Source organism: Carassius auratus, unplaced genomic scaffold (assembly GCF_003368295.1).
Source record: "Carassius auratus strain Wakin unplaced genomic scaffold, ASM336829v1 scaf_tig00033419, whole genome shotgun sequence".
In the NCBI taxonomy this organism is placed as follows: Eukaryota; Metazoa; Chordata; class Actinopteri; order Cypriniformes; family Cyprinidae; genus Carassius; species Carassius auratus.
In genome coordinates, this window is record NW_020526077.1 from 1 (window position 1) to 286,372 (window position 286,372).

The 286,372-nt window shown below is 37.4% G+C and overlaps 10 protein-coding genes and 1 pseudogene across 12 annotated transcripts; 7 read left to right on the forward strand and 4 right to left on the reverse strand.

The window, feature by feature from the left end:
* Positions 1–4,305: 4,305 nt before the first annotated feature.
* On the reverse strand, positions 4,306–127,042 carry LOC113081215 (protein diaphanous homolog 2-like). Its single transcript, XM_026253296.1, has 12 exons — positions 126,707–127,042; positions 107,383–107,415; positions 105,747–105,923; positions 99,569–99,673; positions 94,041–94,061; positions 27,848–27,987; positions 14,017–14,091; positions 13,826–13,895; positions 13,041–13,177; positions 9,833–9,941; positions 6,815–6,925; positions 4,306–4,482 (listed from the first exon to the last, which is right to left on the reverse strand). The coding sequence occupies exons 1-12, from the start codon at positions 126,791–126,793 to the stop codon at positions 4,306–4,308; spliced, it is 1,242 nt and encodes a 413-aa protein (XP_026109081.1). The 5' UTR covers positions 126,794–127,042.
* Positions 127,043–186,048: 59,006 nt separating this feature from the next.
* On the forward strand, positions 186,049–220,349 carry LOC113081214 (glycine receptor subunit alpha-4-like). Its single transcript, XM_026253295.1, has 9 exons — positions 186,049–186,440; positions 203,482–203,615; positions 205,857–205,924; positions 206,594–206,817; positions 209,761–209,843; positions 214,305–214,442; positions 214,631–214,845; positions 216,116–216,265; positions 219,932–220,349. Exons 1-9 carry the CDS (start codon positions 186,373–186,375, stop codon positions 220,223–220,225), a joined length of 1,374 nt encoding a protein of 457 aa, XP_026109080.1. The 5' UTR covers positions 186,049–186,372; the 3' UTR covers positions 220,226–220,349.
* Positions 220,350–234,849: 14,500 nt separating this feature from the next.
* LOC113081207 (alpha-galactosidase A-like) lies at positions 234,850–238,251 on the forward strand. The gene is made up of 7 exons (XM_026253286.1): positions 234,850–235,076; positions 235,582–235,756; positions 236,544–236,721; positions 236,816–236,907; positions 237,378–237,539; positions 237,661–237,858; positions 237,964–238,251. The coding sequence occupies exons 1-7, from the start codon at positions 234,916–234,918 to the stop codon at positions 238,249–238,251; spliced, it is 1,254 nt and encodes a 417-aa protein (XP_026109071.1). The 5' UTR covers positions 234,850–234,915.
* Positions 238,252–241,282: 3,031 nt separating this feature from the next.
* Positions 241,283–252,547, forward strand: LOC113081212 (tyrosine-protein kinase BTK-like). Its single transcript, XM_026253292.1, has 18 exons — positions 241,283–241,340; positions 244,613–244,775; positions 246,835–246,939; positions 247,794–247,875; positions 248,062–248,190; positions 248,889–248,953; positions 249,049–249,239; positions 249,492–249,554; positions 249,671–249,725; positions 250,004–250,086; positions 250,336–250,463; positions 250,551–250,625; positions 250,871–251,042; positions 251,489–251,705; positions 251,798–251,862; positions 251,954–252,072; positions 252,157–252,314; positions 252,427–252,547. Exons 2-18 carry the CDS (start codon positions 244,635–244,637, stop codon positions 252,493–252,495), a joined length of 1,917 nt encoding a protein of 638 aa, XP_026109077.1. The 5' UTR covers positions 241,283–241,340; positions 244,613–244,634; the 3' UTR covers positions 252,496–252,547.
* Positions 252,548–253,612: 1,065 nt separating this feature from the next.
* LOC113081209 (magnesium transporter NIPA2-like) lies at positions 253,613–256,622 on the forward strand. Its single transcript, XM_026253287.1, has 6 exons — positions 253,613–253,690; positions 254,224–254,359; positions 254,553–254,609; positions 254,800–254,890; positions 255,292–255,452; positions 255,544–256,622. Exons 2-6 carry the CDS (start codon positions 254,224–254,226, stop codon positions 256,194–256,196), a joined length of 1,098 nt encoding a protein of 365 aa, XP_026109072.1. The 5' UTR covers positions 253,613–253,690; the 3' UTR covers positions 256,197–256,622.
* A 234-nt stretch (positions 256,623–256,856) lies between these two features.
* LOC113081210 (mitochondrial import inner membrane translocase subunit Tim8 A-like) lies at positions 256,857–259,273 on the reverse strand. The gene is made up of 2 exons (XM_026253288.1): positions 259,040–259,273; positions 256,857–257,473 (listed from the first exon to the last, which is right to left on the reverse strand). Exons 1-2 carry the CDS (start codon positions 259,148–259,150, stop codon positions 257,312–257,314), a joined length of 273 nt encoding a protein of 90 aa, XP_026109073.1. The 5' UTR covers positions 259,151–259,273; the 3' UTR covers positions 256,857–257,311.
* LOC113081211 (cytochrome b-c1 complex subunit 8-like) lies at positions 259,239–260,728 on the forward strand. Of its 2 annotated transcripts, none has more exons than XM_026253290.1 (3): positions 259,239–259,360; positions 260,209–260,380; positions 260,507–260,728. In XM_026253290.1, the coding sequence occupies exons 2-3, from the start codon at positions 260,227–260,229 to the stop codon at positions 260,599–260,601; spliced, it is 249 nt and encodes an 82-aa protein (XP_026109075.1). In that variant the 5' UTR covers positions 259,239–259,360; positions 260,209–260,226; the 3' UTR covers positions 260,602–260,728. The 2 variants fall into 2 exon arrangements, with proteins under 2 accessions (XP_026109075.1, XP_026109076.1); XM_026253291.1 differs by having other exon boundaries at positions 259,342–259,364.
* Positions 260,729–261,588: 860 nt separating this feature from the next.
* LOC113081213 (glutathione reductase-like) lies at positions 261,589–269,782 on the forward strand. Of its 2 annotated transcripts, XM_026253294.1 has the most exons (14): positions 261,589–261,736; positions 262,131–262,284; positions 262,505–262,531; positions 262,645–262,733; positions 264,277–264,346; positions 264,706–264,853; positions 265,014–265,068; positions 265,153–265,252; positions 265,340–265,426; positions 265,512–265,679; positions 267,294–267,405; positions 267,904–268,035; positions 269,121–269,254; positions 269,388–269,782. In XM_026253294.1, exons 1-14 carry the CDS (start codon positions 261,684–261,686, stop codon positions 269,535–269,537), a joined length of 1,479 nt encoding a protein of 492 aa, XP_026109079.1. In that variant the 5' UTR covers positions 261,589–261,683; the 3' UTR covers positions 269,538–269,782. The 2 variants fall into 2 exon arrangements, with proteins under 2 accessions (XP_026109079.1, XP_026109078.1); XM_026253293.1 differs by lacking the exon at positions 261,589–261,736 and having other exon boundaries at positions 261,968–262,284.
* A 1,300-nt stretch (positions 269,783–271,082) lies between these two features.
* LOC113081206 (heterogeneous nuclear ribonucleoprotein A0-like) lies at positions 271,083–272,493 on the reverse strand. The gene has a single exon (XM_026253285.1). It carries the CDS (start codon positions 272,433–272,435, stop codon positions 271,542–271,544), a length of 894 nt encoding a protein of 297 aa, XP_026109070.1. The 5' UTR covers positions 272,436–272,493; the 3' UTR covers positions 271,083–271,541.
* Positions 272,494–275,174: 2,681 nt separating this feature from the next.
* On the reverse strand, positions 275,175–276,846 carry LOC113081205 (heterogeneous nuclear ribonucleoprotein A0-like). The gene has a single exon (XM_026253284.1). The coding sequence runs from the start codon at positions 276,808–276,810 to the stop codon at positions 275,893–275,895; it is 918 nt and encodes a 305-aa protein (XP_026109069.1). The 5' UTR covers positions 276,811–276,846; the 3' UTR covers positions 275,175–275,892.
* A 1,619-nt stretch (positions 276,847–278,465) lies between these two features.
* LOC113081208 (protein Spindly-like) lies at positions 278,466–286,197 on the forward strand (annotated as a pseudogene).
* The last annotated feature ends 175 nt before the right edge of the window (positions 286,198–286,372 follow it).

The window sequence follows — 286,372 nt, forward strand, 5'->3', positions numbered from 1 at the left end:
ATATGTCTCCCCCGAATTATCACCCCATCCCTTAATCACCGCCCTTCACCAGGCTCCTGACAGGAGTGTGTGCATGTGAAAGAGGAGGGGTGCAGAATCATCCAGGTCTGGTGGCATGTGATGAGGCACACCTGAGGGGAATGGAGCCATCACCACCACAGTTAAAATGCCGAGTGGTCTCTTCCCCTGTGCATGCACGCTGGTGCCTCGTGGGTCCAGGAAGGGTAGTTGGAGGGATCTCCATGCTGCCAAAGTCACGAGCTGCCGGACCCATGGTCCGGACAAGAACCACACCGTGGGCCAAGGAGGACGAAGTCGCTCAGAAGAAGCCACCGCCCTCGCGCCCTTGACCAGACCAGAGAGAGGAGCACATGCGGCCGCTGGACCCTTCCTTCTCGAACACTGCCCCAACTTCAACATTTCCCCGCAGCACGAAAATTCACAATTATATTTCCCTTTTGAGCTAATTTGCTACAGTTCATATGCACTAGAGTGATTGCAATATGAAGTGCAGCAGTACAATTCTAAGATGAGAATGAACAATAAAATGCAGGAAATACAACTAAAGGTGAATGGCCATCATTCACTGGAATTTGCTTGCTTCTCTTAATTCAGATGGAGGGCTAAGTCAAAGTTTGAGTCTAACCAGAACTGATGCCATCTTACTACATTGTAAAATATCTTTATGGATCTAATTTACTAACACACGCAAACACAAGGTATTGAAGAAAAGTGGCTCTTCTCCTACCCTGCTCTGGACATGAATCAAATGACAATAGTTTGTTTGATTATTTAAAGCAATAAAATATGGATAAGTCCCTTCCTTTTTATATTGATTTATTTTCTGACTTAAATCTCATCTTCAGTTGTCTTGGTTGTCTCCAAAACAGAAGAATGTGCTCTTAAACTTGCTGATATTGATAAATGTCAAACATCTCCCTCTCTGAGGAGAAAGGGCAGTGGCTCACCATAACTTAAAACAGATGTAAGATCAGATGGTCATCATAAGTCTTCTTTTATTATTATTATTATTATTATTATTATTATTATTATTATTATATCAATAATAATGTCCCAACCCTCTCTGCTGTCCACTAAAATTAATAAATGACCGGCAATCTATTTTCAATAGTGGCAAGCTATGATGATTAACAGTAGCAGCTTATTATTTGTCTCTACTAACAGTCCACAATGGAATTAATATAACAATGCTCACTTTTTATTATATATATATATATATATATATATATATATTATATATATTATGCTCACTTTTATAATTATATATATATATATATATATATATATATATATATATATATATATATATATTATATATAGTTAAAAAATGTCAAAAGAAATGTCTAATAAAAGAAAATAACAATCTTTGAAAATATTGGCTAAAATAGTTTAAGGAACTGTGTGTATATTTGTCTTACATGTACTCTAGGTTTTGACAATGTCTGTTGAAATATTTAAACACTAACCACAGGTGATGCACTTAGTTGGAACTGCGAGCCACACTTTCTTGAGCCCTCCACAATCCACTCCTTCCCCATTTCTGGGATAGATTAGCGAAAAGATGTGAGCCTCAGAGTATGTAGATATTTTTTTTTTTTTTAAACGTACAGGCAAGTCTGTTCGATTTAAATAAAATCTGTCTGCGGTTAGAGGAATTATATATTCCTTTAAAATAGTATTACTATAATCATATCAATCTTTATGTACAATGTATATGTAACACTATATATTTATGGAGAAATAATAAAACAAAAATTAAGCCTTCCAGCCACTGCACTGCACTTTAAAATCTGTCCTTGCAGCAAACCAGCACTGCAATGTACATTTTATAATTAACTCATATAATTTCAGTTATTCATACGGTTGTTGAGTGCACCCCATGTTCAGCCAACTCAGTGTGAAGAATACAAGCATCTTCAGAGCAATATTGCTGAACCCAGGTGATCTGCTTAAGTGAATTATTTTCTCCACACTTCAAAACAGCAAAATGCACCAGAAAGCAATTCTCTCTATTAAGCAGGAACAGAGTGTGCACACAGACACACCACTGTCTGTGCATATTTGTATTTCGCACATGTTTGCAGTAATGTACCGGTGGGGTAGGTGATGCATAAACATGAGCTGTACTGTATGAACTGAGCAATACAAAAGACAGAGAGGGAGGGTCAATCAATCACACTGCCCAATTTCCAATTCATATTCAAACAGCTTCCTGAAGTCACTATAGTGGCCAGAATAAACCAGAAGTGCTATATTTATACTACTACTACTACCACTAACTAAAATAATTATAATATGTTACACTTTATTTATTTTTTTTTGCTCTTGATGAGCGTTCACGGTGTGTGGGAGGTGTGTGTGGGTGGGTGTGTGTGCACTTGGATGGGATAATAGGCAGAGCACAAATTCTGAATATGGGACAGTATACTTGGCCACACGTCACGTCGCTTTAATTTCTAACAGTATAAGTTTTATAGTGGAGAAAATAACTTTGCAACTACATCTCAACTAACTCTCATATACCATTATTAGGATTAGTAGAATAAATTTACATGTGCATGCAAAGTTATAGTCTGTTTGTTAGGGGGCCATCAAAATAAAGTGTTAGCAGATGTTAAGCAGACACTCAAGTAAAAATACTCTAATGGCTGGTAGCTATTATAAAATAAATAAATAAATAAATAATAATAATAATAATAAAAACAAAATTGTATAGGTAATACAGGTAAACATGCATAAAATATGAATTTGTTATAATAATAATAATAATAATAATAATAATTACGTAAAGCAGCCTGAGAGAAAACTTGAAAAGGTAGTGAAATTGGAAATAATAATAATAATAATATAATAATAATAATAATACTTTTTTGAAAGCTTAAATGTATTTAATATGTGACCCTGGAACACAAAACCAGCCTCAAGTTGCTTGAAAATATTTTTAGCAATAGTCTAAGACCCCTTCCACAAAGAGACACGATTAGCTGTATAAGCATAAATTTTGTATCGTATAGGTGTTCCTGTGGCTCAGTAGGACAGCAGTGTGTTAGCAGCGGTTGTGGGTTCAATTCCCAAGGAACACACAAAAAAAAAGTATAGCCTGAATGCACTGTTAGTTGCTTTGGATAAAAGTATCTGCTAACTGCATAAATGTAAATAGGCATTTCGTCCACATAGATCTTTTTAATAATTAACATTAACACGGATTATTAACACGGATAAATAAATGTATAGTTCCATGTTCGTTTGTATACCACGCACAAGGTTTATGCACACAGTCCACGTCGTCTTCTCCATTTTTAGTGTATTTCTGTGGCAGAATTAGATTTTTTTTTTTGCACCCTCAGATTCCAGATATTTAAATTAGTTATATCTCGGTCAAATATTTCCTATCCTAACAGACCATACATCAATGCAAAGCTTTTTTATCAGCTTTCAGAGCTTTCCCTTATGACTGGTTTTGTGGTCAAGGGTCACATATATATGTACAATTTCTACAGGTAAATATTCATAAAGCAGCCTGACAGAAAACGAGCAGAGTGGGACTGGAAAACGTTTGATGTTTCGAAAGAATAGAGGGAGGAAAGAACTGAGAAAGACAGAGACCGTTGCTTAGACACGCATATTACACAAGGCACTTACAGATCAATGCCAAATTGTCCTTAGAGACAAATGTTGTGTCTCTTACACAGTTGGCTGCTCACGAAAATCATTAGTCCAGACAGCCTGAACTAAAACGCTGGCTTGTACATCATTTCAGTAAAGCTTTCCCTCTGAGAGCTTATGGAAAGAGACCGAAACTATAAAAACCATCAAAAAATCATCACTAAAAAAATATGCTTTGCCATTTTTCAAATTCAGCAAATGGCTTCAAGTTACTTTATAACGGGACCGTGAGGTTACACACAAATCCAGAAGCTACTGCATATGGCTGCCACGTACGCAGCTGTGGCCTGAAGGGTCAGATGCAGATGTATAAACAGGGAGAAAAATAAGTGTGTATGGATTTCCATAGCCGTGTGGCATAATCTATCCGCAGATTTGAGGGGAAATGAAACAGAGGAGAGGTGAGCGTAGAAGTTGCTCTCTGTGTCTCTGGAATGTCAGTATAATGAGCTCTGCGCCAGAGAAGGATGCTGGGATATGTGTGTGGTGTTGATGTGAAGAGGTTTGTTTACCACCAGAGTTGCCAGAGGCTGGACTGGAATTGAAAAAATAAATAAATAAAATAAAAACCTGATTCTCAAATCCCTTCCGAATGAACTGGAGGTCTTGGCTTTAGACCTATGAGCCACACCGGGCGCCCTTGCGGCTGCACGCACACACGAGGCAGTGGTAAAAAGGATATTCCATTTCTGCGCGGATGTCATCCAGTCGGTGAGACAGTTCGATGGAATCCTCCTCCTTATTTTCATTAAACACCTTCAGTTGAATGTCGAGCTCCTCTGTCTCCTTCAGCTCCTGTGATTACAGAGGTTGACATGAGAGGAATGAGTGACTGATGATGGGTCGTCATATGACATTGGTAATACAACAGGATGAAAAAGTCTGTTTTTGGACATTTAAACTATTTTTATAAGGCCTTGGATTGACGCGATTTGAGTTTTGTGGCTTTTATATGCTCTTTGCTAGTTTAGGCCATGCTAGTGTACTTCTAAAGCCCCTTTCACACTGCACGTCGGACTCGGCAAATTGCCGGGTCGCCTTCTGTGTGAAAGCATACACGTCCTAGGATTGATTCCGGCATTGAACCCGGGTCGGGGACCTAGTAACATTGCCGGGTTCAATCCAGGATGAGTGCTGTGTGAACAAAAGCCAGATCCAATGCCGTGTCGAAGTGATGACGCGCGTTATTGCGCAAATCTTTTACCGGCTGTTTTGAAGGAAGATCAACATTTGCGATGAAAAAATATGTGACAACTGTAATGAAGCAGAGGTCCGTTAGTTCCTCACTTTCCGCGCTGACGCAGAGATCGTTTGCTTGCTTCAGTGAAAGTATAACGTGCCTAACGTTTTCGACTCGTACATTACACGTCACGCCCTGATGTCATGTGTCGTTACGGGACCTTTACTGGTTGTGTGTGAAAGCACGCACATATCCCGGGTAATCGATGGCAGTGTGAAAGTGCAAAATCTAGCGACCCGGGAACAATTGCCGGAACACTTTACCCATGTATTTGCCGGAATGGCAGTGTGAATGGGGCTTAAATGTTGACCAGTTCAAAACTGCATTCAAAATTTACAGTTTACAGACATTAATATATTTAAAACAAGAAGTGCAAATGGAAACATAACTAAATGCATGTCTTGCCCAAACTTCCTGTTTAAGAAGGAAATACAAAAACAAAACAAAAAAAAAAAACAGTGATGAATGGATGCCAATTGAGGAGAGGCTACAGTATGCTAATAATGAATCAACAGCCTATTCGCTAATTTTAAATAAGTTTGCCACTGGTCAAAAACAGCGTAACATCTCATTCATTTATATAGCGTCTGTCATACAACTCTGGCAGCAATTTAATGACATCAAGGATATAATGTGATTGGTTATCAAGGTACGCAGAAGTTGGTATCTCTCCATAATAATAGGGACATCTTTGAGAAAGCTGTGTTTGTCAAGTTATTCAAAACTCAGGTGCCAATTAAAACAATAAGTCTGATCATTGTTGTATATCGCTGAGACTCAATCTGTTTTTCTATGTTACACAGATTGTCTTGCTATGTACGAGTAACATATGCGATAGATCTAAAGGGTTTAGAGAGAGGGAGAGATAAAGAAAGAGAGGATAAAATAGGTGTGCTTTACAACTCCACTATGAATCACTGCTGGTGTAGTTTATGGATGGTGAAAAGCCAAATGTAACCCAATTTCTGTAGTTATCAATCAGTGGACTATACTTCAGGCATGCCATCTGTCTTAAATGAACAGCCAATCAGAGAAAGAGAGCTTGCTATGCCGCAGTAGGAGGCAGGACTAAGTCTTGCACACACACACACACACAATCCATCTCCTGAAATGTGTATTTTCATTTCATCAGACACCATTTTCTATCTCTCCTTGAGGATTTAGTGCATCTCATTTGTCATTTCACTTTGTTTCTTTCCCTTTGCATTTGCCATTTTGAGGATACTAAAACCTGGAACCTCATTATTCACAATTAGAGAACAATGTCATATTTAATTGTCCTATTAAACTTTCAAATACATTATTCATAAATTACGATAAGCTCATCATATGCAGGGGTAGATTGAGATAATTATAATAATTGCAGTAATAATATGGGGAGCAGTCAAAATGACTTATTAAGAGTGACGAAATGTCCACATAAATGAGATGGTGAGTGATGTGCTGGCCTGGTTGTGGGCTTTGTGATTGATAATGATGTGTGAGGGGGTGAGCTGTACCATTACGGGAGAAGGACACCAAACCAGGGCACATTTTAGCTGTTAGTTTTGTTCATTTGTTCAAAAGTTTTTATTTGTTCCATAAAGCGATTTTTCAAACTACATATTTTTTTAGCTTTCACTGATGTCATTTTAATCCCAACATCTGTCATTTGATTACAAAAATGCTATTGTACATCTGTAGTTTAAGCATCTTTCCATTTATCTACTAACTTACCTTTACCACAAAAGAAAACCTAATGAGCATATATTATATTAATTATATTATTTAAAAAAAATCAAGTGTCAAAATTATAAACAGCACAAAAATCGAATAAATAATGATTGTAACGAAGTACAAAAAAAGTATAAATGGTGAATGAAATGATAAAGCAAAAGTTCTACTCACTGGTAGGATCTTCTTGAGGCCGCAGCGCAGAAACTCATTTCGTAAGTGTATCCTGAAGTCTAAATCATCTGGCGATGTAACGAGGGCATTGATCAGCTGCATGCAGGCCTCCTGTATTCACACACACACACACACACCACCAACATTTAATGCAAGCAAATTCTTAGAATCATCCCTTCAGTGATAAATGATTAAAATGTAGTACTCTGCATCACCCTCTTATTACTACTGCCACCTTAAAGAAAAAAAATCTATATCACATTACATAAAATGAATTCATAAGGATGGAATGAGGCAGTTGCTGCTGTGAAGGACTGGGAGAGAAAAAATGGTAAAAATGAAGGGAAAAGAAGCAAGTGGATTATTAAAGCTGTCCAGAGGAAGGAGGGAGCAGGCCAGGCTGAACAGATGTGTATTTTTAATTGATTTATCAGATCAGGGCAGTGGGCAGGGAGGAGTGCTGATGGTTCTTAACAGGCTATAAGGTGGCTCCAGGGAGCCGGCCAGGATGAGAAGGAATGCTCTTCGCTTGGTTGATCAATGCAGAGTAGAAAGATCATTCTTGACGGACATGTGAACAGTCTTCTTATACGTTCACCAGCCTTGGCCTGGGCTTTTGGAGTTGCTGTTGGCCTACATGTTTTATTCTCCTGCATGATTTTATCTGTCAGGAGCAGCTCCATCATTCGGACTCTTGCTTGTTCTGCCTTTGTTTTGGCCACAAAAACAGAAACCTTACTTGAGTCAAGGAAAAGACACTGCTTAATACAACATTAATGACGTGACAGCCATTTGGAGGAGATGCATAAGTTTGATTTACTTTTACTTTACTATTTACTTTTTTTTTTCAGGGGATGTTAGGAAGAAAGCTTGAATTAATTCAGTGGAGAAAAAATAAAAATAATAATACAATTTGCTGATTTTATTTTATTTTTTATTTATATATATTTTATTCCATTGCATTAAATGGGCAGGCCTAAAATGTAAAAATACAAATGAAAAAAAAAAAGAAAACTGTAAAACAGGGCTGGGTGACAGTAAAATTAAACAAAAAATGAATTGAAAATTCTGCTTTTCACAGCAGTTTTCTTGGGTTCAGGAGCAGCCTGAACCAAAGCATTATTCTTGATTCCTTCTCTCAAAGTCCCAGCTACCCAGAGGCTGCAGCAGGCAAACGCAATGAGGCCCACTTTGCTCCCATCGTGCAACATTATGCCCCAAAATCCCCAAAATTCTTAAACCTTCTTGTATTCCCACTTGAGCAATTATTTCAATTTGAATCATTGAAGAGGCCCACTGAGTGAATCTAGATCGTTCATCGAGTTCTCCCGAGGGCAAATGCATTTCATCATCAACACATTTGGAACGATGCTGCAGAAAGGGTGCTGGTGCAGGTTGCGATACTTATTTTCATTTATGGATTGCATTTGCAATGATGCGCTTCTGCAGCACAGTGCCTGAGGTGAATTCCAGCAGTGTAATTAAAAAACAGTACTGCTGGGACGGTTTTAAGTTTGCTTGCTTGCGTCACTGAGATGGCGTAACGGCAAAACACATTTTAATAAATTAAGTCAGGCTCTGCAGCCCATCGCAGGCTTTAAAAGTGTTCTTTTAACCGCCAGCATTGGTGAGGTGTTTTAATTTACTTCACAATTAGCGGCGGTTCTTTTCATTAAAATCCTTTTTTTAAGGAGGAAAACAAGGCACCAAATCAAAGGGATTCATTCCCCCCTTCTCCTCTTGCTAGCCCGGTGTCATATCACCTTCTTCACTGCTCTCTCAACAGCTACACAAAGATTAGGGATTTGGTTAATGAATGTGTGAGAGTGGCTTGTTGTGCTTGGTCACAGATCACTGCAGGCTGTGGAGAAGCAGAGAATGATAAATACAGGTGTGGTGCTGCATCCTTGCCCTTTTGATTCGGTTCCTCTGAGACCAGCCTGGAGAATGCAGAGGAAAAAGTAAGAAGGGAAGATGATAAATTAACCATCTCTCAAGAAGAGGTTGTTTTATTTATTTATTTATTTATTTTTTGCTTGTTGTTGTCGCTAGTTTCCGGAGCTCCAAGTTCTTTGCGTGACCTGGATGGGGCTTATTAGGGTTTAGAATGCACCTCCCGTTCCATTAGAATAGCCAGCAGCTAGCTTCAATCTTGTGGTGGAGGTGGCAGGGTTGACAGACGACCACAGAACACAGTGAGAAAAGGGATACGGGGACTTGTTTACATGTCAAACTGAGCCGGGTTGCAGAAGAGCTTTGAGTGACAGATGTGCCAATTTCTACCTGGCTCCAGCATCAAAAAGAGCATTGGGAGTGAAGAGGCCTCACACACTGACTGACACTGAACAGAGCAGATCTATATCTGCTGCCCTGGGCAAGCAGAATTCTACTAATTATTTGAAATAAGTGAAATAAAACATGAGGACATACACCGTTTTAAAAAATTAAAACAAAAAATATGATGTTGATGTGTGTTGTACTTGAATATTCCTTGCTCGTTCAAGAGAATAACAGAAACATCATAAATAGATTCAGACTCAGTCTAAAGAACATGCCCAAAGATATAAACACACCTCAAATAAAATTAAATTAAATTAATAAAACAGCAATATAAAATAACAAAATAGTTAAATTAAAAATAATACAAAGACAATTTAATACAAAAACAATGTAATACAATGACAATGTAATACAATGAAAATTAAATTAACAATTGTTTTGACAAAATTCTTGCTATTAACTATAGCTATTAACTTTGCAGCTACAAAATCTGTGTTGCATGAGCAACTATGTACTGTATTTTTCGGACTATAAGTCGCACCTAACTATAAGTCGCATCAGTCCAAAAATACGTCATGACGAGGAAAAAAACATATATAAGTCGCGACTTATAGTCCGGAAAATACGGTATATGAATGTGTCTATAAAGAGTGTGATGAATTATAACATGAAGGTAATAAGTTGGGTAATAAGGGCAGCATTCTGTCTCTGTTCCTGGGAAAGGACACCAACACTGACCTGTAGCTGCTGGGCTTCGTGGTTCTCCAGCCCCTCCACTATCGGAGCAAACCTCTCCTTATTATTCCTCTCCGCAGCAATGGTCATGGCTGCCAGGATCTTATCCAGACTAAAGGAAAACAAGACGACAAAAAAAATCTGTGTGTTTATGTAAACAAGCTTTTTATCAAGACACGATCGTGACATTGGTTTAGAATGTTCACCCGAGTTGGTCTAAGATCGTAATCTCAGTCTCAGACGTTTACGCACTGGAACTGGAACAAAGCCACAGACTTTTATGGAGATTTAGAACTCACTAGGAATATGAAACACCAAAGGAAGCCTAATGTTCTCAATATTAATAAGAGAATCCATCTAGTCTACACTATGTGACGCTGTGTCCGAAGCAGCAACATAAGAGAACCAAAGAGATGCGTTTGGATAGAAGTACAAGGAGTGTTGGTGAGTAAGCAAATTAAGGACTTTACAAGGTCCCATGTCTGTTTTGCTGACTTAAGCACTGGTGGATTGCAGTCCAAGGTAAAAGAATAACAGAACGTATCATAGACAAAATAAAAACTGCAGAACGAATCACTGCCTGTGTAAAAACAGCCCATTCAAAAAAAAAAAAAAAAAAAAAACACATTAACAGTGTATATATCTAGTCTTTCTCTTATGAGGTTAGGAAAAGGAAATCCCTCATTTTGGATTTCATGCGATTTATTCCTTTAATAGCCAAGCAGAATTTTCAACACCCATTACTCTACTCAATGTCATGATTCTTCAGAATTCATGGTGCAACACAAATGCCTTTACTGTCACTTTTGATCAATTTAATTTGAAAAATCCTACGACATACTAGGGATCTACACCAGATGTTAAGTTTACTCTCACATGTCTCATTAACCCAAAATCGGTTTGCTTTGCTTCCTTTGTTGAAGAAACAGCGGAGATGAGTTTTGTCAAGCTAGGTGTAAGATCCGTGTTTTGTGATCCGGATGATTAAGTTGTAGTCGTGAGAGGGCTGTACAGAGTCTTTCATGCTGGTTCAAACATGGCTTCAGAATAAGCTACACCTGCTCAACTCCTAAAGAGGGCTTTGATGTGACAGCACTAAACATAAGTCAGTGTCACCGCACAGCGTTTTAGGCGGAAGGAGCTAGTTTCAGCGCTAAGTGAGGTATCAGCATTTTTACAGCTGTCACACAGATCTCTGATCACCTACATTCCTGTAAAAAACACTAATCTACTCATCTAACACACACCGATTCACTTAGCATGTGTGCATGAGTCTGTCTGCGTGTGTTTACTGAAACAGATCCCAGCGCTGAAGGTACTGATCGCCAGATAAAAATGATCAGTTTAATTATTCAACTACAAAACTAACACAGCATGCATACACTTAGCCGGGGGGCTTTCTAGCAGGCTAATTTGAGACCAGCATAGTAACATGTAACCTTATTGCACTGTAATGGGCGCCTGCTAAGAAATATCAGTTTCTGGTCAGGATATATATAAATATATATACAGTCTTGTTCAAAATAATAGCAGTACAATGTGACTAACCAGAATAATCAAGGTTTTTAGTATATTTTTTATTGCTACGTGGCAAACAAGTTACCAGTAGGTTCAGTAGATTGTCAGAAAACAAATGAGACCCAGCATTCATGATATGCACGCTCTTAAGGCTGTGCAATTGGGCAATTAGTTGAAAGGGGTGTGTTCAAAAAAATAGCAGTGTCTACCTTTGACTGTACAAACTCAAAACTATTTTGTACAAACATTTTTTTTTTCTGGGATTTAGCAATCCTGTGAATCACTAAACTAATATTTAGTTGTATGACCACAGTTTTTTAAAACTGCTTGACATCTGTGTGGCATGGAGTCAACCAACTTGTGGCACCTCTCAGCTGTTATTCCACTCCATGATTCTTTAACAACATTCCACAATTCATTCACATTTCTTGGTTTTGCTTCAGAAACAGCATTTTTGATATCACCCCACAAGTTCTCAATTGGATTAAGGTCTGGAGATTGGGCTGGCCACTCCATAACATTAATTTTGTTGGTTTGGAACCAAGACTTTGCCCGTTTACTAGTGTGTTTTGGGTCATTGTCTTGTTGAAACAACCATTTCAAGGGCATGTCCTCTTCAGCATAGGGCAACATGACCTCTTCAAGTATTTTAACATATGCAAACTGATCCATGATCCCTGGTATGCGATAAATAGGCCCAACACCATAGTAGGAGAAACATGCCCATATCATGATGCTTGCACCTCCATGCTTCACTGTCTTCACTGTGTACTGTGGCTTGAATTCAGAGTTTGGGGGTCGTCTCACAAACTGCCTATGGCCCTTGGACCCAAAAAGAACAATTTTACTCTCATCAGTCCACAAAATTTTCCTCCATTTCTCTTTAGGCCAGTTGATGTGTTCTTTGGCAAATTGTAACCTCTTCTGCACATGCCTTTTTTTTAACAGAGGGACTTTGCGGGGGATTCTTGAAAATAGATTAGCTTCACACAGACGTCTTCTAACTGTCACAGTACTTACAGGTAACTCCAGACTGTCTTTGATCATCCTGGAGGTGATCATTGGCTGAGCCTTTGCCATTCTGGTTATTCTTCTATCCATTTTGATGGTTGTCTTCCGTTTTCTTCCACGTCTCTCTGGTTTTGCTCTCCATTTTAAGGCATTGGAGATCATTTTAGCTGAACAGCCTATCATTTTTTGCACCTCTTTATAGGTTTTCCCCTCTCTAATCAACTTTTTAATCAAAGTACGCTGTTCTTCTGAACAATGTCTTGAACGACCCATTTTCCTCAGCTTTCAAATGCATGTTCAACAAGTGTTGGCTTCATCCTTAAATAGGGGCCACCTGATTCACACCTGTTTCTTCACAAAATTGATGACCTCAGTGATTGAATGCCACACTGCTATTTTTTTGAACACACCCCTTTCAACTAATTCAACTAATTGCCCAATTGCACAGCCTTAAGAGCGTGCATATCATGAATGCTGGGTCTCATTTGTTTTCTGAGAATCTACTGAACCTACTGGTAACTTGTTTGCCACGTAGCAATAAAAAAATATACGAAAAACCTTGATTATTCTGGTTAGTCACATTGTACTGCTATTATTTTGAACAAGACTGTATAATTTGTATTAGTATTTCATATAGCGTATTTAAAAGTAGATTCTCAAGCCACTGTGCTAATGATCTTACATGTTCTCCTCTCCGATGATACAAACAGCTGACAGGATCTTGACAATCTCAGTCATCATATTAGTCTGCTTAGGATCGATCGCCCTTGCGAGGAGGAGGAGGCTTCGTTCGTCCCCCAAGATCCGTTGGAGGCCAAACTGGAAACAGAGACATCTCATTTTACTACAGCTTGTAAAAATGTAAAGATTTTGCAATGGTTAATCCCTTTAAACTTCAAGCAAACACTATGAACCCCTTGTGTATGGACAAATTTAGGCTTTCTTCTCCTGAAAGAGCCAATTAGGCAGGTGTAGATATATGTTTTAGGATAAAATAATTTAAATGGGACAAATAATCATATTCCTGCATCTTTGTCTTCCTCGCAGAGCGTAATGCACTGCACTTGACCACACTTTGTGCAAAATGCAGAATGCATTCACTTGGGGGAGAATAAAATAAATAAATAAAACATTTACAGTAAAGTGTTTGGAATAAAATAGCATTCATATTTAACACGGCTGAGGTATAAACTGAACAATGTCATTACCATTTAAGCATGAAAGCAGCTTTAGAAATTATTAAATCTGATGATTATCTAAAGTTGAACAAGCTTCATTTGTGTTTAATAAAGCAGCAGGATTTCAATAAGAAATGTATTCATTCTCAAGGACAAATTGAGCTGGCATGATTTTATTTTCTTTGATATGTTGCTTTGCAGATTTTTTATATATTTTTTTCTCTCGGCACGTGTGGGACGCAAAATGATATAAACTACTCATGTTGGGGCTTTTAAATTCTAAACACACCTTATTGTTCATGAAGGCCTTGAGGCACTGAATGAGTTTATGCTGGTTCTTCTTGTCAATGTTCTCTTGCCTGAGGGAAAGAAAATCAGTGAGTAAAGAGAAAGATAAGAGTTTGTGAATGAGCAATCCAAAAGCACTGAAGAAAGGGAATTTCTTAAGATGACGACGTCAGAAAGTCCGGCGTAACTTACTGTTTCTTGTCAAGAAGCCTCTCCAGCACATCCAAAAGCAGCCCGAGACCTTCATAGCCAAAGTTATTCACCCAGCTAAAAATAAGAAGAGACAGGCAAAGAACTGCATTAGAATACATAAACCCACCGACAAGTCCACTACGAACAAGTTCATTACAGGTTCGAAAAGTTTGGTTTTGAAGATGAGCTGAGTCCCACCACTCCATTGTTTCTCAACTCTGGAAACAGTGAGATTTCTTCAGGTTTTTCCCCCCACATCAATATTACTGACAAACTGAACAGGTCATTGTGGCACCTGCAGCATCATATACAAAATGAGTCATTCTCGATCTCTCATAAAATGCCACATGTGACAAGAACATGAAAAAGTTGCATTGTTCCGTTCCTCACATTTCTGCTGGTGGCTTAATGCGAAGGATTTTCCACATATGTATGAGCAGATGGAAATCTGGAGGAAAGAATAAAATATTTATGCATCCTAGATTGCCAATTATTTCACTGAATTAAAAGTAACTAAAACAGTTTTCTTTGGAAGACAATTTATATATCTTTGTACAAAAACACTCAGTTAAAAGTCAACACTTACATTTGCCACTTTTTAAAGATTCTGAGCCCTGTAATTCATGTGATTAACACACCTCTGCAAACAGATTCACCTAAGAATGCCACTGAAATGAAGTGAAGGCAAATGCTAACGAAAAAACTCTTTGTGTGTGCTGCCTTAAGGCAACTTGTGCAGGCCATGCACTCCAACAGGAAGATAAAGCATTGCATGGGAGATAACAGTAAAACTGATAATGGATTTTGTTAGATAATTGTCTATAAAACACAATGTATCTGGAGACATTACATGATCTGGGGGTGGAGGGGGGGGGGTAAGAATAGGGAGAGAGAAAGAAAGAATGAGAGAGCTAAGCAGCATGTGATCGCATTTAAAGTACGCCATTAACATCACTTGTTCTTAGCTCCAGATTGTCAATAAACCCAAATACATGGGGCAATAAAGGACCATACGTCAATGAGTTATTCCTTTCTTTTTGATAATCATAGTGCACAATGCAACATGCATATTAAAGTCATTTGTATAAACCCATATGGTCACACAAGACCCTCAATTAGGGGTGATGCCTGCAGCCTAGGGCAGTTTAAGGCGGCTAAAATGCACTTTTTTACAGATCTGCAATTAAATTAGTCTAAAATTACAAAGACTGAGGCTCACCATGCCATTACTCAAAATTCATTAGCGACCCACCAAACTCAATTTGAAACTTATTACCATTTGCTGTCCAGTGCATTATAATGGCCTGATTTGTTAATAAAACATAACAGTATAATGTGCAAAATTTGTACCCATCTGTTTACAGGGGGCTTGTCGTTTATTGTTTCCAATTTTGTCTCATCGCTTTTCAACTGTCTCTTATAAGAAAAAGCACAGTTTGAGGTCTTTGATGAAAAATGAGAACTTCGTGAGCAACCTTACCTAGCCTTGCAATATAAAAGCAGTGCTGCCGCTGTGGAGGAGGCCAGTAGAAATGAGGGACTTAACAAAAACATGGCTGAGTGTATCTAATTCACTTATAACAACAGTGTGGGTTATGGTTTCAGTCTGCAGCAGATGAGTGTTGTTGAGGTAGTGTGGTAAGACCCAGTGAAATCTTAGCCAGCACTGACGCTGTACTGCTGCGGTCACGTCACTTAACAAGAGCAACAAAACTCTAACTACACTCAACCTAAATTACCGAGCAAACAAGATTTTATAGGGAGATGAGCCACCAGCTCACAGTGCTATTCAGGCAATTTAACACAAATATGATGCACAAATAATAAAATTATTGGCAATAATAATTTTTATATTATGGTCGATATTATGGTACTATAAACTACTTTTAAAATTAATTAATTAATACAATCAAAACATTATAATGTGCAGTATACACTATATATATATATATATATATATATATATATATATATATATATATACATACATATATACACGCACACACACACGCACACACACACACACACACACACACACACACACACACACACACATACATACATACATATATATATATATATATAAAGGGTGGGTGATATGCCAGTAGACACAATTAACCGGTAGAAATGTGTCAACCGGTAGAGATTTTGGACTACTGTCTCTACCAATGGTTACATGCTCACAAAGTATGTTTCAAAATTAATGTTTGATTCATGATTTTGTGTAATTTCTATTGCGGAAATGATCATGAAAGTCTCTTCAAGAATTGTTAACCAAATTGAATTAATAAATCAAAAATTGTTATTCTGAAAACTCTTTAAAAATTCCTGATGGAACTTATGGCTCGAAACACTCATTCTCCTCCAGGTTTTAGCACTACAAATTGAACAGCTCTATAAACTTGTAGTGCAGATAATTCAAATTCAAATTAAGAAAATCACATAAAGCTATGCTCATACTGTACCACTAACAAGGATGAAAATGAAAGGAAATCGCTCTTTCAAAAGATAACCATGCCAGTAAAAGATGATTGAATTAAAGACACCAGCATGGAGTGCTATCAGATGTTTTCTCTCAGCAGTTAGAGGCATCATGCATCACTTTAACACGTTCGAGATTCATTAAGCATCTTCACTTGTCCGCCTGTCTGTCTGCAAGTCAATCTTAGATCACCTGTCAGCTTTTCCTGTAAACCCCTGAGTAAACAATGCATCATTTCCTGTCAAATCAGCTCATCAGTGATCTACTCACACTCTGTGGCGTGCATCCAACAATTTGATGTAGACTTATTCATGAAATATTGATTGGTATAATCCTGGAGTTAAGCGGCAACAAAGCCAGCAGAGTTACCTGACATGAGCAAATACATTTTCTGGGTTAAATGAAACATGCATGGCTGTTAAAGTATACATATTTAACAGCTTTTCCATACACATACTGCTAAACAATCAATAAACTGACAACGCTTAACCATTCAGAGCATAACACCTGTCTCTTTGATGGTGAAATATTGTGTTTACTTTAGCAATGACAAAATATTATTGCCAATTAAATTAAATGGAAAAAAAGGCAACAGTTATGACAATACAAGTCGTAGTGCAATTGTAATTAGGTTTGACATTCAATTTGCAATCACAGAGACATTATACTGCTATCTTGAACACCACATAATAAATTGCAAATGCATGTGAAAAATCATTAACGATCATCAGCAGGAGTGTATTGTATAACACCTCTTGATGCTCTAAAAGTCAGTTAACTGCCTTACGATTACCACAGGTTATTCCTCTGACCCCGTGCCTTTATTTTCAGAACCCTCTAATGTCAACCAAAAGCCTGGCTGACATTGTTATTGCACTTGAAGAAGCTTTAGAGTGGCGTGTCAGTGAGAACACTCTATGAGAGCAATGCCTTTCAAATTGTATTAGAGCTAAGCCATGGACCCTCTGATTGGGCTGCTCGTGGCCTATTCAGCACTGCTCTATTCCACTTGAGGCCCTCTGCTCCTAGCAACAAATTGCTCTCAACATTTCAACCCACCACCGAGCACCAGAACAGTTAGGCACTGACTAAATATTGCAACTGATGCCTTTATGCTGTTCATGACAATGTCCATGACTCTGAGTGATGCTGAAATCACAGGGAGGCTCAAGGCAAGGCTGAGAAGAGATTGACTTCCACGGTTAGAGTGAGTGAGTAAAACATAAAACAGACGGCGGGTAATTCATTATATAGTGTCTTCTGTTAACTGTGAGATCTATCATGGATATGGCACATTCATGCTTAAAGGTCATGACCTACTCTAAGAACCAGATGAAAGGTCAACATAAGCATGCAACAAAGATTAGACTGAAAAAAGAGCAACACATTTTAATCAAAAGCGTAATAAAAAAAAAAAACAATAAATAGAACAAAAGATCCCAAGTTTGAGCTACCTACTTAGTAACCACAAGATTTCAAATTAATACAATTTTTGGAATGTTTCCAGACAGTCCTGCATTCTCCTCTAATGAAGACATTATTTTCTGCTCGGCTGTTTATCCCATGACTGTTATTAGGATGACAAGTCAAAAGTGTGCTTATCACTCCCCTCCCTCCGTCGTGATCTGTCTCTTCAAATGAATATGCCAGAGAAAAGTCGTAATTACCTGCGCTGGGTAGTGAGTGATAGAGAGGTAAAAAGGGAATGAAAAAAGATGCTTGGCTGATTTCATCACAATTGTGATGTGGACAGACACGGGCGGCCTGTGTTCTCACAGAGGTTTTTGCAGACGCATGACAGATACTGGGTTTTGGAGCGTTAAACGGGGACTGAACCCAGTGGCACGCTCGAAGAACAATATCCCTGGTGTCAGCGTTCTGTGATGTGCCTGCCAGACACTTTAGAAGGAAGGCACCGGGGCAAGAACCTGCTCCATTTAAAAGAGCCGCTGTTCCCTCTAATGGCATTTGGATCCCAGCAGGAGTCTCAATACAGCCACAATGACTGCACATCAAACCACATCAATGCCAGCTCCACTTCTCTCTGGAAGTGTAGGCTGTGAATATAGGGTCATGATAACAAAGAAAAAGCGCAAGGTAGCAATGTGGGTACAGGAGAAAGGAGGGAGCTGTAGCAGGATTAAACGCATTTAAAGTCGTTGGGAATCTGCTTAAGTGATAAATGATCAACTGCATTAACTAAATACAATGTTTAGGAAGGCTTCATTGATAGCAGATTACCAGAAAGCAGTATGTGCAAAAAAAAATCTTAAAAGGGTGACATAGAAAAAGTAAATACAAACATATTTAAAAATTGTAAAAGAAAAAAAAAAAAATACATACATTTTATTTTGTTGTTGTAAATTGACTTTTTCTTGTCTGCTGCCTTTAATGTCACAGCTCAGGATTGTCGCTAATGCAAACGGATAGCTTTCTCCAGATATTAAAAACCTCCTTGTCCATGTCTCCCGGTCTTCCTTCAACACTTTCTCACGTTAATGTGCAATCATTTTAATGACCATTTTAATCATTTTAGTGTTAGTGCGAATCAAATCAGAGCTTCATTTCCTGTGTGCTAAAACGTCCGCTTAAGCTATAGTGTAGCTGACCTGATCTGAGCCACGCGGGACAGTTTAACTTAATTCACCAGAGGCCATAAATATTTTAGACTTCAGTTCAAACATCTGGAATTATTGATCTGGTGGTGAAGTATGTCAGAGAGCGGGCGGACAGGGACAAGGCAATCAGTCATGACAGTCACCTCGCATGCTAATGGATTAGCGATTCCCTCGTTCAGAAGTCAATGGCGGCGTGTTTGTGTGTGTGCTCACAGCAAAGGACTGATGTGGGCTGTCACTCAGAAACAAGTAGGTCACCTGCTCCTCAATCTCCTGACCCAAATAACTCAAAACATCAGATACACAGAGTGCTAGAGGAGTAATATGGAGCACTAACTTATATAATCTATCCATCTATATCACACTGTCATGGAATTACAGAATTGCACTGAAAATAAAAATAAAAAAAAGACAAAAGAAAGTCAGATTACTCTATCGTAGTATGTAATTCCAGTGTAAGACAAGCCCCTAAAAAAAGAGAAGGCTTGACAAAACAATTAAGGATGCGGTGAAAATCACAGACAGCCCAATGATATTGAATTTAGCATGGCAGAATACTAATTTTCCCCCATGTACCTGTGCAATACCATTTCTCACTTAAATCAATATGGAATTCAAATCAGATATCTGAATTATGTATGGCTTGCTGCAGGGCTCCGCAGATACAGCTAGCTGTGAGGTTAACAGATGGTGGCATAAAATGAAATGGGCATCCCGCTTAAAATATACCCAGTCACCAAGGACATCAGGATTGGTGGGTTCCTTTACTGCTTTGGAAAAAGCTCTTCTGTAGTGGCAGATGTGACCACTGCTTCTATTAGACCCTCTATAACACAGTCTCAGGTACACTGGCTCGCACAAACACAAAAACATTGATAGGGCGTGCAGGGCTATGACGGCTAAATGCATGATCAACAATCTTCACAAAAAATACAGCATCTATTTTTACAAACAGCTTAGCCACAGTGGGAGAAGAAGACTGAATAAGAACAAGTCCGCAAAATCAAACTCTGGGTCTTACATAGTGCTAATCAACATAATTAGTAAGTAGCGTATATTTGCACAAATGACAGCCAGAAATAACTTCACTTATGAACATATTAAAATAAAAACAGAAGAAAACAGTCGTTAAAAAGTGTTACTTTCTTCACTAGGCCACAATAAATGAGTTGAACAGATCAAATCTCACACTGTAGCCGTGCAAGTATGAATTGATCATTTGTCCGACTTCAGTCCTTTATTTCTCCTTGACGCGGGCTGGATCAGGGGAGCTGATCCAGAGCCTCAGGGCCAGAACTAGGTTTCTAATAACATTTGCAGTCGAGAGAGGGAGAGGAAAGAGCAGAAACTAGTCGCACAGCACAGGATAAATGTAAAACCTTAGCAGAGCGCTGCAAACTCAGCCTCACTCTGGTGCCAAGACGGTGTAGACAATTTATTTCACGGAACAACAGATGAAGTTTTGATAACTTTCTTGGGTTAACTCAACATACAGCAGCTCTAAAGATATTCAATGTTTTACCTCAAAATACTGCAGCCTGTCTGCTTCAACTCCTCTGACCTTGACGGTGAGGAAAGTACATCTCAGGCCCACAAAGTAAAATATGATCAACAGACATCATCCAGACAGTTATTTCCCAATACTTATACACTATTAATCAAAGTTGTCTTCTGATGCCCCTGCTCTAAACAGTCTCAGCCAAACATACGCCAACAAGCACTTACACACACAAACCATTCCTTGTTTAAACGTTCCTATATAAAAAAAGAAAAAAAATTACACTGTATATAATTGATTATAGTGCCCTCCAAAGGTTCTAAATGCCCAAATCAAAAAATGCAAACAAACATCATAATATCAATATTAAACCATTTGCAACTGTGATGCCTGATTATTAGAGAATAGGTTTCTTTGTTTATTAGAATTTTTTTTCCAGAATTTAGATGATTGGGTTAGCATGTCTTTATAGATTAACTGATAAACAGTAGTTCTGTTATTGTTAAATAATTACTATAGGACTATTATATAATTATAATTACTATACAATTATACAAATATGGTTTCATTACTTCATTAAAGTTGAAATAAAATACAAATATTTTTTTTACATAAGTTAAAATAAAATACATTCTAAAATTACTAGAACTGAAATAAGTATAAATCAAAGCTAAATAGAAATATGAGGGGAAAAAATGACAAACACAAACAGCAAAAGGATAAAATCAAAAGCTAATTCAAAAGTACTGTATATTAATAGTACTAAAATACCACTGATTGATAGCTAATTAAGGTTAGCACACAACAGATGAATTAGAACAAAGTTTAGAGATGGCTTCGATGCATACTTTGTTTTTATTATTTATATATAAAAAAAGAAAAATTCATAGTTTGTGTTGTCCCTTATGCAATCCATAAAATTATAAAGATTTATGCTGACATTGTGAAAAACCCAACATTGCCTAGGGCATTTCCAAACTTTTGGCAGGCACTGGATCATAGCTATTTCTCTCTCCTCATCCACCATCTTTTATACACACTCACACACACACACACGCAGTGCATTATGGGACTGCCTAATAAGGATGCATTTTGCCTAATTTATTATGTTGCCTCCTCGCCTCTATGGAAGCAGCATAATTAAGATGCTTACCTTTTGGAATGGACAGAAGCCCTGATGCCTTAAATGCTGCATCCTTATGCTGTGTTCACACCAAACGCGAATAGAGCGTCAAATTCGCGTCTACCGCGTCTAGTTTGCCGCTTGACCATTTTGAGATCATTCGCTTCATTCGCGCGAGTAATTCGCTTCATTCGCGCGTGGAATTAACTTCACAACAGACGCGAATTCGCGTCATGGGGGGGCTTCTGCCAGCTGAGTTCACGCAGCATTTTCAACCGCCATTTTTATTCGGATAATTTTCAAAATATTACTGTTACTGTGTCATGAAATGTAGTTTTAAAAGTATTTCAGGCGAGAATGTAGTTGTTTTAAACTCAGATATGTGGTTTATTTATAATGACAGCGTCTATTTAAAAAAATGTGTTTCGCCGATCTCGGAGATGAGCTCCATGCGACCAGCGGGAGCTCCGTCATCATGTATCCGCCGAGAGCAGCCTCGGCTCGGCTAGACCTTCTGACATTTGCCGCTGGCTCTGATGTCTCTTTAGTGGTTCAAGATAAAATATAATTCGTTTGGGGTAAAATGAAACGTTTCTTATCAATTGGCCTTTATTCAATTTATTTATTAATATGTTTTTTATATACATATATGTCCTTTTTATTCCTGTCTCTATAGAAATATGTACTTTTGTCATATAGCTCCGGTTGACTGCTCACTGACAACATCTGTCGTTCCTCCTTGTTGAATGAGTGGAGAAGGGTATTCCTGCACAACCGGAGGCTGCAGGAACATACTGTTGAATGAGTGACTCCTAGCAGGCTCCTGATTGGTTAACGCGGCGCGAATTGACGCCAAAGTTGAAATTTTTCAACTCGGGCGGCAGACGCGAATTCGCGTCAAACGCTAAATGCACAAAAAGCACCTTCGCGCTTAACGCGCGTTTCGCGCGAAACGCCCTATTCGCGCGTCAATTCGCGTCATTCGCGCGAACTAGACGCGCGAATGAGGCGAATTCGCGTCTTCCGCGCCGCGCTTAACGCCCCATTCGCGCCGCGAGACCTCCAGACGCGCGTAAACGCGCCTTTGCATTGACTTAACATTGAAATCATTCGCGCCAGACGCTCTATTCGCGTTTGGTGTGAACACAGCATTACACATTCACTAGATTTTGGAACAGAGCAATTGATTCATATCATACAAAGTAGCAATACATGTGGATGTGCACTTCTAAGCAGTCTGGTGCTTAAAAAAAAAACAAATCGTGACACCTGGAGCGTAATTCTACCATTCGGTGCTCTTTCAAAAACTTGAGTAGGGCTCATAGACTGTAAAAAAATATGGACGTAGTGTCCGTGATGTCACCCATAGACTACTCAGTAGCGGTTTTGAAGCCTAAAGTGTGCAGAGCGGGCCATCGCCATCTTGGAAGCGCGTCACCGCGCGACTCTCCCGGATAATCGAAAATGGGCAAAAAGGCGGGAGCTGATTGCTGAAGCCACACCCACCTAGCGCGACTGCATTGTCAGCAGCGCCAATCCACCTGTCACTCAAGTGGTCACGCCCTTAATTATGCAGAACTTTAAGGCTTAATATAATTTTAACGGATGAGTTATAAAAAAATTCACCCCCCTCACAGTTGTCATGAAGGGCAAAATTAGCAATATAGACCAAAATCATTTTTTGAACCAGGCTGTAAACATGTTTTTTTCTGCTGTAAAGTTGGGCATTTTAACATGGGGAGTCTATGGGACTGACTCTCTTCTGCAGCCAGCCTCAAGCGGCCAGTCGATGAATTGCAGTTTTAGTCACTTCCTTATTGTCTTCACGAGAGAGAGCGGGAGGTTGCCGCTCGGTAGGGCTATAGCCTTCAGGATTTGAGGCTGAGCGGATTCCTGTTAAGGAGCATCAAATCTTCAAAGGCACTAATAAGCCCATTACCTCCTGCACATGTGTCCACGGGCACTCAGCGAAGGACGGCCGCATAGGCAGAATGATGGATTCACAGGCTCTGTAGGGCGGCTGCTGGTGTCAGCACATCTTCACACCAATCCACATCTCTGCTTCCTCAGGCTCATGTCCTACACTGCTAACTACAACAGAAGGCTAGCTTACATTCAAACCCTACACTGCAAAATAAATAAATAAGCACTACTACTACTAAAAAAAAAAAAAAAAAAACCTCTAGGGAAAAATACAGCAGCTCCACCATAAAGATTTGGACATAATGAAAAGTTGGAGCCAAGTTCAGGTTTGTCTGATTTGATCCGCTGCATATCTTTGAGCCTGCAAATTCAACACGGAAGTCACAGCTGGGATTTAAGGTGGAGTGTAAAAGCGAAGAGTGTAATACTGAGGGTTTAGCACACGAAAGTGAATAGTCAAGGCCTTAAGATGTTCAGGAGAGTGCAATGGGGCCATGTCGCTGAAAAACACAAATTCCTATCGGCGGTGCATTGATGAAGAATCAGCGTAGTCTGTGTGCCACTGGAGATCTCTCATTGCTTGAGCCATCAGAGCTGTTGGAATGGATGACAAAGCTGGAGGGGTTTATGCACGAGTGGGTGTTAAGAAAGTTCTGCATTACTTCTTGCATTGTAATATTGTTTCTGCACTACATTGCACGCCTGTGGCATTGTTTGTACAGCTGTATCAGAAAGAAATAAAAACAGAGAGAACGAAAGCATGAGAGAGAAAACGGCTGCCATTAGTTACAGTGCATATTAACTCTCCATAAATGAGGAAATAAGACCCAATGATTATCTGTTAGTCTGCATCTTGGCGAAGTCTAAGAATTCAGAGCTAATGAAACAAGACTAGCAGTGTGAGAGAATGATGGATATATACTGAGGAAAAAGCCAGAAGATGAAGTGATTTTAGTCTACCAAAATAAGCTGTGGAGGAAAGGGGGAATATATATATATATATATATATATATATATATATATATATATATATATATATATATATATATATATATATATAAATGAGGTGAAGTGGGGTGGGGAAGAAAAATGAATTGTTGGAAGACGCTGTATCCGCCCCAAGCGCAGCCATCTGTGTAGAGATGTGTGAGGCTGTGAGCACCACACCTGTGAGGGACTACTGGGAGATGAGAGTCTTCTCCAGCCCAACAGCCACCTGGACAGCCAAACAGGTGCTCAGCCCAGACAATTACACAATTACAGAAACACAGGCCAACCGATGAAAGGAGATAAGCAGACAGTGACAGGAGCTCAGTTCTTCTTACTCACACCTATAATCTGTTTGATCAATCTACAAAACATCTTTGATTACTAAATTGTCTAAAATTAAGGATTATTTTAAAAGGATATTTTGTACAAGTTGGGGTAAGCTGACAGCATATCTGTTATAATTTTGATTACACAATAATAATCATCATCATCATCATTTTGGGAAGTTAAAATCAGAAATGTGAAACTTAGAATTTTATAAAAGCACTTCCTGTACATTAATTCAGTTATATATTGTGTATGAATAAAGCTGTAATTATTTTACAGTCATTTTAGAGTGCTAGGGTTTATGCCATTGCATTGTCATAGTTACAAGTATACTTTATTCATTTGTATGTCGCCTTCACTTGAACTGATCACAGGATATTCTTTTCTAATATTCAAGGACACAAATCTGAGAGATAATAGCAGCCTGTGCCACATGACTTTCTTTTTGCACATTCATATCGTATGTGTTTTTACCAATCTGATTTTTTAAATATATATACTACTTCAGTATATCCCAAATTTCACAAAAAGATGGGAATGGAAATTTGAAATATGAACAGAGGGTGATCCAAACAGAACAACAATTTATTTAACCTAACTTTCTCTCTTCTGTGTGGGATGGAAAAAGTCTAGCTATTCTTTGATTCTTGATCTAAAGAAACCACTTTTACAGTATGCAATACCCCATCTCTTACAAATCTAATAAAGCTGAAACTGCACATGAAACTGTCCACTTATACAGCAGTGCATTAAGTTCTTGTGAATGCCTCAACTACATAAACTCAGAACACTGTAAAGGTTACATTAACATACAGTATTCGGCACACGGGCAGATATTGTGTTTTGTGATCAAGCTCCACTCATATTAACTGTAACGTAAGCACGCATGTGAGAAGCTTGACTATTCCCTCAGTGTGGTTAAAAGACAAAAAAAAGGATACACTGGGGTAAAAGGTGAATGATACCAGCACGCTGAACATCTCCATGCATTCCATCACCCCAGGGTGCTTCTGTCTGAGCAAGACATGACCTTCAGTGGGTGAGTGAGACACCACTAGGCACCTCTTCTCTGACTGCGTACTCTCAAGTTCAGCCACTCGCAAAAGCCTGGAGGGTGGTCCTGGCCTCGCTGGCCCCTCAGCACAAACTGCCCTTTTACTGAGAGGAAGTGCTGACGCCACTCGTCTTCAGCCAGCAAGTCTGATCTTTACAAACAGCCTGTTCTCATGGGGGTACGAGGTGTGGGCTTCTCAAAGAACAATGCACGGTATCCTTGTCCTATGATTAATGGCTAACCATGGAGTAAATAATTGGATGCACGGGGCCCTGACGCCACACTGTTATGATCTGATAAAGACAACGGAACCAGAAGCCATCCCTTCATTTAATTAGGGCAATAACAAGAGATTACCTTGAGGCGCAATGTTCTACAACTCACATTCTAGATGATATGTTCCGTGACAGGAAAACAATAGCAAAGTCATTCTGGTGTTGGTTTTCCTTTGACTCACTGCACTGTACCTCCATCTAGGGAGAAGGGCAGGGGCGTCTATCAATTGCTTTCCAGTGCAAAACACATCTGTTGAGGGCACAAACGCGTAATGCCAGTGGATCAAATGGCGGTTCTGCTCAGGTCCTTTCTCCCACTGCGCAACGGTGGACCTAAAGAGATCGTCTGCCTGCCAATTGTGTGATGACCACTTTATATGCTGCACTCATTGATTCACATTAAGAGCCATCTCTCAGACACTGCTCTTGTAAATAATTGAGAGAGTCTGCTGTCATATAGTGTTCCTCTGCGCTACTGGGACCGAATTTAATTTGAAAATCCTGTCCATGAGAGGGGAGGTGATAAGACTTTCTGGGAGAGCAGGCTGGCCCTTTTTATGAATGAATGAATGTATAACGCCTGGATAAAACAGACACACAATTATTTGTTATATTTAACAAATAATCCAACAGACCCCTCACCCAACAACCAGTCTGTGAATGACACCCGGACTCTATCGGGATGCACATTGTATTGTGACTTTGTTGACAACACACAGCCCTACTGTAGACACCGTTGTAAAATGGCAGTAATGGTTTCTACTCAAGAGGTTTACTGACTCATTTTCCATAGCTACATTCTCTTGTTTCACTCCCCTTTGCATGTATGTATAAGTGTGCGTGCATGTTTGTAATACTAGTTTTATGTTAGTGTTTAGTTAATAAATCCAATTTGTTAAATATTAATTCTGCTACAGTTACTACTGGCAGCTGATATAAGTAATTGCAATTAATTCTAATTATTTATATACACTTCCCTTACATTAAATTTTAAGTATTACATTAGGCATGATTAAAAAAATGTAAAAAAGCAAGCAGGAAACGATAGGATACAGACTTTAGTGGAACGACTTGAAAGTGAAGGCGTCTGGTCTTGTAGTGGTGGTTGGTGTGCTTATTAACATTTCCGAGAATGGCTGGCTGTCTGAAGTGTAAAAAAAAAAGGATTTCCTATCTATTAGAGCTTAATAGATAGAGAAGAGGAGATGACAGGGCCGGGTTTAAAGTGGCTGGTGGATACACTCATTTAGCCATCCCATACTATGGGCTATGCTCATTTAACCAGAACTGGGATCCATACAGACTGAAGGTTAAAAGACTCATTGACAGATTTCCAATTAGTATCCTAAAAGAAATCCACCAAGATTGCCATGTGCAGACAGAAAAATGAGTTTTAACTTTTCGTTTCACAGCGAGGATGTGGTTGGAGGTGGCTGGAATAAGTGTTGATGTGTCAAGTTTCTCATCAAAACCTGGTTGCAGAAGGAGAGACTGGAATGGTTAGTGCTGTGGACAGAGTCTGTGAGAAATGGCTGACTGACCTGACGGGGTTGCTGGTCAAGGACACGCGCAGGGACTCCAGGCAGATGAGCAGTTTGTCTTCGGAGATGCCTGAGCGCAGCTCGTGCACGTACTCCTGTGACGAGAGAGTACACTCGTGCTTGCTGTTCCTCAGTCCACCCTGCGGGAACAAGACACATTAAGGGATCAGCCACTGCACCGCTGCGCTTTACACCCTGTTAAGCCTGTCACACATTAATTACAACATCTGTATTAGACTTGATCATCGCTGGAGCTCTTTCTGCTGATACTTGATATCAATGACTTCAAACGGCTTCATCCTTATGTTGACAATAAATGAGCAAAAGCATTGGAATCCTCATTATTTGTAAAGAGGCAGAAAACAGTAAAAGGAGGAAGTAGTTACCAACACCCGATTTGCGGATGTTGCAGCGCCCCTATGCTCCCAGCTGTATCCCAGTCTCCAGCAGGTGAGAATGATTACTAACACTCCATAACTGCAGACACACTTCCTCCCTAAATCAGCAGACTGCCCAACCCACAGCAGCGACTGACACAGTGCTACCAGCTAGACTAGTCAGCAGGAGCTGCCTCATGCTAATTCTACACACAGTAATGGGAAATGCTCCCACACACAATATAAAAACAGCAGCATAAGAGTGCTTATTAAAACACTTTATTTTTGTGCTGATATGGTATTGTTGAGCTTTAGGAGTTGGGCACTCAATGGCTATTTTCGCAAAACTGCAGCAGAATACAGCTTTCGGGCATTTTGGGGAGCTAAATATATTTAATGTGTGTTCATACACTGTTTCTTTTATGAAGAGAGACAACCGCGTTAGATCAAGTTAATTCGTTACTGCTGTTAAATCAGTAAAGCTGTAAAGAACAACCCATATGAATTAACTGCATGCTTTTGAGAAATATGCTCATAACATGGTAAAAATTGACCGACGGCAATAATTTGCACATAAGTTCAAATGAAATGTGACCCTTTTTTGATTAAAAAGTTATTAAAAACTGATTAATTGATTTAAAACCACAGAGACTGTGAATCAGAATCCAATCAAATGTTTCACACAGTAAACTGAAAAAAGAAAAGTCTCATTTGAAAGCAGTTACAAACATCATCAATGTAAGTAAACACTGTAAAATGGTTCCTAACATTTCTCCGAAGCATTCCCTATTACTGTAACATCTTCAGTTACTATTCATTTTAGAACGACCAGAATTAATATGTAAATGAAATAACTTTGATTTGATAACATTATGTACCAAATCAAAGGAAAACTAAATAAGTAAATATTAAATTAAATATTTCAAAATTAATTAAAAATGTAGATATATTTAGCATATAGTAGGCATTTCTCAAAACTACTATGAGAAGGGAATGACTTACTCTCCATAAATGTGTTTGATCCACTCATGTACTGTATGCACAGGACACAGGCTATTCACCGAGTGTGTGCACATCTCATACCCCACCGTAATACTGCTCTACCCACAATCCCTCACTTATGAGTAAACCTTTGCACATACATATGCTACATTTCTATTGCCTTATTACTACTTTACTTTGTGATTCAACTGTTTGTACAGATGAGAGGCTTTAAACAAGCACAGGCGTATAAAATAAAACATAATTTTAAACAGGAAACAGATCAAATACTAAGAACAAATCAATTTAGTGACAGGTGTGATGTCTTACCATCCACTTCCACCTGTTCAACTAGGCCTAGGTGGATTTATTCACGACGCTCGTGCATACCTAAATCAATTTCTGAGCAAGCCGCCAAGCTCTTGGGGTTTTTATGACTACTTTCTTTACTCTCATGCGTTAGCCAGACAGACAGAGTGAAGATTTTCAATCTGTTACCTCTGCTGCACCCCTTTGGCAAAAGAATCGAAAGTGTGCCATTTTTTATATACCACATTACTATTATTCTTGTCGTTTTACTTGGGTTTATTTTATTTTTATAGATTTTTTTGATTTTTCACAGTTGTGTTTTCTCTTATCCAAGTCATCCATGTATTTCTCTTTCTTTTGAAGCTGTTTTCCATCTGTATGTTCTGCAAACAACAACCTGCCAAACAAGGTAGAGGAAAAAGCAGAGGGCGGCGGAGCGCAGGGTGGGCTGTCAAAGTCACCCGTGTAGATGCAGGGATGAATTAGTGTAGACGGAGAAGTATGTAGGGTAGTACGGAGGGAGTATTAGCAGTTTCTTCCCATGTACAAATGTGCTTTAATGTCATCGTCCCAGGATGTGGCTTCCCCAGCAGGCAAGCTGCACTAATAGGCAGTCTTGGAGGAATAAACAGGGCATCTTTGTGACGGAGTCCTATTTCTGCTCTGTCGTGGCGTAGTGAAGAAACTCCGACACGGGCAGCAGCGCTGGTTGATATAGCAACAGAAAAATAAATGAGCCATTACTATAGGCAAGCAGGGGTTGCAATGGGCAGACACTGTACGTGTTGAGTCTGCAGAACGTGTAAACATAGCAGACAGCGCAGTGATTTACTCTGGTGCGATCAGCAGGTGTTAGTATCAGGTTTTAAGCAGTTTGTAATACGTAGGCGGTGGTTTAGAACGACATGACAGGTTGTTGTTGCAATAAAAGCAGCCTTGATGTTGACGGGCAGCTGTGAATCTGCACTGACCTTGTGTATCATGGTACCATCATTTGTGTGAATATGATGTTCAAAAAGAAGCTATGCTCTGCAGATTTCTTGCATGTTCTTAAAAAAAAGTGAGATCTAACTACTCTTTGAATTGATGCGAACTCACTTAGTCCATTTTCACTCACTCACACTCTCTCTCTCTCTCTCTCTCAATCTATCTATCTAAGGGAGGATAAGACTGACTCTTTTTCCCCAAACACATCTGAGGCGTTTAGGTTGAAGCGATTCGGCTCTTTCTTCTCAGGCGGGTCCTCGTACTTGAATTTGTCTTGATCTGAATCCAACGTAAGATCACTCAGTTCATCTACCTCTACAGTTCAGATGAGGGAATCCAAGAGACCAGATATGACTGGTGTGCTTATACCTGCCTGATAGAAGTAATGCTTTGTGTGCGCGAGAGAGGTTATTACTTCTCTCATTACTGTCTGTAGTAACTCTAGTTGCCCCTGGCTCTTTCCAGACCCGCTGCAGACAGCTATCGCAGATCCACTGAACCACAGGCAGAGCTGCTCTCAGTCTCAATATGAGAGGAACCACATGATGGCTGTGCAACTATGACTATCTTTATATTATTCAGAATATCCTTGGGTTGGAAAAGCAAAAGGCACCTGTAACTTTTGCTGTTCTCTATAACATGTTCTTCTCATTCTTATTGTTAAGGGTTATGCAAATCCATCATATATAAAATATAATACTTTGGCTAATACTCATCCCTGATGCACCAATATTCCTTTTCTTTTCTTTATAATTTATTTTTCCATTTTATGGCTGATCACACACAATTAAAAACCAGCACAGATATTTATTTATTTTTTGAGATAGCAATGGCCTAGAAATTTCCCAGAACAACTTAGCAACCACATAGCAAAGGTCCTGCCTGAGCACAGCACCCTATTGCATCAAAAACACCACTCTAAAATGTTGTGTCAATCCTTGGGATTTTGAGTATTACAAGCAGATTAAGTTTGCTATAAAAATTAAATGATGAAAAACAGAGGCAAAAGTGTTCTCTGCATGTCTTTCCTTGAAAAAAAAAACAAGCAGAACACTCAATCTAACCCACTCTAGAAAGGAAGACTCTGGTTTCACTATCCATTGACCTTTACCACTGGAAACCAAAGACAGGCCATAATATGCTGCTTAATGACCCTGGCCAGCTCAATCCGTTGGGATGATATCAACATTACACCAGACCGCACTAATCATGCAGACAGCCACATCCACTGGTTCACTGTAATTGGGTTTCTGCTGTTGGCTGAAGAGAACGTGGGAGAATGGTGTGTGTGTGGGCACTCAGCACATAGGAAGAGAGAAAGAGAGAGAGAGAGAGAGATAAGGAGGAGAGACTGACCAGCAGATGGGTTGAGTGCTGGAGAGATAAAGAGAAGAAAAACACATAGACTTGAGACAGGAGAGAGAATCAGAGCTCAGTGAAAAGACCAATACAGTCCTCTGACCAAGCCCAAAGTGTTCATCTCCGAGTCTTATTGAATCCTTATTTGTCAATAACAGCATTTCCTGACAGAAACTATAGTGCAGGGAACAATTACTCCAGTGGCCCTGTCAATTGTACTGTGGTACAGGGACACAGGCTGGCTAGGAGTGTGCATGTGTGTGTTTGTGTGCTTCTTCCTGACTGTGATATGGCCTTGGCACGATCTAATGTGAGAGAGTGCAACTATCGCAAAAGGAGAGGACAGGCCCACTGCGTTTCCCTGCACCTATGCATCCTACACCCATTGATAATGAGACAGCAGCAAACTGACAGGCTGCATGGGGACCAGCCACTGGGCACCACATGCTGGCACAAACATCGGTTTATTATAAGGGGGACATTGACACTTTTTTCAGGATTATCTGATTTTTTTAAAGTAGAATATTTTTGCAACACTGCTAATCCACTGTTCTTTACTATTTCTATTTCTAAATTATGTCATTATCTCGCTCTGTGTGCACAGGATGCTCCAGAGTAATCTGGGTCCAGATCTGGATCTAGATCAGCAGATGCACATCTGTTTGCAGTCAGATATCCACGGAGAGAGCATGATTACGAGCTGATGGAGAAGTGCGATAGCGGTGCGTCACACATTGTGGATGTAATTTATCTCTGTGTTAGGTCACCGCAGCGGAATAATTCTATTAAATTATGGTTCTTAAGAGAGTGTCATTTTAATAGGGAGTAAACAGATAACCTGCTGCCGATACCCCCATGACTTTATCTCTTTCCACACTTTGCATGACCTTGTCGGATATCTCAGTGACAGCAGTAAGGGACCATCAGAGTAAGAGAAGCGGTTATCATCAGCATGCAACCATGAGCATGACCGTCAGGTGTACACAGAATAACAGGATGTGACTTAACCTCTCAAACAGCAAAAAACGACTACACCAAAACTCCATGGAGAGAGCCGCTATGCACACTATGAAACAGCGGGGCCTTGAAATAATCCTTTGTGCATTCAATGTCTTGTGTGAATTAAATTATATTAATATTCGGATCCCTCCATAAACACCCAAAATGATTGGTGATAATGGGGTTTTTAATTACCTCTTCTTTGTACATGATTAATGAAAATTATTGAAGTGCCCCACTGATCTTTTTGAAAAATAATACAGATATAATGGTTGCAATTAGTACACATGAAGCCGTGTCAAACCAAGTGGTTGCAAATGTTTTATTCCATAATTTACTGTTCATAATTGCATGACTGACAGCTTTACAGAGGGGGAGCCAGCACATTCTCTATAGTAAAACAACCAAACCTACAAAACAGGAGCTCACAAGGAAAACACACACACACCTAAACAAAAAAAGCATCCCACTCTCTGAAGTTTCCATAGTCTCTCTGGTGTGAAAGGTCAGCTGAATGCTGCATCAGTTGAGATGCATGGACAATAGCACCCATAGACCCTAAGGACATCCCCTGCTACTCAGTGATAAGTCTTTTGATGTGTCCAGGGAGCTGCACTCACTGGGATATTTCCCATCAAGACATGCAGCGCTGCACTTTTCCTCTTCTTAAAGAACACAAAGGAGTGGCATCCCACAGGGATCGTGGTCTACGTTGTCGTAAAGGAGAAGAGCCACCCTGCTTACAGAATAGCTAACTACTCATTTATCACCTCAGGAAATATGGGCAGATGTTGAGGTATTTAAGGGAACTTTCTGTGTTCAAAACAAATTAAGCAAATTACCGCAGCATCTGCAACATGCTTTGTTTGAGCAGCTCATGCTTTTGAATCCGCTCTAAGACAAATACCTTAAAAAAAAGGATGTGATACAAATGTGTAATTTTAACTATGGGTTGCATGAACAACCAACCACTCAGTACGTACTTGCATCATTTCAGGACAGGTATCACAAAATCTTTTAGTTTTAACTATGCATAAAAATAATTCGTTCATAAGAGTTGATTCACTAAAAAAAGTGAGTTCATAAGAGTCATTTAATCAAGAATCGAACTACGGTAGACACACTGTATATTTATAATTCACTAAAAAGAACCAGTTAATAATAGGCATTTGTTCATGAATCATAATACACTGATCAGGCGGGGTTTTATTTTATTTTATTTTTCACTAAAATGAAAAGGTTCATAAGAGTAATTTGATCATTAAATTGTACTATGATATACTCACTATATAACTTCTGATTTACTAAAACGAACTGGTTCATAAGAGTCATTTGTTCATGAATCTCACTATGCCAGTTGCTCTTCATATTTATGATTTACAAAAATAACCAGTTTGTAAAAGATCATGAAACAGACTACACTGGTTATGCTGTAAGATTTTGATTAACCTTCTTGTAATGCGCTTTATATTGAATGCCTATGGGACAAGATATTGCACTGAATAAAGGTTGTTTTTTTACTCGTTTAAATTACAGAACAAGATAACATGTCAAAGATACTGCAAATTTCCGTTGAACCTGGGATACTGGGATGCATCTGCTTTGAGCTCCAGTCATGCAGCATTTCACCCGGTCTTAACCACTTAGCTGACTCAACACTACCAGTGTGTTGTGTCACTTTAAAATGGAAACCACCCGACAGCAAATCACTTTGCATCCTCCGCCTGCACATTAGAGCACTGATGCTCACTAAGTTGAAAGCACATAGTAAAGCACAGGCAGGTGAGTAAGACCTAGATAAAAACAATGCAAAAGCACAGCACTTACAAAACTGAATCACAATTCTCTGTTGAAGGGGAAACACGGGTCTCAGGCATGAAGTTAAGTTATTTGAGGATGGCAAACAAAGTAACGGCTACGTGTTGATAAAAGAAGGATCCCTGAAAGGCTTCATGCAACAGCAGGTGGCACAGAGTGATGAGATTACAGTATTAGAAAGCCTTTCTCCCATCATTCCAATGCAAACACAGATTCTAATACCCTGTATATTCAGTTTAATAGGCCCTTATTTACCAAGGCTTCAGGGACCAAGACAGGCAGAATGCAAAAGAATGGTAGGTCAAAGAAGGACAGCTGACCCAAGACTACCCAAGGGTCAGCAAAGGTCTGGCCAGAAAAAAAATCAAAAAGTTATTATTGACTGGAACGTCATGAACTTAGCAATTTAGTCAAATTGTACACTATAAGATTCTATAGAACGACCTTGTGCTATCTCAAATAACAGGAAGCAAATTATGCTGGAAAATAATTGACAAAAGATTAGAATGTTTCAGAGATCAGAGTATGCATTAACCTCTGTACTGCAGTCCTCAATAAACCGGTTTTGATTTATCATTCTCACGACTTAGTGATGTACGGGCTTTTTTTTATTTCTCTTGGCCTACCGGTCAATAAAAGCTTTTCAAAGCAACAGAACAGAGGCCAAAAGGACATGTTCAGCCTGGTGGCGGTTTTTTAACCCTAAGGTTGTGTCCGGGTCATTTTGATCCGGAGAGAATATTCTTTCTCCAGAAAATGTTACTTGATGTCATCGCATTGGACTAAGATTTACTGACTTTGTTTACACAGGGTATAATAACTTCCACCTGAAAAATTGTAAATTTTCGTTAAACATTTTATTCAACCTTGTTACACTTGTGGTGTTCTCCAGCAAAAATGACCAGTCTACAAAAAATAGGCTATTAATCTCTTATTATGCAATATTATCACCCAATACTGGTATCAATCTTTTTGGAAAATAACTTGAAAGCGCGTGGTTGCTCACTTTAGCAGGACTTTATAAACACATAACTGTCTTGTCCGTCGTTTGATCCTGACAAAGACACACACAAGCACACACACACCACAACCAGGGCTTGAAAATGAAAAAAAAAAATTAAATCCGTTCACTTAGAGCAGAATCGATATTTTAACGTTTCTGTTCCTGCGTTCCTCTGATATTATTACCATTCCGAAACCGGTTCGGGTGGAAGAAATACCGGTTAATAACGTTATTTTTTAAAAACAATATTCTTTGCCTATAATTTGCATAATAATAATAATAATAATAATAATAATAATAATACAGCATTTTTTTTACTCAAAAAGAAAAGGAAACAATATTGATCTAACGTTAGCCAATAACCCGCTGCGCTTAGTCACAGCCAATACACCATCATCTTTTCTAGATTTTGGCCAAATGTAAAAAAAAAAAAAATACATCAAAGTATTTTTAAGATATTTAAAAATGTTTGCTGCATTGTAAAAAAAAAAATTATAATAAAAAATAAATAAAATTGTGTTTTGAGAGTGGGGAAAAATGAAAAAGTCGCGGCTCACGTTGCATTTTATTAACCCTGTTACTTTCCAAAATAATGAAGGTCAAAATGCCTGTAGTCTAAAGCAAAATGTTTATAAACATAAAAACAGTTATTAAATTCTCTCCAAAACAAATCCTCTAAAGTTTAGGCTATAAAAACAAATACATTTAAGGTGAAGCTCATGCCTATCTCTCTCATTCGGCATGAATCCGAATGTTTCCATGTTCCCGATGTATCTGGATGCTAAAATATTATTTATTATATAGTGTTTGTACTTTCATCGACATTAAACATGATCCTTCACATTGGCTATATCAGCACAGTGAGGCGTAGTCACACTGAACACAACATGTTGTACAATGGAGCAGTGTAACTTTTTGTTTGTTTCTTTAACTATATTTTATTTTGATAATGAACAGGCTTCAATATAGCAAAATTATGTTGTATGTGCACATAAGGCGTCGGCGCGATGGTCATACCAATGCTGGTTATACAGAAGCAAGACATTATTCAAAGCTGTCAAGCTTTTGCTAAATAATGAAAACTGTAAAGCTTTTGCAAAATAAAGAAAACTACTCTCTGCGGTTTCGTTTTCCTTTCCGAAAACTTTGGAACGTGTCACAATGAACCATAATTTAGCACATTTTTCTTCTGTTCCCGTTAATCTGTCAGTATGATTTAAGTGAAATATATTTAGTATATGTGCCTATATTCCTTTTTATGTAAGTCTATAGTTTTTCAGTTTTTCTCCTTTCACAGAAGCGCTGCAGGTGCATGTGATCGGTTGAATTCATCTCACACTATCCTCAGATAAACTCTTAAGGGCGGTGCTTTGCCATTGTGACTTACCTATCACAAGTTCACAGCTGAGCAGACATTTCACTCGTTGGCTTCAGCGTCACATTTGCATAGGCCGTACTACTGGAATTCTTGATTGGTTGACAGCAAATTTCAAATATTAAATGGAACGATTAAATAAAGTTATTAACCGGTTAATGGACATTTCAAATTTTCAATTCTGTTGAAACAATAAAAATCAATTTATTTTCTGTTTCTGGTTCTGTTCCTGTCAAAATTTTGTTTGTTTGTTCCTTGAACCGGTCCAGAGCCCTGACCACAATAAATATCCCTGCCATACAGCTGCACTCGTTCAGTTTTTTTCATGGAGTAGAATAAAATAATCTATAATTCCCAGGGTTTTAAACTGAATTTAAATACACAATAACCAGATTGCTTTCTACTGAAACAAAACAATTAGTCCACAAATTATTTTCAACACCCAAAATCTAGGGAAGTACAAAATAAATATCTGTAGACATTTAGCAAGTTTTGGAAGTCACATATGGACAATATACATTATAAATTCAAAAGCATTTATCAGTAGATACCAAAACATGAAAAATGTATTAACATTTCAATTTGAGCAAATTTAAAAATAAATATATTCCATACTGCACATTATATTTTGATGTCAGTTTTCACTAGCATTCAAAATGCCTAATTTAATAGTTTTTATTGATTTATTTGTAATATTTATACAAAATAGTGTAGAACTTTATTGCTTTACTGAATATTGTTCAATTTATTGATTAATATCATGAATCTTTACCAAAATACACAGGCTATGCTGAAGGCTGGGAAAAAAGCAAAGTTAAAAATAAGCATGTCTTAGTAAATAAATAAATAATTATTATTATTCTAACCAAATTGCAATGATCTAAATTCTAATTTCTTACCTGTTGGCAAAATAATTACATTAGTTACCTCAACTGAGTATCAAGAGCAATTCGTTTCTTACATTTGTATTTGGAGGTGGTAACCAGTTATTGTGCAAACACATTCTCTTAAAGATCTGATTGTATGAGACATCTGCGGTGCAGAAAGTGCAATGCTTTATTTTCAGTTTAGGCGGCAGATTACTGAAGGAGATGCCCTTCACTGAAGATGTTTTAGAAGTCAAGTCAAGTGTGGCCAAAGTCAGCCTGGAGTTTGTAGATGAAATTAGGCCATTTTTTTACCTCCTCTTAAGATAAGGCAGGGGATGAGGAGGAGGAAAGCAAGTTAAAAACATTTCATCCCATGCTAAATGGATTTTGAGGAAAAACACAGCTTTTATTTATTTTTTTAATCCAAAAATATGAAGCTATCAATAAAACATTACTGAAGCCAGAGATATATCTAAACACCTCTCTGTGCAACTCTGAAATTCATGGAAAGATGAGAGGACAAAACCAACCTGTTCCAAACAACTCGAGGCTGTTTACTGATAAATAAAATAAAATTCCGGAGATGAGGGCTGCCTCAATAAGCATGGCAAATGAATACATTAATAAAATATTTGGACATCAAAGACAGCGCTCCAGAAAATAAATAAATAAATACAATTACTTGCTTTAAACACATTATGCTAAAATGAAAATAAAATATTGTCGCACTGTTAAGGGTTTTAAGACAATAGCTTAAAAATAAAATATTGCTTTAACTTATGCAAAGAACTGACATTGTTTTCCCTTCTCTGTATTACATTTTTAAAATGTTCTAATTTTACAGTGAAAAACAAGATCCCATAAAGCAGTTAGTTGTGGTTGAGCAACTCTGAGGCAGGGAGTAATTTTTTTTTTCCCTTCTATCCCATTTTCTCTAATCATGTCCAGCTCTCATTGGCTCAGTGGTTCTGGAATGTTTAAAGCTCATAAACAGGCTTTAATGCATTTTAATCAACCTTGTCAATTAGGAACTAATTAATACCAAATAGGAGGGATGACTGTCACTTTGAGGATCAGGTAGACTCTATGAGTCACTGTCTAACTATTACCTCACTGAGACAAAGGAAGAGCAGGAAACTGAGTCAACTCAGCCAAAAAGACCATATAACAATATTTGTAAATGTCTGTTATTGCCTATCCTGCATCTTAATGCAAGAAAACAGCATTAAGATAATGTTAGAAGCTCTGCCACCCATCATAAAGCTTAGAAAAAAAGCAAAGCAAATACTAAAGACGGTCTGTCTGTCTGCTGAGAAAAATCACTGCGGTTCTACTCGGCTACGCATTACACATCAAAGAGTACTAGCATTCAGGGGATGCTTGTGAGATGAAGATGTGCTGTAAATTACAGACTCGATCAGCTGATTTCAAATATAAGCAAACTTGTGAATGCAGTTTTAGATGTTTACAAAAGCAATTCACTGATGTCGAAGAACAGAGACAGTCCAGGATTTCTGAAGTTGTTTTAAACATTTAACCATATGCCTCTTCGGGAGCCAACATTTCCTTAAAAGAAAAATCTAAGTACAGTTCCACAGTACACTTCACAGACTTGCATTTCATGGACCAAAAAAGAAAAGTAAATTACCTTATTTAGTCAGTTTTTTTCAGATCAAAAATATTTTTTGGGAAGGAGACCAGCTGAGATACTAAGACACCTGACAAAACACCCAAACTGAGCTAAAATTCTGCATTAGAGCACAAAAGGGCTGACATGAATTTCTATTACTGCTAAATTTATCATCCAATGTGGCTTCCTTCGTGCATAGGTAGGGAAGAACAGGCTTTCAAGGTGATCTGCTGCACGGTGTAGCGAAGTGTTTATTCCATCCTTTGGTCAATCAATTGAAAGGGCAGTCAATCGAGCTCATAGTCTTAAAAGGTCTGTGTGGACTTCCCAATTCAATAAGCATAAAGGAGAATATAGGCAGGTTGACTGGTAACTTTGGTAGCACCCTGAAGGACACCAGAGCCCAATCAAGGCAAGCTGCTCTTTTTAGTACATTCACACGGTGTCACAGACTGGTAAACAAGAGGCCCATTTAAAAGGCAAATCACAGCGGATCTCATTTGGGCTCAGCCGGAGTCTCTGCTGAATTGATTGTAGCATATGGGTCTAATGAACTGGCTCCTTTGCAGACAGTAGAGGGGTAGCTGCACCCAAACACCCTTACTGGGTAGAAAGACAAGAGTGAAGAAATAAATGAGTACTGGTGTCTGATGTTGTGTTCTCCATCCCTCCCCCTTATGTTTTATTATTTTCTCCTCCTGTGGATTGTCAAAATGAAGTGTAATCTACACTTAACAAACAGACTGGCCCATTCAAGTCCTCATGTTTTGTTTACCGCAAATAAGTGGAAGCTGCAGATTTCAGATTCAATGGGAAGTCTGATAGACAAAGCTGAAGTAGGACTTTAACTAAGTTTAGAGTCCATCTCTAAAAAATTGACAGCACAGCGGCCAAGGTGCCCAAGAGAATTGGTGCAGAGATGGAGGAAAGACAGAAAGAGACAAAAAGTAACAGAAAAGGCAGTAGTTGTAGTGAACTTGGGGAACTTTTAGTGAGGGCTAAACAGGGCCCCTTGAGTTAGCTGCTAACAGCCGAGGTGGTATTCCTGCTGGGATGAAATGTGTCCGTCATGCAGACCCAGACACTGACCTGACTTTTGACTGCTGTAGTGCTCAGGGAAGAGAAAAGCAGTGCTTAATGACACCACCGCTGAGCAGGTGATGCTTCAACCAGCAGTGGCGTACTATGATCTGATATGATATGATATCTGATATGATATCTGACATGACATGACATGACAATACCATACGATACGATATATGAGATATGATATTGTATTATATTATATAATATTATATTATATTATATTATATTGTATCACATTACATTATATTATATTATAGAGAGAGAATTGTAAAGCTGTAGCTTTCTTTTATAAATCTGATAAAACTTTTTTTAAGAATAAAAACATGTAAAAAATATATACTATGTATTTTTTCATTTATTTGTAACTATTTTTATTCATTTTGTAATAAATTCAAATTTGTTTATACGTATGTAAATGTTTATGTATACTTAAAGCTGCGGTAGGGAACTTTTGACGCTCTAGCGGTTAATAAACAGAACTGCTTGCGTCTTGCGGAAGAACATCGTAGCCGGAACTACTTCTCTCTGTTTATGTCTATGAAGAATCACAAAGGTACTGGGTTACTCCGCCGCGGTACCCCTGAAGCAGTCTAAAATAGTCAGAATATAAACACTTATTATAGGTGCACACTAGTGATTCAGGACAAGCTAAAAACACGGTTTGGAAAATGGATTCATGGTGTACTCGCTTATTATATACATTTTTCTACATTTTGAACACAAACAAAGTTACGAACCGCAGCTCTGATTGGTTATTTTTTACCGGGAGCGATGGAGTTTCTGCAAATGGCAATAGGACAACTGGGAGGAGCCAGAGGAGCTTGATTTTTTTCACAGATTATCTGTCTCATATTCTACTGTCAGGACATAATGACAGGTTTAATAAATATGTAAAAAATATATATTTACAAAAGTTACCTACTGCAGCTTTAATGTTTGGCAATATAAAAGGCATGCCAGTAAAGCTACTAGAATCTGGATGCTTAGCTTTTTGTCTCACACACAGAAATCGAAGCTATGTTTGCAGTCGTGTGTACAAACAACTTATATTACCATATACACAAACTAGTGGCACACAAAATCTTTAAAGCCTACCTTAATTACGCTGGGGTAGACGGCACTATTTATCTCGCATACCCAAAGAGGGTCATGTTTGTTTGGTCTCACTACTGTGTTCCACAGAGACAAATCAATTTAAAATGTTAAAGAGGTGTCAAGTTAGAAAAAAAAACGCAACAGCTATTAAAGACCAGATATTCATCATCACCTCCGAGGCTCCTCAGAGAACAATTTTGACAGTATGAACCACACAGGCTGCAAGCAACAGCAAGCGATGGGGTGGCTTTCTGCGTCTCTCTAAAGGCCCAGTGTCCTAATCAGTGTTTTTGGCTTCATTCAGCCTAAGATCTAGGCAAACACAAGCTGTTTCTCCTCAACATCCGCACCATTAAATCGCTTCTACCTTACTTCTTTGTGCATTCAATAGCAGTAGAAATACCTATTAATCATAGCCACTCTTCCCGCTCAAACCTAATAACAGATGCAAAGATCTTTAACTGCCCATAAACGAAGCCTCCAAACTTCAGAAGGCCTGCATCAGCAGCCTGGCCCGGGGAGGCTCTGGCATGACTACTCTTACAAAGCAAGATTAATTAGCCTGTTGAATGGAGACTTGTCTCAGCTGTGGCAATTTGCCTGTACTACAGCCGGTGCCGGGTGGCTTTGGGACCTCCTGTGGATTTGCGGCGAGGTTGGGGAGCTCCAGCGTGTCGCTCTCGGCTTAGCTCGGTTCCTCAAGTAGGACACGCCGAAATAAGATGGAGGTGCTTGTTTGGAGAGGCTGAGCTGCCTGGCTAAGTGGAAACAGGCAATAACTCTTTGTTAAGGTGCTGGGCGATTTGTTAACAAATGAGAAGAAGGATACGAACGAGGCACCCACCACATCAAATCTGCAAACTGCTGTTAATTTACTAGTGCTTTAAATAGAACGTCCATTTGAGTTGGCTAAGTAAAAGTATGTCAGGGCTAGATGGAAAATTATGTTACATACACATTGCACACATTTATCTACTACAAGATTACAAGATAGCAAAGAAAGGCTTGTTGCTGAGTAGGAGGGCAAATATCACCGTCTTTCCTACAGCTCTGTAGGGAGTGAATTTGCGCATTTATGTATGAGTGTGGGCTCTTTTTTACATTGGTGAGACAAGAGTGTTATAGTCTTTCATGCAGAGGCCTGCAGGTGATCTTCCACTCAGCTTCTAAGAAATGACAGGTGTGACCTTTCAACAACCAGTGCTTCTTTCTTCACTCTAAGACCATCTTCCTTTACACCCCTCTCCTCTCCATGCAGACTTCAGATGCAGGGATATGCACTTGCACACAGGACCCCATGCCACCTCGAGCTACACGGTGCGACTACAGGACTCGCATGAAAAATAGATCACCTAATGCCTTCAGATAGAATCATTCATCAAGGATAGAGTGAAAGATCATTGCCAGCGACCAGACTGCTGTGCTTTGTATCATGCAAAATATTCTATACACACAAAAACCACGCCAAATCTAAGGACCACAAACCCTGTCCCACTGGTGCTGTGTTTACTGGCTTTTTGTTTTCAGCTCCATTCCGAGTTGGGCAGTATCAAAAGTGGGGTTGTCTTTTAACACAAAGCAACTGAGGCTCATGGGGACCAAGAGCAGGAGGAAGGCTGCTACCCCTGGAGACGGTAGCCATGCCAACTGGAGTTGAGCAACCAAAACCAGTTAACCTCAGTGACGGCAGTCCAGGCCCACAGGTACACTAGGCAATGGTGTGTCCCCATTTACCCCACCCTCTGTTGATTCTGAATCGCCACAGAGGAATTAGTTTGAGCGAGAGGGCAAAAGTTAACTGCACTGGGGCACTATTTGTAAGATGACTTTCTAAGCATTGGTTTCTCTACACAACAACAGTGCCTGAAATCCACAAAGCTGCACATCACTTCATTCATTACAATGATGCATCTTTTTTCTTGATGGAGATTTTTCTCTTTGGCCTGTATTAGAATTCTATATTATTTTCTTAAAACAAATAAAAAAGAGCTTGTGTGAAATTAAGCATCACAACATTAGAACGTACAGTAAGAATGAATTATCCATACTCAGTTTACTTAAGGATTGAAATTATACATACACACACTAACAATATAGACTAGGCAGATCAATAATGTACTGCGAGATCAATACAATTCATCTGCTTTCCTGTTAGTCTATCATGTATCGGTAATCAAAGACTCGAAGAGAACTTTAGGAGAAATTTCAAAGCCTGAAGGTTCACTATAGCTGATTTTGTTTGGCGCCTGAAAACATGCTAATGAGGGATGTCCAGGAACACGCAAAGTCTGCCAGCAGAGACATAGTGGGTGGAAAACACAACACTTCAGAGGCTCCAATACAAACAAAACCGAGACAACTTCAGTTTTTGCTAGACGGCGCTAATTGCCCCCCTACACAAACTATCTCAAGCTGTATGTTACCAGAGATTCATAAACCTTTGACAACACTATTGACAATAGGGATGCACTGATCCCACTGGGCTTTGTTTTCTCTTCTTTGAGATTCTGTGTGGAATATCAATTGTGTTTGTGCTATGACTACATAAAAATACCAACAAGAGAAAACAACAAATAGAAACAATAGACCGAGTGCCAAGGGGAGGGGGAAGTATCTGAAATATACACTACATACTCTTCTCTATCGTAAGTTGAACTGAAGGTACCCTGAGGGCCTTCTCTTCACATTTACTTCATCAAACCCTAAATACTTACAGTCTTTTGCTAGTCACATGCCATAAATGATTAGGCCACATTTGCACTAAAATACAGCCATAATATCCTACGCCACCTTCAAATGAGTCACACAATCCACGGAGGTAACAACAAGCGAACTGTTGACGAAGCAAACCTCAATGCTTGGTTAACTGTGATTTTCTGAGGCCCTGCACACCATCAATCTGTCTGTTTCATCTCCTCCTGTTGGCGTGTTTGCACTGGTTAAGCTGAGGCTGGGGGCCTAGGAGTTGCAGGGGGTAAAGTGCTTTGAGAGAATTGTGATTTTGTTTCAAATAGACGGCCCTGGGAACAGAAGCTTCAAAGTGGAGTCTGACTTGACTTCTCCACTTGTGTCCTGGCATTTTTTGTGTAGTGGAATGGAAGATGTTGTGTTTGAAGGATGCTCATTTAGAGCACGTTCTCCTGGGGCGGCAAGGCCTGCCGGGGTTTTCTGAGCATCTTGAGATCCAGCACAGCTTGATTCAGATCTGGAGACAATGGAGAGACACAGAAACGGCACAGGACAAGAGGGAATACACAAGCGTGTTCCTTTGTGCAAGCAAATGAGGGCTGGCATTTCACACTATTGTTGCTGATCTGTTTATCATTCGGTTTTCATTTCCCCCCCCTCAACCTCGCTACCCAAAGCACAACTAGAGAGTGAAAGAGAGGAGGACAGCAAGTAGGATGCTCAAAATGTATGACAGGAAGTTGGCTGTAATGAAGCGGGAGCAGATGTTTCAGGGTTCCAGCAGCAGGTGAGTTCCTTTATGGCAGCGTGAGATACAGATGCACTTACTACCATGCAAATCAACACAGGCTCACAAAAACTCACAGAACATGTTCGGTGTAATGGCTATAAATAATTCAACTTTTACAGGTCTGTACATGGAAATGATCTTGAGGAGAAGATTACAGGTGTTTCGTGCCATTACATTTGTAAACAAAACATGCTGAAGCTAAAATGATTGGATCACATGACTGAAGACTGAAGTAATGACTGGAATAATGGTAATCACAGGAATTAATTAAGTATTAAAATATATTAAAACTGAATACAGCTATTTTATTTATTTATTTTTTCAATTTTTTTTCAATTTTCTTTCAATTTTTAGACATACACACTTCTATTCAAAAGTATTAACTTGAAATCTAACGAGAAACCTTTAATTGGCTTATTTAGCATCCATAATGTGATGCAATCCTTAACTTTTTTTTTTTTTTTTGCTTCTTCAAGCGCCCCCCCCCCCCCCCCCACACAAAAAAGGCAAACCAAGTTATTATATGTTGATGAAAGAGTATATTCCACCCTAGTAATGTCATGTTGACTTTAAGTTTTCATATGAGAATTAAGTTTCTAAATTTGCGTCCTGCCAGGGCTGGGTGTTTAATGGCTTTTCTGCACAGGCTGTGCTCATGTACACAAAAGACTGACAAGGGTAAAGTGAAACGCAGAAGCTACCCAATGCCAACCATAAAGCCCTCTGAGATAGAGAGCTTTACAGCTCTGGGCCGACACCCAAGTCAAATTATGATTGCGGGAAAAAAAGGATTTATATTGGTCACTGCTTGCCTGTTACCTCTAATATTTGCAAAGAGGAGAACGAATGAGGAATTATATTAAGGAAACCATCGATCAATTGCCACAAATACTAATACAAGTTTTTCCCTGTCCCAATATCTCATCAGCTCTGTGCTACTGTCTGGAAAAATGCCACCCCCTCTTGTTTGTTGTACTCACCAACCCCGTTCCCAACTCACTAATAACCACAAACACATCCACACACACACACATACCACCCCCAGCCGAGAGCGGGGAGCAGTGTTTACAGGCGACGCGTCACTAGTGAACGGCAGGGATGATCGCGGTAACCTCTGCTGTGACAGGCTGCGCGGGAGGCAGCGTTTACTAAAGACATTGACGAGGACTCGTCTGCCACCGCAGCTGCTAAAACCTTTTTCAGAAAGAGTGTGGAGGCGGAGGAAGTATCAGAGGTGGCATGACACGCTTTCATGTCTCACTATACTTATTAACATCACCTGGATTATTTAATCTGTATTGACACTGACATATTTGAAGAAAAGCCTGTTGCTTGTCGTTTTCTTCATACTCCATCGAAACCAGAACAAAAACACCACTTGTTTAGAAAGATTTCAGTTATATTTGGATGTTTTTTTTTTTACCCCATTTTCTCCTTTAGTCACAAGGTTCATAGTTAATGTATTATTGTATGTTTATATATCATCAGCAAATTAAGATATTTTTTAGACAAAATATCATTATACAAAAAAAACTACTGCTGTGGATCTTATCTAGGCTCAAAAACTGAAAGCCACTCTGGTCTGTAATGAAGTCATCCTCACATCTTTATCCAAACATGCAAGCAATCTTGAATATGAAATCTGATAACTCTTACAGCAAATTACCAGGCTTTGTGTAAATTCAGTTACGCCGTTCATACTTCTCCCTTAAGTGCTGGTAAAATGATCTCCGTGTCTCTTTGTATTTGGGCCAATTCAGATTGTGCCTTTGTACACTAAAGCAGAGCTCTGAGATTAACATGCAAAAAGGTTTGTCTGCTGCTTGCTATGCACCATTGACGACAATGATGTCCCCCCTCCATGGACACAAATTCCCTGGAATTTAATCACCTGAACACAAAGAGCATTCAGCCCATTCAGAGGAGGACTAACATTATCTCATTCAGGGTAAGACAAGCATCACACTCTCATTCAACAATGGGCCAAGCAGCACATTAAATTGGCCTGTATAAAGTCCATACAATGTTTTGGAGAAGCAAAGCTGGTTAGTGTCCAGGCAAAAAGAGTTTATCGAATTGCAAATGCAGCCAGTTGTGTATTCGGTGAATGAAAGTTAAAGACACGGATGCACAAAAGTGTAAATATATCCTTTGTGCAAATAAAGGAGCTCAATTAATGAAGTAAAACTAAATATTACAAATAAAGAAGTGGAAAGAGATAAATGAGAAAAATACAATGCGAGAAAAAGAAATTAGATAATTAAAGTGTCAAGAATTAAGAAAACCGAGTGAAAGACTTTTAAAATGTGCAATCTCAAATGTCTCTCACCGAAGCCATTAATATGATATATTCTATCGATTTCCCCTCATCTAGGTGAGTATCGCTGTAGATTTCCCCCGATGGCCACACATTTGAGTGCCATTGCAGTCTGTCCAGCAGACGCACCCTAGTACCCTAATGAAGACTAATTAACAACAGCCACATGGAGCCTTCCAGAAAGACACCCAGTTGAATAATCAATGCGAGCATTTTGTCAAAAACATGAAGGGGGAGTAGCAATAGAAATAACCACTAATACAGTAAAAAAATAAACAGACTCTTTGAATGTTAAACGCTGGCTTATCTGTATCCCTGGCTTGAGAATATTACCAAAAAGCAATTAATTAGAGGCAGGGACTTGACCTTCAATGTGCACAACAACACACCCCTATGCTGATAGAGACTGCAACACATTAGCTGATGTGAGATTAGAAGGGAAAGAATTAATTAATCAGATCTCTGTGTGGGATGAGAGGAAGGGTGGAGGATTAGGACAAGCAACTAGACCAAGGAAGACTCTGTCAGCTCCACGTTCGAACCCTTAAACTGAATTTTCTGCCGTTATTACTCCAGTTTTCAGCGTCACATAATCCTTCATGAATCATTATAATATGCTGATTTGTTGCTAAAGGATAATTTCTTAAATTGCCAATGCTGAAAACAGTGCTTAATGTTTTTTTTAGGGTTCTTTGATGAATGTATGTATATTTATTATTATTTTTTATTCTTACTTATCTCAAACGTCTGAATGGAAGTCTCTATACAACTTAATACCAGCAAAATAAAAAGCACACATTTCAAACAAAGTGCCAGCTGGGGAACACTTTTTAAACACTCATTCAAAATCTGTCATGCTTCTAAGTTTTACGAGTGACTGACACCCGCCCACCCACATCCAAGTTTATTACAGTTCATCACCTTGCCACCAGCAGAGTAATGACATTTAGCCAATCCTATAAAACCCTGGAAAACCTGCTGGTATAAATCAATGCTCTTCCACCTGCACTTCACATCCGTAGCTCAGGCCCCATTCCAGATCATGTTAGATACCTGGCTTTCAGAGCGCAGGCATGTGTTTTTTTGAGCAAAAACACCCAAATATCCCCGCCCGCAGCTGCAGCCGTGAAAACAGGATCAATGTGCATCTGTGCTGACAAGCAGTTAATAATAAATCCCATTAGTACAAGCCAGAAATCATGTATTGTGCTTTTTCAATTCCTGATCCGTCAGCTCCCTTATCCTGTACTCCTGCGATAGACACGCAGACTTCAACGGCCACAAAGTCTCAGGGCAAGGACGCAGGGCCGCTAGCTGCCACAGCTTGTTATTTCCTCATCAGATATATCATAGTTTATACAACAATCCAAAACACATAGCTCTCCGATACAGATCAGCAACTGGCGTGAAGAGCTCACGGTCAAGCGCAGTCACGGATTGCCCTCTGCAGGACACTGGCATGAACTGCAGGTGGAGAAGGTGAGAGAGAGAGGGAGAGAAATCAAGATAAAGAACAGAACCAAAAATGAAAGTGAGAAAACTAGCAAAAGGACAGTTCAGGGTGACCGTTTATATCAAAACATCTCAAATGCAAGACGGCGGTGCTCCTCATCCTGTTATGGGCTCTGCGCCGAAACTCACATCCATCCACTCGATCAACGGTGTAGGCGGACTGGATTAATTTTGGCAGTACAGAAAGGTCAGAGAAAAAGTCTGCAAATGTCAGGGCAGTTGCAAGGACAACCTCTCCAGTGACTCTCCAGTTGCGTCAGTCACCATCAAACCAGATGAAAAAAAAAGCCTTTGTCTGTGTCTTGTTTGGCAACAAAATCATCAAGATTGAAGAGCAGTCAATAAGCATCAGAGCCGAGAACCGCTCCCTTGCAGTCCAGACCAAACACAAGCAGAAAGAACGGTTCCACAGCTTCGTGTTTAATAAAGAACTTTTATTGATTGCATTCATTTTCTGACGGCCAACCTAACTGAAATTCATCAAGACGAACACGTCTGCAGAATGAAATGTTTATTTCATTTATTTTTAAATGCTGTGACTTGTACTAACTCAAATAAACAGAGAGATGGATGAAAAATGTTTTCCTTGCCTGCAGGTGTTTGTGACAGGAACCTCATAACCAAACATGATGAGCGCTAAGCATTGACAGAAAAATTTAGTTTGTCCATCAATACAAAAGGAAAAAAATTGAAATGCTGCAATAACGCCAATGATGTTTATATCATTTTGGAAAACCATATCCATGTCATAAGCTTAAATGACAGCCAATTTAGACATTTTCGATGCTGTCAGTTAATATGCAAACATAATCAGAGCCATTTCCCTGGCCCCTCACACTGGGATAACTCTCATCATGTTGCGTTTCCCTAAACTATCAGCATTATTTACTGTTCCCGACAGGTTGGAGCGAGGGGAAAGGCGAGGAACATCAACACCCTCTCGATTGCATTTCAAATGTGATTGGCAGGGTTATATTGGCTGGAAAAGCTTGCCACTGCATCCTAATTTGCAAAGTCAGTACAAACTCAGATAACATCATCTGCTGAGGAGAACAGGATGAGAAAAACAAACTAATGAAGGAGTCTTTTTCCACATGATTTTCCTTCAAATTTCACCCACTTTGCGCTAGTTCGCTCGGTTTATCTATTACAGTTAGCTGCCACCCCCATAACACCAGCTTCCCGGTTCTCCATTAATATGGAAGTGAAGCATCTGTTATGGTCTCACTCAACAATTAAAAAGCACACTCTCCTTATTAAAACTGAGCTCTAGAGGAGCACCAGGAAGAGACTGCCTCCTGCTATCAAACCGGCGTGTTTTCACACTTAATAAACTACTGTGCTGATACCAATTTAACCCACTACTCTGCATTTGAGGCCATGAATGGAAAACAGCACAATTCAGCAATGCTGACCCTAGAGCTTCAGGCTGTAGCTGGGATTTAAGACGGCCTGACCAAAATGCTATATGTTTCCTTCCTTTGAATGAGGATCAATAAAGTGAAAAGTGAAGTAATATAAAAACGCATGTACACGTTCTTTCTTTAATGATTATTCCTTGGGCAACTGTTTGCTAAAGCAGTGATAGCCAAGATCAACTAAATCTTTATGTGGATGAACTCTTGAGGGATGCAAGCAAACTAATCCTGCATGTAAACAACAATTAGGAAATCAATCAAAAGGAAGGGGGCGATGACGGGATTTTTCAATAATGCAATAGTGTTTCAGAGACAACAGACTAAAGGAAGCTTCTGAGTACTGCTGTTAACAGACTGATTGTGCCGCTAAGAAACGACTACTGGCATAGCCTGCGGTGTTTGATTAGAAACAACTTCCTTGTCGTCACAAGTGTATGATTATAGCATTAGGCCAGATTCTTTGACATCAGGATTTGCAATCAAGAAATTGGCAAAGCGGATCGATGGCGACACCTCGTCTAGAAGGAGCCTGAGAATCAATTAAGCAGAGGCACACACGTTCAGACATTTCTTTTAATCTTCTAATGCACCGTCATAATGTTGGATTGAAATATCTGGTCCCTTAAGAGAAAGCATCGATCCTGCACACTTCTAATGCTCGCTCACTTGAAATATTTCAGAAGCCTTCAAATGTGACGGGAGACAAAAAAGCCATTCGGCTTAATATACATATATATATATATTTTTAGACAATTATTCAAAATGGTTAAATAAATCAAATCTATGCTTAACTATTGCAACAGAACAGAGAAACCAGGCGTGACAAATGGGCCTCATGTTTCAGTGCTCCTCCTTTTAAGCGTGTTGAGAAAACTGAAGCTGTAATTGTCCAGGGAGTAGACGAATCAATGAGCAAGACATATCAATAAACATCAGAGCAGTTGCTCAAGCATACAACAGTGCCTTAGAAAAAAAATGCCGCTGGGACTACAGACTTTCACAAGGATCCTATTAAGTCTCCATGGGCGTTGATAGTGATTCGCAAGCTATAACTATAGGTCCGACCAGTTTTTTCTGCTTTCTGTCATTGAATCAGAGTACGTGCATACACTAAAATTCAAAACTTTGTGGTTAGTAGATGTTTTTTGTTACAACAGATTTCTAATTTGTGAAGGATCATGTAAAACCCAAGACTAGAATTCAGCTTTGCATTCAAGTGAAAAAAAAAATGTTTTAAAATATAAATAAAAAATAAAATATTTTAATATTACTATTATTACTTTAATATTATCAATACAATAGATTTATGAACACACACATATTTCTACATATGCTACATCTATATGTTTTATCCCGTAAGATCATTAAAAACACGTAATTTGTTTAGTTCGAATTAACTTGCTCTATATAAGATGTGCATGCATTATGTGAAAAATAAAAAGTCTGTGGAATGTTCCCACTCAAGCATCATGTCAAAAGACACTTGTATACATTTTGACAACAAAGTACAGTGCAAAGTCAACCATTGTGACTCGGGTAAAGAAATTACAGCTCAATCCGCTGCTAAAGAAATCTCTTACGGACAGGATGTTGCGGCACTAGAAGTGGGGAATTGAGTTGAGACTGTCGCGTGTTGCGCATCAGGGCTGTGTGTGTGGTTCATTCAAGCAGGAGCCCATCTTTTCTTAATCAGCTCTGCAGTGACAGGAAGGAGCGAGTGGAGGAAACCCATTCTGACATTCCTGTTTCAAATAGGCTGTGGCATCCATCTAACCAAGCAATTCCAAAAAGCGTCCCTGATCCGATCAGAGTCTTACTTCCTTTATACACTCCACAGTACATTTTTGTGTGGTTAGGTACATCCCTGCATCAGAACCAAAGAAAATGAAGTAAAGGCGGCAGAACCAAGGTGCAAAATTGAGAGTAAAAATTGGTTTTAGTTTGTTATACGTAAGGATAAAAAATATGCATATTTAATAAATAAAATAAATAAATGATTATAATAAGGTAATTGCTCTCTTATTAGGCTCTTTGTTTGTTATAAAGGGAAGATTACAAAATATATCATTTTAAAGGTCCCCTTCTTCGTGATCCCATGTTTTAAACTTTAGTTAGTGTGTAATGTTGTTGTTAGAGTATAAATAATATCTGTAAAATTCTAAAGCTCAAAGTTCAATGCCAAGCGAGATATTTGATTTAACAGAATTCGCCTACAAAAAAGACCCGTTTGGACTACAGCCCTCTAGTTCCTGTAGTAATGACATCACTAAAACAGTTTTTTTGATTAACCACCGCCCACATGAATTCACAAACAGGGGGCGTGGCCTTGTTGGGCTCCGACGGAGAAGGAAGAGCTGTTTGTTTTTGTCGCCATGTCCAAGTCCAATCATCTTTGTTTGGGCTTCCCAGGAACGCTGTACTTTGAGACTAATGGTTACAATTTATGTTTAACTCGGTTCCCGAAAATTATAATCCACATGTAAGACTATGTGCAGCTCATTTAGCTGAGGACAGCTTGCTGAGGATGACTTTCTCAATCTCAGTCAGTTTAATTCCGGATTCGCACAAAGATTATTCTTGAAAGATGGAGCAGTTCCCTCTTTGTCTGGAAAAGGCGTTGTTTATGGACCACAACTGGTAAGTGTATTTTATTATCTAAGTTTGTGCGTTTAACAGTTTCTGTAACTTATTACACAAAGGGCAACGCCGTTTAGCTTTGTTAACTAGATGTTAGGGCTGTGCAAAAAAAACGAATGCGATTTTCATGCGCATCTCGTCAGTAAAAACGCTCCTGTGACTATAAATACATCTCCAGCACGTGCGTTCTAGTCCAATCACGTTACCAGGAGGGCAGCGTGCGCTCAGCTGGTGTCGAATCACAACACAGGAACCACTGGCACAATCAAGAACCCGTTACGTACATAGAACAAGGAAGTCATCAGCCCGTTTTTGTGACAGTGAAAACAGCGGTATACAGATATACAGTGTGAAAAATACTGTGTTTTTTTACACGCGAAACATGAACACATGTTATATTGCACATTGTAAACACAATCAAAGCTTCAAAAAAAGCGCGTAAAACGGGACCTTTAATACATAATATTTAAAACGTAGACTGAACCCATGCATGAGCCAAAAACAAGCCACTGGCCTTAGGGAAGGAAAAGATCGCTTTCTCTATTAAAAAAGAAGAAAAAATAAATAAATCTCTCCACACAGGAAGGGAATAAATAAAGCAATAACTGTGTTATGTTTTAAGATTAAAGGCAAGGGGGTGGATCAAGAGCAAAAAGATTGAGAGAAGTTGAAGCGAAATCCATCCTCAAACAAAAAGAGCATATCTCTTCATCTCTAGAGCAGTTAACACTTATGTCTGGGTTGCAGATATCTCAAGCCATCCTACTTTGTAACAACAATACAGCTTTGCATGTCAGTCATACACTCATTGCAGAAAGACAAAGAAAAGGAAGATGACTTTTCTGCAAGACACTGACAAAAGCGGAATAATCTCCACCCAAGGCATGGCTCTGCCCCCTTGTTCTGTTTTATTTCAGATCCTCCAAAGAGATTCTGAAGGACTATTGTGCAAAGTCTGGCCCAGTTAGGCTCAAGATGGCGCAGCTCTTGAGAGTGTGAGGAAAGATTACACTGAGGCTCAGAGAGCAACCCAATTACAAGTGACAGTTCTCTTAATTTCACCACAGAGAGAGTGTGGTGGAACCTAGGAACCACAGTCGAACTCCATTACCAACCGGCCTAGCCCCATTTCCATTAATAAGTTGCTTGAGAGAGTTGCACGGGTTATTTTAAGGGAGGAAGGCGTTGAGGGAGAGCATGCTGCTGTTTGGAGCGTGCTGAGACTAAAGATATGGGTCTGGCACTGTGCTGCACTCACATCTGGGAGAAACATTCAAACAGGCTGGAAACAGGAGCCCCTGTGGTCCCACGCCTTCTAATCTCAGATGGGTTGTCCTAATTAAAACCGGACTGAAGCTGGACAGAGCTGTCTGTCACGCTGGGGGGAAAAAGTCACAAGCCTTTGGCCATCTAGTCGACAAGCGCAAGCACCGGTGCTCAAACACCATGCAAAGTCAGGCTTTATATCACCCGAGCCTGAAAAACAGGACATAATTCAAATTGGTGGTTTCAAATTCAAACTTCAATGATGACTACCGCATCACAACAGTCACTAAAAACAAAAATAAATGAATAAAATAGAAGAATATTAATATATTTTGATTACTTCAAAGAGTACATTGATTGTTACAGAAAACTGCTGAGAAAGATTATAAATTATACATTTAATTACACATACAGTACAGTACAAGATGCTCCTCTGTCGGTCACGGATTATGGAAAGTGAAACGTAAATCTATAGGGGTGGTTGGATTTATTCACAGACTTTAAAATATTAATTTGAAGCTTCTTTCTTTTCAGATTCTTACAGCTCTAGCATAATAGGCTGTATATTAACTTATTGGGATAAAACCGGTAGTTCTATATGAAATCAGACATTTGAATTCCCCCATATAGTCAAAATGGCATAATCAATAACACTCCATGAATATTTGACTGTTAGATTGGTAGTCGAATCAGACTCCTCGAATCAAAGCATCGATTCGTCGACTATTTGGGGTCACCCCTACAGTCATTCATTGTTATCCTGTTAATTCACAGCTCATTAACTAAATGTTAAAAAGCACAAATTTTGATTTTAATAATGCATTATAAAATGTTGAAATTAGCATTAACTAAGATTAATAGATGCTGTAGAAGTATTGTTCACAACATACACATTTTATATCCAGCTTCCACTCCTAGAATAGTCTCAAATAATTCCACGAGAGGGTCAGATGAAACACCACAAGCTCATTTGAGACCGTTTTGAGCACCTACATAATAAAAGCAGCTGACTGTGACCTGGAATGTGTTAATGGAGATACTTTTGCAAATTCTCCTATTTGTATTTCTAGGTTACAGCCTCACAAAATGTTTTGCCTGAGCGTGTGCGTTATAAAGAGAATGTGCAGTGGAAATATGGCAGTGAAAATCCTTCATTGAGTACCAAACATCTCTTTAGTTTTGCATGAGATGTTCTCATTAGCTCGTTTAAACCTGTGTGGCAGATTATTCTCTTCTTTCCGAGCAATAACATCTTTCTTCCTCCTCCCCACCCCCCCTCCTCCCAATCTCTCTTTTTTCTCCTTATTTTTGGGCTTTCTTATTATCATCTGTGAAGCATAGCCTCATTATTTTGTTTTTTAAAGTTAGTGAAACAGACAAGACACAAATAAGCTCCATAGGCATGTCTTTGTGGGTTACAGCTTTGTTATGCCCGCTCTCTTTAGAGTTCCAATCGTGATAAACACGCTAAAGATGTGCTCATGAATAGGACGTTAGCCTGACTTACAATGTTTACAAGGATTTGTAAAGGAAAAAGCTTTGCAATACAGTCTTATCTAATAACTTGGCGGCAACATAATCAATAGTGAACATGATTATGGAATCATGTGGTTCTATGGAACAGATTCAGATTTCATTTGCACCTAAGCAGTCGCTGTTCATGTACAAGAACGGGGCAATCAATGGAGGCGTACAGCAAAGATAGAAAGATCATTTCAATGAATAACATTAGTCTTTTCGATTTCCTAGAAAAAATAAATCAATTGTCATCCTGCCCTATAATGAAAGAAATCACCTTCGCATTACTACCCAGTCCTTAGCCGTGCAGCAGAATCTTCCTCTATGAGTCCAAGCTGGCTGTGGAAGTAATGGGCACTCATCTAAAAACTGTCTTTGGTCTCACTTTCTAAGGCCAAAAACTCGAGCCGAGCCGGCTCTCTCGCTGTTATCCAGCTCTCTGTCATTTCATGCTTAATTCTCTTACTATTGAACTGGATAAAAAGTTCCTCTCACCTCCCTGCCTCTGCTTCTTAGCTCGGCGATGGAGAGGCATGTGTTCAGAGGACATGATAGAGAGAAAAACACACCTTTCAAATGGACGATTGCACGCCCAACTTAACTGCGTGCCATTCTGTATTAGGGTCTGGTGGAGAAGCAATCTGTCTATGACATGTAGAAACACACACACGTATGACAGGCTAGCCTCTGAGACATACACACACACACACGGCCCACTTCTTGTGAGTTACTGGGAGAAGGAGGGAGGGTTTGGTATAATAAGCTTGTTCCATCACGACTCCGTGCCAGAGTCTCTCAGTAGCGCTGTCTGAGGGAAAGCAATGTGTGCCACGCTAACAGATGTGGACTCTCAGCACGCACAATCACACACTCCAGCATGCTTTCCCATGCATGAAGAGCGGCCCCTGGGACCTGACTGGACAGCACACATACACTATTCCGTCCACCCATGTCCATTCCACTCACATTCAAGTGCGCCAAGACACACACACAAACTCCCATGCACAAATGCACACACACATACAGTGCAGTAATGAATGTGGAACCTAGCTGGCATGTTTGTGCGCACTGAGAAAAGCCAAAGTGATGTGTGTGCTTATGTACTCATAGTAGAGGAGGCTGCAGATTTATCGGCTAAAGCATCAGCCCCCAACGAGCGCTAAATATCTAAATGAGGTAGGGGTGAATGGAGCCATTTTGGTTTGGGGAGTCCATGTGCTGTTGCCATGGGGACGCGGAGTGTCACTCAGCATTCAGTCCTCAAATTCTTTGAGCTAATTCTACAAAATCCATGCACCACTAATTACTTTTCTGACAGACTGCAGAGGCTTAAAGGAATAGGAAACACAAAAAGTAAAAATCTGTCATCATTTACTCACCCTCACTAATATGACTTTCTATTAGGGCTGCGCAATTAATTGCACGCGATTGTCATGCATGTCTCATCAGTAAAGCTGGTTCTGTGATTAGTACTAAATATCCATCACCTGCTTTCAGATGGAGCGGCACTTACTGCACAGAGCTGTAGTTCGCTGACGAGTTACGCAATACCACGTCATAATCGCAGATGAATCGCATGCGATTAACTGTGCAGCCCTACTTTCTATGTTCTGTATAACACAAAAAGAGAAACTGGACAGAATATTCACACAGTTTGAAAGGTTTTTGAACTGCAATACACTAATAGAAAAAAAAAAATCAATGGGGCGTGGAAATAATAAGGTACTGGTTTTCTTTAACCCTAAAACACAACACAGTGCAACGCATAATTCTAAATATTGGTAAAACAACTGTGAAAATCAGTACAGAATATTCCTTAATATTAGAATTTTTTTTTTTTTTTTTTCGGAAAAAACACCGAAAAAAGTATGAGAGAGAGAAAGAAGGAAAGAGAGAGAGAGAGAGAGAGAGAGAGAGAGAGAGAGAGTGAGAGAAAGAGAGAGTCCATTACCCCAAATAACAGGTGTGACAGTCAACAATGGTTTGGAGTACAAAAATAATTCTAACATTAGAAAATTGACATTCATTTTTTTATTTTTTCATTATGCTTAATGCTTTTTCTAGGTCAAATGTATTCAAAATGATGTAGCTGGTCACAAATGACAGTTTTCATTTTGGGGTAAACTATTCCTTTATGACCTGCAGCACTTAAAAAATGAATTTAAACTTTGTAATTTGCAACTTGCCTTTTTTTCCCTCTCACAGTATGCCATGGAGTCTCATTCGAGACATTATACCCTCCGGTGGCACTCTGTTTACCTTCCTTGCAACCAATAAACAAATGTTATCCTGCCCACACAATCATCTCCCCAGTAATGCAACCCCTAAATTATTAAGTCTGAGTTCTAGTGGCCTCACCTTATCCTATCACATGAATGCAATATATAATTCAGCACGAACTCTTGCAGTTCTCTCATTATGACTTGCAGTATGATTTCATGCCATTTTCTGTTGTTTTCCATGAGACATCTGGGTATATTAATGCAATTTCTTTGACAGTGAGATGTATTCATTACCAGTGGACATGACAACAGGAGGATGCTGGTTGTAGCTGGTTAATAGAGAGGTAAAGTCAGTCGCTCTCCAAACGCTGGCCCTCATTAAGCTCTGAGAGAGAGACACACGCTGATGCAAAGCAGGGCTCTTCACAGAAATCTGGTTGAGCCAGACTATTATTGTGCTCATAATTAGTCACACAAAAAGCAAACAACAGTTCATCAGAAAGCTGCAGTGTGAAAAGACAATGTGGTTGAGCTTATTTTAAATTTCAAAAGGACTGACATGTTCTAAAGATTCTCTTTATAACGATAAGCATTCATTCTGCATACTGCAAACATCTGGAGAAAAGGACTTCAATGAGACTATTTGATCAAAAAAGGCCTCCTCAACTAAGTTAGTATCAAAATCTGCATGACTGCAACCACAGTGAATCACATTCAGATTACAGACACAGCTGGTCAGGTAAAAATCCTTGACTTGACACGTTGCAGATCAACTTGAAAGTATTTACACAAGATCCATCCACATAGAAATCATCAAGTGTTTTCAAAAGGTAATAGGACAAATAGAATGTATTTAGTTATTTGATTTTTTTACCATTTTAAAGTTGGATGAAGTAAAAGAGTTTTAAAATCGTAAATCATAATTATAATACTTTTATTCAGCAAGGACACATTGATCAAAAAAGTGACAGTAAACACATTTATAATACAAGGATTTCCATTTAAAATAAATGATTCTCCTTTGAACTTTGTTCATCAAGAAATCCTGAAAAAAGCAGTTTCCAGAAAAATATTAAACAGCAAAAACTGAATTCAACAATAATCTGGAAAAAAAAAAAAATAGTAAAAAAATAATAATAATAAATCTAGAGCTATTTTACATTTAATTTTTCACAATATTACTACTTTTACTGTATATTTGACCAAATAAATCCAGCCACGGTGAGCATTAGACTTTTTTTCAAATTATTAGAAGATCTGCATTATATATGCAGATTTACATATAGTCAGTCTATGTAAATATGTAAATAGACATTTATGTTTTCTTTTAATTTGGTGCATTTGAAAATTTATTTTTCTGTCTATCATTCTTTTATTTTATTTTTTTTTTTTTACAATATTTTTATTTGCCAGACACACACGGGCAGTGTGTGCGTACACAGACACAAACTGACACACACTTAACAAGCTGCATGCCTCTCTAGATGTCTTAAGCACTGAGTCAACAATGCTTTGCACTTAAGAGTTCACATAGTTCAGGAAGCCCATTACCAAGCACTGTACTTATTTTCATGCCTTCTATAACACGGTTCACTGCATCTCCTGTGCTTGATTTACTGTACTTCATCTTTGACGGCAGTAGCCAAGGCGGCAGAGGAGTGAGAACTACCAAGAAGGTCACTAGTTCAGTCCCCTGAGCTGGCAGTGCGCAAGTCAGCTGACCTGCTCAGGAATCATTCCGTCATTGTTCCACAGTACTAGTGGCCTCATGTTGACCCCTCTCTCTTTGAGCAGGCATGAATTTGTACTGAGCTTAGATTATGTGCAGCTTAAAAGCTTGTGAATTAGGTGTTTTGTTCATCAATGCAGCTACTGTACTTGCGTGAAACATGATGGTTTTTCCATGATGCTGCAGTTATACAAGCATCTCAAATGCAAGCGCTGCTGCCTAAATCTATTCTAGTGTGTGAGCAGTTTGCTTGAAAACACAGGGTTCAGCCTGCCCTCTGTCTGAATGTCCTTTGTTTAATAATTTAAGAGAGAAATGGATGGAGGGATGGATGGAAAGAGTGGAGCAAGTGGCCAGCACTGATTCTGGTGTGTCCTTAGGGAAAACAGTACATTAGGAAAGCTTTTCTGGAGACAGCCGGCAGGTCTCAGTCATAGACATCGCAGAAAGGGTAAAAGCAGCTAGCCTTAAACCCTTCCTGACTCCCTCCTGCCTGCTCACGCTGCGCAACCACCAGCTTGAAGGTGAAAAAAGCTTCTGCTCAATCTCTGTCTCTTTGCATCACATTGTCTCCAGGAACCATTGCACTTTCTCTTTCACATCCCCCCACATCTCTTCTCTCTTCTAGGGAGCCAACAGTATGCAAGCAGGCTCTGGTCCTTGCTGATGGAGCGATGGTGTAACATAGGCTGGGCATGTGGGACGTTAGCCTCTAAGCAGCACTTGTCTAGTGTATAAAGTTCATCTAGCTCCATCCCATCTCTCCTTTCCGCATGGACACTGGGAGGAGTGCCGCCACATCACCTTACAGTGCTTTTCATCACTCGGTGACAGCGTGTCAACTCTGCTCCCCGTCACCAGCACACCACACACACTGATGTTCGGCGTCCTCGGCTGGGCTGTGCTGCGCTTCAAAACCCCACAATGTGACATCTGGATAACTTCACCTTGTGCATTCTGTGCTGGTTTCCTAGCACACACACATATTCTTATGCCAAACCCCTGTCCTCAAGACTGGTCACAGCGCCAAGGTGCGATAATGAATGGGTTACAGTAGGTTGGGTGATGGGCTGAAGCTTAGAGGAAGGTTTGTGTTTGTGTGTGTGTGTGTGTGTGTGTGTGTGTGAGATCCCCCATCCTCCACAGACCACCTGTCAACAGCAGCCATATACAACAGTATATTGGATATATCCGGGCAGCACTTAAAGTCACAGCAGTCTAATATTTCTGCTGTCTGTACATTCATGTTCATCAATCATCAAACAAGAGAAAATCTCTCACTGCTCTACTAAATCACGTTTGTAAAATTCATAAGAAGAAATAAATATTTGTTTTACACCGTTAAGAATATGTAGTGTTTTTATACTTTTAATTTCTATATACAATGTATGTATCATTTCTTATGTATTTGTTCTACTGCAGTTTTTTTTCTGTCCTTTTGCTTGTAATTAGTTTCTTATTCTTGTTTAATCAATCCCTGCTTACTTGTCTTGAGTGAGATTGATTTTTATTTTACGCTAGTATTCGTTTTTTGTGATATGGATGTGACAGTACTAAACATAAGTGATATCAAACATTTTGACATGATAAATACCTTACTTGAAGTAAAAATAACTATATCGTGACATTCATTGTTACTGTTAAATAAAATTAAAAAAATATGATTTTGGTCATATCGCCCACCCCTATATATACAGTATATATATTCAGTGTTTCCCACAGGATTTTGTGAGACTTGTGGTTGCAGGTGACATCACATATTAATTAGCATATTATGACATCATGCATCGGGTTTGCATTCAGACACGTTTTGGCCCTTCAGATCTGTTTTACTCTCTGAACTGTCACATACTGTAATACAACTCATTAATACTACGTTAACCAGGAGTCACTCTTACTCAATCCTGATTTATAATCGTGACATATAGTCTGATTAAATCAACATACAACTACACTAAAGAACAACTTATGCAGTGGTTTCGTCTATATTCCTTTTTAAGTCTCATGCAGCGCACTGCCTGCATCTAACTATGTGCATAATAACAGACTTAATATTTCATAGCCCAAACAGGTGCTTGAAATGCTGTTTTATACCCATTATTGCCGAGTCGGCTTCGTATGGCCAAATTAATGCGCTGTTTCTTTGCTACAGCTCACAGTGTAGAATAAACGCAGAGAGAGGTGATACTGCAACGAGAAAGTCAGTCTTTACACTCGCAGGCCAGGACTGATGAAATCTTCCAACTGAACGATAGCTAAGGTTTATCAAAAACATCACTAGGTTTGTCAGAGTGTACCTTTTATGGAAAAAGAGTTGCTAAAAGGGTCTAAAAGTAAACTTGTAGTGCATATAGTTCAAATTCAAATTAAGAAATCACATAAAGCTTTGCTCATACTACTAACAAGGATGAAAATGAAAGGAAATTGCTCTTTCAAAAGATAACCATGCCAGTAAAAGATGATTTAATTAAATAAACTGGCATGGAGTGCTATCAGATGTTTTCTCTCAGCAGTTAGAGGCATCATGCATCACTTTAACACGTTCGAGATTCATTAAGCATCTTCACTTGTCTTTTTGTCTGTCTGTCTCCAAGTCAATCTTAGATCACCTGTCAGATACTTTTTTTCTTTGTATGAGTGACTGGCTGTCAGAATAAGGCCGGTAAACTTGCAACCAAAAAAAAAAAACCTCACTATCTCCCAAAATTACGGTTTCACTTTATTCAGCTGCTAAAATCACTGACGTGCACACGGAAAGAAAAATACTCTCTCTTTTTGCTCTCTATATCCCTGCATCTTGCTTTCTTTTTTTCTCAACAAGAGTATCAAAAATCTCACAGTGCAATTTGACAGTAATTCATAATGTATCATATATCATGTAAATGAGCTTCATATTGAGCTAAATAAAACATTACTAAAAAAAAAAGAACATGAATAAATAAATGTGTAATACAACAACTTGTACAAACTCATCTGTAAATGGCAATATGCATTCAATTCATTGCTGTTCTCAAGGCAAGACTAAAGATTTTACCTTTACTAGATTTTGTGGAGAAGGGGAAAAAATGAAGGGTCTGTGTTTAAAACCATCACCTATACTATCTCTTCCTTCAGACATCACCCAGCTTTCTAAACGCACAAAAAAAACAATAACAATAAAAATACAAATGAAAAGTGTGATTAAGTGTGTTTGTGTGTGTGTGTGTGTGTGTGTGTGTGTGTGTGCCTGGTTTACAAAATAGAAACAGAAATAAATATCATTTTCAAATATATTAAAATAGAAATCAGCTACTTAAAACCGTAAATATATTTAACAATAATCATTTTAACTAAATATTTAATTTAATTTAAAATAACTGGTGAGGAGCAAAAAAACAATAGAATAAAATACATATTTTATTGTATCATTTTTTTTCTGCTCACCAATAAAAACATCTTACCCCTAACAACGTATAAACTGTAAATATAGTTGTATAAAATGATGTATAAAAATAAAATAATTGTCCTTAGCTTTACTTACAATTCATAGTGATATTATCAATATTTGTGTATGTACTAATTAGCTTTATATAATAGGAATAGATGTCTATGGAATACTGTCATTAGGTTTCTCAGTAAACGTATGTGTATAGCTAAAGGAACAGTGATGAGATGCTTTCTGCAGAGCAATTAAATAGTGCTGCTGTCTCATGGAATGCAATCAGGAAACTGAATCTACAGGTATCCTCAGTGGAAAGAATGGAATTAATGCACAGGGTCAGTTCTGCATTGCATGGCTGCTCTGCCAGCCGGGAGTGAGCTTGTTAAAGTTGATTTATTAGGTCTTGGTTTACACAAGCTTTCCCTGGCAATGCAAGGTCAACTGTAATGGCCCTCTGAATGTGAATAAATCTACAGCTAAGTTAAACCTCCGTCCTCTCTCTTTGTTTGCCTCTCTCGGGTACATATGCCTGCTAGGACGTAACTTCAAACTGATCGATCTCTCAGTATGCAAGCTTTTTATTTACATTATCATTCTACATTATGATGCATCCGAGTAAGCACATGCGAGAGAGAGAGAGAGAGAGAGAGAGAGAGAGGGAGAGAGAGGAGTAAGCAAAGGCTTCTTGTGTTGAACAATTGTCGATTTGAGGAAGCCACATTAACACTTTAGCAGATCACTTTACCGTGACGAAAAGGAGGAATCTTTCCAAAGACAAAAGTCTCTCAACTTCACATGCCACAGATTGACAGTTCATTCTCACATTTCAAAGGAGAAAATATCCATAAACAACAAGAGAAAACATCCCCCAAATTAGTGTGTTTTTTTATCCTTTTCCTCTGTCACTTGTTCTATTACATATTGTGCATATCAAACATTCCCTATGAGGCACAAGGGAGCAAATTTATTTGTTTTCAGATGTGAGGCATGTAGAGGGGGAAATCATTTCTTTCTTGTCGGCAGAAGTTGTTGATTCTGTTTTGACGCTGCTCCATCACACCCTCCTGACATCGATGCACACAAAAGGCAGGATCATACGGAAGAGGATGTCAGGAGACAAGCATGATAACGGATGCCACACTCCCACTATCACACTTTCCCACAGCAAAGATGACTACTGTGGATGAGCATAGCGCAGTCACAGCTTTTTAGCAACAGCTCTTTCTACGAAAGATTCCAGTTCGCTGTCTGCTTTTGCTGCTGCTTCTAACAAATGTCCTGTTTGCTTTGCAGCTTTTGTCTTCTCTCTCTACTCCACTGGCTGTTTTTTTATTAAAGGAGTATGTCCGCTGGGGACCGTGCTATTTCAAGGCCTTTTAACATTCCCAAAGCATGATATTTGTGCAAAAGTATTATAAATCTTTCAAGGCCCTGCAGGTCCGTGCAAACACAACTGTCAATAAGACAGAAAAGTTGTTGAGGCTGTTAACAACCATGAGAGCCTAGAGTTGAGGCGGGCCGTCAGACTGAGGTGGATGGGTGATGACTGCGGTCCACCCCGCTGTGTAGGGTGACCAGCGGAGGGGCCAGTGCCGGGCCGAGCCCCAAGATTTCAGCTCCACTGCTTTCAGCTAGTTAATGCTGCCTGGAGTCTCAGCTGACTGCAACCGCTCCAACCCCATCCACTCTCACCAAACCTCAGTGCTCCGCCTTTGGCATCTCAACCTATACTAGAGCTGGGTAAAAAAAAAAAATTCTCAATTTTAATCGATTCTCATTTTTATGAAATGATATAGATTGATAACTTCCAAGAATAGATTAGTCCAGCCTTTCAGATAATGAAAGGAACATTTTAGCGCGCTTCCTATCCAGTAACATGCAATTAGCTTTATGATTTGTTACTTTTGATATGAAACAAAGTCTCACATTTCAAATTCTGTCCATTTTAGTTTTTTTTACAATATTAAAATATTAATTGTCATTTAGCACAGTTTACTGTGGAGTGACAGACTGCTGTTCTGCCCCAGTTCAAGAGAAGAGGCAGTGCAAACTGATCATCTCTGCTTTAATAGCAGTTACAGCATGAAATAAAAATGAATGTACATCTGAAGGTATGTTCAAACAAAGAATACAACTACCTGAAATCTGTATCCTGTCTCATGTAATCACTTGATTAGTGTTTCAACCATGGAAAGACAACAATAGTTTGTAAACAATGTCACATAACATCACATTTACCACAGAAGAACATGTTCAGTGACCATGAGCTCATTATTTAGCTAGAAAAATTTACTCTAGAGGAGCATTTTGCCAAATATGCACCATTATCCTATAATATATATATATATATATATATATATAAACACTTTTTTTTATTGTTCTTCAATATTAAATATATGTTTGAATAAATCCGTACATTTATTTGTGAGAAACACCATTTACATTTTCATATTTCAAAAAACAAATAGAAGTAGAAATATTATTACATAGTTTAAAGTTAAAGTCAGTATTATAACTAATATTACAAAAAACGTTTGAGTATAGGTGTTTGTATATTATAATATTATTGACTCATTTATATTTTATCTTGCCGCATTAGTTGTCTTTCTAAATTAACTTAATAAAAAAAAACATGAAATTAAATATAATCACTTTGCTATTACATACAAAACTGAACTTATTTTAATAGCTGAAACAGTAGTATAAGAGCCCTGATATGGACACATACACTTGGAACAACAGGCAGTCAGTACTATCTAAAAACACCAAAAACTATACCATTCCAGCTTCAGGTATTGAGTAAAAGTCTCCTTACACTCCTAACAAATTCAAAAAGCCATGAAAGGTCAAATTCCTCCACAGAACGATGGGCAACCTGCCAGATAAACCCACTAGAGTCAAATATTTTTTTATTTTTATTTTTTAGCTGTTAATAATAGGCAGGCCAAACCTGACATACCCCCAGTCTCTTAGCATTCACTCTTCACCCATGAGCATTGTAGCAATGTGACGCTGCCGAGACCTACCGTTCAGATTACCATTAATCTTTTCAGCTAATATGGTAAGTTTAATTTTAGGAAATTAACTTTTGCCTACAGGACTCCTCAGAGCCCAAATGAATTACATGTCAAGCTGTAGCCGCTGGTTGTACCTAACTCTGTGGCAAAGCTATCCAAAAGCTCATTGTGTATGTAAATGCCTTTAATTGGAGTTGGCAAGCAAATGTAATGATGCAATTTTTGTAATTATTTCAGTTTCTCTTGTGGAACATTTAACATAAAAAAAACACAATTGCGTAAAGCCACATGTTTAATTCAAAAGGATTGGCTAAACCCGGACATAAATTGCTACTTCTAAAATTACAATTGATTAAGTACCTGAAGTTATTAATTTGAAATAAAAATAAATAATAAAAATCAATGTACGGGACTGTGTAATTTAGTCGAAAGGAAAACGGCGGTCGAAACAGATGCTTTTGTCAGACAAGCGATCTATGATGAAACCCAATGCCTTCCCTTTACAGTAAGTGGCTATACGAAATCGTATCCCAAGAGGTGGATGAAGCAGACTGGAGATGGGGGATATTTCCGACCTAATGCAATTAATAAATAACACTTTCAGCAAAGAGGTCATTAACACAAGTTACCGGACTGTTTCCTGCTCTTGTCAGAAGATCAGGAGAGTACACACTGTTTCACTGAACACTTAATTATCAGGATTGGGACGCTTCCTTGCAACTCAGTGGCAACTTCTCCAACAGTTTTCCTCAGTGGATTACCCAGTCTCCCATTCTCATTCAACCCCAGACATTTTTAACATGAACACAGCCAATTTCATTCTTACTTCTGCAATTAAATGGGAAGTATTATACTGATGAGCCAATGTGGGATTCAGCAAGCATCGCAAAGGCCGATTAGTATGTGAGCCTCGGGGGTTTAATTCTGAAGACAAATGGTTTAAAGCACCATAAGCCTAAAACAGTCTACTGCTGTGATTAGGTACCACTTTGTCGGAGCGATCAAAACGAATCCATTGTGGACAAATGTTAAAACTGTGATTTATTTTGTAATGCTGAAATGTCCAAGAAACTATCCAATGACATTTCCTAAAAAATACAAATGCTAAGCATTTAATATGAAATCAGCAGAAAGAGACGCTTGCTGCATCTGTTATTTTTTTCAAGATAGCCAGCCAAAACTATATACAAACTACAGTTGCTAGCTTACCATTGTTCAGAGGTTAAGGGCTGGTGAGTGGAAGCTCAAAGTTCCACCCGGATCAATGAACAAGTGGCAGCATTTAATGAGAACACACCTCAGGGAAGCTGGCCAGTCAAAGTGAGGGGCAATGTAACGTGATTTAAAAATTGTCTGCTGCCACTAGGTCCCCATCGTTTCCCATTTGCACTGCACATCCATAAGGTCTCATTCAGTAACACAACAGAAAATAAACATAGATTCAACAGGCCTCGATACCAAAGTAGCACGAAATCAGAACGTGTGAGGGAGAGAACAGAAGAACACAGAGAAACAGAAATAAGGAATACAGAAATAAGTATCAACGTGGAGGCAAAATTAAGTACCATTTCAGTGAAGGTACAGCTAAATAAAGGAACAACTAACTTGGCTCATTTACTGAAGCAGGCGTGCCAGTATTAAAATCTCACTTAATCGTCTTTCAGGAACGGGGTGTTGGGAATCTGTGAACAATGTGTCGAACAGCTTTGCACCAATGGGAGCAGCTGTAATTTTCTGCAGCCCTTTGCTAACTTACTAGTAATGGGTTTATCTTTGCAGACTGCCCGTGATTGATACAAGCTTCCCAAATCTCCTTAGTTCCCTCTGACGGAGTCTAATAAATACCGGTCAGACATTCTTCATATTCTTTTTTCCTGTTAATTCTCTGTCACTCATCTAATAGGATTTATGTGCTGCTCATCTGAATTGTATTGGTGCATACAGCCAGTCTTTAAACTCTCCTGTTTATCCCAGACACAGTTCTAACATTCAAACCCTATCCACACCAGCTCCACCTGAAAGAACAGGTGCCAGTACACTGCCGTGGGCTGCAGAGAGGCGGAAGAAGAACAGACAGTATACTTCAAAAGAAGTCAACAGAAAAAAGGCCATAGAAACACATCCAAGGCAGTGCTTTGTGGATGGCCTTCAACAGGATTGCTGTAAATAGTCGAACATGAAGACATAATTTCACATTGTTACAACTGTAGGTTTCATTTATGTTTGTGCATGTCGTGTGAAGTCTCTACATATCTAAAAAATAAAATACATTTGAGGCTAAAGTAGAAATAAAAGTAGAAATATAAATTAAATAAGAAAAATAACAACAAAACATAGGATACTTCTAGCTGAGTGTCTAAATTAACTATATAATGATTAATATGTATGCACATGTATTCACATGTATTATATGTAAATAAAGATACATTACAGTGTTGGTTGGGTGTCCAGCTCCTAATGTAATTTCTACTGCTCATTCTATTTCAGTGAAAGCTTTATATCTCACTGTTTTAGTTCTTTTTACATTACGTCTGGATCCAGACCCAGTCAAAACAGTGTGCCTTTGTTCTATATTGACCTACAGTAAATAAACAAGCACTGCTTGAAGTGACGGATGAGGCCCGATCGCCTCTTCGACTTTTCAGTAAAACTGCAACCCTTTTCAAGTATCAAGTTAATTGGTGTCAGTAGCCTGAAAAAGGGCTCTGTCAATCCAGAAATAACCAAGAGGGAGTCTTCTCTTCCTGTTCTTTAGTTACTACAGAAAAACTTTTACATGAAAATTCCCATATGTAACGGAAGGCTCACACAATTTTCGATTTTAGCGCTGCTCTTCCTGACTTTAATTTGGGGTGCAAGCGTCAAACTTTACTGCTCTGGGGAACGCAGTGAAACATGGCTGGAGATACATTCTCATCATCACGAACCATTGGCAAATGCCTCCTTAAATAAAAGGTGCAATAAATCAGTTTCAGTCTCGGACAAGACGGATGTGATGTGAGTGTGATGAAGGAACAGACCACTCTTTAACTAACCCCTAGCCATTTCCTTTTTTGAAAGCTGCGAACGAGTTTAGTTTCTGAGACTGAGAGTAGCTGGTTTTAGGATCTGCCCTTAAAATGAAAACCAATTTAGATCTTAGTATCATCAAGACATAATGCATTTAGTGGAGGGGGGAAAAAGATAAAAAGAGATGTGATTCTTATTATCTAATTAATCCTAGCATGGCCCAAGGTTATTTAATTTGTTGAAAGATCATTAACAAGTCCTCATCCGGCAAATAAAATAATCAGGGTCTTAATTTGATCAAATTCTGGAAAGGATTCCAATAAACAACAGGGGATGATATTGAAGGCTGGAGACGGCCGTGGAGCTGACAGAATTAGGAGAGCACTAATAACAGAGAATCGTGGGCAACTTAATAGCTCTGACAACAGTGACAATCATTTACACATTGTGCCCACATGATGCTCCATAAACAGGGAAACAAACATTAAGTTGTCTGGCTGAAATGATGGGTATTTAAGTGACTGAAACATGGTGTGAGGAAATTGTTTTTTGCCTGGGCACTTTATGTTTGTCTATCACCGCAAACAAACACCCCAAAATAGACAACTCTAATTCATCAAACTAAAATTAAAAACAGAAAGAAAGTTAAAGTGAGGAAAATTGCTTAACAATTGTCAGCTGTAAGACAGAGTGGTGATCTGGGAAGCGCAAGAGGAAATTAACGAAAAAAAAAAGGCAGTTTTAGAAAACATATTCAAGGACAAAGTACAAATTTGTTTTATGTAACACAATTGGTGCAGTTCAGAAAGCAAACATCCACCCACTGTCAGTTCATGCTGAAATGCAGAAGTAAATGAAGCTTTCATTTGCACCATTTCTTACTATCCATAATGCTGTGATCACAGGGAGGAATGCATAAATCATTCCGGCAGATCCTGTCTAAGCTGCCGTGGACGTCTCCGGCACTCTGACCACTATATTCCTTAACATCCATCAAAGGCAACCATTAAAAACCAGCACATACAAAATCTGCTACTTAAAAAAAATCTATCTGTCCCAACGATCGATTTCTTATGTTCCCGAAACCAGCACAGAATCGATAGGTTGGTGGGGCCGCTTGAAGGATGTTACAGCTATCGCTATGGTAATTCGGAATACTAAAGTGTACTTTATCTACAGAACCTACGAGATCTGTAGCACCTGTCATCTGTATTCTGCAAACCTTGAGACAAGATTCATGCCTTCTCATAAAGTCCTGCATCTCCCACCCTTAGTTCCTTCTGTATAATGATACAACACAGAGATCACTTTATCAAGGGATAAGGTTAAGAAAAAATAGGTACCATAATACTGCACACAAAGTGAAATGAAAGGAATCGGTTTAGGCGCAAAATGAAAGTTGAAGAAAAGGACCAGAAAAGGGAAAAAAAACTGGTCTCAAAGGATGTAGGTTGTTTACCATGAAGATAAATGTTCCCAACTGTTTTTTTGTTTTTTTTCATCTAATTTAAACGGTCAGCGGATCCAATTTAAATAGTGACCAGCATAAAAATACCAAAAGAAAATCTCATTTAATGTCAGCATAACCCCAGGGAATATTAAATTCACTTTCTGATAATAAAGTTTCTTTTAGCAGAAGTTTCTGAACACCACTTCAGAATCCTGCACTGTCGCACATACAGATTTCAATATAGCATGCTCTGCATACAGATAATACCAATAAATCAAAGAGACTTGATCTTTCTCTAAGATTAAATCCCAAAAAAGTAAAAAATTAAATAAAATAAATAAATAAGTGTACACAAAACCCCCAATTATTTGACAGGCACAATTCATTAGTTCAATCAAAAGGTAATTTCCACCATGCAAAAATAAAATTAATATAAAATAAGATAACAGTTAAAAGACATTAAGATTACATTTAAGGATAATCTCATTACTGAGAAACACATTGTCATATGCTTGTTATGCATGTTATTAATGCTCTAAAACTCAGATCAAATTTATGAGATCACAATTTCTATATAACTTTTCAATGCAATGAACTGACAATGGAATTTCAGACCAAAAATTAAAGCAAAAACCAAATTAATTATTTTACATCTAAAATGTAAATATTTATATTAATGTTATTATATTTGTTTGATTATACAAGCAATTACACTAACTTCTTCATTCAATTTAAATATAGCTCATGCACACACACATACACACACAAAGAGTGTACTTATGCATGTGCCAGTGTTGATCAATGTCATAACGACTTCAAACTAACTAATTAAGGCAAATATCTTACTTCAGACGCACTCTTTATGCAGAGTATCAAAAGCAAAGACCTCATAATAATAATTTGTAATGCAGAGGGCAGAAATATGCATTTATGAAATCTGTTTGAGAATGTGAAGCACTCTTTATTACTAAGGATATATTCAAGAGGCCTATAGATTACACAAAAACATGTAAACATAAATATGCATTATATTTTTGTTAAATATTTTAGTCATGGCACAAAACTGTGCATGCATAACTAGGAAACACACATGTAAACTGAAGAATATGGCAGGTTACTGTGAACATGATGAAAAATGAAAACTAGCGTGCTCCAAACTCTTCACACATTAGATTAAGCAGATTTATCATTTAATGTGACAAACTAAAAGTTACCATCATCAGCCAGCATTTACTTAAAGAAAACAATTATTGCTTAATCAATACACATGCAGTTTCTTTGTGTTTCCGTTTTAGGACTCTTAAAGTAGAGGTTTCTGTTCAAACACCTGGAAAACCAAGAAATGTCACTTGATTACTTTTTCAACCTTAAATTAAATTCTGTTGAGACCTGACAGTGTAATCAGAATATAAAAAGACAGTAAGTCCCAGTGTGATCTTCACAGAAGGGCAAGTGCTGGCACAATCATCCACCATAGCCCACCCTGGCTGGAGCATTCAGATTCCAGGTGTTGGTGTGCGTGTGTGTGTGTTTTACTCCAGTGCTGGAGGAATCCCATGCCATAGCCAGCCCCTCTCCTCCTCCTCTCTCAAGTTGCCAGAGTAAACAAGCGAGGCCGCGTAAATACCACATTGCCTTATGATAGCTCAGACATGGGAGACAGAGGATCCCTCCGCTGAGGCAGCCAAGCTGACAGTCAGCCAGCTGTGGAGGTGCTGCCCAGATAATACAGCACCACACACAGGACGCTTTCACTGAATCCCTTGCCAATTCACACGTCGCTCAAACACACACATACATGTGCATGCAGATGAGCATCTGAACCAAGAGCATGGGTTCACTAACTCACTCACTCACAGAACCATCACAAATCCACAAACACCCAAGAACAAACATGGAAGAAACTTGTTCCTTGTTCCTATACTGTGTATGATTTCCCTTTGAGCAGGTTCCAAGCATCCCACACTGTGTTTGTCTGTGAGTGTGGGTGTACGCACACTCACGAAAGCACATGGAGGCCCCAGGCACGCAGGCCCACATACACAGCTACACAGCTCAGCAATCACAGCACAGCTCCTTACATGATGCAATTAAAGTAGAGCCCTTGCAGGACTGAGTATGTTTACTCAGTGCTTCTCCTCTTTGCTGTTGTAAACAATTGCACAATTATTATTTATTTTTTACATTGTTTTTCAGAGCCTAAAGCAGTAAATGTGAAAAATATGCTGTTTTTATGACATTTACATTTCTTATTTCTGTTGTTGTATATACAATGGGGTTCAAAAATCTAAATAATATCTAAGAACCCGTCCTCACGGAGACGCATTTAGCTGTATATGTAAACATTTTGTATCATATTGCCGTTTCATCCAGACAGATCTGGCATTTTGGGAGCCTGAAATTAATATTTTTTTAAACTGGGTCCCAGAGTGGATATTTCTAAAAACGACACCCTTGGGTTTTCATGTATACAGCCAATCTGTATATTTTGTGTAGCGGTGCACTGATATATATCGGCCGATGATTTATGCCATCAGGTGTTTACCGCAAATCAATGGTGATAATGAACGTGGATTTGTGCAGCTTGTCAGTTAACAATGGCTCTGTGTAGTAACAGCTGCTGTATGTGAAATCACGCACCTGATGGTATTTACTGCTGATTAGATAACCGGCTTTACTGATGAGATGCGTATTAATCATCGTTCGATAAATATTGTGCACCCCTAATTTTGTGAAACGATGATGTCATCACTCATCTTGACCCTATTCAGACACCGCTACGCCATGTAACAGCAACAACGGCGGACTACATGATTGTGTTCGTGCTGCAAAAGCTACTGAGCCTATTAACTTTACTAAACAAAATCTAAAGCAAAATACTAAAGCAAAAATATTTGTATACAGTGCGCAAGGTTTATGCGCATGCTCCAAGTATTCTTTTCCGTTGTAGTGTATATCTGTGGCAGAATTACACCGCCACATACTGGCCTGGCATGTATACTACATCGTTTTGCGTTAGTTTCAGTGGTTTTGCGTGTACGCAAATATCTTTTGAGACGACGCCATGTTTTTAGAACGAAGAAAAACAAAAGATTGGATAGGGAAAGCTCTGGCTTCTTGTGGATGTGGCCTAAATTAAACCTGGAAATGACAGAAAAATCTGAACAAGAAATAGAAATAACAGTCCACACTACAAAAGTGTCAATTTGTGATCCTTAGCGTGTGGAAAAACGTCCTTGTTCAATAGATTTCCGAGCACAAGATTCTAAAAAATCCCACAACTCATGTAAATTTTCCAATCTGACTCAAAACTAAAATCGTATTAATTTGAATATATAATTTATAATACATATCTAATATTATAAATTATATTATAAACTACACATTTAATATTAATAATTCTAACATTATGAACATGTATTATTCTTAGTAGAATATTATTATTATTATTATTATTATTATTATTATTAACACAGACAACATTGCAGGAGAACACTCATCCGGGATTCTGCTCATCTGTGTCTTTGGAGAATTTAGAACAAAGACGCTGACAAGCATTTGTAGGCGAAACAGTCCTTTATTTCAAACTCTGCCCTCCAATGCCTCAACAGCAAGAGTTTCACTACTCATCTTTAAACTGTGCATTGAGAAGTCTTTTCACTCAATACCACTTACTGAATTAAATGTGGTGGAAGAGAGAAACATTCCATCTCCAACGAGCATAAGTCTGTGACGGAGCTCTGGCGGGCACGAGGAAGCGAGCATTAAGAGATGACAGGTATGTAAAGTGAACCTCTGAAGTGTCAGAAGATCAAAGCGCTGATGAGAAGACCAGTCACTCTGACAGCACATCTGAGACTTTAAAATCGGAACATCACACAACCGCTGTAACCGAGTTTAACGTACACTTGCGCTGCTGCTAACACGTGTACAGCTTGTATACATCTATGCATTTATATGACTGCAACATGAAGATGTGGCGTGAATGAATGTGTATTCAGGGACAATAAAGGTAGAAAGTAAATTAACAGGTGTAGTGCCGAAGAAAAGGTAAAAGAAAGGCGGCCAAAATTATAACCTATCTGCCAGTGCAAATTAATTATGTACTGGCATCTTAATCACCTATTGCTCTTATCAAAGTGCCAAGGGAATAATGATTACTGTAGCAGTAATATAAATGTAAGACTTCAACTGAAATCAATGGGAGGCACAGAAACTGCTGCAAAGCAATCAATCACCTTAACTTTTCTGAATCCACTTGCAACCATTCCTCGCCTAGCGCAGCCTAGAGGGACTTATGGGAAGAGGAGACAAAGGCTTGTCAATAGGGCTCGGTTTTCCATCAAACGTAGTCCTTAATCACGCACCTTTTAATGCTGTACGGTCTCTGACTCTCCTCTCCAAACCAATAGCTAGTTAGCTTGAGAGAGCACACATCTAACTACTTGCTGCTCTGAATGAACCCTCATATATCTCCGCCAAAAGCTGGGAACTCCATTAAAGACTGTGTGGAGAGGTGGAGGAATGTTTACTCTTTATTGATGCTGTTGTCTCCATTGTCTTGGCTAGGTTTGAAAAAGCTTCTGTCATTACTTTCTCTTCGCCCTCCTTCTCACTCCAGTCACTGCTCATCGCAAGTCATTGTTCAAACAATTAGCTCGATAAGACAAAGTGAGGGTGCAAAAGGATGTTACGGAGAAATTGAGAGCAACTACCTTCAGCTGCTCATCTCATTCTATAAAGTTTTACATCGAATTAATCTGAGAAAACAAAGGAGTCCGCAACTTCAGGGACTCTTTTCAAAGTGTTTCACAAAGAAATAACAATAAAGCCTTTCTACAGCACAATAAAAACTATTGAAATAACTAACTTGAGGTGCGAGGACACTGCACTTTTGAAATGTCTCACTTTATCAGCTTTGGAGCACACCTGCATTTCCTTCAAAGAAGTAGCATATACATTTCTTGGGCAATTAAACATGTTGTGGGGGACAATAAAGCTGCGAAACTTGCAAAAGGAAGACTATGAATAAAAAAAAAGCCAAAATTGTCATGACAATTATGAATCAGTGCCTACATCCCGATTAAGAAGACATGAGGGATATCCATCTTAATTGTTGTAATTACTGGACCCCTAGAAGTGAAGGTCTCCGAGTGTGGCAAAAACACCCACGGGAGAACATCTTGTCTTCTGTCACTTCTGCTAAATGGCTCTTCTCTCTGACGAGCTCATCTTGTCGCCTCTCCCACTCTCACATCCAGCTTGATTATTTTTGAGGCCATCCCTGGCAATTCACATTATTTAGATTTTCACATACAATCGAGTTAACTCGCAACTCTCCACCCCTCAGTGAGAAAACGAATCGCTTCATAAGGAGGGAAACGAATGATGTTTTCAGAGGTATTTGCCCAGATTTTTGCCATTTGTATTCTAAGTGCTTGTTTATGGGAACAGCGAACCGGGGCATATCCTTGGGAAAATGAGGTACTTTATACCATTTAAATATATTACAGCCAGAGGCTCTACACATTCGAGGAAACATCTATGCAGACAGCAGTTAAAAGATACAGGGTGAGATGAATACCCAATGAGTGTGAGGGAACAATGCAATTTCAAAAGAAAGGTCAACAAAGGGTCACTACGTCAAGCAGACTGTGCCCGTTTCTCTCCAGTTCCATTTCTATTCTTTGAAAAACCGTGACATCCTCTGATACTCCATGGAAATAATGTACAAGTTCTATTTTAAACTCCCCAGAAGCAGCATGTTTGCATCAAATCCTAAAGCTCGCTCCAGAAACGTCTATGAATGCTGCAGTGGCATTTTCCGTCTTTTGAGGTGAGGGATGCTGATCAGATCTTCGGGCTGTCGAGACTCAATGTTCCTCGCATCTCATTCGCTTTCTTTTTGGGAGCGGATTCGATGGAAGCTCCAAAGAGCCATCATTTAGCCTTGCACCTGTCACTCAGTGGGTGAATGCTGGTTTAAAGTCTCACTGGTTGATGCTCTCTGACTCTGGATGACAGCTGCAAGGCGAATATTGAAGTTTCTCTGTTGGTCTTTGATGGAGTCTGTGTGAGTAAGCATCTGATTTCCCCCCGCCCCTCAAGCCAAATTCAAATTGCATCTGACACACTCCAGCACACACCTCCCAAACACGCTAAATCATACTATAAATGTGCATTATACACTACAAATGCATGAGAGCTTGACTGATATCGGTGTTTGACTTAAAAGAAGACTTAATTCTCGCAGATTAGGCCAGCACTGAATATAAAACCAAATGACAGGGAGGACATCTCAGACATTATGCATCTTTTTGAAGAGAGTTTAGAATTAAAACTCTGCACTCAGAAATATATCTCTAAATGCTTTTATAACTGAATACAGTATGGGAAGCTGAGAGTTACTGGTATGTACATATCACAAGTACACAAAGGTGTGTGTGTATGTGTACTGCATAGGAAGGTGTGGCTGGGGGTAATGCATGTCAAGACACATTAGACTATAGCGCTAATGTTTCAAATGGATGGAAGGATGAATAGAACAATTGATAGGCAAGCTGACAGTAGAGTGACACTAGCAAAAAGAGGATGATGTTGTGAGGAAAATTCCCCCAGGAATTGCAGCATGGTGTGACGAGACAGCTGCCTCCTCCCTGGTTATCATCGGCACCCCGTCCTAAATCGCCGCCCTTCACCAGGCTCCTGACAGGAGTGGGTGTGAGAGAGGAGGGGGACTAGATGAGCCAGGGCTAGCGGCGTGTAATGGGGCACACCTGTTGGAAATGGAGCCTCATCACTGTCGAGGAGAGCCCAACGCGCCTCTCCTTGAGAGACTGGTCTCTTCCCCGTGCACACTGGTGTCATCGTGGGTCCAGGAAAGGTGCGTTGAGGGACTCCCGTGCCACCAGAGACGTGAGCGGGCCGTCCATCCCCTGCCAGCATCGCGGCCAACAAGAGTGTTGCGGCCGTTAGAGGAAGCTTCCGCCCCTTACCTGGACCCTTCCTCCATGAACACTGCCCGACCCACACGAACCCAGCAGCACGACAAGAACACCAGATCTCCTGTTTATTTTGGACACTCTCCCCCTTTGGCCACTTTTATTCCGTCCTTTTGTTTTATTTTCTGTTAACAAAAGCCACTGTGTCTGTCGTTGGCTCCTTCCGTTACAGTGGAAACAAGAGTGTTCTTTATTTATAGAGGAGGGACTGAAGAGATGCTTGTGACAGCAATCCACTACCAAACCCACAACCTAACTAAACACCACAGATCCCAGGAACAGCAAACCAGAGCTGCTCACTGCAGGTCAGTTAGAGATGATCACAACTTTAATAAATGATAATCACCATCACGCCAGGTTGCACTTATAAGGCCCTCTGGGCAAACTCCTTTAGGGTCCTCCTGTTTACAGGAAAGTCATAATTATTTTAGAGCCATGCAGCTGGATAGCCGAAAAGGTGAATTGTCTGACCTAAAACAAATAGACATGCCCTGTGCTCAAGGAGCCAAATATACAGCCATTAAGCAGGCATATGAGGAAGCAAAGTCCCTGGGATTGTAAATTCATGCATCTATATTTACAAACTCATTTGTGTTTGTAAAAAAATGTTTAATTTCCAAACTGCTTCAAAAATAGTAATGTCCAATAATCTATAACAACATTGATATTATTTTCATTTGCCAACATAATAAGGAAAATGTCCCTTATACAACATGGGCTGACAGCAAACATTCATGAAGAAATAATTAAATAACTGATTATTCTTGCCTCATGTTTTGAATTTTTGTTTTGTTTTTCTCATGCAGTCAATCAGATACAGCAATGCAATACATAAATGCAAGAAGCCAATAAACAGAGTATGTATGATAAAGCTGTATTTTAAAAGCATCTATATCTGTTGTATTTATATTATCCCACACAGTTTATGTTCAATCACAATGTCTGGTGGTTGCAAATAAAAAATAAAAACCAAGCGAGAGAGAAAAACAACAAATATGGCAAATGTAACATGCTGCTACATTTAGAGCTGTAAATATCTCATAATGGTTGGATATATAGCACGCTTGTCATTTACGCTGCAAATGCATTAATAAAGAAGTCATCTTGCCTAATTTAACTTTAGTCAACTTGTGGCCGAAAGCCAAATGTGAACAGTGCCAGAGCCGACAGTAGCCCAGGGTCCTAATTATGAAAAGTAAAAGAATGATTAAGTTGAGTGCTGTTTAATGACTTTTAACACATTCATTTTGAAGACGCTGTGGGCGTACACTGGCTGACTGGAGATTTGAGTTTTAATTCACTCCCACATTTGCAGACCTGTAATCCATGTGCAGGTACGATTATCACTTGAAACAAACACAAACATGCAAAAATATTCAGAATTATTCATATACAGCACAAGAACCCAACAAACATACAGTATCAACCTCCACGTTATATATTCACAATGGATGTCATGCCTGCATATGCACATTTCCTGGGCTGTTTGCAAAACGGTATTAATTTGTTATTTTCTATTTGGTTGAATTATGAGGTGCCCATTCAATTTTTAGAACTCTACAGTCCAAGGCTATTTCTTTAATATTGCTGGATGGTTCAATGCCAATGCCACTGGCCCCAAGAGTGAAATCAGGGCCGTTTCATATTCAGTTCACACCAATGGAAAAATAATCATTACTGCTCCAGTCAATAATGAGACAAGGACATGGCAGACAGAACGGGGACAAAAGGAGAAGGTTGTCTGTATTAAAAGACGTGCAAACAGTAATGGCAGTGTTAATCTAGAGCTAAACGGTGAAAGACGAGAGAGAGCAAGATATTTTAAAGATTGACAGTTAAAAGAGAGTGTGTAGTATTTTGTATCAATACACCAGAGTGCTACTTCAAACCTTCAGCACAGACAGAGCTCATACAGGAAGTGGTCCACTGGCATTGGAGCAGAATGTGCACTTTTCTCAATAGATGTACAAATATTTCTTTAAGAACAATAAAATGATCTTCTGGTGAATCTTCATTACCCCCTTTTAAAAAAAGGCATATGGAACATTTTTAGGAGAGTTTATAGCTTTGTAAAAATTCCTAACAGCAAATGGCGTCAGAGTAGAGTGTTGCGAGCTCCCTTTTGCCAGCTCAGAAATCACAGACACAGCAGCGCAGCTCATAACACACCTGGATTTACAGGTGTCTGACTGTCACTGATGTCAGTTTACAAGCATACAAGCACTGGGGACACAAGACCGTCGAAAAGCAGCCTGTGACTAGTGGAGTGATGTGAGGAGATTAGAAACGGTGAGAACCACCTGCAAACTCCCATCTCTCTCTTTACATTCTCCGCCCACTCTACATTTTTTTCTTCTACAGCTGTAAAAACTTTCCATCTTAACTGATTATGGATGTCTTGGGTCTGCTATGTTGGGTTCAATCCCCATACAGATGCTGGAGGGAGCCTAGACAGTGCGAATTGGGCAATGCTCTACACAAGAGAGACATTGAAGGACTATGAGAGACACACACTTCCCACGACAAACACAGAATTAATCAACTGAGTAGTGCAGACTTAACGCTAAGCCTGCCTATGATTAAATATGAATGTTTAAGGCACTCTGCTGTGCTGAGGGAACAAACAAACAGCACATTTGTATTAAGATCCCCATCTCTGGTCTTCAACACGTTATTCAGAAGTGATAACTATCGAGCATCCTTTCATGGATGAGAATTTGATGGCACTGACTGATAAAAGTGTACTTCGAACATCAAAAAAAACGGAATGTTCACCGATCTGTTAAGCGTTAAAGATCCTCCACACTCCTGTGCCCTCCAAACACATTTAATAAATAACTGCCCTTATAATTCATTTACTGTCGCTGCAAAAAGAGATTTTCATTAATGAAATGCAGAGAAGTGGGAAGAGAATGAAAAAAAGAAGCAAACAAACACATGATTATCTTTTTCCAAGCCGAGCTTTTTCCTGTCTGTAATGGCTCAATGTGTCTCTCGTGTTGGAGAAAATTGTGCAAGCTTTCGAATGAAAATTAAGCTGGATATTCCACAGTGTATCAGTCAGTGTGGCAAAGTTTTGAAGATGCATAAAACAACCTGAGGACATCAGCAGTTTTCAAACTATGAGGGTCAGCAAAAAAAATCTCCCAGATTCTCTTGCCTCTCCCCTCCGCAAAAGCCCAAATCTTTAGACAGACCAATAGCATCTGTTTGTTATTAAGAGCACTCCATCCTATTCAAACATACCTATTCAGAGAAGAAAAAAGAAAAACAGAGCTTCTGAGGCCTTGAATGCATGAATAAGATGAAGCTCCTACTACAAATCCTTTTCACATAATTACACTTGAGGAAAACATGCGAGCTCTAGTTTTCTTTTTTCCTAGAACTTTGTTAATGCAAATGTACATTTCAGCACAGGAGGATACAAACAATGTGCTAAATTTACTTTGTGATGACATTAACATGAGAAATGGCAGGGATTAAAATGTCATCATTGACTACACAGAAAGTAAACTGCATACATTGTTTATGGTAGCATGGGTTATTCAGTAGATAAGCTACTCATAATATTCTTGTGACTTATGTGTCCTTAGCTACACCAGAAAAAGGATATTTCTGCCATATATCAAGACTGCACTAATGATCAATGCCACACGTACAAGAACCTTCACACGCCAATTTGTCTAGCATAAACATCCACAAGAAAAATAAGCGCTATAGCTATTCAATTCATCCCTCTTGTGTGTAGCCCCTAACACCACATGCCGCAGTTTGAGAATTGAATTTTGACTCTGGTAAAAATATTTCATTTAAGTCAGAGGATGGGGTGTCTTTGAGAGAGAACATGACAGCATTTTCGTGTTTTGGGGAACGACAGATTCCAGCTCCAGAAGAAGTCCTTGAAACACGAACAGCAACAATGCATGATAATGGGCTTATCTAAATTCAGAGACCCATTCGTCTGGCTAATTATTATTTCATTGACGAAGCAAGACAACACCTTGCTTGTCCTCTTTCATCCTTAGTGATGTGCTAAAATGTTTGGGCAAATGTTTGGGCAGTGTTATTATAACTGTAGTAAAAAAGACCGAATACTTGCCACAAAAGGCAAAAATAATTGTCTTAACCGCACCTTCACGATCCGATTCATTTACTGACTTGCATTTAAAATGAGCGATCAGCTCCTCCATCCATAAAATGCAATAAACCCACACCACTGTTCTGTGGATAAAAGCCAATGGCGGTATCCACATCATTATGTTCCTTTGATATCCTGTTTTCATTGTTTCGAAGAGAAGAGGCTCACAGCTGCCAAATGCAGCGGGTTCAAGCTGTGGGCAAGCATAACAAGGACCCAAAGAGACTAACACTCAGAGCGCTAAAGCTCTCGATGTAATCAAGAGATTTAGCCACTCCCTGAACTCCTACAATCAAACAGACACATGCTGCAGACTTCAAGATGTCTACAGAGCATCCATTTGACATCAGCTGATCAAAACCATGGCGTAATACTTCCCGAACACAAGGTAAATTCATCATCTTAGGCGAAGCTAAGCGGTTTTAAACAAGGATCACAAAGAAAGGTCCACCTAAAAACAATTACATCATCCACTTCACATCTGAGCCCACAAATCCCATTGTTTTCCCTCTCTCATGCAGAAAATTATTTGTGGGTTGGAGGAGTTGGACTGAATGAGCAGCAGGTTTAATTCACTGCCTTTCATTTCAAGAAGATTTTCCTCTCCCCGCTGGGAAACAAACAACTGCTATCCATCAAGGAGAATACAACTTTTTAAACATTTCTTCCTAAACAGTGGGCTTAAGACAGCAAAATGTTAATAACCAGCTGATGAAAAATTAATCAGCCCAGAATAACACAATTCCCAAATACCAGCCAAGTACACTATAATTAAAGTGATGCCACACATGAAAGACATTTTTTTGGAGAACCAAATCAAATTAAGATGGTTGGAGAGTCCTAATAAATTAATAAGTCCATGCTTTTCTGCTGATAAATAAAAAACCTTGTTAAAAGCAGAAATGGGTTATGATTATCAACAATTGGTCAGTCAGGTTGATGAATACATTCAAATACAAAAACATATATAAAAGAGACATTACTATTTTTCAGATCTTAATTATTAAGATATATTACATATTCATATAGCATAATAAACAAATACATTCAATAATAATAAAAAAAATCTCACAAAATCTATGCAACTACATAAAACTACACCTTGTTGACCATCATGACCCATTTATGGATGCTTATATAGAAACCTATACAAAAGATTAGTCCATTTAGAAAAGAAGCATCCTAACACATGTGCATTAAGTGCTGAGTAACAGGAAGTGCAAGCTATAAGAACAGAACATACACGCTTGGCCAATGCAGCAAATTACTATGCAGCAAGTCGCGCCGTACAGTAGTGGCCGGGAATCACCCCTGCGAGGATAAATTCAGTGAGCTGAGAGAAAGGGGAAGGTGCTGGTTGTGAAATAAGAGAGTCGAGTGCTTTCGCTGTCCTGTTCTCTGCCTCTCTCTCTCTTTTCCATCTTAAGAGTGAATAGGCAGAGGATGCCTTGTTGATTTTACTTCACGCCATCAGAAGCTCCACAAAATCTTTCAGAGGTCTGGAGGCCAGGCAGAAAAATAAAGTGAGTGATGAAAAACTCAAGAGTGGTCGAGTTCACAAGTAGGGGAGGGAGTGGAAGGGCGAGGCAGACAGACAGGAGTGCAGGGCATTCCTCTTCCCATCTGTAGGCCTGAAGGCAGGAAGCAGGGGCATGGGATATGGCTCATTACACCCAGCCTTCTCTTATCACTGCCACTCTCCATGGAGTCATACCCAAACGCAGCTAGTAGGGCACTTCAATTCCCTCTCCACCTCACATGCACACACACACACACACACACACACACACACACACACACAAACACACACATACATTCCCTTTTTGCTGCCACAGATGCTGGGTCTCAGAACACCGCACATCATTATGCCATAATACAATTTGAGCAATCCATGCCTAAAGGACGTTTCCTCTCGAACACATAGCAAATAACCAAGCCATTTCTTTATGTTCTTAAGAGACAGCAACAATTTTCAGATTCTATATCACAGAGATCCACTGACATAAAGATTGCCCATTGTGACACATGCATTCACTTCCATTTGTGCTTTGAAGCACGAACATTACATAGGAAATTGCTCTGAGTCTCATAACCTTTGTCATTTCAATAGCATATATTTTATTTTTTGCCTCACATTCACCCATTCACACACACATTCACACACCGACGGCGGCACCGACATAATTCATATAATACATGATATATATTACGCTTTAAAGATGGGGTCCATTAAGTACAACAACAGCTGACTGAGGCCTTAATAAACGCAGCAACAAGGTACAAATGAGCTCGGACAGGACAGTCGGAAAAGCATCTGTGTGATCAGACTGGCCAAAGTTAGAAATAAGACGGCGGAAATTGGGCATCACCAGCTCGTATTGATTTGTAGAAGGCTGGAAGAGACGCTAGTGACTAGGTCTACTAAAAAGCCTGAGGCAGACTTTGAAACTATCAGTGAACTGTGTAAGTGGCCTGTTGAGGACGAGACTTTACAGGTATATCGAATATTACATGAAGAGAATCTTCTAACAACAAGCCCAACTGTAATAATAAAAGAGTGTAATTTATTCCTGTAATGTCAATGTAAAATTTTAGCAGCCATTCTTGAGCGTCATATGATCCTTCAGAAATCATTCTAACATGCTAATTTGCTGCTCAAGAAACATTTCCAATTATTATTATCAATGTTGAAAATAGTTGTACTGCTTAATATTTTTGTGGGAACAATTTGGTCCTTTTTTTAATCACGATTCTTTGATGAATAGTAAGTTAATATTATATGTTAATTAATCGCAATAGTAAAAATATTAAGTTACAAAATATTAGATCAATTGATATTCAAACGTTTCTTGAGCACCAAATAAACATTAACATAATTTTTGAAGGTTTGTGTGACACGAAGAGGATGAAGACTGAAGCCATGGCTGCTAAAAATTTGACAATACAGAAATAAATTGCATTTTAAAATATATTAACAGTTTCAACTGAATCACTGAATGTGGGTTTCTGTGCACTATATTAATCATAACTCTAATTAAGAAACTACATAAATGCATATTAAAGAAAAGATTTCAGGAACTACTTTTTGTAATAATGATCTCCTGAAGACTCCCTACAAAACATCTAGGAAAAATAAACATGAACAAAAAAAAAAAAAAATGGAGACAGAAAAACATGGTCATTAGATATCTCTGTAGGTCTTTGGTGATCATTAATAAATATAATAACACCAAACAATGAAACTCAATGGTGTAATGTCAGCCGAACAGACAAAGATCCAATTTTATTATCACAAACCATTTATTACATCTAATAAAAGAAGATATAAGGACAGGGAAAACTAAACCCTTAATCCTGGTTTTCTTCTTCTTCTTCTCTTCCAAGCAAGTCCTTTTATCAGCACAACAGGGGCATTTATTTTCTCACTCACACATTCAATCACAGATTTGACATTCTGCTCACTTTACTTTTGTTTGACATCATTGGAAGTGTTTAGTTGTTTAAAAATATATATTATTAGTTTTAAAGATTCTTCATATTTTTACATAAGCAATCTGTAGAAATGCCAAACTGAAAAACTAAAACACAAAAATTCCAGGTAAAAAAAATAAAAGTAAAAATTATGGTAATGCTAAAAAAGAATGGCATTAGCATGCTGAATTTTGGGAATAGCTAAAAAAAGAATCCAGATCATCTGTAGTCGACACTCCAACAACCCTTTTCCACAGAGACCGTGACAAAGAGTGTAAAAAAAGCCCAACTACTGTAATTGGTTTTAAAATGGTGGAATTCATTACCGTTGTGCTGCATGTTCAGAAATGCAAACAGGAAAGAAAAAAACAGTCACTGGAGGCTTGAACTGATCTGCTTAAATAAAAGCCATAGGGAGATGAAAGGCATAATTCAAATGACAATTTTAGCAGCCTTAGCTCATTTATAACAGCAAGTTGAATATGGTTTGAGTGTAATTGCTTTCTCTTTTGTTCTACTGGTAGAATATAGACTATGAGAATGGCCAACAACCAAAAACAGATGAAGAAAAGTACACCTGAAATCTTTCCAGAGTAAAACAGGCACCAGGTAAATCACATAGAGACATTTTTGCATAAAGTTCAAAACAATAACGGGAGTAAAATGACAAATGTTAAACTGAAACGACCTCAGGTTAATTTACAGCAACATCCAAGTAACTAAAGTCCTCGGTTCGTCTTAAAACACAGCATAGTAACAGCTCATCAGACGGTCGATCTTATAGCAACCATCAGTTATATCCACACAATCAGTGTGCACGAACCATGTTTTCATTGAAATTCTGTCTCATCTCACAAGTTGTCCATCTACAGATCTGTGTGAGGGAAACTCTGTATTCATATTTAGAATTGATATGTGTCCTTATTTGTTTCAGTAACATTTGGCAAAGCCACCCAAAGAAAGAAGTCATAGTATATGGCTAGGTTTAAAAATGGATGTGCACAGAGAGCACCTGAACTACGGAAAGGTGGACGGGGACTGTACAGTATGTAGACGAGAGAGAAAAAGTATGAAACACCTTTAACAATCTGACATTGACTGACGGGGGGGGGTCACAAAATACAAGGTAAGAGACAAGATGAGAAGAGAAGAGACTTGCCAACATTAGAGTTAGACTTTGCATGAACACATGTTACTCAAGAAGAACTAGTTGAATGGAATTAGCTTGACAGTGTGTTGTCAGCAGCATGTTTTATGATTCAGTATAAATTATTCAGATGTGATTGCATAAGCAGACTGTCGATGTGGAGCGAGGCAGCTTGAGCCACCAAGCGTCCATCACCGATACCAGGAGCTTGAAGGGGAAAAAACGGAATGTAGATTGGAGACAAAAAAAAATTAATCGATCTAGGCAAAGTCCGTATGAATACTGTTGGTAGGTTTCAGTTACTTCCCCTATTTAAAGATCAAACCTCTAACAAATGGCATTGTAGCCAGAAACTGTGCTGTGCAGGTCTGAGAGAAACCCATTAGGTCAATTCCATGGCAACAACGTGTCTTCTTTCTCCATCTCACACACACACACACACACAAACTGCTGTGGAACTTAGTTGTAAAGATACTGACTGCCATCTAGTGGACATTGGGATTTTCTCAAGGCACCATCTTGGTCTCCTCCAACTTTTAGTCTCTCTGCCAATGGATAGTAAATCATATGGATTCATACAGAGCATGACTAGACGTATCTGAAAATATGCAAACACAGGGTCCGCTATAAATACACTGAACAAAGCAAGAAGAAAAGCAACCAGGAAAAGCTGACATTCAGGGAACACAATCAAGAACAAATAAAACTGAAATCAGCCATTTTGAAGGGTTTATTTCTCCAGAGCCCCCTTGAGAAACACAGCAAGGCAGTTTAAACGGTTTGTGACCCATCCTTGATCAAACCACAAATCGTTAGCTTTGGCCATTTGGGGAAGTGCTTAAAGTGTGTTTGATGAGCAGATAATGGCGGCTTACTGATGAGCGTCCAAGAATGACGACCATAAAATGTACAGCCACAAGACAACCGCCACACCTTATTAGTGCTGTGATTTGCCGACGGGGCCGCATGGAGTTTCGGAAGGAGACAGCAGGGTTTTAAGCAAGGGGAAACTGTACTGATAGAATCAACCAGGTAAAATGATCTCTTTGGCTCCTACTCAATAAGCTTATGAGAAAGTTGTGAGCAGTCAAAACACATTGTTCTCCAAGTGCACGCAGTTCTCTGCGTTTACTGTTAAATGTGTCCATACTGTGTTCATGGCTTTATGGTTCAAAAGAAATGATCTAGCTGAACACCCTAATTTGTAAGAAAAGAGCTGTCCAGAAACCATGGAGCATGTACCTAAATGCCCAAAGTTAACGAGGTAACTTTGAGAAAGAAAACACACCACAAAACTCCTAACTTTCATTAAATCTAAAAAAGAAAAGCAGGGCTCGTACAGCTAAAGTGATGACACTGATGTCTTCGCTAAGGCTGTGGTAAAAATATGCTATGTGCTATAAATACATCACATCTAAGGCTTGAAAAGGGCAAAAACGTGAGGAAAACGGTGTTGAAAGGTGGTCAAGGAGAGTGACGGGACAAACCATTACCAGATCTTCTGACCTCAAAACGACGTGGGAACATACAGTCCCATCTCGCGCTCAGAGCTGAGAGCAGGACGAAGGAAACTAATTACATCTAGGTGAATGGAGGGTGATCTGATTGACCGCTGGTATGAAAAAAGAGAGACAATCGAGGCAGGACAAGGGAATATATTGTACTAGAGTCGCAAAGACGAACACCAAATGGGCTCCTCTCATTCAGAAGAGGCATACAATCAAGCGCACACGCACCTACACACAAACGGGGGCCCATCTCTTTTTCCTTTAATATAAGAACACCATGTCCACTCTTGGCTCCCTTTCATCTTCTCTACATCATAATGAGATCCCGCTCCCCTCTTTTGAAGGCTGGAGCACTGACTGTTTGTTTCCCATTGAAAGGAAGGCCACGTGGCATTATGCAGCAGTCAGTCAGCAGGCAATGAGACCTTTTCTGTCACTGTTGGGAGCTGGTATTGACATACGCCGCCAGTCTATCAAGTCGCAATTCTTTACACACTTTCTAGACTGCGTGTCCTATATGATAAGACATTTGTCCTTCTGGTGCGTATGCAATCCCTGCCATGACTTACAAAAGACTTCTGAGAGCTTGTGTGCGATATAACGTTGTACGGAGAGAGGGAGCATATCAAACTGTCTGACTGATGTTGGAGGCGCATATATTAGTGTCTGCTATCATGAAGAGTAGCTTTATAAAAATAAAAAATGTAGGCCTACTTTACATTACGTTTTGATAAAATAAACGCAACCTTTAAATCCTGCGTTTCCCATATGAAATCAACAAACCTAGACAGGGTCGGTGAAATACAAACAATTCCCAGAAAGGACTGGACGTAGTATTAAAGGTAAATCAATCGTTTAGTATTTGACATTTGTATATTAGCACTTGACCGAATGGCATTAAAATTGTATGCGAGGTTGTGGTTGCACAAAGCAAGCAACTGAAGCATCAGTCGAGACCCCACAGGAGATGAGGTTAGGTGTTGCGATGAATATTGTGCTAGAAACTTCAATATGCCCGAGCTGGGAGACGCAAACAAAACAGAATTTCATTGGTCTCGGAGTTGATCCCTGCGATACAGCCACAGGACCAACTCAGTCTCTTAGATGCAGAGTCTGAGCGGCTTCTGTGATGAAACTGAGCCAGAAGAGGCAGAAATAAAATACCTTTATGTAGCATGAGAAGGTATTATAACATGGCTCAACCTTATTGAGCCTTGTCAATTACTAACATCTCTGCTTCTATTCCATTAAATTGTCTTCAAGGAATTTTAATGTTAAGGTCTTTTGACAGCATCTGTCTCAATTATTGCAGAAAACTATTTTGACGTCTACCTCCGTTTTCACTGCAAATTTGTTTCTACCAGCACATTATTACTGGTGTTTGGTAAAGTAAACTATTATAAAGTAAACTACTACAAAGAAAAATGATTATACTGCTAAGAATTAAACTTCATAACTCATCCCCCCAGTGTTTGTGCTGCAGCCATGAATGATACCTAGCCTGTTGGGGAGAGGTGTGCAATTACTTTTCTAAGAAATCAGACTTACAAACTTCACCTAGAGGATTATAAAACTGTTGGGGAAAAAACTCACAGACTTACACAAAAAGGAGAGACAAGCTATATCTACAAAGCAGAAAATCACTGAGTCTTGGACTCTTATACGGCTTGGGCTTTGTTGTGCAATCACCTAACCACCCAGAACACCCTAGAAACCATTTAACAATACATTAACAACCACTCATAATGCCTTAGCAACCATAAATACATAACCAATACATAAATTAAACAGCCAGCATTGTGTATTCAAACAGTTATCAAGACTGCAATAGCAGATAATAGGGTAAATAAAAACACACAGATTCAATGTTGCTATATGAAAAAAATGTTTTGATAAATGAAATAAATGAAATAAATGAAATATATAAAATATATAAATAAAAGTTATAAAATAAAAATTTTAATTGAAGAAATATATAAATGACAAAAGCACAAAATTTGTCGAACTGAAATTAAAATGAACTGAAAATATAATAAAGGTTTCTATAGTTATATAGCACATTAAATTAATAGTAAAACAACACTTCACAGAACAGTAATTTTAAAACTTATTAGTAAAACCTGCTGTTAAATCACACGCATCATCAGTACCCTTGCACTAATGAATATTTACTGACACGTTCTTTAAACAAAAAAACCCAAATAAAAATCAACTAAGACAAAACAATCACATAGAACATTTATTCTTTCAATACAGTTCCTTCATCCTAATTAACATCTATCTATAAAGATGACACACAGGAACAAAGGTTTTTTTTCGATTATTTTTTTTCCATAGGGCACACACCCTTGCTGCTTTAAAAGACTTCCTATCAAATCAGTTCAGCCTCCAGTACACAATCGCCATTAATGGCAAACTGAAACAAAGAGACCCTTTCAGACTCGGGCGTAGTAGGTGGTAGGATGGGCTGTCCTTGATTTTATTCAAACTTAGCATAGTTAAAAGGGGCACTCTCCAGAGCGAGTAAAAAAAGACATGGTGCACCCTGACTGCAGAAAATGATGCTTATAATGAGCCTGTATGGCCATGGTAGAGATGAGCTTTGGAACAGGAATATTCTGGATATGAAGTCTACTGATGAAACAAGTGGAGCCCACACACAAATGCCAAGGATATTCATTTGCCTGGGAATACAAATTCTGTGGACTATACAGAAGCGAAGAGATGAAAAAAAAAGCAAGAGGAAAGAGTGGCGATGGGAGAGAGAGAGAGAGAGAGAGAAGTCAGTCTAAACGAGAACTGTACTGCCTCCAACAAAAGCCTTGGAGAGCCTGTATAGGATATTCAACGTTACCCATAATGCTGCACTCAGCAAAGATAATAGACACAAACACAAATTAAGAAATAATTTGAAGGAAAGTTGTATTCTCACAAAAACAAGCTTTCTTTGGCCATTTTAATACCAAGAAGGTAAATCATTACATTCAGTACAATGGAAAACCTTCATAATATAGCTCAATCACTTTGGTCAGTGCAAGGTGTACCTTTTCTACAAAAAAATATGACGTCATTTCAAACATAATCTGTTTGTATTGAGTTCATTTTGGCAGTTCAAACCAGCTGACCAAAACAAACTTCTGGGGCAGTTCGTTTTGCCTCCTAAACACGTTTGAATTTCCATTGGGGTCCATGGCAGTCAGTCAGTCGGTGGGTGTGTTCTGAAACTCCACCTTCTTTGACACACAATTTTTTTTTACCTGCTTCGTATCTCAAAATGACTCCAATATTTTTTTTCCACATTATGCTACAGTTTTCATATATGCACAAAACTATTGTATTATTATGTAAATCTGAAGTTTTATTGGTTGCATTTCAATTAATTTAAACCAACACAGATGCTGCATCTATTGTGTATTTCCAATTGTAATGAAACAGCTTTGTGGTGACATTCATGGTGCCTTAAACTCATAAATATGACCCCTCCGACAAGACTTGAACACACTGCAATTTAAATACACATCATATAATACTCTTCAATAATCCTGGACACTAATGACTAAAACTGTTTTGTGCAAAATAAAAACACTTGTGATGGAAACCAATATCTGAAAGACATCTTTCTTCGCCAGGGTTTTGCTCTTTTTCACATATGCTTTTCAAGACCCTTTGGTTCCAAAGAAAGTATTTAAGAACAACACACTTTAACATGACTGTAAGATCCATGCCATTTCACCCGAGAAATGGCCAAGTCTTTGTCCCATGTGAAAAGAAGCTGAATCATTTCTAAAATACAAGCTTTGTCCATTATTCTTTCGCTGACAATACCAGGGATTCTCTGAGAGTGGCTGAACTCTAACAGCCCTAGCGGACTCCAGTCCCTGAGGTCTCAGCGAATACTCTCTCTCTCTCTCTCTCTCTCTCTCTCTCTGCCCATAACTTTGAACGTGTAGCCAAGTTTCCGTGGAAACAGGCAGTTTTTCTTAACTGCTGGGCTGGCTGTGTGATTATTGATCTCCTCCTGAGGTCTAGAGAGGCTTTGCAGGTCAAGACATGTGACCTTAACAGGTAACGGTGCAACAGTCTTCAGGGCCAAACCCAGACTGGGTTATCTTTGTGTTGGTTGTGTTTTATTTAAGCAAAGGGAGCCGCAGTCTTCCATTTACTCACAGAGGAGCTCATCAATTTCATGCCGGTAAACCATGGGCATTTTGTCTCCCAATCTATTATCCCTAGCCTAACAATCAAAGCACCAACATCTCCGATCAATCGGACACCGCAGAGGGGCAGTAGGTATGCCTATGCCCCCTGGGGTCACCATCATCACCACCAACAATCTGCACTGATACAAAACTGCTGAAGCGCATGTGCCTCAGCAGCATGCGGACACACTGACCAGCGAATTTGAGCCCTGTGAGAGCGTGCTGGAGAGATTTCATCCCTGAGGGAGATGTGGCTCAGGCAGGTCGGTCTGCCTCCAAACTGCACTGACAGCGTGGAAATGGCAATCTGCCCAGTGAGAGGCCATCATCTTGTCCCCCACTCAACGTAGTTTCCACAATAAAACCCAATAAAGGTGGGATATTGGGAAAGAGAGAAACAGAAACAAGGAGAAGGAAAGCGCTGACAGCTTCCCTGCAAGCCCTCACACTCTCCCATCTGTAGGAAGTGCATGCAAAAGTCAGAACAAATGGCAGGAAGTGCGGGAACCTCTGAACTGTGAGAGACTTCTAAATAAGAGGACTTGTTTGTGGTGCACACTGTCAGACAGTTCTTCGATAGAAACAATCCCAGAGTAAGCTTCCTGCTCGATCCTAAAAAGTGATGCAACATTAGAAACATACTTCCATGCTCATCAGCATCAAGCATGTTTTGCTGCTGACAGCTTATAGAAAAATCACTCGACACGCAATTCTATGCCAAGCGGCATGACAGCATTGATTGAACGGGCCATTTCGCTACAAATAAATGAGTCTGTTGCGGCAGCTTATTGCTGTATTGTAAATAACAACATTTACCTGCGCTACCTTATCCTGAAGCTTCCTCATGTACATCTACGGGCCTTTCTCATAGCACAATAAAACGGCATTTTAAATGACAAGTGACACTTGCAGAGGCAATAACGGAGCCCCTCTAAATAAATAAAATAAAACAAATAACAAGCAGCCTCATATGGGCTATGGGACTGCACTACATGAGAAATAGTAGAAGCCAGTCTGCAATTACAGCATCACGGAGCTGTGAAATGAGGAAACATTGCCATAGCCCAGACAGTATACATTTATAAAGATTATTACCGTCATTTTGGAGAAAGTGGGGGACAAGGGGCAAAAGTAAGTGACAATAACAACATGAGCAGCTATGAACATTTCAGAAACAATAGTGACACGCTGTAATGTGACTGGGACAAAGACATGGTTTTGCAAATGGGTTGTGCCGAACGTCCAACTGCACTGCAAAATGGAACATATTTAAAGGATGGGGGGGTGAGGGTGCACTCAATATCTTTTCTGCCACTCAATCAACATGATACGTGTGTGTGTGGGAAAATCTAATTAAGTAATACATTCTCAGAATGCTGTCTGGGGGGGAAGAATGAACACAATGAACCCATTTAGATACAGAACATTAGAATAAACAGATTAGATCACAGATTATGATTATTTGCCTAAAAACTATTGCTCATCCCTGGTGTTACAATATTTAAATGCTAATATCTGTTAGGCAGTGATCCATTTCAAAGAAAAACTGCTTAAACTAACAAAAAGGGTCCTGGTTTCTCAGAGAGCGCAACTGAGAAATCACTCATTTCTAAATGTGCAATTTACATGCAGAGATTGGGAGAAAAAAAAGGAACTTTTTCAAATGATAGCCTATAAACTAAACTAATGCTGACAATAAAATAGAAATCAATGGCCATAGAGATTATTTTTCTAGATAAAAAAAAAAGAAAAGTAAAAAAGGAAGAAGATGATAGAGATAGATACAGCTAAAACAGAGAGAATGCACAACAATAAATCAAAAGCGAATAAATAATTTTGCTACTTACCGCAACTTTGCTCCCAGTTATCTGCATGCAGTGGTCAGCGGAGGGTAGTTAATGGACAAAAAGACACAAACAGCACAATCATTAGTAGGGCCACAACCTTATACTTAAATAGCTGGCACACTGGCCCTCTCTGCTACGCTGCCTACTCATCTGAGAATTACACAACTTAACAGGGTGGAGAGAGAGGGTTTAGATGAACACTAAAGACAATGTCTGCCATTCTGATCATTGCTTGGAACATAAGGATCATGATAAATTTATCTCCAATTGAGTTTTTAAAAGTGGCTCTCTGGTCTCTTACTGGTTTTTTTAATAATGACTGCAGAAAAAAAACATTTGATGAAATGACAGAAGCAAACATTTCATGTTTTAAAGGATATAACATAATTAGGGTTGGGCGATACATCTAACGATATGATCATGCGCATCTAGTCAGTAAATCCAGTTCCGTGATTACCGATAAATCGACAGACAGAGCCGCAGATCACTGTCAAACTACGCAAACATCGTGTTCATATTGCGTATTCATCAAAGGTGATAATGAATGCGATATTGCATAGCTTGTCAGTACTAGACAAGATGCGCATGATCATATCGTTAGATATATCGCCCGGCCCTAAACATAATGCCCCATCTCAACATGTTTCTATGTTCTCAACATGTTTCTTAACATTGTTTCTAAACAGCAACTTTGTCTACTTCATTTAGTCTACTTTCTATATTAAGGGAATTTTTTACAAGCAATACAAATGTCTTCAAATAATCATCAATCAAATTTTGTAAGAATTTAATAAATTTTTTGTACAAAATGAACCCAAACGTGGTATTTTATTCATGAGCAGATGGTCTCCTAAAATGCCTCCATAGCCCAAAAATCAGTCAAATGTCACTGGTAGTTTCTATCAAGTGTCAAATTATACATCACAGCTCAGAGATTAATGAAGTCAGCATGGGTTTTTGTTATTCTTGACCATGCCATAATGATAATTACTAGGATGAATATTTAGTTTTTTTGTTTGTTTGTTTGTTTTATCACTCTCTTTCTCTCTCTTTCTCTTTGAGAGAAGAATAGTGTTTTCAACGGAAATTGATGTAAGAGCAAATTTACCTCAAACAATTCTCAAGTCATTAATAACACATAACCGAATGCATTTCTAAATTCAGTTTCTAAATCTGATCTGCTCTTTTTGTTTTAACTTAGCTGGCCTTTGTTTTAACAAACTCACAGAATTACATTTTTAAAATCAAGGTTTATGACTATAATAAAGTCAGTGTAACCTCTTGATCAATAGAGTGCTACTTTCGAGTCCAGTTTTACACATCCCAAGCAAATATGCTCAAATTAATCGTTAAGGGTTTGGGTTTTGACTCAAAGCAAAGAAAAAAGTCACCTGCTTTTGCTATCACCAGACGTGCTGGACAGCTGCCAAATATTGTTAGCACTGTGCCCTGTTTGGCTGGGCTTGATGAATGTTGTTTTTTTTACTGCAGCTTGATCAAAAGAACAGACATTATCTTGAAACCACATGAAGAACTGTCAGGGAGGAGCCTGAGGGGAAAAGCTGCTGCTAACATCAATTTACACAAACTTCCCAAAACAACACCTCATTGTCACTTTACTGTGGTATTAATGCTTGAGAGTGATAAAAAAAAAAAACTTAAACCAGATGATGGAAATTGTTGTAATGCAGAATTAGGCAGTCATGTATTATGCTAATTATGAAGAAGCTCCTGTAAACAAACTTCAGAAGAAATGTCATCATATCAAGAGACAGGTATTTATATCCTCGCTCCAGCTCTTCTCATGACCATCAAATACTCCAGGATACAAATCTATTCATTTAGTTATTTATTTATTAGCTCCTGTATCATAGACAGGATCAGATCATCGCTCAGAAACGATTACTAGAACTTGTGCTGTAATTAAGTTTCCTTTCCATTTCAAAATCTCTGTTATACCACAGTATTGACAATGCTCAGGTGACTATCCTGGGTAAGACTTCTTTTCCTTCCCCCTCAAAGACCCTGGCAAGATACATTCTGTTCCTCACATTAATCATTTCATTTAAGTTAAAACATTGGTTTTTACAGTTAAGCAAAGTCAAAGCTTTTCATAACACTGACAGAGCAAGAGGGAAATGACTGTGTTAGTTGCAGGCATGCTCTGGCACTCATGAGGACAACGACACACCTATCAGAGACTGAAAAAGAGAGAAAGCATTTCATGAAAAGCTAACGGTCAAGGACGTCCGCAGAGGATCAAGGCAACATTGGTTTTCACTGCATGTGGCTTACAGTTATGCTCAGGTTACATGCTCCCTGCAAAATCATTTAGCAAATGGCATTTGGCATTTTTAAAATGACATGAAAATGAAACTTACAAAAAAGATAAACATTCAAATAATAATAATAAATAACATTTAATAACAAAATTACATAAATTATTATGTTAAAGCAAGACACCCTGGATTCTTAATATTGTATGCCACCTCCACAAGCAAAGGCTGATTACACAGGATCAAACAAAAAAATGCATTTATTTTTTTTGTGGAATTATGTAAATATGTGTTGTGTCAAACAGCTTCATGCGTGATGTTCTAATTAAAAAATTTATGCATTTTTTACTTATCTTTTAAACAATAACAAGTTTTTGAGAGGACTATTCATTAAAATATTATTTCATATATATTTGAGTAATTAAATGCAAAGGCATCTTCCCTTAAAGATACATTATTGTTTGTGGAGGCAGTCATTTAAAAGTATCCTACTGATACCCCCTGTAAAGTGTGATGAGGGCTCGTAGTGTTGCATGCTGAAGGACTCAAATGGATGCCTCCAAGAAAAAGATTTTCTCAAAAAAAAAAACAAAAGCCATGAAAGGACTTAATGACTGATAAATATGCATTTTATATATTATTTTTCTTTGGCAAATAGCTATTCAAAAAATGTTCAGTGTGAACAAACAAAAAAAGGTGTGATCACATAATATGATGAAAGCATGCACAAATGTGTTGCAAGGAAAGAGGTGTTGGCTGTAAATAATAAAAGGAGCTGTGAACCATGGGAGCTGCAAGTTTCTGTCAAGCAAGCAATAATATCTGAGCTATCAAAGAGGACTGGTGTGAAACTTCTCTATTCTTCTGTCCTTCTTTTATTTCATCACTCTGCCCTCCTGCCAGGAAGGAGCTGTGGGAGTCTGCCACACACAGACAGGCAGGAAGGCAGGCTGCAACAGGAGTGGATCGGATGGGTTTGTTTTCCCACTAATATTTGCTCTGTAAAGCTGTGTGCTGAAACACAATCTACTGTAGGCAGATCGGCACACTCGGAGAGATAGCAGCAGATTAAGTGGGATGGATGGACTCTGCTCTCCCTTCTTTTATTTTGACGGGTTTTGGTTATTAATGCGTAGGTGTGCAGAGGACGTCTCTGTGCTGTCTGCTCTTGCCCCCTTTCACCCCAGCTAAATTACACCTGCAGTGGCTCAAGTGCAGACCATGGGCCTCCTCTAACGCCAGACCACCACTTAATTACTCCCACTCGCCAACCAAAGAGAGGACACCGAGACGGACAGCACAGGAGGGACTTCCTCTGGACGTGTGTCAGTGTGTGTGCAAGCATTAGTCTGTGCAAGTCGCAACTCAAAAACACCCTTGGTAGCTACTCGACATACAAAGAAAGTGCATTTGCACAATGATTCCGAGAGTGATCTCTGGGAGGTAAACAGAATATGACATGTTTTTTTTTTTTTTTTTTACTGTGGCCAAGTGAAAAAAACATTTGTTTGCAAAAAAAGACCCTGTCATCTCATTCTTCTGACAGCTATGATATTTTTAAACATTACATAAGTCAATATGGAATCAAAATCCATTTGTTTCCTCACTAAATATTAATAAACTAAAATAAACAACAATGTTGTTTGTGATCTTTAAGTAAAATAACCAGGGTTTCCACTCTTTTTAAATCTAATGTCCATTTTAAACTAATGTCCAACGTCAAATTTAAACTAATGTCCAATATTTTTCTGTGCTTTCTGAGTAATGAGCTGAGTGCAGCTAGAAAAAAAAATCATAACCAAAATGTCCCATCTTTATTAAAAAAGAAAAAAAAAACTTTCAGGCCTGGAAAAGAAAAATTACAATGTAATTGTATTTGAATGAGTGTGGAAACCCTGAAAAGCATTTTTCAAATTTAATTCTTAACATCAGCAATTTTTCAATCTCTCCCCTCCAACCAGTTATGATAAAAAAAATGAGATGGATAGAGGCAATCCTACTGGTTTTTCATTTCCATTTCACTCCGAAATAATTTGTGGATACATATACTGTTTCACATTGATTGCAAATGTTCGTCAGCAGAAAGAACACTCTTTGATTGATAAATATCAAAAATAATAAAAGAAAAGGGCACTTTTGAATTAATCAGAGAAGACTTTTCTCCACCTATAACAGCACTGATGCTTTAAGTTAAATACATGTGCCATATTAAACAATATTATAAAAACAATAATATAATTTTAAAAAGGCTGAATATTTGCACTACTCCCACAAAATCGGCAATATGCAGATATATTATGCAGCTTGGTTTGTAGCTTGAACTGAATGTTTAAAAAAGGAGGAGATCTCTGGGTGCTAGAGTTGAGCATTACAGGCAAAAGTGTGTTGTGCCTATGGTAAACATCTCTTATCACATAAAAGCACATCTCTTCCCTAGAATGCAGAGCGCACTTTCCAAACCTCGTCCTTGTTGTGAGCTCTGTGTATACTGTAGCTTCCACAGTGACATGCACGGTGACGGTGAGTGCCTCTGGTGGTGCTGAGGGGGCTTCAGGGGTGCAGAGAGAAAGGAACCCCCTCCCCCTTCCTGCTTTGAGATTACAATACTAATATGTGAATCATATTTCACAACACATGCCAGGCTCACAGGGCTGACAATGAGCCTGCCGCAGAATTCAATCATCTCTGATTATCATCATTATTAATAATGCTGATTAATTATCATAGCCGGGAGGAAAGCTAATGAAAACGGATGCTGAAGGCCAGCCAGAGGAGCCAGCAGTGGAGTGGTTGAAGGGGATTGTGGGGTTTACATGGAGTCTAACCTCAGCAGGACCTACTTCGTAAAAGTAATGAAGAGAATTCGCCCCAAAAGCCTTGGATTACCCCACGAGGCTGTGGTGATGAAAGAGCCATGTTTCAGCTTACCGAGCAGAGACAGTGATGCGTACCAAATTCTAATGAAAACTCGATCCCTAGCAATATGAAGCTTTTGGAAAGTGCAATACAACAAAAGCAGCCCGATAAGCACCCAGGGGTAAAAAAAAAATACAAAATAAATAAATAAGAATAAATAATAAAAAAGAGGCAGCAATCAAAGATTTGGGGCTTTAGCAAGAGAGGCAGAAAGCAGATCAGGTTAAGCTCATTATTCCATAGTGTCTCGTCATGTGGTTCATCCCCGCTCTCTCCTCTGTCTGTTTCTTTCTTTCTAAGACCGGCCACCCTGTGTTTTGTGTTTTGCGCACTTACAGATTTGGCTGTTGCAGAAATGTACTGGACCACCATCTCCCGTTTAGTGCTCAGGTCCTTCCCTCGCAGGGGGGCCTTACGCTCTTCATTCAGGTTCATGTCCTCCTGTAGAAACAAACAAAAATGCATTTAATATATATTATTACAAATATATTACATTAAATATAACAATTTAATTGAAAATATTTCAATGTAACAGTACTTTTTTTCTTCTTTTTTGGAAATAAACTCTCAAAAAAATTTTCTCGCTGTACATTCATGACCACGGTAAGGACACTGTCCTATAGAGCCAAGGTTAGACAGAGTAATGAATCCTTGATATATGTTTATCTATTTCATGACAAGTAAAGGAGATATTGAATGCACATAAGAGTCTTTCTCCTGAGATACACCCAAGCTGTATTGCTATGGAGCCATGCTGCCCTCTGGTGAAGAGAAAAGGGAATCTTTTTATGCATTCAAGTCCTGTGAGTGTGTGGGTGTGAAAAGAAGAAAAACTTAAATGACAAACAATGACTTAAGGAGGAAAGGGTGAGGGTTGGTGATTTCAAAGCTACTTGCACATCTATTCACCCAATCTTTATTTTTTTTAATTGAAGGTGCCACGTAAAAAAGCCACTTTTGAAAACAGTTACTCTGTGCATTTGCTACATCTAGCAATGAATTGGTGTTAAAAAGCGAAGGACATCTTTTCAAAGATGAACATTTCAAGTTTTACATCAAGCCACTGTCTCTCTGCTCTCCCCTCATGTAAAACAAGGCTTTTAATGAATCAGCGTGCCCTGTTGATGTGGTATCTTAATTTGCTCCTTAATCCAGTTCCCACTCTCCAGTATGATTTACCCATCAGAATTAATTATGTCCTCAAAGCTTGGAATTATTAAATCAAAGGCCAGGACTGGCATAATTCGTTCCTTTTATGGAAACATCCGAATCCACTGAGGCAAAGGTATAAATAAGTGCCTTTTTCCTCTTCAGCTACAATTTGAGAACGGTTGCTTCATACTCAAACTTTTAACTCTATTAATCTCAGTGGCAAGGAAACTTTAAGTTATCCACGGGAACAATAAAACTACCAATAAAGACCATTTAAAACAAGACAACACAATGTGTACGGCAAGCAAGTCTGATCTCCCAAGGGCACAGAGGAGGAGTGCCAGGAAATGGGAATCACTAGATCTATCTTTTACTTTAAATTATTGTAGAAAGTGGCCAAGTTTCCCAGAGGAAAAAAGGCATAATTTTTCATGTTTGATCTTGGTCAATTGGGTTATTTTGTGGTGGGCTACTGAGGAATTCTCCAAAATAGAAGCCATCGGCTTAGGTTTGCAAGGACAGCCGGAAGAGCACTTATCAATCAAAGTGCCATACATCAAAATAAGCCAAATGTACTTTTTGAGAGTCCAGCGGCATATGCAAAGCCAAAAGTTGAAGGAGAAGCTATTTCCCCGTCAATCCAGAAGACAACAGGATTGTCACAATTATGCTGCCACTTATATTTAAGTGCATCTAGCGTATTTACTAAATAACTAAAGTACATTCAAGGCAAAAGTCCCCAAAAAAGCTAGAAGTATGAAGAAATGGCATCTGAGTGTGCTGACCAAATGCTCCCCAAGTAACATTTGGAAAGAGAGGATGAGAAGCAGTTGGGGACGTGATTGCAACTGCAGGGGTAACGGTCTGACCTCATCAATCCCAGAGTCCTTCTCCAGACCAGGCGCATCTCTGTCTATCTGAATGTTAATGGTGCTGGAGGTTAGCCTGAATGATGATGCAAACCAGAGGAGCTGGCATGTCACATACTGCCAGCGCTGTTTCTCAGCACGAGAGGCGTGTTAAGAGCCCTCACCCGTGTCTTAACACGCCGTCACCCAGCTCATGAAAGGATTTACTGCTGTGCATTTCTATCAGGCCTCAAGTCCAGCTGCACACATGCACACACAATTGCAAGGACAGCGACACTGGCTCTCTCTCTTCATGCATGCATTAAACCGAGAATATCATATGCTTAGTGCCATGGCCACTAACCCCCTTCATCAAAGAGCTGGGGTTTTCATTTGTCGAAGAGCTCCTGTGTTTACCCAAGCCCTTTGATGACTGACCACATTAGTGCACCCTTACTTTTCTTGCACAGAGCCATGCGCTGCACTGCAATCTAGAGATCTGCCCACCAGCATTAAATTGTGTTTGGGGAGGGCTCATTTATTTGCATTCGGTCAATTCTTCAAGTTTGTATATTGAAGAAAAATCTCAAATTTAGCCTTAACACAGATGATGTGAATCAATTGCTATGTGCGCCATGAGCATGCAGGAGGGGAACGCGAGTGTGAAAGATCTCCCACGGCTTCATATATTAGGCTGAATGTGGTTTTGTTTTGTGGCTCATGAATCATTTCTATATGGAGACCAAGTGACTAGCTGATCTATAACCTCAATGTCAATGGCGGCTGGAAGACCAAAGCTTTTTTCCCTTAGTTGCTACATTATGATTATTATGTTTTTTCAATACAAATAAAAAAAAAAGAAGCCAATTCTGCTCTGTACAACGTTTCAGGCCTGTAAACCCGTCTGGCTTGTCAAGCAGCAAACTGAAGCCCAGGTTTAATGTTCCGTTATACTGAGAACAAAAACAGCAATTGGGAGGTTATGTGAATGACAGGCAGTAACTAAAGCAACAAAAAAATATGGAGGACCAAGAGTCTCTGGGGGGTGCAAGATTGGTGCAAACATTTGAAACAAATGAACAAATCAAACTGATTATAGCCCATCATGTCAGAGAATGCTGGGTAATTACAGAAATCATGCTGTATGACTCAAGCCATGTCCACACATACACGGGAGTTTTTCCTTCGTCCGTTTCTCAAAAAATCTCCGTCCACATGAAAACCAAAGAGTATAGACGGAGCTCTGTAGAATGTTCCATTCCACCAGCGGCACCCAACAGCATCCCTGCGCTTCTGCCACTTTGGGGAGAAAGTGACTCGGCACTCCATTAGATTCTAGCTGTCGCTATGGCAAATATCAGCTGCTTTGTTTAAAAAAAAAACATTGTACATTAAAGCTGAAAAACAACCTGAACGATGACAACAATATTGTACATTCACTAGTCTAGTGATCATCAAATCCTTTTAATTGGTTTATTTTAAGGACTTTCTTTTAAACTCTTCCCTTTTTTCACAAAACCTTTTTCTTTTCTAGAAACCATGTTAGTTTCAGTTGAAAATGTTTTAATTTCAAGTGTTAGCATATAAACACTGAATTAATACCAACATATGAAATTAAATTACTGACAGCCACTTTCTCCAAAATTGTTTAATTAATTATGACAAAGACTCAGCAATGCATCATGTTCAAATCTAGATCATCATGTTCGCACTGATAGTTCACACTGATAGTTTTTGCAGTGGATTGCCCAACATTTTGTTCTTTCATTCCACTTTGATCTCTCTTTCATTGTTATTCTGTCTATTTCTGTGTATCTGTGCTTTTGTCCAGTTGGAATTTTCACCCCAAAATGGCGGCCACGCTACCAAAGAACCACCTAGTGGTCTTCTATACTCTTTGTGAAAACGCAAACGCATGCTATGAAGCACTGTCAAGAGCATGCCAAACCAACAGGTGGCAATATAATCTCAACCATAAAGACATGTTGGCCAATCAGACGCCTGAATTGCAACGTCTTTTGTCTGTTGTTGAAGGTAATTTTTTTGTTGAAATTGATAGACAGGATTGCAATATAACAATAAGTATTTATGCAATACAGATTAAAGTGGCTTCATAAATTATTTGAAAAAATTAAAACTGCAAAACACACCTGATGCAAATTCTTTGCCCTTCATTTTCTATAAGCAGAGTTAACAAACCCTGTTGTATTTTCTTGTAAGTTATTAAAAGAAGGTACACCGACATCATGTGCCAAACGGCCAAACCACATGAAAAAGCTGCAGTTTTGAAAATAACTTAGTGTGGACAGGGCCTCAGTTGTACATATGACCAGGCCACATGGTCACTAGCACAATACTTTCGAAAACAGGTGAAAATAGATATAGGGCTTACATTTTAAAGCTTTAAAAAAAAGACACGCTATCTGCCTAAATGCAATAACATTAATGGAAATTAAGCACAAAGGCAAAATTAGACACCAGGGTTCTACCATCACAAAATACATTTTTTTTTTTAAATGACGAACTAAATTTTGTCTATTTGTCACCTGCTTCAGAAAATAATTTAGCACAGAAGTCAAATGGACAACATTTCTTCTACACCTCTCTCAATTTCTAGTTTTCTCATTCACAAAGAAAATATAACAACATAAGCTAGCATTCAAAGGTTTTTAGTTAATATGACGTTTTTAAAAAGAGATTTTGATCAAAACCTATTACAAAACAGCATTCTAGAATGATTTCTAAAGGGTCATGTGACACTAAATACTGGAATAATGGCCACTGACTGGCTTTGCTATACATTAACAGTAATGAACTGCATTTTAAATTGTAATAATATTTCAGAATATCAAGGTTTCGTTGTATTTTAATCAAATAAATGCAGCCTTGTTGAGTATAACTTCTTTCAAAAAACTTTTTTTAATCTTGATGACACCAAACTCTTGAAGGTAATGTAATCCATGTGTTGTTGTTTTTTCATTTTTTGTTGTGTTCAATTTGACTAAATATATTTGATATTTTTAAAAATTCTTAATTGTCCACCAAACCATATTATATCAAGCACCTGTAATTACATTTAAATTTGTCTCTTTTATTCAGATTAAAAAACATCAATATCAATAGAATTCCATTGCGAGCACCACCCAGAACAAAACAGAGCTTGTTCACCACACAGATGGTAAGCAGTCCATTTCCTCACATAAATGCTGTCCAGTAATCTTTCGCCCTTTGACGCAAGTACAGGTCAATCATCAATGTGCATGCTATCAACCTAATGAGGTGTACTATTCACTGTGGAGCCTGGAAGGCAGTTTTGAGTACATAAAATGGGCGCTGAAGATCAGTTCTGCTCAGGTGCTGCGAAATTGGCAGATTTTCAGATCTACAGACAATAAATCCACAGAAACAGTCAAATAATAAAAGACAGACTCTGCTGTGACAGACACAGATTGGGGAGCGCTCTGACCCCAAAAAAACTAAAACAAAGCAAACATTTTTCTTGTCTTGGAAATAATCCTTCCATTGTTCTGCTGACAGATTTTGTTATTTAATTTGTCTAGGCACAAACAAGCATGAGTTCAATTGAGCCCAGTGTATGCCGCAGCCCTGTCGGTTTTGGTATCTTGGGGATTGAAGGGAGTGTGTGTCTATGTACAGATAAACAGAGAGGAAACTTCACAGGTAGGGTGAAGACTGCATTCAGCCCAAACTGCAAGCAAAATAAAACTGTTTAGACAACAATACGCTGCTTCTCCCCATCCGTAACAGTAGCTTGTTCTATCCTATGTGGCGGATGCTCTATTGACAGCTGTCGAACAAGTGACAAGTCTAACCAATGCTCAGTTAATGTAACCTGTCGGTGGAGAGTGCAGAGCTCTCAAGGCCCATTCTCCACTCGTGATTGACAGCAGAAGAGAGATGAGGGAAGATAAAGTGTCTTTGACGATCTATGAATCATAAACGTGACTTCGCTACAGAATCAGGAAACAAATGATGCGATGAGTCACCACAGATCTTTGGTTTCAATCCCAGGTATGGAACAGACCATCATACAACTGACTAAAAACAGACTAAGTACACTTTAGCACATTTTATTAAATAAAAAGGTACTTACCTATTACAAAAACAACATAATTTAAAAGAATAAGCTTCAGTAAAAATTTAAATGTAATGTTTTCTGACAACTGATCTTGAAGTGCTTTTTTGACTATTTTAAGTAATTTCATTATTAAGCCTATTGGTTTTGAAATGTGGTTAAGTTAAATATTCTTTTATAAATCGTGCTTCTTTTCCACAAGGGCTTTGCAAACTCAAAGCATAGTAAACTTCAGCGAAATCCTTGCTAAACTCTGTGTGCGAGAGGCGAAATGTCACAGAGAGGTCTGGTTCTGATGGCCTAATTGACATCCTTAAAATGAGCTCCATGCTTTGATATGTATCAGTGAAAAAGGGCATGTGAAGTCATACAGTGCCTGGAGCACACTGCAAATCCCAGGGTGTGAAAACAAACTTACCATCATCTTCTCAAACAAGTCCACGATCTCTTTCTCTGACAGGTTCATGGAGCGATCGTCGAAGAGCGGCTGGGGCACAGGCAGCTCAGTCTGGAAGGAGATAGGGTCTGTGGGGTGCTGGATAAGAAGCTTCTCCTTCTTCGTGCCTTGCTTTCGAAAACTGGTGATTCTGTCACGCTGGAAAGACAGTTGAGGTAAAGTGAAGTAAATAACTGGTTCATGTGTCAAAACATATAAACACAGTACAGATATCTGACAGTGGAAATGCTAATACTCTGCAAGAAAAAATAAACGGTTTAACATTTATGACCCTATGAAATACCTCTGTTAATGTATTTTTTATTAAGTTTAGGAGAGGGTTTGTCCCTTTTTTGCAAGGGAAAGGACATTCTCATTTGATAACATTTGATTAGACAAAAATGTGAACTGCAGCATGAGTCAAAAAATAATACTTTTATTCAGAAAGGATGCAATAAATTGATCAAAAGTGACAGTAAAATCTTTTATTGTTGCCAATGTCGTTCTTTTGCATTTCATTCATCAGACAGAAATATTAAGCAGCACAACCGTTTTCAACATTGATGATAATAATAAGAATAAGTTTTTTGAGCAACAAATCAGCATATTAGAATGATTTCTGAAGGATCATGTGACACTGAAGAGAATGGAGTAATGACTGCTTAAAATCCAGCTTGACATCACAGGAATAAATTACATAAAAAAATGTATTAAATAGGGAAACATTCATTTTAAAATGGAATAATATTTCACAATATTATGGTTTTTATTGTAATTTTGATCAAACAATTGCAAACTTGCTGAACATAAACTGTCAAAAACGTTTAAAAAAAAATCTTTTTTTAACAGTAGTGTGAATTTGAAACATTCAAGAGTATACTAGCAAATAAATGGCTTTAAAAGACACATGGACTAAAAACCACAAATCTCCCCTTACAATTTCACAGGTACAATTTCATTTTTGGTAACTTATTGTAAAGATTTAAAATGTGGTTTAAAGTTCATAGCTTGACATTTGACTTACCTGCTCCCTTGTTACTTTACCTGTGTCATCTTTCCACTTGTTCATTTTCACTTTACATTCATAATGAATACAGAAACAATATCACAGACAGCATTCTGCACTATATTAGACAGCAAGATGTGACTATGACATGTTTAAGGTTTCTAATTAGAAAGAGATGTGAGCGACTTCTGCCAGTCATGGGTTACTGGCTCAGAGAGGGTGAAAACAGACCATGCACTAATAGTCACTGTTAGTCTGTCAGTGAAAACAATGGGAACATGCATATATGGATGAATTCAAAACCCACTCAGTTGTAAAATGCAAGTGTTCGAGGAGAGACCAAAGTCAAAATGAAGACAAGGTCTGGCAACTCATCTTGAATGATTGCATCAAGTTACCATGTTTCTGCTTGAACTCCAGCTTCCTGACCAGGGAGTGAACTTTAGACTGATTGATTATGATGGAACCGAGAGAAAAAAAAAATTGCTTTGCTTTTTTTGTCTTTGAGCTCTCTTTGTCAATCACTTCACTTTAACAATGCTCTGGGAGTCATGGCGAAGATGAGAAAAAGATAAAGAAAGACACACAAAATAAAAGAAACAGACACCTTACCATGTCATCAGCCAATGTTTTTATGTGTATGTTCTGTTGAAGGGAAGGGACAACATAGAATTGAGGTCCAATGGAAACACTTCTATGCCTTTGTGCATGGGAGAACCCACAACCACATGCAATTCATGACAGATTTATACGGCAAGCAAACAAACAAACAAAACAATATATATAATATATAAATAAATCAATAAATAAAATCAGATCATAAGCAAACAACCAACTGCAGCAGAGAAAGTTGAACCCATTGCCACTGTAGTACAAATCATCTATCATTTGAACAGAAATAAATGAATCTCTGTTACATTTCATTTACAACATGAACAAATCTTTGTTTATATGACAGCAGGACTAATGAAGAGAAATTCTTTAAGCACATCACTGCACATCAGCTGGCCTTACTAAAACAGAAATAAAGCTTTAATAAGCAAGGCAAAACTATAAACAGACACGTTCTACCCAGCAGAGACAACACAGGAAGAGGAGACAGACCACTCTGAGGAAATTTATTTAGGAAACAGCAAAAGTTTGCCAAGGATCTTTGGTCCAAGTCTGTTTCCTTTGAGCTCCATGTGTTCATTCCTCAGAATGAACAGGCTGTCTATGTTTACATACACATTTCAGCTATTCCTAATTACATTTAATGTGACTGCAAGATAAAAGTTTGCATTTACCTTCAACTCTGAAATCTGATAAAATTTTGTAAAATGTATTATAAGAATATACAAATAAACACATTAAATCAATTGAAAAAAGAAAACAATTTCAAATGTACTGCATTAAAAAAAAGGCATGCATTCTGATTAAACAAATGAATTATTAAGATGTTGGTAGGCTAAACATAGCTAGTAAGCCCTGCTGAAAAGACCGATTGGGCAACCAGATTAACCAGAATATTCACATAGTTCACTAGCAAAATTCAAATTATTCTATGATCACTATACATACAGCTTTAATATCCACATATTTGAACTAAATAACTTGAACAAAAAAAATTATTTGCCACACCACAGAACCATTAATCTGAACTCAAGAAGGCACAAAAGATGATTAAAATCATGGGATCTGGGAAAACTTTCAAAAGATTGCTGACCAGTAGTATATGTACAATATTTGTATGTGTGTTTAAACCTATGACTTTTCGACCAAATGAATCACTACAACAACAGAATGTCATGCATGAAAACTGCTGCAAGTCAAGATTCCAGAACTGCACAAAACATTATGAACTAACACAGAGATGTCTTTGACTTTTCTGGTAAGGATGTTGTACCAGTGTAGTCTTGCTGGCTGATCTCATCAATCAACCGAACAGTGACACCAATACAAAGGCAATCCCATGCTGGTTACCAGAATCCAAAACCCAACACATGCTGGTCTATCCAGCAGGGTCTACTGAATCTCACTGTCAATTCTGCTCTTCATGAAGCAACCCATTAGATGCATCTTTAAACCTGATCAGTCTGACTGTATTGACCTCAAACACAAATTAAAAAAACACTACTTCTCCTCTCCGCCTTCACTCACTTCCCAACAGATGTGCTTTATCTTTTTGGCTACAGCAGAGATAGGCGTTTATGAGATGGAGCATGCAGGGGGAGAGATGGGTCTCCATATGCTGTGCGGAGCGGGATAGGTGTTAACGAGCAGAGCACCACGGAGAAGCTGCCATAATGCAGAACATCCCGCAGGTTTCCTCACTCTACAGTAAATCTCTCAGCCTCCTGCTCCTGCACTTACCCAGCCATTATAGCACTGCCCCAGGGCTGCAGGCTGCACACTGCTTTTTGCAACAGTTGGGATGGAAGGGGAGGTCTGATATGAAGGAGGCGTGTCATGGGAGTGATTTATCTTTAATAATACACAAACCTTTAATAACAAAAATGTTGTAATGCTTTAAAGGGGTCATAAAGTTCTCGGTGCAAAGCCCAAACCAGACTTGCCAGCCAAGACTTTTATGGAAAGATATTGTTAAAATAATAAAGACTGAATTGGGATTATTGTATTACAGATCCAACAGCCTGAAGTGGCTTCATAGTGTAAGGCCCTGTATAACACGGATGTGCATTTGTTATTGAAAGTAATTAAAATCTTAAAATCTAATTAAAAACCATTTAACAACTTTGCATAATTGTGTTTTGACTCTAGGGTTGGCCATTAATATTGCAGCTCGACAACACATCAGGCAGTCAACCAGGCCCAATATTGCATTATGATTTAACGACACACCTTGAGGGAAACAGAACTTTATTAAATTCTTTATCAAAATAAAGCTTTATTCATTAAAGGAAATTCCCAAACCCCCACAATAGCAGTATTAATGCAGCCCCCAGCTCCTCCATAAAGAGCGACATAAATTGCAGGCAAACAGGTCAACACATTACACAACTACTCTGGCCAAGTAAACTCTTAAGTTAGCTAATTGGAAACACTTGAGAGGAGAGAACAGCCTGGGTTTGGTTAGAAGAGTCCTGATGTAAGGCTCACTTGTCAGCAGAAGTGCAAATGGTGCTATTATAATCCACCACTAGATGGCACACACCATTAAACACGTTCAGCTGCTCAATCAATGCATTACAAAAGCCATTCTAAGCATTAAAAGGTTTACAAACATGTTCAACACTTTGGAGAGGAGAAAAGAGCTTCTAGCTGTCACCACATGTTTCACTGGCCATTCTTACATTGATAAACAACCATAGAAGATGGGGATAGCAACAAAAAGCTGATGCAGATGCTTTCTGGGAAATTGGGTTATTTTAATTGGTCTTAATTGTAATCAAACGATGGATTGCTTGAAACCAACAGTTCTTGGCAACTCGCATTCACTCCGTCTCGACAACGGAGTTTTCAGTGGCCAGCAGCTCCGCTCTTTCACACTCTTCACACGGGAATGTTTTCATTAAATAGAGCCGGGAAGAGTGTGCCAAACCCTATAATAGATGTACACAAATTTCACAGCCAGAATCAAGATATTAAAAAGAATGGGTTTCAAACTGGCCATAAACCTTGGTTATGTAGATAATCCTGCAGTACAGTAAAACCCAGACCATTTTTGATTATATATCTGAGCTGCTCTTGTACTATGGGGTGCTCATAAAAGCTTTGACCACTACCCTACCAGAATCAACACTGACTGTTGGTTGTATTTGCCAACAGAGTGAAAGTACAGGCCAACAGGATGCCAAACAAAAGCCTGATGGGAAGAAAAACAATGGTGATAACACAAAGGGAGTGGCTATGGGACACGTCAGGTTCATTTATAGCGACCAAGGAGCAGACAAATATCATAAATGATGAATCATTTGTAAATAACTGCATAATGATCTAAGGATTTAATAAACATATTTATGGCAAAAGTACACAGTGCAACCTGTTTAAATGCATCTATCCCTGACAGGATCATTTAATGCCACAATTTCCACTATCCAAGTCTATTAGAAATAATAAACTTAATTATTTATTGAACATTAGTGTCTTTTATATTATTGGTGCACCCCCCCCCCCCCTGATGCTTACTGATGTGCAATATCCCTGTACTGAGAGCTCACTTAAGTGAAAATGGCCATGGAAAACAACTGTAATCCAATCCCCCTGCTTTAAACGTTGGCATTAGTATGCGGAAATGCACATTTAGCTGTGATGTTATCTCCAACGCATATTAGCTAATATGAAATTGACAAACGGCCATCAATTTTCCATGAGAAGGCAGCACAACATAGTTTGCAGAGGCTGGCACTGTGTCGGCCCTGCTGGGGAGTCTGGCGTGAAGCCAGATGAGTCTGTTCGCATCTCTTCAGAGATACTGCAGCAGGCCTCATAGATCTGTGTTTGCGACTACAGTACATCATCATTTTCGCAATGAGCAAAGTGGGAACATCCAGCAGAAGGGGTGGTGACTCTTTGACTTCATTTTCAATCCGTGGCTTATCTGAGCATGGCCAGATAAGGCAGGGCCTGCAGATGTAATCTGTCTAATGATATACAGACTTAAGCTCTTTCCGGTGTTTGGCTTTCTGTGGTTCTACCCTAAACAGACACAGAGTCTGCGTCAACTCGCTCTTTCACTTCAGTAAGTGAAACGGTGATGTCATTGTTGGTGTGCAACTCAAATTCATGTGAAATAACAATCCGTTGCACTCAACCACCCTCAAGTCACTTTCTCTTTTCGGTCTCCTCCCCGTTTTCTTTCAACCTTTGTCCATGTCTTTTCTATCCTGTTACTGGTCTCTAGAATGACAAGTTGCTTCACTATTGCATGTAGTTAAGTTATAAACATTTAGAGTTAATCAGACCATTATCATATAGTGCCCCAGTTATAAACAGTGATCTGAGTCCATCATTGGTTGGAGCCACCATAACCAATATCCTGTTCCTATACATGAGTTCCTGTGTATGATAATGTCATACTCAAGTATTAGCTTTAAATTCTGTATTAATAGAACACTCATGTACACCGCCAGTCACGAGTTTAGACACACTTAGACTAAACTTGTTTCCCATGATTTGAAAAACCTTGATCTGAAAGTTTTAATTAGGGATGTCCCGATACCACTTTTTCACTTCCGATACTGATACCGATGCCGCAGCTTTGGCTATTTGCAGATTCCGATATCAATCCGATATTTTTTTCTTCTTGAACTAATACTAGTACTAATAATAAAATAAATGCATTTATTTTAAAAACATCCTAAAAATATCTCACTCAAATGGAGAATAAATACTTCTCCAGTAGTCCACAACAACAGTTGATTAAGAAAAACTTCCCACGCTTTATTCAAACATTACAAAAAGAAATAAAAATACAGGTACTTCAGTACTTAAAGCTACCAACAGGTTTAAAGTTAAAACAATTTTAACAGCAGCATGGTTTGGTGATGGTTGGGGGGATGGGTAGGGTGTATTTGTTTGCTCGGGTGGGCGATATGGCAAAAATGACAAAAAAAAAAAAAAAAGTTTATAAATATCATGATTTTATCATGATTATTTGTCATGTTAGTTTTTCTATTTTGCAATCTGCTTGAGCGCTATAGCCAAACTAATATCCCTATAACAAAGACAAAGCTTGTTACATTAAGGTAACAAAATATGAAAAGGTATGGCAGTATGGATAGTGTGGATATTTAGGCCAAAGTGGGAGAAGATAAATATCTTTGTCATTATTTTATCTTTGTTATAAAAAAAAATTATAAAAAAAATCTAACAAAGATACACATTACAAATACACATAATACACAAATAAAAATAAACAATGTTTTATTTTCAGGTACAATAGTATTTAGCAGGACCATTTAAAAAAATTGAATGAACGAGTAAAAATAAAACACAATATACATTGATCCCAGAGTATTGAGTGATATTTCACTTTGTGTTTGGCGTTGGAATAATTCACCCAAAAAATAAAATAGGTTAGTGTTTTGTTTTTTATATCTTCATGTACCCATACAAAAATTGTTTTAAACCTGAATGAGTTTTCTTCTTCTGCTAAACATAAACACTATTTTGAAGAAGGTGGAAAACCAAACAGTTGCTGGTTCAAAGTGACTTCCAGAGTATTTTCCCCCTACTACCAAAATTAATGTGGACCAGCAACTGTATGGTTATCAGTTTCCTCAAAATATCTTCTTTTTTATGTGCAGCACAAGAAAGAAATTAATATACTGTGGGTTTGAGACAACATGTGAGTGAATAAACAATGACAGAAATTAAATTTTAGGGTGAACTATCCCTTTAATTACAGTGGCAGCATGTAGCCTACTGTTCCTTTAAGACTTGCACACATCTAATATACAGACATGCATCTGTTAATATCAGTTGTTTACTTTCATTTTAGACATAACCAACTGAGGCTATACATAAACCTTGTGTTTTTGGACACAAAACATAACTTAGTTCTGTAATCAGTAATGCACATGCTTTGAGTGTGCTCAGGGGATGTTAATGTATGCAGGGCCACTGCTGGCCAAATGGGTGCCCTAAGCAGAATTGCATTGTTGTGTCCCCATTCCAAAAAAAAAAACACCTACTATAGGGGTCAAAATAGACCTATAATAAAATATAAAAGTAAAGAACTAAATTGTAATAAAATGGTATTATTTACAAGTTACAATTTTACTAATACAGTTAATTTTATAGTCTCAAGCATTCAGAAATGACACACAAGAAAATTTTACTTCAATGAAAACAAGGATTAGTTTTTGTAAGGGTTGTGATGTCCACATGTTTTTGTTGAAGAAATTATAGAGGCTAGTATTTCTATTGCAAAAAGGTGGCCAAAAAAGAACGATTAAGTGGATATTTGAATTAAATGAATTAAACGGAACATTGAAACTCTAAGAGGATATTAAGGCAGATGCGGCGGGCCTCATTTTGGGCTTTTTTCTTTTTCTTATCTCGGCGCCGGACTACTGTTGTCTTTTACCGGACAAAGTTGTCCATCAGTTTTGATAATTTGGAGTCAGACACAGCATTAGAAGAGAGCGAGCGTGCAGTGTTGACAACTTGGCGACTTTGTCAATAGATTTAGCGACTTTTTAGACCCCCTTTGCGACTTTTTTCCAAAACAGCGACTAGTGACAAGTCTAGCGACTTTCTTGGACAAACCTTATTTAGTCTCTGAGACTTTCCAGTACTGCCGTACAAGCGTGAGGTTCTTGCTTTCCCAGCGCACACATCTCTCTTTGGATCAGCGAGCGCAGAGAGGAGCATCACTTTCAGTAAAAAAAAAAAAAAAGATATTCTGTTGCTTCTAATTCTATTTTAAATTCTAGTATAGCCAAAATCACAGCACAACCATTGTCTTAATCGTATGTGTATTTGATTTCATTAGACAATGTCGTAAATAGGATTTTAGTGCAGATTAAAAAAATTTGAGAGCTGGTTATGTAGTCTTAATGGACCGCCTTTCAGTCATTATAATATTCATTCCATTGTCTGACTACAGAAACATTAAAATATAATAATAAAAACCGTTTTATTGAGAATTTGGCTGCATTAAAAATGCATAACGTGAGCACAGGGAGGCAGCAAGACAATGCGATGCAGTTATGTCATGAATATGCTAATTAGCGTATGAAGTCATCTAGCGACATTTAGCGACTTTTCTGGCGGGGTTTAGCTACTTTCAACTGAAAGAAGTTGGCAACACTGCGAGCGCGGCTGCGGAAATGGCGCGTCACGTGTGCTTCGCCTGTCTACTGTCTTCACCGTGAAACGCATTTTAATATACATATAAAACAAAAGTTTTTTTGTTTTTTTTGAGCAACTGGTATGGTGCCCCCCTGGGAGTTGGTGTCCTACTGCATACTCTGTGTGGGAGCGGCGTTACTGGACATAGACATAAATACCTATGCCTATGGTACTAGATATGTCGGCTGTTGCAGTAAAATCATTCCATGGCGCCAGAACTGCAGCTGATAGAATGTGCGCTTCAGCATAGTAAACAAACTTTCTTCAAAAGTAGATCGTGGAGACATTTTTATCGTCCACGATCAAAAATATTCATATCACACACCCCTTCCACTCATTGCGTTGCAAATTTGGCATTCGACCATTGGACTTTTTTCCTCTTTAGGGTTAAAATACTTCCACACCGGTGACATGGCTATTCTGTAAGTTAGCTAACTCTCATACTCATGCGACTATAATTGGCTACTACTGTTATCACGTAACAGGCTGCGCTCTTAACTGGATGTCGCAGCATTTAAACACAAACCATGATTTGTGTTAGATAGGTATCAGATCATATTTTTTTTCTCCCTCTGATCTCCAATCTAGTGTTCTGAGCCAGTATCTGCACGATACCGATGACGTGGATCGGATCGGGACATCCCTAGTTTTAATGTTCAACTAAAAATTAAAAGTCTGTCTGTAAATACCCTCAGGTCACTCCAGACCCACATTAATTTATTTTTCAAATGAACACAAAGAGTGAATTTTTTTAAAGGAATTTTTTACTTAGCTCTATGCTACAATAGAAACCATATCTGTGTAACTATCATATGTTATGATTATTATATAACTAGATCTTTTAAACATTGATGGAAATGTCAGAGGATGATGAGTTTTTCCCTCCACTATACAAACATCTTATGGAACCTGACTGGCTAACATAAAATATTTCATATTTAGGAGTTCTTTTTTTTTTTACGGTTTTACATTTTATATGATTTAATTAATAATAAGCTTTACCAGCTCACAAACTCTCTGCAGTTCCCTCACAAAACCCAATTTAGGATACCCTGAACTATCACATTACAACATGGCTTACGTGCTGCACTTTGTCCTGAATATTCCTGAAAAAGACTGCAATTTCTAGTTCTGATGTCAACGGTGTATAACTGGTTTCATCAACGCAGATAATGTAATTGTTTCTGGTGTGCCTTGTGGCTTAAGCTTAGATTTAATTTAGAAATGTGCAGAGTGACTAAAGCTGAATAGACTCCAGAGATGAAAGATAACTTTGCTGTTGAAACAAGGACTATATTATGTGCCGAGCTGTCCTCTCACCACATCACATGACCAACCAAGGTCACTCTTTATGTGTCATGGGAACTTGTCAACAATTTTTGTGTAAATCACTGACTATTGCAAAGCATGTAGCACAATGAACCTGTTGAATCAAGCTACAAACCTCATGAGAGACACTGACATTTTAACCTCAAACATCAGACATAAAAAAATGACAGAAATCACACTGCTGCTTTGGGAAATCCATACAATAAAAACAAAACCTACCATTAATTAAGGGCGAATGCGGTTTGATGAATGCACAAATAATTATATGTGGGAGGAAGGTAATCATATTCAGTGTTATTATAATACCCTTAAAGGAACAACAATCCTTTTACTTTACAGTAAATTATTGAAAGAAAAATGCATGCTAAACAGAGGTAGGCCTATTTGATCCTTCCTCTTAAACAAGAAAAGTGAGCTTGATTTCAACTTGCTAATGGACTGATCAATGTTTCAAGATAATAAATGTTGTCCTGATCCTCAAAAAATTATGTCTCATCTCTTTCTTCATCATTGAAACATGCATCTGGCAAAACGGTTTGTGCTATTCCACATTTTAGAGTCAAAATTAAACAGTCCACAAATCATTTTAATTCTGTAAACTGGTTCCTGAGTGAAACAAGATATTCAATGAGATAATGTAAGGAAGAACTTGATTTTATCAGTCTAAAACTGTGAGAAGTTAGTTTTTATATGAGAATGGTACAATCAAACAATGCTCCACTGTTCTTAACATGTAAACTAACAGAATCATTTGAATGACGTGAACATGCTAGCATCTGAAAAAAAAATAATCCAGGGGAAATGCCTATTTTGTGCAGCACGACCAAGAAATGACTGATGACTTCAAAATAGGGCTGCATGATGTATCGTTTAAGCATTGATATCGCGATATACGAATCCACGATAGTCACATCGCAGAATGTGCGATGTAGGCTGTCGTAGTTGATCCGTTATTCATTAACTGTACGGGCCAGCTGCTCCCCGGCCCTTGACGAATGTGATTCGCGGAGAGCGTGCGAGAGGGAGAGAGAGAGAGAGCGAGAGAGCGACCCCCGGCCGCACGCTCACCGTCTTCAAACAACACGAGTGCTGTCTTGCTCTCTCTCCCTCGCACATATTAATCAATTGGCACGATGGTGTCGATGTTTAAATCATTTAAAATGAGAATATAAGTATGCTTACCCCATTTTTGTTTTTAAGAAAAAATTAGATTAGATTTCATATCGCAATATATGTCGCTGAAAAATAAACTATCGCTATGTCATTTTTTCCCAATATCGTGCAGCACTACTTCAAAATACTGGAGGGGTCCTCATGAAATAACCCTTTCCAAGAGCTATACGTGGGAAAATCTTTGGTGTGTTGGTTATTTCATGCAGGAAAGCTGAGCCAATGTTGATGTTTCTCTGGAATATTGGTAGTGTGAGCAGCTTTCTTTGGAGAGCCATCTCATGTAATCGATTCAAGACAGAGAACCCCCTTAAAATTGACAACATGAAGTATTCTGAGCTCCAATTCAACTGATATGGCTGCCTCATGTCATATGACAATGTGAGCATTATGAAGTGAGTGCTGAAGTGTTGCCAGAATCATCTGTTTGACAGGGTGATGTCAGAATGATCAGGCTGTGCTTCCCCCAGTGTAACTAAAGCACTTCCCCTTCCTCGCTTCCTGTGAGTCCAGAGACACTTAACATGTGTTCCACTTCCTGTTAGTTTCTCTGAGATCCCTAACACTAGGGCTGTGCAATTTGGGGAAAATATCCCCAAAAAATTTTTTTTTTTTTTTTTTTTACAGATATTGTGATTGCGATTTGATTTGCAATTTTTGTCTTGCAAAGTCAACCTTCAGCTTGAACATTGTCAATAGTGTGCAGCACAGTATAGGTATCGTAACCTGCTGAAAAAAAGACAACAGAAACCAATCACAGAAACGATTATGGTTTCCATTAAAACAATTACAAAATTCCTTTTTGTTGTGTGTTTTTGGAGCATTATTCCGATAGGAATTACTGTTGTTCTATTGTTTCTCATCTGTCAGATTACATAGACTCCATCAAACAGTTCACATTAAACACCATTAGACACCATTATAGTTTACATTAAAGCCAATATAATTCCCATTATAACCCTTAAATCAATTACATTTTCTATTATGCTTTGGGAGGGGCTCTATTGTTTGTTTGTTTTCAGCAGGGAATATTATAATGGAATTCTAATTTAAAACCAGAAGTAAAGTTTTGGGATTTCTAAGATTTTAAAGTTATGGTATGACAAATTCTTAAAACGTATAAGAAGTATTTCTGATTTTTGATCCGTTTTTCTGCATTATCTTCTTTTTGATCCACCAGTTTGCAGGGTAAAAACATGGGTTGATTTTCACATTGGTCTGAATAAAAACAACCCCAATACTATGTTTAGGGCCCTATGATTCCTCTGATGCTGAAAATGCGAACGGAATTGTGGAATCCAGTCATAAAAACAGAATTCACGGAATATGTCATATTTTGAATTAATTAATCAAAACTAAGTCATTACACTTAAATCAAATTGCGATATGGACTAGTATCTGTAACTATTAAGCCGCAAAAGTACATTTAAATACGAATCCTGCATGTTCTGCGTGACTCTGTTAATGAATGGTGCAGAGGAGCACGTGACACTCGTGGTGATTTCAGCATCTGCCGTCTCAATAAAGAGGACGTTAACACATGAACAACATCTCCCTCAAGAGCATCTGACCATTTGATTTGAGTAAAACTACCGTCACATCACATACACAGAACTGTAAATGTATTCACTGCAACCCGTCAAATTAAAAGTCTGGTTTGATTTGAAAGCTATTTATCAGTAGAATGTACAAAGCCTACTTCAACTAAAATGAAAAAAACTTTATTTTTTAAGGAATAATCATATAACATTTCTTCCATGTTTTAATTTTAATAGCAAATCCCCATTTTTTTTTTTGCTAAAAAATAAAAAATAAATAAAGTTTACTTAATTTTCAGCAATTAAAAAATAATTGAAATTAATGTTGTTTTATGCATTCTAATAATTAGACATGCTAAAACTGAATTTGGTAACAATAAAACATATGGTGAAAATAAATAAAACATTTCATAGTGCCCTTAACATGTAATTCTTGTTAAACTTTTGATTTACAGTTTAGTGCACTTTGTTAAATGGGTCACACATCAGTCATGAAGTGCTCTGCTGCAGCTAATGAATACATTAGGACAATAATTAATTGTATACAATTAAACAACTACATAGCGAATAATTAAAAAATAATAATATACAGAATTTAATAGCAAGTGCTATAAGGGATTGAAACGCAAATACATACAAAATAAATTAATCAAATGGCAAAAAAAAAAAAAAACCTAAAACCAATTTTTGTAACAGGCTGTAAAAATTGTTTTCTCTTCTTTAAATTTGAGAATTTTAACATGGGGGGTCTATTCGATTGACTCCCTTTTGGAGCCAGTCTCTAGCAGCCAGTCGATAAACTGCAGATTAAGTCACATCTGTGTTGGTTTCAAGAAAGAGACCTGAAGGTTGCTGCCTGGTTCTGCTCTGTTTGCCAGAGATTGTCTTAATATAGGGAGATACGAGAGTCTGTATAACTTACTATTGGAGAAAGTGTAACTGTCAACTTGGATCACGAGTGTCTTAATAACCAATCACAGTACAGCCTTGACATCATTGAATTTCAGTCAGAATCATGCAACACTCAATCGCCGTTTACGGATACCATAAGAATTAATAAGAAATGCTGTACACTGTATCCCACCGGTCACAAAGAGTCAGCGACTTCTCTTATGAAATGCCATACTTTACGTTGTAAACTCTAAAAGTAGTCCAATCCAAAAGTATTACTTAGTGTAAAACATGTTGGAGATTAGCCGATATGCTGTTGATTCATTAAATGATAAACTGTTTCCTATAAAAAGCGGTTTATTCAGCATAGTGAATCCTACATCCATAAAAAATGGGCTCTGGTCTCCTTTATCATTAGCATTAGCCATTACACATTTTTGGCTAAAGGTTGCAGACTTGCCTTCTAGTGGCTTTGCGTTTGCTCTGAAGTGCTTTGTCTTCTTCTCTTGAATTGCATTGGGTAAGTCTGTATTACAGTCTTGTGCTACAGCGGCACACTGGTCAAACTGCATTATTGCAGGCTTTACATTTGGTCAAATGAGCTCAAATGACTACTTGACAACAAAAATATGCGTCAACAATTATTTTTATTGTCAATGTTGTCGACAATGTCGACTAATCGTTTCAGCCATACTGACAAGTCACGGCCAAACCAACACTAGTCAGTGTTTTTAATTTGGCTCGGGAGAACTGGCTGGCAAAAAATCCCAAAAGTGAGTTGTTACTTTTGTTATGGTTTGGCCATGGGACCCACATTTTCCCGTGGTCATCAAACCGCAACCCACTTCATGATACTATAGAGCATCACAGTACCGCCCACAGCCAGTGCAGAAAGTAAAAATTAAATACAATTTCTGCATTGAAATTTGGGGTATAAGCCATAAAAACTTAACCATACATGGTATACTTAAAACCAGCTACGGCTGTACTAAGCGATAGTATATGCTCAAATAAACGCCAAAGGTTCATGGGGCACTAACCTTGTTTTGAGTTAAATACCTTTTATTCACGATGTCTTGGATAAGTACTTCATTACCCACAATCCTGAACAATCCCACAATCCCACAGTGATGTATCTGATTGGTGGAGCCCGTTTAACCGTCTGGTTAAACGCAGCGAAGGTCCGTGAAGACCAAATGAAGATCATTAATAAAAAAATTTAAAACCTGTGTTGCGTTTTGGGATGGTAGACTTATCAGTGCAATCATGGTCTACTTGGCTGCCATGATGGCTTTTTTCAGAGAGGAAAACAAAAGTGTTCAAAGGGATGAAAACCACTTCAGATAGGGTCATGTAACGTTAGTTGAGTGTAGCGTGTCCGAGGGTCAGCTTGTGGCTTTTGTAAGGGCCAGCATGAGGGACAAGACCTACAAAGTTTTGGTGAGTTTTGCAGGGAGGATGGTAACGTTAGTTAGCATTATCGTCCACTTTAGCTAGGCTACTGTAGCCTTCATATGGTATGAGTCATATCAGGCATTTTATAATGCTACTGTCCAGGGGCGCTGTACAAGATCCCGGGCCCTATGCATAGGCAGTCATAATGCCTAATTTATTTACACGATTAATACTGAAAGAACTGCTATTACTGCACATTCACTATATAAAAACACAATTCACTGGAGGAAAAAGTTTGCGCGGCCGTCGTCAGATTTGGAAGTTGCTCAAAGGCTCGTTCGCGGTTGTGGCTTCAGTCACCTTAAGTGAGGCGTGATGGTTTATGGGATGAGTAGTTCCTTCGCTCGAAATTAAAATATATACATAGTCTTGTAACTTTTTTCTCTTAATTTTTTCACTCAAAATGATATGTTATATGCTTATGAGTTCAGCCGTAGCTGGTTATCCTCAGATGTGCTCTAAAACTCTTTAAATTACGGAAATGAATGGGAAATTTACTTCCGGCACCAAAGCTCTCTCGGGCTGTGGGCGGGAATGTGATGCTCTATATATATACAGTACAGACCAAAAGTTTGGACACACTTTCTCATTCAAAGAGTTTTCTTTATTTTCATGACTATAAATATTGTGGATTCACACTGAAGGCATCAAAACTATGAATTAACACATGTGGAATTAAATACATAACAAAAAAGTGTGAAACAACTGAAAATATGTCATTCTAGGTTCTTCAAAGTAGCCACCACTGAAGAAGAGTCACACTGAAGGCATCAAGGGCTATTTGACCAAGAAGGAGAGTGATGGGGTGCTGCGCCAGATGACCTGTCCTCCAGAGTCACCGGGCCTGAACCCAATCGAGATGGTTTAGGGGTGAGCTGGACCGCAGACAGAAGTCAAAAGGGCCAACAAGTGCTAAGCATCTCTGGGAACTCCTTCAAGACTGTTGGAAGATCATTTCAGGTGACTACCTCTTGAAGCTCATCAAGAGAATGCAGAGAGTGTGCAAAGCAGTAATCAAATCAAAAGGTGGCTACTTTGAAGAACCTAGAATATGACATATTTTCAGTTGTTTCACACTTTTTTGTTATGTATATAATTCCACATGTGTTAATTCATAGTTTTGATGCCTTCAGTGTGAATCTACTATTTTCATAGTCATGAAAATAAAGAAAACTCTTTGAATGAGAAGGTGTGTCCAAACTTCTGGTCTGCACTGTACTGTATATATATATATATATATGTGTGTGTGTGTGTAAAATTTATTTTAATCATACCTTTATGCAAATCTCACTTTCTCATGAGAAAAATGCACAAGTTATTTAAACAAACAGTCAAGACCCCCCATATTTTTTTATGTGCTTCCTTTATTAAAACAGGTACCACCTTTCAGGGTCACTGGCTTTCACAACAAACACAGTGTTCTTCACTTTAGTCACTTACAGCGTGACTGTACGAGGAAATGCTGCTCTGATCATCTGCACTAATCTGTGCTCCGTTATGATATCTTACATAACAGCAGCCAGGCTTATATTCTATTTTAAGAGTTTCATTCATTTGCAATGGAATTTAATAAACTTCCATTCAGTCTTTGCTCAGGAATGCCTTTTGAGAAAATGCGAATTCCACTTCCATGACTTCACATGGTTCACCAAGACCCAGCTAGAAGACTAGTTAAGACCATAAACGCAAAAGTCACATTATTCCACACTGCAATTTGGGTGCATTAAAAAGAACCAACTAACAGAATAACAAACTTTAGAGTGTCGAGATTGAGTAGGAAAAATACTGCAGAACTTGAAGTGCCCAAACTGTGTTTGTCTTTATTTGTACCAAGCTGTGTATCAAACAGAGGATACATGATACCCCTCACAATCTGAAAGTTGTAAACAAATGCTGCATTCTATATATATATATATATATATTCATTGTTATTCCATGACATAGAGCAGCTGTTACTACACGGAGCCGTTGTTAACTGACAAGCTGCACAAATCCACTTACATTATCAGCTTGGATTTGTGCAGCTTGTCAGTTAACAACGGCTCTGTGTAGTAACAGCTGCTCTTTGTGAAATCATGCACCTGATGGAATTTACCACTGAGTAGATAACCGACTGTACTGACTAGATGCGCGTTAATCATCGGCCGATATATATTGCACCCCTATTATAAGACAAGTTTGTACAAGATCATGCATCTTTTTTGCCAAAATATTTAACGTGAAAGTGAATTTTTTAACATTTACATCATGTTGACAAAATTGGGTTACCTAGAGGGTTAATAAAGAAAAAGTTAATTTAATCATGTTGTAGTTAAATTTTCAAGTTGACCTAAAAATGTAATCAAACTTTTTTTTGCCATATCGCCCAGCCCTAGTTTACTGGAAATCATATTTTCTCCAATAAAGACCAGGAAATTCCAATTTTACCTACAGTACACAATGAAGATAGAATGAATATGACAAAGTGAACAATATAGCACAGCATAATTTGAAATAACAAATTTTAAATAGCTCGCTTGTGCATGTCCAGTGAACTATCCTGTGTGCACCCAACTGACAGTGTATGAAAAAAGTATTACCAAGAACACATACTCGCTTGTACTGCTGACAATTTCTAACATGATTTTCCATACACCATTTATTATATCTGAAAAAAAAAAAAAATACAGCAAAATTACTTGTCCCAGCATTGTTGACTTGTTAGGCACACCTACATTCTGTTACAAACAAAAGCGGTCATTCAAATTGCCAACTCCCATTGAAAATGAATGACTTCTGGTTGCTTTGTGGATACAAGTTACTGTAAGTGTGACTTTAGTTCACTGCTTAAATATCTAGAGTGTATCATTCTAATTTAACAAGCCACAACTTGTTTTGTTTTTAATACAGCATAGAGAGAGAGAGAGAGAGAGTTATTTCACTCTGAATCTCCTCTTACCAATCATTAAACTTTGTAACATTAAGTATTATCTTTCCCTCCTGTCATTTAAGTGCCACCCTACTTAAAGCTGTCATATGTGATTTTCTCTTACAAATACTCTACTTTCCAATGAAATCATACAATAAACCACAATCAAATATGTCAATGTCACTGTTATACATCTACTGTACTCAACAAACACATGCATTCCCTGCCTTTTACCATAATAGATTCTGGAGACTTATTTGTTGCTCAGAAAAAGCAAAAAAGCCTGGAAACTTAAACTTGACCACCCTTATGGTCGATGACTTCCTCAATTTTGCCGAAAGCCATTGTGCAACAGCAAATGTTTTGGACTTCTCATGTATGCAGAAATGTTAGGCAACAGAGAACATGCCTGGCACTAAATCAGCCACAGGATGGGCAACTGCGAGATCACTAGTATAATGGAGAGTGACATCAGTGTTAAGGTCTGAGAACGTGGGGTGAGTGTGTGGAAGCCTAAACATCCGCTAATGTTTTTTTTTTTTTTTTTTGACAAGGGGCCCTGAATATTTCTGGTACTTCTACTGTGACAAAGCTGCTTGTTTGCAGCCAACTGAGACAATATATTTTAAAATGATTATGATATGTATTTGTAAATGTATTTTTAAATGTATATTTCCACTCACAAATAGCAATTTCTCAGTGATTTCCACTCATTATTTTTTAGAGCTCATCATAGACCTCAATATAACTACAAACCCTTACACTACTGTTCAAAAGTTTGAAGTACGATTCTTTTTTGGAAAGAAATTAATACTTTTTTCACTAAGTATGCATTAAAATTGATCAAAAGTGACAGTAAAATATTGTTTTCAACATTGATCAACCAAATTATCATATTAGAATAATAATATGAAGATTTATCATCACATAAATAAATATTTAAAAATAGTAAAAGAGAAAATAGATATTAAAAATCGTTTTTCATAATATTACTGTTATTACAGTTTTTTATCAAATGCAGCCTTACTTAATGTAAGAGACTTTTATTTCAAATAAATAAATAAATTTGTTAATTAAAATTCACTATCCATACCCAAACTTTTATAAAGTGAATATTAAAATACATAAATCCTGGTATACAGGTTTTCCAAGAGTGTGAAAACATGGTTCTTAAATAAAAATGAGTTGCTGTTTAAATGCAGAGCACAAATTCGGAGTATGGGTCACCATACTTGGCTGTATTTCACTTTCATTCATTAGTAGACAAAATGTGGGGTGTTTTCAACTGCTCCACTCTGCTCCACTCATGGAGACTTCCCAGCCAGATCTAAACACCAACTAGTCATAAAGTATTAGAACATACCCATATTCCTCAGAATCTGGGTCACAAAAAGTTAGTTTGTAGTATCCCTACCAGACTACTTTTAGGGCACCGTTCAACTACAGCTTCAACTACGGTAATCAGAAAGTCTCCATCTGGCTTCCGAAGGTTTACATTCCACAAAGCAAATGGAGCTCATAAAAGGATGGATTCCTGCAGCTCCCAAATGAGCGCTGTCATTATGAAGCTGGTACAGGACATTTAACTGGAGACAAGGTTTAGAAAAGTTACTATGACTATGCAGATTACACAGACACGCATTCACCTCGCTTGATCTGGTACCCTGCTGTAAAAAAATATGCTCTTGCTCTGCCCAAGACCTAACAAGATGACTAAATGATCTTCAGACAGCTTTGTTAAGTCAGCAGGCAAGGCCACAACTTTTGGGAAGTGAGCAGTCTTGTCAAGTAATTAATACATGCATGAAGAGGCACCTTGAAATAGACTGTCCTACATCCAGCAACCAGCATTACATATTTAGAAAAGCAAATGAATCCTAGGTCACTAAAAGTGGCATGAGATATGAGAAGGCTGTGCAAGACACAGGTATGACAAAGTACAGTAATACTAAAATACTTGGCTCTATATCAAACAGTTGACAAATGCCTAACATGCACTTACCAACATACTGTTCCGTTACTAGTACTGACAGTTAAACATTTTATTTCTTAAAAATCACATGACGCTGCTGATAAGCTTGAGGCTGGACACTAACAATAGACAACAGACAAAAAACTTCATCATGTATCACATGGGCCTTTCTTTGCCCTGAGGTCATCAAGTCAGCAAACTTTCAACAACGTTAGAAAACTTTCAAAAAGGCAGCCAGCAAGAACTGAAACAAACAATTCTAGTTTCACTAGTTCTAAGCTTTTGAGATAAGTGTAACCATCCACAAGGTCCAGCACTATCACAAACATGGCTCCAGACCCTACTGAAACTCAGTGTTTCGACAGCAGCACACTATCACGAGGTTCAGGGTCCTGAAACGTAATACACCGATAGGTTCAACAGCTCCATCAGAGAGTGCTGACTGAGCTGTTAAACCTTTTGCTGTGAAAACAAGCCCCAAGTTTGAGAGAAACTTTGTTGATCAATATAACAAAACTGGTCAGATTCTTCACTGCTAAACGTATCTGAATGGACTCTAGAGGTAGAAAAGCCAAGCAGTGTGTGGAAATTTGTTTGTCATGGTTACTGCACAAAAAGGGAGCCTTTTGTGTCCCTCATGAATGTGTGTAAACAATGACTTTAACAATTACAAGCTGACACCGACATCTACAATGAGTTGTTATAGGCATTTGGCATTTCTTTGTTTTTGCTGAAGTTGGTGTCAGCTTGTTTTAAATGTATTATTTTCTTCTACAAACACACGGCGACACTTATGTTGCTGAAAAATCTCACACTTAATTTTACATAACTAAGAAATAACACCAACAAAATGAATCCTGGAAATATAATACATACCAGTTTTTTGTTTTTGCTCTCATCCTCACTGGATTTCTTTTTGGGGGGTTTATTTGGGTCCTCCCCTCCAGCAGCCTGCTGATCCATCTTCGGAATTAAACTTCTCTTGAACAGTAACTTTGTTTGGAGTTTCCCACGAGTTTGTAAACACTTATGAAAAATCACGTTCCTTCAAAAGCCATGCCATCCATAAAGAAACAAACAAAAATGTGAGTTGGATCCAGAACTATTCCATGTAAAAGTATCCAGCGGAATATGATATAACGTCTGTGTATGAAGCTGTCCAAAATAAAATAAAGTGTGGTGAAAGTCAGTCCAAAACAGCTAAATTACTCAGAGTCTGAGGGGGAAATAACAAACATGTTATAAATTACATTTCGGAAGTGTTTTGTCATGTAAACTATATGAAAGCACATTGAATAACTACAATAAATTATATAAAGCCATATACAAACTGTCAGTTAAGAGCTTGTGAACTTTTGTCGATCTTAATACACCAGTGTAACATTATAACAATCATCTGAGGAAACACTTTTGCCATTTAGTAGTCAGTTTAACAATGCGTTTAATAAATTCGGAATTTCACACTCAATTAAATAGCAAGTCTAGTAAAATAAAGATGTTTCAGACACTTGTAAAAGCCAAAAGAGGTCTGAGAGTTTTATACGAAATGGCATGATATTTTATCAAATGAACACATAGCCTAACTGATTTTATTCAAAGGAGAAATGACCGCTGTTGTCCAGGCGGTTAACGTTACTTTCACACAGGAAACTGTTATTCCAGCGCTGTGAGGCTTAAAGTAAAAGTGTACAATAAAGACATTGGTTCTAAACGCTAAGTATGCTTACATGGACATAGCGAATTCATATTAAACAGACAGATAGTCAAGTATTAATGTAGAAAAGTCACAAAATCTCATCCAAGGCTTACCTACACAACGAAACGCACGAGACAGGCCCACTATTGTCCCCGCCTATGGACGGTTCCCAATACTGGTGAATGGTCACATGGTAGAAAGATTTCAGCACTGATTGGTCACTTGAATGTTACAGCTTGACGAGGGAGGGGGGGTTCATTACTCGTGGGGGAGGAGACCGCTTTCTATGGCTATAATAGAGAACTGACTACTGTGTATATGGATAGGCTTCAATCAGTGGAAAGTCAATAGCATTTGCAAAGCAGCGCAAATCAGTGCACTGGAGTAAAGAAGATGTATAAAGAAGATATTATAGTAGGTGTAATAAAAAATGTAGTGCACTTTTTGTATTTATTTGAATTATGTTTCACCTATGACATTAATACATTTTATTAATTTTGGAATAGCTTGAGGGTAAGTAAATTATTAAAGTATTTTTTTTTTTTGAGTGATCTATACCTTTAATCATTTTAATGTCTTTCTATTTTAATGTGTTTATCTTGCAAAATAAGGGTAAATGTGATGTATTTGGAATTGCCCTAATTTAAAAAAAGAAGTAGCAAGAAAGAAAGAAAGAAAGAAAGAAAGAACACGAAGTGACACTGGGCATATTCTTAAAATGTTTTTGCACTAATTCAAAACAACAACAACATCAGCACTCTCTATCACCCTCAACACCACGACTGAGGTGAGACCCTTGAGCAAGGCACCGTTTCCCCTAACTGCTCCCCTGGATGCCCACTGCTCCTGGTGTGTTTACGGTGTGTGTGTGTGTGTGTGTGTGTGTGCACTTGGATTGGTTAAATGCAGAGCACAAATTGCGAGTATGGGTCACCATACTAGGCCACACATCACTTCACTCACTCACACCTGTGCTTATCAACTTCATTTTTGTCAAACAAATTTTTTTTTATATATTACATAATTTGTAAATAGAATTTACATTTGCATACAGTGTTGATTTTGAACTGCCTGGTTGCAACTTGTTGTGTATTTACATAATATTCACTGTCGTGGTAATTCACTGGCAAGAATTCATACTTACTTTATACAATACATATTGCCCACACAGGCAATTTCAATTCAGTTTTAATTGCATTAATACAAACGTTACTGCTGTCCAAATCTTTATGAGGTGCTCACTTCTCACACTCTCTCTTTCTTGTTCTCACTTTCTTAAAGCAAGGCTTCTGTCCAGTTGCTTTCTCAACTACTGTCCTCTGGAGTTGATGCAGAGCATCTATATAAATTACACATCATGCAATAATATGAGGGCAAATGTTGTGGTGAAGAGACACAATGCAAAGTCACAGTCGGGATATGTCTGTCAAAATCACTTTAGCTCTCACCTGAACAGTAGCTGAATAGCACTAAATGTGAAAATAGAAATTGGTCAAAGTTTATTTGGTCACAAAAAGAGTGTAATGAAGCAAAGAGAAAGGGGGAGGTGTAGAGCAACAGTAGGGAGCACTGGCTTCACACATTAGCCGCATTTCCACTGTCTGGCCAGTGCGAGCCAGGGCTTAAAACTGGCCAGGTGGGGCTAATAGTCTCGGGCCAGTAGCACCGAGGCCAGAATGGTGCAGCGTTTCCACAGTCAGGGCCTGAAGTACTCTGCGTATCACTAAAACACGCCCTTTACACGCCTCTCAGAACAACGTCACGAAACACCATCATTTCAGCAACAAAGAGAAGTTATCAGAAAACTAAGAAATAAGTCACTGGAACTAGCGCGGTCACAAAACGAACGTGATAAAAGTGGCCATTTGTTTGCATGCTTTGTTAAATATTTAAATTCAAAAGCATCAATGTTTTACTATAGAATACGTGATACATTGATCATAATTAATTAATTTATCAGGACTCAAAATAAATCACACAGAAATACATGTATTTATTATTTATTAGTATTTTTATCATGTTCGTTTTGTGATCGCTGCGCTATTCTGGCCTCGGTGCTACTGGCCCAAGGTAATTAGCCCCGCTTGGCCAGTTTAAAGGGGGGGTGAAATGCTCGTTTTCACTCAATCTCCTGTTAATCTTGAGTACCTATAGAGAAGTACTGCATCCTTCATAACTCCAAAAAGTCTTTAGTTTTATTATATTCATAAGAGAAAGATAGTCTGTACCGATTTTTCCCGGAAAAACACAAGCGCCTGGGGGCGTGACGTGTGGGCGGAGCTAAAGAATCACGAGCGCCAGTAGGCTTTTGCGTTGAGAGCGTTTGGAAGCTGTGACACCGTGAGGACAAAACCAACCAAAACAAACCATGGCTAACAGTCAGATTCAGCGTATATTTATGATCCAGAATCAGATCCAGAGGCTGAAATTTAACAAGATATACTGTATATATTTGCTTAGCGGTTTTGGAAAATGACTAAGTTCCACTTTGTCGTCTTTTTTTTTTTTTTTTTTTAAGCTGTACATGTGGAAAGTGCAGTTTGATGACAACATCGCATGTTTTTTACTTGATGTGCTTACGCGCCGATAGCTAAGTTAACAACACAGAGATATTTGAAGCAGTTTTACTCCTGCAGTTTGATGACAACATCACATGTTGTTTACTTGATGTGCTTACACGCCGATAGCTAAGTTAACAACACAGAGATATTTGAAGCAGTTTTACTCACCGCATGCGGTTCCAACACACAATCGTGACCCTTTTTCGTTGGGACTGCATTATCCTTAAGAAATAAACGATGTGCAAATCCGGCGTCAAACTGGACCTTGTTTGTAAAACAAGCATCTTCGAAATGCAGGGGAACAAACACAAACACTTGCACAACTCCGTTGATGCTCTGTAAAAATAAACTCCATCCACTGGTCCCTTAATGCTGTTTCTCTTTTGGTAATCTGTGCAGGGTTGTCTTGCCCTGGCAACCAAAAACACACTCCTTTTGTGACATTTCGCGACGCTCTCGCTCTGATCAGTGAATGTCTGTGCTCTCAGTGCTCTGCTATACGGGAGCGTGCGCTCTTCCGGCAGACGTGCCCTCAGGACCCATATAAGGAAATTCCGCTCCATCTAATGTCACACAGAGCCATACTCGAAAAAAACTTTCCGAAACTTGTGACAAACCGGAAGGAGTATTTTTGGAACAGAAATACTCCTTCAAAAGTACAACTTAATTTTTTAAACTTTGTCCATGTTTAGCATGGGAATCCAACTCTACAGTGTAAAAAACTCAGTATGCATGAAATAGCATTTCACCCCCCCTTTAAAGCCCTGGCTCGCACTGGCCCGACAGTGGAAACGCGGCTAGTGGAAACACGACTGGCCCTGGCACGCATTAGCACGCCCGGTTTAAGCCTGACAGTGGAAACGCGGCTATTGTGTGCTGTCCCTATCACAGTTTACAGTATGCGAAAAATTTGAAGGGTGTGCTTTTATTTCAGCCACTCACTTTATCTTCAATGTTCACATTAACTGCCATTAAAATACTCTGGGCCTTGCATTAGACATATTATGTACAAAAAATGATGGGGTCAGGACAATTATTTCAAATACATCATAAATGTGCTTGTTAAGTTTATCATACAACAATATATATTGAAAGTAGACATTATGTATTTTGTGTTATTATTTATTTATTCATTTGATCGATTTAAATAATTTGAATTATTTGGTTTGATTTTTCTAATTTCTGATTTCAGATGTTATCGTTGTCAAAAAAAAATTCTTCTCAGTATTTCACAGTGCGGTTTTAGGGTGTAACCACAACATGCATAAACTTGACAGTCTGGTTATCATCTGTGGCACCTGCCAACATTATGCCACTTCCTATGTTTATCTTCAGCTGAACTTCTTCAATTGTTCTTCAACATCAATGTTTATGCTTTTATTCAAATAAAATAACTTTTAAAAAAAATTTACAGAAAAAGAGGGCTCAAACATCCACCAAGAGCCATTTCTTCATGAAATAGATGATTTACTGTATAAAATCAAGCTGTGTTGCACAGATACTGTAGTGACAAAATATAAATTCTCCTCTGTTTGTTTACTTGAGTGGTTTATGCATGCAGCATCCTCATACCATGTCTATAATTAGATACCAACTTTTCCGTTATGGACAGCGATTCCCATGGTTTGTTTTCGTCAATTAACTCAGTCCTGCCCATATGAGACTGTTGCTTTCAGTTCTCATTTCTGTTCACTAGGCCCTGTCGAGTGATTCATAGAGACACAGGGCAAGACAATGAAGTTCCATTTACAAGAGATGAACAGTAAACCTGACTTGTGACTTATAATTATATGAATGTCTACTCTGATTACTGAAGTGTGAAGATAGCCTTCTGTAGTATGTGTGCAAATTGTGTCGATCTGGACCTGTTTCTCACATTATTGAATACTTGGAAGTACTAGAACACAGACCCGAAATATTTCAGTGTTTATAACTCCTGATCAAAACAATAAAACACCTTCTCATTTGCCTTCAATTATTACACAATACACAATCAATAGTTTGATCACTCCAGAAATGTTCTACAAACAGAGTTTTTTGGTTCACTGTGTTCATTCATGAAATGTTCCTTAAAGTTTTCCAGCTAGCATTCAACCCACAGAGCACTAGAAACTTATGTCTGTCCACTGGCTGCCATCCAGCGTTAGAAGCTGCACCTTTTTAGGGTTGTAGATGTGTTAATCTGCTTCAGGCCTTGTTGTAAGCTTAGTGTTTAGACTCGGGAGATAAAAAGAAATATAGTGCTACATTATTTATTGCCTTTCCATCATACTTCATTGAAGAACCATTGACTCCAGTGCCTGGCTTTTTGAGAGAACCTGAACCTCTTGTAACATTTGCAGACAGCAGACATTTAAAACTTTTTTAGTGTTTCACCTTTCCAAGGAGATGACTCAGAAACATTTAACCCTTTACTCCCTTTTTTATAATGTATACTCAACACCCAGAAGATTGGAGGTGGGTCAATACACCAAATTTAGAAAAGTGGTAAATTACTCTTTCACAGACTTGTCACTGCAATAGTTGAAGGTACTATCAGTAGCTGCTGAAACATCAATACATGAGTTGTGGGAATTTGTTTTGTTTTTACAAAAACAGGCATGAGTTGAGCGTTAATATGTTCACTAAGGTCAGTTGTTTACCATGTTAATCACCAGTGGACCTTACTCATACTGGGAAAAAGAGCATAGATTACTCATACTGGGTAAGATGTTACTATTCATCAAAAAGTCCTTAAAAACAGCTTTGCAATTGCAATTAATTACATTTTAAAATATAAATAAAATTGAAATGATCAGCTATAATAATATTTCAATATATCACTGTTCATTCAATTTTTGATAAAAACATATGTACCCTTGGTTTGCATTATAAAATAAATCTTACTTAGTGTCAAAAATACAAAATAAGGAGATAAATATTAATCATGAGTGCTAGAGAACATATTTTATACCTCTCATTCACCAGCTGACTTTGTATTAGTATTAATATCAGCTCATTTTTGTAATCATGAAGTGCTAGCTAACGCTCTCAGCTTAAGAAATGCTTTATAAGGTCGTAATCAACTGCCCACAGATACTTATGTACTGTACCTCTGCAAGAATCAGGTCTACGAGTTGCCATGGTAGCCGGCTACTTAAGGATTCTCCTCTAGGCCACTTTTCCTTGAGCAGTGTGTGCACGTGAAAGAGAAGAGAGATTTGAACAGCAGATTACCATTTACAGCTAACAGCTAAACTGTAAATTAATCTACTAGCTTCTACTAGCAACAAAGATTAGTACAGCAAATGCTATAATTCATTGAATTACATGATTGCTTCATGCGGTAGGATGACATTTCATTTAGCTTTGCTAGTCAACATGCCTAGATAAAGACTTATTATACTTAAAAAAGGAAACTCCTCTTAGAGAAGTGCTGTATCATCTCATGCTATGGTACTATTCATAATTTCTGAAAATAACACCTCTTGACTTTTGAGAATAAGTTTCGGAAACACAAAGTTAGTGTTGCAAGTGTTTGTGGGCATTATGTTTGTGTTACAGTATGTTGTTTACACACCACAGATGATTAAAATATAGTTCCTTAAAATTGGAAACTCCTCTTAGGGAGTTGAGTTTCCTCCCATGCTGCATAAACCACCTAAAAGAAAACGGTCTCCTGGCTGTGTTTTAAAGTGTCCCTATTGTTTAGGTTGGGCTCAGTTTGAGCAGGATGCCCTGACTTACAGAGCTTTCAACACAGGCTACACAGACACACCTCACACAATTATCATATTGTCCTGACGAGAAAAGCTTGAAAAGGATGTGTGTGGCAACTTATAATTCCGGTGTATCATGCGATGACAGTATCCAGGGAAGAGGCCTCAGCTGTTGTTTCTAATTAGTTAAATCTCACCAAGTTTGGTGTGGAAGTCATTAGTCTCTGTGCTCTGAGGAGTTTACAAAGGAAACACCACACTGCTGCATTTATTTACAAGTAGAACAGAGAAAACTACTCAAACTGTATTTTCCTGGGCAAAAAACTGCACCAGTGCACCTCTTAATTAGAAATCACTTAATGCTTGACATGATTGCAATCAAAAAGTTTTAATTAAAATGCAAATTTAGGGTCTGTATAATTGTTGCTAATAAAGTTTCTGTTGCACCAGAGGATGGTTTCATTTATGGACATTCTCCAGAAATACATGCTCCATGCACTCCTCGTAGTTCGCACAGTATTACCACAGCACTGTGTCGAAGAACGGGCCCAAATGAATTATGGAGGCTTTTGTCTCAAAGACAGACAAAAGCAAATTGCTTCAGGGTTTCATGAATATATTGTCTCTACTTTTTCTCTATGCATTCTAAATATTTCTGCAAAATCTTGGAAATATATTGCCATGTTAATATAGGATTGGTGTTAAATGCACGGAGATAAAAATGAGCTTGAACTTGAACAGTCTGATTTGTTTGATTAGATTGCTTGGATAAATGGATTTGATTGGATTGCTTGGACAGATGGATGGATGGATGGATGGATGGATGGATGGTTGGATTGGTGGGTGGGTATATGGACGGGTTGGTATATGGGCAGACAGACTGAAAGACAGACAGACAGAGAGATAGATAGATAAAGTGCTTCTCAAAGGTCACATAAGGACAGAATAAGAATGAGTGTGTTTCATCTCATTCGTCTGATCATGATCACAGAGGGACGAAGACCTTAGATTGACATCAGTTCAAATCAGAAAACTCATGTCCTAAATGAAAGACACAGATCCCACGGTGAAATAAATGTTTCAAAAAGACCCATTAAGTTCCCTTTTGCTCTGATCTCTGAAAGCATTGATTCTGACAACGTATAGAAATGAATGGAGGCCTGCTAGACTGCCAGTTACTGATGTAATCTGAGGCAAATCATACACATTACTTACTATAATATACTGATAAACACATGTTGATAAGCATATGGTTTACACAGTTTACATATGTTCATGACACAACATGAAACAGCTGTGGAGGGGGGGGGGGGTGGGGGGTGCACGGGTTCCACAGCAGTTTCCTGCTATAGAGATTTCAGAGAGCAGATATGTGTAAATATTTACTCTAATACTGTGTGTCTAGTTTACCCACTCCATGCATCCACATGAAGTAAATTACATACAGAATAATATATACTTCAGATCATAACAGGTTTTCTGCATGAATGAGAAATATTACTATTTGGCAAATATAATACAAAGAAATGGGCATACTGTATCTTGAATTAAACTCAAATCAAAAAATTAATAACAGAAGATAGAAAATGTTTATTTATAATTTTTCTGTAACACTTTACAATAAGGTCCAATTTGTTAACATTAGTTAATGCACTAACTAACATGAACTATCAATGAGCAATACATCTTTTACAGTATTTATTCATCATTGTTAATGGTAGTCAATAAAAATACAACTGTTCAACGAAAATTTCATGTTGAAATTAACATTAATTCAACTAAATTATTAAATGCATCAATTGAATTTATTTATGTTAACACATTTAGTTCTAATGTTAAGAAAAGGAATTGTATTTTAAAGTGACCTTTTTATCAAATATTAAAAAATAAGAAAAATAAAAAAAAATCCATAGATATCCACTTTCAAAATTTCAAAAGATTTCAAGGCAGTTAAGAAAAACATGAACAGGAAGGGAAAATGGGCTCTTGGTTTTAGAGAAGTGGGCAAAGTTCAACAGGAAGACAGCACAGAGTCTGCTGGCACTTAAACTCTGTCTCTCTCTCTTCTTGACCAAGCTAACCCAAGTAAAACACTTTCACACATGCTTTTAAAGACTTTTACAGATCATTTGAACTGCTCAGGTTTTGTAATTCATCCATGGCTCCATAATGTCATACCTCAGTCTGGGGTTCATTATTAATGAGGATTTGAAATTGGATCTAAAAGCCTTTGCAGGAAATCACTGTTGGTAATCATACTCAATACATTTGATTGCATTAGTGATCTACTCTCATTTGTGCATTAACAAGATAATGAGGCTCTGTCAAACTGCTCTGCAGAGTGCTCCAATGTGTACCTGAAGATTTTGATTTAATTTCATGTTGCGAGCATCCAAACTGATGTTCTAAATGGTCTTCTAATTGGTAGACTGCTAATCAAAGACAATAAAATTGTAGTATAAAAAAATCTTTAGGAGTGGTTTATGTTTACCCAGTAACCATATGTTCTCCTGTGGTCTCAGCTGAAAAAACAGTTCTAAGTGGAGTAATAAATAGCAACTAACCATTCTGAGCATATGTGTATATTTGATAACAATACTTCTACAACATGCTTTTGATAATAACGCATATTTTTTGGTCTATGCAGTGTTTGTGTTGGGTGACCGCTTGATGTCCAATGCAAAAATCAGAATCCTGAAGCAAAACCACTGCCCTAAAAGACCAGCCCCCATTGGATAGTGTCTTGCTCTTTCCCCATTGCTCTCATTCTCTGTGGGTCTCTCGTCCCTCTCTTTCACTCATTTCCCATCAAAACAGTGCTGTCTCTTTCAGACTGGTCCTTCTATTGACCTCCCACCTACATTCACGATGCTTCCTGCATTCATAATGCCTGTTAAAGCAATCCACTGCAGTGAATGAAACTTCCCTGGAAGCTGGACAATGTTAGCTTTCAGTAGTCTACAGATGGCTTGGGAGTTAATCTGATAACATAGACTATCACCTGTGTATCTATTGATTTGCAGATTCCGCTATTCTGCTATTCACTCTTTCTCTTACTGCTTTGGCTCCAGTTGTCTGAGGAAGCTCATGAACTTTGTAAAAACGATTCTGTTATGGGTTTTTTTTTTTGATGGTGGGGCATTTCTATAACAAACATTTCAACATAATGTTAACAATATAGGGTCAACATGCTAGTTATGTGCAAAATATCTATATCAATGTGCTAGCTGTGAATGAATTATGGCATATAAGGAAATGTTCGGCTGGTTATGTGAGCTCTAAAATGGGCAGCTTTTATTAGACCACTGGTATGGCTTTTAAACATTTTTCAAAAGTGCTATTCATTTATTTATGAGTAAAACTGTGCAGAAATTGACTCTTGTGCTCTCTAATGTGATCGGACACTATTTGGTATTGTTTTAGCAAACTCAATCTAATTCTTACTCTGTTGTTATGTGTAACAGCCTTTAAATCATGTGTGTCAAGCTGAAATACTGAAATACCTTTAAAAGGATTTTAACATGATTAATAGGTTGTGCAGATTGTGTGTTTTAGAGGGTTTCGGAGAGAGGGGTGTCTGGCTGAGTGAGTGCTGGTAAAACATTTTTTATTGCAGCACCATTACAGAGTTTCCCCCTACACTGCTACCCTTGCACACCTATTCCAATTGGTCACAGATAGGAGAATTTATTGATTATGACATTGATCTCTGTCTGTATGATTCAATGTAAGTGTCTCACTACATGAAAAAGGAGAAAAACAGTTTTTTTCTTCACTGTAAAAACATTTTGTGAGTGATGCCACCTATAAAACACATGGGAAAAACGAAAGCTATCTTAATTGAGCATATAAGTGAAAAAAAAAAACACAATTCATGAGAAAATTAGTGTTAATCTTTCAATAACGTGAAATCCATGCACATTACAGTATATTATCACAGTTTATTTCACAGGCTTCAATATTTGCGGAAAAACAATAACAGCAGTAAGTGCAGTAAGTGCATTAAGTGCATTAACTCCATGCTGATTACGTTGCCAGGAATATTGTCAAATCCAATATACTGGCAACACAAATAGTGGACTGTCAATGACCAATTATTATTAATTTTTTTTATATATGTATATATAATTAGGGGAGAAGTAACATAAAATTATATAAAATAATGAATTACAGAGATTCTTACATATTATTGCAAATGAAATAATCTCAGTCGTCAGCTGTTGTTTAAAAGATTGATTATGTTACAGCGCCTCTTTGAGGATAAAATGGAAATGGCACCTTATCCACACCAGTCTAAAATTCAGAAAGCCGTTTGCTTGTTCATTATCCTATGTACATATGCTTGCAATATTTATATAGTATACTTATTTAACAGAATTTATTTAATTTTTCAATACTTATTATTTAACTTAATTTAATTGTCGCTAAAATAATACCCTGGTTTATTTGCTTTCAGGCTATTTTTGTGCCCATGCACTCATCTGGCACTGTAGCAGGGAGAGCGTCGGCAATGGAACATGGATTCTATAAGCCCATTAACTGTGCAGTCTCAACCCACCCACTTAGTCACACACTACAATAAAGCACCGATCAGTGGCCTTCTCTCCCAGGCTAGAAATAATACACCAACCAGCTACATGAGCCACATCCAGCCAAATGACAACCATTCGACTGCAAATTACAGCGTTTAACCTTTGTGAGGTCAACAGTCTCTTCTAAGACTGGACAAAATTTTACTAGGAAAACTTTAGGCATTACATGAGCATTGCCAAAAATATAAGACATCAACAGGCTTATGGAATGACTTGAAGCCATAGTAATAAGTAAATTCCCTCTGCATTAGATCTATGACAATGTAATTTAATAGTGTATGCATTCATTGCTCTCTAGGGCTAACTAATAAGCTGGCAAAACAAAGCTTTATTGCAGTGTTTTAATACCATTAGCCGCTCTCATTGATTTTAAAGTGCTTGAGATGTGACACAGAGCAGCTCCTTTAGGAGAGCTTGTGTCTGGTTTCTGTCAGTGAGGAGTTATCAGTGCAGGGGAGCCGCGGCTCCTGTTAGTTGGTCCGGGTGGGAGCTTTAGCACATTTAATGTTTACTTTCCTTTACGATATTAGAGGAGTTGAGAGTCTGTGCCGGTCCATTAGGATTAGATCTCTGTCTATCTCAGTTTTTTCAATCTTTTCCTTTCTTTGCACCTGTCAGCAGTTTCTACACTGGATGGCTAATCCCAGCCCCAGATAAACTGTCACTAATGGCTTCAGGTGCCACCACCAGGGTCTAAATAGAGCCAAGACCCCACAAAAATTCACACGTACACATAAACCCCTTAGCTATATACTTTAATCTCCCCTTTTGGAACAAACCCCCATCTTCATCGCCATTCACTCTCATTCGCTAGTCCGTCTTGATGGTTATGGCCCCTGGGTCTCTGTGGAGAATGGAAGTGCAATCACAGCCTTTCTGAAGGTTATTACCCAGACCTCACAGGCTTTTCATGGCCCCTCTGATGCAGGCTGGGAAATGACAATGGTCAGCTCTGCCGAGAAAGGGGTGCGCTTCACTTCCACGTGTGGAGAAGCCGGAGTTGTAGGGCAATAAAGGACGGAGATGGCTCTTTCCCTCATTCCAGAGCTGAATCGGTGCATCTGCCAGAACTTCTTGGGTGAAACACAAGCCAGGACTTGAAGCCGGGACTTGAAAAAGTGTGAAGGAGTGCTTTCATTAAGGAGCAGAGAAGACGAAGTCTCACAACCTGTGAGATGAACAGGGATGCTCTGCTCACATAATGGCTGATGACACAATAATTCACAAGACAGCTGAAATGGTTTATTATTTAATAAAAAAATATAAACACTAACATATATATATATATATATATATATATATATATATATATATATATATATATATATATATATATAGGTCATTTTTAAAAATGTAAGAGTGGAGTAATGACAAAGCTGAATTTTCAGCAGCCGTTTTTCCAGTCTTTACTTTCACATGAAAATTCAGAAATCATTTTAATATGCCAATTTGCTGCCTGTTAATTATCATCACGGTTGAAAACTGTTGTGCTGCATAATATTTTTTCAAAATACAGGATTCTTTGCTGAACAGAAAGTTCAAAAGTTCAAAAGAACATTTATTTGAAAGAGAACTCTTTCGTAACATTATAATCGTGTTTACTGTCACATTTAATCAATTTAATGAATACTTGCCACATAAACATATTAATTTCTTTAAAACCATAATCTTCCAAATGTTAGTGTGCATATACTATATACAATTTATATATTAAAAATATATCTATTTTCCAAGGTCCCTCCTGGAGCCCCTGGTTTGAAAACCCCTGGTCTAAACTTCATAATCATGCTCACTCTGCCATAGTTTATTTTATTTTTTTATTTTGTATTTTCTTAAGAAGCAGAAACAGTTTGCTACCAACAGAGCAGACCAGGGAAAATGTTCCTTCAGTGGGCCAGACATGATGTAGCTGATCTAAATGTTTTTTTTTTGCCCAGCATTTCACCCATTGTAGTAGTGATGGAAATGAATGATAATTGCAGCAGAGAGAGGCCTTGGACTGCTACCCCTGGCTCGGAGCAGCCAGGCAATAACTCAACCTAAATTTACATACTCTAAAATTCTCACCAGGCTCTCAGAACTGAAGCCAAGCAGCTCCCAGATTCACAGCCTCCACCAAACATCAATTATTACATTTTAGCTTGGATCAAGTTTTCAAAGGCCATCCAGATGAGAGGAAACAGCAACGGGAGGGGTCTCATTCAGTCCAACCCAACTACCCATTGCTTTTATCAGCCACTCTAAGAAAAGCACAGATGATCAGCGTTTCACATCCAGCTGAAGTAGGGAGGAAATCAATATTTGACGTGCGGTGCTGAAAGGATGGGTGTAAAAGTTGAAATTATCCTCCCACCCGCCAGTGTTTGTTTGTGAGCTCGATGCATCAACACAAGAGACCACGAGCGAGCGAGGGGGAGCCCCTGCCGAGCTTCTGACATCTGCAAACTTAGAAGTGAGAATCTGTGCTGAATTATAAATAAAGGCTGCAGGCAGTAAACATGGGATTATAAGGTAAAATATACAGAAAATAAATTACACCCGAGATATTGGAAAGCAAACCAAAGTGCAACCGGAGCTCTTGATGAATGCCTTTCTAGATAATTACCATTTCTAAATGACTTTTTCCATTGACAGCTCGATGCTTTTGTTTATTGTGCAGACAATAATTTTGTGCCCCCACAGACTTGCAATCATCTTGTGGAGATGTCTGAACTGAGAAATCTAGCTTTGATTAATATATATGACCAAGATCTTTGCTGGGTATTGATTTGTGTTCCCTTATCCAATTAATGCCTTCATGAGCAGCTCAGAAGGGGGAAAGTCTGCTTTGACACATGAGAAAGCTATAACGTGAGAGCACGAGAGAGTCGGACGAAGAGCGAGAGAGAGCTGACAGGGGCCATAATGGAGCAGCTGCCTGCCTAGCCATAAATTCACCTTTGAACACAACATCTGACATCTGACTTAGAGCCTATTTGCTAGAAAGATTCATTTTATCAAACATAAATAAATGGAAATAAATTCACTTCTATTATTGTGCTTGTCATATCAATGCCTGTGAAATATGTAATCACCTGGTTCCACCAGTCACTCTCAATACTGTTACCTCTAATATATATATATATATATATATATATATATATATATATATATATATATATATATATATATATATATATATATATATATTTGAATGAGTTTGGCTAGGTTTATTTGTATGAACTAAGTTGTGGCTCATGCTTGACAGGCTGTCATTATGTGCAGGTATTTTAAGTTGTTGTTGTTGTTGTTGTTTGGGTGGGGGCTACCACGGCCCACCCTACAGTTCTTCTAAAAGACAAGGTCTGCACATAAAATGCTTTTCAATGTCATTATAAGAAATGAAAGAGAATCAGAACCATTTATAAGACATTATTATCATTTATGTCCTGCTCAAGAAGTCAATAAAATCAAGGTCATCTCAGCTGGTCATCAGTTTTCTTTATTTGTAAAAATCTAAGTAATCTCTTTCATGGCCCCTTAGAAACCTAAGAGGACATCCCTTTCAATGAGTGTCAAACATTGTTGTTTCAGCTCTGATTAAAGATGATACTCCTGTTTAAAAAGCATTGCAATTATGTATTTGTGGCTGTGTTTTCACAGTTAATCTGTGATGTAAACAGAGGTGTAAAGTATTTGAGTAAATGTAATTAATTACTGTACAGTATCAAAGGCATTGGCAACTTTTACTTTCTACTTCACTACACTTTTGAATAAGCATCTGTAGCTACACTTTACACATTACAATTACAGATCACATTTTGTATGGCACCTAGCTTTTTCTGTAGGAGTTTATTTCTGCTACAAAAGAAGTGATATCACTAACTACAGAGCCCTGAAAGTAAAATATCTTGTGCATTTTGCCCTTACTCTCCCGGTGAGCGTGATTTGATAAAGTACAACATGTTCCTGGATCAGCATCCCTGGATAGTAATGTTGATCCATGATCATGAAAAGATGTTGATCGAGGAACATGTCTTACGTAGAAAAATCACAGTGACCTGAGGGGTTTCTGTCTTGAATCATTTAGCCCTTTTCAGTCACTTTTTGTGCTGCTTAACATTAAAATTATGATTGTCAGTAGTTCAAACTAAATTGTATTTTATTCTCATTCTCTATAGGGTTTGATATTTTTGCAATAATTTTACCAAAATCTGGAATATATATATATATATATATATATATATATATATATATATATATATATATATATATATATATATATATATATATTCATAATAATAAAATGCTATAAAATAATTCCTGTAACTCAAGGGGTATATAATAATGTTTATATTATTAGTTGAACTACATTTAAGTAACAGATTGCATAAAAAATAAAGCACATACAGTTTGGTCATTTAAATAAGAAAAATAAATATTAAATTGATTGTCAAAATTAAGATGTCATTTTAATTGCTTGATACAGCAAAGATGGTCAAGATCTCTGATGGAGAACAGGCCAAAATCCCCATATTAAGGTCTCAAAAAATGTAAAAGAAAGAAAAGGAAAAAAACTGCCTCTAATGAGACACCAAAGGGTCCAGATTTGCTAATTTTATTTATTTATCAAGCAGCAATTTTATAATTTTTTATTTTTTGTACATGTTCTCTATAATTAAATTGAATATTTATTCAATGGCGGTCTGATGAAGTAATAAACAAGCTGAAATGCTTTCATATGGTACATTCGAAAAGAGAACTAAAGTTTACTTGCAGATTAGGTTGGTGCATAAACTTACATGCAAATGTCTTCTCATATCTTTTCCAGTTCTCAAAACAAAGTGGACAGACAGAAAAAAAAATAATAAAAAAAATAAAATTAATAAAAGATTGGAATAATGCTGCTTCCTGTGTCACAGTGCCACCTTGTGGTTCCCTGGCAAAACTTTTGAGACGGTTTTCCCATGAAGCCTACTACATGAATGCGTAACAAATCCGCCAATATTTCTGTAGTCCAGATGTATTTCAAGTTATTAATTTGTGGATGGCCTGCATATTCTTCACTTCTCTGAAGCACACAAAATTACAGTTATACAGGGACGTGCAGACAGTTTCTCAGGGGCAGAGGCGCAAATGTAAAATAAGGGCCATGTAAAAAAAAAAAGATAGGTCAAAAGTTTGGTTACATTACTATTTTATATTTTTGTAAGAAGTAACTTATGGTCATCTAGTCTACATTTATTAAAATATATATTAAAATACATTTTATGCAATGCTGATTTATTATCCATATTGTAATCCTGTGATACCGTTTTTATTCAGCAAGGATTTGTTAAATTGATAGAAACAGTGATAGTAAAGATTGATATTTGTAGAAAACATCTCTGTTTTGAATAAATGCTGTTCTTTTGAACTTTTGGTTTATCAATGAACCCCCAAAAAGAATCACAGGTAACAAAAACATAAGAAACTTTTTCCAACATTGATAATAAATCAGCATATTAGAAGGATTTCTTATCAAATTATCAATAATTGGAATGTAATAAAATCCTTTCGCAAGCATACACTTCTCATAATAGGCCTGTAGGAGGATCCTGAAGTTCATTATTAAAGATAGTTTCATGAAACAGTAAACGTGTGTGTATAAATATTAAGTGAAATTAATACTGATTACCATTATTGCGACTTTTGGCGTGAAATGTTTTTCATTTAGCATCAATTTTCTCAGCGATGTAATTATATTGTAAAAAATTTGGCAAACCGCAGATCCACATCGCTCTACAAATGTAGGGCTGTCAGTCAATATATGGGAAAAAATATCTCTGAAAAAGTAACAAACATATAATATATATATATATATATAGTTAAAGTGTAATGCATTACTTCAGTCACTTGAAAACAGTAATTTGAAAACTTAACTTGCCCTACCCCCAACACTGGTCAAGGGTCAAACAATACAAGGTTCAAAGGACACTGGCAATATGGCAGATAATATATGTGGATCTACATACTTGCACAGATCATTACTGTTGTCTTCAGAACATACTATTAAAGGTCAAGATGCGGAAGGAAGTTCTTCCTCACATTCAGTACATAATATGAAAGCATTTATGCAACCTAAGTACTAAAAGTGGTTAATAAATGAAGTAACTTAATTTCAAATTCTTTCTGATGTTCCACCATTAGATGGCAGACTTTCTATTATTATCACACGGACTGTCAGGAAGACTCGGGAAGAACAAGTTATGATAGTAAATCAAGATATATATACAGTATATATCATAATTATAAAATTATAGTGTATGCCTATTTTCTTAAAAAAAAAAAAATGACTCGATTTTTGTTGCATTCTCCAATGTGCTTTCTCGTTTTTGCCATTTTTAGCTATTACTAGAAAAACTCTCGTCAGGCAATGGATGTTTTGTTGCCAACAGTGCAGTAGTGCCAGGCACAACACATGGCAGGTAATCACAACAAAGGAAATGTTTGAAATAGGGCTCTGATTCGAATCAAGACTTCTTATTAAAAATATTTTGGGGTGGATTAATATTTGTAACTGTTAAACATGGCACATATGAAACATTAATCAATTATTCATGGGGTGGCAGGACATGAGCATCTCTGTTGCTGTTTCACATGGGCTGAATCAATTGGCTCTGTTACACTGGGAAGCTGCGACATCCATCTGTCCTATTTTCTGCAAAAAAAGAATGCCAGAGACGTAGCGCTTTTGAGATTCCAGAGAGGAAAAGCCCGTTCCACACACCTGCTATTGCATCCTAATAGTTGCAAACATCATATACAGCCAATGTAGAAAACCAATCCATGTTTACCCACTCTAAAATACCTAAAATGTGTAAAAAAAAAAAAAAAAGTGATAATGTACAAAATTCTGCATGCTTGCATATTGAAGAAAAGAATTGGTAAGCACACATTTAATACAGATTATAAAACATTTATGAGTTCAGGGACACATACAGTATTCTTGTCACAGACAGCTTGGAACAATCACAGAAGACACAACAGACTTTAAAGCCTGGCCTATTTTCCTGTGAAGGGACTTTACACGACTGTGAGTCACATCACAGTTAAATTCCTTCATTTCTGTGACACAGTGCCCACTGTGTAACATGCCCCTCACTTCCACATCCTCATTCATTATAACAGATGCCTGTGTACGTCTTTTAGCTGGGCAGAAGATTGGGAAAAAGTCAAAAACCAGCTATTCTGCGTGTCTTTTATCGTGAAGCACTTAATGAGATAATAACAAAGCACCTGAGTAAGACTGCACATAAGTGTTTCCTGTCTGATTAAAATAGATGCTTTACATGCTCCTCTAGAATTTTTCTCATTTAGAAAATAAGATAGGGGTTCATTTTATACCTTTATACCTGAAAAACTGATACAGCCCAAGTGCTGGGTTTTCAAGGCTGGCTGAACCGAGACAGTTCGATTTGATCATTACAGAAAAGCCTAATGTACGATACTCACATTAAGCAGCTCACGGCCATAGAATATTGATTTCCTTCATCTGCGGATAGCAACTTTTAAATTATTACAATTTATCAATTGTACCACAGTAATGTAGAATTTCTTCCTCATAATTTGCTCAATGGGTTTTTTTTTTTTTTTGCACTATTAACAATCTTCTCTTTGCTTCCACCAGCAGTAGAATGAGATTGGCCTGAACATACAAAGATAAAACACAAACACATGTTTAACACATTCAAACCAATGCCATAAATAACTTGCAATACATTACATTTATCTTATTATATATACTTCCTTCAGGAAGAGCTTGGATTGCTATATTCTAATTGGTGGAGTCACATCATTTTCACATTAGATCTACTTCCTTTCCTCTGCAATGATGTGGCCTCTAGGAGTAGGGCAGGGGGTTAGGGGTTGCAGTTCACTGGTTATTAGACATTTGGAGGCCTACGTCTATTACAGGCCAATGAGAGAAGAGAAATATAGGTTTGAGATTTCAGAAAAAAAGAGACAGGCTTGCTAGTCAGTTGCAGTCATACATCTGTTTGCCTCTAGAGTGCTCAGCTGTACTTCTAGCTCAGCTGTGAATTTTCTCTCTACTGTTAGTATCAGAACTAGCCATTCAGCTATATATTACTTTGTACAGCAAGCATTCAATTTATCACTATTAACCTACAATACACATGACTTTCACATCCTATTGGACAGAACATTTGCATAATAGAGATTATCGGGATATTGCTACCAGTATGACATACAGTAGTGGTACCATAACAGTCCTTAGTGATTAGTGTTTTTAATTTGTCTTTTACATTTTGTAATTGTTCATGATTACTTCCTCTACTTTTAATTTTAGATTATCTTTAGATTATGTTCACTTTTATTAATCTGAGAAAACACTGATAGTTTAATAACACTGTTGTTCTTTTTTTATTTTTCATACCTATGAATATATATTTTTCATACTGTATATTCTAAAATGTTATATATATATTAGAGGTGGGCATAGATTAATTTTTTTAATCTAGATTAATCTCACTGTGATCTTGAAATTAATCTAGATTAATCCAGATTAAAATGGCTCATTCGAATTCTGCCGAAGGCATTTGTGTTACCCAAATAAAATTGACAAACAGTAAGTCTTTGAGAAGGGGTTTATCAAGCTAGGTGGTGCATTAGAAAAGGGGCTCATCTCCTGTTTCCAAAATGCACCACAAAGTGCTTGAAAAAGCTGTAAACTAATTCCACATTGCACAAGGTGCAAACAACATTACTCCTGTTTCACACCAATGTTTAAGTTTTTTTTTCAAGTTTGTAGGTGTCAAGGTACAGAAACCAAATAATAGCACTGGATAGTCTTCAATGTAAAAATGAAATATACAATCAAACCTACATTTATTCAGACACCGTTATTACAGTTTTGCTATATATATCAAAATCTGGTTTCTGAATAATTTTTGGTTTGACTGTTAAAACTACAAAGAAATTCAGTCAAGAGCAGTGAGTGATTTTCATTTTCATTTTCTTGGATTAACATTACAAGCAGCCAGTAGCTAAATTAGGCGCGGTCCCTTTAAGAGACCATGAACGCATCCAATACAATACACATCATTTTTTTCCTCAACTGTTTACTTTCACCTAAGAAATAACTGACAGTTTTTTCGAGCATAATTTCCAAGGTGGATATTTTGACATATTTTGTATGTATTTGTCGGCACAAGAGCAAAAATAAGCAAATTCGATGTTCTAGTGTTTTCTCTGCGCGAGCCCTGAACACCAGAACACCGTGGTGTTGAATTGGGCTCTTTTCACATCTTTTTGTTTGTTCAAACTGCGATTTGCATTTGTTCGTTCGGGTGCAGGAGGATCTTCGAGGTGAACTTCGCAGAAGAGAGCTCAGTTCAGTGTCGCTGTCCGTGATATGCGGCTCTCTCGCCCGCGCGTGCCGTTACTCTGTTCAGCTTTTCCGCGTCTAGTTTTTGGATGCTTTAATGTTTAAATCGATAAGCGGTACGGCTTAACAACACGTGAGAAAGATAATCTTTCGTGACGATGCGCAGCAGTGGCCCGTCAACTGTCCTGAGCATCTTTTTAGGCTGTCCTCAGCGAGTCAGTTATATAAAATATCAAGGTGAAAGTCATCATAGCTTGCTTAGTATAGACCCAGCTCCCAACCCAACTTTGAGAATAGATTAAAGGCGATATTTTTTTTTTATCGCCCGATAAGAGTCTCGCGTTAACGCAGCACGTTAACGGCGATAACGGCCCACCACTAATATATATATATATATATATATATATATATATATATAGAGAGAGAGAGAGAGAGAGAGAGAGAGAGAGAGAGAGAGAGAGAGAGAGAGATCTTTATATAATTTCAATATCTACAATTTATCGGTTTCAACCGATAACCTGAAAATAATGATTGTAATGTTAGAATTGCATAGTATTTGTACTAATATATATATATATATATATATATATATATATATATATATATATATATATATATATATATTGTTTATTAATTTTTTTACACTATTTAATACTCTCCTAAAAACTTTGAGAATTAAGAGCTTTTCACTGGCCACACATTTAATACTGGTGCATTGCTTATAACAGTGTTTAAAATTTTATAATAATTGAATACGAAAGAAAGAAAGAAAGAAAGAAAGAAAGAAAGAAAGAAAGAAAGAAATGATGTCTTACCCTGCCTGGTCATCTCTGTCCCATAAACAGTCTGGCAGCCATATACTGGAGAAGCAGTGCTCATGGGGGTATCTTTGAATGTTTCTCTGCTCTGTGTCCTCTTATCTGGAAGGCCTCAGTTGCCAGTGTTTGCATCCCATGTGCCTCCCTGGCCTGGTAAAGGTCACGCAACAAACAGCACTTGCTTTTTCTGAATTTAAATGAGCAAAATGAGTTGGAGAGTTTCCAAAGTCACATTTGGAAATTCAAAACCGGCTTACATATTTCCTCAGCACATCCCACTGCACATTATTCATTCATCAATGCATTTCCACAAACATCTGATGAGACGAAAACACTATGTGAAACATGAAAAGGCCACATTGAAGCATTCTACAATGAAAAAAAGGACAGTTGAAGGACACCACTGGGAAAAATAAAGGTTGCTTTCATTAAAAGTATCATTGAGAGACATATAGGAGGCAGTAGGTCACATGCACAACAGCATGACAATATTTTTCTTCAGTTTAGCTAAAGCCCTGTATAAGTCGTAGCTAAAATATCAGAAACATCTAGAACACAGTTGTATGTTTACTCAGTTACATTGTTACAGAGCAAAACAAGTGCTGTCAAAACTCAAGTGATGAATGATTTTACTCCCTTAGGTTCTCTCATATCTTCAGTGTTGCTTGTGGTAGTGTGGAGATCAATATCTCAACCCTTTTTTTTCTTTTTCTCTCTGTTTGATGCCTCGGTGTACTCTTTAAAGGCAAGCATGGGACCACTGATCTTCTGCCCTGAGGTTCCTCCACAATTATGAAGGTGCTTTAATGAGAATATTTATCTCCAGGGGCTGATCATGGCAAAGAGCTGAGCTGAAGCTTTTGGCCCATGGGTTTTTGTTAGCATGTCTCTGATGTATTCCAAGGGGTGTTGTCTTCGCTGTTTAACATACTTTGTGCATCTTAACCTTGAGATTGACATTGGAACAGGTGCACTGCAAGGACTCAATTGATCACATACTCTTTCAAACTGCCTTTTTACACCAAGATTAAATACTTATAGCTAATGTTCATTGCAATGAAGAGTTGCATGTAAAACAATCTGACTAGCAACAAGATAAACACTGCAACAAAATTACAGTAATATTAAACCTTAAGTGCTCCAAGGCCATTTTTACTGCAATCAGTAACTGATATGCAAGATGACGCCAGTTGCGTTTAAAACAAGCAAGAACCAGTCTGCAGTGAGATACAAAAATGAAAGCAGTGCAGGTATCAGTTATTTATATGGGCTCAGTCTGATATACCTTGTTGCCATGGACGACAGCAAATATTTTGGAAATATCTGAGCGTTGAATACAGCGACTGACCAATCACAATCAAGTACTGCAGACAGCCTTGTAATAAAAGTCATATTCAAGACATTTCTAACTAAAGTATTCCTGACACCACATAACACAGTTGTTTGTTTACATGTCTGTATAATTAGGTTTGTGTATACCGTGTAATTTCCAGGTAAAAGGTTAATGAACAGTAACACTGCATCTGCATGACAGTTTGACAGTGTGCGCATGTATACGTCTTCTCTAGCGTTCCTTCAGAGTTCTCCGATGGTTTAAGCTTGTGTTAACAGGAGATGAGATAGAGTAGCTCATCCCTACAGACTAAAACCCTGAGGCCTTTGTGTGTTTGTGTAACAGCGGGGATAAATCCCTCACATTCCTCTGTACAAAAACAAGTCAAACTCAGGAAGTCTGCCCTGCAGGCCTTGTCATAAGGAGCATCCGAAAAATAGAAAAAAATAACACTGAAAGAACTTGGTACATTGAAATTCTCACATGGTGGACTAGCTTCTACACAGGTAAAATATATATATATATATATATATATATATATATATATATGTGTGTGTGTGTGACATATGGTCATAGATAATAACAAGCTCAAATACCTTATTTAACGAAGTCGGAAATCAACTGTGATGGTTTCCTAACTCTCTGTTTTATATGATTCACTACAATCATAACAACTCTAATCCTCTTATGTATGATAAAATACTTGCGGCTCATGCATTTATGAATGCACGACTCAACACTGTATGCTATTCAAATTAGCAAGGAACATAAAACAACATAGAAAACAACAAACCAGCATCAGTATTTGGCCCACTTCCTCTATTGGACACGAGCGAGATGTTCTGCATTACGAAGGCTTATTTACAGTCAGTGCCATCAGAAAGCAATAAAAATTGTGAAAATAGCCATTTTAGGCGCACAATTGCAGCTCCATTATAATCCACTAAGTGCTGTCTGAAGGAACAATTTAGTTTTGATACATACAGTAAATCTTCACAGGACAAATGTATTCATAATGTGTTCATACTGAAAGCTGCTGTGAAGCAGCTCGTTTGTAAGCACTGTGGCTTATTATAGATATCTCTATTGATCTTCCCTGTCAAAATTACACTATGAATGGGAACAATGTTTTAAAGCATAGGATAATATAAGAATATGGTCAACTGGACGCTCTACCATGCAGCAGCAATTATTTAAATTGAAGCTGCAGAGGCGACAACTTAGATGTCGTTTGTAGCTTATTAGAGTAATGACGCATAGAGTTTCATACTGTTTAATGTCAGTGGACATGCGATAGAAAGAAAGAAGACATATATAGTGTATTTAAAATCCTCACCAAGAAAATGAGTGTGTTCAGTTGGCTGTAGCTTAAAATACAAAAGAACATAAAAATCTGGATCGGAGGCAAAATACAGTACATGATTGTCATTCTATGCTGAAACAAAAGCACTATATACATACATACTTGCTAGAAAACTATGTGTTTGACCAACATTGTGAATTTCTTGAACATCCTAAAAGATCTTGTATACAATACTCTATGTATTTCTGCCATGCATGTGTAATGGAAATGAAAAACAAAAAGGTCACAAGACCAAATCAATGAAGGGAGAAGGAAAATCAGCTTTAATTGGCTTTTAAGGAGAGCTGTGAATCACATTAGGTCTAGTGTCAGCTCCCAAAAGGCTGTGGCTGATAACAGCAGGAGGACTTCGTGGCTCTAAGCTCCTCTGATTGCTCTAACACCCAGAGTATTTACCATTCAGACCTATCAAGCCTTTCCTCATGTGCTAGACAGAGAGACACAGAGGAGAAAGAGACGAGGCATGACGGAAGGGGATTTCTTCTCCAGTCTTTAAGCACAGAGGGTCAAACAGAACAACATGCTAACAGAAAGTACAATCCCTTTTGACCACAGTCAAACATGCCAATACAGACATAAAAGAAAACAGTGCACGCTCACGTTCAAGCCCTGAAAAACATGATTTCTGTTTTTCAAGTCCATATAGTGCAGCAGAACAGTAGTATTCTGCCTTTTTTAAGCAGAATTCAACAGAATATAAGCTAACGATGAAAGAATTGCATTCAACTGAATTCATACGAAATTATAGGAGGTTGTTATTCATGTAAATTTTGTAAGTGTGTCAGTGTTCTAAAACTTTGCAATAAAAAGTAGATGTTTAAAGGGTAGCTCATCCAAAAATGAAAGTTCTGCCATATATACTGTATGTTTGAAGCATGTGAAACGACAAGAGAAACATTGGTCACTCCCCATGAGCTGAATAAAACAGTAATCAATCATGCAGTGGACCCCAATGGATCTGACCATTTACAAACCTCTGGGCACATCTGGTGCAGAGCAGCAGCAATCATACCTGAATCACTCACATGGATGTAACTGTCAAAAAAAAAAAAAAAAGGAAGACCTTATCAGAACAACACTCTGTAAAAGCTGAAAGCGGGAAGCATCTGGTCATGGCCATAACACAACCCTAAAAAGACTAATCAAACTATGCTACAGCCTGAAAAATGTGGCTGACATTTGATGTCAAATCCAGAGAACTCGGCTGAGCAGCACCATTCTGCCATGCATAAACCTTGCCATAATAATGTGCAGAAACTGACATTATTCAGTGTCTTTAACTGTTGTGGTGTGGAGAACTCTGGGAAAATGCTGTGTCCTTTCACGGTGCATTTTGTGGTTTAACTCGTCAAAAAAATAGTAGCAAGTTTTAATTCCCAAATAAGTGTTAATTGCTTACAAAGTCAGAACTCTCTAAACATGAAATATGATTGTACTATTTTATTTACGATATCATTTTTCAAAATAGTTCTATTAATAAACAACACACAGAAGTAAATAAAGGTGTATGTTGTAGTGTAATTTAGAACAGCTTCGATGTGGCTCAACCAATCGGAATCAAGGACCAGAACTATCTGATTTATAATAAAGCAATAAGCCCTAAGAAGCCGTGGTTTACAGTGAATTTATAACAGTTAAGGGGCATTGTTAGGCACGACGCGAAGGAGACATGCACCTTACATACGGTGGGCCCTAATAAGTGTCTAGCCTCAAAGCAGCCAACTGGCATCTTTTACACACACACACACACACTAGCTTATAGTTGATGGACATGGTGTATTAACAACGATCCCCAGAGTCCAGTTGAAGGAAATTACTTTTAGGGTTTTGGCATGGTCCAATAGTCCATTGCAATGTCCAAAGCCAAGCTGAGCTTCAGGTTTGGGTTGAACATTTCGTCCTTATAGCTGACTATATACAGACAGTGACACCATCTGTCTGAGAGTGACTTTTGACTACCGTATGACAGAAGCTGAAAGTAAAGTCAGAAAGAGAGAGGCCAGGTATGGATACTAGATTCTATGGTTGATGTGTTGTGTTAGGTCTGACAGCACCTATTGCATCAGCAATGTCTGTAAAAGTGAATTGTCTGGCGTAACACCTGCTCCAGTCTTACTTGGAATTGCATAGCTGTCCCTGAGCCTCCTTTTAAACATTTCAGGGCAGTGTAAGTCTAGAGAATTAGCTGGAACAGAGGAGTGATGGGAGCAAAGGGCAACCCTGATGTTTAGGGCAGCTCCGAGCCCTCATCATTATCCCTGGTGACTGCATCTCCCACAGGATCCCACAGGTGAACTCTTATTGATTTATTTTTCATTTACAATATCTATGAAAAAAAGTGTTCCAGTTCTAGTATTATATATAGCCCTCCATATACCTCCATGTCAAATTTGCTTAGACATATAACATAAATATTTAGTTATATAATATATTGACCACAAAACCAGTCTTAAGTGTCAATTTTTCTAAATTGGATAGGATAGGACAGTATTTGGTTGAGATACTATTTGAACATCTGGAATCTGAGGGAGAAAAAAATAAAATCAAAATACTGAGAAAATCTCATTTAAATTTGTCAAAATGAAGTTCTTAGCAATACACATTACTAATCAAAAATTAGGTTTTGATATATTTACAGTAGGAATTTACAAAATATCTTCATGGAACATGATCTTTACTTAATATCCTAATGATTTTTGGCATAAAAGAAAAATCTAAAATTTTGACCCATACAATGTATTTTTGGCTATTGCTACAAATATACCCTAGTGACTTAAGACACACACACACACACACACACACACACACATACATATACATATATATATATATATATATATATATATATATATATATATATATATATATATATATATATATATATATATATATATATATATATATATATATATATATATATATATATATATACACACACACACATACACACACACACTACTTCACTCCCTATTTGAAGAGGTTATGTTGCCCTTGCATTTTGTCTTTTCACTTGAGAGGACTGATACAGTGAGCAGCCATGCAAAACAGTCCATTCGTATCCAGGTACTGGGTGATATTTTACATTTATCAGCTATTCACTGAAGATGCTGGGCTTGCTATACAGTCATGGCCAAGGTCAAAACACAGAGAAAGACTACTTTAACAAACAAGACTTTAAAGGTCAATTTTTGAGTTTAAACATTACATTTTTTTGGTGTATGTTAACAGATATGTAACCATATAGACCAATATTTGAAAGGAAAACATACAATACTAAACCTCTAACACAGGGGTAACAAGAGTCTCCCATAAATCACTACAGATAGTAGAACAATATAAAATTAAATACTGAATGTTTCATATTTAAATTAAGATACTCGCCACAAACAGTAGGAGGTAAGTATTAAACAGAAATCTATGAAGAAAAAGGGAATCGGAAAAGTTGAATGCAAATTCAATGCATTCATCAATGCAAATATGAATGTACTCTATGTACATATTTAGTATGTATATGGCCACAGGAATCACTTAACCATATGCAAGGACAGGCACCTTCAAATACAGACTTGCAATTCCCATCCACCCCTGTTATGATCAGCCTGTCTGGAATCTAATCTGTAATGAGCTGCTGGTGGGACCACAAGGGGCAAAGGAACAATGTTCAAAGGCGAACAAGTGAACATTAGCCTGTAGTAGGACAATGTAACCTCAGGCTTTGTCTCCAGAGACTGTTCTTCTAAAAGGGATGCTCAGGCAGGGCAGCATAAAAAGCAGAGCTTAAGCATTCACCTCTTTTATCTCATTGTCTTTGGATTGTACCTTATGCCTTTGGCATTGTTTCAATTAGCGCAAAGGGCAACCCTGTGTGAAGCAAACTGGGTCACATGCCGCCATCTCCCTCTCAATGTTTAATGGCAGCTGGCAAGGAACAAGGTCAAAGTAAAAGCCACAAGAAAGTTCAGGCAACTATTAAGATTATTTCCCGGCTCATTTTCTCCTGTTGGCAGTCTCTACCCACCCTACTGTTTAAAAAATTTAAATAAATCTTCATTTTGTTTCCGCTTCCTGCTCGTTCCATCTTTTCAGAGCAGCAGATTAACAAAGCAGAGCCGAATCTGCTGGCTGTGTGCATATTCTTTGAGCGAGTCCTTGTTGTGGTTCTTGGCACTGAGGAGTTACACACATTTCAAACTGTTCCTCCATGCACAACTGAGGAGAAATAAAATATGCAGTAAAATGTGGCTTTAGATACAGGAACATTTAGAAACACGTTGATTATTCAGGCCCGTTATATACATGATGCATAGCAAAGATCTAATGAATGTGTAGAGTTACAGTAACATGAGTTATGTTAATATGGGTTGTGTATGCAAACACTCAGCCTGATCTCACAATCAAAATGTACATATTTAGACGTAAATTAACACTGTCCAATACGTATGTGCCTTTACGTATTTACAGTGTCATTTACGTAGTATCTGGACGTAATTACAGGTTCGATACCTATCGAAATTTACGTAAAACAACCTCAAATACGTACAGATAGAACGTGTTCTCTGACCAGTCAGTTATCCATAGAAATTTGCTCATGAAGCTGCTTTTCGATGCGTATCTGATAAATTTTTTTTTATATTTATGTATATTTTCCCTTTTTGTAATTTTTTTTTTTTTTTTGATAAATGTAAGATCCCTATACCTCACCCGAACCTAAACCTACCCATTTTATACAGAATGTTAAAAGAATAAAACATAATAAAACACAATTTTAGTAGAAATATAACATTAAAACGTTATTTTGAGCCACTAACGGTAATCTTACACCTAACCCTAAACCTACCCATAACCGTTTCTTAAAACTACATAACGTTACTGTTATAAATAAACAAATAACAGACAAACAAACATAATGTTAATCATTTTTGCAAAAAAATATCAAAAGTGGTCCTAAAGTAGTTCAAATGATAATGAGTTTTGTACGTTTTTATGTTCATGAAAACGTAAGTAAATGTACGTGTGGTAGAACCACATTTAACGTAAAAATACACACATATTCCCATGAGATCACGTTGAAACACTGAATCGTGAGGTCAGTGTTACCATAGTTCATTTAGGCCCTGCTGGTACATTCTGTAGATTCAGATTCAGATTTTATTTTTGAATTTATTCAATTCCGTTCAATGTATTCCTGTGATGTCTAAAAAGCTGAATTTTAGCAGCCATGTATCCGTTTTCAGTAACACCTGATCCTAAACTAATCACTGTAATATGCTGATTTGGTGCTCAGGAAACATTTCTTAGTATCATCACAGTTGAAAACCATTATGTTACTTAATATTTTTGTAGAAACTGTGATACATTTTTCCAGGGTTCTCTGATTAAAATTAAAATCTGATGACATTTTTTGTAACAGTGTAAAGTTCTGTACTGTTACTTTTAATCAATTTAATTTAATTATTAATTTTATTTTTATTTTATTTTTTATGATGATGAAATGTGTATCTTTTAAGCTTTAGTCTTTGTCCAGCTTTTACTTTTAACACAAAACTCATTCCAAGAACTCCTAGTTCTCCTGGGCAGAATGTTATCTGTTATCTGTACAGAGTGCATAGAGAAGAGAAATACCACTCATCTCCTACAGAAAGTAAAGTTGTGCAGGATAGACTGGAAGAAAAAGTATGAATGTCTCATTAACTCATAAAAATGTAGAGTTGGGATGGATGAGAACACATTGTCTGCAATAAGACCATGGAAATATGCAGTAGACAGTTCAGTTGAATGTTCTTGTATTATAAGCAGTATGAAAATCGTCACTGTCACAAAATTAAAAATAAACATAGCATGCCTGAACAAATTTGATTATGCTAATCTGAATTAACATTGTGTGAATTCACTTTGATTTTACAGTGCTGCACAAAAACAAAATAGTTAAATAAAGCATGCAATGATATTTAACTGTTAAGCCAAACATGTAATTGCAACACACGTATTGTGACCCCATATTGATAAAACTCCACTGCAAAACCATATCCAAAGTACTGAAACTTAGAAGGAAACTTCTCTCTCCTTCACATATGTAAATATGGAGACAAATAAGCCAGTCCATTGGCTGCATTCTCCCTGTTCAATTCACGCTTCCCTGAAGTCATTTGATGCATAGAACGAAAGGGGCCTTCAATGCTGTGAAATGTAATTTCTTTATCCAGCCGCCTGCAGCGTGCACTGAAACACATTTCAATTTAGAAAGGCCTAAACAGCTTCATCAGTTATACAGTTATACTGTACATGTAACAGAGCATGGAAGGGCATCATTTATGTAGTCAGAAAAAACTATTCAGAATGAATATGTTAATTAAATATTGCATATATATTTTCTCCACACAGTGAAGGTGTTAATTAATAATAAAGCAAAGGTTCCACAAAGATGAAGAAAAACAATATGTGTTGCGAATCTAAAACAATATTTTGGGAATGTCTAGGTTTCAAAGTGTCAAACTAATTTTTATTCAAGGGAAGACAAGCTGAGCTGCATATTGCAATACTGTTTATGTTGTTTAAGGTCTTTTATTATATGCATTTTCTCTTCAGTTTGGCATTAAAGTAATAGTTCACCCCCCAAAATTGAAACAGTCATCATTTACTAAGCGTTTATTTGACCCAAAACTAGAACTTCTGTGGAATGCAACATTCAAAAATGTTATAGAAGTTTCATAAAACTGGTCAGTATTTTCTATGGTGAATGCTATATTTTAAGCCTTTGAAAGACCGAAATTTCAATCATTAATCACTGAAAATTCATGAGTGTGAGAAAGAAGTAGCAATGGCCGATTTGTGAAGAAAACATTCTTTTGAACCAAATATTTTCAGTGAATCAGCAAAAAATGTTTCAGTTCTTAAAGATCCAGTCACATAACAGTGAGTAAACTTTCTTTCTTTCTTTTTTCAGGGACCTATTCCTTTAGTCATATTCAGTTGACACATAAAATGTCAATATGTCAAAAGAACATGGATCAGTTGATTTATTTAGCTTCATTCTTATACAACATAAAGAAGATATGGCAAATGCATAATGATGATTTCTACTGTACACAAAAGTAAATACCTCATCCTTCCAGCCCATATCATTTCCAGATGGATGTGTCAATACAGTGTTTATCATTTACAGTTCATCATGCATTGTGGAATACTGAGTGCCAGCATCTCTTCATATCAGATGCTAATGAAATACAGTCATTAGGCAGGAGTCAATTTCCACCACAATGTAAAAACCAGGCCCATTTTAAACTCAGTCAATAAGTTCATAGAGCTGTGAAATGTTGTGTCTTAATGTGAACGTAGAACATTTCCACTTGGATAAACACAAAGCCCAGTGTGATGGCTTTCTCGGTCAATTGGTTCACAGCGCTGTAAAAAGACCAAATCAATGTCAAAAAGACTTGGGTTGATGTGCATTTTATTGTGGTATAGGCGCAGTGGTGTGTCTGTTCATTGTCCATTCTGAGGGCTAATTTCCCAGCATGCTCTTATACCTGCATCAACTCTTTGCTAATATTACGTTCTAATGCATTTCAATGGTCTGTCACCCCACAATGAAAAATAAATGGTGTAAATTTCATTTGGAAATTGCTATTAAATGTCATTAATAATTGGCAAGAAACACATTAATTTAAAATATACATTTATAACACATTGATTTATTTCATAAAGAAAGTTAGCTGCTCTCTTTTACTCTCTCAAGTTTTTCAAAGTTTGCAAACAGGTATAAATTATGGCTACAATAATAACTGTGTACAGTATGTCTCAACACTAAAGGGCGACCTCATTATGCATGCACAGGAAAAAAGCAGAGGAAAACATATTTCATCAGCCCAGATGTTTAAGTCTTGATTAATGAGGTAAGGTACTGATAGTTAACTCTGCTATGTGCCATCACTTTCATTTTGGCCGCTTGCCTGTAAGCTGATTAGTAAAACAGTGCTGGTGAGCTTGATGACTTGGGTTAATAGAATGATATGACACAGGGCGTAGCAACCTGAGAAGACATTATGCAAATATTTACCTTTTCACTTCAGCAGAGCGAGGAAGAGGAAATCTGCATCCCATTTACATAACAATGCTCGGAGTACAGGAGCAACAGTTTCAAGCCAACACAAAGCGTAAAATTAATATTTAAATAAATAAACAAAGCTGTGTATACTTGCTGTTAAGCCAAGTAACTGCACATTAGCTTAAAAAAATAGAGGGATTAGCCATCCATAGTTTTCATTCATTTCAAAGTCACCCTGAAATGATACGGTGTTTAGGTTCAAACTCACCCTCACACTTTCCATAGGAAAAACACATAAATGGAAAATGATTGATATTTAGTGTATTTATCAGATGCATTAGGAAATATTACATGTTAGAATGTGATTTAGAAATTTAATGCAAAAAGCTCATTCTTCATTGTCACACGATCCTTCAGAAATCATTATGTGATTTTTGAGAAATATTTCTTATCACATCAATGTTGAAAACAGATGTTTTCAAAAGTGATCAATTTTTTTTTTTTTTAATGCATACTTGCTTCATTCAATAAAAAATCTAACATTTGAACGGTAGTGTATATATAAATAAATAATATATATTATCTAATAAAGTAACTAAAAAACAAACAACTTAAAAAAACGAATAGGTGCTATTTTTTGTAAACACTATTTATAGCGAGAAGTGTGATACAAGTAAATTGAATTGAACTGAAATTGAATCTGAAACCTCAAGTGAAGAAATCCACATTGCTGACACAGCCTGTCTATCCTTTATTGACATAAACAACAAGTCTATTTCTGTGGCGTTCCTCCACTCAATGTCACTTTAAACTAAATTAGAATTCTTATGGAATGTCAATAAATGACCTTTGGTTGGGGCAGACTAAAAATAAATATCATTCCATTAAGAAGCCCGGGTGAGGACATGGTGCTTTTAGAGGCTTGTGCATTACCTCATCCTATACAAATTACTATGATTTTTCCCCCTCACTTTTCTTCCTTTGTGTCCCCGTTTGACTTTGACAATATAGGAAAGGCATATACATCTGAGAGTAGTTCCCCTCAATTTTTTCAGTTTTGTGGAAAACAAGAAACAACTGTTTCTCCCCAGTCTGGTGAAGATACATTGATATGAAGTCATTTGTTACACCTCTGGTGGGCAAGCTTAATGAACTCTCTCAGCAGCCTGTCAGATGAATTTTGAGACAACTGTATTTCTCAAGTATGCAGGAGCCGTCAGCTCCAACAATAATAAACCAGGTCCATCCTTTATCAGCAATTCAAATTTAACTGATGATGTGACACTTCGAGCTGTTTGAATACAAACACATACACAGAGGGAGTCCTCAATCTACACAACACCAGAGATGTTTTCTTGTCTAAACTTTTATCTGTTTCTTCCTGTCAAGTTATGGCTTTCTTTTCTTTGATGCCAACCTAAAACTATTATTTAGCTCATGCAGGTGACTAGCTTTCAAATAAACAGTATTGAGTTTTGCATTTGAGGCATTTATTGTTTTTCTACCTTCTTTTTTGAAAGCTTTCAATTCTCCACAAGAAAATTCTACATGTCTGTAGATCAAACGGAAAGGGCAGGAAATACTGTTCACATGGCTTTATAATACTTCGCTTCAGGCCATGATGTACGCAGTCACCCATGCTCAATCACTTTGATCAAAGAGAGATCTATGTTACTCAGACATGGCAGGAGAATTACACTGCATTGCTCAATTTCTTCTATATGGCAAAGAAAATGAGAGATGCCACATAAGCAAAGAGAGAAGAAGTGCTAGGCACAGCAAGGTAAGAATCACACCTCCAAATAACAAACTTATAGCACTTTCATAAAGTAAATTCAACTTTTTATACAGTATTTACCAATAATACCTTTCCATTCCTCAGCAATATTGTCCAGCTATGCCAGGAATGATCAAGCTTTGAAGTGTAAAATATAAGTAAATATGTAAATATATTTTTAAGTCAGTCACAGCTATCCTGCTGAACTTTTAACCCTAGTCTCCTGAAGTCAGATATTTGATTTGTGCAAAAATATCACATAGTATTCTGACTAACATGTAAAGCATCTAAATGCAATTTATTGTGTTTTTATGTGTGATTTTGGATCAGGTTTATCTGAAATACATTACAGCAATGAAGTCATTAATACCTGGAGAAAGCTATCCGTTAGCATTCCCATTCATCTCAATGGCATTGGTTCAATGGTTTCCTGGCTGGGATTTTAACAGTGCTTGCCATTTTTTGTGCAATATGCATCAGATGGTCAGCTATATTCATGTGAAATTTAAAATAATATAAAATAAAATCATATGGATTGAAAGGATTTTTATGCATGAATGCAGAAGCATGTAGAATCAGTATCAATATAAGTAACTTCCTGCTTTTATCTCTGGCATTAGCAGCTTGTTGCCACCATTACCTAGTCTACATTTATAATCCTCTTCCCACATAATTTGAACAGGTTGACCTAGTCTATTTCCAAGCGTGAATGTCACTCAGATCACCCCTAATATGTTCACTGTGGTACGCTAAACATAAAGGTGGACATAATGGTCATATATCACTGAAATGGGAGACTGTGAAATATGTCCATTGATTGCTGAGGGCTGACAGCAGTCTTGAAGGCCTTATTAATCCTCAGAGAGCATTCAGTCAAGCAGGACTTTTGTAACCCTAAGAAATGGGTCGTCATTACTGCTCAATTACCCTGAAGAACAATTTAGCATGTAATTGCTAAAATGGTTAATTTAACATTGATAATATACATTTTAGAACAAAGGTGTGTGTTGGCGATTAAACAAATATATCAGATTGGAGATTGATGATTATAATAATGAAATGTTCCCAGAGGGTAAAAGTATTTGTTGAACTATTAGTAGCAAGGAATTCTTACGCCTGTAAGAGTACTCAATCTAACTCACTTTAAACATCTTTAATACACTTTTTTTGACTATATTAAGTCACATTGTGATCTGTAGTCCAACTGAGAAATAGTTTAATCATTTACATTTAATAATTAAGCAGACGCTTTTATCCAAAGTGACTTACAAAGGAGAACAATAGAAGCAATCAGACCAGCAAGTGAACAACAACAGTATACAAGTGTCAAGTCTCAGTTAGTCCAGCAAAGAACACGTAGCCAGGTTTTTTTTTTTTTTTTTTTTTAAGAATATGATAGACAATAAAAGGTAAGTGCTAGTATAAGTTGGTTAAGTGCTGGCCAAAAAGATGGGTCTTTAGATGTTTTTTGAAAAAATGTTCGAATTGAGATTGGGAGGTCATCTCACCAGCTGGGCACAGTCCAGGAAAAGGTCCGTGAGAGTGATTTTGAACCTCTTTGGGATGGTGTTGTTCACTTGCAAAATGCAAACTTCTGGAGGGCGCATAAGTTGGAACTAGTGAGTTTAGGTATATTTGTGCCGTGCCAGTGGTCGTCTTGTAGGCAAGCATCAGTACCTTGAATTGGATGCGAGCAGCTACTGGTAGCCAGTGGTAATCATGACAACCGTCGTAAGATTGCTGTGCTGCTGCTGAATTGCTGCTGCTGGTAGTTATTGCTGTAGTTGTAGATTATTGCTGCTGCTGCAAGCAAGTACAGGAACTTGCTAATGCAGATGCATATGGTAATATGGTGCTGTGAGTATGTAAGACATACTGTTGCAGCACAAATTGCATATAAAATAACCCATAGCAGATCCATACAGGTGGAGCTGGGGAAGGTGGAGGATTACAGAGAAACTCTGAAAAGTGTGCTGCAGGAATCTCTAGTGAATGCTAGCCAGCCATATAAATGTAAGCTTATTGGCTGCATATACAGCAGAAACCAGTCGGCTTGTACCAAGTCATTTAACTCTAAATATCATCAGTTACATTAACAACATTAACTGTGCCATCTAAGGTTTGATGACTAAAGTCACAACTGTAAGATATATAGTCAGATTTGTGGAGAAAAGAATAGCATCTCATGGATGATTATTCAAATTTTTGATTGTAATGTTAATGTTGAAATTATAAAAATGTTACAGTGTAGGCACCTGCATAATGGACCACCCGACAGTGCTTCTTTCTATCCCAAAGGAGATAAGTGTCATTGGGGTCCATGAAGGATCGCACCGGTAAGGCAGAAACCACCAGCACTCAAAACATTACACTTTGTTCCCCCACCCGCACAGCAACCGATGTATTTAACACTCCTAAAGTGTGTAAAATAGAACGGATAAGACCTTGACACTCACATTCCCTTCAATGTTTCATCCTCTCCCACATATAGTACATGTACTCACACATAAACTGCTGCTTATCTCACACAAGAGAGCTGCTACCTGTCTAAGTCTCCTAGGGTTCCGGCGTTGATTAATGACACGATCGACTCATTAATTAACACCTGTGCTCAGAGTTTCTAAAATAAGCCAAAAGAAGAGTCGAGTGCCAGGTTATCGATTTCCTCTCCTCCTCTTCTAATGTTAGCATGCGTTTTACAACTTATGAACATTTATATGTTTATTAAGGTCTAATAAATTGGTCAGTGGAGGAGAATAATTACTAAATATTGACTTAAAAAGCTCTTCTAACATAAATGTCATTTTGTTTTTAGATATTTCATCAAGGAAACAAATGACAAATAATTAAATACTGCAGATGTTACGTTTTGTTTGGAATAATATAATTCATGTAAAAAGAATATGTGAATAAGATTGCCAAATTTAGTCTTCACATAAACCGAATATTCAAAATCTGAAATCGGGTTGGATTAATTTGGATTTATGAGGATTAGTGGATGTGAACATACAGTACATAATGGATTAATTTAAATATAACTTACATAAAACATAAGCTTTCGCATTTAAAATTGTGTACAAAGTAGCACAGGTGTATTGAATTTGGCCCTCAGTCTTGTTTTCATTATTTTAACAGAGGTAAACTGTCATTAATGTTTTGGTTGACATAACTGAGAGGTTCCTGCATAGAAAATGTGTTTGTAAACAGCAAAAAAACATTGTTTAGAGATCCATTAGCACTGAGCTAAAGGCAGAGCAGACTTATTCATCATACTGTCACAGGTATGGATCACGGGTCAGAGTTCCTCCTCTCTCTTCTAAACCTCATCACCTCAGCTCCCAGGGGAGAGACTCTCCTCCATTCCTCCGTAATGAGATTGAGAACGAGGGCCAAGGGACACTCTCTCCAGTAATCCTGTATCATATGTTTGCTTTACTCTGAAGCCAGGATATAAACACTTTTCTAGTCATGGCATAAAAAAGGTGGGCAGATTTAAGGAAGTCCAAGAGAATATGATCAGATTAAGGATATGCAACATACAGTACAATATTACGTTATGCTAAATGCATAATATAAAACTGGTAGGAATTTGTAGCATTTTATGATCTATTATGAGGGTCTTGGAAAACAAGATTGAAGGAATACAAGTAGTTCATCCAAAATAGGAATTCTGTCCTCATTTTAGGTGTTTTGTCAATTGGATCCAAAACAGCATATTTAATATAGAAATAAATATTATTTTGTGTTCTACATAAGAAAGAAAGTCATTCAGGCTTAGAACGACACGACATTTTAAGCTGATCTATCCCTTTAAGGGTGTTGAAAGGATGTGTACATCAGAAGAGCATTTCAAAAGGCAGGAGTGCTTACCAAAAGGATCTAAAGCAGTCTGAAGTATAAAGAAAAAATACAGTATATTATAGTCACTTAGAATCATACTGTACTTATCTATGATAAAGCTTAAAACAAGTCATCAAACCAGCAACGTAAAAGGGTCTTTTGCAGCTCTGTGCAACTGTGCAGCTCTGAGGAAATGCCTAATTAGGAAGTGTGAAACAATTCCAACACTCAGAAAAGCAAAAGACAAGCATTTGATGTACAAAAAGCAAAGAACATGCACAGAGCTGATGGTTAAAACATTCCAAACGATGCAAACGAGAGCACCGCTGCACTTAAGGGCCCGCTATGAAAAATATACCGAAGTGAGATGTAAAACAGCTTCAAACATGCAGGGACAAGTGAGCTTTTAATGTCTGGTTAATTTGTTTAGATGATGGAAACAGTGAGTTTTCGCAACAATTACGGCACTCTTGCTCAGCATCTTCCGGCCTCAGACAAACTAATCAAACACCTTATGTTCCCTGACCTACTGTGTTCTTAGTCCTACAGCTGACAGTTTGTGCTTCTAAAGCAGACAGATGGCAGAGGACCAAGATACAATTAAACTTAATTAATGTCAGCCTCTTCGGTTTTTGTTAGTGACTTTATTACCAGGGGCACACAAGGAAGAACTCAGTTAGTGGCACTTGAGAGGACAGAAACAGGCCAAATGTGGAAGCATTCTATAGTTTTTGTTCTAATCACTGCCCACAAAAAAAATTATGTCACAGTATTAGCTGTAAAAATGTGTTGCCCTGTCCTCATAGATGGTAAAATACCTACAAACTATTATTCAAGTAACAAAAAATTACTCCGCACAAAACAAATGTTGTATGTTAACTTCCTTAAAACAAGACTCCATAAGAACATTGCAGAAGATTTGTTTTAAAACAATACATCTTGAATTATATTTATTTTATTACCCTGTTGCAAACTGATTTTAAGCATAATTTTCACCAAATTTGGGTAAATTTATGTTGAAAAACATAAGAGAAAACAGACTTTCTCTGAAAAAATTCTTTGAAATATTTAATAAAATTATACACTATTTCACGTCTTGCAGTAATAGTTGATCCAAACATGAACATTGCTAAATTTCATCATTTACTCGCCCCTGTGTCATTCCAAACGGATTTTCTTTCTTTTGTGAAAAAATTACAAGACATTTTTTGAAGTACTGTAATTTGAATCAGCTGATTCAAGCAGTCACGATCATCCTACAAAGTTATTGTGGTTTCATAAGATTTGGAAAAAAGTTGCATGATACTTAGTGTGCTTTTTCCTAAATCTTTACAGTTTAAACGTAATTGCATTGAAAAGTCCAGGTAATTCTTCAAAAACTAATGTGGGGTATAAACAGCGTGAGTTGAGTAAATTATGACAGAATCCTAATTTACTACAAAGATAAAGATGTTTTTAATATTTTTACTGCCAGAAATCAAGATTAAAAAAAAAAAACTGATTAAGAGCAGTGTGGTGAATGGTGCATTATGTAATGCTCCACACATTTTCCATCAGATCCATCTTTACAATATGCTTTCCTTTTATTACTTCTCCATTTTTCTTGTCTTCAGTTTTTATGTCCTTTGTTGCTAACACACAGTCTGTGCTGGAAAACTTTGGTCTTCTCTTTCTAAAAAAAGAACTGAGTTATGTTGTTATGATAGCATGATGTCACAAACCTGCGTATTTCAATCATCCCTCTTCAACGTGCAAAACCGCTGACGTTTAGAGGAATAAACCAACATCCTTCATGGCATATAGCTGCAACCTGCCTCACCATTCATCTAGAGACGGTGCACAGCATCCTAAGCAAGAAGACATTGAATATTTATCATCACATCTAAAACTGACCCCTCCAGATTTGGTTTCCTCCAAAAAGTGATTCACTCCACAGAATATTAAACACATGGAATATAATATTTCACTTGCAGCAGACCACAATCCCAGCACTCAGAGACAGCGAAGACAGTGATGTCTGCACTAATTCACACTATATTAATCAAGTGCTGCCTCTTGGTACATTTGACACCTCCTCGGTATATGCGAAGGTGTCTTTTTGAAAGTCAAATGGATTTGACAGCAGAACACATTGCACCTCACTGAAGTTAGGCTCCCTCTGCTTAAGGTGAGACCTTGAAAAAAAAAAACTTTATTTAACTGGATCGGTGATATAACTATGTTATACACATATCGATTATAGCAGGTTACTTTTTCTCAAGACCTTAGAAGAAATGGAGTGGTAGAGAAAAAGTAAGAATAAAACAGTCAGTTGGAGCTTTCTGCAAAATGCAATAGATCTTCAATGGATATTAGTGCTGTGCTAATTAAAGGAACATGTTCTCAAACCATTCAAAATAAGCCTCATGGGAAATCAAGAGCTCTAATTTAGACTGAGAAAGCATTGGAGGGATTTGAGTGTTTACATGTCTGCAGTGATTTGTAGAAGGCAACAATTAGAGAGGACCAAACTAATAAAGCAAAAGCTATGATGAAGGATGGATGATATATCTGTAACATCCTGGATAAAGGGCAATATTGAAGATTTGTTTTTATTCATTTAACATTATCAGACACTATTATTACATTTTGATCATTTAATACTAAGTTTGTTCTTTCTTGATTAAACTGAACTTTTCCAAAGTAAAGTTATTTGCTGTATACGGATTCTCTTTATTGTTAAGCATTTCTGTTACAACAGTAATTATTTTGGTCTGCTTCACTCTAGAGAAATGTTCAGCCTGCATACAGTAATGGATACATTTCGTCCTATTTCCTGTTGTCAATTTCAGCTTCAGTGATAACAACAAAAATAGCAGAATTATTTTCTCAAATATAGGGCTTGTGATAAATTTGTTGCATAAACTGATACATAACTCATTGTTTTCACTGCATGTCTGGCAAAGAAATAGCACATCTTTCTCCACGAGACAGGAAAATCAATGTTTGCCCTTCAGAGCAAGATGAAATTCAAACAAATAGTCTATCAATCAATCTATCTATCTATCTATCTATCTATCTATCTATCTATCTATCTATCTATCTATCTATCTATCTATCTATCTTAGTTGTCTGAAAGGCTTTCTATCTGAAAAATGTTCTGTCTATCTAGTTAAAATCAGTCGCTATTCTCGGAGAAAGAGACTGAGTGAAGTGAAGTGCGGAAATCCCATACCCGGATTTGTGCTCTGTATTTAACCCATCTAAGTGCACACACATAGTAGTGAAGACAGACACACACCGTGAACACACACCCGGAGCAGGGCAGCCAATGCTGCGGAGCCCAGGGATCATTTGGGGGTTCAGTGTCTGCTCAAGGGTCTCACCTCAGTCGTGAGAACCTGAGACTCGAACCCGTGACCTTCGGGTTACAAGTCTGACCCCATTCGAATCTCTTCGACTGAGAGATGAAGAGATTGTACCCATCTATAGAATTCATTCAGAAAGTCAATGAATGAAGTTGTTGAGCTGTTAGACATCCAGTCCTTACGAATCTTCCTGAATTCAGTCTTCAGCTGAATTCTAAATCCTAAATTCTTTTGTTATTTTTTTTCTCCTGAGCATGATTATAGATTAATTTCATTTACACACAATTGCCAGGTCTCCTTTCTGCCCCCATTACTTTTTGCACTGATTTTCCTCTATAGAACAAACAAAACATTGCTAAAATATGTCAACAGTGCAATATCATCCATCAAACAATAAGAAGACATAAAAATGGAAACTGAAAGGGCCTGCATGGTCAAGGTAAAAATATACCTAAAAATTAGCTGCCTGAAGTGATAAAAATGTTGCATGTCTGCAAATTTCAGACAGTTATTGACACATATTCAATAACTCTTGTATAACATTACACATTGCATGCTAATTTGTACCATTAGGAATTATATACTGTATATATACGCACAGTATAAGACTGTGTTTAAGCTGGTCTCTCAGTTGGGTAAAACAGGTTTAGCCAGTCAGCAAAGACCCATCCTAACCAGATGACAGGTTCATAACACTTCTTCAAACCAGTTATACAGACCAGCTAATCGCCTTATAGGCTGGTTTATGCTGTTTTTGTGTTTTTGTTTCAGCAGGGTAAATGATTCTAACATATTCAACTCTAGTTTATTTCCTGATCTTCATTAAAATTTCTGTTCATCACCACCACAGCTTTTGTCTATTCCTGACTCTCACAGCTTGGCCTTCCTCATCACTAAATATAACAGTTCTATGTTCATTTCCCAAACTACAGTAATTTCAGTTGGTGGCGCATGTGAAAGGAGCACTCTCTAATCATGATGAGCTCTGGGAATTCTGGGATTGCAGGTGCATGTTGAATTAATCCTCGGAGCTGCTGGTAAATGTCCAAGTGAATGTCTGTCCTCTCTTCACCTTTCCCGTCCCTTATACTCACCTCTCAAGGGCGAGGCTTTATCAGCAGCGGACAGCTCTCGTGCTCCGTCCGCTTATGCCCAAATTTGCAGTTGAGTTATAGGGCACATCTTTCTGGCACCCTTCAAAGGGCAGTGCAACGTGGCGTGGAGGCGGAGTCCAGGCCGATAGCTGAAGACACACCCCATCTGTCACTGTCAGACCCCATTTTACTTCTCCATCGCACCGCGCTCCAGCTAGACGCCTTTTCCTTTACATGCACCTGAGCTGGCCGACACCCCATCATCCTGTCAAGAAAAAAGTTCTCTCCATTTGCAGTGTCGACTCAATTATAATTGCACAAACAGAAACGCTCCCATGGTATTTCCCTAAATATAAAGAGCAGAATGTCAATTAAAAATAAAAAGTATTATTCAGAAAATCTAGACATTTCGGTTGCAGTTCAATAACGTATTAGACCCTTTCAGGAATAAAATGCAAGTAATTGATACATTTTTCATCCTATTAGTGGTTGAATAATGACTTTAGACTTCCAATCCTAGTAATGTATTAAAAAAAGACATTGTTAGCTGTTTCCTAATTGAAATTTCTGTTCATTCTGTTGGTTTATCATATTCTCATCATCACCTTAGGACATCGGGGCTGTTGGGAATGGCATATGCATTTACAAAACGGAGTAAAAATATCCCCAATCAAGAGAGATTTATTCACAGAGATGCTCTGCAGTGGGTGTTGATTAACTTGCTGTATTCTGTGAATAAAAAAAAACAACTTTTTATCTTGATTTCTGTCAGTTGGTTGTGAGATCCTGTGTATCTTCTGTTACCTTGCTGAAGTGGAAACACTGTTCCTGTTGTGTTGACATAAGGTGTTTAAAAAAATTGGGGTTTTGGATCACTTCATTTAGGCTTGAACCCCTCCCAAGTTTGGAGGGTCCTAAAAGTCTTATGTTATACGAGTAATTATATATTATTTAGTTCATTTTAGAAATAGTTCTTTAATATAATTTAAAGATTTATATATTATTCATGATCATCATATTTCATTGAAAATCATACGTATTATTTACCCTGATGTAGTATCCATAGCAAAAGCAGAGTGTTTGAGAACTTTAACATAAAAAAAGTAAAATACCGTATTTTTTGGACTATAAGTCGCACCTGAGTATAAGTAGCATCAGTCCAAAAATACGTCATGACGAGGAAAAAAGCATATATAAGTCACACTGGACTATAAGTCGCATTTATTTAGAACCATGAACCAAGAGAAAACATTACCGTCTACAGCCGCGAGAGGGCAAACTATGTCTTCAGTGTAGACTACAGGAGCACTGAGCAGCATAGATCGCCCTCTCGCGGCTAGAGACGGTAATGTTTTCTCTTAGTTCATTTCTCCCGGTTCATTTCAAATTAATTTTGATAAATAAGTTGCACCTGACTATAAGTTGCAGGACCAGCCAAACTATGAAAAAAAAGTGCGACTTATAGTCCGGAAAATACGGTAGTTTAAACTACCTGACTGCCCTGAAACTGATGTGCACTTCCAATGCATCGCATAAGGAGAATAAACCAAGAGCTTTCCAAGCCACTGATTGGTATGCTAGAAGGAGTGCAGGCTGTCTGGATTGCCAACATGTGAGGACGATCCCCTCATGCAATGTCACAGATTATCCTAAATAAACCCGTCTAAGCCCATCATACCTGGCCAACCCACAAAGCCAATCAGTGCAGGTCTGCGGCAGGTTTTCGCAGCAAAAGTCACCTATTTTGGAAGCACACATAGTCATGTTTCTTTGAAGTCTGATATTCACTTCTCCAGAAAATGCATGCTTGTGAAGATTACAACAAGCATAACTTCAGGATATAGTCGTCATTGCGAAGATACGTCAATTTGCATGCAGAGAAAATTGCATTAAAGGCTTTTCATATACACAGAGAGACACCTACACTTGTTCACAGCCTCAGATTCCCTGTGACCTGCCTGCTAACCTGCTGATTTGAGAAAGAGACACTTAAATGACTTAAATTCTCCAGGAAGTCAATTAGGAGTTATGTAATGGAGAGGTCAGTTCTGTGCTGACCAGACAATTTTAAATTAGATGTGGGGGAAAAGGAACATGTCGAGGAGAGAAGAACAGAGAGCAAATGGGAGGGGGAGAGAGGTGACTGTGGAGGATACGTACAATAGAAGAAGCGCTCTGGGCACAACGGTGGCAATAGAAATGGAATCGCACCTCTACCAGACCTCATAAACTATTCCAACCCTGTCACCTGTGTCATTCAGTGCCCCTTCAGCCATTGAGACCTTGACACCATTAGCACTGTAAAAGAGAACGCATTTTGAAGACCCCTGAAGTTCTTCATGCCATGTATTAACAAAACCAGTGGTATGGGTTCTTTAGGTGAACCTGTAAACTGTGACAGCAGGAGCCTTGTGAAAGCTTTATGGTGCGTTCTGGAGATTGTAGCAGATATCCAACAAGTTCAGGATGTGTGAACTGGATGAGTTATGCCTGAGGTGACATAGAAAGCACTAAACAAATACATTCATTTGCACGGTGGCACTTTGAAGTTCTACTTTGCATCTTGAATATATCACTCCTGCTTGAAATTGAGTCATCTTCAAAAGAATAGTCAAAATGCAGCTGTCATAGTTAGGGTGAATAAGGATGGTAAATGCAAGAAAGCATACATAATGAAGCGGCTCATTTTGAACTTTAACTCAAGAACATTTATATGCTGTTCACACATTCCCTAAAATCAGAATTTACTTGAGTTTACAATAGGTTGGTTACAAAAGCTTAATTTTGAAATATAGAGTGATATTAAACAATGAATAATGATGAAGCACAATACTTACTTTTTATTCTGCACATTAGATCTCATTATGCTACAAGTATAAATGTCTAAGTAAATTTGTCCAGCCCTACAAAGTTCATGTTATTGGGTTAAAGCAATTTGAGTCATGATATTTAACTAGATCTGCACTCAAATTTCAATCACAAGAACACAAATGTACATGCATCACTTAAGATGAATATGCCATTTGTCCTTATCCCAGTCATTTATTATATGCTGAGTATCCTTCTATGTCTAAAGGTTTATAGCATGGTTTTTATTAAACATCCATCTCAGAGATGGTTTCATTCTGCTTTCTAAGGAGCAGAAGAAGAACGAGCAGAGCTGAAATATGGCTTATGATTGCATTTTTTCCCCAAGCTGCTGACAAGGATTCTCCTGTTCTGATGAGATTGAAAATGTCAGATCTACACAGCTTGCCTATCTTTTGCCCTTAATAAATCGAAGGAAAGCCTGACAGAAAGAGCTCAAATCCACACGTATAGCACGTCTCTCTGGGGTAGTCCAAGCATGTGTGGAAGTTCTGTTCAATAAATCACTCAAGGGTATTTATTTACTCTTTAAAGGGTTGGAAGAAGTCAGAATTTAAGAACTGCGCTCTTTCAGTTCATGAACTGGAAGTAGAAGTGGCCATATCATAAGGGATGCTCAATTGGATTTACTGAATTGCATTTCAAATGAATTCAGCAGTCACACAACCAAGACTTTTTAGTCTAGCACAACAATGGACACAACTAAGAAAAAAACTCGATGGAAACTATCTTCCATCCTGCTTCATGTTGACTGCATTTTGAAAACGTTGCCAACTTTGAAAAGCATTCTGGAAAACGTAATTTTGTTCCATAATGGTGGAAAAAAACGACTGTATAAGGTAACATATTGGTATCACTTTACAATAAGGTTCCATTAGTAAATATATTTACTAACATGAACAAACAAAGAACAATACATTTATTACAGTATTTATTAATCTTTGTTAATGTTAGAGTAGTTAATGAAAATACAGTTGTTTATTGTTAGTTCGTGTTGATTCACAGTGCATTAACTAATGTTAACAGGCACAATTCTAGATTTTAATAATGCATTAGTAATTTTATAACTAAGATTAAGAAATGCTGTAGAAGTATTGCTCATTCTTAGTTCATGTTAACTAAAGTAGTTAACTAAAGTCAACTAATGAACCTAATTGTAAAGTGTTACCAAAATATTTGTTATTAGATCTTGTACTTAAATTCAAATTTAAAATCCTGTTTGGAATTGAATTTGAATTTGAAATACTCTTCATCATTTAAGCCCCCAGTTTCCCACATGCTGATATAGTGAAAGTTGTTTAAGAGATGAAAAGTCAAGAGGGCCTGTATGTTCTGTTCTTTCTGATCAAAGATCATTGAATGTGTGTGAAATAGTGTTGACTTTGATACAGTCTTGAGCTCAGATTTAAAAGTCTTTGTGTGTGTGTGTGTGTGTGTGTGAGTGTGTCTAAGATCAAACAAGCAGTCAAACTGTCAAACCTTTTTGCCAAATACGGTACTGTAAGTCAACACTGTGTGACATCCAGAATGTTGTTTGGAGAATGCCTCTCCACCTACCCTCATACCACAGACGCACATCACAATAAACTGCAGAGCAAACACAGATCCTCACAGCGCACTATAAACAATGCTTGGAATTTCAAACAGAAACAGAATGCAAAAATGTTACAGTAAAAAACAGTTTATATACTGCTAATATAGTACATAATAGTTTCAAAAAATATAATGTGAGGTATATTATCTGTAACCTGACAATGATATAAACATATATATAACAATATTAATAATTTCTCACACTCACACACATATAAATATTGGTATGTGAAAATCTGTTAATTACAGCTCCTAGTACTGTTAGTTATATTTTTAGACAGTATTTTCTCAATGTGTGACTTACAAAAAGACTGACAAAAAACATTGCACCTTCTTTAGCACATCATGTTGCTAAAAAAAAAAAAAAAAAAAGGTATAATATGGCAAATATTAAAATGTCATTCACTCTAACTCCCACTTCAACTCCCACCATCATCTGTGTGGTCACGTATAGAGCTCTAGTTTGGGGAACACCGAGTAAGAATTAACAGCCTCATATACCACAGACAGCACTCAGTCCTCAGGGTCAGCTATTCTAGGATCACATCTGGGGACCACATCCTTCAGTGTCACACATCACTCCAACAACTGAAAATCAATCAGTCAAGTTACATTCAATCTGCTCCGCACTTGTCCATCACCTCAACACCCGCACAGCTGTGGGTGAAATTCCACTCCTGGCTTTATGAACATCTGAGATGGTTACAGTTGCCATAGCAATACAGAAGGCAGCGAACAGCTAAAACTGCTGCAAATAAAGAAATCTGAAGCTGTGCCTCAAATGATATACACTGCATGCTTTCAATGAACACTATGTAGACCTAGGTATTCTTTTTTTAATTCTAAATATAATCTTATAAAACAACGTAAGATAACGTAGAACAGGACAAAAAGATGCTAAATGAGACAGATCTTGAGCTCTTTTCTCTCTTTGTTCCAGACGTGAACAGTACTGAGTCAGTGTATGAATAATAAGCTATTTAATCATCTTTAAACTGTTTCCACTCTTCTGATGGATCCCTCAGCTGTCGTCCTCAGTCTTGCTCTTATTGAAGTGTTTTACCCCGTCCTGACATGTTCGCCCATTACCTATATTTATTGATGCAATACCTCACTCTGGAGACCAGAGGAAAGATAGTATGGCCCCCAGCTGCTTTACAATCAGGTCATTATTCTAAATGTGTTTTGTAGAAACGTGTAGAGCTCACACAAAAGTCATTATTGCCAGCCACAAAGAACAAGTGCTTCATTTTTCAGATACATTCGTTCATAATGAATGGTTTGGGGAATATTTAGAACCTCGTCATGGGCAAATTCACTACAAACATCTAACATGTAAATGTGCATGAAACCAGCTGAAGATATTTATGATTACTGTTACAACAGATTAACTGCTAGAGAAACCTTTAATTTCAATTTCTCTTCCCGCCTTATCACTCTCTTTTAAAACACACATGTTGTCCCAAATCCTATCTTAAATCTACTTCCATTATATCCCAGTATTTTCATTATGTGACTTTAGTTTTGATTGTAAATAGTACCTTCTCCTTGCGTGCAGGTCCCTTACAGACCCATCATTTGCATTTTGTTTATCTGCCACTCGATTGAACGCTGCATCCCACATTCCTCCAGCCAGAGCAGGGTGGAACATGGACATTATGTCTAATTAAAAGGATTAAATCCATCTCCCCAAAGATTTCAAATCTCAAGTAAAAAAATTTTTTTTTCACAATTACATGTTCTAGAATAGCAAGTTTTTGATATTTAACAGCAGATTGTGGTGTATGTAAACCAGGGCTCCTCAAATCTTGCCCTGAATGGCCAATGTGGTGCAGAGTTTCTAATGATCATAAAGGCATTGATTAGCATGCTCAGATGAGTTTGATTAGGGTTAGAGCTAAACTTTGCAGGAAAGTGGCTCTCGTGGGCCAGATTTGAGGAATGCTGACATAAACACTCTCAATGTTAGTTTTAGGACAAACAAATAAATCAAAATGTCCACCTAATGGCCTGTGCACATCAAGAACAATAACTATAAAGATAACTGTTAGAACCCACACCATACCAGTTCGCATTGCAATTCTGTCCACCGCCATTTTAAATAATCTAGATCTTTAATGTATGTTAGTTTCTGAAAATGATAATGTTCCTCTGTGCCATTATTGTTATGGTTGTGATGTGGATACTCAATCAAAACTATTTTAAAACCATAGTTCATAGTCCTCAGTGTGAACAGGCCTTGACTCATCATTAGCCAACAGATATATTAATAAATGAAACCGCTCCACTGGGCATTAGGTAGCAGTTATGGCAGTATCAAAAATTCTGCTAAGGTGAAGTGAGGAATATGTCTCAAGGGGATTTCTCATGAGCCCCTTTCACACTGAGATTCTGGATAATACACGGGTAATGTGTCCCGCCAAATGTTCCTAGATTGTTAGGTTTTGGTTCATTCACACTGCCAGTGATTTCCTGGAATCTGTGTGTGCTGTCACACACAACCTGTAAAGGACATGTGACATCAGGATGTGATGTGTACTTCGTCCAATGTCACGTTAACTTTCACTGGCGAACGATCTCAGCTTCAGCGCGGATGTGTTCGCATTCACACATGGCAATCTGGCAATGTTCCTGAAATTTTCCGGGACCTATGTGCAGTGTGAAAGGGGCTATGGTGTGTTGAGGGATCTAGCAATGCTGTGATACCTGTGGGAGTAAAGTGAGTGTAAGTGTGAAAGTGAGTCTTTGGAGGTGTTTTCGGCTTTTCAAGGATGTCCCAGTGGCCTGAAAGTGAGATGAAAGTGAAAAGTATGAAACGCTTTGAGAAGGACAGAGAAATGCTGGAATTCTATGCGGATACTTTGAAATGCCATTATGTGTACAACAACTGCTAAAATGAAGGAGAACAAATCAGGGCTTTGATTTCTGAATATTAATCACTTCAGAAACACAGTCTCCTGAGACAGATGACTGCATACATTAAGTAATAGGACACCGTTATGTTAGACACTTTAATTATCATCTATGACATTTTTGTCAAACAGACGCTCTCAATGGCTTTTTTCATCAGTAAGTTACAGAACAGATATGTCTGTTGATGTAATGGTATAGTCTAGACTAGCTTCACATTCAGACATAGGTAATGTACAATACAGACAGCATCTAAACAGCCGCACATCATTAATTCATGAATTCAGTATTCTATGAACCTAAAAGGATTTGTAAACCTTTGTAAGTTTCTAGCTTAAAATGTTAAAATGTACTTATGACAAAATTAATGAGACACTTATTTTGAGATCATTTGGTTAAAATTAATTTAAAAAAAATGGCGAATAAAAGAACAAAATTAATTTTGTTCAGAGAAAAGCTTTAGCTTCATTTGTTTGCAGATGCCACTTGATTTGATATTTTCTTATAAAATGCAGTGAAATTCAGATTTTTTGAAGTGTGGCTTAAGTGCCCAAATGCTTCTTCCAATCACTCTATATCTGTATACTGACAAATATCAAAGCCACTTGAAAGCTAAACAAGGTTTACATTCATTTTTATCCACCTCTCCTCCCTCATGAATTTGCAGACGAAAACCCAAAACCCAAATCTGCATTAAGCTCAGTTCTGCCTAGAATTCCTCCACACGCATCTCTCTCCACCCCCGTCAGGGGAACTTTTAACAAAACAAATCTGAATTCAATGTATAATTATTTCCACTTGACTCAGTGATGTATGAAGGAAGCAGTGCAATTAGCAGCACTCTTTGATACTTCTCTCTCCAGTGATCCAGCAGGCAAATGCATTATTATCCTTGCACCCTCTCTTCACCAATGCAGTCCAAGCATTTTGATGTTGGTGGGAGTGAAATCTCAGCTGCTGTAACTAAAACCAAAACTCCACAATGCCAAGAGTCGTGCACTCCTGGGAGCACCAGACGTATTATGTTGGAGACGCACGTCAAAGGGCTTAATGAATTATCCAACTAAGGTGGGAAGCAATTAACCTACATTAGTTTGAGATGCGTTGCTAGCTGTCAAAAAGGATGCAACACTCTTTGCTTCTGCAGTCAACTTATACCAGAAAGTGATACATTGTGGGCCTCTGAACAGCAGCTTGTTTAACAAAAGTTCAACGCTATACTGTGGCTAGTGAAAGGAAAGAGTGTTAGCTATCAGATTTTGGCTTCTTTTTCTCGAATCCAACTGATAGGATTGATTGTCCGTCTTGTTATTTTGCAAGTGATTAAATTAGATTTTGTAAACCTATACAGTATAATAAAGAGTTGTCAGCATGAAGCCAAGGCAGTTGTTTTCTTCTGAAAGGAGCAAACTGATTGTGGGGAAATAGCAGAAAGAAAACTGGTCAATTTCTGCTACCTTTGTTGTTAGCTTATGAGGTGCTAAATAGACAATTTATGCATTTATATATTTATTTATGCAAATGCTGTGTTCAGATAACTAATGTATTCATTATATAGGAGTGAGAATTGTACACTTCTGTTTACATTAAAAAAAGTCAATAAATGAATCATGTGACACTGAAGACTGGAAATTCAGCTTTACCATTACAGGAACAATTTTAACATTTACATTTTAAAATAAAATTATTATTTTAAACAGTAATAACATTTAGCAATATTACTGTTTTTACTGTATTTTTATCAACAACAAAATAATGCATCCTTGAAAAGAATAAGAAACGTATTTTACTTTACTTTTGAACTTTATTCTCCCTATGGGTAAAATATGGAAAAAGATGGGCAGACCTAGCCAAGAGAAAGCTTCAGCAGCTGTGTTTTCCAACGTAACCAGTTCTCAGGTGGGAGAAGAAAAAGAACGGCATTGAAAGCATTAAAAACCCTCTGATTGAGGAAAGAAATCCCCACAGGCTAACCTGACTGTGCACAAGAGAGCGAGGGTGTACAGATGAGTTCTTACCTTTTGTACCTTGACAGATCATTCTCAGAAAGGCCATTGAAGGAACAATAGCTTATGGCATCTGAACTTTAGAAGGGGAATCTGAGCACTGCTCATTTAAGAACCAGAAGTGCATTAGATTCAGAATCAGACTCATTTAATGGTCAATATACAGTTTAATGTTTTCTAAATGGAAAACATTTTGGTTTCTTTTAAATAACACATATATTAAAATCTGTCATCATTTACTCACCCTTATGTTTTTCCAAACCATTAAACTTCTTTTTTTCCCCTGGAACACAAAAGGAAAAGTTCTGGTTGTTTTTATCCATGCAATTACAAAGAATTGAGACTAAAGATTTCAAGTTTCACAAAGGATGTAAAAGAAAAAAAAAGTTATTTTGCGAGGACAAATGTAGTCAATTTGAAAGGACAATAAATAACACTGTCATAGCATAGCTTTGTGTAAGGAACAGAATTTCCACAAAAGAAAGAACATAATAAGGGTTTGGAATGACATGAGGGTGAATACATTATGACAGTATAACTTAATATTATGCAGGTCTGGAAGTTATTATCTAGTCTTGACAATGAAATGTCATATTTGGAGTAAACACATTTTGACTGCAAACAGCTGTTGTCTTTGTATCTGAGAAAACACATTCAAGTATCACTTCATTTAATGCATTTAATATTTTAATGAGCAGATCTCAGCATCTAAAAGCATGGGTTTCATTTGTCTTTTAACAGTCAAAATGTTCTTTTTCATACACCTACATTCATCTTCATCAACATCAACAATTACAAAAAGAAAATATGTTCTGTACTCATTCAAATACAGGAAGACAACTATTATAAGCCTATTCCCCCTATTAGCCTTCAAGAAACTGAAGCAGAAAACCTAAGAATGATGCTAAGTTATGTGAGAATCATTCATTAGATAAAACAAAAGTCATGACCATGGACACCTTTATCGGAGGTTTGTTATCTGGCTTCATTTCAGCTCTGGCCCTGTCCTTATGACAGATTTATCAGCTGGGGGAAATTATGATTCAAATTAATTTATGAAATCACATGTAATTCCTACATGTGTCAATTGAATTTCTCTACAGGAGCAGCTCTTCAACTTTTGTGCATCTATTCCTTCCCTCCATCAACAACAATCAGAGAAAAACTAATGAACTCTAAACCCCTCATTGCTCCTGACCATGCAAAAATCCATAAACACAGTGTTAACCAGGCCACATACTTCGGCATAATTTCCCAGTTGATTGCTTCTATTCATTCAGCTTCATTTACAAAATGTGCATTTCATTTCTAAGACATGAGAATCATGAATGCAAACAATCAATCAATCAATCAATAGTTTTAATGAAGGAGCAGACTTCTCTGTTCTGTATCCACAAAGAATCACAGCGGCACTCCAAGTTTGGCTGCTACATCACTTCATTGCATTTCATTGGAGCCACTTGCTCTTTCAGGATAGTGTGGTAAACCTATTTCAAATCCCGTTCCTCATGCATCAACCGTTGCGAGACCTTATCTAAAATGGCAAAAGGACACCATCATTCCTTGACAAACATGACAACATGACAGCTATTTTCCACGACAGACCCTTACTCATACAAATAGATGACACAGTCGATAAAGAACAACAGCAGCGTAAACACTGAGGGAAAGTCAACATCTCTCACAAGACAGGATACAGGATGCTCTTTAATGCCATATGTGTAACCCTGAAACACTTATCTATATGTACTGTATATGTTCTACCTTGGAGGCATTGCTTAATGAAAAATGTATGTTTGTGAAGATCGATTTATAATATTAGATTTTATAATATTATAAAGGTACCACACATCTGGAATAAAACTAACAAACAAAAGTCTTTGGTTTTCTAGAAGCTGGTTGACAGGAATATATTAGCAGTATTATAGCGATGTTAGTTGAAGATTATGTATGTATGTTGAACTGAAAAGGAGGCAACAGAGAGATAATGGGCTTTTTTAAAAGAACAGCACTGGTTGATTTATACTCGTCTTCCAGTGCTGTAAAAATGTACACATGCTGAGAACCAAGCAATTAGAAAACTGCTCAGAGTTGCTCACACCTAGTGCTTGAAGTTTTGCCAGCAAGCTGCCAGAAAGCAGACGTACAGCGAGAGGAACAGCTACTTTAAACAAGAGCAAAGGGTTATCTTTATACATAAGCCACACAATGATTTCTTTAAACATTTTCAATCAAATATGACAATGGACACTGCTGAGTGAGTGGAAAGCGGGAGAGAATGTAAAGGGACTACAGCTTGACGGTGCCAGAGATCACAGAATTGGCAAGCTAACTTGGCCTAGTTGTTATCAGGTGTAGAAACATGCTCAAGTGTCACAAAACGAGCCACAAGAAGATTGCAAAGTGGAACGTCTGTGAGGAAAAGACATTTAGTGTCTATCTGTTAGCCATGGAAAAAGTCACTGGCTTTCTTTATGCCACTGTCAAGTGCAGCTCCTGCAAGCTGGAAGATTGTGTCCTGTCACGTGAGGGAGGGAAAGACACAAAATTCCAGTGAAACATCAAGATGGAAATACTTTTAAAGCAGATATGAAAATACAGTAACATTTGTTTTGAGTTTTGAAAATTCTGCCTTAACTTTCTATAGGTGGGCAGCCTGTTACTTACTCTTACTGACTTTGGCCACCTTGCAACCCCGAGCAACTTATTTCATCATTACAATGTGACCTTTACTTGTTATGTTGAGCTTGTCCAGCTATTAATGTAAATGGCAAAGCTCTCAGCATTCATATACTGTACACCGCAGCTGCTAAGCTCCATCAGAGCCTGACATGCAGGAAAGTAACAAAGAGGTCAAAGGCAGAAAAGTCATGTGAGGGCATGTGACTTTGTGACTGTTAAGGCCTGTATACAATGCTATAAACCTTATTTTTAACGTAAAGGCATGCACTTCCATTTTTACCTTGCAAATCTTCTAGTATCAGCCATTTCCAGTTATTTTATCTGTACAAAGTCTCTATGCTACTTAATATTGCAAACTGGTATATTATCATATTATTTTAGTTTTGCAAATATTTTTTACTGTTATTTACCTAAATTGAAAATATATACTTGAATTTGTTAGTCAAATTGATTAGATTTTCCTCAAATTATATTTTTGGTTTGATTCAAACCTTTCATTTTGTTGTACTGCTAATCAAAAATAAAATTTTCTCTAAATGAAAACATTCAGACAATGCAAAACGATTATAATTTGTATTTTTACAACTTTATTTAATTTAATTTTTTTTTTAATTTTTTTTTTTTTTTTTTGGTCTGAGTTAAATTGATTTAACTTACTATAAATAAAGACATCTTCAAAAAGAACAATGTTTATAGGACCTTAATCTGCATTATATTTTCAGTTATATTAACAACATTTACGGGACTAGTTTACTTTCGCATTGAAAAATGAGGTGAAATCAGCTTTTTGAAAGAGGAATTCCCAGCAACCTCAGTTTTTATCTTCACTGTGGGATTGGTGGATTGGTGGGACTTTTCTACAAAGGTTATCATCCTCCTTGAATCTCATAGATTACAATGTAATTATGTGTCAGCTAAAGGAAAGAAATATCAGCCACCGAGAATGAAATATGTGCAGCTTTGAAGCATTATTTAATACACTGAGACGTAAAAACATGACAAAGACCTGAAGTGACAAATGTACTGAGATGCCTTATCCTGCACAATTGTTTATTACGATGGACCAGATACCATGTGAAACCCCACTGCTGGAATTGAGGGGAGCTGGAGGGGTTTGCCATATCATTTTGTGCAACTTCAGACTGCCAAAACGGACTGCTGTAATCAATATAAGTATGGGTGTACATATCTACTAAAACGGCAAATAATACGCAAACAATAATCACTCTACTGATAATAAATGACACATAAAAACTGGATTATTGTTATTATACATGTATGCATCTTTATACTCAACACCCTGTGCACCCTGTGCATTTTACCCTTCACATTAAATAAAAACACTATTTTATATCAGCAATTTTAATCTTTAAAATGCTTCATCCATTCAGCTTAACAGAACTAGCCATGTACAATAGAAATTGTACCCTCAAATTTTAAGTGGTATTTAGAGTTTCACTCCCACACTAATTCTAAAGCCCAGTCTAACACACCTGTAACTAAGTTGGTTTGGATGCTTGCCCTTAACTGACTTAATATGGTACTGAAGGATTTAAGTGCTGTCTGACAACATTAATGTTCATGAAAGCGTACCTCACTCAAGTAGCAGTAACCAATTCAAACAGAGCAAAGTGTATGTCTAACCACAAAGGAAAAGAAATTCCACACAAGTACAAAAATGCATGTGTGAGAGCAGATAAAGGCCACAGAGATTGGATTTCAAGAGTGGAGTGGCATCTTTATGCATGAGAGCTTGAGATATGAGCAGGCACATACTGGAAAGATTCATACTCTCTCAACAGCCTCACAAAACCCATGACATCCAAAACTGCATTCAGAATTATATGAACACTTTTCTGAAAGACCATGTAAGATTTGGACCTATGAAAAGTAGACTTTCTAATCTATATGGATCTATATAAGCACTGCCTCTTGACATCAAATCAAATCAACTGTGGCATTCTTGTCATCTGTGGTTTGGCTGATTATTGATCTGAAGGTTAGATATGTAACAGCAGACAATTGTCACTCAAAACTATTTCAAATGCAATGAAACTGCTATTCTGAAATAGTTCAAACAAGGACTGTTTAAATACCACTGAAAAAAAAAACAAATAGCAAACCTTTGCTGGCTCTTTAGTGAGTTATTTTGGATCAGGAAGAGGGTCATCTCAGATACTTGAGACTGTAATTCAGAAATGAAAAACAGACGATCACGCTTAATCATGTGCACCATATTCAAATAGGGACGTTCTCTTAAAGTGAGAGCGTGATCTGCACGGAGAACCAAATGAGTGAAGATGTAAAACAGTTTGCTCCATTTAGTCTGTCACAGCTTTTATGATTATTTTATGTTGCAGTCTGATCACCGTCATACTACATTTCACTCAAATATTTAAATATTTTTAAAGTGCATGTTGAGATAGCACAATTAATTATTTATTAAATAATAAGATAAAAAAAATATGCATTCAATCAATCATCCAGACTTCTACATAATTATATAAGGAATTTTAAGTGTATTAAATAGTAATAATTAACTTACTTAACCTACTTGTAATAATGATTGTTATATTGGTTTAAAAAAAACTGAACTAAAATATTTTATTACGCATTACAATAGTGTAATATCTTTTCATTATCTTCATCTGGGAGCTTTTCTCAGATATGCATATTCTCAAAAAGCAACAACAAAATAAACATTGCATTAATACATTAGTCAGTGTATTATTTTGTCAAATGCATAAGACACGTCTAAATCGTACGGATCAGAACAGATTTGTGAATAAATGCTCAGTGGTACCTGCTGGAGGAGTCACTGAGATCTGCAGCATTACAGTAGAGTGAGCCAGGAAGGCAACAGGACTCCTACAGCTGTGAGGGACAGCAGAAACAGACAAGGGGTGCAATAGGGGGACTTAACAACTTGATTTGTGGCCAAGCCATAGCAGCCAATAGGGCAAAGATGTCACAGCAATTGATATCTGACTATATTTGGTTTCCACTTCTATGCCCCTTCATGGTGTTTGGTCCCATCAGGGTGAAAGATGGATATCCAGCTCCATATATCAGCAGTCCTATAGGGCTCTTTGTGTCACCCTACAGCCAAGTGAGCACCATACACAAGGGAAACCAGAAAGTCAGCTCAGCATAAAGGTGCTACAGCAATACTGACACCCCTGTGCTGAGGGGTACAAACACAGCCCAAATATTTTCATATATATATATATATATATATATATATATATATATATATATATATATATATATATATATATATAGCCAAAAAAATGTACAGATTTGCAAGTAGAATTCAAATAAATTGAAAATGACTGTGTTGCCATGTTAAAGTGTTGTTTGACCATTTTGGCAAAAGCTTAAAAAGCCTTGAGGTTTAATTATTTTGAAAAACTACAACATTTCTTATTAAATTCAGTGTGTTACTTGCAAGATACTTGCTCACTAGATACACAGACAGACAGACAGACAGATATTTGTCTAGATAGATTTTTTTATAAGAAGAGAAATATCTCATACAGCTGAATTTTTGGTTGGATTCACTCTGGGATGTTTTCTGAGGCAATGAATTTCAAGGTCATAACAATGAACAGAAATAAAGAGGGGTTGCTCGTGTTTTCAAGTTTCACATTTCTGATTCAACAGGCTCTAATGCATCTTTCATAAGCCAGGCGCAGTACACCAGAAGCAGAGATAATTGTCAAGGTGAACGTTTAATCTCACATGTTTTCCCCTGAAAAGATTAAACAGAGCGAGACTTTTATCTCCTTAGGAGTCGGTGGTATTGCCGGTGTCATCCACTGAGAAGATGAATGACTCCAGCTGAGGTAATTTGATGGTCAGGAGCCACAAGTAATTTTTCATTCAGAATTACATTTCTCATGTGGTGCCTTTTCATCTCGAGTTTACAAAGGCAAAAACAGCCCCATTCCAAAAATAAAAAGAATTACACATTACAAATTGTTTAGCACCTGGCTGAATGGAATTTCCATGCTGGTCTGAGATGGTTTATGGAGGTTTGGTCTGAATTATTGAGATTTAATTAAAACATAATTTAATCAAATGCATTTATAGTTTAACCTTTGCAATGCTAGAGGAACATATATTACAATGTTTACATTTTTAATTATTTTAGATATTGTAGTGCTTCACCTTCAATTAGAGCAGGTGTCATGTGTATATATATATATATATATATATATATATATATATATATATATAAACTGTACAAGTATATAGTGTATATCACATTAAGATACATGGTATTTATTATAAACCAGCTTTTAAATATTAATATAAAAAGCTAAAATATGTTATTAGTACATATCTTGCTTTCATGTTTTTGAATCTGCTTCATTCCACCAAATTCACACATATCTGTAAATTGAAGCAAAGCCTTAAAGTGGTTAGTCCTCCACATTGACTAAAACAAAGAGAAAAAATAAAATAACTAACATAAACAAAGCCAGAAAATAAAACCCTCCTTCCCCCTTTCTTATCTCTTAGATCCTCCTCTTTCTGCTCCGCTTCTCAGTGGGCTCACAGCACGTCATCTCCCTGCCTTCAAATGCGCTGCTGGCCCTTTAAATCCTCTCCATTATAATTCCTGGAGCGAGCAGCTGGCCATAAAAAAAGATCGAGAAAGAAAGGGAAAAGCACATAGTCCCTTCAAAACACAAACCCAGACATGCTTGCTCTCTCACCTATTCTCCCTGACATCTGAGGGTGGGGGGCCACTGTGGAGGATTTTCCAGCCAGCAGAAGTGAGCAGGGAGGAAGGCAAGAAGAAGTTTCTTCACAGACAGGCTTGGATCACTCTGCAAGACAATGCATTCCTGTCGAGTTTTACCTGCTCCTCTTTGGATTTGGTAATTCTGTAGACTGTAAGTTCTTTAAACGGTCTGAGAGAGAGAGAGAGAGAGACTGAGCACAAGAATGCTCCCTCAGGTCATAAGGATTTTATACATCTTGTCTTTTTTCTTTTTCCAAGGGGGCTTTATCAGGTAAGACATGCAGTGGTTTTTAAAAGCATGCATATTTGTTGTGTGGTTCTTTTCACAGTGATTAGTGTAAGATGTGTCATACTGATTTCTTTTCTTTCTCTTAAGAGTAATAGTTGGGGGAGATTTTGGGTCAAACATGCAAAAAAAAAAAAAAAAAAACTATCACTCTGACTGTAAACTAATTCTCTGTTGTATCTGGAAACGTAAGTTGAAGCTTATATAAGATGAGCAGGTTTTTGTTAGTTTATTTTTATAATTTCTAAATTTTTGACTGGTGAAAAGTAAAGCTGGACGCTGCTGAAATAAGCTCTTTGTAAAAAAAAAAAAAAAAAAACATTATACGCACACACACACACACATATTTTACCCATTATTTTATACTATTTATATAGTTTGATCCAATTTGTTCAGCAGAAAAAAACTATAGCCTGGAGTTCCTAAGAAACTACATAAACAATATCCAATAGCACAAAACTCATTAGCTCACAGTAAGGGTTTTGTCTCTATATTTTATTAATGCACAAGCAAAGCAAGATTTTGAAGATTTTGAATCTCTGTGATATTTAAATCATACCATGTTTTTTTTTTTTATCTACAATTTAAAGATACATACAGTAACTGTTAAAAATTTAAAATGCTTTACTTCCTCCCTCTCTGTCTGAATACAAAAAAGTGAAAAGTTTTGCAGCGAGTGCACTCCCTGTTTCATGCCCCATTGCATCCAGGTGTGAAAAGGCTGGAGTTCAATTAGCATAATCCCAAAGCCTGAGTCAGACGACGAGCATCCATATTGATAGGAACTCCATCAAGGATCAGAGTGAGGGATGAAGAGAAGATGGAGTGAAGTCATTCTAGATGAAATTACAGAAAAAAGTGCTGGGAGTCATGATGATGTAATGAAAGGTAGAACTAGTGACAGCAGTGCATGAGACAGACAGGGACGGGTGACTGGCAAATGAACATGTTGTAGAAGTTGTGGTATGTCACATGTTACATGTACACGAGAGCACAGAAAGGCTTCGGTGTCTCTGAAGGGCCTGTGGTGTGACTTGTGGACATCCCTTAGCAATAGCACTCACCAGCTCAGTGTGTCAACCTGCAGACACTGTGTGGGCGATTAAGAGCAGACAGAACATGGAGGTAGAGATGAGCGCTGCTTGGGCAGAGCTGTCCGACTTTGAGGTGAGGGGGCGAGAATTGCTGTGAAAGGAGCCGTGCAGAGACTTGGCTAGAAATCCAGCAGGTGGCTGATTAGCAGGTAGACAGGTCACGAGCGTGGAGCAACAGGGCCGGTCACATCAGCACGAACTTACAAAACATACTGGGAAGAAGAGTGACTCAGAACAGCCTCAGCATGTCTGTGCATTCTACAGGTCAGCCGTGTTGTGATCGAGTTAAGATGAATATGAGAATGTCGCTATACTGTATGTTTTCACAGACATCTTTCAGTTTCATAATGAAAGTTTTGAAAAGAGTATAAGCTCAGGGAAAACATCACCTCGAGAAAAGAGACAAAGAGCAGCTGGCGCTGTGTGAAATAAAGACATCTGTCAAGTCAGAAACAGTGGGATTTGTAAGGAAATAAAAGATGCTGAAATAAAACACAAAAAACAAAGGGGGTTTGTGCAGCTCTAACTTTGTCTCTAATTAATAACAAAGCAATACACAGTTTTCAGTGTCGGCCGATACACAGACTTCAAGCAAGAGTACACAATTTCCACCAATCAGGAGTGTGCACCATATCTGACCCCAAGTCACACCAGCACAATTCACAGCAGGAATAGTAATGCAGAGGTTAGGGGCCACTGAGCACAACACTTGTTATATATAGATTCACTGCACACATCTCTGGAATACTTGATTCTGACTGGCTGACTGAATCGGAAATATTTCTGAATAATGACCAAGGTCCACAGAAACACTGTACCTTGAGAGCTCCACAGTCTCTACATAATAATTATTTCCAAATCTAGTAAATTATACATGTACACACATATATAATATAATATATTATAATATAATATAATATAATAGATGGTATATTCACATATTTACATATTAATATATGCAAACATTTTACTTTTTTTACATTTAATATAAACTACCATATGGAGTAAGTAAGATTTTTTTTTCATGTTTTTGAAAGAAGCCTCTTACGCTCACCAATACTGCATTTATTTGATCAAAGATTAAGTGAAAAAAGAAGTTAAAAAGTTAATATTGTTAAATACTGTTACAATTTTGAATAACTGCTTTCTATTTTAATAAATGTTAAAATGTCTGTCTTAAAATGTACATTCTTTAAGTATCACTCGATCCTTCAGAAATCTTTATAATATGCCTGGTGCTCAAGAAACATTTATTATTATTGTCAGTGTTGCCAACAGTTGTGCGCCTTAATATCTTTTTGGAAACTGTGGTACATTTTTGCAGTATTCTCTCATGAATTGAAAGTTTCAAAAATGCATTTATTTAAAATAGAAATCTTTTGTAACAAAGTCAAATACATTAATTTTGTAAAATAACACAAATCAATATTTCATTTATTTGTAAACCATGCATTTCTAATTGGATAATATTGCAAGCAAATAAGGTAAAGTTTTGTGTGGTATGTATTAATAAACATTCTTTAATAAACAATTATATTGTGTAAAAAAAAAAAAAAAGATAACTAATGTTAGCTAGTTTTACCCATTTCTGGGTTATTTTAAAAATCTGCATATGGATTCAACAAGCAACTCTGATTGTTATTCACCCATTTTGCTCACAACAAACCAGTGCTTGCACCTCTCCCACAAATATTTGTCTGTCTACCTCAGCAGTTCTACTGTGAAAACAAAGAGAGCATACAACAGTATACTGAGCCGTAGATGGCGGGACATATTTAACCCAGGGTTTGCAACAAAACTGTGGGTATAAGCAGCACAAGTGGTTCAGCTATGTGAGCATGAACATACAGCCCAGAGGTGATAGACTGCTGTACAGCAGTCTGAATGATTGTTCCTGGCCAATTTCTCTTACCATTGTGGTGTGAGAATGGTGCATGCCCTTCGCTTTTTACAAAAAGGTATACGGCATGTGGTCACTCGAAAACTCTGAAAAGCTTTAAAAGGATGAGAGATCTTGTTGAAAGTTGAGCAGTGATGAAGAAACCAGTACATCTGTTAAACTATTCCCTTAGGTTTTTGGTACTTGACTCTTAACCTGGCAAAACTGATTTCGAGCCTGAGCACATAGCCAGTGGGCTGTGGTGAAATGAATTTCTTTCCACTGCCAGCTCCCATACAGCACTACAGCATGAACTGTAACTAATGCGGTTGGGTCACAGTACCTCATTTAAATAAAGGGCCTGTGGGATTCTGATCCTGCTCGTGGTCTGACAGGCTGAAGTCCTGTTGGAAAAGCCCTACTGGAGGTTGCAACAGTGAGCTATTACTTTCAGCGCAATTAAAAACACATAAAGGAGTCTTTATGTTGTTACTACTTCATAGACAGCAAATCAGGTTTGCGTCCAACAAATTAGTGTAAGGGGAGATGGAACAACTGATAGATCAATGTTTAAAGAAATCTATACTCTAAATCTATAAAACTATAGAAAACTGTTCCAAGATGCAATGACAGGCAACTCATTATACTGGAATCTCTCTTCTAAGACTGTCTCAACATTTGACTGATATGGACTGTTCTACATGGCAGCAAGTCTCTGCTCTGCTCAAATAGCATTGTATGGGACTGGTTTGATGTTAGCTTGTTGCTAAACTAGCAATACTCTCATAAGCAGCACACTCCAATATACGTAGTAAAATATGAGGATTTTTTTATTACACTAAACTATTGTAATAGCTTTTTTTAATTTTAAATGAATAAAATGGTGAATGGTCATAGGAACCTCTAGGGTCATAAGAAAATGTTGTTGTTAAAAAATAAGACGATTTTAATGGTAAATGCATCATTCTGGTGCTCTTTTAGAGAAAAAAAAACCTTCAAGCCGTTTTTCAGAAAAGAAAACTGAATAGAATTGAAAAAAGTATTTGTACTGTTTTGACCTGGACTTTAAATTTCTTCTACTTGTGGTATTGTCTCCATCCACATTACATCCACAATTTTATTTAATTTGCATTTGTTTAGCCACTGTGCATGCTGGTCACATTGTCACATCCACAGAACAAAGTTGTTTGGTTGAAGCGGAAGACCTCATAACAGCTGGGCAGTTTTTACTCATCTAATCCTGAGGGGAGATCTTTCAAAAATATAATAGGAATTAAACAGAGGTCTTGGCAGGAGGTGCTGTTTCTAATGAAAAAAATAATACAATTGCGTGGCCATTGGGAATAAATGAGCGCAATACCTGCAGATCAGGAAAATGAAGCATGCAAACAGCACATCCCCAGACTGTGCTACATGAGACAAGGTCATTTACTTTAGGGGTGGATAGTAAACACATGTAACAACACCCACCAGGACACATCAGTCTCTCGGTCTCTCTCTTTATCTTTTTCTCCACTTTCCTATTCACTAGCCCATGTCACGCATGGCTGGTGAAGCAGTTTTGGGAGGTGGTTGGGGGAGATGGAAGTTGAAGTGGGGATTACAACTGTGCTTGTCAGATAACACTATGTCAGAGAGAGAGGCGACACTTTTTTCGATACGAAATGAGAACACAACACAAGCACACTGGAGCTGTGTAATTCCTCTCAACGCTGAATAAATTATTACCCTCTGTAACCCTATTACCCCTTGACTCCGGCCCACTGTTGTAGGAACAATTGAATTCAACAGTACTAATCACAGTTTTTCAGTAAATGCCTGACCTAAGCTCTGACCTCCAGACGGGATGAGAAACTGGGCCGCACCCACCCAGTGTTTGGTTTATTGATATTTCTGGTGTCACGATAGTTACGAGAGCATAGATGATTTGCTCCGCCGGACAATTCTGGTTTATTGATCTATTTAGCTTATGGCCTTATCCATTAACCATGACTTTTTTCCTAATGCTGCAGTTTCTCAAGATCAAAACAGCAGTGGTGAAGGAGGATACAAATAGTATAAGGTCATAACACAGGCATCAGAAATAGGTTCAGGATCATTTGCATGACTGACTGACTGACTTTCTTGACAAGGTATATGTACAACAGGTCATGAGGATGAAGCCACTGAGATGGAGTCTCAGTTAAGTGTACAGTCTATATCATAAAATACTATTTCTATTTTTCTAACACAAATAGACATACGGTCATTTTAGTCTGTATGGCATCAGTCTAAGAAGCAATAAAACGCTCATTGTCCTAATATACTGTAGGTAGCTGTTTTTATTATGAAAACAATCACATTTTTCTATATACTTATGCTTCCAGAAAATAGACTCATTTTGTTTCCCTTGATTTAATAGTTTCATTAAGGGAGTGGGATGCCACCCATGCTATTATGTATGACGAACATAAATATAGCATGCTATAGGAGAGACCGGGGCTAGTTGTCTCACTTTCTGTAATATTCTTAAGAGGTTTATGAACTAAAATGGGTGCTTGAAATCATTATACAAATCCACTGCTAGACAATCAAGCATTTGTGTGAAATTCACTTTGACAATTTCTCTATGTGACAAGTCACTCTAGTCTCAGTTGTATAGAGTCCAGTTTAACCAGCTAAAAAACACATAAAAAAGCAAGAGATATTACACATAGCATATAACCTGCACGCACTCCCTTCTGAATGCCAGGGGTTAGAGCTGGAGCCAAAAGGTTGAATTAAACATGCATGACCATACCAACTTGCTCTTTATCTCTGCCTGCACAACCAGCTGCAAGTCCATGCATCATCTATTACCCAAGCGCTCCACTATCAGATCATCAGGTCTTCCCACATAGCTTCCCTGTTTTCCCTTTTAAGTCTGTCTTTATTTTCACCCTCACCTAGATGTCCAAGAAGAGGAATTCTGGCCACCAATCTTCCTGACCCAAGCCAGACTACATTAGACACTGTTTGCACTGACTAATGGCTCCAGTGCAGGATTCCTGGAAGTCAGAGAAAAATTTGCACATGTAAAATGGAACATTTCTGCCTGTGTGACTGTTGTGTTGTCAGTGTACCTTCTTGATTGGAGACTACATTCCCTGCTTGAACACAGCATGAAAGAACACAGAGCTATTAGCAGTTAAATCGGTGCAGAGCCATTCAAGTCATACTGCATGGTGACTTCATCTGAAAGACTGTTTCTCAAACACCACCACATTTAAACGTTTTAGTGCACTTCACACTAGAGCTTTTGGTGTGATCTGAGGCCTTTTGTTAAAGGTAAAGTAGTTTGGTTGAAGTGAAAGGTTTTTTTTTTTTTTTTTTTTATAAGAATCTCAAAATATGAGTTTTTAAATTGAGAATTGCAATAGTGACCAGTAGTGGAATTAAACTCAACTTTGGAAAAAGCAACAAGTGTGAAAACAGCTTTATAGCAGGCGATTAGCCACTGGCTGGTTTTACCCACTTTAATTGATTTCACAAGAAAATAACAAATTATGAGGAATGGAACAATCAAAGATATCTGAAAAAAATAAATAAAAAGAAATTGATATAAATGAACAAGAAGTGAAGGAATTTTACTCTCTATAGTGTTATTTTTATTTATTTATTTTGTAAGAAGCAATGCTGTTCTTCACTTAGTTGCTTAGACTTATAGATGAGTATCTGGGAGTGAGGCCAAACTTTACCCCCAAATTAAGTGCTTCTAGGATGCTTGTGTATGACATACCACCCACACTATGAGCTTAAGGGGAAGCAAGAGTACCTTTCTCTGTTCATAAAGATTAATCATAGCTTTTTCTGTATGAACCAGCTCCAAAATGTACAGTGCTTGTTTGCAGTGGGTCAACAGTGCCTGAAAAAAAACATTTGTCACTCTGCCAGTGTTAGCAAGGTGCATTGGAGAGTGCTCCAATTAAATTCATAGTTATTCAGGTGTTATTTCGAGGGTGCTTGAGCAGACTATCTAAAGCCTCATGTCTCTCACCCTATAAAGGTGAGATGAAAATCCTAATTCTGACCATTTGTCATCGTTTATCACACTACCTGCATTCAAAATTGCATACAGATATACTACTTGTGCTACTGTACATCTGTGCTACATCTACTTCTTTTGCAGCTTTCAGAAATCGAAGAATGTGCAAGCATAAGGATTGAATCGTTTCTGACACTATCAGGAACATGCTACTGTGGAAGTATCAACTGAATAAGAGGTCAGATCAAAATGATACTAAATAGAAAATGCTATTGTTTCCATTCATTCCTTCACAGAGTAAGGCTGGGCAATACTGATTGCACTAAGCGCAATATCACAGATATTGATTCTACTACTGGAAAATGTTAAATAGTTACCACCATTTACGAATATATTTTAAAGCCATTTAATAAGCCTATAAATAATCAGACTGTTTTATATAACAATTAAAGAACATGTATAAACAAATAAACCTTAAATAACAGGTGTATTTTTATTTAGAGTAAAATACCAGCAAATGATGTTTCACTGTATGTCATTACTGCTGGCAAGCACCATGCTCCATTTGAATGAGGGCTGCAAAGCAGAAGCACGCACTGACAGTGAGGGAAGGAACAGCTGGAGGCTCTAAAATGCAGTGAGTGACCTCTACACACACTTTTCTGCCCAAATCGGCACCAGACCCCTAGTACAGACTTCACAGACAGGTGGAGTGTTGTTGAAGCCATGTGAAGGTAGAATGAGTCAGGACCACCCAAGGGAGAGCTAGTAAAAACAGGAAGAAGAGCTGTGAACTACCCAGCACAACTGCAAGCACTCCACAGCCCCTGAGGGGTACAGACGGGAGGGCCTCATTATTTGAGCAAGCTACAGAGTGTAGCAGATAAATGTGTGAAACAACAAGAAGCAGACCTGGTGTACAGAGACTGGTTTAAGTCTGTGGAAATAATCCAGCACCTGATGAGAACTGACATGTCCATCCATATTCATACAGCATAGGCATTTAATGGACCACATTTATCATCCTCTGTTAGCATGCTGCAGGTCCTAATTAGACAATTACTGTACATATGTTCACATGTGAGATGGGTTTTTGGGTATATGCAGGAAACAGCATTGTCTTTCAAAGAGGATGGAAGCAGAGAGCGACTCTCCACTGCTACTCAGCTTCACTCATTAAACGCGTCAGTTTCCTGGCCTTCATTTCCCTGTCACTCCTGAATTCCAGCCCAATTTCTCTGAACTCTCATTTCATTAACCTGAATGGTCACACAGAGAAAAATCACGGGAGTGCTCCTCTGCCAGGAGGCTAATCTTTCTTCTCTGTGGTGACGTCTTTGCATTGGAGACAGTGGAGCAGTTTCCATTTAGGATTCAGAAAAATTAAGCACTTTCTGAGATTCTTAGTAAATGCATAGCACATACATGTTGTTTAAAAAAAAAATCCCCCCAGAATTTAGACTTATTTGAAAAGAAATCAATACTTTTCAGAACTAATGAATACAAATATTAAATACTGTTTAGCAAAAATGCATTAAATTGATCAAAAGTGACAATAAAGACTTTCACTGTTTTTACTGCATTTCAGATTAAATGTGGCTTTGTTGAGCATAAGAGACTTCTTTCAAAAGCATTTTTCTAAAAATAAAAATACATTTTTATCCAAAATTTTGAATAATAGTGTTTAATGTCTTACTTGATCTTGTTTAAGGTTGCAAAACAACTTAATAAATGATCAATGGCATTTGGCAGCTGGGCTGCTAACAAGGTTTTGGAACATAGCTAACAAACACTGGCGTTTTCAGAAGGGTCTGATTTTTTAAAACTAGAACATCAGTTTCAGTGAAAATGTGTAATGAACACTCTGGAAAAGGAAAGGTCTAAAATACTGAATGGCAGATTGATGATCCTGAAATGTCATCCATGGTCCCTGGTGAGAAAGATGGCCCTGTGGGACCCTCTTGGAAGGGTGAATCTGATTTTCTGAATCAGAAGGCTCAGAAGGCTGAGAAGACAATATATACCTAGAACTTTTCTTTTACATTTTACTTTTTTAATGGTGCTGTATCTAAATGGCAATGTATTCATATCTTTGTTTGTTTGTATGTCTACCAATTAAGTTGGAAAAGCATGTGGGCTCATTTGTGAGATGAAGTACCAATTAGCCATGTTACTGTTTGATTATAATTAATGTAAATAACAACCTTGGTGAATAAACAATCAGATGAGTGGTTTTCACAGAAATTACTTGCACAGCAAAGCCTATTCTATTAATTGATACTATGGGGCTTTATGTAACCAAGCAACACTGATGACTTTTTTTCACTACATACAGTACTTTACCGCCAATTATGTATATTTGTTTTTTTAAGACTGAAGATGAATTGTGCATTCAATTTCACATTCAAATATCTATTCGAATCATCCCATTATTTCCTTTCAGTGATCAACAAGAGAAAATTAAAGGCTGCAACAGACAGATTTATTACATTGGAAAAAAAACTTGGGAAAGCTACAACTAAACCACAGTTTAAACAAATCGTGATTCTGGTGAGAAAGGTGGCTATAGGGACAAAGTGGAAGATCAGATTAAAAAAAAAAAAAAAATGAGCCCATCAAGGCAATAAGTGCATTTCTCAAGGTTTTCATCAACAGAGAATAAATTTAGCATTGAAAGATCTAATCGAATGAGTCTTCTGAGATGTCAGAGACAGCCTCCCCCAAGGTTAAAGACTGCATTATGAATTAAAATGTGTAATCTGTGTGCTGTGAGGAGTTTCAGCTGAGCTTGACTTTTAATAAAGTTATGAACTGAGTTTTATACTTGCAATAAGCCTGTGAAATAATAATTTCCACTCAGTTGCTTTTGCACACATCATAGATCTAGTTTAGAACAATGACATTTCTACAGACACTAATAATGAAGCAGGGAGGAGGGAATAGAGAGACTGAAATTGAGTGTTTTTGAAATTACAGAAATAAAGCACTTAAAAACATGAAGATCCAAATGTGTACAAAACGCTTGAGTTCAAGTGTTTAAGGAAATTATCAGAAGTCTATTTTGATGGCAGCTTGTATGACCTGTTATACTCATATCTCATATTATGCTAATAGCTTTAAAAATATGGACATCCATCCATGAGTGTCTAATGACTATCATTCCCCCTGCTTTTGGTGGCAACTTTGAAAATTAATATGCTTTCTGATGACTGGCTCCCTAATGAAAAGCAATTAGCAGCATGTTTGCAAGTCATGTGTGAAGTATATGCTGGGACTGTGATCATGAGTAGGAAATTAAATCCCATAATGGATAGTATGGTTTGGCAGGTGAACCAGCATAGCAATGCAAAACATAGCAGATTCAATACTTCCCGATGAAGTTTCCAATTAAAACCAGCAACTTAAACCTAACATCTTTTCAGTGGTTTACAGCTTTGTTAAAGTCCCCGTTTCCATGACAAACTGGTTTAAAAAATACATTACTCACCCTTATATTATTGCTATCCTTTTTACAATTCTGGGACCATAATGAGTGAGATGGAGAAAGGATGATTTTCATAATGTCCTATTGGCTCTAATGGACAGCCCTTTCGGACTGACCCATAATGTATCCATGATTTTATTAATTAAATTTGAAACTGCAGGTCTGCTTTTGTCTGTGGGCTTAAAGCTACAAACTAGACTTAGTTTACAGGCTGTTGGAGATCTGCAGGCATATGAGATAACAAAGCTGGTCAGTGAATCTTTAAATGAATATCAGTGGACTTTCAATGTGTTCATATATAATGCGTGTTAATGGGATAGTTCACTCAAAAATCTGCACATTAAATTACAAGCCTTATTGAAATAACTTGACAGGAGTCTGTAATAAGCAGAAATCTGTCATATCATAATATCAAAAGAACCGTTATATAATTTGTGTTGTTTAATCAAATAAATGGATCACATTGGAATAATGACAAAGTCAATGTTTTCTGCTCAAAAACAGTTTATGGCTTTTTTTTTTTTCATTAGAAACATAAAACTGTCACATATTTTTAGAAGGCAAAAGCATTTTAAATGTAATTTTGAAGCAATAGCATGATTAATTTCAGAATGGTGATAAAACAAGAGAAAATATCAGAGCTAGTGTTGAGCAAGGAATGAGTGTTAAATATTCTTGTCATTCCTCAGACAGGGGCTCAGGGATCAGACTGCGGTATCGGGCCCTGAAAGGTCAGGCTCATTAAAAGTCCCTTACTAGCATCTCATTGATCCAAGAAAAAGCCCAAGCTTTCATTAAACAAGCCTCTTGTACCCCTGTAAAGCGTCCTGTGGCACCATTACCAGCAACCCCAATGGCCTTATGAGCAGACCGACAGATGCCTTTCCCTGTCAGACGAGAGGCAAACACATTATGTTCAGTTTATTGCTGTTTTTTCCTCATTCATTTTCAGCTTTTTTTCCAGACCATTTATTTGATTAAAAAATGTTTCTGTCTTGATGTTTCTAGGTTCTAATGTCATCTCTACCACAGCAGATCTGTGTTTATAAGCTGCAGTCCTGGGAATCCCCTAAGCAACTTCCTCACATTTGTATCCCACACCTCAGGAACACTCCACTCATGATTTGAAGAGTAGCTCTCATGCTTCTGCACAGTTGACAGTTGCACATGACTTGATTGCTCCGCTGATAACAGTTCTGTCTTATGGGTATGGATGCGGAATGGTATAAGGCAGTTACTATAAATTAATGATGACTGAAGAAGAGGTCAGCCATGTCTCGAGGCGTACAGTAATCAAATAAAATGTTGTGGTCATCACCCAGTTGAAGTCAACAGCCCAGAATGAAACAAGCTTAGATCGGTCTCATTTAACATCCCCCCAGTTATTTCCCATACTCCTCTGAAAAGTTCAGAGAGGTGAATTTTATTCTCATCTTAAACTGTACCACCTTCAAAACTTTTCTGCATTGTCGTTGAAAAATGAAGCATGCTTTGATACATTATGCTGATGTATTCACCGTCTGAAACGGTTTCTGATGACTAAGAACTCATGGGGGGAGAAAACCAGTCATGAATCTTTCCACAAAATAAAAAGACAAAATATTGTAAAACAGACAGTAGCTACAGTATGTAAGATTCAACACACACGCACTGTGCATCTCTAGAATCAAATTCAGCAAAACCTTCATACAATTACAGTTTCACAGGGCAGCAAGTCAATCATAGAAGTTCATTAATTTCTTTTTTAATTCAACACTGTTGACAGACTGCTTTTGTGAGAAATGTCAGGCAACATGTAACTGGCTAACTTAATAATTTTCAATGCATGTGAATAATTATTTTCCTGACCTTAGTGAACTTTTCTGTTGACTGTCTGATTTATTACACCACTCACATCAACTCATCCACTTTCTGTTTTATCAGTCTGAGCTAGCATATTCGGTTAAATGTTCATTCAATACAAGAAATAATTGCCAACCTGGGAAATTGTGTTACATGAGATCTGAGTTTTATGTCAATATTTCATGGAGACTAAAGGCATAACTGTCATAGGAATTTGTCTTTCAGTGTTCTTCCCTACATGTAGCCCTGAATGTTTTTTTCCAAGCTGTCAGAGGAAATCATATTTCAGACAAATCATTACAGAGCATGCAAAGACAACTATAATTATAATTTTTAATTTTAAAATATATATAAAACACTTATGCAAATTTATTTTATAAAAAAGTTCAAATTATAATTAGAAAGTGTGGGGAAAGTGGTGCCACTTTTTACTTCCATCAAAAAAAAAAATTCCTCCTAATTATATTTCAGGAAGTCTGCTATCAACCAAAAATTAGAAGAATAACATGACTAACAAAATAGCCACACACATTGTGTCATGCCAAAGGGTAAGCGGGATGCTTGCAAATATAAATAAATATAAATATAAATATATGTCTATGCAAAAATAAATGTAAAAAAAAAATATATATATATATATATATTAAAAAAAATTATCATGCACTATCCCATTCTAAAGTTTTATCTTGATGCACATGATAAAGTCATAACCCATAAAGGAAAACGTTTAAAATTGATGGTTTACCCTGCAGTACCTGGAAGAAATTAACCATTTGGAGAAAATGCTTTAATAATTCATAGCTATTTTTTTTTTTTTTTTTATTGTCAAATAATGTTCATGGTTTTATATACTGCCAATTTACCACCTCTGTAATTTTGTGTAATATATATATATATATATATATATATATATATATATATATAGGGTGAATACTGGTAAAGTGGGACACTTTCTGATCATTTATATTCTGCATACTTTTTTATTATGATCCAAATGTCTTAGCTGCTCATATGATACTATTCTAAATAGCTTAGGAGCTCTACTGTACTATAGACAATACAAAAGAAAGGAACATTAAACACAGGATGGATGACTCATCCTCAAACACACAATGACCCCAAACCACATTTTTCAAGGCACTACTGTCAAAATGGGACACCTTTATTGGAAAACTGGGACACTTAAAACACATTCAGTTGTTATTCAAGTGTAGGCCTTATAAATTAAATACACAATAACAATATAAGCAACAACAATAATATAAACATCACTTTTTTTAAGAAGGGGTGCAGCAAATTCAACCCACCCCCTTCCTCGCCTGCCCACAAAATTTTATATTGGGTTAAATTTATTTCATACAAATAAAAAAATAAAATAAAAAACCTTCATTAACATCTCTTCTTGTAGGAATTAACTGATTGCACACAATCTTAATTTAATTTCTCTATGGTAGGTTAATCTACACGTCAATACAGCCAGTGCAAGTGAACGCCTCCCCGTCTTCAGTGAGGCCATTCTCCTCGCCACACGTCTCAGTAACTCTATTCCTCCATAAGAATGACTTGAATGACTGTCCCAGTTTGCCAGTAATACCCTGTCCCAATTTAACAATATGCTATTGGCAAACTGGGACAGTGTCAAAATCGCATAAAAACCCCCCAAGATATAACAAAATATGTAACAATTACAAATGATCCATGAGTTGTTTAATTTTTATAACCTTAACATTATTTACCCCAGAATGCTATGTCATTTTACTTACCATCACAGTTCACTGCAAGGTTGTTAAATATGATGTGCCATATCCCGGAAATGATGTCATAGCCACAGAATCTTTTTTTATTTTTTATCACATACTTGCTACTGATGAGCTCAGTTTTGTTTTTTAGTAAAAAAAACATATGCATGTAAAGATATTAATTATTAAGCTTAACTGTCCCACTTTACCCATTGTCCCACTTTACCAGTATCCACCCTATATATATATATATATATATATATATATATATATATATATATATATATATATATATATATATATATATATATATATATAGTATATATATGTATATATGTGTGTGTGTGTGTGTGGGCATGTTTTTGTGACATATCAGGACACAACTCTGTATAATGACATGGGTATGACACAGGTATTACAAGGAGAGGGTGACTTATGAGGACATAACCCATGTCCCCATTTTTCAAAACGCTTATAAATCATACAGAATGAGTTTTTTTGAGAAAGTAAAAATGCACAAAGTTTCCTGTGAGGGTTAGGGTTAGGGGTAGGGTTAGTGAATGGCGATAGAATATACAGTTTGTACAGTATAAAAACCATTACGCCTCTGGGATGTCCCCACTTTTCACAAAAACAAACGTGTGTGTGTGTGTGTGTGTATATGTATATATAAATTTTATCTCTATAAATAAGGTATGTTTATTGGCCATAACTGCTTCTTTTCGCCCATGGATGGATCTGGACTGTACCACTTTACATAATTAAAACCTTTCATTTTACTATTGCAAATGGAGAGCATATACTATAATACCACTCACAATTGTGCTTGAGGTCTGTTGTCCTGCAAAGTTTAGCTCCAACTTGCCTCAACACACCTACCGGGATGTTTATAGTATGCCTAGTAAGAGCTTGATTAGCTGGTCCAGGTGTGTCTAATTGGGGTTGGATCTCAACTCTGCAGGACACCGGCCCTCCAGGACTGAGTTTGGGCACACATGATAGACAGTCTTAAAGGTGTCATCGGATGCCCATTTTCCACAAATGTATATGATTCTTTAGGGTCTTAATAAAAAGTCTGTAACATAATTTGGTTAAATTTCTCAATGTAAGTGTATAAAAAAAATTTTTTTATAGGGTTTTTCAGGGTGAGTTTAAGGTAAAATGGCAGTCCAGTCTGTGCTGAAACGCTACTGTCAATCAAACTATAGGAGGGGCCTGTCTGTGTGACTTCACAAAGAAAGGCATCTAAGATCGGCTTGATTTGATAAAGGGGTAAAGATTTTAGTAGATAAAAAAAAAACACTGGGTGGTTTTTATTATTATAGGGTGGTCATGTACACACACTGCCAACACACATTTAAGTCCAAATAACTTGTAAAAGTGCATGTAGCATCCATTGACCCCTTTAACACTGGCCTGAAATTACAAGTTTGTGCATTTCAAATGTGAATGCATAATCTCTTCATAATATTTGAAGTGGAGCTTAATACTAGATAACCAAAACAACAGAAACCATGGATTACACCGAGCACAAACACAAGCAATGGACCTGTGCCATGTGTTTTGTGAGCCCGAGCCACATATTTATAAACCATTTCACTGGGGATTAGAATGTAATCCACTGTCCGTAATACACTGTGGTGTTAAGAAGAACATTGATTGTTTAGGTGAGACAGAGAAAGAGGGAGAAGAAGAGATAAAGCAAAACATATGGTTTCTCTCCTAGTGCAAGAAAAAGCAAGAAAGAGAAAACCTGTAAAGATCTCAGTGGAATGAAGCTTCCAAAGTTCAGAAAGACTTGAATATGAACTTGGCACAGTTGCTGTAGCAGCCGTGGGGCTGTGGGCTTTATAAATACAATCTGATGCTGATGGTCCTTGGATGCAAACGTGAGTCAGACACTCAAGGCTGAGAAACAAACTTGATTGCTGCCTCCCTCTCCTGCGAATCTTTAAAAATGCATGTTCTGTTCTAGCCCGATCTCGTCATAAACCCTGCTGAAGTGGGAATGTAGTCAAAAAGCCATATTTTCTAAGGCAGTTGGACCACATAAAAAAGGTGGGGGTGATTCATTTAGCAGCCTCTTTCCTCTATTTCGGATAAACAAGAGCTAAACTGGATGATGAGGAACCCTTGGAGCCTGTGAGGCAAATTTAAACCCCATATTGGACTTTTTTCTCACTCCAAGAGAGATTTGTATCTTTTAGGGCTTTGGGAAAGAACTGGTTACACTTCTACACTCCACCTACACTTCAACTAAAATTCACTCCACATTTTCTGTGGTAAAAGTTATGAGAAAGACTCACTGACCAGAAAGTTTATCATTGGGAAGAGACAGGGAGTCTGATAGCCCTTCTATCTCACGTGCTGGGGACTGGGGTTATGACTGATCTGCTTAAAACTGAGTCAAGGAGAAAACACTTCTGAAAAAAAGAAAAAAAAATCCCTTTGAATTCAAGACTCCAGCCTCTGGGATCCACTTGCTCCGACCTGGCAGGTCTGTCAGGCACAGTCTGAGTCCCGCTGGAACTGGAATCAAAGTCATCTCCCTCAACTGTCACATTCCCAGAATTTCAATTGAGCCATCAGTCTGTCAGAAACAATGCTTCCCCCTGCCTAGGGATTTTAGGGGCTTCTGTTTTTCTTTGCCATGATAACTGTGACAGGCTTGTGTAAAAACACAGCATGAAGAACATATGTTTAATGCATTATGCTTCTGTATTCCCTGATGAATAGACCAGTATTTCAGGTCACAAATATAAGATTTGGATGTTGGTGTGTTAGTTCCACCAGTTAGAAAATGCATGCTGGTCTTTTTTTTTTTTTTTTTTTTGAACGGTTCTTTTAAAAAGATGTGTAAAAACCCGTTCATGACAGTCTTCTCTGTCAATATCACTGACTGTGTCTGTTGTCCTTTTCCTCACCTTTCTATTTCTTGCTTCTTTTCTACTCCCCTTCTTCTTCACTTTTTTATATCTCTGGCAGACTGGGCTCCTGTAAAGAGGAGATAAAGTCCTCCAGCAGGCCAGCCCCGAAACCAATGTCCCCATCTGACTTTCTGGACAAGCTGATGGGAAGGACCTCCGGCTATGACGCTCGCATCAGACCCAACTTCAAAGGTGTGACAGAACTAAAACAAACAGGATTTGTCTGAATATATAGTACGACAAAACTTGTGAAACTGGTAGCAGCTTGACAGTAGTGGCACCTGGAAACTTAAATGAGGTGACAATAGAAAGAACCCAGTGACCTGACTGTGTATTACTCCAAATACATTAAGGAAAACGGGAATGCTCTTCTAAAGGTGTTCTGTTGTTGTTATTATTAAAGAGAAACTGCAGTTCATCCAAAAAATTTTGTCATAATTTACTTACTGCTGTTTTATATTGATATATTTTGTTTTTCTGTGAACAACAAAAGGAGATGTTACCCCTTATTTACATTACATGTGTCTGCAGCATTTTATAGCTCAGACAAGGTTTTGTTCTGTCCTCCATGTAGTGCCAACTCACACCAGGAGCATTTCAGATACAAAGCGACAAGTTTCACGAGACGACATGATTTGCCTATTCGACATTGATTGTCTTGATTATTTGTCTTTTAACATGGCTAAGTTGGCGAAATATTTATGTTTTGTCAGGTTTAATTCTGTTTATTGTTGTGTTTATGTCCTACTTTGTTGTGCTGTAGAATTTAAAGTTAAAACACTTAAGAGTCCAGTTATGCCTTATCCTTATTTTCGCTTATTTATTTATTAAGCACTTTTACACAACTTGTCATTGAACAAAGTGCTGTACAAACACATAAGCAATCATAAAAACATACATTATTAACACCACATATAAATAATGAAATAAGCCCCTCAGTTTGATAACCTACTAAAGCAACTACTATACCACATTGAATGCTAGAGCCAGGAGGTATTCTTTAAGCTTATGTTTAAAAACAGTAAATATACATTCCAATCTGATAGAAAGGGGTAGATCATTCTAGAGTTTAGGAGCTATCGCTACAAAAGCTCGATCTCCACTTCTCAGCGTTGTTCTAGGAGTCGTTAAAACCAGCTTGTCAACTGACCTCAAGGACCATTTTGGTGCATATTTCTCAATAAGATTTGCCAGGTACAACGGAGCCATACCATGCAGTGATTTATGAACATAAATAAAAATTTTAAAATGTATTCTGTAGTCAATCGGTAGCCAATTTAAAGAGCTCAATACTGGGGTAATATGGTCTCGCTTACGAGTACCCGTCAAAAGTCTAACAGCGGCGTTTTGAACTAGTTGTAAACGTTTAATCAGTGACTTATTTATGCCGACGTAAAGCGCATTGCAGTAATCTAGTCTTGTAAATATAAATGCATGAATGAGCTTTTCGAGATCACGAGTGGACAGAAATGTTTTCACTTTCACTATTAATCTCAAATGATAGAAACAAGACTTAACGACAGAATAAATTTGTCTCTCAAACCTGAGATCACTGTCAAAAAGAACACCTAAATTCCAGACTAATGAATGACAAGGATAAAAGATTTGTTGCTGTCTATAGTCATCTAAAATCTATATTTTAAATACCATTTCTGGCCTCCTGGCAAGGATATAGTGATGTAAAACATGATCGAGAGTCTGCACAGGGTGTTTATTTTGAAATTGACAGAATTTTTTTACTTTTATTTTGTATATACTGTACTGTGCAGCTTGAATGCGGTGTCCATCAAAAATAGGTGAGGCGCTTATCTTTAGCGAAGCAGCGTGGAGAGCCTCCAAAAAAACTTTATTTAGCTTTTATATAGTATTTATATAATAATATTTATACACAATTATAGCAATATTTTTAATTAGCTATTATGACTCAACTTTTCAATTTCATTTGAAGTTTCAATATTTTTATGTGCTTTTGTCGCAAAAAAAAGCACATGTACTGTATTAGTTTCTTTATATATATTTCTAATTAGCTGTAATTCATTATTTCATTTATTATGTTTTTTTTTTAAGATACGTCACAACAACCTACCATGTGCTTTCTGAAGACTTTGCATATAGCACAGAATTCACATGGACTACTTTTATCCTGGCTTTTATGGTGCTTTTTGTAATTTTTTGAGAGTGACAATTGATCATCAGCATTTTCTTTTGTTATATGAATAAGATAAGAGTAAACAATTAGCTACATTTTTACTTTTTGTAGGTAGAAAACTGGATAGGTAAATCATGACGGAATTTCCTTTTTTTATTTTTGGGTGAACTACCCCTTTAAATCCCCCTTTGCTCTATGTTTCACTCTTTCTCCAAACTTCTCAATACAAAAGTACCGTAAATGTTAGTCCAAACGTAAGAAATTTCTCTCTTTTATTTTAACAGGACCCCCAGTAAATGTCACCTGTAATATTTTCATCAACAGCTTTGGATCCATTACTGAGACAACTATGGTATGTAATCACACTGATTCATTTTTGTTTCATATCAAAGATTCAGCATTGCACTTATCTTTTTAGGCTACTCGGACCTTGAACTAAAAATGCAGAGGAGAATTCCTTCTCTTTTCTCTATTCTTTCAGGCAGTATGCTCTGTTACAATTATATTACTGAGTGGATTTTAGTCAGTTTCTTGATTTCTCCTTGCCTCGAGGAGCTCATCACTTAGAAGTTTAGAGTCCAGTGGGTCAGCTGATGTGCTGATAATGAACTGTCCACCATGCAATTAAAACGAAAAATTGAGAGAACGGCAAGGATCTTGAAGGGGAAAAAATTAAAAGGTGATATACCCATCCGCTAAAGCCTGTGCTTAGCACTAAATGTCTCTGTCAGCAGAATGTTTCAGTTGATCGTTGCAAATTGCCATTTTTAATGGTCTGTTAGTCCGTTAACCTGGGATTTGAACATTGGAAATGGAGGACTTCCAACTGAAATTAATGTCAAGGGAGAACAAGTTATTCACTTGCATGTTTAGAGCATATCTGATTCAGCCTCTAAGGTTTGCAATTAAAACACTATAAATAACAACTAATACAAAAAATGTACATTAATAATAATCGAATCCAGAAACTGACCTAAGATTTCAGAACCGAACAGGGTTTTTTTCCCCTCTTTTCCTACAGGATTATAGGCTTAACGTTTTTCTACGCCAGCAGTGGAATGACCCTCGACTGGCCTATAGTGAATATCCTGACGCTTCTCTAGACCTGGACCCTTCTATGCTGGACTCCATATGGAAACCTGACTTGTTCTTTGCTAATGAAAAAGGTGCAAACTTCCATGAAATCACAACAGACAACAAGCTGCTGAGGATCTTTCAGAATGGGAATGTGCTATACAGCATTAGGTAAGCAGAGAAGTCTCTCATATATTTAAGAGAACAGAGGAGAATTTATAAGAATTAGTGCAAAAGAGGTATAGATTTTTATTTTTTGCATTAAAATATACCTCCAAAAATTTATGTTAAAGACATAAGCCACAGCCTGTTGGGGTTAATAGCACAATGATCACAATGGAGTTTGAGCAAATATTAATCATAGTACAGTACATTTACAGTATGTAAGAAGAGAGACATGTGGCCTAGACTACAAACTAAAAAGGTTTGACAATTAATGCCAAGCTTTTAAGTAGGGCTGCATGATTAATCGAATGCGATTGTCATGCACATTTTGTCAGTAAAGCCGGTTCTGTAATCAGTAGAAGAGGTCTGCATGGGCTTTAAACTGAAACCCAAACCTGGCCCGTACCCAAGATCGTCTGACCCGACCTGACCCGACCCAAGCGCCATGGTTAAATTTAGACCCCGAAATCCCCCCATCACACTTACCAGTTATAAAAGTTTATGAACATCATGTCCATTGGTAACATAAATTCTGCCAAGTGAATGGTTGTATACGACAAGACGATAATTCTTCCATCGTGCAAATTATGGTCATGTTCGTCAGTTAAAGCTCATTAGCATTTGGACAGAGTACTGCAGTACTGTAACTGTCACAAATAAATCTGTCACATTTATTTGAATTAATTAAATAATTTATTTGAAATAAAGAGAGAGAGAGAGAGAGAGAGAGAGAGAGAGTGAGAGGGATGAAAGTTTCTTGTGTGTGAACCTGCGTCTAAGCATCTCTTTATACAAGCAATGAGGCTTAGTTACTTCAAAAACAGCGTTTTTACCCCCTTATTGCAAAGAAATATAACGTTGCGAGTCAGTAGCCTATTTTACTAATAAAAGTTTCCGTGCTGTGGTGTCATTGTCGTGAAAGCAGTGCAGCCTACCACATATAGTTTTAGTTTAGCTATAAACCCGAGCTCGACCCGAACCCGAAGCTATTCATTAAACATTAACCCGAACCCGGGTGGCAGACCTCTAATCAGTAGTAAGTCTCAGCTTTCAGATGGAGCACCATTTAATATACAGAGCCGTAGTTCAGTGACAAGCTATGCAAAATCACGTTCATAATCGCAGATGATATATGATCACGATAATGAAATCGAAGAAGTCATTCTACGATTATGAAAGTGGTTTGCATAGCTTCTCAGTGAACGGCTGTGTAATAGATGCTGTTTCATCTGAAATCATGTGAAAATACCACATTTAATAAAGTTTTTACTCCAAACTCACTTCATAACGTCAGTGTCAGAGTATTTTTTATAAATCCTTCAGTGAGATGAAGTGGCTTCTTACACCGAATAAAACACCCAACATATTTCATAATATTCTAAGCAGTGATAAAAGCTGCATAAAAATGTCGATTAGCATTGCATTATTATATACTTTATTACAATAAACATTGTAATAAGACAAATTCAGATAAACCATATGTTGTCGTAGTTGTGTGTTTGTTACTCATGTTGAATTAATAAAAGCAGTTAAATCTTCTGTTTATTCAGCAACCACTGTAGGGATTTCCTGATTTCTTCTGCTGGCGTATTTGTAGTTTCCAAGTGAAAGCGCCCTCTAGCCTTCGGATGAAGATTTACTACTGATCACAGAACCGTGCTTCACTGAAAGATATGGATGACAACAGCAGCTTCTTGATAATCGTGATTTTGACGTTTGATTTTGCGATTTAATTTTGATGAATTGTGTAGCTAGAACTTTTTTCATTTTGCTTTTTTAAAAGTTCTAAGAATTTAAAATGTTATTACTTTTATACCAAGGATGGATGGAATTGCAAATAAACATGCCAGGGCTGCTCTTTGGGAACTATGGGGGAAAAGGATTTCATGTGTTGAGCCTAAAAAGGTCTCCACCTCACAGTGTGTGAGTATAGATATTTGGGGGATTGAATTTAGGGTAATCACAGCACAAAAGAAACTGGCTCTTCAAAAAAGCACTGGTGGCTTTTGTCTTTCTCAGAGGCACTTAATTACAGTAGGTAATTACAATGTTTCCTCTATCCAAACTTTCTAATAGTGTAGACTCCTCCCACTCCTTAATGTGTCAGCAGCATGACAAATTAATATAAAAGAAAAAAAAACTGTCGGGCAGTTAGTTAGTTAGGCTATTACCAAAAAGGCATATGATACAAAAACAGAAACAAAAATGATCTGCCTCATTTGGGATTCACTCTGCAATCACAAATCAAAAGCATGAAGTGTCCAGCCATACAGATCTGAACTCTCAGAGAGACAGCATAAATTGGGATTTTGAATACTGGTGCATTCTGAAATTACAATTCTGCCCTCAAAGGCATGGGAATTCTGTCATTATCTCCTCAAACTGATGTTGTTTCAAACCTAAATGACTTTCCTTTTGTGGAACTACCATGGAAGATATTTTGAAGAATTTACAGGTCGTTTTTATATGTAATTTCAATCACTGGGATCTAGAGCTTTCAAATTGCAAAAGCATTTTCATTTTTGAAACTCTTTTTTGATCTTTCATTCAAATAATCCAATTCAAAGGAATTTTTATTTTTTTTCTCACAAATCACCACTTTGCTCAAACAAACCATAAAAATCTTGAATGACTTCGAGAATACATGGAATATAAAGCATGAGTCATATGGACCATTTATTGTGATATTTTTATAGTGTTTTTGTGTCATTTTGAAGCTTGATAGCCACATTCTTATTCACTTTAGTTATATTAAAAAGCTTGGTCAGACATTTGTTAAAAAATAGAGATATAGGGGTGAGTAAATAATGACAATTAAAATGTTTGATTTTTCCTTGCAAACTCCTTTGGCCTTTCTCTATCCTCTATTTAACACTGCTTTTTTGCCCTTTTTGGTTTCACTCTGATTCTTCCCCACTTTCTGCTTTCCTGTTTTGCTCTACGTCTCAGGCTAACACTCATCCTGTCTTGTCCCATGGACTTGAAGAATTTCCCAATGGACATTCAAACCTGTACCATGCAGCTAGAAAGTTGTGAGTACTCTGTACTTCTCTTCCTCGCTCTCCTTCCCTTATTCTTCCTTGCCCTTTTCCTCTTCACACTTTGCAGAATTCAATTCTTCTGACACTGATATGGGGCCCTATTTTAACAATCTAAATGCAAAGTGTAAAGTGCACAGCGCAGTTGCACTCAGGGCGTGTCCAAATCCACTTTTGCTATTTTAATGACGAAAAAATGGTTGGCGTGCCCGGGTGCATGGTCTAAACGGGTTGTCCCTATTCTCTTTATGAGTAATGGGTTTTTTGGGCATAATGTGCAATAAACCAATCAGAGTCACATTGCGCCAGATTTTATACCAGGTTTGAGTTGGTCTATGGCGCAGTTTATTTCCAGCTCCTTAAAATAGCAATGCGCCTGAACACACCTCTTTTTTAGACCAGCACGCCCATGGGCGCACAAATGGGCGCAAATGCATTTGCTAATTAAACGACGTGGCGCTAGATGGGAAAATGCGAACAGCGCCGGACTGAAACTAGCAAACACACTTGCGCTGCGCCTTGAGTCGCATTGCGCCGGGTGTATTATAGGGCCTATGGAGTTTAAATGTATGCACTGATGGCAATCACCATGAAGGTGAAAAATAGTTAACATACTTAAAAAACATGATTGCATAAGGTGAACATATACATTACAGTTTCACATTTTGGGAACGGAAGTGTTTCTGAAAGAAGTGTATGTCTTATGCTTATCAAGCCTGCATTTATTTGATCAAAAATACTTGTGTTTAAAAATATACTTAATGTACATAAAATGTAATATAATTTCAAATATATTTAAAAATGAATTAATATCTTTAAGGAAACCGCAACTTTAGTTTTCTTTAACGATACTTTAAAACAAAATACATTTTGTAATAATATAAATGTATTTGTAACTTTTGATCAATTTAATGCATCCCTGCTAAATTTTACCTTTTTATTTTTGAATGTTAGTGTATACCAGGAACAGATGCCATTAACAAATTCTGTTAATATGGTAATTGCAATCCACTACTTGTCTATTTCCACTTACAAACCCGGTAACCTTAAGCATTATGGTATTTAAAAAAATGATAAATCTGCAGAAAATGAATAACTCAAAACAGTTTTCTATGTTTCACTGCACAAAACGAAGAAGAATCGGCAAGAGGAAGTAGACACACAGCATCCTCATTTTAAAATTGTGCGTAAAGTGTCCTTCCTTATTACCTCGATAAAAGAAATAGACTATTCACCACCCCAGTGCCCTCAGAGCAGATAACATCTTAACTCCTGGGACCAATTTAAAGGATATCAATAATGAAACTTTCATTTTCTGTTCACCTTTATTATGTGACCCACTTCAGCTGCCCGAGAGGCTTTTAATTCCACTTCCCTGATACAAAAGAACAACCCTTTCTAACCATCAGAAGATCCAAATGAGGAATCCATGTAATGCAGAAATGCACTGCAGATGCCACTTAGCTGGACATCTGGATTTGGTTGTTGGATTATTTGATTTGAATCCCCATTTATGTGTCATGATGGCAGACGGTACCTGATGTTCATACAACATTCAGTGACTCATATGGTTTAAAATATTTAGGGGGCGTACTACACACAGACAGTGTGTTTTACTGTCCTTTCTGTGTCCTCTGTATGTCTACAGAATTTATTATTATATGAGTGGAAAAATCCCACCTCCATGGCTGCAGTTAAAATTGCCCTCCTCTAAGGAGTAGGGTCAGACAGAAAGTGACACACACAGGAAGACAGGCAGGTTTACTGCCCAACAAAGCAGTTACAGAGGGCATAATCATTTCTGATTAGACAAGAGCACCTTTTTAGGGCTTAGAAGGGCCCACTGAAAACTGTTTTGACAAGTGTCGGGACACAGCTAAGGGGTGGGATCACCTTGTCTGGAAAGGACACATCCTGGTACAGAAATCTGGGCTGCATCTGAAAACTTAGGCAGCTGGCTTGCCTCGTATGAGGCAATGACTTTGCAGGCAGAGTTTTTGCATGAAGGCACATCATGGGCGTGATTTCAGACAGACTTTTGAGGCAGCTTTATGGTTTAAATGATCTACAAAGAAATATAAATAATTTTTGTGTTAACTAAACAAATATTTAATTCCTAAAATACTGATTTCTCCCTAGAGCGAACATCAAAAGTGCAAAAAGTTAGTTAAAACTGACCACCAAATGCAACTTTCAGACTCCATCTTTTTTCTTTAGCTCAACCATCACAGAATGGAACTCACAGGATTGTGGGATATCAGAGGCAGCGAAGGATACATATATGTTGCCTTCAAAATTTGATCAGAAGAAGGTACCTCTGGAGACAGGAAGTAAAGCAGAACTTGGATTTGAACGTGTCTTGATGCCTTTCTGCCTTGGAATGCTGCCTCCGAAGGCAGCATTTTAGAGTTTTCAGATGCCCTGAAGTTGAAGGCAAGAGGCATAGATTAAAGCAGGGGTATAGTAGGCAAGTTCAGGCCTAGAGAGCCGCTGTGCTGCAGAGTTTAGCTCCAGCTATAATCAAACATAACTGAACAAGCTAATCGATGTCTTCAGGATTACAAACCCTGCGTCTCAATGTCCATACTATCCATTCTAAATAGTATGTGAGATTAAAATAAGTGTGTCCCAAAGCATAGTATGCTGTCACCAGATGGTCTACTATTTCAGGTAGATTTTTGAAATGTGGATCTATGCACACTTTAATGGCTAATATTGCCCACAATCGATTGTGCTTTGGTGAAGGATTTGGTTCAGACTTACAAACACAAATAAAAAGTGTAAAAAAATAAAAAATAAAACATGGCGGATGTGCGCGACCAATGTTTAGATAAATGGGTTTGAGGTACTAATAATCAACATTTAACCTGGTAAAAATATTTGTTTTATGTTATCTGTGTTATGTTTCATTTTAGAGGATGTTAACAGTAACAAGATGACTGAAAGGCCAGTTTACAGTTACAGGGTGCATGCAACCAAAGTCCCTTTAAGACAATTCATTTCACTCGGTCGCAATCTTTGAAATGACTCTTTGACATGCAAGTGCAGCTCCCATCTCTTTGAATGGGCAAACATCAAATTCTCCAAAACTGTTCGCCAAGCTTACGATTAAGTTTCAGATTTGAAAATCAGTAGTGAAATCTGACAGCAACTGTAACATAAATGTTATGCTCTAATAGCATTAAAAGCTTATTTTTAAAGACCAGCCAATTCGCATGTGCAGTCCTAAGTGCACATCTCAGAATGCTGACTGTTTCTATAGCAACTGGGACTTCTAACGGCAGCTTGCAGTGATGTTATGACTTTACCGATTAGCGATTGGCTCTTTTACTCAGAAGGCGGGGCTTCCTTCGTTAGAGCGGCCATATTGAGTCTTGCATTTTTCCCCATTCAAAACTATGCGAGTGACACGTCTTTGGTATTCTATATACAAATATTCTTTGGTGTAACTATGCCACGGAGTGGTCCATTAAAGACACATTTGTTTATGATATGATAGTACATTCCAAAGGATGCCTTATCTTCTACTAAACACTCAAAAGTATGTACTTTTTTTCACCAGAAGAGTAGACACTTTAATGGCATAATATAAGTAGGCACACTGGGACACAGCATAAGGCTGTAAGAGGGTGAGGTTTTTTTCAGGGTTGGAGCTAAACCAACCCGATCTCACAGCAAAATACATATGTTACGAGATGGCTAATTCATACAGATTAGTATGAATAAATTAGAATTAGAATGAATAAATTATGTTTTAAAAATATATTAAAATATAATTTTATATTATATATATAGACATTTGAGGCAGTAGACAAAAAAAAAATTCCACTTCTTGGAAAATATTCATATTCCTTATACTAGTTTGAAAACAATGTTCGGAACCACGCCAAACTTTTCAAAGACACCATGACATTCTAGGACTTTCAGTCTTCATCCTTTTTTCATGGGTTTGTTGTTTTGAAGACGAAGGGGGACGGGAGGTTTGTGAATAACAGATGTCTTTGTAAATCCCTAAGGGTCTCTGATAGACATCAATATTATTCAGATTTGTCAAGTATTCTACACTGTTATTGCATGCCTCATGCATTTTTAATAGGTCCCTAATCTCACCGTGTACTACAGAGCTGTTAGAAATGATATGGGGGATGTGAAGAACTTGAGGCAAGTAGCATGAATAAAGCAACAACAATAATATATATATATGTTAGTTTATTTGCTTAAATTCTTCATGCTCGTCATACTGTACATAATTTATATACTACCAAATGCTGAGTGTCTGTAGTGTACTAATCCAGAGCAAAACATCTTCACTATTAAAAGGTCTGCATCAGACCAACAATCTATCCATCCACCACTTTGGTTTGTTGTCTGCCAGATGACCTTTTACACAGTGTACAAAATACGGGATGAGAAAGAAAGCATGACAGGTCCAATTCACACTCTTCTTTTTCACAGTTGGCTACACCATGAATGATCTGATCTTCGAGTGGCTTTCTGATAGCCCTGTGCAGGTGGCGGATGACTTGACTCTTCCTCAGTTTTTACTAAAGGAGGAAAAAGATCTTGGCTACTGCACTAAACACTACAACACAGGTACACGTTTCACTATGACCTTCATGCGAATCAATTATCGCCACAGCATAAACCTGCAATATGATCATTAAATATACTCCAGAAGTAATTCCCAACCAGAGGTACTTAATCAGGTGTAAAAAAAAAATGGATTAAAAATTGCCATACATATTTACTTATCTATTATGAAACTCTTTGTGATATCATAGGTAAATTCACCTGCATTGAGGTGAAGTTTCACTTAGAGAGACAGATGGGCTACTATCTCATTCAGATGTACATCCCCAGTCTGCTGATTGTCATCTTGTCTTGGGTGTCTTTCTGGATCAACATGGATGCTGCCCCTGCTCGGGTGGGCTTGGGTATCACCACTGTGCTGACCATGACCACCCAAAGCTCCGGTTCACGAGCCTCTCTACCCAAGGTAACATAACCAAAATTAATCAGTTCTTAACCCTCTCGAGTCCATTAACGCATATATGCGTTTTGAGTCATTTTGACATATATGACATATATGAAAAATAAAACCAATTCTTAGGCTGATGATACACAGGGCAACTTTTTAGAGCAATGTTGACTGGACTCTTTCCCATTGAGAATGGGTAACAAATTTCTATCTGGATACTTTAGATCGGTCGTGTGCCCTGCGTCTCACCTGGTTGCCCTTTGATGGCAACACTGGCCAAAGTTGTCTGGCAAAATTACTCAAAAGCCCCGTGCATCGTCAGCCTTACTGTATTTCCTGACTACTATCAGATCAGTTCAGTGAGTGTTTTGAACTTGAGATTTGAATCAGCTGGTTCGTGAACGACTCATCAGTTTAGTGAAGTTGAACAAAATTTTACAAAATTTTACTAACTTTAGTGGTAAAGAGTTGCCAGGATTAATCTTTCAAATTTCAAGATAGTCATGCCATTTTAGGACAATTTCAGTTAATAATGCAAAGGTTTTCATTTTTGGGTGAACTGTTCCTTTAAATTAAAAAAGACAAAAATTCTCGGGTTTTTTCCGAGTATAGAAATTATATGGCGGATGTGAAGAACTTGAGGCAAGTAGCATAAATAAAGCAATAATATATATATATATATATGTGTGTGTGTGTGTGTGTGTGTGTGTGTGTGTGTGTGTATGTATATAAAATAAAAATGTTAGTTTATTTGCATAAATTCTTCATGCTCGTCATACTGTACATAATTTATATAGTACCAAATGCTGAGTGTCTGTAGTGTACTAATCCAGAGCAAAACATCTTCACTATTAAAAGGTCTGCATCAGACCAACAAGGTTGGACAATGTCACATACAGTAACCTGCTTTTTGGAATACACCCCTGTTCCAACTTTCAGCATTCTTCTATATTTCGCGGCACTCTTATCGTCCGACGCAATCAACGTGCACGCGCACGCACCAAAGTACACGCAGAGCACAGCGATCGATGACAGGATGACTCATTGAGTGTAAAAAAATAAGGCATGAATTAAACGTAAATTAAATGTAACATAAATAAAGATTAATTAATAAGTCTATATTTGCTTATAAGTATGAAATTTGAAATATTCTTTAATAATTGAAATAATGTCCACTTGAAGGTGTGTGTTGTTTTCTGTGAAAAGGTATAAAATGATATCTATCATATAAAAATCCAGTCAACAATTTGATTAGCTACTGATATTGGTTTGACCTTGTGATTCTCAGGTGTCCTATGTGAAGGCCATTGACATCTGGATGGCCGTTTGTCTGTTGTTTGTGTTTGCTGCATTGTTGGAGTATGCAGCAGTCAACTTCGTCTCAAGGCAACACAAGGAGTTCATCAGGCTGCGCAAGAAGCATCGAAGGCAGAGAATAGTAAGTGTGTCAAACACACACACACATACATGCAAACAAATACAGGCTGTCCTGTCACCCTGGATTACAGCCACATATCCAAACACTGGCAACAGCCACACTAGGCCACAGCTGGCTGTCACATCTTGTGTGGGGGAATTCAGATCAGCCTGTTTCCATAGTGTACAGTCCCCTGTGTTGAGCCCACCGTTTCTGTCACCTTGTAAAGTCTTGCCAAAGCTAATTTCTTGATCCGAGATCACAGACACTGACTGAAATGTTAAAGAGACTTCTAAATGAAGCCCAACAGTTACATTTAAAACTACTATTGGCTAAAACATCTAGGGCACTTTGTGGGCTTGTACAACAGTGTTCACTGTCCAAGCTCACAGTGCTGGAGATTTACGAGTGTGTTCGTTAGATTTCAATCAATAATGAGAGAAAAATTAGAATAACTGCCTTTAAGAGTTCTCCTCCCCCTCCTGCCTTGGAGATCTGGCGGCCATTACTCTTCGTCCTATTCTCTCCAGCCAAGAAAGTCTTTGGTCTGAATGATCAATCTGGGTGGTATCGATGCATGGGTCACTGGCTGAGAGAGCAGTTAGGCTGATGGACCAACTACTGGCCAGAATTAATCAATACAACAAATCCTTGGCTTTATCCTGTCTTAATAACACTATAGACAAATTAGGCCACATGCTCCTGCTCAAGAAAACAGAAACAGATTGGTGCTGAGAGGATGGTGCCTGGTTCAGGGGTGCACAAAACCACATATTTTCAGGAAATTAATCAGTTGCCTGAATGACTATTCCACTTATTAGACATAAAATTATACTGGTTTCAGATTCATGCAATGCCTTTAGAGGGTTTTGCCATTATATTAGTGTTATTTGTGTTTTTAAGATGTTAAAACTATTTTTAACTGGACACACATCCTAACAAATAACAAAATGTGGCGCAATGGCAAAAGACATCTATCCTGCTGTGTAAGTCTGTAGGAGCACTTTAAAGGGAATGCAAAGATGCTAATTTTACCTTGAAAACTGTCTAACAGCTAAAGATATACTGCTAATATATATATATATATATAGAGAGAGAGAGAGAGATGATCTCTGATCTCAATAATCGGCAAATCCTTTGCTGGGCAACTAGTTGATTATTTAACCGTCCTGATCCATAACTCAGTTTTAAGCTATATATGTGTCTTAAACATTAGCAGGAACATTATCCACTTGTCTAACAACTTTATCAAGTTTTTCTGAAGAGTCTGAAAGATAATTGCTGGATTTAGCTTGAGTGTACACTTTATTGGAGTGTCCCTCAGCATCCTGCAAAGAAGTATACACACACACAAGCAGTGTTGCCTAGCAACAAAGATGGTGCTGGAGAGCAGCGGCTTGATAGCTGTTGTCTTTAAAATTCTTGTTGAAGTATTTAAACAGTTGTCAATATTAATGAAAATTAGTCTGCTCAGCCTGCCTAGAAGTGTTATGCACTGTTTGATGCTTGAAAATGCACCGAACTGTGCAAGATACATAAGAATGACAGACTGATGGATAGATGGATGTGCTCTATTGATCCCCAGAAGTTAGTTTAGAGAAAGAACGAGACTGGTAACAGCTCCAAGAAATTCAACCAGCATTGCAACACATGCGCCAGGGTAAAAATACCATCTGTGTCCCCATCTTATTTGCCCACAGGCAAACACTGAGTCCTAAAAACCCAGAGCTGCCTCCGTCCTACTGGCCCAGTTCACATAAGCATACTTTTCAAGTGTTTGCTTAAAATTGTCATCTGTTTCTGATAGTAACGCATCTGCTGTGATTGAATATAGAAATGGATGTTAATTCCAGGTGTAAAATGGGGCATTACTGTACACACGCTTCCCTTATAGCCCTTAAATGCATACAGAGATTGAAATAACACATTATTATGTCAAAAACAGCTTGGACTTTCAGCATATATGTATTCAAGCCCCTTTATTTTAAGCACATATGAATTACGGATGTTTGTCCCCTACTCCTGAGCAAATATGGAAATAATGAAGCAAATAAATACACAAGCAAAATAATCTATAAAATGTGAGGGTTAAAAAAAAAATGGAGCTCCAGCTGTGGTTACCAGCACTTTATCATAAAAAAATACAGTGGTAACATTATAGCTTTTACAGACTGAACCTAAATTTACAGTTAAAAATTGCATATTTAATTATCTTATTGGACTGTAACATACCAACCTACTGTATTACCACACTCTGGTTTTTACCCTTAATTATACAGTGACAACCACCAAAAAACAGCTGGTAAAGAGAAAGCCACATGATAAAGTTCATCACAAGTAGCCTTCCTCAAGGTAAATACTAATATATGGAAGATGCCCACAAATACAAAACACCATCACAGTAATACAAATGATACTAAAATAATGCAATAAACAATAATAACATAAGATGTGACCTAAAATCATAATGTACATACATACAAAAAATGAAAATAAAATAAAAATTCCAGAATTGTCAGTTTACGGATTTTACTGTAAATTCTAAGATCACTTGTTCTTTTTCTTAGGGTTTAAATATAATAGTGTTTAACTGCATATTTTACATGAATTTATTATTATTTATATTATTATTATTCATTTTTAGATTTATTCAAGGTAAGCACTGACCTAAACAGTGTTCATAGATGACATTCAGCCATCTTTATCTAAAACCAAACACATCATTATTCCTAGACACGTGATCGGATTGTTTTTAGGTGCAAACAGAGGACTTAATGAAGAGCTAAACGAGAACTTAATCTTCTTATCCTCTTGAGGAAAGGGGTAATTTGTCATAGATTGACAGATAAACTGATCCAAATGACTCATTTATATGGATTTAGAGGCAAAGAACTAGGACTAAGTGTTACATGTGGAAAAGTAAGGGGAACAGCCCTTACTGCAAAAAAAAAAAAAAAACCTTTACACAGCAAAAAAAAATATTCTCTTGTACAAACATCTAAACATTCTTCATTTAAAATAAATGTGTTTTTGAAGAAAAATTACAAGATATTAAAAAAAATATATATCAAAAATAATTTTTTAAAGTAATTTTTAAGTTAAAAAATAAGTAATTTCTTTTTAATTCTTTAAAAAAAATCTAACAATGGAGTATGATAATTACACTTAATTAAGAAACAAATAAACTTGCTGTTTTCTTACTCTATTGGCAGATTTGTTGTTTTTTTTTTTTTTTACTCACCAAATATAGATAAAACTAAACTTAATATATAATTTTGCTTTGTAAGTAAATGTATCTTGATTTAACAATGTTTAGATATTGGTACTCAGAAATAAGATAGAATTCAGAGTAAGAAAATCACGTCTAAAATATTGCATAAAAGGGTCTAAATGTAGCTGCACTGTTAAATTTCATGAAAGCATATTATACGTACACTTGACATTTCACTTTTTATATACAGTATCAGCATTTAGGAATATATTGCCCCATAAAATCTAAATCAGTATGCGCTTTCTAAAACGCATAAGTAAAGCTGAGCCAACCATTTTTTGTGCTTTTATTTAAAAGTGCCCTGCAGTTCCCGTGATGGACTGGCACTCTTTATTGTGCCGCAAGAGTAGTAGTTATTACATTTTCTTTGTTGCCTGCCTCTGCAAAACACTAAAAATGCTTTTCTTTTCTTAAAGGAAGAAGATCTTGTTCGGGAAAGTCGTGGCTTTTACTTCCGTGGGTACGGACTGGGCCATTGCTTACAAGCGAAAGACGGGACAACTGTGGATGGGTCCAGCGTATTCACCCCTCCACCCCCAGTGCAAGTCCTGTATGACGGAGAGGCCATTCGGAAGCGTTTTGTGGACCGAGCCAAGCGAATCGACACCATATCCAGAGCCGTCTTTCCTCTCAGCTTCCTCATATTCAACATCTTTTACTGGATCACCTACAAAGTGCTGCGACACGAGGACATCCACGCCAGCCTGTAATCACTCCACCTCTCCTGGTTACGCCACTTGTTCATCTTACTGCTTCTTTTCTTTTCTTATAGCTCTTCATTTAAACCCAAAACCGGCTGTCATACTCACACTAGAAGTGTATTTCAAAGGCACATTCACCCAAGAAATACCGTCAGTGTTAAACCATGTGCTCAGGTGTGACTTCTGGATTTCAAAAAGATTTTAAAGTGCCCACTCAGAGCGCAGAGGGCTCAAAGATGCAAATGCTGCTGTTGGGGACCTGGCTCTCCTCACTTTCTCATTTTCATTCGAGTGGATTGCACTAGTAGCCAGTGCTACTGTCCTCACTTTATAGGCTTCGTTTGAGTTATTGGCTGAAAGATTCTCGGTTGGATAGAATATACTGACTTGAATTTTACCACAAGGCGCATCCTTGAATGAATGTTTTTCAAAACCACAAAACAAATGTGTTTTTTTTACATTTTAAAATGCCAAACTAATGGGCTGTGAAGGGGAGGACTGGGATTTATTATCCATGGGAACAGTTACAGGGGAACGGTGTACTGTTTTAGTAAATAATGAGATTCTAAATATATATGACTGTATAAAGTGTACATATACGCAGAGTTGTTCACTAACTGCAGACAGCACAAATGTGTATTTCTTTCTGTCTTTTGAATTTGAATAAATGGATATTCTAACAGGAAGTCGAAGTTGTTTTGGACAAATTTCACACAAAAGCATAAAAAACATATTACATTTGGATTTATTTCAGGATTGGCCGATTACGAATTCTGTTCAGGGTAATCTTTCTGTTATTTTTCATTAACATTCATCAGTCCATTTGGAAAATGCGAAAATCCAAATCATTCCATCATGTGTTAAATTGCTTAAACTAATGCCTGGAAGAAACAGATGATTCGTGACGCTCTGTCACTGAGCTTTAATTGTCAACAAACAGAGACATGTATCACGCATCACAGCCATTCTTTATTATTGCCAGCCTCAAATGTGTCCCTCAGTCAAACATAAAAGCAGTCGTTTATTATCCTGTCCCGAGAACCGTTGGAGGATGCACAGAGATGCAGGGTGAAGGAGAAAAGCCGTTGTGCTGAAGAAGGATGGATGAGGATTTTAATAGGAATCACAAGGTGTTTTTTATCAGCTAATGAGTTTGAAAGAGACTCTGCGTTCTTTGCTAATGACAATGAATTAAGGCCGTCAACCTCTGCGCACAGCCCTTTGTCTGAGGAGTAACTAATCTAGTCCTCTCTACACTAGTTTCCCATGGGTAAGTGAGCGTACGAACAGACGAGCATGAGGAAAAGGAAACAAAATGCTTTGTGCAGGAAATGATAAATGCAGATTAATGCTGCCCCATTTGTTAACAGATTGCCCTGGTTTCTAACACAAATGACCAAACAGAATGACAATTATGCTCATTAAAGTCAGCATGAAATAAAAATTCAACCCTATTTCATTCACCTTTCCTGTTTTCTAAATGCGTCTTATTGATCTTATTGTGAACGTCATGTCATAACTCAATCTTCCGTTAAACGACTGTCTTTTCCGGTCAGTTTGTTCAGCCAACTGCAAGCTCACTTTCAGATATGCCTACATCCCATCAACAACCAGTAAACAGAACAAAGTTCATGTCCTGCATATTTTTCTTTTGTAATCACTCTCACTTTTGTTCAATCTGTACATCACAATATGCAACTGGATATTCAGATATGGCTCATGGTCCTTTCCAATTCCTTAAACTCCTGTCCAGTCCAAATAAAGGTAAAACCATGAATGCACAAACAATGCATTGGTAAATATTAGATATCTAGAATTCAAATGTAAAAAATTCAAATTATTTTTTTTTATATATACATAGCTCCAGAGATGGAGTTTAACCAATTTCACTGTTTTTGATATTAGTTTTTTCTTCTACGGTTAATATAGTTATAGGTGATATTCACAGCTATTGCAAAAATATAACAGTAAACTTCTTGACTTCACAGTTTAAAAATGTCCAGAAATACAATCTTCCTAACTAGTCCATCCAGCTTTGCACAAACTGCAAAGATGTAGGAGTCCTATCAAGCTATAATGTGTTGCTTTCAAGATTTCAGCCTCCGCTCATAAGTGAGCCTGATGATATGAATGTTTTTTTAATTCATATACAAACTAACACCCCACTCAAATGGCAGCTAGCCTTGGACAGTTTAAGGTTTCACAGTTTGAGTGAATGTGGTGGCTTGACATAATCGCTTAAGCCCTGCTCACATGCTGACAGTTTAAGTAGATTTTTTTCCCAAGAGGAAATCAGGGGGCAATTGGCAAATGTCAGAAAGATTGGCTATTGTATGTCACAATGTGCATTTTCCATGAGAGGCTTTTTGAGTTAACATGGTGGGAACCTGCATTTACTGCCTCTGAGAGGGTCCACGCAGATCATGATGGATAGAATGAGTGAGAAAGAAAGAACGAGAGAAAGAAATCAAGAAGATAAATAAAGAAAGGATATTTTTCCCATGCAGCAACCCTTCTACTTTCTTCATTTCCTCCAGCCGTAACTCTTTTGTTACATGGAGCCCTTTGGTTTGGTTTTTAGGGGGCAAACTGTGCCTTTGTAGGATTTAAGAAGATTTTCTAAATCTGCAGCCCAAGACTGACAAACACAAAATAGGTCTGTGATTTACGACACTCCTCCTGCCCTCCCCTCAATCAGTGTATCTCCCCCAGTGCCGCCTGTATCACAGATACAGAAACTCTAATGGATTTCACAGAGACACCCGCTGTGAGATTGTTCCATGGCTCTTCTCCTCAATAAGCACCAAGGATTCATAAGCTAACATCATTTACTTCTACAAACTTGCGTATCTGATCTGTGCAGGTGTCCTGAGACTTCGGGTAATAATGAGACCTCGGAAAATGTGTGTGCAAGAGAGGAAACGAGAGATGGATGGAGAGAAAGAGAGACAGAAAAACAGTGAGACATGCAATGAAGGAAATCCCTGAGAGAAATCAATGCAACAATATTCCTCTACATTTATTGATTCGAAATGTGGTGTTATGAAGGAAGTGTGGCCACAAATGAATAATACGATATTCTTTTCATCTCACTCTCTCCTATAAGAATGCAGTTCAAATCGCCACAAAGCAGAAGCCAAACGTATTAGTCATATTCTCTGGAGAGCAACTGAGGTCTTTGCATTTCTTGTTCATCTTCATGTAAGCAGTTAATAACATGGGAAGTGGGCAGGGCTGTTGGAGTGATGAATGGGAAGTTCAGATCTTATCCTGGGTCTGTCCTTGCACCAACTCAAGGGAATAATCAACATCTGAGTAGAATGTTAATAGAGCCTTGGGGAAAGTAATATTGTTGGAAGCACTTTCTCATTTACATTTTCAGCTAGATCAGATTTTGGGGGATTGAATAATATGTTTGATCCTAAATACACATAACAGCCAAGCAATGTAAACACAACCAAATGTTGGTAAGATTTTTGAAATGTTTTCAAAAGAAGTCTCCTATGCTCACCAAGGCTGCATTTATTTGATCAAGTAGAAACAGCAATATTGTGAAATATTATACAATTTAAAATTACTGTTTTCTTTTCAAATATATTTTAAAATGTAATTTTAAATCATTCACATGCTTTAGAAATTATTCTAATATGCTGATTATAAAAATATGCTGTATAATATACATTTTACTTATTTATTATTATAAAATGTATTCAACAATGTGATAAATTTAATTTGTCCTTGCTGAGTAAAGTATTAATTTCTTTCGAAATGGAACCCCAAACCTTGGAACAGTGGTGTGCACGAATAAAGAAAATATGAAAATCTGTGGTACTGTATTACTTTTAAAAAGCCATTAATAATTAATTAATAAGCAAACTTGAGCTTTGAGCTTGTGAGCCTTTGGATGGTCTGATATTCTTACTTTTGGTAAAGCATAAGACTTGGACCTTTCTCAAATCAGCTGGATAACATGATCATTGGGTTTTACACTAAACAAATACAAAGCCATTCTGAAATTATCTGATGTTAATTCTTCAATTCACTTTTTACAATTAAATTGTCATGCTGCATAATCTAAATTAGAAAATTAAAACCAATTGTCCAATTATCAGCAAGTAAAGACTACATCAAACCACTTTTGAAAAGCATTTTTAAAGTGCATTTGCAAGTAGTTTTGTGAGTAGTTTTTTGAAGTGAATGAAGTGAAGTGTTCTGTATGAGTAGGCTTGTCAAAATGGATTGAAATGTACCTTTCACAAGTGGTCATGTGGCTTTCTTTGCCTCTGGGTGCAGTGTGGGCTGTGGGGTGATCCTATTTCTCTGATACTCTGTCTTAAGATGTCCCCTGACAGCCTTATAAAGGCTCCTGTCAAGGTCTGTTTCTCAGTGAATGTCACATCTATATTAAAACAACAGGCTTTATGACCCATACAAAGTTAAAACATGCATATTATCACTTATATAAAAAACATATAAAAGCAATCATAGTCTGTGATGACGTTCTGTAAAAGAGTATTTTAAGAGGTTTGATTCAAGCCTCCCGTTTCTTTCCTGCTCTCACATTTACTATTTGAGCCAAGTCATGTCTTCAGGGAAAGAGACATCCCCATTACGGAGATGAAAACTAATTTTGGAAGCTACAGCTAGGTATGCTTCAGGTGTTCTCCAAGATCAAGTACACAAAGAGGAAAGTATTTTTTTCTTGCTCAGCCAGCCACCCATCTGTCAGAGCCAACCCCAGGGTGGGGGCCTTAAAAGCCCCTGTAATTGATGGAGCCCGGAGGTCACAATAAGACAATATTTGATATAGAATATAGATTTTTAAAAATACACTATGCCCTGTTAAAAATGAAAGTAGCAGGATGAAGAGGAGGGATGGGGAACAGACAATCGTACCACCCTCCCAGCACTTTGCTGCAGAAACCGTTCAATCATTCAACTATAGAATATATATATATATATCACATGGCAAGTAAACACGCTGGTGTTGATGTTCATTAAAACAGCACAATTATGAGTGAGACAGTTCAATAAACATGAAATTTAACGAATAGTTCACCCTAAAAGGAAATTTTGCCAAAAACACTCATTCTCAGGCCATCAAACTGTTATAAATGATCAGAGAAAATAAAACAAAAAAACGGTTCACCCATAAAAGTCTTCTTCAGATTGAGTGGCTTTAAGTGATCTGAGCCAACTACTGAACAACTATTTGCATTTCTCCTCCCCTTCACCATTTCTTTCTCTCTTAATGCCATTCCTGCTTTTCTCTCTATATCTCTAACTTCACTCGAACTTTTCTCTCTGCCTGTGTGTTAATGATTTCAAGCGGGGCTGCCTGAGGTGAGCTATCAGAGAAAATGATAGGAAATTATATACCGGTTAGTACAGTAAGAGGCTCTGGCAATTTCTTTAATTGCTTTGCCTTGTGCATTTCTGTAGAGATTCCTTTCTATATCTAGTAAGAAAGCATGCATCTTCTGCCACTTGAAGTGTTTTCCTCCACTTCAGGTGTGCAACATTTACAATGCTATCTCTCTGACCATTGAGCCTTTTGCAAACCTCTTTTTTCTTTATCTGTTTGGTTCATTCAGCTGGAGGAACAGGCAATAAAGACTCTTCACCCAAACACAAAAAAAATCTGTTATTATCTACTCACTGTCATTTCCACAGAACATAAACAAAAAAAGTTTTGAAAGTATCCTCACATAGATTTTTAGAAAAAGCAAAACAACAGTTTATTGTGACCACAGGCTGTCAAGCTCCAAAAAGGGCAAACAACAACAAACAAAATTTAATGAGACCAATGACGTATGAAGTTACTGACGTCCAGTTTGTATCATACTGCCATATTTGGTTTGAGAGCTGGAGGGGAATTTTATCACTTTAATCACTTAAACCACATGTTGTTTGTTTCTCATAAAGCTTCAGAAAACATACCATTTGGACTACTTCTATAATGCTTTTGTTTTTGTCCTTGAAGGATATTTACATCTTTTAATCACTATGAACTGCTGTTTTATGAAGAAAAAAAAATTCTGTGGTGTTTTTGTGTTTGTTTTATTTAGGTGAATAATTCATTTAACTATTCCCTTTCCTTCACTCCTCCTCAGAAAACCTCTCTTCATATGCATTCAGGGTAAACAGAGGATTTTTTTCTCCTTGCTCTTTCTCCTCACCCGTTAGACATCCTTCACACTTTAATGCCTTGGAGACAACTGGAAAAGGACAACATGTGTGCTATTCCTTCACCGTGTTGACACTGAATCAGTGCCGCAGGTCAGCAGTGTGAGATGAGAAATAATGACTGCCTGTGGAGAGAAGGAGGTTGATGTTACTGATTCACAGGCAGTCAGGTTATAGTGCAATAGCTTTTCACTTTTTACCGTTGGCGAAGTAAAGCCAGGATCTGCTTGTAACACACAGTGCAGCACTGCAAGCTGACATCACTGGCCGTCTGTCACCATGACAACTGGCATGCACACATACTTACTGCAAATCCCACTTTATATATTTATATATATGAACACACACACACACAGTGTAAACAAACAAAAGACAATGGATGAGCAGGAGTCTAATGTGTATCTTTTATCCACAAAAATCATGGTGAAAAGAAGCTATCTATCAGCCACACACTACACTAAAGCCACAAAGGCAAGCCTGCAACCTTTAGTCAAAAAAGCGTAATGGCTAATGCTAACACTCCAGCTTTAGCAGTACGCAGAGAAGGAGACGCCGCTTTATTTAAATGGATGTCAATGTAGGAGAGGCTCTATTGTGCTGAATAAACAGCTTTTTTAAAAGGGAAACAGCTTAGCATTTAATGAATCGACAGCCTATTGGCTAATTACTTTTACACTGTTTTACAGGAGAATTAACTGACTTTTTGCGACAGCTGGGATTCAGCTTAAGGCACTTCTCATTTATTCCTATGGTATCCGTAAATGGCAACTGAGTGTCGCACAGCTCTGAATTAAATTCAGTGATGTCAAGGCTATATGTGACTTGTTATTAAGGCACTTGTGATCCAAGTTTACTGTAACACCTTCTCCAGTAGTTAGTAATACGGACTCTCTCACCTCAGAAAAGCAAACAATCTCTGACTTCACTTTGCACTCTATTCGCTTTCCATGCATATGAATTCACGCACATGGATCAAAGACATCTGGTGGCCTGCAAATTTGTAGAGCAAAAAAAAAAAAATGTATTTTAAGAGGTTTGATTCAAGCCTCCCGTTTCTTTCCTGCTCTCACATTTACTATTTGAGCCAAGTCATGTCTTCAGGGAAAGAGACATCCCCATTACGGAGATGAAAACTAATTTTGGAAGCTACAGCTAGGTATGCTTCAGGTGTTCTCCAAGATCAAGTACACAAAGAGGAAAGTATTTTTTTCTTGCTCAGCCAGCCACCCATCTGTCAGAGCCAACCCCAGGGTGGGGGCCTTAAAAGCCCCTGTAATTGATGGAGCCCGGAGGTCACAATAAGACAATATTTGATATAGAATATAGATTTTTAAAAATACACTATGCCCTGTTAAAAATGAAAGTAGCAGGATGAAGAGGAGGGATGGGGAACAGACAATCGTACCACCCTCCCAGCACTTTGCTGCAGAAACCGTTCAATCATTCAACTATAGAATATATATATATATATCACATGGCAAGTAAACACGCTGGTGTTGATGTTCATTAAAACAGCACAATTATGAGTGAGACAGTTCAATAAACATGAAATTTAACGAATAGTTCACCCTAAAATGAAATTTTGCCAAAAACACTCATTCTCAGGCCATCAAACTGTTATAAATGATCAGAGAAAATAAAACAAAAAAACGGTTCACCCATAAAAGTCTTCTTCAGATTGAGTGGCTTTAAGTGATCTGAGCCAACTACTGAACAACTATTTGCATTTCTCCTCCCCTTCACCATTTCTTTCTCTCTTAATGCCATTCCTGCTTTTCTCTCTATATCTCTAACTTCACTCGAACTTTTCTCTCTGCCTGTGTGTTAATGATTTCAAGCGGGGCTGCCTGAGGTGAGCTATCAGAGAAAATGATAGGAAATTATATACCGGTTAGTACAGTAAGAGGCTCTGGCAATTTCTTTAATTGCTTTGCCTTGTGCATTTCTGTAGAGATTCCTTTCTATATCTAGTAAGAAAGCATGCATCTTCTGCCACTTGAAGTGTTTTCCTCCACTTCAGGTGTGCAACATTTACAATGCTATCTCTCTGACCATTGAGCCTTTTGCAAACCTCTTTTTTCTTTATCTGTTTGGTTCATTCAGCTGGAGGAACAGGCAATAAGCCTGCAACCTTTAGTCAAAAAAGCGTAATGGCTAATGCTAACACTCCAGCTTTAGCAGTACGCAGAGAAGGAGACGCCGCTTTATTTAAATGGATGTCAATGTAGGAGAGGCTCTATTGTGCTGAATAAACAGCTTTTTTAAAAGGGAAACAGCTTAGCATTTAATGAATCGACAGCCTATTGGCTAATTACTTTTACACTGTTTTACAGGAGAATTAACTGACTTTTTGCGACAGCTGGGATTCAGCTTAAGGCACTTCTCATTTATTCCTATGGTATCCGTAAATGGCAACTGAGTGTCGCACAGCTCTGAATTAAATTCAGTGATGTCAAGGCTATATGTGACTTGTTATTAAGGCACTTGTGATCCAAGTTTACTGTAACACCTTCTCCAGTAGTTAGTAATACGGACTCTCTCACCTCAGAAAAGCAAACAATCTCTGACTTCACTTTGCACTCTATTCGCTTTCCATGCATATGAATTCACGCACATGGATCAAAGACATCTGGTGGCCTGCAAATTTGTAGAGCAAAAAAAAAAAATGTACCCAATGGAGCACCTGAATGTCACAGATTGACCTTGTAGCTCTATTAAACTTTACAGCTGCATGATTTGCAGGTAATTGTATCAGTTAAAAATAACAGGTCAATAAAAAATAAGTAGAATTTATAAAGGAAACAAAATTACTTCGATGAATTTTTTCAACATTGTGAATAAAACAAAGATCATTTGAGTAAGTGTTAGAAGAAAATATTTCAAGCTTTCTATTTTAAAGTTTCAAGTTTAATTCAATGTTCTATTTGCTGTTTCTTTGTAAAAAAAAAATTGAAATTTACTATCAATTTCTGAGAGAAATTTGTATCCACATCTTTTTTTTTTTTTTATTGCAGGAAATAGAGAAAGAGAAAAAGATGGAAAAATAATCAAATTGATTTTTAGGTACAAATTCTAGAAATGTATTCCTGTTGACACTTTTCTATTTTTTATATCTGTGACATCATATCCTGTTGCAAGGTCTGAAATAATGTCACATGCTCAAAGCCAAGTGTGAAGTTGTCTTCACTGTCTACTAGGGGCACGTCTGTAGAAGAAATAACCTCTGTGCTGCCCCATTGGCTCCACAGAGAACAGGCTAGTGATAAATAAAAAGGTCACTTTCTCCATAGCAATTAAAAGGGGTAAGTCCTTCTGCTAAATATCACATTGGATTTCTCAGAATGTCACCTGCAGCATATTAATGACCATTTTTGATGCATCTTAAGGTTAGGCTTGTTTTTTACTTTGTCTTTGCTTGCTACTTCAGTAACAGACAGACATTGTTTACTCATAGTGTTGAGGGAATCTTACAGAGCATTTCCCTTGCTTTTCAGCACAAAATCAATACACAAGATCTAGGTAATAAGCAGAAACCAACAACAGAGGCAGTTCAGAGATTTAGACCACAGTTTGTGATATACTGTTTTTATCTCCTCAACAGCAATACATTTCAGAATCCTATTTTGACTGGAAGATGCCTAGCAATCATAAAACGTTTTTACTACATTTCACCACATTGCACACTGCATTTCGGTTGTAGGTAGATAACGTCGAAATACGATGTTTAATAATGTTCTAGAAGCCACATAAAGTGTCTTAAGTACCCTCAAAATGTCAATATATCATTTTTACAACAAAAACAAAAAACCAGACTGAATCATTTATGGCAAGCTTTACAATGCACTTTCTACATTCAATGAGGCATTTCAGACACAGGATTAAAACACATTGTTGAACAGGGGTAATTTACTAAAACCATGATTATTGCAATATCAACAGAAAACAGTTTCTCAGTGGATAATCATATAACATAACCTTAATAAAAGAGCACTGGAAATTTGCTGGTTATTCAGATTTACATGGCTGGACATGATGAGGGTGCAAATATATTGTAAGGAGAAACAACGTTTCTGCAACATTTTGAAAATATGAATTGATTTGCACTGCTGTAAAAATTCTGTTTGAACTATTTTCATTTTATTATTTGAAACTAACAAAACACTAAAAACTAAAATCAATAGTTTGAACATGCAAGTGAATTTAGGCATAAAAACAGTGTTCATGTATTATCATTTTATTTAGCTTTGCTAAATAGACATTTATTAAATTATTATTAAGGTTATAAATTATGAATGTTCTTTAAAGATAAACTTTATAAGCATTAGATGATATAATCTCTCTCTCTCTCTCTCTCTCTCTCTCTCTCTCTCTCTCTCTCTCTCTCTCTCTCTCTATATATATATATATATATATATATTTACCATGCTTCCCTAATATTTGTTGAGCTTTTCATGATTAAAAAAATAAATAAAAAGTGCAAAGCAGTCACCATCTCATCACTTACCCAAACATAGTACTTAGTACTAAACCCATGATTAGCAGGCAGAAGATATGGTATATATGTCTGTATTGCACAAACTAGAGTCAGTTTTGTGTATCCATACCATCAGCATATCATCATTTGCATTTTTTACTTTATTTAACAGAAAATGTTGATATTCTAATGGGGACAGAGCAGCCCTTGTTGCTACGGTAACCGTTGCGCATCAAGGACGGGGAAGTAGTAAGTCTATGGGAGTGGCAGAGGGGTGGAGGAGGGAGATACCAAACCCAAAGGGAAGCAAATAGATGAGAGAAGGAATGTGATGCAGATAGAGGAAAGAAATGGAAAGGAGGAGCAACTGGGGCTCGAATGAATTGAGCTCATGCTCCATTTCTCCACCTCCACCCTCAACTCCCAGTGCTGTCATTATCACGATCAACAACATTTGTCTTTGCTGGGGCCTCCATCATAAAAATCACATCATCTCTCTTTATTACAACTGGGGTGGAGCAGCTCAGGCTTGCCTCATCACCCATGGCGGATGGCGTTTCAGTCCAGGGGCCAGCGACGTGCCGTATCCAGAGGGAAGCATCGAGCTGAAGGAGTTCCTACACCCCATTATTTACTGCTCGCCGCCCACAGAGCAGCACGCTGTCCAAACAGGCATTCCCGACAACCCTCTGCAATGTTTCATTTAAACCGCTACCCATAAAAAAAAATGCCGGAAGAGCTTAGGTTTGTCTTTCCAGACACAGCTCTGTAATGCAAATAAATAAATACACAATATATGGTAGTTATCTGTCAAGCATTTGCCCAGCTCTCACTATTAGATTTCCACTACATCTAGCCTACTTTTTTTTGTGCAGCTAGGGTTTTGGTCATAAACAACAGAACAAATCCCATAATTGTGTTAGGCAAAACTTAATTAGATTTTAGATTAATTAGGTTTCCCGGATCTTGACAGTAAATGTCTGAGGTGAGGAAAACTCTATCAGGCAAAACACATAATGAAGCTAAAAGTTAAAAGCTGTGTTGACGTACACTTCCAGAAGTAGGTAATTCCCCTGACAACTTCGCACAAGATTGCTGCTCATAATTATCGGCAGAAGTGACATAATAAGAATAAGAATTTAGCAGTCCCACACAGTCAGCATTTCGGGTCACACCACGGTTTTCTGCTAAAACCTACAAGGCACATGACAACCATGGTTCCTATAAAACAATAATTAGATGTTGGTGCCAAAGTCATTCAGAGGCAGTGCTTTATGGTTTTACGAATTTGAACTTAAAATTATTTCAGCATAAAGTCCTGCAGGAGCCATTTCATACACATGCCCTTAATTGATTTGTTCAAACAGGACGCAAACTCATTTTGATCCAATTTAGCCAACAGCAAGTGGATCCCATGCTGCTAGGTGTGCCACTCATGTGTAACATAAAGGAAATAGATTGTGTTGGCTTCATTTCGTGTAATGGACAATCTGTAATGGAGTGCACAAGAGAAAAGCATCAGAATGCTGAAGCCTGGATTAGGCAATTTGATCTAACAAGTCAACTGTGCCGTGTAAATCTTTGCATGACAGGGGTGAGAGGAATTCACACTTTCTCAAAAATTTTGCATTGGCCATTGTCTAAGAAACCAATAAACTGAAGGATTATTTTGTGGTAATTTAGTATGGCGTTTATAATTTAAATTTTCATTAAAGAGGTCCATCCTAAAAGAAAAAATACCCATCTTAAACATAGTAAAATAAATAAAATAAAAATGGAAATTTGGAAATTGGATAGACATTATTAAATACAGAATTACCTTTTTTAAAATGAAAATTTTAACAAATCTGTAAGTAAACCTATTAGGGAATTAGTCTACCCCAAAAATGAAAATTCTGTCATCATTGATTCCCCCTCATATTGTTCCAAACTTAAGATATTTTGAAAGATGTTTCCGCTTTTTTTGGCCCAATGACATGGAAGTGAGTAAATGACTGAATTTTCATTTTTGGGTGAGCTATCCCTTTGAGACAAAGCTACATTATATAAGTGATGCAACAAAGAGCTAAACTTTTAGCAAATAAGCAGCAAAAAATGTACAGAAAGAAGTTTGTAAAAGGGCACACTATAGTGTAGTAGTAATCATGCTGTTCAAGAAGGTCATTTCACTCACTCCACAGTGCTTTGGAGGACTGCAAGCAGGATCATGTATTGATCACAATATTAAAATCGATTTTTTCAAAATACACTAAAGCTCATTTACCGCAGCCTTGCAACTCCTCGATGAAGGAGTTGCTATGAGATCATTGTTAATTATGTTTGAGAGTAATAAAAAACAAACCATTTATTGGAAAACTTTTTTCAAAGCAACCCAACAGTAAGATTATAATTAAGACCATAATTTCTCAAGTTACACATTAATTTCTCAAGTTGCACATTTGACAGGCATCTTAATAAAGGAGAGGAGCACTACGGAGGGGGGTGGTATTGCAACCACCTTCCAATATTAGTTTGATATAACCAGCTCCATCCAGACTAATGGCTTAACAAGCAGTGAAATATTACAAATTCACAGGAAAGGCCAATGAAAAGGTAATTAGGAATTCCCAGTGCTCTCAACACCCAAACATAATAAATCAAATATATTTCATCTGCTAAAGTTGTGGCGGGTTGTTTTATCAAAAGATCCTGGTAAGTGATCTTACAAACGATAATAAATGACAAACCAGACTGGGAAGCCTCCCACCAATCCCTCCTGGTATCCCTGACTCCTTTCCATTTTTATCTGTGATTTTATTAAATGTCTATACATAAGCCAGAGGTGACAACCTGTTCAATTAAATGGCGCAGTGGCTAAATGGAATGTGATGGATAGGCATTTGTGCACCAGGAAGAAATGAGCGGGCTGTGGACCACCACAATCCATCCTTTGAAAAACACAGCTGAGGTGGAGATAGGCAGTTGCTTCCAAGCAATACAACAAACATCAAAAAAAGGGGAGAATCTATCACTGTTGCAAACCCGGATCCTGCCACACTACTGAAACCAGTTTTGTTACCAGACCCACTGACTGGTCCATCCATCAAGAAGCCCAAGAAAAATTGAGCTCTGACATTTGGAGGCCTTTGAACCATTGCTTTGGCTTTGATAGAAACTACTGTGAGTGATAAATAGTTTTTACCATGCTTGCTCCGCTTGGTACAACATTTAGGTTGATATTACTGCTGCCCTATACTCTTGACATCTGGAAAAAGGGTCAGACTTTGTTTCCCCAAAACAGTCCATTTTCAGGCACAGACAGCAAGAAAATGCAGAATTTCATATTAAAGGCATGCCAGATTATGGACTGTGTGATACATTTTGCATAGATGCTATAACAAGTGCATTCTGCAAGAGATCTTTATTTTCCTACAACTATATATTTTTGAAAATCCGATTACAGTGAAAAAAAATTAAGGTAAATTATAGCTGGAAAAATAAATTAGCAAAGATGTAAAGTGTTCACTCTTAAAGCTTGGAAAGCTTGGAAAGAAATGCAATATATATATGCCCAAGCTTGGAAAGAAATGCAATATATATATATATATATATATATATATATATAATTATAAATATGATTTCCACAATAAAAACCATAAATGTTTTTAGCTTTACAATAACACAACCCAAAAGCAACCCAATAACACTTTACAATAACACATCCCAAAAGCGCACACTGCACGAGTTTGAAACACGTGGAAACGGACGTTACCGTTACACTGTCCAGATGAAATGCGTTACACTACTTAGTTTACTCACATAATCGCGCATATGTATACATTTCTCATAGTATGTAACGTTACCAGACAAAACACTATCAACATCAAGTACAGCCAGTAAAATCATACATACGATACGATTAGGATTTGTTTTGACTGGAGCGTGCGCGTGACGTCACTGATCAAAGAGCGCGCATGTTTGCGCCTGACTGATATGCTGTGAACACGGAAGTGAAACAACTTGTTGCCCCAGATTCAGTCATTGATTCATCTGCACAAACATGAGTGTCTCAAATATAGTCTTAATCTGGTTTATGTCTTCATTAGTCCCAGCTTCGGCGCTGGACAATGGTCTGGCTTTAACTCCCACCATGGGCTGGTTACACTGGGAGAGATTCATGTGCAACATCGACTGTGACGCGGATCCTCAGAACTGCATTAGGTGAGCGCGTGACCTGGAGACTGAAACAACTAAACTAAACTAAACAAAATCCATATTCAAAAAATAATTTTTGCTTCCACTAGGATTTAAAAAATGTTTCTGTGATGCTAATAAACGTTGTATGGATAAGAATCTAAATGGTTGTATATAGAGTCAAAATTACAAAAATCTAGTTACATAAAACTTTTCATGCAGAAAATGGTCAGATTAGAAAATGGCATGGTAAGTAAGAGAATGATGAAGAAGAAAACTATACACCCGAATCAGTGACTGCTAAAGCGTGCGATGAAGAAAACTATACACCTGAATCAGTGACTGCTAAAGCGTGCGTCTCTCTCTTCATACATAGAGATCTTCTCATACTGTGTGCAAGAGGGCAAAGGGCGTTTTTGGGTCTTGTATAGTGCTGTTTTTCACACTTGCACACACAGACAATCTGCCCTGTGCAGTGGACAGATGTTCGACCATGATGCCCTGTTCCTCATGCCCTTGTGTGTCCTGGCAGAGAGGAGCTGTTCATGGAGATGGCAGATGTGATGGTAAAAGAAGGATGGAAGGATGCTGGATATGAGTTTGTGTGCATTGATGATTGCTGGACCTCACACAGGAGGGACGCCCAGGGGCGTCTACAGGCTGACCCCAAGAGGTTTCCTAGTGGAATCAAAAAACTGGCAGATTATGTGAGTATATGTTGGCATCACGAAAGGCTTGCTCACGTGTGGCATTGCCTAGAATTTAAAGGATAGTTCTCCCAAACAATTCTGTCATCATGTACTAGCCCTCATGTCATGTGAATACCTTATGATATTTAGTGGAAAATAAAATAATTTACGGATTCCTCACACAAAGCTAACATGTGATCTTAGAAAATGGCTTGATAGCTCTGGTTACTATCTGTATGGAAAGAAGCAAGATGGATATTTTGCTAATAATTTGATAAATATATTAATAGTAATTAAATTTACCTATAGTAAATCATATTATTAAAATAACCATATAAATATTTTAATCATTAATAATGTTAATAAATAAATAATTTATTTAATAATTTAAATCAGTTAAACATATTTTTAATAATTACTAAATTAAATAAATAGTTAAATTACCAAATTACATTTAAAATAATTACTAAATTAAATAATGTCAATGAGTAACTGAATTATTCATTTTTGTGTTCGATGGCAGAAGAAAAAAAGATTATGTACAGTACATTTTGTTCCTTTAATGAAAGTGTTTTCATTTCAGATGTAAATTAGTACACACTTAACATTTCATCAAACAATAACAGTACTTAGAACTTATATTTTGTTGTCATTTAGAAATATGTCATAATTTTGGCTTCTCCAAATCTTTTTGTCAGTTATATAGCGCCCCCTACTGTTGTCGTGCTGATATCACAATAAAACGACAATCTTTCCTAATGTTATATCACTTGTAATGAATATTTAAGTTTTATTGTACTCTAAGGTCCATGCTAAAGGGCTGAAGCTGGGAATATATGCAGATTCTGGCACAAGAACATGTGAAGGTTATCCTGGGAGTTTGGGCTACTATGACATTGATGCTAAAACGTTTGCAGACTGGGGTGTGGATCTGTTAAAATTCGATGGATGCTTCATGCCTGACTGGCATCAACTGGGAGAAGGTAGGTGAATATGCAAGTCTCAGCAGTATGCTGATACGTTTTGATTTGCTGAGTTTTGCTAAGAAATGCTTTACATTATTTTGATGTTTCCCAGGTTATACAAACATGTCGAGAGCTCTAAACCAGACAGGCAGAAGTATTGTTTACACCTGTGGATGGCCATTATATGAGTGGCAACATCAACAGGTGAGGTGTATTCAACATGGCTATGTTAAAGGAATAGTTCATCTAAAATGTAATATTCTTTCACCATTATGTTGTTCCAAACCTGCTGAACACAGAAAAATGTGTGTTTGTGTGTGTGTGTGTGTGTGGTGTGTAATACTCAGCACCAAAACATTCACTCTTAAAGACAAAAAGATATTTAGAACAATGTTGGTAACCAAACATTTTCAAATCCCTTTGACCTGCATTGTATTTTTGGTTGTACAATGGAAGTGAGAGTGAATGTTTTGGTGCGGAGTATTATTAGCACACAAACAAATATTTCTGTTGTGTTTAGCAGAAGAATATGGGTAAGTAAATAATGACCGAATGTTCATTTTTGGGTGTACTATCCCTTCACTTAAAATTTGGAAACAAATTGTTTATAAAGTACAAATAGTTTTCATGAATGTTGCTTAGTTAAAATATGTTTTGTGTATTTTATATTTCAGCCTGACTATGAGGCAATTGGCAAGACCTGTAACCACTGGCGTAGCTATGAAGACATTTACGACCAGTGGAGCAGTGTGAAGAGCATCCTGGACTGGACAGCTGATCATCAGAAGATCCTGGTCCCAGTGGCAGGACCAGGTGGATGGAATGATCCCGACATGGTATAAAGCATCTCATCTGATCATTTTACTCTCAAATCGCAAGTTCACACTGGGTAATTTAAAATGAGCTTAATATGAATGGATTTGAATCTTATCATATTTCTGGTTATGACGCCTCAAGCTAATCATAGGGAACTTCGGTCTGAGCCACGATCAGCAGCAGACTCAGATGGCCTTGTGGGCTATCATGGCAGCCCCACTTCTGATGTCCAATGACCTGCGAAACATTTGTCCTAAAGCCAAAGAACTGCTGCAGAACAAACAGATCATTGCCATCAACCAGGATCCTCTGGGCAAGCAGGGCTATCGCACCTTAAAGGTAAAGTATATTAGCCCAACTTAGTTCCAAATGACGGTCTTAACCTATCTTTTGTTTCATTACAGTACCTGTCAGCAAGCTGGAATACATTTATCTTGTTCACAGGGTGACGGTTTTGAGGTGTGGGAACGACCCTTGTCAGGCAACAGGCTGGCCGTGGCAGTGATGAATAGACAGGAGATTGGGGGTCCACGCAGATTCATCATTTCTGTAGCGATGCTGCCTAGTTGGCAGCTCTGCAACCCAAAGTGCAATGTAACACAGATCCTGCCTGTGTACAAGGAAATAGGTGTCCAGAATCTGTTTTCAGAGGTGATGGTACAAGTCAATCCTACAGGCACAACACTTCTCACTGTCAGCCCTATCAAGAGCAGTCCTCATGACACCCTGTGACATGCAAAACTTTTCAAAGAAATGGAAAATGTATTATTGCACTAATTAAGAGTTAAATTTACTGATATTTTTGTTAAGACTTTTTTTTTTCTTTTAAATAATGCTGTAGTGTGTGTATATATATATATATATATATATATATATATATATATATATATATATATATATATATATATATATATTAGTATAGTATTTTATTTTTATTATTTTTTAAGTGCTGAGGAATCAATATTCAAAAAGTGTAGTAACACATAATTTTGCTGTACATAAAACTTTCACAATGCACTATAACTCTAAGAAATGAGTTCATACTTTACACACCTGTGTTTTTACCTATGTTTTCATTTCACTAAATGTGTACTGTATTACAGAAACATATGACATTCATCCATCAACTGTTCCACTTCACAGTGAAGACTTACAATGTGTTTAAAGGTTGCACTGCCAAATAACTTATTTTAACATGCATAAAGACCCTCAGGAATTTGACAGATTTGGCAGCTTATGTCTTGTTCTGAAATGAATATAATTGATCTGAAATCAAATAAAGCATCAGTGCTACTTTTGCATTACTATAATGTGACCCAATGTGACACATTACACTCATTATTTATCAATATGCTTTTGAATCTGTCTTTCATGTATACATCCCTTCAGTCTCTTTCTCCTGTTCTTACAAACACTGTTCAAATTGGCATTAAACACAAGTTGACCAATAACGAGATTTTCTGTAGCAACAAATGTCCAATTATATAGTGTTTGAAAACATTCTGTGGTGGAAATGACATTAATCTTGATAAATAGACAAAACAGTACAAAACATGTAATGATATATACAGGTGCTGGTCATATAATTAGAATATCATCAAAAAGCTGGTTTATTTCACTAATTCCATTCAAAAAGTGAAACTTGCATATTATATTTATTCATTACACACAGACTGATATATTTCAAATGTTTATTTCTTTAAATTTTTATGTTTACAACTGGCAACTAAGGAAAATCACAAATTCAGTATCTCAGGAAATTAGAATATTGTGTAAAGGTTCAATATTGAAGACACCTGGTGCCACACTCTAATAGGTTAATTAACTCAAAACACCTGCTAAGCCTTTAAATGGTTTCTCAGTCTAGTTCTGTAGGCTACACAATCATGGGGAAGAATGAATTGACGGTTGTCTAAAAGACGACAATTGACACCTTGCACAAGGAGGGCAAGACACAAAAGGTCATTGCAAAAAAGGCTGGCTGTTCACAGAGCTCTGTGTCCAAGCACGTTAAAAGAGAGGCGAAGGGAAGGAAAAGAAAAGATGTGGTAGAAAAAAAAAAGTGTACAAGCATTAGGGATAACCTGCAGCTGGAGTCAGTGCTTCAAGAACCACTACACAAAGATGTATGCAAGAAATGGGTTTCAGCTGTTGGATTCCTTGTGTCAAGCACCTCTTGAACAACAGACAGCGTCAGAAGCGTCTCTCTTCAAAAAAGGACTGGACTGCTGCTGAGTAGTCCAAAGTTATGTGCTCTGATGAAAGTAAATTTTGCATTTCCTTTGGAAATCAGGGTCCCAGAGTCTGGAGGAAGAGTGGAGAGGCACACAATCCACATTGCTTGAGGTCTAGTGTAAAGTATCGACAGTCAGGGATGGGTTTGCGGTGTCATGTCATCTGCTGGTGTTGGTCCACTGTGTTTTCTGAGGTCCAAGGTCAACACAGTTTATATACCAGGAAGTTTTCGAGCACTTCATGCTTCCTGCTGCTGACCAACTTTATGGAGATACAGAATTCATTTTCCAACAGGCACCGGCACACAGTGCCAAAGCTTCCAGGACCTGGTTTAAGGACCATGGTATCCCTGTTCCTAATTGGCCAGCAAACTCGCCTGACCTTAACCCCATAGAAAATCTATGGGGTATTGGGAAGAGTAAAATGCGATATGCCAGATCCAACAATGCAGAAGAGCTGAAGGCCACTATCAGAGCAACCTGGGCTCTCATAACACCTGAGCAGTGCCACAGACTGATCGACTCCATGCCACGACGCATTGCTGCAGTAATTCGGTTCATACTTTTCAGTTGGCCAATATTTCTAAAAATACTGAATTTGTGATTTTGTGATTAATTCCAAAATTTAAATAAATAAACATTTGAAATATATCATTCTGTGTGTAATGAATGAATATAATATGAAAGTTTCCCTTTTTGAATGGAATTAATAAAATAAATCAATTTTCATCACGTTCTAATTATATGACCAGCATAGCACAATTCCTTTTCAATTATGAGTTTGTTTTAACAACAGTGAGTCATAAATACAACAAATATGAATCGACCATGACCTGTTATTTTTTTTTTTTTTTTTGACATTTATAGAACCTTATAAAAAAATTAAAAAGTCATCGTTGAATAGATTGCAATAGCGCCATCATCTGTTTTGGAGGTACATGACTCGTTTACGTTGTTGGTCAGTGGGTTCATTCGTCACATGCATTGAATTGCAGCAGATGACCAGTAACCATCTGGGCATTGTTGTATTTTGCATCGTTTTACATATTTTGTAAGTAATGTATTTGTATTTGGGTTGTATATGAGTGGTTGGCATGTCGAAGCATGATTAGGGTGTCCACTAAAATCAAACCTTGATTAGGTAAATAAACTGATTTTATTAGTAACAACACCGATCACATCCAAATTTTGTGTATTAAGTTTTTATATTTTGTTGGTTTAATTGGTGCTACAACAACTGAGAAACCATCTGTAATGGTCATATTTATCAAAAGAGTAGAGTAGGCTTTGGATTAAAAACATTCAGCCTTCTCAAACAATATACCAAACTGACCTGTAAGAATAGGTCAGTTGCAGGCAGCATATGTGAGTATTACCAGGTTGCGTGAAACTGTTAACAGTAGCTCTGCATGAACGACAGTATGAAAATGAGCAGGAAGCAAAAGGGGAACTGAGTAACAAGAGTCCTGTGGTTGGGTGGAGTTTTGACCACTGCTGAGCACATTCACAGTACAATTTAATAGCCTGCACTCAGTCAGACTGGTTTCATCGTGGTGCCAGGTCACAGCGGAAAGAAACAGACCTCAGGTAAGATTTCTTTAATAACTTAAGACCGGGGATCCCCTGTCAAGGACTAAGAGTGTAATTTGCCATTAGCTGTGACGTAGAATAATGCTGTTGCTTAAAAGATACAAAGGGACAAAATAAAGCAAACAATTTAAGTTATTTACTAGATGGGAACATGCTATATAGAGATTTTAACAATGTGACAGTGAGAGAGAGAGACTCCATGATAAATGGCTAAACTAATCAATTTAAGCTCCTGTTTCTGGACTGTACAAATGCTGTTTTGCCATCCTGATTTACAGTTATGCAGGTAAATCAATATGCCAACATTTTTAATTGTATTTTTATTAAATTTTGTAAAACTATCAACGAACACCACAAAATAGACAACGTTATATTAACAATAGCAAACATAAAGACATGTATGTACAAAACTAAGAATGCATAAGTAAAATAATATATGATTATTACAATAAAATGACTAATTATTTGTTGATAAATTGCATAAAGTGCTGTACTGGATTAGATTGATGCTGCATACAAATCTGGCTCATAGAAGGGAGAAATAAGGGTCTATGTGTATATGCATTAATGTATAATGAACATACAGTGAAACTATTTGCACATGAAAACTGTCCTCTCCACTGGTTAGTCTACTTCACACTTTCATTTAACTTACTCAATAGTGTCACATATAGAGTGCATTTATAGTTCATGTAGCAGATGCTTTTAAAAGTGATCAAAAGGAACAAGAATAAGACAGTTTTCAGTTTCGAGACACATTCTGCAGCAATGTCACCTCTTTCAGCCAGAATGTTCAGTGTTTTAGCATTGTAACCTAACATGGAAGATATAAGGGGAATACATTTAAAAGTTTTGAAATCTGACATTAAAAACTCATATTTATCAATAATTATTCTGATAATTTGAGGGAACTGTCCTCTTCAGTGTTTATGGTGATTATAGTCCTGTTTTAACACTGGATCATGTATAAACATTTAAACAAATGTCCACACTCCTACACACACCTTTGTATACATCACATTTGTAAGACTGGATGCACAACAAGATACAATCAAAAAAAAGTGCTTTGCATTTGTACATCACACAATGAAAAGAGTCCATTTTGGTGGATCCCAGTGAAGTAATGCAAATTCAAATTCCATCGAATAACATTTACTGTAATATTCATCATCATCTGTGGCATTTAGGAGGCTAACTCCTGTTTGACACTAAAGTTGAAAATATTATTCCACATTTTCCTTTGTTAAAACTTACTCTTCAGTTATGCACAATTAAAAATAAGAAGTATATTGCTTAAAATACTGAAATACATATTTGCACTGTTGCATTTCACTTTATATTAGCCAAGTGAGAAAAAAAATGCATTTGTAAGAAACCACAGAGGTATAGATAAATTGTGGTCTAACGCGGCAGACTAACTTTTGCCGAGTTCACTACCTCCAAACATGAGTGATACTCACATAATTATCATCCAGGAACCTTACACAGACACAGGACACTCTAGAAGGTTCCAGTTGCTCAACATTACTTTCAATGAACACAAATAGTCAAATATATAAGCAACTATATAATCTGTTAACCACAGGGAGTATATTAATGGGTGTGCATGAGTTATTTCATGCTTAAAACAGTCACACCCACATTATGTGACATAAACAACTACAATGTTTTACGATTTGGCCTAAGGTTTAGACCTACCTGCCCTGCCACTAAGTATCATAGGAAGTTTTGCTCTTCATTATGGTAGTATTTGATATATCAACAAATTGTTACATTTGTGCAACATCTGCCTGGAAAGAAACCCTGATGTGAAACAGAGACAACCTTAACAGTAATTATCTGACTCGTACTGCTTACTGATGCCGATACGAACTGTGTTTCCCCTTCCTTTGTCTCACAGTACAACATTGATGCAACTTCCCTGTGTCAAGTCTTATAAGTCATTACCCTTTGAATGAGCTGTCGAGCTTTCATGGTAAACAAGGCTGCTAAAACAGTCCTGATATACCACAGCCACACCATTATCATCCTGGTGTTTAAAAGTGTACGTTTAAAACGGCAGTGACAGTCGCAACATAATGTGCCGATAATGTTAATACTTGTCACAGTTTTCATGTTGAACTTTTTGCGACAAGCTATTAAAGGTGTTCACAAGTGGCATTGGTAGCAGAAGAAGAAACCAGGAAATGCTTGCATGGTGTTTAAAATAGGCAGTTCAGTTTCTCTACCACAGAACACAGACGACTCAGCATTTAATGACTATGTGAGAGAAGCTTATTGCGGAGGCACTGAAAGTAAAGAGGAACAGAACTAACTGAGATGTTGTTTTAAAGGACACTGAGATACAGGTAACTTAAGCAAATGCTTCTCTGGAGTAAAACGTGTATTTTAATATTTACATTTTAATCAGAATACAAGAAAGGTATTTGTATATTAAGAAGATATTGAGCAAAAAACAGGGAACCTAGTAAGCTAATCTTTACTGATTCATATAAATGTGTGAAGTTACATTAGGTTTGTATTGTAGAGACAAACCTAAAAGCTGTATTCATTGACAAGGTCATTAAATGATTAACAAATGTTTTTTTCCCCTCAACACATTCTTTCTCATAAATTATCTGGATTCAGTGGGGCCCTTGTGATGTTTGGCAATTTTTTTTTCTTTTTTTTTTTTTTAAATATTGTTTACATATATATATTTCAACCTACAGTATCATTATTGGATAATATATTGTTAATTAGACCTCTTGGCCTTTAAGGCCTTTTCGGTAGTAAGATTTGAACATTCAGTTTTGGTATGTAAATAGTGAAGATACATGGGGAGATGCTAATATGTAGAGAAAGGGTGAGTGAGGTTGTGGGTTCACATCATTGACAAGAGCAGGAAGAAGTGTTCAAAGGAAACAGATGATCTACAGGAGGAAACATTGGCAACAAAGGACGTCATTGACACTGACAGCAGGACTCATGCAAACCATTCCTAATCAGGCAAAGCCACATGGATCCATATTCAGCATTAGACCAGATCAGACCTGTTGGAAAACTGGATGTAGCATAACACGCTACCATTAGATACTAACATTTCGATATAGAAGTTGGTTTTACTACAGGGGATATAAAAATCATTTCCCTTCAGCTTTTTTTTTAAACATAAAGAGGAATGCCATATTTAACAATATCAATGTAGAGTTCAGTCCCGAACCAGTCACTCAAAGTTAACTAACAAAATCAAACATGTAACATGTTTAACATGTAAGGTTGTCTTCTAGTACACATCAGATATAAAAGAACATGCCAGACAGCATTCTGGAGGAGATTTTTGTAAAACGGTCCCAGCAGAAAAAGAAGACCTCACCTTTAAACTTCAAAGAAAGGCTGTTTGTACTCACGCAGGACAAGATATCCTACTACGACTATGATGCTGAAAAAGGGGTATGAATGAATTTGACATTTTCTTAGCTTAACAGTAGATGTTGGGAAAATAACATAGATGCAGGCATTCATTAAAGTCGGCATGAATTAGAAATTCACCCTATTGTCTAAATGTATTTTATTGAACTTAGAGTGAATAATTTGGCCATGTATGTGTTTCTAATTTCTCAAAAAAATGTATCTGCTTAAACCCTGCCCATTTCCTACAATCAACTTCAAGCTCTCATTTAGATCTGCATCTGTCCAATCAAAACCTGATGGATAGAATAAAATCCCCGTCCTACTGTTTTTTTTTTCTCTGATAATCCACTTCACCCAAATGTACATCACAATACAAAGAAAAGATCTGTTGCTCCGTGTTACATCATTACTTTAAAGGGTTAGTTCACCCAAAAATCAAAATACTGTCATTAATAACTCACCCTCATGTCGTTCCAAACCCGTAAGACCTCCGTTCATCTTCGGAACACAGTTTAAGATATTTTAGATTTAGTCCGAGAGCTCTCAGTCCCTCCATTGAAGCTGTGTGTACGGTATACTGTCCATGTCCAGAAAGGTAAGAAAAACATCATCAAAGTAGTCCATGTGACATCAGAGGGTCAGTTGGAATTTTTTGAAGCATCGAAAATAAATTTTGGTCCAAAAATGGCAAAAACTACGACTTTATTCAGTATTGTCTTCTCTTCCAGTCTGTTGTGAGATTTCAAAACACATGCGATTTAGTGATATCCTGTTCGCGAACGAATCATTCGATGTAACCAGATCTTCTTGAACCAGTTCACCAAATCGAACTGAATCGTTTAAAACGTTTCGCGTCTCCAATAATCATTAATCCACAAATGACTTAAGCTGTTAACTTTTTTAATGTGGCTGACACTCCCTCTGAGTTCAAACAAACCAATATCCCTGAGTAATGCATGTACTCAAACAGTACACTGACTGAACTGCTGTGAAGAGAGAAATGAAGATGAACACCGAGCCAAGCTAGATAACAAACAATAGACTGACTCGTTCTCGAGTCAAGAACCGGTTGCATAGGTTTTCGGATCACCAGTAGCTCTTCGGACAGTTCGATTCAATAAACCGGTTGAAGAAAATGGTTTACCGGTTCTTTTGCGCTCAACGTAATGATGTCATTTGAGATGATTGCCTTTGATTCAAGCCTTCGGTTTACCCGCGCTCATAACATTAGCACAGAATCAGTTCAGAATCAATCGCCAAAAGAATCAGTTCAGTTCAGACGCTCTGTGTGTCGGTCTGCTTCACGCTGAATCACACATGCGCAGTATCATCAGCTCCACGGTTCTCGAATCAGACACGTCTGACAGAAACGGTTCTTGACTCGAGAACGAGTCAGTCTTTGGTCGTTATCTGGCTCGGCTCGGTGTTCATCTTCAGTTCTCTCTTCACAGCAGTTCAGTCAGTGTACCGTTTGAGTAAATGAATTACTCCGGGATATTGGTTTATTTTACACATTACACATTAAAAAATTTAACAGCTTCATTCATTTGTGGATTAATGCGTATTGGAGACGCGAACCGTTTCAAACGATTCAGTTCGATTTGGTGAACTGGTTCAAGAAGATCCGGTTACATCGAATGATTCGTTTGCGAACCGGATATCACTAAATCGGATGTGTTTTGAAATCTCACAACAGACCGGAAGAGAAGACAATGCTGAATAAAGTCATAGTTTTTGCTATTTTTAGACCAAAATGTATTTTCAATGCTTCAAAAATTTTTAACTGACCCTATGATGTCACATGGACTACTTTGATGATGTTTTTCTTACCTTTCTGGACATGGACAGTATACCGTACACACAGCTTCAATGGAGGGACTGAGAGCTCTCGGACTAAATCTGAAATATCTTAAACTGTGTTCCGAAGATAAACAACATGAGGGTGAGTTATTAATGACATAATTTTGATTATTGGGTAAACTAACTCTTTAATATATATAAACTACTATTACAAGTTATTTCCAAAACTTTACAAGTTTTTTCCAATATTTTGTGATTTTGATCTTTTAATAACATAATCCTCCTACTGACTGTTTAGAAGAGGAAAGGCCTGAAAGGTTATGTGGACACTGAAAAGATCAGATGTGTGGAGGTTGTTTTACCAGAAGACAGCGCACCTCCTGACCGACTTTATCCATTTCAGGTGGGTCTCAGCAAAATCACACCTCTCCACCAATTCAATGGGAACACACTCAACTTTGATCTTTTTGAAAATTTCTAAACAATTTATTATATATTGTTGGTGTACAGTATTTACAGTAATCATGTTACTTCCACTTCTCTCATTAATATATTGTACAGTACATCATCATGTCTTAGTTTCCAAGTTGAGCTGAAGTGAAGTTGAAGTGAAGTCTGTGTCTCTGTATCTAAGTTTCAACATTAGCTGACTAGTAAGTATAGGCTAACAAGATCACTTAGGCTAGTAGAAATATGTCTGATTGGGCTGATAGAGTGCAAGAAGAAACTGCTCAGGCTTTCAACCATGAAAAGAAGCTGAGAGTAATGAAGCAGAAGTGAAACCTTTCCTCTTCAAAGTCTAAAATCAAAGGAACAACAAAACTTATAAAAATGTTAACAAACAGGTGCTGGCACTCTAAAACTGTCAGACTGATAAAAGCACCGTATATTGTTTTTTACTTTGAGTTTTCCATCCTAAGACAACTGTCAAAAAGAAAGGGCACCAGCAAATGAATACATCAAACAGTAAAAATTTGTGGTTTTCAGTTTCTCAAACAATTAACACTTTTAAATTGTGAGCTATATGTATTTATAAATCTTTACATAACATTACTTGCATTGAAAATATGTACAAACTTCGCAACTTTCAAAAATTGCACTAAAAAGAAACTGTAAACTGTCCACTAAATGAAACTTCAAAAGAAAGAGGAAACATTTGGCAATAGTAGATTACTTTGAAATGCAAAAGTTAATCCATCTATAGGCCAACGTCATATATAGCGTTGTATTGTGATGTATTTTTCTTCCCTCTCACAGATAATCTATGATGAAGGTCCTCTTTATGTATTTGCTAAGTCGGATCAAATTCGCAAGCAATGGATAAACGAGTTAAAAAATGGTCAGTATGTGTTTTAAGTCATTATCACAAATTCTATTCAAATTAACAAGCCTACTGTATGTGGGCTAACATTATAGGAAAGATAAGAAGACAAGTATAAATGCTTCCCATAACACACCATACAAGTCCTATGCAAAACACAGTGATGATTCAATGTAAATTACTTCTAATGTACCTGTCTTTAAGTGGTGCAATCCAACAAGGACCTTATGCAGAAGTATCACCCGTGCTTCTGGGAGGATGGCATATGGAAGTGTTGCCAGCAGGAGATGAAGCAGGCAATGGGCTGCATGGTGCTGGAGGCCAAAAATGGAGGTCTGTTATATTAAGTGTGAAAATAAATTTGGTTCCTTTCATTTCCGTTCTCATTATTTGAGTTTTCTGAAATGTCATACGTTCTCTCACATTGTTACCTCCAATATATGTTTGATGGAACACACACTGAATATAGCTACAAAGAAAAACTTCTCAGCGTGACCAGTCCATTCCGATTCCCAATGAATGACTCTTGCAAGCCAATTATTCTTGGTGATTCAAAAACATATAACAAATTTGGACTAACTTCTGAATGGATGGGTCTGGTGAGCTGTGTGAGTCGGTTCTTTTTAAGCGATTCAAAAATAATAACTGCAATCTGCGTAGTCTGTTTCCTGGACAAATTACTTTGATGAATCGGTTCTTTTTTGACAATGGACTTTACTGTGTTTTGTGAGTTGTATTATGTAAAAGTATGTTACTACATTTTTGTCGTTTGTTTTTGTTGTTTAATCTATAGTTAAAGGGGTATATATATATATATATATATATATATATATATATATATATATATATTCTCTAAAAGTGCAAAAAGTATCGTTAATGGCACATGATTCTTTAAAATTTCCATCGCTATTCAACAAAGGTACCATTACTTCATCATTTCAACACTTAAGTATGGCGCAGTATTTGAAAGTTAATGCTACTTAAACAGCATTTGCATTTCTTCAATACATGTCTCTTACCCTTCTTCAAAGGGTTTTCCAAAAGGGGGTCCAAGTATCGTGATTTCAGGAAGCCTCTCCCACCAACACCCGAGGAGGTCAGTTACCAATCTATCCAATCCCTGACATTATATGCATCACATACCATCCGATTTACTCTGTCAAACTGATCTATGTTGCTCTCCTGCTTTAGGAAAAGCCACCCAGGCCTCTGCCCCCCCAGCCTCCCATGATCACACCAGACTTCAGTGTGGGCATGACTGTTGTAGCTGAATATGAGTATGCACCAATGACTCCCCAAGACTTGGAGCTGAGAAAGGATGAGGAATACACACTCTTAGAAATCAGCGATCCCAATTGGTTTAAAGCTAGAGATAAATATGGGTAAGAGACTGCAAAATGATTAAGCATATGATTAGTAATGCTTGATCTATATATTGTAGACATAAAGATAGTCTAAATGTGCAACTGGAGAATGTATTTGATAAAAACAAAGACTCCTGTTGAATTATTTGCATATCTGGGGAAACTTTTAGAGGCTGTGGGCGAAAGTTAGTCAGGTGGAACTAGCTGTGCAATCAGGGCTGTGTTCTTTCAGATATGAAAAGCATTACTGATATCCTATACCGTTTACAGAAATGAAGGATACATCCCAAGTAATTACATTGCTCAGGCCTTAAACGGATTGGAGAAATATGAGTAAGTATTCATTCAAGATTATGGACAACTACTGTCTATGCTAGTTTGAGAAGGTGAACACTTTTTAAACCTTAGAAACAGTTCAACCACATTTTAACAGTTTTTCTATCTTGTAGTTGGTACTGTAAGAACATAAACCGCAGCCAGGCAGAGAATTTGCTGAGAACAGAAGTAAGTATAGAGCCATGGTTGTAATCCCAATGTAATTTATCCACAAAACAAATAAATAGATAAAAATCTGTATATAAACACTTTGATTATAAAAAGGCATCTATGTTTCTTTGTGTGTGTGTGTGTGTGTGTGTGTGTGTGTGTGTTATATATATATATATATATATATATATATATATATATATATAGTTAGTTGAATTCTATTTTTTTTTACACTGAAATGATTTTTGACACTTCCGACCTGAATTAACTCTATATATCTGTTTAATATACAATAGAATAAAGATGGTGGTTTTTTGGTGAGAGACTCTGGCAGATTCACTGGAAAATACACTGTCTCTGTGTTCACCAAGGCTGGTGGGTGAGTCTGATCAAGTTATACATTTGTTTCACAGTTAACTTATCAAAATGAAAGTGGAAAACTGACCCTACGGAAGAGAGATGTAAATCTCTATGCAAAACTAGAATAAGTCCTATCAGGTCAGGTTTCCCACTGTGTAAATTGTCACGGCACTGTGTTGTTCGTCTCTCAGGTTTTCTGTGAGACCAATTGAAGATATCATTTGAAACCTAAGTTATTGTGAGAACTTCATTTCTTGTCTCTCTCCAGGGAGACTGCTGGCAGCTGCAGACACTACAACATATGCGTCACCGCAGAAGGCCAGTTCTATTTAGCGGAGAAGCACAACTTCAGCAGTATCCCAGAACTTATTAATTACCACCAGCATAATGCAGCAGGTAAATCTCACCTTAACCGCTTGCATGTGAATACACAATGTCAAAGGATGGGTGTTAAAGTATTTCATTAAATCAAATATGTTTCAGGTCTGGTGAGCAGACTAAAATACATTGTGTCAGATCGGGCTCGGAATGCTCCCTGTACGGCTGGTCTGGGTTATGGTGAGTTTATATTTGTCATGGGTTTGGTCATGATCATGGGTTCGATTCCCAGGGAATGCATGAACTGATAAAATGCATACCTTGAATGCAGTGTAAGTTGTTTTGTGATAAATGCATCTGCCAAATGCACATATGTAAAAATTTAAATGCAAATATTTGCCTGTATGCTTCTGGCAGTTCCCTCTAAATTGGTTTGATTAAAAGTGTGTGCTAAAATTGCCCTCGTCTCCTACTTTTCATTACAGGAAGTTGGGAGATTGATCCTCGTCAGCTTACATTTATCAGAGAGCTTGGTAATGGTCAGTTTGGAGTGGTAAAATATGGTAAATGGCAAGGCCGTCATGACGTGGCCATCAAAATGGTTAAAGAGGGCTCAATGTCAGAAGATGACTTCATTGAAGAGGCCAAGGTCATGATGTAAGTATACACTATTGTTAAAAAAAAAAAAAGTGTCAGTAAAAAAAAACAACAAAAAAAAAAAAAAAACAGGAAGTGTTCACATAAATGCTGATCTTTTGACCTTTCTATTCATCAAATAATCCTGAAACATTGAGCCATGGTTTCCACAAATTGGGTAGAATGACTTTTTTTCAGCATTGATCATAATAAGAAGTGTTTCTTGGGCACCAAATTATTAGATTAATTAATATTAGAAGGATTTTTGAAGGATTATGTGACACTGAAGACTTTAGGAATGGCTGCCGATAATTCAACCTTGCCACAACATTTTAAAATACATTCAAACATAAATGTTAGTAAACTGTTGTAATATTTCACAATATTACTACATTTTTACTGTATTTCTGATTTGTTTCAATCATGTTTATGTCTATAATTTATTATTTTCTGCTGTACAACACTAGGAAACTGTGTCACGGAAACCTGGTGCAGCTCTATGGCGTCTGCACAAAACAAAGGCCCATTTACATAGTCACAGAATATCTCGCCAATGGATGTCTGCTGAATTACTTACGGGATGTTCTGCAGCACCCATCGAGTATTCTGCTCCTTGAGATGTGTAAAGATGTCAGCGAGGGCATGGCCTACTTGGAGGCCAATCAGTACATCCACAGAGACCTGGTTTGTGTGACAAAAATCTTCCTTGCCAACTGGAAGAGATATTTTAACAGTAAAATGTGTCATTTTAATTTATTTGTATTTTTTGCTCATAGGCTGCCAGGAATTGTTTAGTAGACTCAAATGGAACCATTAAAGTGACTGATTTTGGATTGTCCAGGTAATTTTATGCATGGCCCAGAACAGTGTTTGAACAACTTACTACTCCTATACACTGACTTATTATATAAAAATGACTGCTTTTCTTGCAGGTATGTTCTGGATGATGAATACACCAGCTCCGTAGGTTCAAAGTTTCCAGTTCGCTGGTCACCTCCTGAAGTCCTCCTTTTCTGCAAGTTCAGCAGCAAGTCAGATATCTGGGCATTTGGTGCGTCACCACTGCATTTCCAGCAGAACTTTACCTTCTATCAAAATCATGGTTTCATTTCCTCTTATATTGTTTGTCTGACAGGTGTTTTGATGTGGGAGGTATACACTTTGGGCAGAATGCCATACGATCGGTGGAACAACACAGAGATAGTAGAGAAAATTACTGCAGGTCATCGGCTTTACCGCCCACAACTGGCCAATGAGAAAGTTTATTCCATTATGAACATCTGTTGGCACGAGGTACACAGTTTTATACTATGTTGAAACATGTTGTCAGTGTAAACATGACAAAAGTCAAATAATTAAAGAGTTTGCCTACTCTCTCTCTCTCTTTTTGTGTTTTTTGTTGTAGAGACCAGAGGAGCGGCCCACATTCATTGATCTGGTCATGACCATCAAGGACTTGCTTTTCAATATGTAATAGACACAACTACTGTGCATCATTTAAGGACATTAAGGACACAGCCCATCAGATGCTATAGTCTTGTGTATGGAATAGCAATAATCATTATCATTATCAGTTTTGAATGACCTACTTACATTCTTTCATCTAAGGAACCCAATAAAATAAATTAGTATGAGTTTACAATGTTACAAGAAAAAAAAGTAGATTGGAATGTGATTTCTCATGTAACATGTCTCATGTCTCTACTTAAATTTTCCTTAAACCTTTGATATATTATGAAATTCCTAAATTTCATATCTAAATAGCTGCTCTTTAATATTATTAAAATTATTCATAATAACCAGCAGCAACAAAAATACAAATAAAAATCGATGACTGTAATTTACATGTACATATAAATAATGACTGGGTATTGTTTTTTTATTGAGTATGTATGTATATATATATATATATATATATATATATATATATATATATATATATATATATATATATATATATATATATATATCAAGTAAACGTAGGTAAAACAAAGTACGATCTAGAAGAAATCTTCCAGTCTTGATGTGTAAATATATATAAATATTTTTTTTTCACCTTATCTTCTGTGGTTTACATTTGATGTCTATTTAATTAAAGACTACACTTTTTAATCTAGCTGTGTCTTGAATAAAATGAGAGTGGTTTCTCAATATCCCTCCGGCTCCACTGCTTTTTGTCACTCTCTTTTAATATTCCTTTAAAATTACATGCATTTGTCAACATTGATGTCAGTAAACACTTGTTTGATTAACCAGCATTATTTTGATTCAAAGTTCTAAGTCTAAAATAGTGTCATCTGCCTAGCCTGGTCCAAACTAATCTCAACACATATTTCCACGTTACAACATTTATATTATCACATAACTGTTGTTGTTTAAATTACAAACTGCAGATTTTTTTCAAATGAGACAACTGATGTTTATATACCTGAAATTTTACACAGTTCCACCAAATTCCAATTTAGTTATCATGTACAAAAACCTATAAAGTAGCATCTGTTTAAGAAGGGCACCATATAAACAAAAGTTTCATCCCCAAAATGTCCAGACAGACAGGGGACTGACAATGTTTGAAGTTATTCAAGAGCATCTGGCAACCCGCGGGACAGTCACCAGGAAGTTTATTTACGCGAGACTAAAACGACACCGAAGGACGATATGAATGCAAGGTAACTCAGTTTAACAATTATTTACATTGTTAGTGTTCATATAATGTATATAATATAATGTATATTGCTAATGTAGTCTTTAATGTAGTCTTTAATGTTAAAGTAAATAAGTGCCGAAACTTGAAACATCACTAACGTTACTTGCTAGCGTAAAATATATGAAAGCTTAAGTGAGCCAATCAAAATTTTTTTTTTTTTTTTTGCTTTCCCTTTTTGAAAATGTTATGATTCTGTATTTCCTGTAGTTATAAATGCGTAGCGTAGATAGAGAAATAGTCCACAGTAAAATATTGTTTTGAAGAACTGGCGATGTGAAAGGCAGGCGTGAATCACATGATCTGAATCGCTTCCTTTTCCATTCTGTGGCTGCTTTAAAGTAGATTGTGCTGTCTACATAGATATCATATTGGGGCATTGTAAGCTTACTCAGCTGCGCTTATGATGCCCAAAAAATGCCGTCTAGGTAGGCAGCTCACTAGATTTTTAGACATATCCAATTCTGTAACTTTTGTCTAATGGACAACTTTATTCAGATGGATGCTCCAAACCGCTCTAACTTCTACATTGGTTTGGCACTTGCTGTAAGCTCGACAATCTTCATCGGTGGCAGTTTCATACTGAAAAAGAAAGGCCTCTTACGACTGTCCAAAAAGGGCTCTACTAGAGCAGGTGGGTCAGTAAAATTTGCAGAGTAACCTACCATTCCACAATACTTTAATAGGGAGTATTTGAATTGCATTGATTAATATATATAATATATATATATATATATATATATATATATATATATATATATATATATATATATATATATATGTGTGTGTGACTGTTTTTTTCATGTTTTTTTCTCTTCATTATTCAGGTCAAGGTGGATATGCATACCTGAAAGAATGGTTGTGGTGGGCAGGGCTTATATCAAGTATGACATTATCATTTTATATATTTATTTGCAATTAGTGTGACTGAATTATAAGGCATAAACAGAATACTGACATTAATCAGATGTGTATGATGATTATTAGATCTTAGTAATAAAATATTGCCGTTCACATCTGAATATGTCAATAATATGCACAATCTTTTGTCTTTGTCATGTATTTGATTTTCAGTGGGAATAGGTGAGATAGCAAATTTCGCAGCATATGCATTTGCTCCTGCCACATTAGTAACACCTCTGGGAGCACTGAGCGTTTTGGTCAGGTAAATTTACCACAGTGTACAACATTTGGGGTCTCTTATTTGATCGAAAATACAGTAAAACTGTGAAACAATATTTCTATTCAAAACAACTGTTTTCTATATTAATATATTTTTAAATGTGATGGAAAAACAAAATTTTCAGCAGCCGTTACACCAGTCTCAATGTTGATTATTCCTTCATATTTCATATTATTATCAATAGTGGAAAATGTCTTTTTTTTTCAGGATTTGAAATATAAATATTTAGCAACATTATAAATGTCTTTACCATCAAATAAATTAATCCTTGCTAAATAAGTGTAAATGTCTTTAAAAAAAAATCTAATGTTTAGGGTTGTACAGGAAGATGAATTATTCGTCTAAAACCTGACTGGATATACAACCTTATTTTTTGTTGTTAGTGCTGTGCTTTCATCATACTTCCTGAGTGAGCGGCTGAATATCCATGGGAAAATTGGCTGTTTGCTGTGCATCTTTGGTTCCACAGTTATGGTTCTCCACGCTCCGCAAGAGGAAGAAGTTGCTTCTTTGACAGCAATGGCAGAGAAACTCAAAGATCCAGGTATTCTTCTGTCTTACTTACAAACAAAGTAGGCATTCTGAGAGTTATGTGCTGTTTTTCATTAGAGTTGTCTCATTTGCATGTATCACAGGATTCATCGCTTTTGCTGTCTGCATTGTTGTCAGCAGCCTGGCCCTGATCTTCTTTGTCGCCCCTCGCTATGGTCAGAAGAATGTGCTAGTGTACATCCTCATCTGCTCTGTGATTGGTTCGTTGTCTGTTTCCTGTGTGAAAGGCCTCGGCATTGGGATCAAAGAGCTGTTCGCTGGAACGGCTGTTCTGAAAGAACCGCTGTTCTGGGCCCTTCTCATATGCCTTGTGATCTGCATCAGTATCCAGATCAGCTACCTTAATAAGGCCCTTGACATCTTTAACACTTCTTTAGTTACACCTATTTATTATGTCTTCTTCACCACATCTGTCATGGCTTGTTCAGCCATCTTGTTTAAAGAGTGGCTTCAAATGTCAGCTGACGGGGCTGCTGGGACAGTTAGTGGCTTTCTTACCATCATCATTGGCATTTTTCTTCTTCATGCGTTCAAGGACATCAACTTTAGCTTGGACTCTCTACCTTTCTATCTGCACCATGGACCTCAAGAAAGAACATGGAACCAACCATATATTGCTTTGCCAACTGATGGGAGAACTACTATGGATGAGAGCAAACTGACTAAAGAAAGAAATGCAAAGAGCTTTTTTTCTGAGAGTTCAGACAAAAGGAGCAATGGCACATTTAATACCTAGCATTATATCAGTAAAAACACATAATGCTTGTGGGTAATACAGCTTTACTATTTGATACTGTACTGTACGTGCACACTTTGCAAAACAATACTGTGACAGTACTTGAATTAGTTAGTTTTTTTTAGTATAGAAGGTAACGGTGTTATATCTATTTCTATCTTTCCATCTGTTAGTTTTATATTGGTGATATTTTCACACTAATAATGCTGTGCCCATTCACTTCTTGTAAATACAAAAAACCTTGAAGTAGCAGCATACGGTTTAAAAACCTATTTTACATCATCTTTATCAATGTTTTATTATTTATTCTATGACTAAACCAGCCTTGTTTAGAATATACATAGGATAACATTCATATAAAGCATCTTAAATGTATTAAGTTAATATTTAAAGCTTCATCTGTTCAATAAAAGCTTTTTTTTTATACACTTTGCTTGACTACTTATACTCTACCACTTAAAAGTTTTGATGAAAGTGATTTTCTTTCTTTATCTTTTCTAAAGCAACAGCTAAACCTCTGAGGTGGTGCATATATGTATATTTTTTTATAAATAGCACACTAAAGAGGTTTCATTATTATTTAAGGAGCTTGAGTGTTATCTAACTTTAACTCCGCTTTCTCCTATGATATTTTACATATCGTATGATTGAACTGCAGGAGGCATTTGATCATTTTATTTCAAGTCCTCATTTCAACACACACTGAATAAGCCACAGATCTTGAAGATTTCCAAGTAAGACAATGCAGTGCTGACTTGCTCTGTAGGTTGAAGAGAAAGTGAAAGCAGATCCGCCTCCTCAATTCCAGATCAGATCTGTACAAAGGGACCTTTCACATTATGTTCCATGATGTTTCCTTGAATTCATACCAAAGTCTTAGCACTGGGAAATGTCAATATCGACGGTGACGGTAAACAGGGCTTGCTATTGGACTACAACATGCATCCATTGGATTTTGAATATATGGCCTTTACAATAATAATAAAAAAAGCAAAATGAGGCACTTTATCTTTGAGAAATTAACTGAATCCTGTTGATATCTGTTGCCTTACAGTTCTCAAGTTGGCATGCCAAAGCCTCAGTAAGTGGCCGAATGATGCGGTGTTGTGGTTCTACTAGTCTGTCATGGTCTCAGAGAAGGTTCCTCTACTCCTCTGAGTTTGCTCTAGTCTGTTGAGGATGAATTGACTCGTATCGATGAATCGTTCCACACAGTTTACAAAACACACCTCTGTCCTGGAGTCAAGCTTCGGGCCAGGCTTATCCATGCACTTCTCCTGAAAAGATAAACACTTTAAGCTCCAAAGAAACCCACAACTGATGAGCTTGATGCATTGTAACCTGGCATGTAACCTGGTCCATCCATTTTGGATTGGATTGAGGTACATAACTGGATACAATCTCATACCAATTATTACAAAGTTAAATCCTATGACACACACACACACACACACACACACACACACACACACATATATATATATATATATATATATATATATATATATAAATATAATATTATCTGAAGGATCATATGACACTGTAGACATGGATTAATGGCTGTTTAAAATGTTAATTTGCCATCATTGAAATTGATTTTTTTTTTTTTTTTATACATTTTTGATCAAATATATTCAGATTTGGTGAGCTGTGTATCTTACCAACCCCTGATAAAGGTATTTTGTGTGTGTTTGTGTGTGTAAATAACCATTTATATAAAATATAATACACATATATAACTCCTTCAAAAACAGCTAGAAGCCTTGGAGTTATGATTGATGATCAGCTGACTTTCTCAGACCACATTGCTAAAACTGTCCGATCCTGCAGATTTGCTTTATTCAACATCAAGAAGATCAAGCCCTTTCTTTCGGAACATGCTGCACAACTCCTTGTTCAAGCTCTTGTTCTGTCCAGGCTGGACTATTGCAATGCCCTCTTGGCAGGTCTTCCAGCCAATTCTATCAAACCTTTACAATTAATTCAGAACGTGGCAGCAAGATTAATTTTTTAATGAGCCAAAAAGAATACACGTCACACCTCTGTTTATCAATTTGCACTGGCTTCCAATAGCTGCTTGCATAAAATTCAAGGCATTGATGTTTGCCTACAAAACTACCACTGGCTCTGCGCCCATTTACCTAAATTTGTTACTTCAGACTTATGTGCCCTCTAGAAGCTTGCGTTCTGCAAGTGAACGTCGCTTGATTGTACCATCCCAAAGAAGCACAAAATCACTTTTACAGACTTTTAAATTAAATGTTCCCTCCTGGTGGAATGACCTTCCCAACTCAATCCGAGCAGCTGAGTCCTTAGCCATCTTCAAGAATCGGCTTAAAACACATCTCTTCCATCTTTATTTGACCCTCTAACTTTATCACTCAATATTCTAATTTTATTCTTAAAAAATCTAACTACCTTTCTAATATTTTTGTATTCTATTTTTCTTTTCATTTATTATGTGTATGTGTAAAGTCCTCTAACTAGCTTGCTCTATTTTTTTTTATTCTATCTGTTTTCTTTTTATTTATTATATTATTTAAAATCCCATGCTACGTGTACTGTGTTAACCTAACTGAGACTTGTTATAGCACTTATATATCATTGCTCTTTTTGTTGTTTTTGATTGCTTCCACTGTCTTCATCTGCAAGTCGCTTTGGATAAAAGCGTCTGCTAAATGAATAAATGTAAATGTAATGTACACACACATACATATACACATACACATACACATACACATACACATACACATACACATTCACATTCACATACACATACACATACACATACACATACACATACACATACACATACACATACACATACACATTCACATACTCACCCAGCACACTTCTGTCATCTGATGAACTAGCTGCTGAAACCTCTGCTTTTGAGACTCGACCGCGATAAACTGCTGCAGCTGAGGGTCTGCCGTGACTCCTTGATTATCCATTAGGGAGAATCACTGAATGGTAATATTTGACTATTGTATATACGCCGTTCTGGAGCTATGCTGACCTTCACGTGTCTCGATATCCAGGAAACAGTACAGCGGCGCGCCAATGAGAAAGCGTGAATCCAAGAGAAAACGGATGTGACATCAGGTTGCACCCGGAAGTGGTTAGAATCCACAGCGCTACAAGGGTGTTAAAAGAGCAGTGAGGTTGGTGAGCTGAAAATCTTTTCGTTTTTTGTCTTGTATCTTTATCTTTGTTGAGGTAAAAATGTTGACGTTATCTTAATTTAGCCATTGCATGTATGTTTGTGCAGTATAAATGTATGTGTAAACAGAAACAGTACGAAAGAGATCAATGTCAAGCAAGGTCTTACAGAAAGCTGCTAGCCTAGCCACGGGACGTGAGAAATAAAACAGAATTTATCTGTTCTGCTTTATTAATCTATGCTGTTCCCACTTACTGAATTGAATGGACGTTTCTATGTAACTTTTGATATTTTACACTCTTATAGTCTAACCATAAGCCAGGATTTGTTCATGTACAGCAGCTAAATGTTGTTGCAATTCATGTATTTTAATTAATTCAATTATTGAATGGATCCAACAAAGAATCAACCATACTAATTATTACAATAGATGCTTTATACTGTTTTTGGATCAATATTTTAGAGGAAAAAAAACTTTGGTTTTAAATCAACTGTACTTAATTTACTCATATTTTGAATGTATGAAATATAATATTTTGTTCTTTTTCATGATATTATACTTGTTGGTGTTATTTAATTTGTATGTCTGTGCATTGCTATAAAATGTTCATGTAATATATTTGATAATTTAATCCAAAATATAGTAAAACCAGTAATATTGTTATGTGTTGTTAAAATAAGAAATAAACAATTTAATTTATTATTGTACTCTTTTAAAAACGTATACAGACAATTTTAATGTTCAAATATAAAATTTCTTTACATTTATTGATTGAGTTACTGACAGTAAAATGTTACTGTTTTATTTTAAACATTACTAAAGTGAAACTTGAATTACATTTCTTTCAGGTCAGCTTTCTTGGCACAATGGGTCGTCACTTCGGAGATTTGGCCAAGATAAGGCATGTGATCACCTACAGTATTTCTCCCTTTGAGCAGAGGGCTTTCCCCAACTACTTTTCTAAGGGAATCCCAAATGTGTGGAGACGATTCACAACATCTGTATTCAAGGTTGCACCACGTAAGTCATCTCTGTCTGAAAAAAACTACAAAAAAAATTATATATATAATTTTTTTTATAGCTATGAATTGAAGCAGATATTGTGTATGACTAACCTTTTCTACAAACCTGTATCTCTATTTACAGCCATGGTTCTGATGTACCTGACCTACACATGGGGCAATCGTGTTCATGAACAGAGCAAAAGAAAGAATCTTGCAGACTATGAAAATGACCAGTGATATCACTCAGCTGAAGATCCTTGTGTAACAAAAGAAAATATTTAAGTAGAAAAAAAAAAAAAAAAAGGATTTCTGACTTGTTGCCACTTTGATTCAGTTTAATAAAGTACCTTAATATGACACATCACTCAGATTTATTCTCTCATTTGTAGCGGTCATCATAAATATTAGAAATACAAGTGTCTTCTGGCTTCTTGTTTTGCTTCTACCAGTGGATACCATGGTACTTGTAAAGGCAAGTTTTGTGTTCTATAGAGATTTATTTTTGTGTGTTTTTTTTTTTTTTTTTGGTGAACTGATGAGTTTTTGTACATGATAATGTATAGCTAAACACTACTATGAGCAAGACTGCTATCTGCCATGTAAAGACTTCTCACGTTTAACAAATTGGGTGTTCAAGCCTTTTTCAATGTGAATGATCAGTGCCAGTACAGAAAGCTCTCCCTCCCTCCTTTACTCTCTTTGATTCATCAGATGTCTTCCGGTAAAGGTTTTTATAAAGCTTAAACATTCTCATTATTGGCATAAGGAACCACAAACTGTAAATACATGCATTCAAATACATGGTTATGTTTTTCTGGATGTGCCCATTAAAAGAGTTAACAGTACACACAACTGTTCAAATGTTTATGGTCGGTAAGATTTTTTACATTTCTGAAAGAAGTCTCATACTCGGCAGTACTGCATTTGTTTTATCAAAACTACAGTGAAATATGTATGTTTTATTTTCTATTTAAATACATTTTTAAAAGTAATTTATTCCTGTTCTGGCAAAGCTGGTTTTCAGCAGTATACTAATTTCTATCCCTTCCAGCGTATTAATATAATGCCGCCTTTGTCATGTGTTTCTGTTCAGCACAGTCTGTATAAAAACAGGTTCAGCAGCGTAGTACGTTGAAATGCGCATGCGCAGTTTAGCTCAGCGTCTAGTGGCTTTCATTCTAATTTCAGCAATCAGTTTACACCGACACAATATGAACACCACCGTATGAATACGAAGATGGGCAGGAGATACGCCTAACGAGTTTATAACTCGGCACCTCCAAGTAGCCACACTTCATTTGTTATATGTAACGTTTACAATGTACTGCACAAGGCTTTCCGCTACGTTAGATGTAACGGCTGCACTTCATCGGTGAGTTCTTCTCAGTGTTTGGTGAATTGAACTGTAAAAATGTCTTTTTGCGAAATATTTCCCATTATCAAATAAAGCAGACTGTTGTCTGTTTAAACATGGTTAGGCGCAAAGTGAGTTCAAAGTAAGGTCAGCACCCGGGATGTTTAGGGATTGGATTGATAGTGAAGGACATTAATAAACATCGGTAACTGATGACTATTGTCCAAACTTGCTTCTGGGATTTACATACTATTGTGTGAATTCACAATGACTAAGCACAAGCTTTCACGTCCCTCCCATTAGTTCAACTAGTGCGTCGGACGGGGTGTTGGCTTATGGAGATATTAAACCCGCTGGCTCGACTGGTAGCGTCTTTTCTTATTCTTGGACGTTCGCTGTCATCTTCTCGTAGACTCTTCGTTCGCAGCATGGCATCTGAATCCGTAACGCGCTTTGATTTCCTGGTGATTGGCGGCGGATCCGGGGGGCTGGCCGGCGCGCGGAGGGCGGCTGAACTCGGTGCCACTGCAGCCGTGATCGAAAGTCACAAACTCGGAGGTACCTGCGTGAGTAAAGATCATCCTGCTTCTGCAAACCCACATTCCCCTTAGAGCAATGTAGATTATGTTCTTTAGACGAGTTATATACAGTAATTGGCCGCTGCATTAGTCACATGAACAGAGGTGCTTCGGCAAGTGTCGTGTTTAATGCAACACCAGCACCTGTGCATTTTTGTCTGGTGATATTATTGACTTGGTGTGTTAAACAAATTCTCTTCTGGTGCAGGTGAATGTTGGTTGTGTTCCTAAAAAGGTAATCCCCCCCCCCCCCACACACACACACTCACACACTAAATTGGTTATGTGCATAATGTGACTTGTGTTGTCATAAATGCTCATAAAGTTTTGCATTTTGCATGCTTCCAGGTTATGTGGAACACATCCACCCATGCAGAGTATCTCCATGATCATGAAGACTATGGATTTGAGGGAGCAAAAGCACATTTCAACTGGCAGTAAGTAAGATCACACTTTCTTGGGGGTTTTCTTCTGAGCTGTTTGGTTTTGTGTATAATGTTGAGTGTGTAGGATTATGGCAAGCCATTGCAACATTAAGTATTCTAAAAAATAAACAAATTAATAAATAAAAATAGCATTTTATAGCATTAATTAGTATCTTTTTTTATTACTAGTATATTTATTAGTATAACTACTATAATTTTATAGTGACTAGAATATATCTCTGCTATTGCAGATGTTGGTTCATTAGATAATATTCTTGATTCTGATAGTAACTAATTCTTTTCATATAACCAAGCCAATTTGACTGCTCAATTTTTAAGTTAGCAGCCATTTATAACTTCTGTTATTATTTATTATTAAATCTGATTCTAAATCATTGAATGTTTTTCCATTTTAAAACAATCATTGTTTGTGAATACCACAAAATCTAAACAAAATGGGAAAAAAAATCTACATTAATTATTTTATTATTTATTTCCAAATTTAGTTCACATCAAAATGTTAATAGTTTAGTTATAAACACATTGAAGATAAGCAGACTGGCTGCCAATTCATGAACCAATTAGTGTCCGTTCTCAGAGCATATAAGCCCTGATCGCGTGAGGCATGCCGTTTCTGGATCACGCTATTCCGTAGTTTATTAAAAGGTGATTAAATCTGAACGTGTCGCATGTCCATATTGCACCAAGATGCGACACTTCACTCCCTTGGGTCCGCAGCAACACATCGGCCATGCATGACGTCATTTGGATGAATGGTTCTCGATATAATGATAAATGCAAACAGACAGACACATACACAGAGATTCCTGACTTTATTAGAGAGAAGAATATGTCCTGCCACTCCCTCTGAAGCTTTGAATATTCGGTGTTGATTACTACCGAAGCTTTGAATATTCGGTGTTGATTACTACCAAAACTTCGAAGCTCAACAAAAGGTATTCGTGCCAGCCCTACTACAGATACACATTGAAAACAAAGTATTCAAAATTTTACATATCAACTATTCACTTCTAACTAGCATGTATTTTTATTACCTATTCTATAATATGTTACATATTTCAAGTACCTATTCTACCAGAAATTATCCCAGTAAATAATAGTAATTAAAAAGAAGTACCAGTTCTTTTTCTACTAGAAGTTAGTTTATAGTAATTAAAAGTGAGTAATGGTAACATCGGTAAAGATACAGGGATACATGTAATAACAGCTTGCCATAGAGTTTATTGTTTCTGTAAGGAGATGTGGTAGTTTTTTTTTACAGAAAGGACTTTTTTACTCTTGTGACAGTTGAGGATAGTCATATTCCCACAGGCTCTGATTCATTACACCTTTCAGAATTTGTTTTTCTTCCCTTTTGTGGCATATAATATCAGTACTGCTTTAAGCTTTGTCAGGCACAAAGGCACGAGGTGGAATAGTTTGCATGACTAGACGTGTGTTATGCTGTAGAGAGTTCAGCTACCAGGATTTCAGTGATATGATAAAGCTAAATTAAAATTAACAGAGGTCACTCTTTGGGTATGTGTATTTTCAGACTTATTAAACGCAAAAGGGATGCTTACGTTAGTCGCCTGAATCAGATTTACCGGAACAACCTTGACAAGGTAGGTTGCAATAAGTTACATTTAAATCAGCAAATTAAATATGAAGTGAGAAGTAATTTGTAAAAAAATCTTTTATACTAAAATGTGATTATTATTATTTTTTTTTATAAATAATGAATTACATTTTCTTGATCTTTATAGTACCAGTTCTACATTGTACTATGAAAGCTTTACATAGAAATTTTAAAAGCATGAAAAAAAAAAAAACGTCATATTTAATTGTCAGAAGCAGTGTGGAGAAATTAGCACCAGAAGCATGTTGCTAACTGATTATACTAACTGGACCTCGAGGGAACAATTAAATAGCATAATGAAAATGCATAATAGGACCTTTAAAAGTTGTTTATGGCTGTACACAGGGCAAAATTGAGTCCATTCATGGATATGCAAGGTTCACAGATGATCCTGAACCTACTGTTGAAGTTAATGGAAAGAAATTCACAGCCCCTCATATCTTGATTGCCACTGGCGGCCACCCATCCATTGTCAGTGAGGATGATGTTCCAGGTGATCTTATGTTTGTTCATTACAACAACAATTTTTTTTTTTTTACCTCATTCTGCTTTACTTCTCAGTGCACTTGTATTAATGTGATTTTGTACTTTTTTTCATCACTTCTTTGACAGCATCTGCTTAAAACATTTTGTAAATTTCAATGTTATTGCAGGAGCCAGTTTAGGCATTACCAGTGATGGATTCTTTGAACTTGAGTCTTGCCCTAAGTAAGTGATTAATTGCTGATTTCTACTTATATTTTTGTGTTTTCTTAGCTTATCCTAAAATAACCGACCACTGTATCCATCTAGACGTAGTGTCATAGTTGGGGCAGGATATATTGCTGTGGAAATGGCTGGTATCCTTTCCACTCTTGGGTCCAAAACGTCCATCATCATACGACAAGGAGGGGTAAGAACCCTGTTTATTGTCACCTGGCTATATGCTACTGTCATATATATCCCAAAGTAAACAATGTCTGTGTTCTTTCTTTTCAAGGTACTGAGGAACTTTGATGCCTTGATAAGCTCAAATTGCACCAAAGAATTGCAAAATCATGGTATTGACTTACGGAAAAATAGTCAGGTAACTAGTAGTGAGTAATATTATGTCGCTGGCATACCCCCCCCCCCACCTTTTTATCAGCATATCCAATATTCTGTTTTCACAGGTTAAGTCAGTGCAGAAGACTGATAAAGGCCTTTCTGTTAAGCTGGTGACAAGAGATCCTGATGACAAAGATGCACAAGAGAAGTGCGACACCATCCTTGAGGTGGACTGTCTGCTCTGGGCTATTGGCAGGGAACCCAACACCGCTGGCCTCAATCTCAGTTCAATAGTAAAAATGAATTTCAATTTGATTAATATTATTATTTTTATGATTAATATCAGCATTAGTAGTATGATTGGTAAAATATTGTTGGTAAAAAAAAAATAATAATAATAAACCTAAGAAGCTTTAAGAAATATTACAGGATTATGAATTAAAAGGGGTCATATGATGTTTCTAAAAATAACATTATTTTGTGTATTGAAATGTGTTTCTGTGTTTTAAGGTAAAAAATAACATTTTTCAAAGACTGTTTAAAAACTATTGTTTCTCCTCTTTGCCCTGCCTTTCTGAAATCCGCAATTTTTTACAAGGCTCATCGGTCTGAAAAGCGAGGTGTGCTCTGATTGGCCAGCTATCCAGTGCTTTGTAATTGTCGATTGCCTCAGTCGTGTGATGGAAATGTTACGCCCCTCACCATACTGTGATGCGTGTCCTGGTCATAACACCGGCACTACAAGACAAATGCAATAAAGCCCATTAAAAAAAAGAGACATCCAGTGGGGACATAATTATGTATTATAATGATTTATACTGTGTTTTTACGAGTTGCGTTGCATCACATCGCGCAAACATAAAACCATTTCCGCATTTGTGGTCGGAGAAACGACAAACAGCAAGCTCTACTCTTCAGAAGCAGTTCTCAATTTTAGTCCTCGCACCCCCCTATTTTGCATGTCTCTCTTTGTTAATACATGTAATTCAGATAATCAGCTAGTTAGAAGTGAGCTCTGTGCATGAACTGTGTTCCCATTGACATGGTCCTTCCTTACACAGTGTTCATTGCTCACTACTCCCTGGGAAATCTGTTTAAGTTGAACATTATCTCACTTCGGAACATTCATTCACAGATTTGCGCTGTGCAACATCTTCACACACAGTGTCCCATCATATACCTCTGTAAATAAATACAATTGAAATTCACGTCTCGCACACTTCAATGCACTTTTAATGGAAAATATACGTTTGCTTCAAACTGGAATCATGGCGGAATATCCTTTGATGTCCACTTTGCAGGGCACTTACATTTGAATTGAACAAACGTCCGAAGCATAAGAGAAACATAAAAAATGTGCAGAGCAGGGGACCGTGTGGACTGGGAATTGAGAACCACTGCTTGCTCAAAACTAGAGTTTGAATCATCAGTGGCAAATCCTTTAAATATGTAGACGTACATACAGACTGTGAGTCAGATTAGCCGGCATTTCAGTCTTCTCTCCCAGGATCAGGAAACAATCCTCCATAAAATGTGCTGCACACATCTGAATATTTGTTGCTCAAGCATAACTAGATGTTTATGTGCCTAGAACGGTAGGGAGATTTAGACAACTTTTTACCCCTTTTGCACAGAAAAATTGAAGTATGCTTTAAAAAAAAAAAAAGCTGTACATTTCTGCTTTTAAAACCCTCTGTAATGCATTGTCACATTGTGTACACCATTTTTGCCTTTTACAAACTGAGGGATCATGGAAACATGCCACAGATGCTGTTCATGAAGTTCAACTGAAAACAGAATATTGTTTTAAACTGAAGAAGCTACACAGATACTAATGCATGTGTTCTGTTCACAGTGTATCAGTTGGTGATAAAGTAAGAATAACAGTTGGATGTATTGCTATCCAGGGTGTGAAGCTTGATGAAAGGGGACATGTCGTGGTGGATGAGTTCCAGAACACCACTCGTGCAGGTGTCTATGCAGTTGGGGATGTGTGCGGGAGAGCTCTTCTTACACCTGGTATGACTTCAGGATCACATCCTTATGGAGAATTTGCTCTTACATGCATTAAAATCTTCTGGGTGTTTTGGTTGAATACATCAAATAAAACAGCAAATTTTTACACACTGTACTCTTTTGGCATAATATCCAATTAGCACACATTCAGTAAGAGATTTGGTCTTAAAACTATTAATTAAACGTAAAGGATCATGATGCGTTGTGCAATTCAATCTTCATGTGATTCAGTTGGTTTATGTAAATAACACCTTTCACGTTGTGTTTAAAACAACAGAAGATCCCCACATGAGGAAGTTGATTTTGTGCAGTTTCATTTTTATTTTTTGTTACTCCAGCGACATCAACTGGTCAGAGTAAATTGGACATGCTTACCATTTGTCACACTTTTTAAGTACATAATAGTTAATCAACCGTTTAATGTAAATGTATATTCTGTTTTGTTTTTTCAGTTTTTTCTCTTAAGCTGTTGTTGTTTCCTGTTTTTGTTTGTATGGATAGTTGCTATTGCTGCTGGCAGAAAGCTTGCTCACCGGCTGTTTGAGGGCAAAGCAGACTCCAAAATCGATTATAATAATATCCCTACTGTTGTGTTCAGCCACCCACCTATTGGCACAGTGGGACTAACTGAAGGTGAGCTTATGTATGAATTATGCTTCCTTACAATATCTTGAAGATCAGACTCCATGTGTAGCATTATTATTTTAGTATAATTTATATACCTTCATATTATGTATTAATCTTTTAGTTTGATTGCCATTTTGATTGTACTTTTGTTTTTTGTTTTGTACTTATTTTTTTCTATATCCATCTGATATTGTTTTTTACTTTCTATATCGATTTTTTTTTTCAGCTTCAACATAAACACTATTTCAGTTGCCAAGGAAACATTTCTAATTTACATTTACCGTTTTCAGATATGTTTTCTCCGTACAGAAAATTGGCTACAACGGGGTCCACATCTATCTGTCTGTCTATCTAGCTCTCTCAAGCTCTTCCCCATATTTACTTTATTTTCCATATAATATATGCATTGGCACATGGAATTGCAGACAAAAACATTTTAGATTAAAATATCCTAGATGCCATTTTGATGATAAAATAATAATTCAATAAGTTCTTATGTAAGATAATAAGGGACAGATTTACAAACCTTTGTTTGGCTTTTAAAAAACTACCGTCAGGATTTACTTTAGACATGCTGACAAAGCATTAGAGATGAAAAAGTGTGGACCTAAGTATTTCTGCATATGCTGATTATTGCATATGCTTTTGGAGGTGTTTCCCTTTCAGATGCAGAATTTATGGGAGGAGAGTATTTAAATAAATCATGGTGATTGAGTAGGGTTTGCAGTGGTCAGTTTACTTATTTTGTGCCATGACGGTATTTAACACCTAAAAAAAGCCATTTTAACCCATTGTGAACCTGCGTTGTAAGTAGATTACATAGAGATTGCACTGTTTATTATGGAATTGATCTGGCTGTATCTGTATCCTTTAATTTGTGAATTGTCATTCTATCACCGTCAAAACTTTACACTCCACTCAGCACTTTTATGGGATTGTGGACACTTATCTGCTTATCTTTAGTAAATTTGGCCCCAAGACTTTATGGAACATGTCCTAAAGTCTGTTCAGTAAACAGAATGACTGACAACTTAACAAATAGTTTGAGCTACCCTTACAAAATATATATTAAAAAATGTCATGTTTTGCAGATGAAGCAATCAAGACCTGGGGAAAGGAGAGTGTGAAGGTTTATACCACTTCTTTCACCCCTATGTATTATGCCATCACCACTCGAAAGAGTCAGTGCATCATGAAGTTGGTTTGTGCTGGCAAAAATGAGAAGGTGAGGTCCTAATCAGTCCATCGATCATAAATTAGCATAAAATATCAAGAAGTATCTGGAGTCATATTTAATTTTATTTAACTCCTCTCATGTTACATTTAAGTCATTTTCAATAAGTCACTTTTCTTTTTAGGTGGTTGGTCTCCATATGCAGGGTTTTGGCTGTGATGAAATGCTTCAGGGTTTTGCTGTGGCCGTGAACATGGGAGCTACTAAAGAAGACTTTGACAGAACCATTGCCATCCACCCGACGTCCGCAGAGGAGCTAGTAACACTGCGCTAATCAGGTGTTCATATCCCAACATGACAGCTTCGTTCCAATCTAATCTAAACAAAACAAAATGTATTTGACTATTCTCCCAACATTAATATTTTGTGATGACAAGAAGTATATATTTGGTTTGTTATATCTCTGGGTTCATGTATTATTGCCAGTGATAAAGAACGACACATTACAACCCTTAATTAGGCCGTTTATCTCTCGTACATTGTATTGTTGTACCCCACCGCTGCGATTTTTCACGGGAATTATTTGATTGGAACAAAGTCAGATAAAAACTTTTAAAAAGATTTATGATAGCTAAAAGTAAAAGGAAAAGTGTTTATAGTCAAACACTGTTGCTTTACCTTTACATTTTTGGAAAGTTGGATTCAGAGTTGCTTTCAATAGTGCTTACAAAATGTATGTAAAATAAAATTGTGGATATGCACAGGTCAGCACTTGCGCATAGACCATGTCTACATTTATAAAATACATTTGTCTATGTGTGGTTGATCTTTTCTTTATTTCTGTACTGACATCAATATTCTTTTAATAAACTTGTCACTTTTCATAAAAACTTATATTGACATAATTTGTCAATTCTTCAAAGGCTTAAAATGAGTTGCATTTAAAATAGGCTAGTGAATAGGCTAAAGTGAAGTTAAAGCATCTCTTTAGATTCATTAATTTGCAAAGATATGGAGCATTTGACACCATTACAAAATTCTAGTGCTGGTGTTTTGCAAATATTTTCCTGCTTAACATTTACTAAACTGCTATTATTTTACATAGTTTCACTCAAATTATCAAGGAATTTCAGAATCACTTTTAATCTGCATCTTCAGCTATAGGGGTTTAATAAAATGAGATTGAGGATTTATATCAATGTTTGGCTGTCAGCTAAACTTGGTCTCGAAATACCATCTTTTTATGAGATGCGATACAAATGCTGTATTAAAACAACTGATATTCTAAAAGGCATTAGGAGAAAATGGTGACCATTTTGAGAAAACATTTCATTTGAAAAATAGTTCTCATTCACATAGGCAACATAACACACTGAAAAGCTCATATGTTAACCTACCTAATTGTGTGCTTGTCTACACAACCAAAAGTCTGGGATTGGCAAGACTTTTGAAAGGGGTCTCATACTGAACATGGCTGCAAATAAATAAAATCTTGTGAGACAATTCAGCTTTAACTTTTAAAATACAGAATTTAAAAAGGTTTTATTCTACTGGCAACAAAGACAACAGCCATAAATGCAAATTTTTTAATGCAGTGTCATTTAGTCATGGTACTGGGGACCCACTGTTCTAATAAACTAATTTGGTTAATTCAGAGTAAAATCAAGGTTTATGACAGAAAAAAGGGATTCCTTGATGACTGCATGTCGATTAAGTTTTCCCCACACATTACAGACTTGCATATATTTAAAATAAAAACCCACACACCACCCACCCACAACCCGTTTGCCCAAGAGCTATAAAACAGCTCAAAAACCTCAAGAAGACATCTGAAGTGATAAACAAGAATTGGAGACAAAAAAGGACTAGACAAAATTAGTTTATGAAAGATCTCTTTTAATGGTTAAAAGGCTTGAATGGCCACTGCTGGGTCAAAATTAAATACTTAAAAACAGTTTTACAATAGGTACAGTGGAATACCAATAAAACAAAAATTAAGTTACATTTTAAAAACATGAAGTGAAACAATGAGCTGCTTAAAATTTCTTTACCCCTGAGTATCATCTCAAACAATTGCCAGGCAATAAACCTAGAACAAAATCAAACAGAAGCCTACATGATGTTTTACCAGGATTGACTTGCGTAAACATGACCACTTCAACCTAAACAAAGGAAAACAATGCGATGCATGTCTGCCTGGTACTGGTGATGGCACAGAACAACTCATTTAAACCCAATACCAAACATTTCGTTTTGAAAGTCCAGTGTCCAAATAGTTTGCGAAAGAATAAAAAAAATAAAAAGTTGACGCACAGCTTAAAGAGTCACATTAGTGCTTCTAATATCCACCATATCCACCTCTTCCAAAGCCGCCGCCACCACCACCACCGCCGCGTGGGTAGGGCCCACTGCTCCTGCTGGAATAGCCGGCTTTCACAGCACCATAACCTGAAGGCTGCTGTCCATAACCCTCGCCGAAATCACTGTAGCCATTTCCGTTGCCGTAGCCACCGCTCATCTGGTCACTATAGCCTCCTCCGTAGCTACTTTGGTTTTCGTAATTGCCATCATTACCGTATGCGCCGTTCTGATAGCCGTAGTCACCATAGTAACCACCTCCTCCTCTTCCGCCACCGCCGTAGCCGCTTCCCCGGCCCATTCCTCGGCCTCCTCTGCCGCCACGACCGCCGGCACCTTGCATCTCCTGCTTGGTGAGCGCCTTCTTTACCTCCACTTTGTGTCCGCTGATCACGTGGAACTTCATCACGACGGCTTTATCGGCGGAGTCGTTATCTTCAAAATAAACGAAACCGAAACCTCGCTTTTTCCCGGTGTCTTTGTCGGTGATGACCTGAGCCTTCTCGAGCGTACCGAACTGGGAGAAATACTCTTGGAGGTGTTCGTCATCAATGTCGTCTCTCAGTCCCCCAACAAATATTTTCTTGACCTTGGCTAGTGCCTCTGGTTTCCCTGCGTCTTCCCGTGCCACCGCTCGCTTCAGATCCACGTTGTTGCCGTCTACGACATGAGGCCTAGCAGCCATGGCGGCATCCGCTTCCTCGACGCTCGAGTACGTAACAAAGCCGAAACACCGAGAGCGCTGCAGCGGCTGGTTCATCACCACGACGCAGTCGGTCAGCTGTCCATACTGTTCAAAATGTGCCCGCAAGCCTTCGTCAGTCGTTTGGACGTTAAGGCCTCCAACAAACAGTTTACAAAGCTGGTTCGTCATTTTCTTACAATGGACGTACTGAGATCACATGCAACGGAAGGAAGAACTCAATGTGTTTGAAACGCGGGGGCGGTTCCTTTTGTGTGCGTCAACACATACGTAGTGAACTCTGATTGGCTGCAAAGTAAAGCACTTAAATCAAACCAGAGTCGTTAAGAAACAGTTGCGACCATACTGTACAAAAAGGTTGCGACACTTCCATAGGGACTGAGGAATGCGGAAGTATAGCAGCCAATAGTTCGAGTATTGAAGCCCATTCATTTCTTAAGCACACTTGCCGAAAAGTTAAGAAAATTACAGCAGTTATAGCAATTTAACGCATTAGTTTACCTCTAGGAATTCTGTCCAGTAGTTATATTATATAAAAAATAATTTTAAATTATAATAAATATCATTTCTAGTTAATGTTTACATTTAATCATTTAGCAGACGCTTTTATCCAAAGCGACTTACAAATGAGGACAATGGAAGCAATCAAAAACAAGAGAGCAATTATATACAAGTTCAATAACAAGTCTCAGTTAGCTTAAAAGCAGTACACATAGCAAGGGCTTTTAAATAAAATAATAAATAAAAAGAAAGAAAGAAATAAGATAGAATAGAAAAAGAATAGCGCAAGCTAGTGTTAGAGGTCTTTTTTAGGTTTTAGATAATAGGCAGTTATGCTTTATTTGCAGTTTAGATAACATGAGAAACACCTTAATAATCATAACCAGATGCTAGTTGTCAGTATTTTTTGTTTTTAGCCTTTCTGCAATCTTTCTCTCCCTGTAGGAAGTTGAATGATTTTCAGTGAAGGCTTCCCATTAAACGAATACAAGAGTTTCTCTGAATGCAGTTGGTTGCCTTGTTCTTTTTAGTAAAAAAATTAAAAAAAACTTATTTTAAAGTCCGCATGAAATCAAAATTGACTTTATTTACTTTGCCAGCGTACATTGCAAGTCTTGATGTGATCAGTTCATCCGTGCAAATTAATCTACTGAAAATTATCTTTAATAATCTTTAATCAAAATCTGAACATTCGCGTCAGCTCTGGAATGGATGACGTCAGTTTGACGGCTTGAGCAGAATATCCTTAAAAACACCCCTTCAATCGTTATGTTGCTATGATTAAGAGACAGGAGGGAGGAGCGCAAAAATAAATCCATGCCCTCTATTCAATATTCAGTTGAAGATGGAAATATGGCACTACACTGAAATAAAGTTTGCAGCAACTTCCAGTTCACGCAGACTTTAATTTTTAATTGGGTTAAATTATGTATTTGCTGGCCTTTTTTAACACTCACTAATATTGACTTCTTACATAAATGTAAAATAAAAATATATAAAATAATAATGGGAAGTAATCTTTTTTAAAATTCAACATAAAAAAGCAAAACCTATAAAAATTAAGTGTTTGATAATGTCTTAAAATACACTGCAAAAAATAAAATAAATAAGCTATCATGGCCTGTAAAACACTTTACAGCAACTACAGAAGATCTAAATATATGTAGGCTATATTTAATAAACGGCCATATGCATCTAGTGATTAAACCTTGGCATTACATTTTCTCTATTTTAACCCTAAATATTACGTTAACTGCAATATTAATAATACGCAGAATCTCTCCCAGAAAAAAATGTGATTGTAAAAAAACTAGTCAGTGTAGTGATCAATACACAATCAATGCACATGATGTGTTAAACATTAGAAATGGCTACAAATATAGTAAAACTGCGGTCTACATAAACCCATTAGGGAATAAAAAGATAAACAAAATAAAAGATTAAGTCCATTAACGATTTTTATAGTAAAATATACTTTCTTGTTATACTCAGTATTATAGTATTTCTTTGTATGTATAAAATGAGGAAAGCAGAGGGCATGGTTTGTTTTTCTACCGCGAACAGATTGAATGTAGTAAAGTAGGCGTTTCATTCAGAACGCACTGTCAACGTTCACGGCGCACACACACACACAGTAATTTAAACTAAATTTTTATTAAAAAGTATACAGAGACTTATAAAACACAAAAAAGATATTAAAAATCCCATGTCATGACCACTTCTCTAATCCTTCATTATTAATCATAACTACTCTGTAGATCGTGGAGAACCAAACTCCATGGCCACAGTTGATGTGGGCAGAGTCCAGCATCCAAGGTCACCTGGGGAAGAACGAAGAAAAGAACAGATTAGTCATGCAACAACAACAAAAAAAAAGAAGAAAAAAAAAAACAAAAAGAAAAAAAAAAGTTCCTTTAAATGGCAAATCAAGACAAGGTCCTAATAAGCCGCGGTGTAACAAACCTAACTTCAATCGCACCCGTTCATGTAAAGTCCTCTTGACTTATGGATGAAGACCACTTAAAAGACAACTTAAGGAATAAATATAATCTATTTATTAAAAATTGCAATACTTGACCAACACGTAGTGAAGACAGGTTGATTACATACCTAGATCGCAGGATGATATCCTAATGAGATATTTCAGTCCTATCACAATCGAACCCAGGTACTGAACAGGTTCCCTGTACAAACAAACTGCTACAGCTATTTTGAAGTACTGGAATAACTGAAAGAACACCTATATGTGGGAATCAAGAGTAGATAAACCATGAACACTATAAAAGATATGCTTATATACCACTGAATGTGGGGAATTGTTAATAATGCAACTACATGTATAAGGCTTTTATTATTATCTCAGATGTAATGGAAACCACGTAGTTAATGTCTATCAGCCAAAACGCCGTCTGAAAGGATAATTAAGCTGTGAAACTTTTATTTAAAAAGTAACATACAATTGCATATCAATGTTAAACAATACTGGATTGATCTGAAGACATAATATACAATACACAAGAGAATGTTGGAAGTAAATAATGCTCATACAGCGTTGAATTGAACTCGATGAGTGGGGCTGGGTTGGTTTACAAAAGAGAAATGACGTAGGCTTTATCTATCCCATCATGATAAACTAGTTTGGAAAAACTCGTGCTGGGGTTTATACAGACGAACACAAACTCAGAACTGCATGCGTTAATCCCCCATGACAATGCTAGGCAACAGTTTATATAGAAAACAGGTCTACTGAGAATGCATGTTGACAACAAGTCGCCATTGTTGAACAAAACTGAATTTTAAAACAAATAGGTTACGAAAAATTCGCATCTTAAAAAAAAAAAAAAAAAGGAAAAAAGAAAGAAAACAACCAGGGCCAACTTTGCTGCATGAACTAAAACGTGGAAAATATCCAATATATTTATATAACAGAACACGTCCTAAAACTAAAGCTGGTCGAGCAAGTCAGGTTTCTGGGAAGAGATCTTCTTCCTACCTGTGAAGAATTGAGGTCTTTAAGGTATGCTTTTCACAGTGTCCGCCATCTCTTGCATGGCCGGGTGAATGAGCCCAACGTGGAAACCGAGAGAGATACTAGGGGGACAGCTTTCCGAGTCTTTCCCAACCCGCTTTAGTAGCCTCCGTAGCCACCCCTGCCGTAACCAGCCCCGCCGCCACGGGAGTAAGGGGCTCCGCTTCTGCCGGCGTACGTGTTTCCACTCTTCATGGGCCCGTAGCCGGAGGACTGCTGGCCGTATCCGCTGCCAAAGTCACTGTAACCGTTACCACCGCCATAGCCTCCCATCTGTTCGCCGTAGCCTCCTCCGTAACCGCCCCCGTATCCCCCGCTTCCATAGCCACCACCGCCGTAGCCTCCATCACTGCCGCCGTAGCCTCCGCCATAGCCACCGCCGTAGCCTCCTCTCCCGCCACCGAAGCCATTTTGATTCCGCCCCATACCTCTTCCTCCTCCTCTCCCCCTGCCGCCCCGAGCTCCGCCGGCGGCCTGGATCTCTTGTTTCGTGAGTGCTTTCTTCACCTCCACTTTGTGTCCGTTGATCATGTGGAACTTGAGCACGACGGCTTTGTCGGCCGAGTCGTTATCTTCGAAGTGGACGAAGCCGAAGCCACGCTTCTTGCCGGTGTCTTTGTCTGTGATAACCTCGGATTTCTCGATCATACCGAACTGAGAGAAATAATCGGTGAGGGTTTGCTCCTCGATGTCTTCTTTTAGCCCCCCCACGAATATCTTCTTGACTTTGGCGAGAGCTTCGGGCTTCCCGGCGTCTTCCCGAGCCACGGCTCTCTTCAGCTCTACGGTTTTACCGTCTACCACATGTGGCCTGGCGGCCATTGCTGCATCAGCCTCTTCTGCGGAGGAGTAGGTTACGAAGCCGAAACAACGAGACCGCTGAAGTTGATCGTTTTGGACAACCACGCAGTCCGTCAGTGACCCGTATTGTTCAAAATGAGCACGGAGGCCATCGTTAGTTGTTTGGACGTTCAGGCCGCCAACGAAGAGTTTGCAAAGCTGCTCCATTCCTGACATATCGTGCTGGACCGCCGTAAAGACTCAACTGTTGAGAAAAGGCCTTTTTTAAAAACGACTGTCGTCATGACGCAATGATCTCTACTGCAGTAAGACACGCCCCATCGATGGAAAAAAAGGCGGGCTCTTGGGACTTTGTGTGTCAAAAATTCATATATCATTGAATTTTAGATTTTCTAACCTGTAAAATTAAATGTTTAAAATTAAAATTATTTTAAAATAAACTTTTAAAATATTTATATTTGTCTAAGTCTTCTATAAAACATACAGCTTTAGTATGCAGCAGCTGTGTAAAATTATTTTGACCATGTGTTATAGTCTCTTCACATAATGCTAACCAGTAACCACGGACATTTGTAAAAGCCCAAATTATTTTTTGAAGGGCCCCATGTTTAGAAAATGCCACATTCAACAACACTGACCTCTGAGAAAACAAATACAGATATCTGGCACTAAAGGTTCGGATGCATTAAAAAAAAAAATGTGACAGGGATTTACTATGAATTTACATTTGACATTTCCTGGAGCATTTGTCGAACTCTTATTGACATTTTGCCCCAAGACCTGGTTGATTTCTAGCACTGACTAAATGTCATTTAAATATATAGTAGTCAGTGATGGCAACTTTATTTGTCTAAGAAAATGATGTTTTATTGATTATAGTAGTAACATAAAATAGTTAAACAACCAAATCTGAATATATTTCTTGTCATTTTTTATATTTTTCATGTAGGCTACAGGCCTAAATGCACACAAATACATAATGTATATATATATATTTTTTCCAGTCAATGTGAAAACACAATGCAAAACTTGCTTGCAAAATAAAACAGAATTTTCTTTGAGGGGACAGATGCACGCATTACCACTCAGCATGAGCAAAAGGAACTGATAGTCGAGATCTGCATAACAGATGAAGTGTCTGTAGACAACACTTTACAGATATTTGGTTACACCTTAATACTGATGGGTGGAGAAAATGTCTTTGTATGAGAGTGTTCTCACCTTTTAATATGCAAAACACAACCATCGTCTAAGTGTGGGATGAGAATTTCAAGCTGTTCATATTAACTTGCATATTTTTAATTGACCTAAAGAATTTAGATATGCAATATGACTGGGTTAACTGTCTGTAAGGACACTAAGGTACACCTATTTAATATTTTACAAATCTGCTAAGTGTTTGTGATCAGGCCGCCCGAGAGGGATGTTAATACTAGGTGTACACAGGGCCATTTTCAGTGCAAACTCAGTTTATTCAGAAACTGAAAGCCAATAAATTCAGAGCTGTTGACAACCTCCCCATCCCCTTGGATGTTGATTATTGATGTGTAAATCCATCAACCCTAATACTTTCTGAAGTTTAAAACAATCTTCTTCTTTTTCTCAATGTTCTATGGTTGATGTAATTATAAATACTTCATTCCCAAATGCTGTTTCATAGCCATTGTTTATTACAGTGTCATTCAAAATATATTTATTTAATATAATGCAACATTTAATCCCACAAAAGTTCGTGTCGATAAATAAAGTTAAGATTTTTGACCCTTTGTGATCTAAATCAATGCATTTAGTTATAACGTAGTCTCCTTTTTATATTTTGTAGTGTTTGGTTATAACCAGTACGAGCACAGGGTGGCGCCAGAAGACGGGGTGTTTTGAAGGATTGGAAGCCTCGTGTTTTCTCGCGATACGTGATTGACGACTGCTGCAGAATTCAAACTACTCGTTTGAAAGTTCCCGAACAAGAAAGCGATTGGAAGCAGTAGATTCTTCAGATATAATATTGCTATCGCCAACTTTTCAATCTAAAGGTAAAAACATTTACAAATGTATTTTGTTGAGTAGTTGTCACTTAGACATGCCATTAAGAAAACATGCTTTTTATTACCAATGCCACGCGATGTTTTTGATCGAAGTTTGCACAGTTAGCTCAACTAATGTGTTTAACGCTATTATTGACCAAAACATTAGATTCTATCATATTTTACTCACCTTCATGTTATCCCAGACCTGTAAGTTATGACTTTCTTCAATAAAAAACTAAAGGAGAATCAGTGCTACTCTTTGGACTAAGACGCAATGAAAGTGAAGGCTGAAAGATAGGGCTGGACTGGGGTTATTTTATTTGAACAAATACATTGTATATATACACACGCGCACTGCTGCTCAAAAGTTTGGGATAGGAAGATTTGTAATGTTTTTTTTTATTTTTTATTTTTTATTTCTCTTCATGACCGTATTTATTTGATCAGAAATACAGAAAAAATACAGTAATCTTGTGAATTATTATGGCAATTTCAAATAATGGTCTTCTATTTGAATATAATGTAATTTATATTGTAATGTAATTCATTCCTGTGATGACAATGCTGACATTTCATCAACCATCCCTCAAGTCTTCAGTGTCATATGATTATTATTTTAGTATTATTATTTTATTTTTGAGCCTGTGATCCTTTTTTCAAGGTTCTTTGATGAATAAAAAGTTAAAAAGAACAGCATTTAGGGATGTGTTAAATTGATTTAAAAAAAAGACTATGATAAAGACTAATCTTGTTAGAAAGATTTTTTATTTTTTTTATTTACTATTTTTTTATAAACACTGGTCTTTTTATCTTTATTTATCAAATAATCCTGAAAAATGTCACAGGTTCCAAAAGCATTTTAAGGATTTATAGTAAATCAGCATATTTTAATGATTTCCGATGGAGTAATGGTGATGAAAAATCAGCTTTGCCCCACAGAAATAAATTATATAATTAAATATAAAACCATTATTTTTATAATGTGATATTGTAAAATATATGATATTTTACAATGTTACCATTTTTTTTTTCTGTATTTCTGATCAAATAAATACAGCCATGATGAGCAAAAGAGACTTTACACAGATTAAAAGTTTTACTGATCCCAAATATATATATATATATATATATGAGAGAAAAAGTCTACACATGCTTGTACATGGGTTAATAATCACATTTTCTCTCTCTCTCTGAATTCAGATGTCGGATCTAGAGGATGAGATTAAAGTGTTGCGGCTGAAGGTGCAGGAAGGAGAAGAGGCTCTTCAGAGGGCTGGACAGTATGGACTTCAATGACAAAATGGATCTGCACAACAAATTGGAGGAACAACAAATCGAGATGTCCAATGTCATTGAGGTACCGATCCAGCACTGGTTTTCAGCATTTGATCTCCACAGTATGATGACTGACAGTCCAGTCAATCAGTGTATAATTCCTTAAATATGCTAAATTCTCCAAAAACAGGTCCTGGAACAAGAGAAATACAAAGGGATGTTGAGCTAAAGGCCCGCATGCTGGAGAGTCTGCGATCAGAATTTGATCTCGTCAGAAACCAACAGAAACATCAAATGGAGCAGCAACAAACTCTGCTGGAGAGGAGCCATGCTCTTGAGCTCAGCGATTTAAAGAATAAGGTCAGCTTATATGCTACTTTCCTGTTCAGAAATTTTATGTTTAGTTTTCAGTATAAAGCAGGAGTTGCCAGAGAATACATTCATCTTCCATGTTTTATCAGTTATCAGGTATATATCATTTTTTTTTAATGTTCAAATAATTTCTGACAATTGGAAATGATGGAGTGTTTGGGAAACCTATTAGAAAACAATTTACATTTTTGCATTTGGTGATACCACTAGTAGCTAAAACTTGGGTTGCAGCATAATCTTATTTTCCTGAAAAAATGTTATCTCATCTCATCTGTGGTGCTGATTAAATGTCTTTGTAGTTGGAAAAAACGAAGACAAATTTAGAGGACGCTCAACTGCAAATGCAGAAAATGGATATGGAATCAGCAATGGTAGAGTACTTTCCAGTTTTTATTTTTAATGGAAGAAAGTGGTTTCAAAGAAATAATGAATGTCAGTGTGAAGGGCTGGGCAATATAGGCAAAAATATTCTCACAATCATACCGATATTTATCACAAAATTGATTTACCATTAATGGGGAAAGGAGAAGAAAATGCTATTGCTATGATAATTTATCCACAATTTAACTCCATGGCTTCTTTTATTTTAGGGCCCCATGACATTTTTTTTATTTTCATCTAAATTTCGTTTTCCATTCAATTTTTTCCTGGATTCTGTTTTAAGGTTCAATATAAAATGTATCTTCAAAAAAATGTTTAATTATGAATTAATGCATCTTTAACAGTTTACCATAATCAATCTTTTAAAATGTAATGAAAACAATTTACAATAAAATATTTAGTTTTATGTTTACAAAAGTAATTGAATGAATAACTGTAAATGTAATAAAAAATGTTTTACCTTGGTTATATAATATTATTTAAAAATATTATCATTATTAATATTTTTCTCAAATTAAATTGTGAAAAGCTTGTGAATTGACGCTTCGCATCAGTTAATCCATGTTGAGTAAAAATGTCTAGAGCTTGTCATTGGTATTGACTTAAATTTTATTGTGACTGAATATGATAACGTTTTATCGCCCAGTGCTGTCAGTGTGCCCTTGGTGCTGAAGAGTGACCTTGTCTTGCAGGCGACTTTGGAGCAGGAGCTTCAGGAGGCACGATACAAAGAAGAGCAACTATATTTGGGCAACACCACCCTCCAGAGACAACTAGAGAGACTAACGGAGGAGAAGGAAGAGCGGGAGAGAGAGGCAGTGTCCTGCTACAATGCTTTGGAGGCATGTCTATAAGCATTTTCAAGTAAACATGTTTATGAAACATGTATTTACATTACCTCTCATTAGTTTGGGGTCTGTAAGATATTTTAAACAAAAGTCTCTTATGCTCACCAAGGCTACATTAATTTGATTTAAAAAAATACAGTAAAAAGTAATATTGTAAAATATTGTAACAACTGAAATAACTGTTTTGTATTTTAATATATTTTAAAATGTAGTTTATTCCTGTGACAGCAAAGTTTTCAGCTGCCATTATTTCAGTCTTCAGTGTCACGTTGTTTTTCATAAAAATTTTTAGATACATTTTGGTCAATTTAATGCATTTGTGCAGAATATAATTATTAATTTCTCTAAACATTTTTTGAATGGTATTGTATATTGAAAATTATGTCTTGCAGTGATAAGTAGAAACGCATGGAATTCTGGGCACGTATTTGTCAAGCCTCTGAGAATCACTCTCAAGATCCCTGCTAAGAATTAGCCTTGCGTAGCAATGTATGGCATTTGGCATTTGACAGACATGTTAAACAACCAATCACAGTTAATTTCATTTCAGCGTCATGTTTCGGGGCATGGAAATTTTGTGACAATAACAGACCGGTGTGTAAATCTCTCGGATGTATTTTAAAGATGGTGTGCAGTGAACTTTAAATATTTCACTTACTTTTGAGAATCCAGTGTTTAGTTGACCCTGATAAGCGCTCGTCATCACAGTTGTAAACACGGCAGCTTTCTTATTGTGTGAGGGGGTTTGATGTCACGGTATCTTTGTTTCTAGTCAGAACGGTAAAGAACGCGACACGCCTCTTGTAGAAGTCCTGTATAATTCAACCAATCCGATGACAACTTCAAAACATCTGAAGTATTTCCACTTTTGCGTGCAATATTCATAAGACGTTCAGCCAAGGATCTGTGGGCGTGAAGTCAGAGGCTGAGACTAGCTAAGAATCAAATTAAGTGTAAAAAAATTATTGGTTCAAAGCTGCTCTTATAAGTTAGTTATCAAGCTTCTCAGTCGTAACTTAAGCTAAGTCTTCGAGCTGATTCACAACACTTCGCTGTGCCACAAATTTGATTTTGGATGACGAAATATGCATGGACCAATCACTGAATAGATTTCCTTATTTAATAATATTCTCAGATAAATTCGCTTTAAATGGTTAAATTCCTTATGGGAGTTTACATTCAACACTCATTTGAAAATAAAGAATTTTGAAGAGAATACATTATGGTAAGGAAACAAATTGTCATCACAAACTTCAATTTTGTTTAAAAAATGAAAATTAGGCCATAAATTTACTGACCCTTAAGTCATCCTAGGTGTATATGACTTTCTTCTTTCAGACGAATCCAGTCGGAGTTATATAAAAAATTGTCTTTGATCTTTCAAGCTGTTTAATGCCACTCAGCGGGTGTTTTGCAGTTCATCAGTCCAAAAGAAGTCAAATAAAAAGTATCTCACATGGCTCCGGGGGGTGAACAAAGGCCTCCTGTAGTGAATTGATGTGTTTTTGTAATTTTGTAATCGATGCAATTCAAGCATGTGAGTGCTAAACCAAGTTCTCATTTACACACGAGTTACAAAAACAGTCGGTTATGTCAGTGGAGGTAAACAGCTGGGAAAGAAATCATATGTTTATTTTAGATCTTTGTGGCAGGCAGCAATATACTAGCCTGGTAATACCAGACTCTGCTACTTCACTTTGCTTCGTAGACAGAGTCTGGAATGGCATAATAGAGAAGTGTTTTCTCTCTCGCTAGGGGACGCTTGTCTGAAGTTTAAAATCATTGGTTACCCGTAAGCCAATCAGATACGTTTAGTTATGACGTATGTTATTCGCCTGTACAGCCGCATCGAAGCACAGACATCTTGCATCGAACTCAAATCTATGATTGAACTTCCACTGTAAACCTGTTGTAAACACATGATGATGCGAGCGAAATACCGGAGTGAACATGGCTGTAAACGACTTTTGCAGTTTGAAAAAGAGTTGAATGTTCTCCATAACAGAGCGAATTGCATCCCGTGTCTCGTTTCCCATTTCCGCGGTCGTTTCGGTTTTCGATTTCTCTAAAATTGTTTTCGACCGGTGGCAAACAAAGCTCTGACGCTGTATCAGACTGAGTACAGAAGCGAAATGAAATTGAGCGGAAGTAGGAAGTCTGACGTAGTCAGGCTAGCAATATACAGTAAATAAATCAATGAATCCTCTGCTCTCTTGTCTCCTCTGAGGCTGGGACTCCAAACAGTGTTCTGTGCTTGTCTGTGCAGCTAAAGTCAGAATGATTAGGATGTTTAGCTCAAACTTTCACCATGGCGTTAGAACTGGTACACCGTTGTCACTTGTGAAATCAGAATGACGGTGCCATGGGTGCAAACTTACAGATTAAGTTGCGGTAATATTATTATGAGACGCTTGCAGAAAAAGGCTTACCAAAACAAAGTTACTGGGTTAAGCTTTTTCACAATTCATTGGTTGGTAGATGCACCGGGGACCTCATATAGCACTTAAAACCTGGAAGTGAGATTTTCGTGACGTCATCACCTTTAACATTTCTTATTCTGCTGTATGTAGAAAGCTTGTGAAGCCAACCAATACCTTCAAATCCAGCTGGAACAGGTGTTGCAGCAGGCACAAGATCCAAACAGCAAAGGCAATTCTTTATTTTCTGAGGTACAGCATTAAGCATAATTTCTACTACTTGGCTATTTATGTCTGCCAAGAGTTTTCATTGTAACTAAAGCTTTATTTCAAGAGCAACTGAATAACGTTTTATAATACCAATGCAATACCTTTTTTTTTAATAACTAAAAACGTTTTTAATATTGGAAAGCTACTCAAATATTTCCACGGTAGTGCTTCATAATAAAACTGTATTTACTAAATATTTTGAGAGGTTACACTTAAATTGCTTTTGTGCCATGACACAAAATATTTGGATTTGCACAGGTAGAGGACAAGAGAGCAGGGATGGAGCGGCAGCTGAAAAGCATGAAACGACAGCATGAGTCTCTACAAAAGCAGCATGCTCTCACCAAGCAACATATGCACCGCATGAAGGTAAATAGTGGTTTGTGAGAAATATTTTTATAATTAAAAAAAATAAATAATTACACATTATCGGTTTCCTTGTGTGTGCTGTTTTAGATGCAGATAGCAACCCTTATGCATCTCCAGGGCAACAGGGCTGACCCAGCGCTTGAGCGACTGCAATTTATGCTATCTGACAAAAACAATGAGATAGAAAGCTTGATGATGAAAGTAAGAGAGCTGGAGAAAGCGAAGGTGAGCTTAGCATATCACAGAAATGAAACATATTACAGTCTGAGAAATTAATACTAGTAACTAATGCTAATGTGACATCACCAACAGATGACTGTAAAAGACCAGCATCCACCTCCCTCCTTTAAAGAAGGCGAGGTTATGGACTTATTACACAGACCTCTTAAAAATACAACTTTCAAATTCAAAGTAAGTATACTCTCATCAGTTATTTGTATTGTTGTTGCTTTAGAAATTTTTAAAACAATCATGACGTATGTGTATAGGAAAGATGCAGAGAAACTAAAGGATGAGTTGTCCATGGCAAGAATGAAGGCTCTTTCCGAAAGTCAGAGAGTGTTAGAGTTGGAGAGGAAACTTTATGGCACAGAACAAGCACTAAAACAAAGACACAGTGACAAAATGAGGCTCCAAGTCAAGCTTGAAGAACTAAAGATGAAATATACACCTAATGGTATTTTTTTCCCCTCCATCTCTGAACCTTAGTTTTCTACATAAACCTGTTAATTGTGTAGAGTGCAACAGTCAGTTCCGTAAGAAAAAATCCCTTTCTCCAGAGAAAAATAGATTTTAACAATAACCTTTTAAATCTAAGTCTAAGACTGACTTTCTGTGATCTATTAGGATGTTAATCATTGGTATGATTCTGCAAAGAACTCTCCACCAATTTACAATCACGACAAGCAAATTACTAAAATAAAACTAGTAGCACTCATTTCCATGAAACATGAAACATTGCAAAAGTGGTAGTCAGTTAGCCTGTGCTGTCAAACTATATATACATATATATGTATATATATATATATACACACACACACACTTTTATTCCTCATTAAAAATGTTTATTACACGTTCTTGTTCTTTTGTCTGTAATTTTCCTATTATTTTTTTCACTTCAAATCAAAGGTTGTAATGTGATTAGCTCAGCTGATATGGTTAGCAGCTTTGTGTCCTATAACTCCTTAAAACTTTGCATGGGAAAAATACAAATATTAGTACTTTGTGTATGCACTTTTTACAAATGTGGGCAAAATACTTTGGAACCAAGGCCACTGAAAAAGTGGGCAGGTACTATTGCACTCTATTGGATACTTGCTGTAATTCATCTTTGCGCTGCTATGATGTACTGTTAATAAATATACCATTGTTATGTATTCAGAGGTGAACAAAGCACAAGTACAGAAACGCCGCCGGGAGAAGTTTCCCGTAGCTGTTCCAGAGGAAGAATCAGCACCTAGAAAGAAAATTGCAAACCATGGACACTAGTGAAAATACAGAGAAAAAACCCTTAGTCATCCCATTAAGAAGCTGGTTGGATCCCCCTGCAGTCTGCACAACCCACAGAACTCAACCCTGTCATGTCCCGTGAAAACAAGTCTGTCCGAATCTCTGAGGATCCCCAGTCTGCATTCCTGATGCGCCCAGGTCAGTGCCAACCTCTGCATGCCAGCCCTTCTCCTTCTGCTGCGCTGTGTCAACTTTACAGTCTTTGCCATCTTCTTTTCCTGGGTTTTATGAAGACACTCACTCCTCGACCGTCATTTCCCTCTCTACCGTTGCCTCTTAGAACCCTGTAGCGCGAAGACATTTAATCCCATGA

What these genes read in the sequence shown, in the direction of transcription:
- LOC113081215 (XM_026253296.1), bottom strand. Translation starts at nt 126,793, where the DNA reads ATGGATCAGCAGGCTGCTGGAGGGGAGGACCCAAATAAACCCCCCAAA. An exon ending in TTGACCAGCAACCCCGTCAG is followed by an intron (nt 14,092 to 27,847) that starts GTCAGTCAGCCA and finishes TCTTATTTTTAG; the next exon opens with CTGGGTGAATAACTTTGGCT. An exon ending in GCCTCAAGAAGATCCTACCA is followed by an intron (nt 4,483 to 6,814) that starts GTGAGTAGAACT and finishes CTGTAATCACAG; the next exon opens with GAGCTGAAGGAGACAGAGGA.
- LOC113081214 (XM_026253295.1), top strand. Translation starts at nt 186,373, where the DNA reads ATGCTCCCTCAGGTCATAAGGATTTTATACATCTTGTCTTTTTTCTTT. An exon ending in TTCCAAGGGGGCTTTATCAG is followed by an intron (nt 186,441 to 203,481) that starts GTAAGACATGCA and finishes TATCTCTGGCAG; the next exon opens with ACTGGGCTCCTGTAAAGAGG. An exon ending in CACGAGCCTCTCTACCCAAG is followed by an intron (nt 214,846 to 216,115) that starts GTAACATAACCA and finishes TGTGATTCTCAG; the next exon opens with GTGTCCTATGTGAAGGCCAT.
- LOC113081207 (XM_026253286.1), top strand. Translation starts at nt 234,916, where the DNA reads ATGAGTGTCTCAAATATAGTCTTAATCTGGTTTATGTCTTCATTAGTC. An exon ending in TCAAAAAACTGGCAGATTAT is followed by an intron (nt 235,757 to 236,543) that starts GTGAGTATATGT and finishes TTGTACTCTAAG; the next exon opens with GTCCATGCTAAAGGGCTGAA. An exon ending in CTGGCATCAACTGGGAGAAG is followed by an intron (nt 236,722 to 236,815) that starts GTAGGTGAATAT and finishes GATGTTTCCCAG; the next exon opens with GTTATACAAACATGTCGAGA.
- LOC113081212 (XM_026253292.1), top strand. Translation starts at nt 244,635, where the DNA reads ATGCCAGACAGCATTCTGGAGGAGATTTTTGTAAAACGGTCCCAGCAG. An exon ending in GTGTTCACCAAGGCTGGTGG is followed by an intron (nt 250,087 to 250,335) that starts GTGAGTCTGATC and finishes GTCTCTCTCCAG; the next exon opens with GGAGACTGCTGGCAGCTGCA. An exon ending in ACTGATTTTGGATTGTCCAG is followed by an intron (nt 251,863 to 251,953) that starts GTAATTTTATGC and finishes CTTTTCTTGCAG; the next exon opens with GTATGTTCTGGATGATGAAT.
- LOC113081209 (XM_026253287.1), top strand. Translation starts at nt 254,224, where the DNA reads ATGGATGCTCCAAACCGCTCTAACTTCTACATTGGTTTGGCACTTGCT. An exon ending in GTGGGCAGGGCTTATATCAA is followed by an intron (nt 254,610 to 254,799) that starts GTATGACATTAT and finishes TTTGATTTTCAG; the next exon opens with TGGGAATAGGTGAGATAGCA. An exon ending in AGAGAAACTCAAAGATCCAG is followed by an intron (nt 255,453 to 255,543) that starts GTATTCTTCTGT and finishes CATGTATCACAG; the next exon opens with GATTCATCGCTTTTGCTGTC.
- LOC113081210 (XM_026253288.1), bottom strand. Translation starts at nt 259,150, where the DNA reads ATGGATAATCAAGGAGTCACGGCAGACCCTCAGCTGCAGCAGTTTATC. An exon ending in AGATGACAGAAGTGTGCTGG is followed by an intron (nt 257,474 to 259,039) that starts GTGAGTATGTGA and finishes TTATCTTTTCAG; the next exon opens with GAGAAGTGCATGGATAAGCC.
- LOC113081211 (XM_026253290.1), top strand. Translation starts at nt 260,227, where the DNA reads ATGGGTCGTCACTTCGGAGATTTGGCCAAGATAAGGCATGTGATCACC. An exon ending in TGTATTCAAGGTTGCACCAC is followed by an intron (nt 260,381 to 260,506) that starts GTAAGTCATCTC and finishes CTCTATTTACAG; the next exon opens with CCATGGTTCTGATGTACCTG.
- LOC113081213 (XM_026253293.1), top strand. Translation starts at nt 262,054, where the DNA reads ATGGAGATATTAAACCCGCTGGCTCGACTGGTAGCGTCTTTTCTTATT. An exon ending in GAACTTGAGTCTTGCCCTAA is followed by an intron (nt 265,069 to 265,152) that starts GTAAGTGATTAA and finishes GTATCCATCTAG; the next exon opens with ACGTAGTGTCATAGTTGGGG. An exon ending in CACAGTGGGACTAACTGAAG is followed by an intron (nt 268,036 to 269,120) that starts GTGAGCTTATGT and finishes CATGTTTTGCAG; the next exon opens with ATGAAGCAATCAAGACCTGG.
- LOC113081206 (XM_026253285.1), bottom strand. Translation starts at nt 272,435, where the DNA reads ATGACGAACCAGCTTTGTAAACTGTTTGTTGGAGGCCTTAACGTCCAA.
- LOC113081205 (XM_026253284.1), bottom strand. Translation starts at nt 276,810, where the DNA reads ATGTCAGGAATGGAGCAGCTTTGCAAACTCTTCGTTGGCGGCCTGAAC.